The 257,572-nt window shown below is 47.9% G+C and overlaps 1 protein-coding gene and 2 long non-coding RNA genes across 3 annotated transcripts; 2 read left to right on the top strand and 1 right to left on the bottom strand.

The window, feature by feature from the left end:
- The first annotated feature begins 2,698 nt into the window (after positions 1-2,698).
- LOC146783029 (uncharacterized) lies at positions 2,699-200,290 on the top strand. The gene is made up of 5 exons (XM_085639492.1): positions 2,699-2,778; positions 84,797-86,186; positions 137,817-137,953; positions 145,672-145,819; positions 194,747-200,290. Exons 2-4 carry the CDS (start codon positions 84,818-84,820, stop codon positions 145,789-145,791), a joined length of 1,626 nt encoding a protein of 541 aa, XP_085495618.1. The 5' UTR covers positions 2,699-2,778; positions 84,797-84,817; the 3' UTR covers positions 145,792-145,819; positions 194,747-200,290.
- A 25,421-nt stretch (positions 200,291-225,711) lies between these two features.
- Positions 225,712-226,926, bottom strand: LOC146783030 (uncharacterized). The gene is made up of 3 exons (XR_014972292.1): positions 226,822-226,926; positions 226,629-226,714; positions 225,712-226,162 (listed from the first exon to the last, which is right to left on the bottom strand). It is a non-coding gene; the product is annotated as an uncharacterized LOC146783030 (long non-coding RNA).
- A 712-nt stretch (positions 226,927-227,638) lies between these two features.
- LOC146783031 (uncharacterized) lies at positions 227,639-229,702 on the top strand. The gene is made up of 6 exons (XR_014972149.1): positions 227,639-227,729; positions 227,900-228,035; positions 228,185-228,309; positions 228,485-228,589; positions 228,697-228,782; positions 229,249-229,702. It is a non-coding gene; the product is annotated as an uncharacterized LOC146783031 (long non-coding RNA).
- The last annotated feature ends 27,870 nt before the right edge of the window (positions 229,703-257,572 follow it).

Raw genomic sequence — 257,572 nt, forward strand, 5'->3', positions numbered from 1 at the left:
GACTTCTCGCAAAAAACACGCCCCCGATCCGAAAAGGACGGGGCCTAATCTGAATGACTGACCTCTTCTCCAATGGCTGGCCAGCATTCAAGAGGCCAGCCAATGGAGAACAGGGGAGAAGAGGGGCGGGTTCAAGCCCCTCTTCTCCAAGTCATTAAATCTCGGAGCGAGACTGCGCAAGCGCAGCCTTCGCAGCCGAGACCTAAAAACCAAGAAGCAGGGTAACATAAGTCATAGAGGCGCCATACAAAGGCAATGAAGGCGCACTGAGGAGAGGAATGGAAGAATAAAATCCAAACTGCTCACACCGCAGGCAGCAATGTAAATGAGGAAAAAAAAAAAGAAATCCAAAATACACTTTATAAATCAAGAAATAGTCACCAGCGCCTGTTAATCCTCATTCCTGGCCAGGATATATGAAGAAAACGCCGTCGTGTTGTGGAGAACAGCCAGCTCCTTCAGTGAGGAAAAGAAAGAAAAACAAAATGGCGGCCGCTCGTGAAAACACCGAGCGCTATCATAAAATGACAGAAAGATAGTCACCGTTAGTGACAAGGAGCAGAAAAGACCCTTCAAACGCATGAGGCCAGCTTTCAGCAGGTACGGGGCACTTCGAAGCAGCATAAAAGCCTCCAACGGCCCTCGCTCGTCCCGGAGCTCAAGCGCAAACCGCCATCTCGTAGCGGCGCGCAAGCCACGCCCCGTGAAGAGGGAGGGTTGAGGTGAGCCTAGAAGAGGGAGTGTTTGGTGATTCTAGAAGAGGGAGTGTTCAGGTGAGTCCAGAATAGTGAGAGTTGAGGTGAGTTGTGAAGGGGAGTGTTGAAGTGGGTTGTAAAGAGGGAGTGTTGACGGTCGATGTAAAGAGGGAGTGTTGAAGTGATTCTAGAAGAGGGAGTGTTGAGGTGAGCCTAGAAGAGGGAGTGTTGAACTGATTCTAGAATAGTGAGACTTGAGGTGAGTTGTGAAGGGGAGTGTTGAAGTGGGTTGTAAAGAGGGAGTGTTGAGGTGATTCTAGAAGAGGGAGTGTTCAGGTGAGTCCAGATTAGTGAGAGTTGAGGTGAGTTGTGAAGGCGAGTGTTTAAGTGGAATGTAAAGAGGGAGTGTTGATGGTCGATGTAAAGAGGGAGTTTTGAGGTGAGTTGTGATGGGGAGTGTTGAAGTGGAATGTAAAGAGGGAGTGTTGATGTGAGTTGAAAAGAGGGAGTGTTGAGGTGAGCCTAGAAGAGGGAGTGTTGAGGTGAGCCTAGAAGAGGGAGTGTTGAGGTGAGCCTAGAAGAGGGAGTGTTGAACTGATTCTAGAATAGTGAGAGTTGAGGTGAGTTGTGAAGGGGAGTGTTGAAGTGGGTTGTAAAGAGGGAGTGTTGACGGTCGATGTAAAGAGGGAGTGTTGAAGTGATTCTAGAAGAGGGAGTGTTGAGGTGAGCCTAGAAGAAGGAGTGTTGAACTGATTCTAGAATAGTGAGAGTTGAGGTGAGTTGTGAAGGGGAGTGTTGAAGTGGGTTGTAAAGAGGGAGTGTTGAGGTGATTCTAGAAGAGGGAGTGTTCAGGTGAGTCCAGATTAGTGAGAGTTGAGGTGAGTTGTGATGGGGAGTGTTGAAGTGGAATGTAAAGAGGGAGTGTTGATGTGAGTTGTAAAGAGGGAGTGTTGAGGTGAGCCTAGAAGAGGGAGTGTTGAGGTGAGTTGTAAAGAGGGAGTGTTGAGGTGAACCTAGAAGGGGGAGTGTTGAAGTGGAATGTAAAGAGGGAGTGTTGAGGTGAGTTGTAAAGAGGGAGTGTTGAGGTGAGCCTAGAAGAGGGAGTGTTGAGGTGAGTTGTAAAGAGGGAGTGTTGAGGTGAGCCTAGAAGAGGGAGTGTTGAGGTGAGTTGTAAAGAGGGAGTGTTGAGGTGAGCCTAGAAGAGGGAGTGTTGAGGTGAGTTGTAAAGAGGGAGTGTTGAGGTGAGCCTAGAAGAGGGAGTGTTGAGGTGATTCTTGAAGAGGGAGTGTGATGAGGGAGTGCTGAATTATGTTCCGAAGAGAGAATGCCGAGGTATGACTGAGTGCTGAAGAGGGAATGAATGTAGACGTGAGTCCTTAACAGTCATTTTAAAGTCAGTCAGGCTTCCCAAATCGGTCAGTCCCGCGACGGCCTCGGAGTGGGCACTGAGGTCCTGGGTTTGGGGAGGGTGGGTGCCGGGCTTATGGGGGGGGCTGCAGTGCGAGTAGGGGGGGGGGGTTGATGAGGCACTTTGGCTCCGGCTGTCAGCATTAATAAGGAGCCTTCGAGGGTGAGTTTTACCCCAGAGTCCAGGCCCCCTCTACAGCGCCTGAGGGGGTGGGGGGGGGGGTGAAGAGGCGCTTTGGCTGCTGCTAACAGCAGTGATAGGGAGCCTTCCAGGGATACATTTTGCTCCAGAGTCCAGGCCCCCTCTACAGCGCCTGGGGGGGGGGGGGGGGTGAAGAGGCGCTTTGGCTGCTGCTAACAGCAGTGACCGGGAGCCGTCAAGAGAGACATTTTGCTCCAGAGTGCAGGCCCCCTCCATACCGCCAGGAGGAGGGAGCTCGTCGGAAGAGCTCCAGCTCAGGAGGTCCTGCCCCCGCTCCGGAGAGGAGCAGCAGCCAGCAGAGCGGCCCTGGACACCGCCAGGAGCTGTGGGTGGGGAGAGGAGGGACTGTGTGGGGTGTGGGAGGGTCAGACCTCAGAGAAGGTGTCTGTGACAGCAGCACTCTGGCGCCTTTGGACTCTGGAGACACCCAGGCACACGCAGCAGAGCTCAGCCTGCAGGGATCTCCATCTGCAGGTGGGACCAGAGTGGGGGCATCGGGCGGGGGGGAGGGGGGGTGTATGCTGGGGGCAGGAGACGCACGGTGCGAGGAGTGGGAGGGTGTCACCTGAAGAAAGCATCTCTTACTATAAACTGCGGAGAGAGCTCCCTTTCACCTCTGCCCGTGTGCAATCTGTTAGTGTGAGCTCCGCACGGATTTCCCTCTCACCCTCGAATGAATGACTTGTGTAAGTGCATTCTCTGCAGGGAGCTCCCTCTCACCCCTGTGTGTATGACTTGTGTTACTGTAATCCCCGCAGGGAGCCCCCTCTCACCCCTGGGTGTATGACTTGTGTTACTGTAATCTCTGCAGGGAGCTCCCTCTCACCCCTGTCTGTTTGACTTGTGTTACTGTAATCTCCGCAGGGAGCTCCCTCTCATCCCTGTGTCTATGACATGTGTTACCGTAATCTCTTCAGGGAGCTCCCTCTCACACCGGAGTGTATGTCTTGTGTTACTGTAATCTCCGCAGGGAGCTCCCTCTCACCCCTGTGTGTATGACTTGTGTTACTGTAATCTCCGCAGGGAGCTCCCTCTCACCCCTGAGTGTATGACTTGTGTTACTGTAATCTCTGCAGGGAGCTCCCTCTCACCCCTGAGTGTATGACTTGTGTTACTGTAATCTCCGCAGGGAGCTCCCTCTCACCCCTGTGTGTATGACTTGTGTTACTGTAATCTCTGCAGGGAGCTCCCTCTCACCCCTGTCTGTTTGACTTGTGTTACTGTAATCTCCGCAGGGAGCTCCCTCTCACCCCTGAGTGTATGACTTGTGTTACTGTAATCTCTTCAGGGAGCTCCCTCTCACCCCTGTGTGTATGACTTGTGTTACTGTAATCCCCGCAGGGAGCTCCCTCTCACCCCTGTGTGTATGACTCGTGTTACTGTAATCTCCGCAGGGAGCTCCCTCTCACCCCTGAGTGTATGACTTGTGTTACTGTAATCTCCGCAGGGAGCTCCCTCTCACCCCTGAGTGTATGACTTGTGTTACTGTAATCTCCGCAGGGAGCTCCCTCTCACCCCTGTGTGTATGACTTGTGTTACTGTAATCCCCGCAGGGAGCTCCCTCTCACCCCTGTGTGTATGACTTGTGTTACTGTAATCTCCGCAGGGAGCTCCCTCTCACCCCTGAGTGTATGACTTGTGTTACTGTAATCTCCGCAGGGAGCTCCCTCTCACCCCTGAGTGTATGACTTGTGTTACTGTAATCTCCGCAGGGAGCTCCCTCTCACCCCTGTGTGTATGACTTGTGTTACTGTAATCTCCGCAGGGAGCTCCCTCTCACCCCTGAGTGTATGACTTGTGTTACTGTAATCTCCGCAGGGAGCTCCCTCTCACCCCTGAGTGTATGACTTGTGTTACTGTAATCTCCGCAGGGAGCTCCCTCTCACCCCTGAGTGTATGACTTGTGTTACTGTAATCTCCGCAGGGAGCTCCCTCTCACCCCTGAGTGTATGACTTGTGTTACTGTAATCTCCGCAGGGAGCTCCCTCTCACCCCTGTGTGTATGACTTGTGTTACTGTAATCCCCGCAGGGAGCTCCCTCTCACCCCTGTGTGTATGACTTATGTTACTGTAATCTCCGCAGGGAGCTCCCTCTCACCCCTGTGTGTATGACATGTGTTACTGTAATCTCCGCAGGGAGCTCCCTCTCACCCCTGAGTGTATGACTTGTGTTACTGTAATCTCCGCAGGGAGCTCCCTCTCACGGAGCTCCCTCTCACCCCTGAGTGTATGACTTGTGTTACTGTCATCTCCGCAGGGAGCTCCCTCTCACCCCTGTGTGTATGACTTGTGTTACTGTAATCTCCGCAGGGAGCTCCCTCTCACCCCTGAGTGTATGACTTGTGTTACCGTTATCTCTGCAGGGAGCTCCCTCTCACCCCTGAGTGTATGACTTGTGTTACTGTAATCTCCGCAGGGAGCTCCCTCTCATCCCTGTGTGTATGACTTGTGTTAATGTAATCTCTCCAGGGAGCTCCCTCTCACCCCTGTGTGTATGACTTGTGTAAGTGTATTCTCCGCAGGTAGCTCCCTCTCACCCCTGAGTGTATGACTTGTGTAAGTGTATTCTCCGTAGGGAGCTCCCTCTCACCCCTGTGTGTATGACTTGTGTTACTGTCATCTCTGCAGGGAGCTCCCTCTCACCTCTGTGTGCATGACTTGTGTCACTGTACTCCCCGCAGGGAGCTCACTCTCATCCCTGTGTGTATGACTTGTATAAATGTAATCTCCGCAGGGAGCTCCCTCTCACCCCTGTGTGTATGACTTGTGTTACTGTCATCTCTGCAGGGAGCTCCCTCTCACCCCTGTGTGTATGACTTGTGTTACTGTAATCACCGAATGGATATCCTTCTCACCCCTCTCTGTATGCCTTGTGTTACTTCCATCTCTTCAGGGAGCTCCCTCTCACCCCTGTCTGTATGCCATGTGTTATTGTCATCTCTGCAGGGAGCTCCCTCTCACCCCTGTGTGTATGACTTGTGTTACTGTAATCACCGAATGGATATCCCTCTCACCCCTGTCTGTATGCCTTGTGTTACTGTCATCTCTGCAGGGAGCTCCCTCTCACCTCTGTGTGCATGACTTGTGTTACTGTAATCCCCGCAGGGAGCTCACTCTCATCCCTGTGTGTATGACTTGTGTAAGTGTAATCTCCGCAGGGAGCTCCCTCTCACCCCTGTGTGTATGATTTTTGTTACTGTAATCTCTGCAGGTAGCCCCCTCTCACCCCTGTGTGTATGACTTGTGTTACAGTAAACACCGCACGGATATCCCTCTCACCCCTGTGTGTATGACTTCTGTTACTGGAATCTCTGTAGGGAGATCCCTCTCACCCCTGTGTGTATGACTTGTGTAAGGGTAATCTCTGCAATGAGCTCCCTCTCACCCTTGTGTGTATGACTTGTGTAAGGGTAATCTCTGCAGCGAGCTCCCTCTCACCCCTGTGTGTATGACTTGTGTAAGGGTAATCTCTGCAGCGAGCTCCCTCTCACCCCTGTGTGTATGACTTGTGTAAGGGTAATCTCTGCGGCGAGCTCTCTCTCACCCCTGTGTCTATGACTTGTGTTACTGTAATCTCCGCAGGGAGCTCCCTCTCACCACTGAGTGTTTGACTTGTGTTACTGTAATCTCCGCACGGATATCCCTCTCACCCCTGTCAGTATGACTTGTGTTACTGTAATCTCAAGAGGGAGCTCCCTCTCACCCCTGTGTGTATGACTTGTGTTACTGTAATCTCTGCAGGGAGCTCCCTCTCATCCCTGTGTCTATGACAAGTGTAACTGTAATCTCTGCAGGGAGCTCCCTCTCACCCCTGTGTGTATGACTTGTGTAAGTGTATTCTCCGCAGGTAGCTCCCTCTCACAACTGTGTGTATGACTTGTGTTACTGAAATCTCCACAGGGAGCTCCCTCTCACCTCTAGGTGCATGATTTGTGTTACTGTAATCTCTGCAGCGGGCTCCCTCTGACCCCTGTGTGTATGACTTGTGTTACTGTAATCACCACACGGATATCCCTCTCATCCCCGTCTGTATGACTTGTGCTACTGTAATCTCAGCAGGGAGCTCCCTCTCACCCCTGTGTGTATGACTTGTGTACGTGTATTCTCCGCAGGTAGCTCCCTCTCACCCCTGAGTGTATGACTTGTGTTACTGTAATCCCCGCAGGGAGCTCCCTCTCATCCCTGTGTGTATGACTTGTGTTACTGTAATCTCTCCAGGGAGCTCCCTCTCACCCCTGTGTGTATGACTTGTGTAAGTGTATTCTCCGCAGGTAGCTCTCTCTCACACCTGAGTGTATGACTTGTGTTACTGTCATCTCTGCAGGGAGCTCCCTCTCACCCCTGAGTGTATGACTTGTGTTACTGTAATCTCCGCAGGGAGCTCCCTCTCATCCCTGTGTGTATGACTTGTGTTACTGTAATCTCTCCAGGGAGCTCCCTCTCACCCCTGTGTGTATGACTTGTGTAAGTGTATTCTCCGTAGGGAGCTCCCTCTCACCCCTGTGTGTATGACTTGTGTTACTGTCATCTCTGCAGGGAGCTCCCTCTCACCCCTGAGTGTATGACTTGTGTTACTGTAATCTCCGCAGGGAGCTCCCTCTCATCCCTGTGTGTATGACTTCTGTTAATGTAATCTCTCCAGGGAGCTCCCTCTCACCCCTGTGTGTATGACTTGTGTAAGTGTATTCTCCGCAGGTAGCTCCCTCTCACCCCTGAGTGTATGACTTGTGTAAGTGTATTCTCCGTAGGGAGCTCCCTCTCACCCCTGTGTGTATGACTTGTGTTACTGTCATCTCTGCAGGGAGCTCCCTCTCACCCCTGGGTGTATGACTTGTGTTACTGTAGTCTCTTCAGGGAGCTCCCTCTCACCCCTGAGTGTATGACTTGTGTTACTGTAGTCTCTTCAGGGAGCTCCCTCGCACCCTTGAGTGTATGACTTGTGTTACTGTATTCTCTTCAGGGAGCTCCCTGTCACCCCTGTGTGTATGACCTGTGTTACTGTCATCTCTACAGGGAGCTCACTCTCACCCCTGAGGGTATGACTTGTGTTACTGTCATCTCTGCAGGGAGCTCCCTCTCACCCCTGTGTGTATGACTTGTGTTACTGTAATCTCCGCAGGGAGCTCCCTCTCACCCCTGTGTGTATGACTTGTGTTACTGTAATCTCTTCAGGGAGCTCCCTCTCACCCCTGAGGGTATGACTTGTGTTACTGTAATCTCTTCAGGGAGCTCCCTCTCACCCCTGAGGGTATGACTTGTGTTACTGTAATCTCTTCAGGGAGCTCCCTCACCCCTGAGTGTATGACTTGTGTTACTGTAATCTCTTCAGGGAGCTCCCTCTCACCCCTGAGTGTATGACTTGTGTTACCGTATCTCTCCAGGGAGCTCCCTCTCACCCCTGAGTGTATGACTTGTGTTACCGTATCTCTCCAGGGAGCTCCCTCTCACCCCTGAGTGTATGACTTGTGTCACTGTAATCTCTTCAGGGAGCTCCCTCTCACCCCTGAGTGTATGACTTGTGTTACTGTAATCTCTTCAGGGAGCTCCCTCTCACCCCTGAGTGTATGACTTGTGTTACTGTAATCTCTGCAGGGAGCTCCCTCTCACCCCTGAGTGTATGACTTATGTTACCGTATCTCTCCAGGGAGCTCCCTCTCGCCATTGTTTGCATGACAGGGGTTGACCCCTGTGCCTGTAGAATGTGTCACAGGAAGGTGCACAGCGATTCCTTCTCGCCTATTGGCATGTGTTACCGTGCTCTCTCCAGAGAGCTCCCTCTTGCCTTTGCACCTGTACATTTTGTGTCACTGTAATCTCTGAAGGAAGCCCCCCTCACCCCTGTGTGAGTATAACTTGTCTACTAGTCAATGAACCCTGCAGGGAGCTTCTGGTAACCCCTGTGCCTTTATATGATGAGTCACTCTGAGCTCTCTGGGGAGTTCCCTCTTATCCCGGTGTGTACGATTTGAGTTTCTGTAAACTCTGTGGGGAGACCCCTCATCCCAGTGTCTATATGAGTTCTACTGCTATAGGCTGTTCAGGGAGCTCTCTTTCACCGTTACTCCGAGCTCTAAACAGAGCTCCTTGTCAACCCTGTGTCAGTGTGATTTGTCGTGCTATAAACTGCGCAGTGAGCTCCGTTTCACCCTTGTGCGTGACTTGTCTTAATCTAAACTCTGAAGTGAGCTCCGCTTCACCCTTGTATCAGAGACTTGTTTTACTATAAACTGTGCAGTTAGCTCCCTATTACTGCCTTTGCCTGTGCATGTTGTATTGCCATTAGCCCTGCAGGAGCCTCCCTTTTAACTCCTCTGCCCATATGGCTTGTCTTACTGTAAGCTGTGCGGTGAGCTTCCTTTCACTCCTGTGCGCATGACTTTTACACAGGGGTGAAATGGAGCTCACTTTGGTAAGCTCCAATGTGAGCTCCATTTCACCCCTGTGTATGAGACTTGTCTTACTGTAAGCTGTGCGGTGAGCTCCATTTCACCTGTATGTGTGACTTGTCTTATGCTCTGAAGAGAGCTTTCTTTCATCCTTCTGTGAGGCTAGTCTTACTGAAAGCTGTGCTGTGAGTTCCTTTTCACCCCGTGTGTGACTTTTCTTACTCTAAGCTCCAAAAGGAGCTCCGTTTGACCCCTGTGCACGAGATTTATGTTACTCTAAGCTGTGCAATGAGCTCTGTTTCACCTGTGTGAGTGACTTGTCATACTATAAGCTCCGATGTGAGCTCCGTTTCACCCCTGTGGACGAGACTTGTGTTACTGTAAGCTGTGCAATGAGTTCCTTTTCACCCTGTGTGTAATATGTCTTACTGTAAGGTCCGAAGTGAGCTCAGTTTCACCCCTCTGTATAAGAGTTGTGTTATTATAAGCTGTGCAGTGAGCTCCATTTCACCCGTGTGTTTGGCTTCTCCTTCTATAAGCTCTGAAGGGAACTCCCTCTCACCACTGTGTACAAGGCTTGTGTTACTGTAAACTGTGCAGTGAGCTTCACTCCTGTGTGCATGACTCCTACTGTAAACTGTACCGTGAGTTTCACTCCTGTGTGCATGACTCCTACTGTAAGCTGTGCCGTGAGTTTCACTCCTGTGTGCATGACTCTTACTGTAAGCTGTGCAGTGAGTGTCACTCCTGTGCGCATGACTCTTACTGTAAGCTGCACAGTGAGTATCACTCCTGTGCGCCTGACTCTTACTGTAAGCTGCGCATTGAGTGTCACTCCTGCGTGACTGACTCTTACTGTAAGCTGCGCAGTGAGTTTCACTCCTGTGCGCATGACTCTTACTGTAAGCTGCACAGTGAGTGTCACTCCTGTGTGCATGACTCTTACTGTAAGCTGCGCATTGAGTGTCACTCCTGTGCGCCTGACTCTTACTGTAAGCTGCGCATTGAGTTTCACTCCTGTGCGCATTACTCTTACTGTAAGCTATGCAGTGAGTGTCACTCCTGTGCGCATGACTCTTACTGTAAGCTGCGCATCGCATCGAGTGTCACTCCTGTGTGCCTGACTCTTACTGTAAGCTGCGCATCGAGTGTCACTCCTGGGTGCCTGACTCTTACTGTAAGCTGCGCATCGAGTGTCGCTCCTGTGTTCATGATTCTTACTGTAAGCTGTGCAGTGAGTTTCACTCCTGTGTGCCTGACTCTTACTGTAAGCTGCGCATCGAGTGTCACTCCTGTGTGCCGAACTCTTACTGTAAGCTGCGCATCGAGTGTCGCTCCTGTGTTCATGACTCTTACTGTAAGCTGTGCAGTGAGTTTCACTCCTGTGTGCATGACTCTTACTGTAAGCTGTGCATGACTCTTAATGTAAGCTGCGCATCGAGTTTCGCTCCTGTGTGCCTTACTCTTACTGTAAGCTGCGCATCAAGTGTCATTCCTGTGTGCCTGACTCTTACTGTAAGCTGCGCATCGAGTGCCGCTCCTGTGTGCCTGACTCTTACTGTAAGCTGCGCATCGAGTGTCGCTCCTGTGTGCCTGACTCTTACTGTAAGCTGCGCATCGAGTTTTGCTCCTGTGTGCCTGACTCTTATTGTAAACTGCGCATCGAGTGTCGCTCCTGTGTGCCTGACTCTTACTGTAAGCTGCGCATCGAGTGTCGCTCCTGTGTGCATGACTCTAACTGTAAGCTGCGCATCGAGTGTCACTCCTCTGTGCCTGACTCTTTCTGTAAGCTGCGCATCTAGTGTCACTCCTGTGTGCCTGACTCTTACTGTAAGCTGCGCATTGAGTGTCAGTCCTGTGTGCAAGACTCTAACTGTAAGCTCTGAAGTGAGCTCTGTTTCACCCTTGTGTGTGACTTGTCTTACTGTAAGCTGTGCATTGAGTGTCACTCCTGTGTGCATGACTCTTACTGTAAACTGTGCATCGAGTGTCACTCCTGTGTGCCTGACTCTTTCTGTAAGCTGCGCATCTAGTGTCACTCCTGTGTGCCTGACTCTTACTGTAAGCTGCGCATTGAGTGTCACTCCTGTGTGCATGACTCTAAGCTCTGAAGAGAGCTCCGTTTCACCCTTGTGTGTGACTCGTCTTGCTGTAAGCTCTGAAGTGAGCTCTCTTTCACCCTTGTGTGTGACTTGTCTTACTGTAAGCTGTGCATTGAGTGTCACTCCTGTGTGCATGACTCTTACTGTAAACTAAGCATCGAGTGTCACTCCTGTGTGCCTGGCTCTTACTGTAAGCTGCGCATTGAGTGTCACTCCGGTGTGCATGACTCTTACTGTAAGCTGTGCAGTGACTTTCGCTCCTGTGTGCATGACTCTTACTGTAAGCTGCGCATCGAGTGTCACTCCTGTGTGCATGACTCTTACTGTAAGCTGCGCATTGAGTGTCACTCCTGTGTGCATGACTCTTACTGTAAGCTGTGCATTGAATGTCACTCCTGCGTGCCTGACTCTTACTGTAAGCTGTGCAGTGAGATTCGCTCCTGTGTGCATGACTCTTACTGTAAGCTGCGCATCGAGTGTCACTCCTGTGTGCATGACTCTTACTGTAAGCAGCACATTGAGTTTCGCTCCTGTGTGCATGACTCTTACTGTAAGCTGTGCATTGAGTGTCACTCCTGTGTGCATGACTCTTACTGTAAGCTCTGAAGAGAGCTCTGTTTCACCCTTGTGTGTGACTCGTCTTGCTGTAAGCTCTGAAGTGAGCTCTGTTTCACCCTTGTGTGTGACTTGTCTTGCTGTAAGCTCTGAAGTGAGCTCTGTTTCACCCTTGTGTGTGACTTGTCTTGCTGTAAGCTCTGAAGTGAGCTCTGTTTCACCCTTGTGTATGACTTGTCTTACTGTAAGCTGCGCATCGAGTGTCACTCCTGTGTGCATGACTCTTACTGTAAGCTGTGCATTGAGTGTCACTACTGTGTGCATGACTCTTACTGTAAGCTCTGAAGAGAGCTCTGTTTCACCCTTGTGTGTGACTCGTCTTGCTGTAAGCTCTGAAGTGAGCTCTGTTTCACCCTTGTGTGTGACTTGTCTTGCTGTAAGCTCTGAAGTGAGCTCTGTTTCACCCTTGTGTATGACTTGTCTTACTGTAAGCTGCGCATCGAGTGTCACTCCTGTGTGCATGACTCTTACTGTAAGCTGCGAATCGAGTGTCACTCCTGTGTGCATGACTCTTACTGTAAGCTGCGCATTGAGTGTCACTCCTGTGTGCATGACTCTTACTGTAAGCTGTGCATTGAATGTCACTCCTGCGTGCCTGACTCTTACTGTAAGCTGTGCAGTGAGATTCGCTCCTGTGTGCATGACTCTTACTGTAAGCTGCGCATCGAGTGTCACTCCTGTGTGCATGACTCTTACTGTAAGCAGCGCATTGAGTTTCGCTCCTGTGTGCATGACTCTTACTGTAAACTGTGCATTGAGTGTCACTCCTGTGTGCATGACTCTTACTGTAAGCTCTGAAGAGAGCTCTGTTTCACCCTTGTGTGTGACTCGTCTTGCTGTAAGCTCTGAAGTGAGCTCTGTTTCACCCTTGTGTGTGACTTGTCTTGCTGTAAGCTCTGAAGTGAGCTCTGTTTCACCCTTGTGTGTGACTTGTCTTGCTGTAAGCTCTGAAGTGAGCTCTGTTTCACCCTTGTGTATGACTTGTCTTACTGTAAGCTGCGCATCGAGTGTCACTCCTGTGTGCATGACTCTTACTGTAAGCTGTGCATTGAGTGTCACTCCTGTGTGCATGACTCTTACTGTAAGCTCTGAAGAGAGCTCTGTTTCACCCTTGTGTGTGACTTGTCTTGCTGTAAGCTCTGAAGTGAGCTCTGTTTCACCCTTGTGTATGACTTGTCTTACTGTAAGCAGCGCATCGAGTGTCACTCCTGTGTGCATGACTCTTACTGTAAGCTGTGCATTGAGTGTCACTCCAGTGTGCATGACTCTTACTGTCAGCTCTGAAGAGAGCTCTGTTTCACCCTTGTGTGTGACTCGTCTTGCTGTAAGCTCTGAAGTGAGCTCTGTTTCACCCTTGTGTGTGACTTGTCTTACTGTAAGCTCTGAATTGAGCTGTTTCACCATTGTGCATGAGACTTGTAGTAGTGAGAGCTATGCAGTAAGCTCCGTTCCACCCCTGCGTGTGTGACTTGTCTCACTGTAAGCTCTGAAGTGAGTTCAATTTAATCCCCGTCTATAAGACTTGTCTTTCTGTAAACTGCACAATGAGTTTCACTCCTGTGTGGATGACTTTTACTGTAGGCCACATGGTGAGCTTAGTTTCACCCCTGTGTATGAAACATGTCTTACTGTAAGCTGTGCAGTGAGCCCTGTTTGACACATGCGTGTGACTTGATTGACCGTAAATTCTGAAGTGAGCTCCATTTCACCCTTGTGTTATTGTAAACTGTGCAGTGAGCTCTGCTTCACCCTTGCATGTGACTTGTCTTACTGTAAGCCCTGAAGTGAGCTCCGCCTTACTCCTGTGCCCGAGACCTGTCTTACTGTAAGCTGTGCATTGAGTTACTGTAAGCTACATGGGGAACTCAGTTTCACCCCTGTGTATGAGATGTGTCTTACTGTAAGCTGTGCAGTGAGCTCCCTCTCAGGGCCGGCTTTAGGGCAGTGCAACTGGTGCGGCTGCACTGGGCCCTGACCTGTGGAGGGGGCGCTGACCTCAAGGGGGGGTGCTGCGTTTAGCAATAACTTATGATTGGATATATACGTGGCACTATTGCCCAGTGATAGTGAGAGCATCAGAGAAGGTGGTCATGGGATGTGGGGGCGCCAAAAATGATTGTCGCACCGGGCGCCATCAGCGCTAAAGCCGGCCCTGTTCCCTCCTACTAACTTTGCCGGTACGTCTTGTGTTGCCTTAGCCCTGCAGGAAGCTCACTCGTATGACTTGTGCTGCTGTAAGCTCTGTGCAACGCTCCCTCTTACCCCTTCTACCTGTATGATTTATTTTGCTGTTAGCTCCACAGAGGTATCTGCCTAGTCATCTATTTATCTTACCACTCACCACCCCAAAACTCCACCCATCCCAGAACCCTAAAAAGACTCTCCACTCCTAAACTCAACCAATTCCTAAACTCTAAAAAACACCTCACCAGCTCTAAACTCCACCCATCCTTGAACCTTGAAAAAGTCCACCCCTAAACTCCATCCATCCCTAAACTCTAGAAACTCTTCCCCACCCCAAAGCTATGTCCATCCAATATATATGCATATATATGTATGTTCCCTGAACCAAAAAAAACGTTACAGAGACATTAGATTTAGGCTCAGATTTCACTCATACAAAACCAGTGAAATTCAGCAGTTATAGTTACCTGAGCTAACTATAACTTATGCCTCCACAATGCCCTGCCCATGACCTCACATATTACATTACTCATGACATGGTCAGTGACATCACTGATGACATCTCAGATGACATCACTGATGAGTGAGTGGGTGTGTCAGTCTCTGAGTGGGTGTGTGAGTGGGTGCATGAGTGTCTGAGTGGGTCTGTGAGTGGGTGTGTGAATGTGTGAGTGGGTGTGTGAGTCTCTAAGTAGGTCTGTGAGTGGGTGCATGAATATCTGACTAGGTCTGTGAGTGGGTGTGTGAGAGTCTAAGTGGGTGTGTAAGCGGGGTTCTTGAGTCTTTAAGTGGGTCTGTGAGTGGGTGCATAAGACTGAATGGGTCTGTGAATGCATGCATCAGTGTCTGAGTGGGTCTGTGAGTGGGTGCATGAGTGCCTGTGTGGGTCTGTGAGTGTGTGTATGACACTCTGAGTGGGTCTGTGAGTGTGTGCATCAGTGTCTGAGTGAGTCTGTGAGTAGGTGCATGAGTGTCTGAATGGGTCTGCAAGTGGGTGCATGAATGAGTGGGGGTGTGAGTGTCTGAGTAGGCCAGTGAGTGGGTGTGTAAGTCTCTGAGTGGGTGCGTGAGTGTGTGAGAAGGTCTGAGTGAGAATGTAAGTGTCTGAGTAAATCTCTGATTGGGTGAATGATTGTCTGAGTGGGTCTGTGAGTGGGTGCATCAGTGTCTGAGTGAGTCTTTGATTGAGTGCATGAGTGCCTGAGTGGGTCTATGAGTTGGTGGTGACATCCCGCTCATTCAGGTGCCGATCCCTCCACAAAGCCTCCAACATCAGGGTCCAGAATGAGGGGGCTCAATAGGGCAAGTAATGTGCTCTGAGCCCCCACTTCAAAGGGACCCAGGCACCAACCCCCTCCTCTATGCCCGACAATGGATGACAAGGCTCATGTTTAGGCCTCTTAAGTCCTAAGCAGGTGCCATTAGCATTTTTTCAGCTAGTGCCCCATCGAAGAGTCAATGTGTCTGATATTTGCAGTGTGTGGAAGATGTGAGGGAAGGCCTGGCCCCTGGTCCCTTCGGGGGTGTGAGGGTATACACACGGAGGGCTGCTGCTGGGGTGTGTCCCATTGCACCAGGGCAGGTAGTGAACAGGAGCACATATGGAAGACGTGGAGACAAGGCATGAAATAATAATTTATTAAAAAATAAAAATAGATGTTTACCACTCAACATGGCACGAGGGCTGTCAATAAAGTTTAAGAGAACATACAGTGAAACAGGCCTGAGTAGGTTCCTTGCAATAGTCTCTTGCAGCCATTCTTAATTTTGCCGCTATTAATTTGAATTGTGTGATTTTAATTAATTGAATTTGTACTCAACCTGTTTTTAGAAATTAATTGTTGTTTCAACTTGTATTTTTTTTTTAAACTGACTGATTTGTTTGCACTTTACGGGGTCTGTTAGCCCAGGGTGGCCATTTTCCTAGCGCCACGTGCTCCTCCTGGTCAGCGGTCTAGTCGCTGCACGCCGTCCTGTTTCCTCTCTACTTAAGGGACAGAGAACGGACATGCAGCGCCTTAGTAGGTTCCTCGCAATAGTCTCTTGCAGCCATTCTTAATTTTGACGCTATTAATTTTAATTTTGTGGTTTTAATGAATTGAATTTGTACTCAACCTGTTTTTAGAAATTAATTGTTGCCTCAACTAGTATTTTTCTTAAAAACTGATTGACTTGTTTGCACTTTACGGGGTCTGTTAGCCCCTGGTGGCCATTTTCCTAGTGCCACGCGCTCCTCCTGGTCAGCGGTCTAGTCGCTGCATGCCATCCTGTTTTCTCTTTACTTAAATGGTCCCGCCGAAGGCGTGCCAAAGGCAAGCCCGTCTGCACCCGTCCGCGCCTATCTGGGACCAGGGGCCACGACCCCTGGCTCAATTAGTAGAGTACGCATATGTTATTCTGCAAAAACTCTTTTTGAGCTCCGCAAACAGCTATGTAAGGACGATAGCTCTTCTAATATGTGCATTGGCACAGATCGGCTCGGGGATTCTCAGTTTAAAGGCTATCCCACAACTACTAGTGTTTTTAATTTTTATAGTATCAATTGCCGGTCTCTTCCAAAACATAAGGCCGACATTTTTGACTTCCTGATTAGTGAGCAGCCTAATGCCCTATTTCGGATGGAAACTTGGCTACAGGCTAGCTCGGGACCGGAAGTAGCTGCAGATTTGCCTTTCAACGAAGTCATAGTACGGAGAGATAGAGACTTTAAAAAAGGAGGTGGTATCGCCACCATTTTTAAACAGTGCCACACATGCACATTTGAAGGTTTATCTTCTTTGGGTTGTGACGCTGCCCTATTTAAGCTCTCTTTAACCCCCAATTTCACCCTTTCAGGGATATTGGCTTATCGGCCCCCTGGGCCATTTGGTCCATGGGTCTCATCCCTCCCAGAGTTAATTGCCCGTTTTCTCCTCACCACCGCTAATTTTTCTATATTTGGTGACCGCAACTTACATCTGGAGGATTCTGAGTGTGCGACCAGCACTACTCTGATCTCGGAGTTAGCAGCAATGAATATTGCTTTGTGCCACTCTGGTCCGACCTATGTAGCTGGTCACCTACTGGACCCCATTTTTTCTAATTTAGCAAATATTGTCCACCCCGCAGCTGTGCCACTTGAGTGGTCTGACCATTTTGCGGTAGGCTTTCGGCTCGGGCCACTGAAGAGCTCGCGCTCAAAGGCACCTGACAATAGAAAGCCAAATAGAAACTGGGGTAAATTGAATATGGAGGCTTTTAATAAACTTCTGTCCTCCAATGCCCCTATCTTTAGACAAATGTGGGTCTCAGCTCTTGGTGCCATTCAGAACTGGATTCAAAAAGCGATTGAGGATTGCCTCCCACCCTCAAGCAAGAGATTAAATAACCATCGCCCTCCGGCCCCCTGGTATACGGAGAGACTTAAAACTGAGAAAACTAAATGCAAGGTTTTGGAGAGACGTTGGAGGAGGGATTATGAGTCTAATGCCAAACTTGCTTATAAAAAAGCTAAAAGTGACTATAATTTGCTTTGTCGGTCGACCCGGTCGGAATATGTCTCTTCTATGATCACTGGAGCACAGAATTGCTCCAAGACCCTGTTTAATATGGTTAAGGAATTATCCGGCTCAAAAACTGCCCACTCCTCCTAGCCTCAATGAGTCACAATGCGATGACTTGGCTAAATTTTTTCTCAATAAAGTAGAAAACATTTACTCTGAGCTGAATAAGGACAAGCCGGCAAATACCTTTTACCGACCACCCATATTGCCACAAGTAGCCGAAATTACTTATGCCGGCAAGGATAGGGTTCCGGCACCCATGAAAACACTGGATTCTTGGTTGCTCGACATGAACTCATTCAGGCAGCAACTTGGAAGTGTCAAATCTGGCTCCCCGTGCGATCCTCTCCCTACCCAAGTGCCGCAGCAGCTTGAGAAGCCCCCTCTCACAATGATCATGGAGCTTTTGAACGCCTCCCTGCAGGAGGCATTCGTTCCCCCACAATGGAAACATGCCATGGTCCTTCCTCTGTTGAAAAAGGCCAACGCGGACCCAGCCCAGCCTGTTAATTACAGACCAATCTCTCTACTTCCGGTGTTTTCAAAAATTCTAGAGAGACACATTAAGAAGCTGCTATCCAATTTTGTAGAAACTCAAAACTTTCTACACTTTTCTCAATCCGGTTTTTCCACAGAAACCACACTTCTGGGAGTCACAGAAGCGCTTCGACACCGCTTGGATGGAGGAGGCACCGCTGCTCTTATACTATTAGATCTGAGTGCGGCTTTTGAAACGGTGTCTCACACCGTATTATTATAAGCTCTACACTCTCTGGGCATTACAGGCTCAGCATTGAATTGGCTCACCTCTTTCCTTTCAGATCGATCATTCCACGGCTTACTCCAAAACCTATTCCTCTCCCTACGGAGTACCCCAGGGCTCTATTCTTAGTCCGCTGTTATTTAATATTTATGTCAGACCCTTGGCGGATATTGTGGCAGAGGCTGGGTTTTCTTATGCTGATGACACACAGATCACCTTCTCTCTCTCCGCGGAAAATGAGGCTGAGCCTTCAGCTCTTCACATAAGACTGCGCAAAATTGCAACTTGGATGCAAACAAACTTTCTTAAATTGAACGGGGAAAAAGCAGAGGTCCTGATTCTGGGGAAAAATAAAGACCTCTGGGGCAGCCAACATTGGCCCACGGAAATGGGTTACCTGCCCCAGCCTGTCCATCATGTCCACAACCTTGGCTTTATTCTTGACGACCAACTCACTATGCGTCAAGAAGCCGTAAAGGTTGCTGCAACCTGTTTCACCATCTTGAAATGGCTTAGGAAAATTGTGTGGATGCTACCGTGTTCCACCCAAAAAAACGTAGTCCAGGCCATGGTTACCTCTAGATTAGACTTCGGCAACGTTCTCTTTCTTAGATCCAATAAGGACGTGATCCGTAAGCTACAGATGGTGCAGAACACCGCCGCCAGATTGCTGTCAGCTTCCTAAAGCGGCCTCTGTTTCTGGAGCACTAAGAGATCTCCACTGGCTTAGGGTGGAGAACCGGGTTAAGTTTAAGGCCCTCACTTTTATGTTCAAAATCAAATCTGGTACAGCCCCTCGGTATCTGCAAGCCTTAGATCCCCAACTCAGGCAAAATTTTCAGTGCCAAAGATCAAACTTTCTCGTATGGGGGCCGCTCTTTTTCTGATGTGGGCCCTTCATTATGGAATTCTCTTCCCCTGTTTATTCGCACTGAAACCGCCTATGTGAAATTTTGCAAGTTGGTTAAGACGTGTCTATTTAATTAATACTGGTTCTGCTTTCTGATTTCTGATGGGGAGAGAATGTGGTCCGTCGGCTAGACTGCCGACTTTGGTGCTGGAAACCAGGGTTCAAGCCTCGGGGTTGCGTCCACATCCTGTGATTCTGGGCAAATCACTTAATCTCCCCGTGCCTGAATGTGTAACATAACCGGTGCGACTGTAAAGCGCTCCAATGCCTTCGGGTCGAGTTTGCGGTATATAAATCTGCAAAGAAAAAAAACAATTAAAAATCTTTTTTCTACATTTGCTTGCTCTCCTCTTCTCAGGCTGGCGCTGGGAAACCTCTGGGTAGCTGTTGCGCCTTACAAATTCAAGCATAATAATAATTAAAATACCAACATTCCACGTGGTGACAGCAGAGGATGAACAAGACAGGATGAGTAGCAATCACTACATGTGGTTACACAGTTTATAAAAATGTCAGGGCCTCATATACAAGGGTTTGCCGTACGGCGGCGCTGCAAGCCTTCTTTCTGGGCTTCCCTTTGGCTAAAGAGAAGGGCAGAAATGTGCCATATATATCAGATACGGCCTTTCAAGCCCTTTTCCCCTGCGATGGTGCTCAATCGGCTGCCGTGCACCTACGCAGGTACCCTTGCACCGTGGTGCCGTGGTGCAAGGGTGTCTGCGCTGTGGTAAAGATTGTTTTTGTGCAGGAAGCGAAACCTTCCTGCACAAAACAGTCAATGGAGATGATTTCTTCCTTGTATGTGTGAAGAGGAAAAAACGAGGAGAAATACAAGTATTTCCACTTGTTGCACCACTCAATGCCAGCCTTTCGATGGCATTCGTTGTTGGCGCTGCCTCAGATTTAACATTTCGTTTTAAATCTGGGGCAGTGTCAAAAATCAACTGTGTTGTGTTGAAACAGCCGCAGCCACACCCATTGCAGAAAACTGCATCAGAGGGGGCGGGATTTACAAAGCTGTGTTAAGCCACGCAAAGTGGCGTAGTGTCGCCTTGTACGTATGGAGAAGGGCACCGCACCCCTGGAGCATCGTAAAAAGTGACGCTCCGGCGGCGCAATGCCCTTGTAAATATGCCCCTAAGTGTGTAGCCCTGAACCCCAATTAACTGGATGCACCATCGAGTCATCATAGAGTTTAGATGAACACAAATTATAAAGTGCATCATTTTTTACACAAAAGCATTTAGGGAACACCAATGAACATAAATGTCGCCCGAAAAACCGTTTCTATCGAGCACGTGTGCGCATGGGTTTATATTCACGTGTACTGCTTCAGTGCAAATCGCGAAACTCGTGTTATCACAAGAATTCAGCTTCACCTCGGGAATCGCTCTTCAGTGGCTCACAGATCCCGTGTTGGGATCAGGTTTCGGTGGAAAAGCAGCGGCCCGACCTTTAACCCATGGCGCGTGGGTTGCTTATCACCACTATTCACGAAAACTCACCAAGACATGACATCAGATGTGCGGAGACTAATGCCCTTGTCTGCACTGAAGACCTTTCAGCAGGGGCACCCCAAGGTTCCTTCGGACACTTGCATGTCAAGTCGGGGGCTTTAAGAGAGAAATTCCAGCCTTAAAGAATTCTCAATTTCTAAATAGCGCTCGCGTGGAGTACTGTTTTAATTTCTGAATGGGGGGCATTGAATCTAGTACAGGAATGTGAAGTGTGCCCGCTCACCTGAGCTGGAACTGAAAATATCTGGTGGGTGGGCTTCGCGGGCCCGGCTCGGTGGGTCCCGTGGGCCCTGGTTCAACGGGTGGTTGGGCCCCATGGGCCCTGGTGCTATGGGTTGGTGGGCCCGTGGGCCCTGGTTCTACGGGTGGTTCGACCCCATGGGCCCTGGTGCTCCGGGTGGTTGGGCTCCATGGGCCCTGGTGCTATGGGTTGGTGGGCCCCGTGGGCCCGGGTCGGTGGATCCCGTGGGCCCTGGTTCTATGGGTGGTTGGGCCCCTTGGGCCCTGGTGCTACGGGTGGGTGGGCCCTGGTGCTACAGGTGGGTGGGCCCCATGGACCCAGGTCGGTGGGTCCTGTGGGCCCTGGTTCAATGGGTAGTTGGGCCCCATGGGCCCTGGTGCTACGGGTGGGTAAGCCCGGGTGGGCCCCGTGGGCCCTGGTGCTATGGTGGGTGGACCCTGTGGGCCTGAGTGGGTGGGCCTTGTGGGCCCGGGTCGGTGGGTCCCGTGGGCACTGGTTCAACGGGTGGTTGGGCCCCATGGGCCCTGGTGCTCCGGGTGGGTGGGCCTTGGTGCTACGGGTGGGTGAGCCCAGGTGGGCCCTATGGGTCCTGGTGCTACGGGTGGGTGGGCCTCGTGGGCCGGGGTCGGTGGGTCCCGTGGGTCCCCGAACTGCTGTACCTAATGCATAGCTGGTTACAGGGTGCTGTGATCCACTGTTCAGTGGAATGCGTCCTTCCCATTGGTGCTCATCGCTGTTCTCTTTCCTGCTGTTCAGTCGGTGTTTGAGGTCCTTGGAATGTTGAGAGTGTTTGGAGTTTGTTTGGAGTGAATGAATATATTTATTTGCATATTTCCTTTAAACCATTGCAAAATTACAACACGATATCAAAATGACTTTATAAAAACGTGTCTCGCACCGTTATAACACCGGCATCAAAGTGGATATCAAATAAAAATAGCATTTGAACACCGGCCTTGGACCATTTGTGAAATATGGTTTTTACCCTAAAATACGTGGGTTAAAATGACGTTTAAAAAAAACATCTGAGTCTCTTATATGTTCTTGAGAAAGAAAGTGGCTCAGTGCATTGTGGGTCTTGTGGGGACCACGTGGTCCTTTTTCAGGGGGGGGACCCTCGCCGTTCGTCCCCTTCGGTAACAACAGGGTATCCACAGTTGCGACCGCACCATTCCCCTCTGTGCTGGTTTCAGTTGGGGCCCTTCGTGTCATGCTCATGAATTTGCCAGATTTGTCCGGGTCCGAGGGCTCTGTGCGGGTCTGGCGGGGGCCACTGCGTCAACGCATTTTCTGACCCATGCCTTAAAAACAACAGTTTGCGTCTGTGTGGCAGTAAGGCAGGGCAGCACCATATTAGGCGTACCAGCGATTCTGCACTGTAGTTGCACGGCGGCATCTGGTGATATTGCTCAACGATTTCCAGCCCGGGGTCAGTTCCTTTGGTGGCAGAGGCACTAGGCCGCCCATTGGATTTCTTTCAAGCACTTCCTTTCTAGGGGTTGTTCATGTATGGCTGGATTTTGTGCGACTCATGTGGTTTAGTTAGGCCGACCAACCTTCTGATGTCCTTGAGCCTGGCTATGTCTTCGTTCCTTGATATCTGGGTGATTTGGTTGTTTAGCGCCCACTTTACTGCGGGATAATTTAGTTCCTCTTGGGACCAGGACGCTGTGGTTGAGCCCATCTCAGCCGCTGTCTGCCGTGGGTTCGTTGCCCCTTCAAACATGGTTCTCAATACCTCCTTCAGGGATCTTTTCTGGGCTTTTACAGTCTTAAGCCAGGATTTTATCAATGTGGTCCCGCATTCGTATTTTTGTTGTACCAGGCCAAACACAAGCCGGATCAAGGTGTTGGTGTGTCTTTGGGGAGCCCGAGAAGCCTTTGATAACACCGGCACTGGGCTTTTGCCATCATCGGTTCCATCTTACCTGGGAATGCGTGTGCTGCGTACCCCGCAACAGCGAGCAGTGTAGATTTTGTCACTCTCATTATCGGTTCTGTGGTAGGGCTGTGTGATTTACCGAGTAGCTTGCACAGTGCGTAGATGGTGGCTTCTAGTTTGGCTTGCGCCTTAACCTGGTGCATGGTTGCCTTTCCTTTATCATTCAGCCACGCTCCGAGTAGTATGTTCTTGCTGTTGCTATGTTGTTACTGCCCAGTCGCCACTTTGAGCGCGCTTTCTTCACATATTTAACAAACACCACAACGTTCGTTTTGCCGGGATCAGCCGTGAGCTCATTTTCCTGGTTACTGCGTTCAAACCTCTTTGCAAACCTGCTCTAGCGTGGTTCAGAATCACCAGATCGCCAGCATACTGGGGCACGTGTAGTCGTTGCTGTCGGAGTTTTGGGGTTGCCAAGCTGGCTCCTTGGACGGCTTTCCTCAGGTTTGCCGTGTGAAGCTTTAAGAGTGTTGGTGTTAGAACGCAGCCCTGCTTGGGGCCTCGGTCAGTTGTGACCGTGTCCCCCGCCAGTGTGATTCCCCCCCAAGTGGTGGTGTACAGTGACATCATTGCCTTCTGTAGTTTACCGGGGGTCTTCCGGCTGGACAGTTTATGCCGTAGCTTGCTTCGGTTTACCCCGTCGAAGGCTGCAGAATAGTCTACAAAACATGCAAATGCCGGCAGATTGTTACTGGAATTTGCCTGTAGTGCCAGGAACGAGAGAGCCATCTATAGTAGAAGAGCCTTTTGGGAATCCAGTTTGATAAAAATGTAGGGCCTCATTTATGAAAAGTGACGCATCACTGCGTGAAAACAGTGATGCGCCACTTTTCACTGCGCCCTCCCTGCGACTCCAGTGATGCGTCATATTTACAGTATGACGCATCATGTCGCAAGGAGTCACAGATACATCAGTATTTCTGACGTATCTGTAGGCGCAAAAGTGACGCATCGCTGGAGTGTGTCACAAAAGTGACGCAACTCCAGCAATGTGTCCTTTCACATGGGGCGAGCCCCATGTGAAAGGGCCTGCGTCAGTCTTACGCCTGCCTTGAGGCAGGCGCAAGAAATTGACGCATTTGCACCCTAGAAGTGGCGCAGTGAAATCTCGTAGATTTCACTGCGTCACTTCTACGACCCTTTGTTGCGTCAAAACGCCCCCCTTGCATACATTATACCTGGCGCAGGTATAATGTGGCGCAGGGGTTTACAAAGTGACGCATCTACCTAGATGCGTCACTTTGTAAATATGGCGCAACATGGCACATGTTTTACGCCACTGGTGCGTCACAAAAAGTGACGCACCGGCGGCGCAAAAATGACGCAGGGGCTCATAAATGAGCCCCGTAGTATTTCATTATCCCCAATTCAGGCTGTTGGTTCCTGTAGCCGGGTACTGGCGTACGCTTCGCCTTCGATGTCTAACAAGGCAATAAGTCTACGGTGTTTTGGGTCTGTTTTTGCTCCCTTCTCATATATTGGCTGCAGTAACGAGCCGCGCCAGACATCCGGTAGATCCCCTAAGCGCTGCATTCCCTGTACAGAGGTCGTGGTCCCTTCACAGGTGGGTCTCTGGATCACAAACACTGTAGGGTCTGATACCTTGAATTGGACAGGTTGAATGTACTCCACGGTTAGTCTGCCGTGCTGCAGCGGGCAGTCAGAGGTGCTTGCCCGGACGGCAATGGGGGTGGTAAACTAGATGCCAGGATCTAGGAAACAGGCCTGTGACTGGCATATTAAAGTATTCTTTTTGCGGGCTGTTGTGTGGCACGTGCCACCGTCAGAGTGGCTTCTAGGTGCTGCAGGACGGAGGCAGCAAGGGGTGAAGCTCGGGACCACACAGGGCCTATTTGTGAAGCACAAGTATTGCATTGTGCACTCTGGATGTGTCTGGCAGTGCCAGTGTACTACCACAGGTACTGGGAGCAAGAACAGGACGCGTGCTCAGAGGACCAGTTACGTCACCGCTCACTTCCTAGCGCCATACCTCAAACCCAGGGCTGGGACCCCATGCATGGATACGTGAATCTGTCTGTCTTTAATGCAAGACCCCGCTCCCCTCTAAGCCTCGGGTTAGGCCTGCTGAGAGGGGCTCCCCAGCCGGGCTGTGCTCTGTGTCTTCTGCAGTGCAGGAGTCAGGTTGACCCCTGGCTGCAGGCCAGTGCATGAGACTGTCTTAAAGGCTATGGAATGGCAGGGGCCAGTAGGTGTTCCCCTGTCCCATTCATTTCTGAGGGAGCTTCCTTCACAGGGCCTCACTGTGAGTCAGCCCTGGTGCCAGGGAGCTTGCCCTGGCCTCTGGTGGCCTTTGTGATGCCAAGTGGAAGGTAAGGGACTTTCTGTAGCCCAGTTGTAGCCTGATAGTTATGGCCATTGCCTGCACCCCAAAGGAGCAGCGAGACAGCTGCATGAATTCCCAGAGTTATTCACTTTCAGGGACCGAAAGCTTGAGGAGTGGGGCTGAATGAGCCCCCCTGATTATTTATATTTAAATTTGCCCCCAGGACCAGCTCCCCCCTGGGGCTGAGGTTTTAATGAAGCACAGGAGATCAAGCTTTTTTTCTTTGCAGCAAAATGGCAAATTGTAGTGGTTTCGAGGCAAAAATTTAAAAAAATGTTTTTGGCCCTGGTGGTGTCCCTAGGGGGACACCAGCACCAGGGCTAGGGGGTCAGGGTATTCCTACCCTGTCCTCTGTTCTTTATTTTTACGTTTTTATTTGAGGACTCAGCTGAGACCGAGTCCCAAGATGGCTACCAACACTTCCTGCTTGAAGTGTTGGCAGCCAATCAGATTTCTGCATGTCCCTGCACGAGATCAGGAGTATTCACAAATGCTTTGTGACCCTAGATATACAAATTTTAATTTCCTTTAATTGCTCAAAAACTACTGAACAATTTACACCAAATAACAAAAAGCTTGCTTTCTGGACCAAGAGCTACCTTTCTGCCAAACTTTGTGTAATTCTGTTCGGGTTGTGGTTATGTTCAAAAGCCCTACGGGAATGAACATGAAAAAGGAACTTTTTTGCCCCCCCCCCCCCCCCTTTTTATGAATCACCCCAAACTTTTCCATGCACAACTAGAATGACCGGAACACTTCTTTTTGGAAAATGTTGTGAAGATTCGTCAAACGGCGCCAAAGTTATAGGCAAGTCAAAAAACGCTTTTTATATGGAAACATGGTCCTAACTATAACTACCTACTGCCAGTAGGTAATATATGTATATGAATATATATATATGGCAGGCAGAAGGGAGTAAATAAAAAAGCTCTATTCACCGACGAAGAGGAGTTTGTGCATTCATTCGCGCTGCGTGCTGGCAGTTTGTGAATGCTTTGAAGTTGATATATATATATATATATATATATATATATATATATATATAGAGAGAGAGAGAGAGAGAGAGAGAGAGAGAAATAGAGGCCATATGGTCATCAAGGGGTTCTGCTGAACTTTGTAAACCATGAGGCCGGTGTAATCTGTCTCTTCCCACACCGTGCCAGTCTTCTTTCAAAGCGCCTTTCTGTCATAGCGCTTCAACTAGTGCAATGGAAGCTGCATTTGGCTTCCCTCAAAGCACACGTTGGGCTGAGTACTTCCACTGTAGCATTGGAATCTGGCTTCTTTCAAAGCGCCCGTCTAGCTCTACACTTCAACTAGTGCCAAGAAATCTGCCCTCCCCAGAGGGCAATGTTGGGCCATATTACACTTGTTAAGTTATGTTAGAAAAACTTATATAGCGCACAGCTACCCGAAGGTGTCCCGGCGCTTGCTGCGTCCTCCTAAGGTTTGGCCAAAGAGAATGAAAGCAACCATGTTTTAGGCGCCTTCCTGAAAGCAAATCAATCATTGCAGTTTCTGAAGCCAACAGGAAGTTTATTCTTGTTACGTATTAAGGATGTTTTATGTGACATGATTTACAATTTTATTTTATATTCTAAAACATTTATCTGGGCTGCAAAGATTAAGGAGGAGACAGATAGTCCTGCGGGCTGTGTTTTGCTGGGATGTGTTTTCCATGGACTGGCCCTGACCCAGCCCTACCCTGTTCTTTGAGCCATGGTTTTTGGTTGGTTAAACAGCCGAAGCCCTCATCCAGTGGTTAGTCTGGCCTCAGTGCTTGGTGACGCCTCCTTGGTCTCTGAAGCATCCGCCAGTGGGATGTAAAGGTGGCTGCTGTGGGCACCTGCTTGGAGGGTACCAGACTGTGCTGAGGCATGTGAGTCAGTGAGTGTCTCCACATACTGAAGATGAGGAGTCCAGGGCGGGGACCTCTGTGGCGCCCCTGTGCGGGTTGGTGAATGTTCACCTACAAATCATTATTTTCAGGTGTATTGGCTTAGTTTGTTCAATGGAGGCCAAACAAGACTACAACACCCAGAATGCTCCAGGTTATCACAGACTGAAACAGAGTCTGTAACGACCCAGAGGAAAGTGGTTACCTGAGCCCTGGCTGCAACCTTAAAAAATGGGTAGCAGGGTTTTTCGAGCCCTTTTTGATAAACGTGCGTTCATTCATGTTTTGTAATTGCAGCTCTTGCTAGCTGCTTTTAGCTGGAAATAAGTACACGAGCAAAAAGGGGAAAATGTGGGATGAGCACGCCCCACGGGGCACAGACATCATTGGCATTATTGCCTACTTTCTTCTGCCTTTGAGTAAATCTGTGGTAAAGTTCGACAGGCGCACTGCACAACTGGATATTTGTGGCTGTTTTTTACACCTGGGGACAGATTTATCAAGCTTTCACGCAACACAATGCTACGCAACGCAGCAAGACAACTTGCTGCGTTGCGTGAAAAGGCAGGAATGTGCCATATTCACCAAAAGATGGCCTCATTCCTCGCTCTGCATGCGCTGGTGTACAATCGGCTGCCTACCGCCAACACAGGCACGCTTGTGCCATGGGGCAAGCGTGCTTGCGCTGCAGGCAGGATGGTTTTTGTGCAGGAAGAGATACCTTAGAAAAAATGTTCTCTTGCTATGTGTGCTGCACAATGCAGGAGGAAACAACAAGGAGAAATAAAGATATTTCTCCTCTTTATGTCTCCCCTGGGGAGGCATAGCTTTTTGACACAACACCCACGCTGCACCCATGGCACTCCTTCCTCATGCAGAGTAGCGCAACGCAGCGAATGGCGCTGCCATGCGCTACTCCAGATTTACCAAGCAAAACTGGGCCACGCAAGGTGGTCTTGTGTAGCTCTGTAAATCGGACTTTAATGTTGTGTTGTCCTTTCGACACCATGCGAGACGCAAGGGCAACACAGTGCATTGATAAATCCGGCCCCTCGTTCTTGAGCCAAGGTTGAAATAGCCCCGTTAGTGAGGATAGTTCAAGGGCCCGAGACATACTTGAGGGCTTGTGTTTAGTAGGAAAGACAGCATCGGTCTTAAGGCACTTGCAGGCACACTGCCCACTCTTAACGTCCATCCAACCCATTGAAGTTGATAACAGCCAGTGCTTAATTTGTAAAAGAATAAGTGCCAGGGCTCGTGTCAGGAGGCCACTACAGATTGCAGCACACATTACCCCTGACATTGCTGCCAATGATAGTAACAACACAACTACCTACCATCCCACTCCTACAAGTGTGACAATTCAGACTATTTCAGGCGCTCAAAGCTATAAGAATGGCTTGGGGGGCACGTAACGGTAATTTGTAATCTATAATGAATTAATAATTAACAGTTGTTGTGGTCATCTCTAAATTAGCCATACAGTGCCTCCTTGTGGCAGACTGTCCCAAGCGCTGGTGTTGACAATTAAGTGTTGGTGGTGAGCAACAGAAACCACAGAGTCAAATTAAGCACTGATAATAGTTAGGCTATCCTGTTTTAGCTTTAACCTATAATAACTGATAAAACCCCACCGAAAGGGAAATAGCTCTCACCAGTGTAAAGATATATACACTGATAAAACACCTGCAGAACCACAAACTGAGTGCCATTCAAAGAAAGGAAACAAGAGTGAAAGAGTAATTTTTATTCTTCCTGAAGGGCAAATACAATGTAACTTTTTTTAAGCAAGGTAGCAGCAAGAAAGACTGGGCTAACATTATTCTGCTTGAGTTTTGTTGTTTAGGGATGTCACTAAAATATTGTTTCCTCTTCCTTTTGTTTTCTTCAGTTTTGTGGTCTTTGGTCTACAGATGCAGGGTTTAGAAGCATGTTTTTGATCTCATTTAATTAATTTATAAACTTTAGAGAATCAGAAAATATCAAAATCGTATTTGACATTTTGGCTACATCTGATTATTTCACTGATAGGTAAAATGGCTGGCTTCAAAAGAATCTCTCCCAATATGTACCATCACATTTACTCACAGACAGAGGTTCAGTATTGATAGTAGGTGAATTGCTAAACACCCCAGGCTGTAAACATTCAATGCCAGGTGTAGTGACAGGTACATGTGTAAAGAGCGCTGTCACCAAGCATCTGGGATACTGGTGAAAACACGACACCAGACTTTTGGAAAACATGGAAACCAGTGTCACTTGGAATGCTGCTGCAAAACGTTCTTACCAAGTTCAACAAAGATTGGAGTGATATTCTTTGTATTTGCAGTGATTCAGTTACATAGATGAAAAAGTTGTGTGATGACCTGTCAACATCAATACCGGAGCTGAAGTGCTTCCCTGTAAGAGATCTCTGCCACTTACTAGATGGTACTCCGAAAGCATATTTACAATTTTCAGAGTTAATGAAGAATGATATTGACTTTGTAGTCTTTTCCAGTGCACTGTTTCATTATGCGCGGGAACTAAAACTCAAATATTTCAAATATTGTGCTTTGAGAGGCATCAAAGAAAGAGTCATCCCAGCGGTGTCACTTAGCTGGTGGTTCTCAGTCCTAGAGGCAGTGAATGCTACATTATCCACGTGGCGACCGTTTACAGAACGTTTCGCTTGGTGATGATGCCAAAGGCAAGAAATGTGAGGATCGTCAGACGCAAATTGATAGTGATGTGTAAAAAGTACCCTCTACTGCATTCTTAGATTTTTACAGGAAAACATGACTGCTATAGTGGACATAATAAAAAACTAGAGTCTGAAAACACCCTTGTCTACCAAGAGTTCAGAGTATTTGGTGTAGATGTGGGACATCTCCTGGAGAGTAGGCTGGGCGACACTTCTAGTGACGTTGGCACCGCAGCACGCTCCTTGGTAGAGTGCTTACCACTTGGTAAGCAAAGAAATGTTTTTGTTTTTTTGGATATGTCTTTATGAGTTTTACATCCACCACAAATACATTTTCGTAGTGTATAGTAACAAGGCATAGTGTTTCCACTTGACATTACACATGTACCCCTATAGAAGCGTTTAGTACCAGGATAATATGTTGTATAATTACATTTACATCGTAGGGCGTGGGCTGCGCAAGTTTTACAATTTTGCAAGATATATCCAACATAACATCACCAACAATACGATATGTTTGAACAAAGGTAAATGTCGAGAGAAGCGCGATATATGCAAACTCTCCGTATTATAACCCACGTTTCACCCCTGTCCTTACATGTTCCCCTCTTTCCGTTGGACCGGTACCGGGTGCCATGGAATGTCGTGTGATCACTACCACGTAGCGTGTATATCTTAGGTGCGACATAGGTGTCATTAGTGTATTCAGATAGTCTGGGGGTTGGGTACATTGGGTGGGGGGGAGTACAGCCTCCCATCCTACTTGTGTGATGCTGGAAGCGTTACCCGGTCATGTCTTTGTTGGGTCTAGTCGGGGTTCAATTTGGTCTCTATGGCAGTAAGATATGTCCTCCAGTCGGGACTTTATGTTCTGCTTGATTGGCTCGGGCACCTATAATGGGAAATAATGTATTTCTGCCGTGAGGGCTCTGCGCAGGTCTTGCAGCCAGTCTGGGATGGGGGCAAGCAAAGAAATGTTGAGGAGCAATTTAGGATTTTTTGTTTTTTACAATGCATGAGAAATGGCTTGCAATGCTGCACAGAAATATCCCTTCACCAACCATGGCAGTTGTAGTCAATGAAGCCTTACTGTGGTACTCTGCACAAGTTCTAGATCCCTTATGTAAAGGGAAATTTTCTCCAGACTTTATAAAGTACTTCATCATTACTGACGGCTTCAATAACTCTAAGGGCATATACTTCCAGTTAAACGCATATGTTGCAGAACCTGTCTCAGAGAATCGTAATCTTCAGGGGCACCAGTATTGGCATGGAAAGCTATGTCAGGGGCCAGAGTTAGCTAATTGTGTACTGGCTGTTTTGGCGTTGTCCGTCTCAAGTGCCAATGTTGCGAGGGCATTTTCACAGATAAAAGTTTACATGGGATGAAAAGAGCGAACAACCCTGACCAAAGACTCACTGAAGAAGTATTGTGTGGTGTAATACAAAAAGTTTGATTTGTAAAAATGTATAAGGACCTCATATATACTTTACATACACTGTCTATTTACCATGCACTATCAGGGCAGAAAGCAAGCAATATTAAAAGCAAAACGTTCCATAAACACCGGAAAAACACTTTTTCTGTTGTTTTTAATGGCGCAAATATGTGTAACCACTGATAACCACTGTTTAGGTTTCGCGTGCGTTGCAGGGCAGAGCCCTGCTCCGCCTCTGCGAGAGATTTTGTAAGAGAGGACTTTGAGAAGAGGGCTTTAAGCCCCGCCCCTCATTTCCATTGGCCGACATCACCGTTTATGCTAAACGGTGGCCTGCCATTGGAAATGAGGGTTTTCTTGTCACGCCCTTTGTCTCCGAGCCGGACTGGCTCGTCTGATTCACGGCTTACGTGAAGCACTTTCTTATCTTTATGGGGCCATGTGTTTGGAACACATGGCCCCATAAAGACAAGAAATCCCCATGCTCGGGACCGCGCTTGTTCTGCATGTCCCCAGTCTATAAAGATGCGTGCGCTGTTTTTATGAAGTCTCTCTCGTGCAGATTTTCTCTATTTTAGTCACCATGTTGGTGAAATGCAGGCTACGTTTATAGTCTACAACATAAAACTATTGTACATTTTGACTTCTCTCATGGTAACTCAATGGTAGCCAGCTTAGAATTTCATCAGTTGTTCGCATTTTGACTTTTTCTGATGTTTTATTTGGCAGAGACAAGACTTTCCACTTGCTCGATCCATGTTCTCTCCTGGAACGTCAATGGTCTGCGCACTAACCCCAGAAGACAAAGGATTTTTCAATATTTACGTGATAGTAGTGCGATAGTAGTGCGCAGATCATTGTCTTACAGGAGACACATTTGATCGAACAGGAGTTACTAGCTTTAGCTAAGAAGTCAAGGTGGATCGACTTTGTAATTAGCACTACACAATCAGTTAACACAAGAGGGGTGGCAATCCTGGTTAAAAGAGCTGCGCGGGCAACTCTCAGATCATCAACGGTGGACCCAAGTGGCAGATGGGCTGTTGCAGAACTTCAGTTGATTGGTCTGAGAGTGACGATCGCCGACTATTATGCTCCGAATCAGGATGACCCTTCTTCACTTAAAAACTTGGTGTCAGCCTTGTTGGATTTTTCAGAACCAGTTATATTAGCAGGCTATTTTAATATAGTTCTAGATCCTTTAGTAGACAAATCTATGAATAGCCGCGCGTTAACCTCTCCTAAAACAAGAGCTTGTCTCATGGGTGTCATGAAACAATTTGGGTACCTTGACATTTGGAGGGCCAGGTCAGGTCTTAGACGTGAGTATTCGTTTTGCAACTATAAGTATAAACATCAATCTAGAATCGACTACATTCTTGTTAGCCACTCTTTGAATAAAATAGTAAAAAATATTTCCTACCTTCCCGCCCATCTTTCGGATCACTCGGCTGTGAGCTTGGTTATAGAGGGAGTTGTGGTTCCTTCACCAAGGACTTGGTCTATGGACCGTTCATTAATGGCATCAGAAGACATCTCACTCACTCTCCAGAGAGAGACCGAAAGTTTCATGGCGAGGAATCAGGACACCGCTTCTGTGGCTAATGTATGGGAGTCATTTAAGGCCTTTTTGAGGGGTAGTATTACTAGCATTACCATTTATAAAACGAGAAAATACAAGGAAGATATCTCTGAGTTAGAGTGCAAAATTAAAACTATTCAAACATCGCTCGATTTACAAAACCCGGGTTCATTAGTGGGAATACAAGCCAAATTGCGTGATCTCAAGGGGCAGCTTGAAATGGTGTTGAGTTCACGATTATTGCAAAGGTGGGAGGCTAGCAAAATAGCCCATTTTGAATATGGCGAGGGTGCAAGGAAATTACTTGCTTGGAAAGTAAAATCTGATCAAGCAAGAAATCATATTAATGCGGTCTTCAAGGATGGTATATCTTATACTTCTGATGATGACATCAAAGGGGTGTTTCACTCCTTCTTTCAGGAAATTTATAAGGAGGATGGCGATCCAGACCGTATGAAGATTCAATCTTGGTTAAGTAAGATAAAGGACCCTGCACTAACCCCGGAACAACAAGTGGCCTTGGACCAACCGATAACTCAAGAGGAGGTTTACAAAGAAATAATGAGATCGAAGAAGGGCAAGGCAGCAGGTCCGGACGGTCTTCCCTCTGAGATATACAGATGTATTATTAAGGAGGTCGTTCCGATCCTGACAACTCTATTCAATCAAATCCTTCAAGATGGTACGGCGCCCCCGCTGTCTTGGAATAATGCATCTATAACCCTAATATTAAAGCCGGGAAAACCACCTACAAGCTGTGAATCATATAGGCCAATTTCTATATTAAATGCGGATTATAAAATCTACGCCTCAATCTTAGCTGCTAGGCTTGGAAGAGTGGCAGGGGATCTTTTACATCAGGACCAGAGGGGCTTTGTTGTGGGGCGTCATCTCTCAGAACTGACCTATGACCTGATTGGTGCCATAGATCTGGCCTCAACGTGGTCTCTACCACTAGCGGTGCTGACCCTTGACGCTGCTAAGGCCTTCGACAGGGTCAACTGGTTGTTCTTGTCGGAGGCCCTGGCAAAGTTTAAGATCGGAAATAAGTTTAGGCGTTCTATTGCACTCTTGTATAGTAAACCATCGGTTAACTTACTTATAAATGGCTCTCTAGCAGAACCTTTTCTGATCTCGAGGGGTACGCGTCAGGGGTGTCCCCTTTCCCCTTTGTTGTTCGATTTATATATTGAGCCTTTTGCCCAACTATTGAGAGATGAGAGCAGAGTACTGTCTTTTGAGCATGGAGAATGGGAAAAAAAGTGGCCTTGTATGCCGATGATGTATTAATATTTACATCAGATCTGAATAGCGCTTACCCCGTAGTTATGGAGTTGGCACAAGAATTTGGTACAGTTTCAGGGTACAAGGTCAACACCTCCAAAACTGAAATAATGGCATGGAACACGCAGACTAAACATCAGCTCCCTTCTCTGAAAACTAACATGAGATATCTGGGAATACACATTCTCCATGATATTGATAAGATACCTACCCACAATTTAATGTTGGTCGCAAGAGAAACCCGTAAGTTAATGAAATCTTGGGCTCTCTTACCGCTTTCAATACTGGGGCGAGTTAATTTAATTAAGATGTCTATTCTGCCCAGATATACTTTTCTCTTTGATGCCATTCCTTTATTTTTTGACACGGGCGTTTTGGTTAAACTCCAAAGTGAACTTAATACTTTTGTCTGGGCTTCTCCACACTCCAGGATAGCCTGGAAGAAAATTAGAAGGCGGAGAGAGAAGGGAGGCCTAGCAGCCCCTGATTTACAGCTCTATGCTTGGGCGTTTCAACTCTCCCACTCGCGTATGTTATTAAAGACTCCTGCTAGTGGGGGAGCTGGCACTATGTTCCTGGCCATGTTGAGAGGGTCCGGTATCCCGGAGGAAGGCTTTTTATACAAGTATGGTAACCCAAAATTCTTCAAAAAAGTTAGGCTGAAGGTACTACAGGGGTTGGCAAGAACATGGGTTAAGCTGAGGGTTTTGTTGAAGCTGGGTTATTTTTCAAGATATGCTCCGATTTGGAATTCTCCAGGGACTCCAGAATGTTTGTTAGATAGTCTATCAATCCCCCTTAGGATGGCTGGAATTGAGAGGTGGGGAGATCTTTTTGTGGAAAACACATTAGTTCCCTGGGAGGCTCTCAGAGATAAAGTGGGTCCATCTCTTTCTAGATTCAAATACCTCCAACTAACTAGCTGGGCCACTGCTGTTGAAGCCTCCCGAAATAAACATCTAATGGGCGGTACCAACCAATTCGAGCATCTGATCCTGCATAAACCTCCAGCAAAGAAAGAAGTTGTGTTTTGGTATCGATGCATTATGGAAGAGGAGGATGGCGAATTTCAACTGCCTATCTCACTCTGGGAGAGCTGTATCCCACAAGACCTTCAGTCACTATGGTTAAACTCATGTAAAATGCTATGGGACACTGTAAAACCAGCCTGGCTCCGTAGGAATCACCTTTTTACAATCCACAGGGCCTATTATTCACCCCAGAGGATAACAAAATTCTCAAATAGTCCACCAATATGCTGTGTGAAATGTGGGGAAATTGCAGCCTCAGATAGCCACATGTTTTTGAACTGCCCTGCCCTTCTTGATTTTTGGGAAGGGGTGAGTAACACACTAGGTCATTGGGGATACATATTACTATCAATTTACCTATGCTTATCTTCGGTCTTGCAAATAATTTGGAAGGCCCATCAAAGAAACTTCTATTTTATGCCATCTTACTTGCCAGAAGAGAGATCTGCATTAAATGGAAAGACTCACTACCACCTACGCATCAAGACTGGCAGACGTCTTTGTTGAGGACATCCAGATTAGATCTCTCAAGGGCATGAAATAAGAAGAAACGAGACTTTTGGAACTTGTTGAAATGGAGCTAGGGTGTTTTTTCTTTTCCCCTAGTCCAAGGATTACACAGCCCGCCTTCTCTGGTATATCCTGTAGCCCTCTCCCGGGGATGATTGAGACACTCCAGCAGTTTAAGCTGAGTAATGGGCCTCCCAAGTGAGCACTGTCCTTGCACTGTTGACTGAGATAACACCGGCAGGCTTTGCCCTCATGGGGTATAAGCCAGCAGATCCAGTGTACTGAGACGGTTGTATTTCTCTCTAATCATCAGCGTGGACAAGCCCGAGTGGGTTGAAAATGAGGACAAGAAAAAATGTAAAAAAAATTTAAAAAAGACTTTCCACTTGCAATTCAGTATGAAGAGTCCGAGTGGCGCAACCGCATTGCACAGCTCATGTTTTTATCAATCTTGTTGTTTAAGGCACGGAGATATTACCTGATATGCCCCGAGGTATGTTGATCCGACGCCGAGAATCGAGCTTGGTTTCCCATGTCGAAAGTTGGCAGCTCTGACCAAAACCACACCCTCTCTCGTTGTTTCAACCCTTCCTTTTCCAATTTAGTTTTTTTTTAAATATATTTTTTAAGTAATTTTTTTTGCTTTGTAAACATTTATTTTGATTTTTGGAAATCGTTCACTTTAGTCCAGTTATTCACGTAAATGCTAAACAGTGACCACAGCAGATACGGGTTGTATATTCTGGGTGAGTGGCAGGATTTACAACTGCTCATTTAACACTTAATTTACCAATGTATTTAATCCAGGCGCTAGCAGCCGTGTCCCTCTCGTAAATGATACTAGTTACCAGTAAAGTGCCTATATAGTTTGCTGTCCGCATTTCTATAGCGCTTTTACCATTCATACGGCACTGTACCGCTTTCTTAATCCGGGCAACCATCTGTCGTTTCCATCGATCAGCTGTGTGCTATTTGGGTGTATAAAGTTATTAGGCGTTTCTTACTTCATTTGAGTTATTTCTATAGTGTCAACACGTTGGTTTATGGTAGTGGCACTTTAACCCCTTCGCCGCGGCGCAAATTCCGCCGCGGCCCTGGGGGGGTGTGTGGTGAGCGCGGCGCCACCATGCTCGTGACGGAACCATGCCGTCATGAGTCACGGGCGAGCTGTGCTCATGACGGCGTGGTTCCGTCACGACTCCGCCCACTCTTCATTTCGCCCGCACAGGCGGGGAATCAGTGACGCGTGGGCGGAGCGGCCGCAGCATGACGGAACCACTCCGTCATGAGCACACGCCGCCCGTGGCTCATGACGGCGTGGTTCCGTCATGCACACGCAAGGGGTTAAAGCCTGTAAAAAAAGAAAATATCACACTAAGAGAATTCATTAAACAGAAACATTTGCAGCAAGTAGAGCTTGAGTGAAGCTGCCAGCCACAAGAATAAAGCAGTGCTTGCTGTGGAAGTTGTCAGCAGGAGGAATAGTTAATTTCTTGACACATTTTGTTTCCTTCTTTTGCCGCACTCGGGGCCAGTGTTGTATTGAAGACACAGCAGGCAGCTTCTAGTTCAGCAGCGCCTCCAATGACCGGAAGACCCTGTCAAATAGGACAAAAAGACACCCTTCTTCTAGGTTAACAGGCGCGCCCTAGCGGCAGAATGTCACTTTGTCTGCAGCCTCAACATCCTTGACCAGGAGCTGGGTGTATCCACTTACATTCCACATTTTTGGGGATCTACCATCAAGGTTTGCCCTTGTATGGTTAGGGAGAGGCGAGGGGACTGTAATGTCCTAGCCAAAGGCTTCCCTAAGGATGCAGGTTGGGGTCCGACCACCACTTCAAGCCTCGTCCTTACATGTGAATTGTACCAGCCCAGCTCTGAGATTGTTTGATTGCTTCCACGTGCATTGTACCAGCCCAGCTCTGAGATTCTTTGATTGCTTCCACGTGCACTGTACCAGCCCAGCTCTGGGACTGTTTGATTGCTTCCATGTGCATTGTATCAGCCCAGCTCTGAGATTCTTTGATTGCTTCCATGTGCCTGGTACCAGCCCAGCTCTGATATTGTTTGATTGCTTCCATGTGCGTTGTACCAGCCCAGCTCTGAGAATGTTTGATTGCTTACACGTGCATTGTACCAGCCCAGCTCTGAGATTCCTTGATTGCTTCCACGTGCACTGTACCAGCCCAGCTCTGGGACTGTTTGATTGCTTCCATGTGCATTGTATCAGCCCAGCTCTGAGATTCCTTGATTGCTTCCATGTGCCTGGTACCAGCCCAGCTCTGAGATTCTTTGATTGCTTCCATGTGCATTGTACGAGCCCAGCTCTGGGACTGTTTGATTACTTCCATGTGCCTGGTACCAGCCCAGCTCTGAGATTGTTTGATTGCTTCCACGTGCATTGTACCAGCCCAGCTCTGAGATTGTTTGATTGCTTCCATGTGCCTGGTACCAGCCCAGCTCTGAGATTGTTTAATTGCTTCCATGTGCATTATACCAGCCCAGCTCTGAGATTGTTTGATTGCTTCCATGTGCGTTGTACCAGCCCAGCTCTGAGATTGTTTGATTGCTTCCATGTGCGTTGTACCAGCCCAGCTCTGAGATTGTTTGATTGCTTCCATGTGCACTGTACCCGCCCAGCTCAGAGATTGTTTGATTGCTTCCATGTGCATTGTATCAGCCCAGCTCTGAGATTCCTTGATTGCTTCCATGTGCCTGGTACCAGCCCAGCTCTGAGATTGTTTGATTGCTTCCATGTGCCTGGTACCAGCCCAGCTCTGAGATTCTTTGATTGCTTCCATGTGCCCGGTACCAGCCCAGCTCTGAGATTGTTTGATTGCTTCCATGTGCCCGGTACCAGCCCAGCTCTGAGATTCTTTGATTGCTTCCATGTGCCCGGTACCAGCCCAGCTCTGAGATTCTTTGATTGCTTCCATGTGCGTTGTACCAGCCCAGCTCTGAGATTGTTTGATTGCTTCCATGTGCCTGGTACCAGCCCAGCTCTGAGATTGTTTGATTGCTTCCATGTGCCTGGTACCAGCCCAGCTCTGGGATTGTTTGATTGCTTCCATGTGCATTGTACCAGCCCAGCTCTGAGATTCTTTGATTGCTTCCATGTGCCCGGTACCAGCCCAGCTCTGAGATTCTTTGATTGCTTCCATGTGCCCGGTACCAGCCCAGCTCTGAGATTCTTTGATTGCTTCCATGTGCGTTGTACCAGCCCAGCTCTGAGATTGTTTGATTGCTTCCATGTGCATTGTACCAGCCCAGCTCTGAGATTGTTTGATTGCTTCCATGTGCATTGTACCAGCCCAGCTCTGAGATTGTTTGATTGCTTCCATGTGCCTGGTACCAGCCCAGCTCTGAGATTCTTTGATTGCTTCCATGTGCCCGGTACCAGCCCAGCTCTGAGATTGTTTGATTGCTTCCATGTGCATTGTACGAGCCCAGCTCTGGGACTGTTTGATTACTTCCATGTGCCTGGTACCAGCCCAGCTCTGAGATTGTTTGATTGCTTCCATGTGCATTGTACCAGCCCAGCTCTGAGATTGTTTGATTGCTTCCATGTGCATTGTACCAGCCCAGCTCTGAGATTGTTTGATTGCTTCCATGTGCATTGTACCAGCCCAGCTCTGAGATTGTTTGATTGCTTCCATGTGCATTGTACCAGCCCAGCTCTGAGATTGTTTGATTGCTTCCATGTGCATTGTACCAGCCCAGCTCTGAGATTGTTTGATTGCTTCCATGTGCCTGGTACCAGCCCAGCTCTGAGATTGTTTGATTGCTTCCATGTGCCTGGTACCAGCCCAGCTCTGAGATTGTTTGATTGCTTCCATGTGCGTTGTACCAGCCCAGCTCTGAGATTGTTTGATTGCTTCCATGTGCCTGGTACCAGCCCAGCTCCGAGATTCTTTGATTGCTTCCATGTGCATTGTACCAGCCCAGCTCTGAGATTCTTTGATTGCTTCCATGTGCCTGGTACCAGCCCAGCTCTGAGATTGTTTGATTGCTTCCATGTGCATTGTACCAGCCCAGCTCTGAGATTCTTTGATTGCTTCCATGTGCCTGGTACCAGCCCAGCTCTGAGATTGTTTGATTGCTTCCATGTGCATTGTACCAGCCCAGCTCTGAGATTCTTTGATTGCTTCCACGTGCATTGTACCAGCCCAGTTCTGAGATTGTTTGATTGCTTACATGTGCATTGTACCAGCCCAGCTCTGAGATTCTTTGATTGCTTCCATGTGCATTGTACCAGCCCAGCTCTGAGATTGTTTGATTGCTTCCATGTGCATTGTACCAGCCCAGCTCTGAGATTCCTTGATTGCTTCCACGTGCACTGTACCAGCCCAGCTCTGGGACTGTTTGATTGCTTCCATGTGCATTGTACGAGCCCAGCTCTGGGACTGTTTGATTGCTTCCATGTGCCTGGTACCAGCCCAGCTCTGAGATTCTTTGATTGCTTCCATGTGCATTGTACCAGCCCAGCTCTGAGATTGTTTGATTGCTTCCATGTGCATTGTACCAGCCCAGCTCTGAGATTCCTTGATTGCTTCCACGTGCACTGTACCAGCCCAGCTCTGGGACTGTTTGATTGCTTCCATGTGCATTGTACGAGCCCAGCTCTGGGACTGTTTGATTGCTTCCATGTGCCTGGTACCAGCCCAGCTCTGAGATTGTTTGATTGCTTCCATGTGCCTGGTACCAGCCCAGCTCTGAGATTGTTTGATTGCTTCCATGTGCCTGGTACCAGCCCAGCTCTGAGATTGTTTGATTGCTTCCATGTGCATTGTACGAGCCCAGCTCTGGGATTGTTTGATTGCTTCCATGTGCCTGGTACCAGCCCAGCTCTGAGATTGTTTGATTGCTTCCATGTGCCTGGTACCAGCCCAGCTCTGAGATTCCTTGATTGCTTCCATGTGCATTGTACCAGCCCAGCTCTGAGATTGTTTGATTGCTTCCATGTGCATTGTACCAGCCCAGCTCTGAGATTGTTTGATTGCTTCCATGTGCATTGTACCAGCCCAGCTCTGAGATTGTTTGATTGCTTCCATGTGCATTGTACCAGCCCAGCTCTGAGATTGTTTGATTGCTTCCATGTGCATTGTACCAGCCCAGCTCTGAGATTGTTTGATTGCTTCCATGTGCCTGGTACCAGCCCAGCTCTGAGATTGTTTGATTGCTTCCATGTGCCTGGTACCAGCCCAGCTCTGAGATTGTTTGATTGCTTCCATGTGCATTGTACGAGCCCAGCTCTGGGATTGTTTGATTGCTTCCATGTGCCTGGTACCAGCCCAGCTCTGAGATTGTTTGATTGCTTCCATGTGCCTGGTACCAGCCCAGCTCTGAGATTCCTTGATTGCTTCCATGTGCATTGTACCAGCCCAGCTCTGAGATTGTTTGATTGCTTCCATGTGCATTGTACCAGCCCAGCTCTGAGATTGTTTGATTGCTTCCATGTGCATTGTACCAGCCCAGCTCTGAGATTGTTTGATTGCTTCCATGTGCATTGTACCAGCCCAGCTCTGAGATTGTTTGATTGCTTCCATGTGCATTGTACCAGCCCAGCTCTGAGATTGTTTGATTGCTTCCATGTGCCTGGTACCAGCCCAGCTCTGAGATTGTTTGATTGCTTCCATGTGCCTGGTACCAGCCCAGCTCTGAGATTGTTTGATTGCTTCCATGTGCCCGGTACCAGCCCAGCTCTGAGATTCTTTGATTGCTTCCATGTGCATTGTACCAGCCCAGCTCTGAGATTGTTTGATTGCTTCCATGTGCATTGTACCAGCCCAGCTCTGAGATTGTTTGATTGCTTCCATGTGCCTGGTACCAGCCCAGCTCTGAGATTGTTTGATTGCTTCCATGTGCCTGGTACCAGCCCAGCTCTGAGATTGTTTGATTGCTTCCATGTGCATTGTACCAGCCCAGCTCTGAGATTGTTTGATTGCTTCCATGTGCATTGTACCAGCCCAGCTCTGAGATTGTTTGATTGCTTCCATGTGCCTGGTACCAGCCCAGCTCTGAGATTGTTTGATTGCTTCCATGTGCCTGGTACCAGCCCAGCTCTGAGATTGTTTGATTGCTTCCATGTGCCTGGTACCAGCCCAGCTCTGAGATTGTTTGATTGCTTCCATGTGCCTGGTACCAGCCCAGCTCTGAGATTGTTTGATTGCTTCCATGTGCCCGGTACCAGCCCAGCTCTGAGATTGTTTGATTGCTTCCATGTGCCTGGTACCAGCCCAGCTCTGAGATTGTTTGATTGCTTCCATGTGCCTGGTACCAGCCCAGCTCTGAGATTGTTTGATTGCTTCCATGTGCCTGGTACCAGCCCAGCTCTGAGATTGTTTGATTGCTTCCATGTGCATTGTACCAGCCCAGCTCTGAGATTGTTTGATTGCTTCCATGTGCATTGTACCAGCTCTCTCTTTCACTGATGAACCGGTGTGCACAATGGCTCTTGGCCTGTCCTGTGAGAGGGGCTACAACAAGGATAGGCTAATGAATGCCACAGGCTGTTGGGCAAATTAATGTGGTTGTGGCTGGGTATGGAACACAATGCATGGCTTCCTTCAGTGCTTAATTTGAGCCGGTGATTACCGGTGCTTGGCATCTGCAATTTTTTGTCAACACTGAGGATTGTAACAGTCTGCCACATGGTGGCGCTGTCTGACTAATTTAAAGATGAGCACAAATACAGTTGCGTATTAATTCAATATGCATTAAAAAAGACTTTTGAGTGACACCCAAGCCATTCTTATAGCACTGGGGCCTGCAATAGGCTGAATTGTCACCCCTGTAGAAGTGTGATGATTAGTAATTGTGTTGGTACTGCCATCGGCAGCGCTGGCAGGGGCAGTTTGTGGTGCAAGCTGCAGTGGCCTCCCGACGAGGGACAGGGCAAATATGTTTTTTACAGTGGTCGAAGTGGGTAAAAAAAATCTAGGGGAACTGTGGGCGGAGACTCCGAGGGTGGGGATAACCCAAGGATTGGGTCAGTGGGCGGAGTCAGAGGTGTGGCCAGAATGTGCACAAATCCCAATCTTTAGGATTTGTTTGGCATTTCACTGACCAGTTACAGCTTATTGTATTATTTAATTCAACCAATGGATACATTTGATTATTTAACGTTTAGTATAAGTTATTGGCATTTAAGTACATTCACAAAGTGGGATATATTTCCAATCACGAAATGTCTGAAAAACGCTTAAAAGTGGAATTACACGCCATTTGTCTCCGAGCCACACAGTTTCTGTCATCAGCACTTCTCCTCCCTTCTTCCACAAGAGCAGTTCAAACATGAATGGCAAATGTTTTCTATATAATTATGGCTCTGACATATTTGCCACATAATACATCATCCACTGCATAATCTTACAGTTTTAACTAATCATTTTTGTGGCTCCAACGGATAAAAAGTTACTAAAAAACGTGACTTGTGTTGCTGCAAAGTGGACGGCCCTTTGCAAAGGTTAACTGATCACCTTTCTCACCGCGGTATTTGTATGTTACACTGGTATGAATGAGGCAGAATCTTTGCAGAGACTTAACATGTGTAAAAATGTCAAAATAATAAAGTATAAGAAAATATATTGCATTTTACTGCAGCCTTTTTTGCTGCATAATTTAGTCAACACTGCTGCATAATTCCAGTGGCCCAAGTGCAGGTAGCACATGTTAAAAGTGCTTGTGCATGAAGCAGAGAGACTGAGAAGTTTGTAAACTTAGTTTGGGGTGCGTGCAAATCCTGCATTGCCGATCCATGGTGAGTTGCAGCTACTACTGCTGAAACAAGGTAAATGGAGGTACCAATGGGTGAGACGGATTGGCCTCAAGGGCAGAGCCGGCTTTAGTGATAGTGGCGCCCTGTGCTACAACGTTTGTTGGTACCCCCAATGTCTCCAAAGTCTCCATAACCACACTCTTTCTCAGATGCACTTAATTTGATTTACAGCACCACTCATACCAGTGTACAGTGTCAGAGCACTTTACATCACACACACACTACACAGAGACAATCATTTATACGTGTGTAAATCTCTGTATAGGAAATGTTACATAAGACAAAGGACTACAAGGTGTAGAAGTCACATGACACCATACTAGTAGGCAGTATAGTTTAATAGCTCACTGTTCTATGTTAGGATTTTAACTTATAAACTGCAAGCAACAAAAGGATCTCGCTGACAAAAGCAGTAACCCGCTCACCTAGTTAACTTTATGAGCACTTTGTGATCTGCATGGTGCATGTTCTTTGCAGCAGGCACATTAACCCTCTGCGCTACCTTTCCAGGAGAAAACCCTTCCACTAGACAAAACTCCAATCTCTTTCTTAGAAGAACATTAATCACTGGAGTTATCATGAAATGTTTATTGTTGCTGAAAATTGCTGGAGGCCAGGAAGGAGGCAGCAAGTTTTTTTAAAACCATAATATACTTGCAAACACTACGCTCCCACCCGAGATAGGTGCCCGGTGCGGTCACACCGTTTGCACCATCCTACCCAGCTCAAGGTTCCTGTGACCACATTGACAGAGTCACAGTGACTGGATCACTGTTGCTCTAGGGTGTGCTGCTTCGTAGGCCTGCCCGCAAGACAGGAAATGAACTTCAGTATTGATTGTGGTGGACAGGCCTTCAAGGTTAACCCACACTTGCCACCACGAGGGTCCACTTGCTGGTGCTAAGACACCAGGGCTTCGAAGGTCTAGCGGGGTATTCTAAGGTCTAGACTGGGAACATGCTCCTTCAGGAAAGTGGTCTGGTGGACTGGTCAGGAAGGCTGAACCTGGTTCCCCAGTTCCAAATTCAGCAGCTCTGGCCAAAGTGCCACATCCACTCCCCCACTGAACACCATACTGCCCCACTGAGAGAAACTCGCACTGCCTTCAGCTACAACCTAATTGTGCCCGCTATAAACACCTGGATGTGACTCAATTCAAATTACGCACTTGACAAGAGTAATATGCTGCCGAAAAAAGGAAAAAGAACACCCTGGGAAAAGCAAACACTCATAGGGAATGCAAGATTAAGTAAAGCATGTGAAATGTAAGCAGAAACAACATAGTTACCTTAATGATTTCTCACTCACTATTTAGAAATCAGTGAGTGCTTTTACCTGAAAAGAGAAGGACATGACTACAGGGCCCAGGAAGGACCTGTTTCAATGTTTATTGCTTATATCCTACAAAACATAAGCAGTATGGTTTTAACCCCTTCCCCGCTCATGACGGAACCATTCCGTCATGAGCCACGGTTGCCGTGTGCTCATGACGGAACGGTTCCGTCATGCCACGACCGTTGGCGGCCGCTCCGCACACGCAGCGCTGTTTCCCCGCCTGTGCGGGGGGACAATGCAACTGGGCGGAGTCATGACGGAACCGTTCCGTCATGAGCACAGCTCAACCGTGGCTCATGACGGAGCGGCTCCGTCATGAGCACAGCGCCACCGCGCTGCCCCCCCGCACCCCCCAGCGCCGCGGCGGAATTCCCGCCGCGGCGAAGGGGTTAAAAGGCCACTTCTATAAACACAAAGCCACCGTACACATTTTGTTTTCCAATCCACCCATCAACCAGGTATTGCAGTACCTCCAGGAATGGTGCACTTCCCCACCCGGATAAAACAATGTTTTCAAAGAAAGACGAGAAAACAAAAGTAGCGCTTCACTGGCAAACTCTTAAAAGTGAGGCTGATGTGTTTGGATGTAAATAAATCAATCTGGACACCTTGCAACCACTCTGTCTTGCTTTATTTAGTTATGTATTTATTTTTCATATTTTAAACCTTTTATTTCTCTCTGTCCCAAGGCTGCACTTTGGAAGAGAAAAATGCGAGAAAAAGAGGGCATTTCCATCAAAAGTATTTTTTTCTTTTTGGGATCCATTTCACAGGGAGGCAAATAAATGAAAGAAGGAAAGAGAGGGTGTGAACCGTTCCTTTAAGTCACGGTTTTCAGTGAGTGAGGAAGGTCTGCTGGACAGAAAGGGGATAAGAGGAAGCGAGAGGGGGAAGGAGGGCCTCTGCCAGCGGCCGAGCAGAAGTGGACACTGTCCTTGTCTTCTCTGGGCAGGAAGGAGGCAGAGTCCTTTTCCTTCTCTGACAGTCACGCCCGTCCCCGAATGTCCACCAAAGCAGAGCCTTATCGGAAGGCCTTGTCTATTTCTGCCGTCCTGGGGCACAGTTTTGAAAAGAAAAAGTAGGAGAACGGAAATTTTTCAATAAAAGAAGTAGGGGCATGTCGTGCCCTGCCGATCCCGCCCACTTCGACCACTGTTTTTTTACAAATTAAGCACTGGCTTCTTTCCTGCTGCGTGTGCGGCCCTGTGTGGGCGTCACTTGTTTGCTGTCATAAATTATTTTAAGTAATTAGGGATGTAGGTGCTGATGTCAGAATGCATTTGTAATAAGAAAGTAACACCTGCATTGTTAGGGTGACGAGCATCTCCCACTTAGAACATACAATACATACCAGTGGTAGGAGCAGTTTTTTGGAAACAACCAATCAGGATGTCATGGCTTGTAAGGGGGGGAAGTTTGAGAAGAAGTTTTAGAAATGGAGATTAGGGCCGAAAAAAATGTTTGAAAGCTTTTATAGAATTGGAGAACGGCTTTCACAGAGTCTGTGTTCGTAGGTATGTTACAGGTTTTTAAAGTGCAAACCCACTGAGTGCTTTTTGTCACTGAAGCCAATCACATGTTGGAAAGTGCTGCATGTAAGTTAGCCAAAGAGATCTCAAACTGCCCTTAAAATGAATGTGGGAGAGGTAACTCGAAGGTGCGGTGGAATACCAATGGCATAACTTTGTAGCCATGACAGAGAAAGCGTGGCCACTCGTACAGCATCTTTTAAATCTGGGAACGATTAACAAGTTATGGGTGGCTAAAAGGAGAGATCTATAAGGCATGTAAGTTTTTTTTTTTGGTATATGTTTATTGAGAAGTATATGTTAGTTTATAAACAATACATTAAAAAAAAGGATTATAAATAAATCAAATTATGGCCACACAATAAATTACTATGAAATGTTACCTTCTCAGATTTTTAAATATAAAAAAGATCATGCAGATATCAAAAGATACAATAGTTGAGGTACTCATAAAACCTGGAAAGGAAGAAATAGGAAAGGTGGACTAGGGAGGAGATGATACAGATAGTATGCGATATGTAGTAAACCATGTATTATAGATAGTTGGAAGATAGTAGCGATAATAGCATACACATATAATATTTCAAGAGAAGATATTCCCACTAACTCAACAATTTCAAATAGGTGAACAGTTAGTCCAAATTCAAATGACAGTGTTACTGGCTAAAGCATCAACAGTCCTAATGATAACAGCAACAGCATGAATATAAATAATGATGGTAATGAATTAATAAGGAAATGAAAACAGAAGTAATTCCCTTATTGTAGTTCTAATTAGAAGAAAAATCTGAAATATTACCAGAAATAGAATATTTATTAGCTAGAAAGGGGTTTCAAATTCGGATGAAAGTTCCAACATTGTCCTGAAATCTATAAATGAGTTTTTCATATGATGTCATTTTATACATTTCTTTTTTTTTTTGGTATATGTTTATTGAGAAGTACATGTCAGTTTATAAACAATACATAAAAAAGGGAGTATAAACAAATCAAATTATGGCCACACAATAAATTACTATGAAATGTTACCTTCTCAGATTTTTAAATATAAAAAGGATAATACAGATATCAAAAGATACAATAGTTGAGGTACTCATAAAACCTGGAAAGGAAGAAATAGGAAAGGTGGACTAGGGAGAGGATGATAAAGATAGTATACAGTATGTAGTAAACCATGTATTATAGATAGTTGGAAGATAGTAGCGATAAGATCATACAAATATATTATTTCAAGTCAAGATATTCCCACTAACTCAACAATTTCAAATAGGTGAACAGTAAGTCCTAATTCAAATAACAGTGTTCGTGGCTACAGCATCAACAGGCCTAATGATAACATCAACAGCATGAATATAAATAATGATGGTAATGAATTAATAAGGAAATGAAAACAGAAGTAATTCACTTATTGTAGTTCTTAACTAGAAGAAAAATCTGAAATATTACCAGAAATAGAACATTTATTAGCTAGAAAGGGGTTCCAAATTTGGATGAAAGTTGCAACATTGTCCTGCAATCTATAAATGAGTTTTTCATATGATGCTATTTTATACATTTCAATAAGCCATTCGTCATATGTAGGGCATTGTGGTGTTCTCCAATGTCTTAATATACAAATTTTTCCTACAGTGAGTGCAATAGCTATCAATCGTCTTGTATGGTTTGTGAGATTTGGGAGATCAGTAACATCATGTAATAGAACTAATTTTTCCGTTAAAGGAATGGACACTTGTATAGCTCTGTGTAGAGAGGCAGTTATGGATGACCAATATTCCTTCAAAATTGGGCATCGGAATAAAATGTGTAGTATATCGCAGTCCTCCTGTGGGCACCTCCAACAGGTAGATCGGTGTAGTAAACCTGAGTTTTTGTGGTGACCAGTACCAGTTATGAAGAATTTAGAAAAGAGTACATTTCATTCTGTCCTCTCTGATTCCCTAATCCATGTTCATAATAACATCCTCCCATTCCTCATCGGAATAAGCTACAGTAATTAACCCTTGCCATCTGACATGAAGCTGTGCAAGTAATGGGTATGAGTGTAATTTATGCACTATGAGATTATAAAATCCAGAGACTGCGCCTTTGAATTTCCCCCAAATTTTTAAGTATTGTAACACTGGGGAATCCTCAACTATCCAAGGAAGTGGTTCTAGTCTACGAAATAGGGCTTGTTTTAGTTGTAAGTATTTCCCCTCTTGGGAGGCAGGGAGTTGAAATTCTATCTTAAGCATTTAAAAAGGTTTTAAGCTCACCTTCTAAAGTGAGTAAGTGATCCAATGTTAGAATACCTGCTCTCTCCCATATATCCCAGGATATAGTCTGTTTACCTATTCTAATATCAGTTTTATGCCATATGAGGGCCTTTCCATGCAGTCTTGGGTCCCTCTTAAGGAGTTTGTGGGCATGTATCCACATCTTAAGCATAGATTGAATAATAGGGTTTATGAGTGTAAGACATGTGCGAACCTGAAGTTGCCTGTACAGTTTGTCTTTCAATGAGAACCCATAGTGGGGCATTGCATGTAAGTTGATTTACACTGTATTAGCTCCAGTACCATGACCTACAGGGCGCTGTGAAGAAGACGAAGCACTCAAAAGAAAATACCAGCGTGAATGTCAAATTTACTCGCCATTGTGAGGGAAAGTGTGAATTCTGTTAAGTACATGGGGGCGAGGATTATATGTCAAATTCCTTTTAATCCAACTCCAGCAGCATACATAAGCTTTCATAGAAAAAAAACAATGTTCACTAATGACTTCCTGGAACAAATAGAAGACAATTACAACTCCCAGCATAACCAGTATATGTTTTAGCCAATCAGGATGCAGCACTCTCGATAAAACCTCAGTTACCCTCGAGAGGTCCTCTCTGTTTTTAGATCGAGCCTGGGCAGCGCATGTTGAAGCTCCACCCACTCTCCGCCCATATTTTTCATTGGCTTGTGTCATTGTTCTTTGTAAATGCTGGCTTCTGATTCGTTAGTAGGCTTGTTAGTCCCTCCTTAGTACCGCCTTGTCTTCATTTGTATCCTCCCATGAGGACTGGCCCTTTTACTTCGGTTGTTACACGGTACGTCTTATTTAGTCTGTAAGCACTATTTTCTTTAATGTGTTTCTCCTACTGCGGGCACCACATGCGTTCCTGCAGCGTTCAGTCCCGTCTTGCTATTGAGATGCCTCCTTCTGTCTCTTTGGCCATTGGGGGGCATCTGCTATCTTCTGGGTCATCGGGTTTATTGGAGTCCTAGCCGTTTCAATGATTGCTCCAGGACATCTAATTGAAGTGACCCAGGGCTGGACGCTTTATTATAAGGCTCTGATTTAAAATACACGGGCAATTGGTTAGTAACAGATAAGGAAACTGCCATGGTACCCTCCCTCTGACCTCAAACCAGTCTAGTGGCTCAAAAATACTGGACAGCGCAGAGAGGTTTCTTGTCACACACTGGACCTAGAAGCAGCGCACTGGTCTTGACCTCACCGTGCACTAATTAGGATTTTCCTTACAAATATGGCCCAGCATCCCTAACGAGATCTGTTCTGTCCTTTGAAAAGAGATTGAAGAACCACCGGCCTCACAAGCACCCTGACAGACCAGTCTTTCTCTTAGCCATAGGTGTCTCTAGGAATGAACACGCTGTCTTGTCACATATGCAGGATTCTTCTGTCTGCTTCCACCCTGCCTCATGGAACAACGATTGCTCCTTCATTCAGCTGGCCTCGCACTGTCCAGCTCCTCAGCTCTACCTCCTCTCTCCCTCCGTTCTTCTTTCCCAGACTGTTAACTTGTCCAGTCTTCTCTAGACACTTGCTAGTTATTTTCGTACTGCATATGCAGTCGTGGCCTGCATATTGCGGGTGGAGGGCATGCGCGGGCGAGGAGGAGGTTAATTTAAAAAAATACACTTACCTTCCTGGGTCCCGTGCCGTTTCAGCTCCTGGCCGGGTCCAGCGGAAACAGGAAGCAGGCAGCATGCCTACCCTAAGCCAATCACAACGCTGCAATGGCAGCATTGTAATTGGTAACGCCAACCAGCCAGGCATTTATGGGGAGGCCATTTTCTCCACGTAGGCCGTATGCAGCCTACATGGAGAAAAGGGAGAGTGTGCACGGCTGGTTTGATCGGCCTCAGAGGGCCGACCAAACAGTCAGGGCCCACAACATTAGGCAAGTCACTCCTCCCCTGCCCTCGAGCAGACCCGCCCACCAGCCCACCCCCAACCAAACCCTTCTGCTTTCTCACAGTGGGAGAAGGAAAAACATAAAATGGCAGTTTTACCATTTTATGTTTCTGCTTCTCGCACTGCGAGAAAGCAGTGGGGCAACGCTCCACCGCCCTAATGAAGGAGCCACCCCTGTGCATATGGCATTATAGGATAGGATAGGATACAGGTTTTTAAAGCACTCGAATGCCGTAGCGTCTTGGCGCTGGTAAGTGTGGAGATAAGTCAGTCGTAAGCGAAAACTCCCTTAGAACAACCAAGTCTTCAGGCCCTTCCTGAAGCATTGATGGTTTGGTACAGATTTTAGGGAAAGAGGGAGCTTGTTCCAGAGTCCTGCGGCGCAGTTTGAGAAGGCCCTACCTCCCCCCCTTACTTGAACTCTGAAGCCTGGAATCTCTAGGACTGTGTGATATCTCTTTAATATTTACTCCTTTGCAGTTTCTATAGGCAAACCAATTATTCTGTTTAGATGAGCAACTATCCTTTTTAGGTCGAGCCTGGGCAGCGCATGCGCTGCTCTGCGAGGCATGCTGCACTCAGGTAGGGACTTGAAGCTCTGCCCACTCTCCGACCATGTTTCTCATCGGCTTGTGTGATTGTCCACTGTAAACTGTGGCTGTTCATTGGTCAATAGGCTTAGTAGTCCCTTCTTAGTTCCGCCTTGTCACATTTTGTAACCTCCCATAGCGACAACCCATGTTACGTGTCTTGTTACTTGGTAGGCTTTAATTACAGCCTCGGAACACTATTTTCCCAAACAGCTTTGCTGTGCCTTGCAGGCAGGACACGCTCTCTCCAAACGCTTTAAAAAATTATTTATAGCACGGGCGCCCAACGCATTTGCAAAGCAATAGGTCTTGCATTTGCGAGAGTTTAAGCTATTGGCATTGTAAATGACAATGCCTTTTATTTATCTGTTTTAAAAACAACACATAAATAAAAGGCATTGTCATTTACAATGCCAATAGCTCAAACTTTCGTGAATGCAAGACCTATTGCATTGCAAATGCTTGTTTTTTAAAGGTATTGAATTCACTAGAAAACACTGAAAAACCCCCACCAGAATTTACCCAAAATAGAAACTGAAAACAGGAAAGCCTAATAATAGTGTAATCAAAGTGCCTAGAGGCAGCTAATTTTCTGGCATGTGCTATCTTTAAAGTCGTGCACAGATTGAGTGCCAGTAAGAGAGCCTGCCTTGGTACATGCATCTCTGACCCTCGTACATGGCCCTCCCTGCCCCTGGTTCATCCTTCTCCTGCCCCTCCTTGCCCCTGGCTCACCCTGCCTCTGGCCCTCCCTGCCCCTGGTTCACCCTGGCCCTCCCTACCCCTGGCTCACCCTGCTCCTGACCCTCCCTGCCCCTGGCTCACCCTGCCCCAGGCTCACCCTCCCCCTGGCCCTCCCTGCCCCTGGCTCGTGTCATATGGATCACCAGTTCCGATGCCTATTACTGAATGAGTCAGAAACAAATAAACCCATACTTGAGCTATCAGTGATTGAGGGCTGTGAGCTCTGGACTTTGCAGTGGACTCTGAAGCTAGGCTGCCTCCACTCCAGCCCAGTGGATGCTAGAGGCGAGGCCCCCGGGCACTGGACTTCCCCTATAGCAGCAGGGCCAGGCACCGCTGGACTCTGTGCCTGCATTACTAGCCCTGTGACAGCCTGTTTCTGCATTCACCCTGGTGTATTTAAAGCCCAGATAAGGTACTTCCTCAAAAAGCTGGCTTCAAATGCCTTATATTTTTCCCTTGTGAGTGAGAGTTTTTATTCACCTTTAGTTAAATTTTGCTTTTTAAAAACACATATAAACATAAGTAACAAACAATCATAAAGAAAACTAAGCTGGACCAGTCGCTTTCACTTCTCTCTCTCCTATTATCTCCGCATTATCATTTTATCACCATTTTTTGAGATATACCCTAACCTAAAGCCTTATCACTTGGACAGTTTTTGCCCCATCTTCTAACTCCCCTAGTTGTCTAGACCGCTGCATAGATATGTTTCCTTCAGTGACGAGATCACGTGGACGCCCCCAGCTCTAGCGCCTCCTGCAAGTGGGGTTCAGCCCTGGCTGTGGCGGCTGCCCAGGACCAGTGGTGCAGAAGTGCTGCTAGTAACATCCCACTGCCCTGGTGCTGCTGGATCTGTCTGCTGCATTTGATACCATGAACCATGACACTCGGCTGCCAGACTCTCAACCTGGAGTCTTGAAGACAGAGCGTTGTCTTCCAGCAGTCAGGACCCAACAAGAAGCCCTCTCCGCTCTTGCTTCTTCGGTCAAAAGGGGTTACTCGCGCAGTTCCACACAGCTCTCTAGTATCTCCCCTTCTTTCCAATCTGTACACGATCCCTTTTGCTCATTTAATCCGGTCCTTCAGCTTCAGACTTTTCACATATGCAAATCAAATCATCTTAAACATCTCCTGAGATGTTGCTACCGTCACTTCCTGCTCATGTGACTGGTTGTCCAGTGTCCACATCTGGATGTCCTCGAACCACTGGAAGTTGAATGGCATAATTCAGAGATTTTTTGCTCGCTGCGACCTTCCCCGTTTTCGGAACTAACTTTCTAGCCGTATTCCTTGGATTTGGAACCAAGGGCCCGATTTAGAGTTTGGTAGACAGGATACTCCATCGACAACGGGATGGACAGTTGAGTAACGAAACTTGAGAGGTCCTCCCTGCAAAATACATGGAGGTGGCCCACCTCCCCTGGACCGAGTCAGAAGCTCTAAGGCCAGGGGCCCGTACACAGTGCTGGAGGCGGCCCCTGGAGCTCAGTGGCCTCCCTGCACCGAAGGAGCTGCGGGGGCTAATGTTATGCCACTGGGGATACTAATTGCCCAGGTCACCCGAAGTTATACAGACGAACCCCGATTTGCAGCACAGACCTTTTCACCATGTCAATGTTCATTAAATCAAGGCAGTCATTTGAAGATTTCCAAGGAACAAATCAACTTTCCACAACGAAAATGATGTTCAACAAATACCGAATTGTTTTATAACAAGTTCATGCGATTACCACTTTAAATAGATTTGACATTAAGTCTTGGCGGTGAACTCTGCTCCGCTCGTGAAGTTTGTGGAGTTTCCCGCACTCCGCTTTACGCGGAGTTCGCGGAGTTCCGAAAAACGAAACTCCGTGAAGCAGAGCAGAGTTTTTTCCCTCTCTCACATCCATCAACATCACGTTAGTGAGCGCGAGCGAGGAAAATCCACCTCCGGGTAATATTTTTCCTCGTTCAAGATCGTCAACATCAAGTTGGCGAGCACGAGCGTGGAAAATAAACCTCCCGGTGAGATTTCTCAATGCGGGCAGTCAGATTTCTCATTGCGAGTGGTCGCGTATGCTTGCGACCGCTCGCGTTGAGAAACCGTCCGTTCGCGCTGAGAAAGCTGCCGCTCAAGTAAAAATCTACTTCAGCGACAGAAAGGAAGCAGTGCCCGCTTGCACTATGCATGGTGGCATTCACGATGATTGCACAGTGCGGACAAGCACCTGCCACTGAAAATCACCACGAACGGCATTTATCTAAAGAAGCTCTGCCGCTTGCGGAGCTCCGCGAGCGCAGCAGATTTTTTTTGCCCAGGCTCATTTGACATTCAACAGAATCACACAAAAACAAAAACATTATTGTGTGCATGCAAAGAAGACAATCTTATCACATTTAGATAGCATTTTTTTAAATGTTTAACTCGTTTCGTATGTGAACACTCCCCGACCCATCCCCAATGGCGATAAAATGGCGTCCTTGTGTGGTGTAAACGTTCTTGAAGAGCGTCCCCTGCCCTGGTATCGTATGGTGCCCTCAAGAATATAATGGTTCCATCTCTTATAATAAGGCAACTTAGCACCCTAGAAAAACATCACTTTGGAGTCCCCGTTTATGCAAAAACGTGCACCTACCAGATTACCTCAGTGTGGGTCTTTGTATACTGTAGACAAAAAAAAAACATAAACGGGCCTTGAGCCACTAAATAATATGTTAAAAATACTTTTTAATAGCTTCACCAAACACCCAATGGTGATATCTCAATAGGACTCTCACCCAGTCGATAAGCCAATTTTCACTGTGGGAGGAGAAGGTACAGAGAAAGGCCCCGGTTACTCATCGGCAATCTTCATTACTCCGAGTCCAGTCCACAGGATGGCTTCCCATCCCTCCCTGCCCTGGTGTGAATGGCTTCATTATTTGGTTGGAGGCTTTGAAAACAGGATGTGATTATGGTGGACTTTATTTTTCTGTCCTACAGTGAGATGTGGAAGCCCGCCATATTGGAGGGATGGAAGACTAGTACGCTAACGTTTTAACTTGGGAGTTTCTGTAGGGAGGCTAACGCTCATTGTGTAAATACTGTGGCGTGGAAGACACACGAGGAGGTAATGATGTTTTTGAGTTGCAACAGGTTCGATCCCTTTTCAATAAACTCTGGCGCTTATTATTGTTCTCGTAAATGTCCACACCTTCTTCTCTCATCTTGAATCCCACATAGATGTCGTGGAGCGTTTTGAGCGGCTCCACTTTCGTCCAGTCGCTCATCTGTCTGTTGCGCTTTCGAAACCTCTGTTACTTTGCCATAAATTTGTTATTCCCACCAGATATCCAATGTAGCTAGTTTCCAACAGATCACATAGATACAGGTATTCATGGGAAGTGTAGGTTCAGCGCTCTGTGTGTACAGGGGATCTCTAAAAAATAGGATGTGTCGTTTCAGCGGACAGTTTTGTTACGTACAGTTATCAAAAATTGTTGTGGTGATTCCTCAGCCATTGTCATCTCCATTAATGACATACTTTCCATCAATTTATTACCACGTCTGATGTTCCTAAGCAGCTAACGTCCAGCGGGTCACATGAATACCTTTTCCAGCAGTATGTGTACACAGCAACATTGAAGACCCTGGCATGAGTAGTTTCAATGTGCGGTCATTCAATTTGTTCACAAACTTCACATGTATACATATGCTCATGGGAAATGTAGTTTCAGCATTCTGTGTACACGAGGCATTTTGGACCCTGGAATGTGTAGGTCCAACAAACATTTTATCTCATAAAATGATATCCCTTGAAAGTGTCAGGTGGGGATGCTGGGATAATCTGCATTAAATAGGGTGTATAATTCCCAATAAATTTGCAGTATATTCTCAAGTGATACAAAATAAAGATAATTCATCAATAAGCGATTCACTGAATAACCTTAGTTTTATTTTTCTTTATCGGTCTTACAAAGATGTTCAGTAATACTTCATATAAGTATTGATTATATAATTTTCTTCTCCGATATGTATAGAACAGTTCCAAATACCTCCTTTAATATATATCTTTGTTGTATCACTTTATGGTCAAATTCAGTTTGGTCGCTGAAGATTAATGGATACAATGAATCCCGATGGGGGCGAATCCCTTCCGTCCGCTCCGCTCCACAAGCGAGCGGTTCTACGCACTGGTCCAGAGGCCGGCTATCTCAGGCCAGCCAAGACCCCACGGCACTGCTGGAATAATAATCCACATTTGTAAAGCGCGATCCCCGGAGCCGGCGGCAGATTAGCCCAGCAGCTTGTGACTCTGGGCAATAGCTTGCTTAATCTTACCGACGGCCCCCAGCGCCTTGAGACCCTAACGGGTGATTGTTCGCGCTTTACAAATGTGGATTATTATAATGATCTGTGTAGGAGTTTCTTTGAGTACCTTCTAGCCCCAAAATTCTCAAGGAGTTTATTTGCATGCTTAAAATAGTCATCTTTTCTATTAAAGTATCTGCGAATTCTAAGAAACTGACTATATGGAATAATGTCTTTGAGATTTCACTGATGAAAGCTTGAGTAATGGAGACATGAATTCCTGTCAGGAGCCTTTCTATAAGCAGTGGTAAAGATCCTTCCATTCCAGTGTTTTGAGGACAGGTCCAAGAAGCTTATTTCATGTTTACTGAGGTTAATCGAGAATGTAATAACACACGCATGTGAGTTGATCCATTCATGGAAGTTTATTAATTCCTCTGCTGTTCCTCCAGATCAACAGAACATCATCCATGTATCTTTTCCACAGGGGAATCTTCTCCCGCTGTGGGTTGTTGCTATGCACCCATTTTTCTTCCTACTGGGCCATAGAGAGCACCCCCAGCTCTGGTGCGAAGGGACATCCCTTCGCCGTCCCCTTGATGTGACTGTAGTACTCTTGATTAAATATGACGTATTTTGGCCGAGTGTAATTTGAATTCAGTAGGGACCGGGTGGGGCCATAGCCTCTCATCCAGGAGCCACTCCACAGTTTCCAGAGCCGTATCTTGTGGGGTGTTAGTGTATAAACTTTCTACGTCCATGGTTACGAAAGTGTCCCGCTCCTCATCATATTCCATGTTGTCAATTTTACGGATGCTCCCTGTTGTGTCGTTGATTCATGTTTTTACTTCTTTTATGAAAAAAAGCGTCCGTATACTTGGCAAGGGGCTGCGGGATCGAATTTACTCCTGATATGATTGGTTCCCCAGGAGGTTTATTGGGGTTCTTATGAATGTTCTGGCAGTGCATATTGCGGGGGTCCGTGGATTGCTGGTAGTCAAGTATTGGGCTTCAGTTTGTGAAATCCATCCTTCTTGAAGAGTATTGTCAATGATAGTTTTAATCTCCGCCTGCATGGCTTATGTGGGGTTGTGATCACATTGTTTAGTTGATCAATTTGTTTTTTTTTGCAGAGTTTTATATAGCACAAACTTGACCCGAATCGGGTATCAGAGCGTTTTACATAGCACCAGTTACGTTACATGAGGACACACATTCATTTTTTTGTTGGGCACGGGGACATTAAGTGATTTGCCCAGAATCACAGGATGTTTAGCATCGTTACCGAGACTCGAACCCAGTTCCCCCAGGTCCGAGGTCGAGCGCCCTAGCCGTTAGGCCAACTCCTCTCCCCCAATTATCTCTGCTTCATAATCCTGTCGATCCTGAACCACAATAGCACCCCCTTATCTGCCGGTGTTATCATAATATCATCCAGTCGCCTTAAGTTACGCAAGGCGTCCAATTCAGAGTTAGTTAGATTACATTTAATGTACGTCTTTGTGGTTCCAATGTGTCTACTTCCTTCATGAAGGTATAGTCCCAACTGAAACTTTATTGGTTGGTGGGCAGAATCTCGACGGCTTCCTCAGGCTCCTATAGCTTGTGACTTGAAATAGATCTGTGTTACCAAAGAATTCACAAAGTCTTATTTCAGGGAAAAACTGAATTGATTCCTTTCTGACCTGTGTGAAATCCAAATATTGGACTGGAACAAATGAGTGACCTTTCTCCAGAACCTTCCTTGCTTGAGCATCCAAGGTTCTGATTAGATATTGATTTCGCCCATTCCTTGAGTCTAACATCTTTTCCCACCTCCTCTCTTTATTCTTCCTTCTAAAAAACTCTTCCTGAGGGTTTAAATGCGCTTTGATGTTTATCCGATAGTGCTCGGATATGTTCCTTCTTTAACAAACACAAGGAGATGATGGACGGAGTGCTGAAACTTTTCAGACACTCACCCCATCCACAGATTTGGGTTGAATCCATCGTTCTTTAGCTCACCTCGCCACCCCAGTTCAGACACAGCTATATGCAAATCAGTCTTGACCCTGGGCCTCATGGGAACAGTCCAGCCCGAACTGCCAAGCCATGTCTTCCCTGGACTGGATACAAGCATCCTGGGACCGTTTTCGGGCTAACAGCCCTCATCAGCCAGGCTAGCTTGAATCCAGTGGCAAAGTGAGCAAGGGACCCACGTCTGGGCATACCCTACCAACGTAGGGCAAACAAAGCAAACACAAGGAGATGATGGACAGGGCACTGAAGCTTTTCAGACACTCGCCCCCGGCACAGATCTGTGTTAAATCCATCATCATTCTTTAGGTCACTTCGCCACCTCAGTTCAGACCCAGCTATATGCAAATCAGTCTTGACCCTGTGCCTTGTGGGAACAGTCCAGCGCGAACGGCCAGGTCCTCCCTGGACGGGTTTTGGGGTATTACAATTTGCTGTTGTACGTTAGTACTTGCTGTGATCACTTTTAATGCTGAAGGACGTCGAAAGAGTTCTTCTATATCCTCCAACTGATGTATATTGTGCACTAGCGCACGAGGGAAAGATTATTCAGTAGCGATTAGGTATAGCTACCTAAGCACTATAAAAAAACTTCATGGAACTCGTCCCTTTGTCAAGGACCAGAGAAGTGAGGAAATGACGGAGTTTAAGATTATAAGTTACTCGGAGGAGGATACAGAGGAGACACATCGTTCTGAACCTTACCCCGCAAAAGGTCTCTGGCACCCAGCCCCCGGTGCCCACAGCCACGTCTCTATGAACCTTACCCTGTGAAAGGTCCCTGGCACTGAGCCCCCGGTGCCCACAGACACATCTCTATGAACCTTACTCACTACAGACACATCTTTCTGAACCTTACCCTGTGAAAGGTCCCTGGCACCGAGCCCCCTGTGCACTTCAGACCCATCTCTCTGAAGGGCCCTGGCACCGAGCCCCCGGTGCCCACAGATACATCTCTCTGAAGGGCCCTGGCACCGAGCCCCCGGTGCACTACAGACCCATCTCTCTGAAGGGCCCTGGCACCGAGCCCCCGGTGCCCACAGATACATCTCTCTGGAGGGCCCTGGCACTGAGTCCCCTGTGCACTACAGACCCATCTCTCTGAAGGGCCCTGGCACCAAGCCCCCGGTGCCCACAGATACATCTCTCTGAAGGACCCTGGCACCGAGCTCCTGGTTCACTACAGACCCATCTTTGTGTCGGGCCCTGTCACGCCCCCAGTGCCCACAGACACATCTCTCTGAAGGGCCCTGGCACTGAGCCCCCGGTGCCCACAGATACTTCTCTCTGAAGGGCCCTGGCACCGAGCCCCCTGTGCACTACTGACCCATTTTTTGTGAACAGTCCTGGCACCGAGCCCCCAGTGCCCACAGACACATCTCTCTGAAGGGCCCTGGCACCGAGCCCCCGGTGCCCACAGATACATCTCTCTGAAGGGCCCTGGCACCGAGCCCCCTGTGCACTATGGACTCATCTTTGTGAAGGGCCCTGGCACTGAGCTCCTGGTGCTCACAGATACATTTATCTGGAGGGCCCTGGCACCGAGCCCCCTGTGCACTACAGACCTATCTCTCTGAAGGGTCCTGGCACTGAGCCCTGTGTGCACTACAGATCCATCTCTCTGAAGGGCCCTGGCACCGAGCCCCCGGTGCCCACAGATACATCTATCTGAAGGGCCCTGGCACCGAGCCCCCTGTGCACTATGGACTCATCTTTGTGAAGGGCCCTGGCACTGAGCTCCTGGTGCTCACAGATACATTTATCTGGAGGGCCCTGGCACCGAGCCCCCTGTGCACTACAGACCTATCTCTCTGAAGGGCCCTGGCACTGAGCCCTGTGTGCACTACAGACCCATCTTTGTGAAGGGCCCTGGCACCGAGCCCCCTGTGCACTACAGATCCATCTCTCTGAAGGGCCCTGGCACCGAGCCCAGTGCCCACAGACACCTCTCTCTGAAGGGGTCTGGCACTGAGCCCCCGGTGCCCACAAATACATCTCTATGAAGGGCCCTGGCACCGAGCCCCTGTGCACTACAGACCCATCTTTGTGAAGGGCCCTGGCACCGAGCCCCTGTGCACTACAGACTCATCTTTGTGAAGGGCCCTGGCACCGAGCCCCTGTGCACTACAGACCCATCTTTGTGAAGGGCACTGGCACCGAGTCCCTGTGCACTACAGACTCATCTTTGTGAAGGGCCCTGGCACCGAGCCCCCGTGCACTACAGACCCATCTTTGTGAAGGGCCCTGGCACCGAGCCCCCTGTGCACTACAGATCCATCTCTCTGAAGGGCCCTGGCACCGAGCCCAGTGCCCACAGACACCTCTCTCTGAAGGGGTCTGGCACTGAGCCCCCGGTGCCCACAAATACATCTCTATGAAGGGCCCTGGCACCAAGCCCCTGTGCACTACAGACCCATCTTTGTGAAGGGCCCTGGCACCGAGCCCCTGTGCACTACAGACTCATCTTTGTGAAGGGCCCTGGCATCGAGCCCCTGTGCACTACAGACCCATCTTTGTGAAGGGCCCTGGCACCGAGCCCCTGTGCACTACAGACTCATCTTTGTGAAGGGCCCTAGCACTGAGCCGCTGGTGCCACAGACACATCTCTCTGAAGGGCCCTGGCACCGAGCCCCCGTGTACTACAGACTCATCTTTGTGAAGGGCCCTAGCACTGAGCCCCTGATGCCGACAGATACATCTCTCTGGAGGACCCGGGCACCGAGCCCCCTGTGCGGTGAGGCTATGATTATATCCTATGCCGACGACACTCAGCTACTGTTCACTTGCAAGAAGGGTGAAGAGTTTAACGGGGAGAAGATTACCAAATGCTTGAGAGAAATCTTTGCCTGGTTCAGACATAACCATCTTAAATGTGACCGGGAAAAGTCTGACATTCTCTTTTTTCGTACCCCCCATCTGGACGCCTGGAAACAATGGTGGCCCACGGACAGGTCTCCCCCCCCCAGTCAGCAGTTAAGATTGTAAAAAACCTGGGAGTGAAAATTGATGATGCCTTATCTATGACGCCCCAAGTACAGTCAGTAGTGGGCACGTGCTTCGGCCTCTTGAAAATGCTCCGTAGGTTTCTCTTCCTACTACCGACCTCGCACAGACATATGGTCGTTCAGGCCCTTATCACCTCCAGATTGGACTATGCTAACGTCCTCTATCTGGGCCTTCCAGAGTTTATGCTCAATAGACTGCACGTCGTGCAGAACGCTGCAGCCAGGGCAGTCCTGAGACTTGGACCTAGAGACCGGATCTCCCCCCACATGAAGAAGCTGCATTGTCTGCCTTTAAAGCTCTACATGGCATAGGGGCACTTTACATGCGTAGAAGAGTTTCACATTACGTACCTGGCAGATCCCTTAGGTCAGCACACCAACACTTCATCGGTATCCCTAAGTGTCTCGGAGCCCGCCGTGGCGGACGCTCGTTCCAAGTGCTAGTGGCTAGATTCTGGAACAAGCTGCCTCTTTCGCCGAGGCAGGCCACGAGCATAAGGGCTTTCAGGAAACAACTGAAAACCCGGCTGTTCCAACAAGCAGCATAATGGCCGACCGCCCCGGGACCGATGATCATCTCGCGCCTCTGTATCTTTCTGTCTCAGCGCCGGGATACTCTTCTGAGTAGCTGTGTGCTCTACAAATCCAGTTTTAACATAACATAACAAAACACTACAGACCTATCTCTCTGAAGGGCCCGGGCACCGAGCCCCCTGTGCACTACAGACCCATCTCTCTGAAGATCCCTGGCACTGAACCACCAGTGCCCACAGACACATCTCTCTGAACCTTACCCTGTTAAGGAGCCCCTGGCACGGAGACCCGGCCTGGTGCCCACAGACACATCTGTCTGAAGGGCCCTGGCACCGAGCCCCCTGTGCACTACAGACCCATCTCTCTGAAGATCCCTGGCACCGAACCACCAGTGCCCACAGACACATCTCTCTGAACCTTACCCTTTTAAGGAGCCCCTGGCACGGAGACCCGGCCTAGTGCCCACAGACACATCTGTCTGAAGGGCCCTGGCACCGAGCCCCCTGTGCACTACAGACCCATCTCTCTGAAGATCCCTGGCACCGAGCCAACAGTGCCCACAGACACATCTGTCTGAACCTTACCCTGTTAAGGGGTCTGGCACAGAGCCCCGGCCCGGTGCCCAGACACACGTCTGTCTGAAGGGCCCTGGCACCGAGCCCCCGGTGCCCACAGATGCATCTGTCTGAAGGTTCCCTGGCACCGAGCACCCTGTGCACTACAGACCCATCTTTGTGAAGGGCCCTGGCACCGAGCTCCCTGTGCACTACAGACCCATCTCTCTGAAGATCCCTGGCACCGAGCCAATAGTGCCCACAGACACATCTGTCTGAACCTTACCCTGTTAAGGGGTCTGGCACAGAGCCCCGGCCCGGTGCCCAGACACACGTCTGTCTGAAGGGCCCTGGCACCGAGCCCCCGGTGCCCACAGATGCAGCTGTCTGAAGGGCCCAGGCACCGAGCCCTGGTGCCCACAGACACATCTCTCTGAACCTTACCCTGTGAAGGGCCCTGGCATGGAACCCGGCCCCGGTGCCCACAGACACATCTGTCTGAAGGGCCCTGGCACAGAGCCCCCAGTGCCCACAGACACATCTCTCTGAAAGGCCCTGGCACCGAGCCCCCGGTGCCCACAAACACCTCTCTCTGAACCTCACCCTGTGAAGGGGCCTGGCACGGAGCCCCGGGCCGGTGACCACAGACACATCTGTCTGAAGGGCCCTGGCACCGAGCCCCCGGTGTCCACAGACACATCTCTCTTGAAGGATCCTGTCACCGACCCCCGGTGACCTACCGAGGGAGCCCATCTGAGGCCCTTACACCAGGGTTTCGAGGTGTTCCCACACTGACACATCTCTCTGTGCTGGGAAGGAACCTTGGCACGTGCAGGTCCCGGGAGACCCTGCGTCCCAAGGCGGATACTGTTACTGTAACTTTTGTACAAAACATGACTTACTAGTCACGTCCCTGCGAGGTGTCAAGTGTACCCCCCCCCTCTCCCCCCCCCCTGCCCCCGCTCAGCCCTCTCCTGCACAAACAAGACTTTCTGCAACTATATTTGTCTCTCACAGCTCTTTCCATACCACTAAATAACATCAGAATTTAGAGGTGGGTGGGTGGACGGAAAGGACGGAAGGACAGACGGAGAAGCGATGGCTAGGGGGAGGGATGGAAGGGCGGGTGTGGGCAGATGGATAAGCGGGTGGCTAGGAAATGGATTGATGGGTAGATGGATGGGTGGGTGGATGGATGGGTGGGTTGGGTGGGTGGGTGGGTGGATTGGGTGGGTTGTGTGGGTGGGTGGGGTCAATGGATAAGTGGATTGCTAGGAGGATGATGGATTTTCTATCATTAAAGCCAGTCCTATTGGTTTTACCAATGCTTGTTGAATAAGTTAATCTTGCTGGTGACGCGAGGGTCCTTCCTATCCCTTCCTCCTGGACTTCTAACGTGCACCTTGCTGGGGCTGGGCCCCGCGAGCTCATATAGCTTGTCCCCTATAGATCTATACAGAAACAGACATAGACGGATAAAGTGAATACGTGTCAGGAGATTTACCGACAGGACACGTCAAAAGGAAACGCAAACAATGCAACAGAGTCCACGGAGTGTGCACAGCAAGGGACTCACGCCTGACAGGGAGGGCTAGGTGGACAGAGAGGTGGCAGACGGACAGAAGGATGAAGTGAAGGATGGAGAGACAGACAGACATGGCAAGACACACGGATATGTAAGACATACATTCTTACAGCAGGAACCTTCCTGTAGACATGTCAAAATAGACCCTCGCCACACTGCTTCTTAATGGGAACTTTTTACACAGCGCTTTATACCACACTTCTGCTCATTCTAAGCACTCTGAATAACGGGTGGTACCGTAATCCAGTTTAACAGGAGTCAAGTCACCGACCTTGGAATGATGGAAGGCTGAGATGACTTTTCTCTTGATCCAAGTTCATGGCCTGCAGCTCACTGCAGACATCAGGGGCGAGTGGTAAACTCAGGTAGCCATCCTGTGGGCATGGATGTAGGAGGGCAGTGTCCAGGCAGCTGGCCATCCCCATCCAACCCACGCGGTCCTAAGGTCTGAACCTTCCGCTGAGCCAGGGCCGGACTGTGAACCCAGAGCAGCCCTATAAATGTCAGACCAGCCCTTGTATGGTACATAGTGAGCGCAGCGAGCGAGCCTGACCACTACAAGGAGGGGGGGGGGGTCCCCCCAAGATACTTTCAGTAACAATGATGCATTCCACAACCCATTTGCCATTATATATTCAATTGTATTCGTTTTTAAACCACAGTAAATGATTCCCTCACTATCACCCTCCAACAGCGCCCCTCATCTCTCCAAAGCCCCTCTCTCACAGGTATTTATTTTGTTATATAGTGCCTCTCATACCAGTGTAGGGTGTTGGAGCGCTTTACATCATACGTGCACTATGCAGAGACAATTAATCATACGTGTGTAAATCAGTGTATAGAAAATACTACATAAGACAAGAGGAAATACAAGGTGTAGGATTCACGTCATCCACACTGGAAGGCATTTTTTTTTCAACTAATTTTATTAACGTTTGAGTAAAACAAAAAAAATTCACGGTGCAATTCCTGTAAATCTGACAATACGATCATAGAATGAAAGGAGGCGTAACAAACATAAAAGATAATGCTCATATGTAAATCCATAGCATATCATCTGAAAGAGTGAATACAGTCATACGAGGAGTCATGAAAACAATCTAGAGAGGGGCGTGAAATGGAGGCTCCTGAGAGGCAGACAAGCTCATCTTAGTAACAGGTCAATCAATCGATCAATCGATCAGGGGCTTGTAAAGCACACTACACACCGTGAGCGTCTCACGGCGCCCTTTGTAACAACTAAAAAAAGAGAAAGAAAGAAAGAAAAAAGAAAGAAAGAAAGAAAGAAAGAAAGAAAGAAAGAAAGAAAGAAAGAAGGAATGAAAGAAAGAAAGAAAGAAGGAAAGAAAGAAAGAAAGAAAGAAAGAAGGAAAGAAAGAAAGAAGGAAAGAAAGAAAGAAAGAAAGAAAGAAAGAAAGAAAGAAAGAAAGAAAGAAAGAAAGAAAGAAAGAAGGAATGAAAGAAAGAAAGAAGGAAAGAAAGAAAGAAAAGAAAAGACAAGGGGGGACAATAGTCCGGTGCAGCTGGGGCGGCACCATCGGCAAATGTACAATGAAGATGGGTTTTCCGACCGGCATGTATCCTGAAGGCGCTGCGTAGACTCTGTGCCCCGTACCACGGGGCCTATATTTCCAAAACATGATGCCGTGTACCGTATCAGGGTTCAAAATGCCACCACACCGTCACTGACACCACTGTATGTCGGGGGGGGGGGGGTTCTCCTGTTCCACGGTACGGCTCATCTGTTCTTGCCTAATACTTTGTGGTATGGTCGATGTTAATTGATGACTGATGCCCGTCTGTAAGCTGTAAACTCTGCAAAACAATAAACACTCAAGGGTGTGAGTGGGCCGTTGAGGAAATCAATCATAAACGGGGATCATGAAACGGTGACATCATGTATGTTGTAGCCCGATCCAGAAAGGGTAAGCTAGTTTACAAGCAAAGAAACATGTGTTCCAGGGACCCCGCCTCCTCCCCACAGCGCCAGCACGTGCTAGAGGCAATGAGGGCCAATTTGAGGAATCCTGGGGGTGTCCAGTATGACGTATGTATAGACCGGACTCTGGACTGAGCCGCTGCCAGAGTAATGTTTGCCCTGAAGGTAGATTGGCAAATTCTACTCCAAATCTCGTCCGTGGAGTAAGACGAATGAGAAGGCGGGAGGAGAGGCTGCCATTTCTTTATTCGACTTTTAGAACGGGAGGTCTGAGGTAAATCTAAGAATGAGTGTGAACGTGAGGCAGAGTGTCCAGGTCTCTTAAGGGGACCCATAAGGAGGGAGATCAGGAGAGTGAGGGCGAGGAACTTTCTGTGGGTCTCCTTCAACTCTTAAAAAGTTATAAAATTCCAAGTCAGGGAGGTTTTAAGGGGCACGCAACGTAGAAAACGGAATAGGATTGGAAGTGGAGCCCAGGTCACCAGTTGTATTGATACCTTTGAGGGCCCATAAATCCCAAAATAGTGTTTCCCATCTAACTTAATTTTGTTATTGTACCACGAGGATGTTAGGAGTGAACGTGACATATGATCACAGAGACGCTTATCTACTTGTAGCAAAGACGTGATTGTGTCAAGAAAATAGATGTAGAGTGGACTATATACAACTTGTTGACACGCTTGATGGTTAGCAACGACGAGAGGTAGGCATTTTTAGGTCTCGTCTGAGACAGCGCTTTAGCGCTGCTCTCGCGAGAGCTTTTGTTAAAGGGGGATCTGGAAGTGCAAACGAGTGCTTTTCAGGCCTCCAAATACAGTGCATGTGCACCGGGCACGCGCACCATTTGGCAGCCTGAAAAGCACTGCGTGATCACTTTCACTCACGGCCGCTTTGATGTCCTCAGTGAGCCGCGCGGCCACTGAGGACATCAAAGTGGCCGTGAAAGTGCACACCATTTGCCACCCTCTTCCTGCTTGTTGAAAAGCTTTAAAGTGTGCGTGTCTTTTTCTTCAATAAATAAAACTATTTGTGCTCACTGTACTTCTAGCCTTTTCACTCTCAGCCATAAAAACAGTGGACGGGGACTTGCAGTTTGTGCATTTACTGGCACCAGCGCCGAAAGGGTGCAGGACATTCTCTTGCAAGGAAATGGGGGCAGATCCTTCATATCCGTGCTTCTCTCTTTGTCAGCCTCCATGCGCTGGTGATAACGCCTTGCAAGTTACAAAATGTCTTCTCTGTGACTCAAGCACTTTTGTTACAATCGCGGCACCATCGTAAGCTAAAGCGAGGGTGCCGTGATTGCTAAAAAAGTAAAAGAATAGAAACACATTTTTTTCCTACTTCTTTACATTTTAAGCATTTGCGGCACCTGTGATTTAGCTTACGATGTTTACAGCTAAAGCAGGAGTGCCACAAAAGAACAAAGCTGTTAGCTGCCGGCATGAGCCCAGAGTCACCAGGTTGAGTTAACAAATGAGGGCCGAGAGAGCAGTGAAGGAGGGCAAAAGCCTGCGCCATTCAGCAAATTAGCATTACCCGCTGGCAACAGACCCCGGCTTCTCACCTCCTATGCTGCGCTTCTAAACATACTCAAAAGTCACTTCCTCGTCTTTGTAACCCATTTAGAAATTACGGCTCTTCAACGTACACGGGTTGCGTAAATAATAACATGTACAGAACTCAATTCCGTCACTAACACGCCTACCCTTGTTCCCTTGAAGTTTACGCATTCATGCATTCCTACTAGGGGTGGGCGGAATTTGCGGAATTAACCTTCGCAAATTATCGCGAGAATGTTTAAAATTATCGCAAACAAGCAGAAATATCGCAAAGATGCGGAAGTTTTTTTCCGGCATGTTCGCGAGATTTTCTGCATGGTTGCGGGTCGCCAACTTACCCATGTGGTTGCTTGCGGGCGCGGCCATCTTGTTTTGAGTTGTTCTCGCGGTGCATGATCGCGAGAAGAAAGACGTGATCGCGCGACGCATGACGTCACTGCGGGCGCGAACTGTCGCGAGACAGCGCAAATGGCTAAAAACAATACAACATCTCATGGAGAACGCGACCGGATCAAGAAAACTTGTCGGCGAACGCAGGGATTCAGGTAAGGCGATCGCGCGCGCGCGAGAATGTATCATTTTACAGCGCGAGCAAGAAACAAATTATCGCCAAGCTGCGGAAACCGGAATTTTTGACATTTTCGCGCTCTCCGCGGAACGCAAAAATGTCAAATTATCGCAATTTCCGCGAACGGAACGAAATTTTTGCCCAGGCCTAATTCCTACATTAAGATTTTACCAAACTACAGTCTGTAGTGAGCCTGCAAAGTGTTCTTTGATTCGGCCCCTTGGCAGACTGCATTGGCCAGCGTAACTTGTTCTGGGAGTTTTATTAATCGCCGTTTGACGAGGCTGCAGAGTGTCAGTCCCGCAAGCCCAGCAGGCAGGTTAAACAGCCTGACAAAAGCAAAGGGGGATGGGCGGTCACCTAACGCTTGACAGCGGCAATAGGAATCTTCAACCCATCACACTGCGCACCAGGCGCACAACACCCAGGCTTCAGCCCCCCACCCCCATCGTGCATGTCCGCCTGGGCTGAGACAGCTCCACGGGCTGGCGACCGTCTAATTGCAGCCGCATCCGAGTACTTCACAGATCTTTAAAAGACCACTACGTGTTAATGAGGCTTTTTTGTGTTTTCACCTCTTCTTAGAGCCACTCTGCCTCTGGAAGAATTAGCCCCCCCACCCGAAATCTTTTTCAGCCTCCCCCCCCCCCCCCTCCGAAATTTGGCCCTAGTTGCCCGCCTGCTGCGCACCAAATAGCAGAGAAAGAAGAAAGTAAAACAATTATACGGAAAAAAAAACTGACGCGGACATATTCCCAAAACTGCAGACAAAAATTTTGATTTTAGCTCGGCATCTTTGGTTTCCTGGAAGTGGAAACGTTTCCAAGGCAATAACAAGCATTGGCATAGCCAATAGGTCTCGCCTTTGGGACCTTATAAGTGTTTGGCCATGCAACAGTTATAGGATATTGTGCTGCATAACTAAATACTTATAAGGTCCCAAAAGCGAGACCTATTGGCTTTGCTAATGCTTGTTTAAGAGTGCTTGGTGTGCTGAAGCTCAAACTCAAGATTCAGAACGTAACACAGAGATTAGGGTTGGCTTTACTAATAAGACTTTATTTTTACCCAAACAAACCCTTTTGAGCAACATTAGGATAATGAAAGCTTCGAAAAAAACATAACTTTCTAGCCTGTACCATGCAGTTGGCATGCAGCTCTTTGATGACACTTCATGGCTCACTGTGCTAGATTAGGATTGTAGTTTATGAACTGCACAGCGGCAAAAGGGTCTCTGCGACAACATCAGCAACCCACTGAGCTATGCACATTGTTGCCTAATGAAAGAAAAACACGACACAGCTTCTGTTGGCAATATAGCATAGAGATGATAAAAGGCGCGCAGAAGGTCCGTCAGCTCCAGGGAACTGGAGTCTGAGCTTCAACTTACAATGTGGCGGAAAGTTTCTTTTATACCTTTGTAACTCCAAATACATCATACATTTGCATATTATAGCAACATTTGCTCAATCACAAAATTATATCAAAAGGTAATACTTTCTGCAAAAAACAGCTAATCACACGTTTATTGAATTTGATTCACGTTCACGTTAATTTCCAAACCACCTCTGTCCTATCAGTGTCCTTGGCTTGTCTCGTGCTTTGAATCCTAGCAATACGCTACTCCCTACATATCTACGGCTCTGCAAGGCTGAACCTCACAACTATTCTGTGCCTCTGTGCTACTGTATTTGCATATTTTCTCAGAGACGTATTCTTGTATGCGGTCCTGTAACCTTCTATTTCTGCTGTGTCTAATTATATTTCTCTATTCTACTAAAGCTCGTGTCTACTTCCCTCCCCAGGCCCTGACTCCATGTGTGCAGCTTTTTAGGTCAAGCCTGAGCAGCACGCATGGGCTGTCTGGGAGACTGCTGTACTCGATAAAGGACTTACCCCCCCCCCCCTGCGTTTACCAAAGCGGTCAACGCTAGTTCTGTAATCGAAAGTAACACCATGACATGCACACTCGTCGCAATCTATGCCAACTTTTTAGAAATATTCTATGTGAGTAGATAAGAACAATAATTACAGCTCTGTTTACGCAGGAAACCTGGAGTGACTGCTGTGGGTACAAGAACATGCGGTAGAGGATGGATGTCTTTAACCTGCCACCACAAAGACGAGCAGGAAAGGAATATAGAAAAAGTCCCAGACAAGATAACCACTAAAGTGGAACGTTACCAGTAGTTGAGCAATGCTTTGTGGGAGTAAACAAAACACAAAAAGGAGGGACAAAGAGGAAGGATTAACCAATAGCAAGCTAATATTTTTGAAGGACAATCAAAGAGACGAAGAAAAAGGGAATTAGCGGGCTGTAAGCCCACAGATGGGATACACCATGTCTTGAGGAGACAGTTCATGCGCTGCCTAGACTTGCCCTAAAAATATTCACATGCAAGGAATGACCTGAGGAGAGCATATAGTGGTCATCCGCTCCCCTCGAGGCCACCCACTCGTATTCTCTGATTGGAAGCCGCCTGGTCATCCACTACCCTCGAGGCCACCCACTCGTATTCTCTGATTGGAAGCAGCCTGGTCATCCGCTCCCCTCGAGGCCACCCACTCGTATTCCCTGATTGGAAGCGGCCTGGTTATCCGCTCCCCTCGAGGCCATCCTCTCGTATTCTCTGATTGGAAGCTGGCTGGTCATCCTCTGTCCTCGAGGCCATCCTCTCATATTCTCTGATTGGAAGCGGTCTGGCCATCCTCTGTCCTCGAGGCCACCCACTCGTATTCTCTGATTGGAAGCACTCTAGCCATCCTCTGTCCTCGAGGCCACCCACTCGTATTCTCTGATTGGAAGCGGTCTGGCCATCCTCTGTCCTCGAGGCCACCCACTTGTATTCCCTGATTGGAAGTGGTCTGGCCATCCTCTGTCCTCGAGGCCACCTACTCGTCTTCCCTGATTGGAAGCGGTCTGGCCATCCTCTGTCCTCGAGGACACCCACTCGTATTCTCTGATTGGAAGCGGCCTGGTTATCCGCTCCCCTCGAGACCACCCACTTGTATTCTCTGATTGGAAGCGGCCTGGTTATTCGCTCCCCTCGAGGCCACCCACTCGTATTCTCTGATTGGAAGCTGCCTGGTCATCCGCTCTCCTCAAGGCCACCCACTCGTATTCTCTGATTGGAAGCGGTCTGGTCATCTGCTCCCCTCGAGGCCACCCACTCGTATTCTCTGATTGGAAGCGGTCTGGTCATCCGCTCCCCTCGCGGCCACCCACTCGTATTCTCTGATTGGAAGCGGTCTGGTCATACGCTCCCCTCGAGGCCACCCACTCGTATTCTCTGATTGGAAGCAGCCTGGTCATCTGCTCCCCTCGAGGCCACCTACTCGTATTCCCTGATTGGAAGCGGCCTGGTCATCCGCTCCCCTCGAGGCCATCCTCTCGTATTCTCTGATTGGAAGCTGGCTGGTCATCCTCTGTCCTCGAGGCCATCCACTTATATTCTCTGATTGGAAGCGGTCTGGCCATCCTCTGTCCTCAAGGCCACCCACTCGTATTCTCTGATTGGAAGCGGTCTGGCCATCCTCTGTCCTCGAGGCCACCCACTCGTATTCTCTGATTGGAAGCGGTCTGGCCATCCTCTGTCCTCGAGACCACCCACTTGTATTCCCTGATTGGAAGTGGTCTGGCCATCCTCTGTCCTCGAGGCCACCCACTCGTCTTCCCTGATTGGAAGCGGTCTGGCCATCCTCTGTCCTCGAGGACACCCACTCGTATTCTCTGATTGGAAGCGGCCTGGTTATCCGCTCCCCTCGAGGCCACCCACTCGTATTCTCTGATTGGAAGCGGCCTGGTCCTCTGCTCTCCTCAAGGCCACCCACTCGTATTCTCTGATTGGAAGCGGTCTGGTCATCTGCTCCCCTCGAGGCCACCCACTCGTATTCTCTGATTGGAAGCGGTCTGGTCATCCGCTCCCCTCGCGGCCACCCACTCGTATTCTCTGATTGGAAGCGGTCTAGCCATCCTCTGTCCTCGAGGCCACCCACTCGTATTCTCTGATTGGAAGCGGTCTGGCCATCCTCTGTCCTCGAGGCCACCTACTCGTCTTCCCTGATTGGAAGCAGTCTGGCCATCCTCGGTCCTCGAGGACACCCACTCGTATTCTCTGATTGGAAGCGGCCTGGTTATCCGCTCCCCTCGAGGCCACCCACTCGTATTATCTGATTGGAAGCGGCCTGGTTATTCTCTCCCCTCGAGGCCACCCACTCGTATTCTCTGATTGGAAGCTGCCTGGTCATCTGCTCTCCTCAAGGCCACCCACTCGTATTCTCTGATTGGAAGCGGTCTGGTCATCTGCTCCTCTCGAGGCCACCCACTCGTATTCTCTGATTGGAAGCGATCTGGTCATCCGCTCCCCTCGCGGCCACCCACTCGTATTCTCTGATTGAAAGCGGTCTGGTCATACGCTCCCCTCGAGACCCCCCACTCGTATTCTCTGATTGGAAGCAGCCTGGTCATCCGCTCCCCTCGAGGCCACCCACTCGTATTCCCTGATTGGAAGCGGCCTCGTCATCCGCTCCCCTCGAGGCCATCCTCTCGTATTCTCTGATTGGAAGCTGGCTGGTCATCCTCTGTCCTCGAGGCCATCCACTCATATTCTCTGATTGGAAGCGGTCTGGCCATCCTCTGTCCTCGAGGCCACCCACTCGTATTCTCTGATTGGAAGCGGTCTAGCCATCCTCTGTCCTCGAGGCCACCCACTCGTATTCTCTGATTGGAAGCGGTCTGACCATCCTCTGTCCTCGAAGCCACCCACTTGTATTCCCTGATTGGAAGTGGTCTGGCCATCCTCTGTCCTCGAGGCCACCCACTCGTCTTCCCTGATTGGAAGCGGTCTGGCCATCCTCTGTCCTCGAGGACACCCACTCGTATTCTCTGATTGGAAGCGGCCTGGTTATCCGCTCCCCTCGAGGCCACCCACTCGTATTCTCTGATTGGAAGCGGCCTGGTCCTCTGCTCTCCTCAAGGCCACCCACTCGTATTCTCTGATTGGAAGCGGTCTGGTCATCCGCTCCCCTCGCGGCCACCCACTCGTATTCTCTGATTGGAAGCGGCCTGGTCATACGCTCCCCTCGAGGCCACCCACTTGTATTCTCTGATTGCAAGCGGTCTGGTCATCTGCACCCCTTGAGGTCCCTCACCACTGCCACCAGTATTTCCTGAGTGGAAGCTCCCCACTGGAATTGCAGCCACAAATCCTTTATAGATGCACTGCACTCAGAAATAGCAGGTGGACACCTCTTTTGCTGCCCTCCTGTTTTCAATACAGAATGTGTCGCAAAAGGCATTTTGCGAGTTGGAACGACATTCCTGACATGCACAATGGTTTTAGTACCTTGTAAGCAGTGACTCTGCGGTCACAAAGTCTGTGATTCTGGTAATCTCCAGCATTTGAAGCTGGAAAACCACATATTCCTGTTGCTTCAATGGAAGTACATCAAGACTACAGCTCCCAGAATGCATCTTTCTGCACAATGGTAGACCAGGATTGGAAACCTCATGCCCGGGTGTCACTATAATAAGGCTGATGAAGGCATGTGGTTTGGTGACTTGAAGAGGACGTCCTGCTGGGCCAGCCCCTAGGCAGACTCTGACCTCGGGGTGGTGTTGGCGCGTTGAATTTAAGAGTAGGCCTAAGTGTGGTCAGGTCGGACAGGCCTTTTATTCAACCTTCAATGATGTACATATGCAAACCAAATGTATAACGTTTTCTTCCCATCGGTTGCATAATCTACGGGGGTGGCTTAGTTGGTCTCAACCAAGGCTTAGCGTGCATGAGACCCGGTAGGTTGTCAAATCTTATGGTCATAAATAAGTTCTTTGTTTGCCTTGTCCATGGAATTTCTAGATATGGTTGCAGTTTGAGGGTAGTGTATTCATTCACTGTCATCCAGGCATGTGATCTTTTGATGAATAACTCGTTATCCTTTAGAAGTGATAGATGTTTTGTTAATCTATTAATTCGTATTTTTAAAAGATAATGGTGGTATTGACATCTCCCAAATCTCGTTTGCAGACAGTTCTTCTAGTGCTGTTTGAAGGTATGTAAAAGGGGAGAGGTGGGTAGAGAGCCATCAGAGAGAGAGAAGAGACAGGAGAGAAGAAGAGAGACAGGGGGCGAGGAAGGGGAGAGGTAGAGAGACAGCCATCAGAGATGGAGAAGAAATAGGAGAGATGAAGAAAGAAAGAGGAGAAGGAAGAGGAGAGGTGGGGGGACAGACATCAGAGAGAGAGAAGAGACAGGAGAGAAGAAGAGAGACTGGGTGAAAAGAGAGAAATTGTGTGAGGAGACGAAGGGAGGAGGCTGGTTTGACCATTCTTCTACAGGTTTGCTTTTGGGCCCCCAGTCCATCCCTGAGTGCAGGCCGGACCTGGTTTCCTCCCCTCACCTGAGAGGACGACAAGGTCGTGGCTGTGCACTCTCCTGGTGAACAGCTGCACTGACCACACGAGCGGCTGGGGGGCACGACTGACACGTTTTCTGAAAATAACTAGCCCAAATCTTCCAACGAATCTTGAAGAGGCCACGGCGGCTTACTCGAGACGGATCGAGGCCACATGTGGCAAATTTGCACTGGCTAAATTTAACACCTCTAAGCGAGCCCAGCCCTCTGCACCTTGCTTCTCTGCGAACCTGCAAAAGCACAAAACAGACTGCAAGAGGCTGGAGAGGGCGTGGAGGAAAGAGTACAATATTAGAAATAAAGAAGCGTATAAAGAAAGCCTCTCTATCAATAAAAAGTTACTCCTAGAATCAAAAAATATATATTTCGCGGAGCAGATAAAAGAGGCCAAATCCTTTTCTAAAGAATTGTTCAGAACTGTTACCAATCTTACGAACCCCGCAAAATCGCATATTCACAGAAGCCCAGCTTTGTGTGGATCGTTAGCCTCCTTCTTTCTCAACAAGGTGGAAGTTATCTTCTCCGCTTTCATCAACCCTCAAGGAGAGTTGGGTGGTGTGGCAGCCAACCCTATGCCGGCAACCACTACCTCTCCACATATGTTAGAGGGTTTTAGACCACTTGAGACTCTGGAGGTAATTAAACTTCTGTTGGCGTCTCGGTCCGGGTATCCCCTGGACCCTTGTCCAGTGTCCGTGATCAAAAGCATCCCAGAGGTCATCGCTTCTACCCTTACGCCATTGCTCAACACCATCACTGAGTCAGGTCAATACCCTAAAACCTGGAAATCAGCCTCAATACTTCCGCTGATAAAAAAAAACGAATTTGGACAAAAATGATCCTAACAACTACAGACCTATTTCACGACTTCTGCTGCCGGCCAAAATGATAGAGAAGGCCATCAATGGACAAGTTAGCACGTTTTTTTCAGAACACCAACGCGCTAGACCCCACACAGTTTGGCTTTCGTACAGGACACAGCACGGAGCAAGCTCTTATTAAAGCCACTGAGGAGGTGAGAGAAGCGGTGGACCAGGGAGGCTTGGCGATTCTGATCATGCTGGACTTGTCAGCAGCCTTCGATAAGGTCCATCATGATGTTTTGATGGGCCGTTTATCAAAGGCAGGGGTTCCGGGTAGGGCCTGGAGCCTCCTGAAATCATTTCTGGCCAATAGAACACAAACCGTGTATCTGGGGAGGGATAGATCTAAGCCCTTCTCCCTCCCATGCGGGGTGCCTTAGGGGTCTTCCCTTAGCCCCACGCTCTTTAATATATATGTCAGTCTGCTGGCAGCTTTGATAAGATCCTTCGGGCTTCAACTTACATCTTATGCGGACAACACACAAATTGTGTTTTCCGTATAACGAGGTAAAGAAGCGTAAATGGCTTTGAGATGCCATGACTGTCTGAAAGACATGTCTGGCTGGATGGCCTGCAATTGCCTAAAACTTAATGCAGGCAAAACCAAGGGCATTATATTTGGAAATAACCCCAACCTCTGGACACCGGACCTGTGGCCTGAAGAAAATGGGCAAGCCTCCAGCTCCCACGGCCAAAGCCAAGAACCTGGGAGTTATTATGGACAATAAACTTGACTGTGGAGATCAGGTCAGCGGAGTTGTTTCGTCGAGCTTTTTCCTTCTTAGAATCTTGAGGAAAATAAAAATGTTCCTACCAGAGAACTGCTGTAGGACTGCTGTCTCAGCCCTCATTTTGTCACGGCTGAATTATTGTCACAGTCTGTACCTGAGCATTAAAAAAAAAACATCTCTCCAGACTCCGGCTAGTGCAAAATGCGGCGGCTAGGCTGCTAACGGGCACACCAAGGTTTGCCGCAGTCAGACATGGAGTTCGTCAACTGCACACAAGCGACTGTTCTCCGAGTAAAACAAGCCACCTGGGGCGGCAGCAGCTTTTCCTTTTGGGCCGCGAAAGCCTGGAACAACTTGCCCGGGCATCTTAGGAATGCCACCGAGCTCCTCTCCTTCAGGAAGGGGCTGAAGACATGGCTATTCTCTCAATAAGCCAGTATACCTATGGAACCAGTGAGACGGTACTCAGCGCCAGGCCACCCTTGGGTATAAGCGCGCTTTAAAAGCTCCAATAACCTAACATAAGGTTGCACCAGTGACACGGGGCCCTCCGAGTGATGCAGGGGTAACGGGGCCCTTATTGAGCCAGAGGCCAGCCAGTATCTCTGGGATATGGGAGACTCAGCCCCCCTCATCCCATTGTGAGGGGGTGGGGGGGTCCATCATTGTGCGTCGCGCCCCTGCGGTTATGGGGACATCGACGACACCGATTCAAGCAGGAAGATGCACACTTTATTTTACGAAACTCCAAAATAAATAAGGAAATATACACCTTTGCAGAACACAGCTGTATTCCAGCCTTTGCAGCCAAGCCATGCTATGCCCGCCGGCGCGAGAGGCCCCTCGGGAGCGGAAGCTTTATTTGTACAAGAGATGTCGGGTTTCACTTCTTCATTGTGTCCGGACAAAGGCCCTGCACGGTGCCGTCAGCTGCCCCACCTGCCCCACCCTACATCCTGCCATTTCTACCCTGTGACCTGGCATCCAGAGGCCTCCCCGGAGGCTCCGCCCACCCCCGTGTGACCTGAGGCCTCCTCAGCCATGGTATGATGGGCACAGGCAGCAGCCGGGTGTGAATGCCCCCTGTCCCGATCTGAGGGACCCCTCTCTGGCCCCCACTATACTCATAGAGGAGCCAAGGACCTCTGTCCTTACACTCCACCCGCACACCTGTTGTAAGTACCAAGGCTTGTGCGGCTATCCAGCAGGGGCCACACCAGAGTCCACGCCACTGTTGTGCTTCCCTTTTTGGCCTGATGTCTCCCAGAGCGCCTGGAGAGATAAAAGTAATAGCCCGTTGGGTTTGGAGTCTGCTGCTGAGTTAGACTGAACTCCCAACTCCGACGGAGCCCGGAGTGGTCTGGAGCTGGTCATCCGGGCTCCTCTTCTCGGGGCAGTGCCCGCGGGTCCAGAGGTCCCTCGGCCTCTCCCAGGCTCCGCTCGTCTCTCACGGTGTCTGTGAGCTCCCCGGGTCCGGCAGCACAAGCATTGGTACAACCCTGCACGGCGCTAGGCTGCTCCCGGCCCCTCCGCGAGCCTTGACTGCCGAAGGAGGCTGTCACTGGATGGAGCACCGGTGCCCGGGGCCCCGAGGGCCTACTGATGAACAACACCCCCTGAGGGGCCCGGTCAGTACCCAGCACCTGCCTCAGGACAGGGAGGGACGACCTGTCATTGTATAAGGGGAGGGGGGCTTAGGAAGCGCACAACATTCCAGCAGAATCCCCCGCACAGGTAGTGAAATGTACTGACCCCAACGCCTCCCACAGGTGGCAAGCATTACAGTGCACTGGTGCTGGTGTAGCGCTTTCAACCCCCTGCGACGCCTAAAGCGCCTTCCGACCTGCTGAGTGCGCAGCTATTCGTGTGCGTCATTTACACAGGCACTGACTGTGGGAACCCCTACGCGGGCAGAGGCACGGCTCTTGCTTTTTGTCTGAGGTAGGCACCCTTAACTTTGAGGCTGTGTCCGCACAGATGCATCCTTTACTCTTCGAATAGAGCGGTGTGTTGTGCTCCACAGCCTCAGCTGCTGATGAGAGGCTGCGTAGCAGGCGAGTGGCGTTGGAGGCGTCTCTGTTCCTAAAGTCACCACCGATGGTGATTAGTGCTGACCCGTGCCTCCTGCAGGCTGAAAACGTGCCTGTTTGTCAAAACAAAGGATGTTTTCCTGAAAGAAATCTGAGATCTCAGCCAACACTGCTTTTTCATATAGTTTACCCAGAAATAGGTCACTCGGTATTAATCTGCAAGGTAGAGTCCTCTGTTTCTCAGGGTTGGCCTCACTGAGGCCTTTGTTTCTCAGGGTTGACCTCATGAAGTCCTTAGTTTCTCAGGGTTGGCCTCACAGAGTCCTTTGTTTCTCATGGTTGACCTCACGGAGTCCTTTGTTTCTCAGGGGTGGCCTCACGGAGTCCTTTGTTTCTGAGGGTTGACCTCACTGAGGCCTTTATTTCTCACGATTGGCCTCATGGAGGCCTTTGTTTCTGAGTGTTGACCTCACAGAGTCCTTTGTGTCTGAGGGTTGGCCTCACAGAGTCCTTTGTTTCTGAAGGTTGACCTCACTGAGGTCTTTGTTTCTCAGGGTTGAGCTCACGGAGGCCTTTGTTTCTCAGGGTTGAGCTCACGGAGGCTTTTGTTTCTCAGGGTCGGCCTCACGGAGGGCCTTGTTTCTCAGAGTTGGCCTCATGGAGTCCTTTGTTTCTCAGAGTTGGTCTCACTGAGGTTGTTATTAATTCACTGGGAGTACTCCGGTCTGGTGGAGAGTGATTCACTGGTGACCACCCTGACCGGTGAAGGTCGGAGGACGCTCTTGAATATATTTGGGGGATGGAGGAGGAGGTGGACCTGCAATGCTGGTAGTTCACATTAGGTTGTATCTTCTACGGATTGTCGGTTGAACAAACAATCAATCAATCAAATTATATTTACATAGCGCTGCGTGTCACCCGTGAGGGTCTCCAGGCACTTGCTGCAGGTCTCAGTCGAAGAGCCAGATATTGAGTCCCTTCATGAAGTCAGTCAGCGAGGGTGAGGTGCGGAGGTGGAGGGTGTTCCAGGCTTTGGGGGCGAGGTGGGAGACTCCCGTGCGGCAGCGGCGGATGCGAGGGATCTCTGCCAGGTGTGCGGAGCGGAGGTTCCTGGGGGGTTGGTGGAAGTGAAGGCAGTGGTTCATGTAGGAGGGTCCTTGGTCATGGAGGGCTTTCGAGGCATGGGTCAGGAGCTTGAAGTGGCATCTCTTGTGAACCGGGAGCCAGTGGAGGTCTTTCAGGTGCTGGGTGATGTGGGTTCTCTTGGGCACGTTGAGGATCAGTCTGGCCGCTGCGTTCTGGATCGACTGGAGTCTTTGCATCCGTTCTGTGGTGGTGCCTGCATAGAGTGCGCTGCTGTAGTCCAGTCGGCTGGTGATGAGGGTCTGCGTTGTCGTCTTCCTGGTGCGGGTGGGAAGCCACGCAGAGGTTTGATTGCTTATTGTCGTGGACAGGTTTTGGCCCTGTTGGCAGTGAGATGTGATTACCCACAGCCTTTGGTAGAATGTGGCTCTGAAGTGCCCTTGTTCTTCTAGTCAAATGACCCTCGAAGGTTTGGTGGAATTCTTAAGAATGGGGGGTGCTGTCTCAGATGCAGTCTGGGGGCTTACATTCTTAGATCATTTCGAAAAGTTCTTGGTCCTGTTAACTGACACCCAGGCGTGTTAGGAGCGGGGAGTTTCTCGGTTCTTTGATGGTTGGCTGGTTCATTCTTGGTCTTGCTGTACCTGTTTTTCGTTTTTCTGGTCATGTGTTTCCTTCACTATCTATCAAGGCTTCTGGTTTGACTGTTTATTAATTTTAGGTCCAGATTGAGGAAGTTGACACTGGGCTGGTTGCTGTGGAAGGGAGGCCTCAAAGGGACCCACTTTGTCAAACGTCTTCACGAGCCAGAGATGGAATCCGATGGTTGGTCCCCCCAGGGATGAGCTGGTGGTAACTGAGCACTTCAGCCATGAGGAGGAGGCCTGATGGAGATAAGGGCTGTCCAAATAGGTGTTTAGAGCTCTTTAGAAATAGCAAGAAAGTGCCACTCTGTACACATGTATAAAGTGCGACTGATTCGCACAATGAAGTCAAACTGATTTCATGGTGCACAATACGCATGATGCTTGTGATGCGCCCAGATGTATTCCAAATGGTTGTTAACAAGTGCGCGTGCCCAAGTGAGTGGCCATGGAGGGACCAGGGACATGCAGTCGGGATCTAGCGTTACCCATAAAATGAATAACTTTTGGGGGTTTCAAGAAGGTTTAGGAATCCACTTTCGACTCCCACCAAAGCACTTCACCACTTACTCATAGAGGAGCGGGCTGTGACCTGGCCCACCAGCCGACATGCAGAATTCCAGACCCAGTTTATCTAATAAAAGTTCCATCAATCGTCAGGTAGTATAATGCCGGGTTACTTACTGGTAATTTCCATTACTCCAAGGTCGACTCCTCCCCCTCACAGTCCTTACCCAATGAGTGTTGGCTCATCCCACCACAAGGAGGAGTATTTGTTGGGGAAGGACTGTGAAGGGGAAGATGGAGGAGGCGGTCATGAGCGTGACTGCTGCAGACGTTCTTTCGAAGGTCACCCCTACATTGAGATGGCATCTTCCAGACAGCTATACGCATGCACTGACACCACAGTGCCTAAGAACTGCCACTCACGTATGAAGCACTTTTCCAGAAACCCAATCTAATCTCAAGAACACAGTTCACTTGTGGAAAATGATGTTCACGAATCCTAATCTAATCAGAAGAGCTTGATTGATTAATGTATGTGCTGAATACAGTTATACCAGCATCGACAAAGATAAAATGTACCAGCTGACCTTGCGCGACTCGTGCGACACCAGGTGCCGCGTCCTCAAACCTCAGCGAGTTCAGACACCAGAGGTGCCACTGATGCCACAAAGTGCGCTTAAAAGTTACACCATTGCATGTGTAACTGGTTGTAGATGGTGTCTTAGGTCTCATGGGAAGGCATTTTACCCTTTACACCGTAAGAGAAGTAGCACTCACGCAGCGCCTTGTTAGCAGCCATCGCGCGGAACCTCCCTCATGCTAGAAGCAAGGATTGGTACACGTAAACAGCCCTGAATGCTGATGCTAGGTAGATGTTGGTATCAGAACCACCTGCGTCCACTCACGCCCATGGTTCCACCCAAGGATTACTTGGCAGCCATTTCAACCACCAGTTCCCTGAACCCTTCCACACAAAGATTACTTGAAACCGCAGTAGTTTTAGGTCATGGTGGTATCTTTCTAGAACTGGCTCCGGCCACTTCTTCTCACCGCTGGTGAAAGGAAGCAAGGTCCTGTGGACATCTCGCTTCCATCCTTTCAGTGAAGGCCCATCTGTAACTTGGTCGCACGTGCCGTGTGAGTTAAAGCTCTCACCACCTCGGCTACGTCGACCATAACACTGCTTCATGACTTGCGTATGAGGCCGGATCATATAGCCTGCTGGAGAAGAGCCACCGGCCATGCAGGGATCCTCCGGAAACATTTGAGCATGTGCGTCTCTTGCTCATACATTGTCCATGTCGATAATGCACAGTCATTTCTCCATTGTTACTGGTCACCTGTATGTGGGAAGACCGAGGGACGAAATGGTGTTAGCATAGAATAACGCCTAGAGGCTGATAGAGAGACATCTAAAGCTGATGCCTCAGAAAACATTCATAATAATAAATTGGCAAATTCTGCCCTTAATGACATTAAAAGAAGAATAATGAGTCAAAGTGTGAAATATAAGTTGAATCTCTCAAAAACATAGAACATGTCTTGCAAGACTTATGTGGCCATTTTGATGGTGTTTGAAAAACGTATTGGAAATTGAAACAACTAAATCTTGGGAAATGCTAGAGGAGACAGAACAACAATCCACCCAGTCTGTATAATGCGGAAGTAGATGAGATATTGTGCATGAGGAACGCACAAGGGCTTTTAATTGATGAAGAATGCTAATATCTAGGCACTGGACCTTCCATAACATGTAGTATTTCTCCCAAAAAATTACCAAATCACCAGTTGATCTCCTTGGAAATCTCACACATATCAGCATAAGCAGTACATATATGTGAATTGTTTCCTGTTTCCATGTGCTTGTATTAATGTTTAATACAGTACTGTTTACAGTATTGTTGTGTTAACAATATTGAATAGATTATAATTAGACCCACACTACCTCCCAGGTTCATTAGCACGTGTTCCCCATACGCATTCACTCAGCGTGAAGTTTGCCCTGCGGCAGTGAAAGCATAACTGATGAATTGCATAGCAAGTCTCTTTAGTGTATAAGGGTATGTTCCTACAATATTTTCACATTTGACAATGAACACTATCTCCAGTGGCAGGGGATGGTAATGGGGAGTTGTTTTGCCCCATAGTATGCTAAACTGTTCACAGGGTGATAAGAGGATCGAACCGCCTGGGCACCAAACATGGAAACATTAAAAACATATGTGCCTTTAGTCATCGCTTTAAGACAGTGCCGCTCTTTAGTCATTTCTTTACAACAATGTCGCTCTTTAGTCATCTCTTTACGACAGTGCCACTCTTTGGTCATCGCTTTTCGGCAGTGCCGCTCTTTAGTCATCTCTTTACGACAACATCGCTCTTTAGTCATCGCTTTAAGACAGTGTCGCTCTTTAGTCATCGCTTTAAGACAGTGTCACTCTTTAGTCATCTCTTTACAACAATGTCGCTGTTTAGTCATCTCTTTACGACAGTGCCGCTCTTTAGACATCTCTTTACGACAGTGTCGCTCTTTAGTCATCACTTTATGATACTGTCACTCTGAAGTCATCGCTTTAAGACAATGACGCTCTTTAGTCAACACTTTACGACAATGTCGCTCTTTAGTCGTCTCTTTGCGATAGTGTCGCTCTTTAGTCATCGCTTTATGACAGTGTTGGTCTTTCGCTTTACAACAGTGTCGCTCTTTAGTCATCGCTTTATGACAATTTCGCTCTTTAGTCATCACTTTAAGATAGTGTCGCTCTCCAGTCATCGCTTTACGATAGTGTCGCTCTTCAGTCATCGCTTTATGACAGTGTCGCTCTTTAGTCATCGATTTACAACAGTGCCGCTCTTCAGTCATCGTTTTACGACAGTGTCGCTCTTCAGTCATCGCTTTACGACAATGTCATTCTTCAGTCATCGCTTTACGGCAGTGTCGCTCTATAGTCATCTCTTTACGACAATGTCGCTCTTTAGTCATCTCTTTACGACAATGTCGCTCTTTAGTCATCTCTTTACGGCAGTGTCGCTCTTTAGTCATCGCTTTACAACAGTGTCGCACTTTGGTCATCGCTTTAAGACAATGTCGCTCATTAGTCATCGCTTTACGACAGTGTCGCTGACGTCTTGAATCACACCATAGGGTAGGTCATCCTTATCATCGTGGTATTGATTATTAGTTGCAGAGATCCATCTCCAAAGAGGTGTTTCCATTGCTATGTGGGAGGTGCATTGTTTTAGGATCAGCAGCGGCTGCCACTATGTGGTGAATGCAAATGCCTTCTTGAAAATTAGGCGGTACAAAAGGGGGTGGTGATGGACGGAGCATCAGAACCAACCAAACACTCACACCCAGTCAACATATCTGGGTTTGATCCATCACCGTTCTTTAGCCCACTCTGCCACCCAAGTTCAGACATGGCCATATGCAAATCAGTCTGACCCTGTGCCTCATGGGAACAGTCCAGCCCGAACTGCCAAGCCATGCCTTCCCTGGACCGTAAACAAGCTTCCTAGGACCGGTTTCTGGCATTTCAGCCGTCTTCAGCCAGGCTTGCTTGAATCCAGTAGCAAAGTGAGCAAGGGACTCACGTCTGAGCATTCCCTGCCAACTTATGGCGAACAAAGCGGTACAAAAGGGGGTGGTGATGGACGGAGCATCAGAACCAATCAAACACTCACACCCAGTCAACAGATCTGGGTTTGATCCATCACCGTTCTTTAGCCCACTCTGCCACCCCAGTTCAGACATGGCCATATGCAAATCAGTCTGACCATGTGCCTCATGGGAACAGTCCAGCCCGAACTGCCAAGCCATGCCTTCCCTGGACCGGAAACAAGCTTCCTAGGACCGGTTTCTGGCATTTCAGCCGTCTTCAGCCAGGCTTGCTTGAATCCAGTGGCAAAGTGAGCAAGGGACTCACGTCTGAGCATACCCTGCCAACTTATGGCGAACAAAGCGGTACAAAAGGGGGTGGTGATGGACGGAGCATCGGAACCAATCAAACACTCACACCCAGTCAACAGATCTGGGTTTGATCCATCACCGTTCTTTAGCCCACTCTGCCACCCCAGTTCAGACATGGCCATATGCAAATCAGTCTGACCCTGTGCCTCATGGGAACAGTCCAGCCCGAACTGCCAAGCCATGCCTGCTTGGACTTCTGAGAGCCAACGTAGCTTTTGTATCAATGCTTGATATGGCAGAGTCTGGGTGTCGACAGACCAGCCAAGCTGCCTGCCTTTGTGCTATTTGTGACCTGTTGTTGAGGCCTATTGGAATTCTAAAATAGGGAGTATATGCGTAATCTATCTGGGAGATAACTGAGGCAATGATGATTCGGATGACGGCTTCAAAGAGGTAAAGTATTTCCTGATTTTGCGGATTCTCTGAAGTTGGCGAAAGCATGAGGGAATCACTGCTCCTACCTGTGGTTTGTATCACTCCATTTAATGATAACAGACATGAGAACACAGTTTCCCTATGAAATCAGATCTTTTTTATTTAAAATATAAGATATCATTTGGAATTCTTTAGTATGTAAATATTTGAATGTTTTGTTGAAAATAACATTACTCATAGGAATAGAAAAGCGTGTCACAGTGCATTATTGTCTTTCCATTAATGTGTTGTATACTTGGTTTTTGATATATGGAAAGCATTGATTGATTGGGTTTCTTAGTTCTTCATATCTCACTGAAGGTGCATGTCTGATCACCAGCTTCCTGCTGGGAATCATTTTGTGTGTTGAGTTACGACACTAATCCATTAATGGTGGAGTACTTGTCTCTAAGGTTCTGAATGGCTATGTGGACAATTTAACTTTGTTACCTTTCTTATTAGGTTTTCTCTGCTGATGTTTTCTTGTAAAATAACTTGTCTTCCCACCGGCCTTGAAGAGGTCCTGGCGTGTCAGGCTGTACTCATGAAGTCACATGATGCGCGTGCCCTTCTCTGTCAGTGACCAGTGACCTTTAACATGTATTAACAAATTTTACTATTATATTAAGTTGTGCACATCATTTAATGGACGATTTTTTGTCCTTCAGATTTCCTCCCCACCTTTGACCATGGATGAGAAGGGCAACCAATGGGAGCCAGAGATACTGATCATCCCCCTCCACTCAGCTAGCGAGACCCCAGAATCACCGGCATCTAGGGAAGCCGAGAGTCCTCAGATGCAGTCACTGGAAGAGATTGAGCTTGTCCCAGAGCCCTCGAGTGCGAAGACGAGAACATCACTGACCAACGGAGAACCTGTTAGCTCAATAAAGCAACTCCAGTCGCTGTTCGAGAGGGAGAAAGCTCCTCAGCCCAAACCAGTCTCACCACATAAAAGGACCCCAACATCACCTCCCACTGGGGAGCACACCTCCTCACTGAAGCAGCTGCAGTCACTGTTCGAGAAGGAGCAAGGACCGCAGCCGGTGCCACTCACCTCAGGTAACAAGACGTCTGCATCATCTCTCAAGGTGACACATTCCATCATTCTGAAGAACAAAGGGACGCCCGTCCATCCGCCAACACCAGTCACATCAGGTACCAAGACCTCCACATCCCCTCAAAAAGTGGAGCCCTCAATCATTCTGATTGAAAACAAAGAGCCAGTGACATCAAGTAGTAAGACCCCTACAACACTAACACAAGTGGAACATGCCACCACTCTCATGGAAGAAGGAGAGACCATCCTTCTACCAACACCAGTCACATCAGCTACCAAGACCTCCACACCCCCTCAAAAAGTGGAGCCCTCCATCATTCTGATTGAAAACAAAGAGCCAGTGACATCAAGTAGTAAGACCCCTACAACACTAACACAAGTGGAACATGCCACCACTCTCATGGAAGAAGGAGAGACCATCCTTCTACCAACACCAGTCACATCAGCTACCAAGACCTCCACATACCCTCAAAAGGTGGAGCCCTCCATCATTCTGATTGAAAATAAAGAGCCAGTGACATCAAGTAGTAAGACCCCTACAACACTAACACAAGTGGAACATGCCACCACTCTCATGGAAGAAGGAGAGGCCATCCTTCTACCAACACCAGTCACATCAGCTACCAAGACCTCCACATCCCCTCAAAAAGTGGAGCCCTCCATCATTCTAATTGAAAACAAAGAGCCAGTCCTCCCGCCAACACCAGTCCCATCTGGTAACAAGACCACTACACCCCCTCTACAAGTGGACCATACCAACACTATCAAGCAGCTCCAGTCACTGTTTGAAAGAGACGGCAGAGCCCCACCACAGCACTTCACATCAAACAGCACGTCCCCAGCATCGCCTATGCATGAGGAGGGCGCTGCATCTGCAAAGGACGAAGGGGGGCGTATCCATCAGCCTCTGTCCGCCATGTCGAATGACAAGACCTCGACACCGCTGGTCAACGGGGAGTCTGCTGGATCCCTGAAGGAGCCCAACTCTCCACCTGAAAGTAAGTGCTGCAACAGGCCTGGTTTATGTCCAGGGTACAATTTGTCTATTCACTTATTTATTCAATTTCTTTGCACCCAGATGATGTCACCTCGTGGCCACTAAGTATCTAAGATAGAGAGCAATCATTGAATGAAAGTAAAACTGATGACTGGGAATGAGGGGTAAAGCAGCAACGTTAATGATTGGGTGCCAGGTTGATTCTGAGGAACTTCCAGTTGTGGATTCTCTATCAGGGAGTTGGTGATGATTTTTTGCTAAACAGCAAAGGTGCGTCAAACGGCGCGGCCAGTCGTATACTCGGCAGGAGGTCCCTGTATGAGTGATGCTGGTAGAAAGCTTCCCTTCAGGGGCATAGCTTCAGGGGGGATGTTTGGCGTGTTACACCCCCTAATAAATGTATTCTGTAGTAAATAGTTGGGTACAGGGGCTTTAAGTCGGGTATGGTGAGGCGTTTGCTGGATTTCACTTGGGATTGTTGCCCACACATGCAGATAAAAGACAGAGACACACATACACACACACGCATACACACACACTCTTGTCTGTTTTAAAGGTCTTAAAACTGGTTATTTTACAAAATATTGAGTTTAAGTATCTGACAATCCGCCCTCCTCTCTCTTCCAGCTGCTCCTCAAGGCCTCCATCCTGCTTTGCTTCTCATATAATGTATTTTAACCTGCGTGATTGTTGGATGACATAAAGTTCACACACCCCAGTCTTACTGACCTAGCTACGCCCAGGCTTCTCTGCCTTTGAGGGTTTTCAGTTCTTTACCAAACCGAAGTTATTATGTTCTGTGTATTTGTAAAGAGCACCATCACCGGCGAGGGTGTCCTGGTGCAAAGCAGCTGTGCGTGCCTAGCCCTGCCTAGTGCACCACGGATATTTTATGTTATGTGTATTTGTGAAGCACAGTATCAGCCACGAGGGCGTTCTGGTGCTGAGGAGGTGCGTGTCTAGCCCTGCCTAGGGTAGGGTGGATATTTTATGTGTATTTGTAAAGTGCAATATCACCCGCGAGGGTACCCTGCAGTTGAGCAGGTGTGTGTGCCAAGCCCTGCCTAGGGTAGGTTGGTTAATCACCCACGAGGGTATCCTGCAGTTGAGCAGGTGTGTGTGCCAAGCCCTGTCTAGGGAAGGTTGGTTAATCACCCTCAAGGGTATCCTGCAGTTGAGCAGGTGTGTGTGCCAAGCCCTGTCTAGGGAAGGTTGGTTAATCACCCGTGATGGTATCCTGGGGCTGGGCAGGTGTGTGTGCCAAGCCCTGTCTAGAGTGGGTTGGGTAATCACCCGCAAGGGTATCCTGCAGTTGAGCAGGTGTGTGTGCCAAGCCCTGCCTAGGGTAGGTTGGTTAATGACCCTTGATGGTATCCTTGTGCCGAGCAGGAGCGAGTGCCTAGCCCGGCCTAGAGTGGGTTGGTTCATCACCCATGAGGGTATCTTGGCGCAGAGAGTGTGTGTGCCAAGCCCGGCCTAGAGTAGGTTGGTTAATCACCTCGAGGGTATCCTGGTGCTGATGGTGTGTGTGTACCAAGCCCCACCGAGAGTGGGTTGGTTAATCACCCGTGAGGGAATTCTGGTGCTGAGAGTGTGTGTGCCAAGCCCTGCCTAGAGTGGGTTGGTTAATCACCCATGAGGGTATCCTGGCGCTGAGGGTATGTGTGTGCCAAGCCCTGCCTAGAGTGGGTTGGGTAATCACCCGTGTGGGTATCCTGGCGCTGAGAGTGTGAGTGTACCAAGCCCGGCCTAGGGTAGGTTGGTTAATCACCCGTGAGGGTATCCTGGCGCTGAGAGTGTGAGTGTGCCAAGCCCGGCCTAGGGTAGGTTGGTTAATCACCCGTGAGGGTATCCTGGCGCTGAGAGTGCGAGTGTGCCAAGCCCGGCCTAGGGTAGGTTGGTTAATCACCCGTGAGGGTATCCTGGCGCTGAGAGTGTGAGTGTGCCAAGCCCGGCCTAGGGTAGGTTGGTTAATCACCCGTGAGGGCATCCTGGTTAATTGAAAAGCCGGGTCTTCAGCTTCTTGCAGATTTCAAGAAGGGAGCGTCAACAGTCATTTGTTGATCTCACTTCCAGGCCAAGCACATTTCAAAGCCAAGGTGCTTTGTCCTGATGATTCTCCTGCCACGCCTGCTCTGTCACGCCTGGTGCATGAAGTTCTGAAGAAGGTCCCATAGCCCAATAAGATTCAGGAAGTGATGTCAGCATGGGAGCCATGTGGTGCTTCCTTTCCAGATTGAAGCATGTTCTGGCGGCTTCAGTGTGAATTCTTGGTTTCTCTGCCGTTTACTGGATAAGGTAGTGTGAATGTCCCCGTGCCAAGAAGCGCCAGCCATCTCGTCAGTCTCAGGTGGTGCTTGGATTGTGAGGAGGGAAGCTGCTTTTAGAGCGGGTAACGTTGTAGATTCATTCCCTTCCCAGACTTGTATTTGGGGTAGACAGCTGGTAGGGAGAGATGAGATTGGTGGATCACAGTGAGAGTGGATCCTGAGGCTTTTGCTTTGTTTCTTGGATGTGGAATCCTCTAATAAATGATTGAATGAATGAAAAGCATTTGTATAGCGCGTGAATACTCCAAGGAGTGTCTCTGATCCATGAACACCAACAGAAAGACATTACTTCAGCTCCTGGTGAGGATGCTGCTGGCCGGAGACACACAGAGCGATCCTTCGTCTACGCGTATGCGGTCCAGGCATCTCAAGAAGCTGGTGGGCTCTCTGGGTCCTCCCCATCCAGAGGTGAATCTGGATCTCTGCCACATATTTCTGACCTTAAAGGGCGTGTTCCATCGCCTGGGTCAGAGGTCACATGCAAATGCTAGACCTTAGGAGGTAGAGTCACTGCTCCCACGTGTTTCCCCACAAATTTCCCGCCTCATGGATGGGTGGAACGAGTCCAGGTGGATTTGTCAGCTGTAGAAAGGTGGGTGGACTTCTCTCTATTCAAGCACTATGCCAGACTCCTCTGTCTGGTCACACCTTGGTCACCCAGGACGCAGGGTCCTGCTGTATCACAAGCTGCTGACCACAGTAGGAAGATAGGGGTTCTTCGTTGGATGCCATCTATGCAGGGGATGACCCCCTCTTACGCCTCCCCCAGATGGTCTGAAGACCCCCTAGGGATGTGGGGCAGCCTGTTTGGTTCCATGGGATCCTGAGTCTGTTGCGTGGTCTCTTTGACCTGTACATTGGAAATGTAACATTTCTCGTGCATGTGGAATGGCACGTGGGGGGCTCCGTTTTTTAATATTTGGTTTTATGGTTTTATGTAGCACAAACTCAACCGGAAGGTATCAGAGCGCTTTACATGAGCATCAGTTGCATTACAAATCATATTCATTTTTTCGCGGATGGGAAGATTAAGTGATTTGCCCAGAATCACAGGATGTTTGAGCCTCCTGCCAGACTCGAACCTGGTTCCCTAGCTTCGAGGTCAGCCGCGCTAGACATTGAGCCACACCCTCTCCTTGAAGACTGCTGATAGTTTCTTCACAAAGGGTATCTCGTTTCTTGTTTTAGTTGGTGGGACCGGGGACATTGTAAGGCATGGTCCAAGTGGACTCTGGCCCAGGACCTAAGGAAGCCACCGTCACAACCTGGTTCAGCTTCAGAGGTGGGAGTGGAGGGGGCTGAAGGTGGGGCGCAGAGGGGATGGACGGGACGTGTCCATGTATACCACCGCCTCAGGACATAGAAGGTTGGAGTCAAGGGGGCTGTTGGACAGGCCACACGAAGGGCTTGCTCCCTCCCCGCACGACAGGGCCCGAGCTCCGGCCCACCAGGCATAACCCACGAAAAGCACCCGTACCCCGTCTCCCGACGGACCTTTTGCCCTCGGACCTCTACTCATCACGGGGCCCAGCCCTACCGGCCCCCCCGGCCGGTTCAAGCCGCCATCTTGGGCCCTGCACCACGAGGCCGCGTGGCCTCGGGCCGACCCTAACCCCGGGCCTGACCGGCCCCGACATCCCGGCACCACCATCCACCCAGGAGGTGAGCGGACCACTTGGCAGGTCAATGGGAGGACGAAGTGTCAAGAGCTCTTCCCCCGCCAGGTGCCGATCGCCCCCAGCTCCCCCAGGCGCTGGCTCCACCCCCTGCTGGGTGTCTGGACACCTTCATCCCGGGCCCTCCGACCTCCAAGTGCGAGGGTCCGGACATCAAAGAGCGCCTGCCCTATAACTGGGGCAACTCCGGAGCAGGGAGGCAGTTGTATCCTGGAGTCGAGAGACACCGAGAGAACTCAGCCTTGACGGACTACTGGCGCTGCCGTAGCCCGCTCTTGTGAACCATCGCCCTGCCTGCTGGCGCTGCCGCGGCCTTCTACAACATCCATCCTCGTCGGGACCTGCTGGCGCTGCCGCGGCCCGTTGTAACGACCATCCTCACCGGGACCTGCTGGCGCTGCCGCGGACCGTACATCGACCATCTTTCCGGGACCTGCTGGCGCTGCCGCGGCCCGTTGTAACGACCATCCTCACCGGGACCTGCTGGCGCTGCCGCGGACCGTGCATCGACCATCTTTCCGGGACCTGCTGGCGCTGCCGCGGCCCGCACCAACTAAGCTCGAGGATTGTGAGCTAATCATCATCTCATCCAAACTACCTGACTGGTAGACAGACTGTCCCGCTACCCCTTACCCTGCTTTGAGAGACTTGAATCGAGGGGACCCCTGAGTCCAGACCTCCTTGTACCATTCAACCGTACCTTAAGAAGTGCTTATAAAGAACACTGAACCTTATCCGTGTGTGGTATCTGTCTGTGGGGGGGGAAGTTACTTATCTGTACGATCGCTGGAGACGGCTCTCCCCGGAGACCTCTCCTCCTGACCCCGGCCGACCCTCCCGGTCCGTCTATCCTTTCTAACATTGGTGGCCAGCGGCGCGATCCGAATCAACGCGTAATCGTACAGAGAGTAGCTCACCCCACGACAACAACACGATGTCAGCCAAAGATAGCAACTCCACCGAGAAATTCCAAATGGATAAATTAGAAGAATACAACCACCGCGAACTGAGACAATTCTGCATAGAACTTGGCATTGCTACCACCGGCCTGAGTACCAAAGAGGATCTAAAGCACGCCCTAGAGTCGTGGGCAGAAACTGGGGTCGCCGGACCCTCCGACCAAAGCAGCATCACACCAGAGGGGAACGCCACGGCTCCCGAGGAGCGGGGAACGGGCCTCTCGCAGGAGGAGATCCGAGAAAGAGAAAGAACCAGACTGCACGAGTTGGAAATGGCACGACTCAAGATGGATGGGGAGCTCAAGTTAGCTGAACAGAAACTCAACCTCGAGCACATGCGGCTCCGAGATGAACGAGAAGAGAAGCAGAGACAGAGAGAGCTGGAGGATAAAAAAATAACGCTCGAGCACGAGCGCAAACTGGCGGAAATAGAACTTCGGAAACAGAATAAAGAACTGGGGGTGCCTGAGCGACCACACACCCCGGGGCCAATAGAAAAAAAAGTCCACATCCCCAAGGATGTTGTCCGCGAGTATGTCCGAGAAGACGACATACAACAATGGTTTAAAGCCTACGAGATCACCATGACCTCCCACCGGATCGACCGGAGTGATTGGGGAGCCGGACTCTGGGGGAGGTTTATCAACGAGGGGCGCGATGCCCTACTGCAGCTCCCAGATCACCAAATGTCGTCCTACGACCACATGAAGGCTGCCCTCCTCACCCGCTACGGCCTCACACCCGAGATGTACCGCCAGAGGTTCAGAGATTGCACCCGGATCCCAGGTACAACTTGGGTAGAATACGTGAACTATTTCAGCCGTGCCTTCGAGGGTTGGATAAAGGGGAGCCAGGTCACCACCTACGAACAACTCTTTAACCTGATGGTATGGGAGCACCTGTCGAACAACTGCTTCGTCGAGCTCAGGCAGCACCTCCTCGACAGTAAGCTGACTGACCCCCGGCAGCTCGCCGCCGAAGCTGACCGATGGGAAAGCACCCGAGTGGGCCGGAGGGGGCCACACGAACAGAACAGAAACAACCAAGGCCAGCACCGTCCTCGGGGAGGAGGAGGGGGCCAGGGGCGAGGGAGAGACGCCTTGCCCGCAACACCCGTGGCCAGCACCCCGGCTCCGGCCGGTCGGGGCAACCCCCCGTGGCGTCCTGGGGTCCGAGCCAACGTCACGTGCCACCGATGCCAGCGAGTCGGCCACTACGCCAATGACCCGAGCTGCCCGCAGAACCAAACACCCAAGCCCCGCCAGGTAGCTGCCGCCGCCCTGGGGGAAGAGCGATCATTGGAGGAACCAGAGGAGTATGAGCCGGCCCAGCAAGAGTGGGAACCGGCCGCCATGGTCCTGGCGTGCTTAGGGGGAAGAGACATGGTCCCGCGGGCTCCCCTACCCGCTAACACCAGGAAATACGGCCAGTGGGTGACCATTAATGGACAGCGAGCCGAGGCCTTGCGTGACACAGGCGCCAGTGTGACGGCCGTCCGCTGTCACCTGGTGAAGCCCGAGCAGATCCTGCCGAACATTCTCTGTCCCGTCCGCTCGGCAGACAACTCTGAAAGTATGTGTCAAATGGCCTGCGTTCCATTCGAATGGGAAGGGGTCTCCGGCCTGTTGAAGGTGACGGTCCGGGACGATGCCCCCGTGGACTGCCTCCTGGGGAATGACCTCGAGAGTTCCCCGTGGGCCACCGTTGAGAGAAGAGAGCACCTGGGGATGCTGGGCCTCCCGGACTGGGCCTGCATAACCACCCGGTCCATGGCCGCCCGTGCCGTCCCTCGATCGGAAGAACCCGAATGGCCAGCACCTCCGCCCCCAGTCGCCCCAGTAGAAGACAACGACGAGGCCAGCCTCCCGGACCCGACGGCCGAAGGGGACGCGCAACCCCAGGACCTTCCTGACCTGGCTCAGTGGCGTCAAGAGGGGGGGCCCACCCAAGCACAGTTCCGCCAGGAACAAAAGACCTGTCCCTCCCTCGAGGGACTCCGCCAACAAGCCAGCGCCCAGAACGCAGGGGACTCCACCGGAACTCACTGGGTCTACTGGGATAACGACCTGCTATACAGCGAGCAAAGAATCGCCGAGCTGGGGGCTGGTCGAGTGCTGGTGGTACCTCTCCGCTTCAGAGACTTTCTGCTCAAACTGGCCCACGATGTCCCCCTGGCTGGACACCTGGGCCAAGATAAAACGTACAGCCGCCTAGTGACCCACTTTTTCTGGCCAAAGATGAGGAATGACGTCCTGAACCACTGCCGATCTTGCCCCACATGCCAAGCCAGCGGGAAGAGTGGGCGGAAGCTGAAAGCCCCTCTGCAGCCCTTCCCTGTGGTCACCACCCCGTTCGAGAGGGTGGGGATAGACATCGTGGGGCCTCTGGACCCCCGCACGGCACAAGGACACCGGTTCATCTTAGTACTGGTGGACCATGCCACCCGCTACCCCGAGGCGGTGCCCCTACGGACCGTGACCGCTCCGGTGGTTGGCCGGGCCCTAATGGGGATCTTCTCCCGGGTAGGCTTCCCCCGAGAAGTCGTCAGCGACCGAGGCACGAACTTTATATCCAAATACATGAAGTCCCTCTGGCAACAATGCGGGGTCACCTACAGATTCACGACCCCCTATCACCCCCAAGGGAACGGACTAGTGGAGCGTTTTAACCGCACCCTCAAGGGGATGATTGGGGGATTGGAAGAGCCCCTCCGTCGCCAGTGGGATGTACTACTCCCGTGCCTCCTCTTCGCCTACCGCGAAGTTCCCCAGAAGTCCCTCGGTTTTAGCCCTTTCGAACTCCTGTACGGGCACCCGGTGCGAGGGCCCCTCAGCCTAGTAAAAGAAGGTTGGGAGATGGCCCCCCTAAAGACCCCTCCAGACGTCTTCAAATACCTCCTGGCCCTACGCAATCACACCCGGCGCTTCAGAGAGATGGCCAAGGCGAACCTCGAGGCCAGCCAGGAGGACATGAAGAGGTGGTATGATCACAATGCCTCCTCCGTTGAGTTCGAGCCTGGACAACAAGTATGGGTGATGTCCCCCACCGAACCATGTGCCTTGCAGGATAAGTGGACGGGGCCCTTCAAAGTGGTCGAGCGCAAAAGCCCCGTCACTTACCTCATCGACCTGGGGACCTCCCGGAACCCCCTTCGGGTCCTCCACACCAACCGACTCAAACCACACTTTGTGCGCTCAGAACTCAGCCTCCTGATGGCTACGGACAGCGGGGCAGAGGAAGACTCCGAACCCCTCCCGGATCTTCTGAAGACTCAGGAGAATGACGGCTCCATGGACGGGGTCCGGCTCTCTGACACCCTCACTTCGGAGCAACGCCAGGGCTGCCGGAACCTCCTGCTGCAGTTCGCTACCCTGTTCTCCCTCACCCCCGGGGTCACCCCTTGGTGTTTGCACGACGTGGACACCGGGGACAGTCCCCCTGTCCGACACCGGGCCTACCGCGTACCAGATCGGGTACGGGCCTGCATACAGGAGGAGGTGGCCAAGATGCTCACAATCGGGGTCATCGAGCCCTCGGACAGTCCCTGGGCCAGTCCGGTGGTATTGGTCCCCAAAGCCGCTGCCCCCGGCACCGCACCTGAACTTAGATTCTGCGTCGACTACCGGGGCTTGAACGCTGTCACCCGGACCGACGCTCATCCGATCCCCCGAGCAGACGAGCTGATCGACCGGCTGGGGGCTGCCCGCTACCTCAGTATCTTCGACCTAACAGCGGGCTACTGGCAGATCGGCCTCACACCCAGGGCTCAGGAACGGTCAGCCTTCTCTACCCCCGATGGCCACTACCAATTCAAGGTCATGCCCTTCGGCATGAAGAATGCCCCCGCCACGTTTCAACGCCTCGTGAACCAGGTCTTGGCGGGGCTCGAAGAGTTCAGCGCTGCCTACCTGGACGATATCGCTGTATACAGCCACCACTGGCCCGACCACCTCCGTCACCTCCAAGAGGTCCTACAGGCCCTCCAGCGGGCCGGCCTCACAATTAAGGCCGGCAAGTGCCAAATTGGCCAAGGGTCTGTGACCTACCTGGGGCACCAAGTGGGAAGCGGGCTGGTGGCCCCGCTACAACTTAAGATTGCTGCCATCCAGTCCTGGCAGCCCCCCGTCACCCAGACCGAGGTCCGAGCCTTCTTGGGGCTCACCGGCTACTACCGGCGGTTCGTGAAGGACTACGGCAGCATCGTGGGGCCCCTCACGGGTCTCACGTCCAAGAACCAGCCGAAGCGGATTAACTGGACACCCGATTGTCAAGCGGCCTTCGAGAAGCTGAAGGCCGCTCTATGCACCGCCCCTGTGCTCCAGGCCCCCGATTACAGTCGGGAATTCATGGTACAGACCGACGCCTCCGACCACGGCATCGGGGCCGTCCTTTCTCAGTTAAACCCCGAAGGTCATGACCAGCCGGTGGCCTTCATCAGTCGACGTCTCCTGGCCCGAGAGCAGCGCTGGAGCACCATCGAGAGGGAGGCCTTCGCAGTGGTGTGGGCCCTCAAAAAGCTCCGGCCCTATCTCTTCGGTACCCACTTCCGGGTACAAACCGACCATCGACCCCTGCAATGGCTGATGCAGATGCGGGGGGAGAACCCAAAACTCTTGCGCTGGTCCATTTCCCTGCAGGGAATGGACTTCACTGTGGAGCACCGACCAGGCCAAGACCACGCCAACGCGGATGGCCTGTCCCGCTTTTTCCGCCTCGACGAAGAGAGTCCCCAAGGAGATGGGTGACTCTCCCCGCCTTCAGCTGGGGGGGACGCATGTTGGACAGGCCACACGAAGGGCTTGCTCCCTCCCCGCACGACAGGGCCCGAGCTCCGGCCCACCAGGCATAACCCACGAAAAGCACCCGTACCCCGTCTCCCGACGGACCTTTTGCCCTCGGACCTCTACTCATCACGGGGCCCAGCCCTACCGGCCCCCCCGGCCGGTTCAAGCCGCCATCTTGGGCCCTGCACCACGAGGCCGCGTGGCCTCGGGCCGACCCTAACCCCGGGCCTGACCGGCCCCGACATCCCGGCACCACCATCCACCCAGGAGGTGAGCGGACCACTTGGCAGGTCAATGGGAGGACGAAGTGTCAAGAGCTCTTCCCCCGCCAGGTGCCGATCGCCCCCAGCTCCCCCAGGCGCTGGCTCCACCCCCTGCTGGGTGTCTGGACACCTTCATCCCGGGCCCTCCGACCTCCAAGTGCGAGGGTCCGGACATCAAAGAGCGCCTGCCCTATAACTGGGGCAACTCCGGAGCAGGAAGGCAGTTGTATCCTGGAGTCGAGAGACACCGAGAGAACTCAGCCTTGACGGACTACTGGCGCTGCCGTAGCCCGCTCTTGTGAACCATCGCCCTGCCTGCTGGCGCTGCCGCGGCCTTCTACAACATCCATCCTCGTCGGGACCTGCTGGCGCTGCCGCGGCCCGTTGTAACGACCATCCTCACCGGGACCTGCTGGCGCTGCCGCGGACCGTACATCGACCATCTTTCCGGGACCTGCTGGCGCTGCCGTGGCCCGTTGTAACGACCATCCTCACCGGGACCTGCTGGCGCTGCCGCGGACCGTGCATCGACCATCTTTCCAGGACCTGCTGGCGCTGCCGCGGCCCGCACCAACTAAGCTCGAGGATTGTGAGCTAATCATCATCTCATCCAAACTACCTGACTGGTAGACAGACTGTCCCGCTACCCCTTACCCTGCTTTGAGAGACTTGAATCGAGGGGACCCCTGAGTCCAGACCTCCTTGTACCATTCAACCGTACCTTAAGAAGTGCTTATAAAGAACACTGAACCTTATCCGTGTGTGGTATCTGTCTGTGGGGGGGTAAGTTACTTATCTGTACGATCGCTGGAGACGGCTCTCCCCGGAGACCTCTCCTCCTGACCCCGGCCGACCCTCCCAGTCCGTCTATCCTTTCTAACAGGGGCTGAAGGTGGGGCGCAGAGGTGATGGACGGGACGTGTCCATGTGTACCACCGCCTTAGGACAGAGAAGGTTGGACTGGAGGGGGCTGAAGGTGGGGCGCAGAGGGGATGGACGGGACGTGTCCATGTGTACCACCGCCTCAGGACAGAGAAGGTTGGAGTGGAGGGGGCTGAAGGTGCGGCGCAGAGGGGATGGACGGGACGTGTCCATGTGTACCACCGCCTCAGGACAGAGAAGGATGGAGTGGAGAGGGCTGAAGGTGGGGCGCAGAGGGGATGGACGGGACGTGTCCATGTGTACCACTGCCGCAGGACAGAGAAGGTTGGAGTGGAGGGGGCTGAAGGTGGGGTGTAGAGGAGATGGACGGGATATGTCCATGTTTACCACCGCCTCAGGACAGAGAAGGTTGGAGTGGAGGGGGGCTGAAGGTGGGGTTCAGAGGGGATGGACGGGACGTGTCCATGTGTACCACCGCCTCAGGACAGAGAAGGTTGGAGTGGAGGGGGGCTGAAGGTGGGGCGCAGAGGGGATGGACGGGACGTGTCCATGTGTACCACCGCCTCAGGGCAGAGAAGGTTGGAGTGGAGGGGGCTGAAGGTAGGGCGCAGGGGGGATGGACGGGACGTGTCCATGTGTACCACCGCCTCAGGACAGACAAGGTTGGAGTGGAGGGGGGCTGAAGGTGGGGTTCAGAGGGGATGGACGGGACGTGTCCATGTGTACCACCGCCTCAGGACAGAGAAGGTTGGAGTGGAGGGGGGCTGAAGGTGGGGCGCAGAGGGGATGGACGGGACGTGTCCATGTGTACCACCGCCTCAGGGCAGAGAAGGTTGGAGTGGAGGGGGCTGAAGGTAGGGCGCAGGGGGGATGGACGGGACGTGTCCATGTGTACCACCGCCTCAGGACAGACAAGGTTGGAGTGGAGGGGGCTGAAGGTGGGGTGTAGAGGGGATGGACGGGACATGTCCATGTATACCACCGCCTCAGGACAGAGAAGGTTGGAGTGGAGGGGGCTGAAGGTGGTGTGTAGAGGGGATGGACGGGACGTGTCGATGTGTACCACCGCCTCAGGACAGAGAAGGTTGGAGTGGAGGGGGCTGAAGGTGGGGCGCAGGGGCGATGGACGGGACGTGTCTATGTGTACCACCGCCTCAGGACAGAGAAGGTTGTAGTGGAGGGGGCTGAAGGTGAGGCGCAGAAGGGATGTACGGGACGTGTCCATGTGTACCACCCCCTCAGGACATAGAAGGTTGGAGTGGAGGGTGCTGAAGGTGGGGTGCAGAGGGGATGGACGTGACGTGCCAATATACACCACCGCCTCAGGACAGAGAAGGTTGGAGTGGAGGGGGCTGGAGGTGGGGTGCAGAGGGGATGGACCGGGACGTTTCCATGTGTACCACCGCCTCAGGACAGAGAAGGTTGGAGTGGAGGGGGCTGAAGGTGGGGCGCAGAAGGGATGGACAGGACGTGTCCATGTGTACCACCGCCTCAGGACAGAGAAGGTTGGAGTGGAGGGGGCTGAAAGTGGGGCGCAGAGGGTATGGGCTGGACGTGTCCATGTGTACCACCGCCTCAGGACAGAGAAGGTTGGAGTGGAGGGGGCTGAAGGTGGGGCGCAGAGGGATGGACGGGACGTGTCCATGTGTACCACCGCCTCAGGACAGAGAAGGTTGGAGTGGAGGGGGCTGAAGGTGGGGCGCAGAGGGGATGGACGGGACCTGTCCATGTGTACCACCGCCTCAGGACAGAGAAGGTTGGAGTGGAGAGGGCTGAAGGTGGGGTGCAGAGGGATGGATGAGATGTGCCCATGTGTACCACCGCCTCAGGACAGAGAAGGTTGGAGTGGAGAGGGCTAAAGGTGGGGTGCAGAGGGGATGGACGGGATGTGCCAATATACACCACCGCCTCAGGAAAGAGAAGGTTGGAGTGGAGGGGGCTGAAGGTGGGGCGCAGAGGGGATGGACGGGACGTGTCCATGTGTACCGCCGCCTTAGGACAGAGAAGGTTGGAGTGGAGGGGGCTGAAGGTGGGATGCGCAGGGAGGATGGACGGGACGTGTCCATGTGTACCACCGCCTCAGGACAGAGAACGTTGGAGTGGAGGGGGCTGAAGATGGGGTGTAGAGGGGATGGACGTGATGTGTCCATGTGTACCACCGCCTCAGGACAGAGAAGGTTGGAGTGGAGAGGGCTGAAGGTGGGGTGTAGAGGGAATGGACGGGACGTGTCCATGTGTACCACCGCCTCAGGACAGAGAAGGTTGGAGTGGAGGGGGCTGAAGGTGGGGCGCTGAGGGGACGGATGGGACGTGTCCATGTGTACCAACGCCTCAGGACAGAGAAGGTTGGAGTGGAGGGGGCTGAAGGTGGGGTGTAGAGGGGATGGACGAGACGTGTCCATGTATACCACCGCCTCAGGACAGAGAAGGTTGGAGTGGAGGGGGCTGAAGGTGGGGTGTAGAGGGGATGGACGGGACGTGTCCATGTGTACCACCGCCTCAGGACAGAGAAGGTTGGAGTGGAGGGGGCTGAAGGTGGGGTGTAGAGGGGATGGACGGGACGTGTCCATGTGTACCACCGCCTCAGGACAGAGAAGGTTGGAGTGGAGGGGGGCTGAAGGTGGAGTGCAGAGGGGATGGACGGGATGTGTCATGTGTACCACCGCCTCAGGACAGAGAAGGTTGGAGTTGAGGGGGCTGTAGGTGGGCCACAGAGGGGATGGACGGGACGTGTCCATGTGTACCACCGCCTCAGGACAGAGAAGGTTGGAGTGGAGGGGGTTGAAGGTGGGGCGCAGGGGGGATGGACGGGATGTGTCCATGTGTACCACCGCCTTAGGACAGAGAAGGTTGGAGTGGTGGGGGCTGAAGGTGGGGTGCAGAGGGGATGGACGGGACGTGTCTATGTGTACCACCGCCTCAGGACAGAGAAGGTTGGAGTGGAGGGGGCTGAAGGTGGGGCGCAGAGGGGATGGACGAGACGTGTCCATGTGTACCACCCCCTCAGGACAGAGAAGGTTGGAGTGGAGGGGGCTGAAGGTGGGATGCAGAGGGGATGGACGGGACCTGTCCATGTGTACCACCGCCTCAGGACAGAGAAGGTTGGAGTGGAGGGGGCTGAAGGTGGGGCGCAGAGGGGATGGACAGGACGTGTCTATGTGTACCACCGCCTCAGGACAGAGAAGGTTGGAGTGGAGGGGGCTGAAGGTGGGATGCAGAGGGGATGGACGGGACCTGTCCATGTGTACCACCGCCTCAGGACAGAGAAGGTTGGAGTGAAGGGGGCTGAAGGTGGGGCGCAGAGGGATGGACGGGACGTGTCCATGTGTACCACCGCCTCAGGACAGAGAAGGTTGGAGTGAAGGGGGCTGAAGGTGGGGCGCAGAGGGGATGGACGGGACCTGTCCATGTGTACCACCGCCTCAGGACAGAGAAGGTTGGAGTGGAGAGGGCTGAAGGTGGGGTGCAGAGGGATGGATGAGATGTGCCCATGTGTACCACCGCCTCAGGACAGAGAAGGTTGGAGTGGAGAGGGCTAAAGGTGGGGTGCAGAGGGGATGGACGGGATGTGCCAATATACACCACTGCCTCAGGACAGAGAAGGTTGGAGTGGAGGGGGCTGAAGGTGGGGCGCAGAACAGATCCACAAACAAAGAAATAAAGCAAGAATAATCACTGTGGTGCAGCTGTGTGTGTGGGGGGTGGAGGGTGGTGTAGAGGGCCAGAGGGTGCCGAAGTAGCCAGAAGCGGTGACAGAAAGAGAAATTATGATAATGGTAAATCAAAAAGAAACACAGGGCAAATGGAGAGAGAAAGCGAAGAAAGAATAGAATGCAAATAATGAAAGAAAGCTGGAAAGATAGAGAAAGATTAATTTGTATAATAATTGTAAAGACAACCCCAACCACTATGTTAGGGAAGAGGTGTGGTGCAGCGGCCAGGGCAGCTTACTCCGGAACACGGGGGCTCATGGTTCGATCCCTGGTGCCGGCGGCAGGTTAGCCCAACACCTTGTGACTCTGGGCAATAGCTTGCTTAATCGTCCCGATGGGCCCCAGCGCTGGGACACCTCTCCGGAGGTAGCTGTGTGCGCTTTACAAAGCTGGTATTTCATTTTTATTTCATATGTTATGTGTTATATCCTCAGTTTGTATTTCGGGGTCACTGGAATTATGCAATTGTGCGGCTTCAACAGTTTTTGCATGATTATGGATTTGCCGCATGTGCCACATTAACCATCATTAGCTGAATATATCTGAAGATTCTAATTTAAAAACAGTGTCTACCTCAAATGGTTAAAAAATAACTATAAAGGCAGTGACGTGTTGCAAAGGCCCTTTGTAAAGGTTGCCTGGTCACCTTCCTTTGCATATTACTAGATTTGGGTGTTATACGGGTACTAATGAGGTGCAACCTATAACCAGAAAGTGTTAAAATGTACATAAATTCCCTTTTCTTGCCAAATAATTTAGTCAACCCTGCAGCATAATTTGGCTCTCCCTGCTGCATAATTCCAGTGTCCCTGCATATAGTACCTACCAAGTATGTAAGCCATGTGACTCCTACACCTTGTAGCCCTCCTTGTCTTAAGTAACATATCCTATATATTGATTTACATACTTATGAGTCATTGTCTCTGAACAATAAGCGTGTGAGATAAAGCGCTCAACACCCTACATTGGGCTGAGCAGCACTGTAAACTAAATGACATACACACGAGCGAGGGTCTATATAGAGATGAGGGGCACCGCGGGAGGTTGATAGTGAGGGAATCTGTGCAGAGGGAGGTCTTTGGTGGAGGGGTGTAAAGAAGGCTGAAGGCCTCTGCATCCCCTGCAGTGTGGGTGGGACAACACTTCAAAGGAACCCCAAACTGTAAACAAAATATCATATGAAATACCACAAAAAGACCTGCGCAGTTGCTCAAAGCTGTGCACATACCAAAACGGTGGGGTGCTCGATTCTCTCAACTTAATATAAACTTATTTTGACGTGTACTTATTGTGGTTGTTGGAAAACGAGGCAGCATCTGAGAGGCCTGCACAAATAACATGACTACATTTGTCCTTCACTGGGAACCAAACACACAATTGTAGCGCCTGACTCTCAGAGGGTAGCGTTGCAGAGCAGTCTGAGGCTTACTCAAGGGAGGTGGTGTGGGCTCGTAATCGCCATTTGCAGGTGCTCAAAAATAACACTCAATAATTGATTGTCCAGTCTGTACTTTGCTTTATAAAAGTAAGAGTACATTTATTAAACACACACACACCACTCAATACTATGCACCAATTTACAAATATACATAAGCTGTTGTAATTACTTTGTGACATTGCATAACATCTCCACCCCTCCCGCAGGGGGGGGTGGGGTCTAGTACCACCACACCCATGTATGCACATCAACTTGCCCCCAATGCAGGTAGTTGAACATAACCTGGAGCGAGGGCCCTGCGCACTGGCACCATCCCAATGGTGACCCACCCCATTAACTCAACAAGCATTAAAAAGGGGTAAACCTGCCTTGGTGACACATGACCCTGACTGAGCATCTCCTACTGAACATAAAGTATGCACCTCTATATCTTAAGGGCTAGCAGTCTGGGGACTTCACCTAAGCGCAGCAGCAAGAATCCATGTTTATGCACACTTTAGAATGACAGTACTCATCACCTTGGTTGATCATTTGAATGCATTGCAATTACAGCCCCTAAAGGCATCACAGATGAACTCACAGGATTGTGCATATACAGCCAGACACCCTAGCAGGACTGTCTGGCAACATAACCCCACTTGGCTTATGACATCTCCTTACACATGTCAATCAATTGAGACAAGGTGACCCCCTAATGAATTGATTTGAGGTCAGGGAACAGGGGGAACAAAAAAACAACAAGCTATAATGTACAGTATCCCTCTAGACCTAAATTGCTTTTACTTTTGTGGGTTCACATGGAGAAAATACAACAACTATATACGTATATTTTATCTGTTTTATTCATTTTTTGATTCCTTTTTTCATTATTTTTACATTTGAATAGAATTCATCACTTATTTTGGAAAAGCAAACTATACAAAATTAATTATTTCTCCTTGATGTGTGTACAGAACTATTTCCACTGTGCACAAATGTATAGCAAGTTTTTACATATGCTTTGGCCTAAGAAAACCAAGATTAGTACAAAGTGAGAAGAGAAAACAATTTTTTTATCAAAAACATACAAATCTGGGGCGTGGCTAGCAGCCAAGCAAGATGGCCGCAGCCTAACGGAGCTCCGAGGGTGAGGCCGACTCCCCTGCCATCCGTACACTGATCCGCCTCTTCAACTATCCCCAACGGCGCTGGGCTGGTAGCCTGCAAGAAGCGGCGCCGACTGAGCCACCTCCGGGGCTCCTAAGTGCTTGTGAGCCTGATCGGCGTCGACCCGCTAGTGGCGGCCTGCGCCGCTGGCCGCGACCGGGGCCTGGATTATACTGAGGGCTGACCGCGGTGTGAGGGAGCCTGGGCAGTGGCTGTACCCAGAAACGACCGGAACGACTGACGACGGCGGCGCTGGGGCGGACCGGGATCGCCCGCGCCCTGCGGCCAAGTGGGAGCGCCCCAGACTGTGCGGGGGGGAATATTGTCCCCGTGCTCCAGCGCGGGGGGGCTCGCCCTGAAGAACTGTGTCCAGCGCCGTCACCAGCGCAGCCCCGTGGAAGGCGTAAGTGGGGGCCTGCAGAGGAACGCTGTGGAGTGGCCCCCGGGCTGCTGCAGTGAGCCGGGGCCGGGGACTGTGGCCGCTCCTGAAGACGACCGAGGTGTGTCGCCGGACTGAGGGAGGCAGCGCTGGGGCAGACCGCGATTGTCCGCGCCCTGTGGCCTGGTGGGAGCGCCCCGCATTGGGTGCAGTCTGCGGCGGTCCCTGCGGTGGGAGTCTCGCTGCCGTGATCCGCAAGAGGGAGGCTCACCTTGCGAGGCTGGGGCCGACGCTGTGATCCCCGGGGGGGCTGCCCCGTCATCTGCTGTGCGGCTGCCCCGGCGCGGCCCCGTGGAAAAGGTGCGTGAGGGCCTGAAGAGGAGGGCTGCGGCGTGGCCTCCGGATTGCTGTGGTGGGCCGGTGGCCGTCCGGTTGTTTGGAGGCTTGATTGCCGCTCCCGAGCTGTGTGGTGACCTTGCCCCCCCCCGGCCGGCTGGGTGACGAGAAGAAACGTCCCGGGACAGCTCCCGCCGGCCCCAAGATGTCCGGGAAGGGGAATCGCACGCACCAGCAGAGCAAGCTGGACAAATTTGCCTACAATAAAGACGCGGTACAAAAGGGGGTGGTGATGGACGGAGCATCAGAACCAATCAAACACTCACACCCAGTCAACAGATCTGGGTTTGATCCATCACCGTTCTTTAGCCCACTCTGCCACCCCAGTTCAGACATGGCCATATGCAAATCAGTCTGACCCTGTGCCTCATGGGAACAGTCCAGCCCGAACTGCCAAGCCATGTCTTCCCTGGACCGGAAACAAGCTTCCTAGGACCGGTTTCTGGCATTTCAGCCGTCTTCAGCCAGGCTTGCTTGAATCCAGTGGCAAAGTGAGCAAGGGACTCAACGTCTGAGCATACCCTGCCAACTTATGGCGAACAAAGCGGTACAAAAGGGGGTGGTGATGGACGGAGCATCAGAACCAATCAAACACTCACACCCAGTCAACAGATCTGGGTTTGATCCATCACCGTTCTTTAGCCCACTCTGCCACCCCAGTTCAGACATGGCCATATGCAAATCAGTCTGACCTTGTGCCTCATGGGAACAGTCCAGCCCGAACTGCCAAGCCATGTCTTCCCTGGACCGGAAACAAGCTTCCTAGGACCGGTTTCTGGCATTTCAGCCGTCTTCAGCCAGGCTTGCTTGAATCCAGTGGCAAAGTGAGCAAGGGACTCAACGTCTGAGCATACCCTGCCAACTTATGGCGAACAAAGCGGTACAAAAGGGGGTGGTGATGGACGGAGCATCAGAACCAATCAAACACTCACACCCAGTCAACAGATCTGGGTTTGATCCATCACCGTTCTTTAGCCCACTCTGCCACCCCAGTTCAGACATGGCCATATGCAAATCAGTCTGACCCTGTGCCTCATGGGAACAGTCCAGCCCGAACTGCCGAGCCATGTCTTCCCTGGACCGGAAACAAGCTTCCTAGGACCGGTTTCTGGCATTTCAGCCGTCTTCAGCCAGGCTTGCTTGAATCCAGTGGCAAAGTGAGCAAGGGACTCAACGTCTGAGCATACCCTGCCAACTTATGGCGAACAAAGCGGTACAAAAGGGGGTGGTGATGGACGGAGCATCAGAACCAATCAAACACTCACACCCAGTCAACAGATCTGGGTTTGATCCATCACCGTTCTTTAGCCCACTCTGCCACCCCAGTTCAGACATGGCCATATGCAAATCAGTCTGACCCTGTGCCTCATGGGAACAGTCCAGCCCGAACTGCCAAGCCATGTCTTCCCTGGACCGGAAACAAGCTTCCTAGGACCGGTTTCTGGCATTTCAGCCGTCTTCAGCCAGGCTTGCTTGAATCCAGTGGCAAAGTGAGCAAGGGACTCAACGTCTGAGCATACCCTGCCAACTTATAGCGAACAAAGCGGTACAAAAGGGGGTGGTGATGGACGGAGCATCAGAACCAATCAAACACTCACACCCAGTCACCAGATCTGGGTTTGATCCATCACCGTTCTTTAGCCCACTCTGCCACCCCAGTTCAGACATGGCCATATGCAAATCAGTCTGACCCTGTGCCTCATGGGAACAGTCCAGCCCGAACTGCCAAGCCATGTCTTCCCTGGACAGGAAACAAGCTTCCTAGGACCGGTTTCTGGCATTTCAGCCGTCTTCAGCCAGGCTTGCTTGAATCCAGTGGCAAAGTGAGCAAGGGACTCAACGTCTGAGCATACCCTGCCAACTTATGGCGAACAAAGCGGTACAAAAGGGGGTGGTGATGGACGGAGCATCAGAACCAATCAAACACTCACACCCAGTCAACAGATCTGGGTTTGATCCATCACCGTTCTTTAGCCCACTTTGCCACCCCAGTTCAGACATGGCCATATGCAAATCAGTCTGACCCTGTGCCTCATGGGAACAGTCCAGCCCGAACTGCCAAGTCATGTCTTCCCTGGACTGGAAACAAGCTTCCTAGGACCGGTTTCTGGCATTTCAGCCGTCTTCAGCCAGGTTTGCTTGAATCCAGTGGCAAAGTGAGCAAGGGACTCAACGTCTGAGCATACCCTGCCAACTTATGGCGAACAAAGCGGTACAAAAGGGGGTGGTGATGGACGGAGCATCAGAACCAATCAAACACTCACACCCAGTCAACAGATCTGGGTTTGATCCATCACCGTTCTTTAGCCCACTCTGCCACCCCAGTTCAGACATGGCCATATGCAAATCAGTCTGAAATGCCAGAAACCGGTCCTAGGAAGCTTGTTTCCGGTCCAGGGAAGGCATGGCTTGGCAGTTCGGGCTGGACTGTTCCCATGAGGCACAGGGTCAGACTGATTTGCATATGGCCATGTCTGAACTGGGGTGGCAGAGTGGGCTCAAAAACGGTGATGGATCAAACCCAGATCTGTTGACTGGGTGTGAGTGTTTGATTGGTTCTGATGCTCTGTCCATCACCACCCCCTTTTGTACCGCTTTGTTCGCCAATAGTTGGCAGGGTATGCTCAGACGTGAGTCCCTTGCTCACTTTGCCACTGGATTCAAGCAAGCCTGGCTGAAGACGGCTGAAATGCCAGAAACCGGTCCTAGGAAGCTTGTTTCCGGTCCAGGGAAGGCATGGCTTGGCAGTTCGGGCTGGACTGTTCCCATGTAGCACAGGGTCAGACTGATTTGCATATGGCCATGTCTGAACTGGGGTGGCAGAGTGGGCTCAAAAACGGTGATGGATCAAACCCAGATCTGTTGACTGGGTGTGAGTGTTTGATTGGTTCTGATGCTCTGTCCATCACCACCCCCTTTTGTACCGCTTTGTTCGCCAATAGTTGGCAGGGTATGCTCAGACGTGAGTCCCTTGCTCACTTTGCCACTGGATTCAAGCAAGCCTGGCTGAAGACGGCTGAAATGCCAGAAACCGGTCCTAGGAAGCTTGTTTCCGGTCCAGGGAAGGCATTGCTTGGCAGTTCGGGCTGGACTGTTCCCATGAGGCACAGGGTCAGACTGATTTGCATATGGCCATGTCTGAACTGGGGTGGCAGAGTGGGCTCAAAAACGGTGATGGATCAAACCCAGATCTGTTGACTGGGTGTGAGTGTTTGATTGGTTCTGATGCTCTGTCCATCACCCCCCCCCTTTTGTACCGCTTTGTTCGCCAATAGTTGGCAGGGTATGCTCAGACGTGAGTCCCTTGCTCACTTTGCCACTGGATTCAAGCAAGCCTGGCTGAAGACGGCTGAAATGCCAGAAACCGGTCCTAGGAAGCTTGTTTCCGGTCCAGGGAAGGCATGGCTTGGCAGTTCGGGCTGGACTGTTCCCATAAGGCACAGGGTCAGACTGATTTGCATATGGCCATGTCTGAACTGGGGTGGCAGAGTGGGCTCAAAAACGGTGATGGATCAAACCCAGATCTGTTGACTGGGTGTGAGTGTTTGATTGGTTCTGATGCTCTGTCCATCACCACCCCCTTTTGTACCGCTTTGTTCGCCAATAGTTGGCAGGGTATGCTCAGACGTGAGTCCCTTGCTCACTTTGCCACTGGATTCAAGCAAGCCTGGCTGAAGACGGCTGAAATGCCAGAAACCGGTCCTAGGAAGCTTGTTTCCGGTCCAGGGAAGGCATGGCTTGGCAGTTCGGGCTGGACTGTTACCATGAGGCACAGGGTCAGACTGATTTGCATATGGCCATGTCTGAACTGGGGTGGCAGAGTGGGCTCAAAAACGGTGATGGATCAAACCCAGATCTGTTGACTGGGTGTGAGTGTTTGATTGGTTCTGATGCTCTGTCCATCACCACCCCCTTTTGTACCGCTTTGTTTGCCAATAGTTGGCAGGGTATGCTCAGACGTGAGTCCCTTGCTCACTTTGCCACTGGATTCAAGCAAGCCTGGCTGAAGACGGCTGAAATGCCAGAAACCGGTCCTAGGAAGCTTGTTTCCGGTCCAGGGAAGGCATGGCTTGGCAGTTCGGGCTGGACTGTTCCCATGAGGCACAGGGTCAGACTGATTTGCATATGGCCATGTCTGAACTGGGGTGGCAGAGTGGGCTCAAAAACGGTGATGGATCAAACCCAGATCTGTTGACTGGGTGTGAGTGTTTGATTGGTTCTGATGCTCTGTCCATCACCACCCCCTTTTGTACCGCTTTGTTCGCCAATAGTTGGCAGGGTATGCTCAGACGTGAGTCCCTTGCTCACTTTGCCACTGGATTCAAGCAAGCCTGGCTGAAGACGGCTGAAATGCCAGAAACCGGTCCTAGGAAGCTTGTTTCCGGTCCAGGGAAGGCATGGCTTGGCAGTTCGGGCTGGACTGTTCCCATGAGGCACAGGGTCAGACTGATTTGCATATGGCCATGTCTGAACTGGGGTGGCAGAGTGGGCTCAAAAACGGTGATGGATCAAACCCAGATCTGTTGACTGGGTGTGAGTGTTTGATTGGTTCTGATGCTCTGTCCATCACCACCCCCTTTTGTACCGCTTTGTTCGCCAATAGTTGGCAGGGTATGCTCAGACGTGAGTCTCTTGCTCACTTTGCCACTGTATTCAAGCAAGCCTGGCTGAAGACGGCTGAAATGCCAGAAACCGGTCCTAGGAAGCTTGTTTCCGGTCCAGGGAAGGCATGGCTTGGCAGTTCGGGCTGGACTGTTCCCATGAGGCACAGGGTCAAACTGATTTGCATATGGTCATGTCTGAACTGGGGTGGCAGAGTGGGCTCAAAAACGGTGATGGATCAAACCCAGATCTGTTGACTGGGTGTGAGTGTTTGATTGGTTCTGATGCTCTGTCCATCACCACCCCCTTTTGTACCGCTTTGTTCGCCAATAGTTGGCAGGATATGCTCAGACGTGAGTCCCTTGCTCACTTTGCCACTGGATTCAAGCAAGCCTGGCTGAAGACGGCTGAAATGCCAGAAACCGGTCCTAGGAAGCTTGTTTCCGGTCCAGGGAAGGCATGGCTTGACAGTTCGGGCTGGACTGTTCCCATGAGGCACAGGGTCAGACTGATTTGCATATGGCCATGTCTGAACTGGGGTGGCAGAGTGGGCTCAAAAACGGTGATGGATCAAACCCAGATCTGTTGACTGGGTGTGAGTGTTTGATTGGTTCTGATGCTCTGTCCATCACCACCCCCTTTTGTACCGCTTTGTTCGCCAATAGTTGGCAGGGTATGCTCAGACGTGAGTCCCTTGCTCACTTTGCCACTGGATTCAAGCAAGCCTGGCTGAAGACGGCTGAAATGCCAGAAACCGGTCCTAGGAAGCTTGTTTCCGGTCCAGGGAAGGCATGGCTTGGCAGTTCGGGCTGGACTGTTCCCATGAGGCACAGGGTCAGACTGATTTGCATATGGCCATGTCTGAACTGGGGTGGCAGAGTGGGCTCAAAAACGGTGATGGATCAAACCCAGATCTGTTGACTGGGTGTGAGTGTTTGATTGGTTCTGATGCTCTGTCCATCACCCCCCCCTTTTGTACCGCTTTGTTCGCCAATAGTTGGCAGGGTATGCTCAGACGTGAGTCCCTTGCTCACTTTGCCACTGGATTCAAGCAAGCCTGGCTGAAGACGGCTGAAATGCCAGAAACCGGTCCTAGGAAGCTTGTTTCCGGTCCAGGGAAGGCATGGCTTGGCAGTTCGGGCTGGACTGTTCCCATGAGGCACAGGGTCAGACTGATTTGCATATGGCCATGTCTGAACTGGGGTGGCAGAGTGGGCTCAAAAACGGTGATGGATCAAACCCAGATCTGTTGACTGGGTGTGAGTGTTTGATTGGTTCTGATGCTCTGTCCATCACCACCCCCTTTTGTACCGCTTTGTTCGCCAATAGTTGGCAGGGTATGCTCAGACGTGAGTCCCTTGCTCACTTTGCCACTGGATTCAAGCAAGCCTGGCTGAAGACGGCTGAAATGCCAGAAACCGGTCCTAGGAAGCTTGTTTCCGGTCCAGGGAAGGCATGGCTTGGCAGTTCGGGCTGGACTGTTCCCATGAGGCACAGGGTCAGACTGATTTGCATATGGCCATGTCTGAACTGGGGTGGCAGAGTGGGCTCAAAAACGGTGATGGATCAAACCCAGATCTGTTGACTGGGTGTGAGTGTTTGATTGGTTCTGATGCTCTGTCCATCACCACCCCCTTTTGTACAGCTTTGTTCGCCAATAGTTGGCAGGGTATGCTCAGACGTGAGTCCCTTGCTCACTTTGCCACTGGATTCAAGCAAGCCTGGCTGAAGACGGCTGAAATGCCAGAAACCGGTCCTAGGAAGCTTGTTTCTGGTCCAGGGAAGGCATGGCTTGGCAGTTCGGGCTGGACTGTTCCCATGAGGCACAGGGTCAGACTGATTTGCATATGGCCATGTCTGAACTGGGGTGGCAGAGTGGGCTCAAAAACGGTGATGGATCAAACCCAGATCTGTTGACTGGGTGTGAGTGTTTGATTGGTTCTCATGCTCTGTCCATCACCACCCCCTTTTGTACCGCTTTGTTCGCCAATAGTTGGCAGGGTATGCTCAGACGTGAGTCCCTTGCTCACTTTGCCACTGGATTCAAGCAAGCCTGGCTGAAGACGGCTGAAATGCCAAAAACCGGTCCTAGGAAGCTTGTTTCTGGTCCAGGGAAGGCATGGCTTGGCAGTTCGGGCTGGACTGTTCCCATGAGGCACAGGGTCAGACTGATTTGCATATGGCCATGTCTGAACTGGGGTGGCAGAGTGGGCTCAAAAACGGTGATGGATCAAACCCAGATCTGTTGACTGGGTGTGAGTGTTTGATTGGTTCTGATGCTCTGTCCATCACCACCCCCTTTTGTACCGCTTTGTTCGCCAATAGTTGGCAGGGTATGCTCAGACGTGAGTCCCTTGCTCACTTTGCCACTGGATTCAAGCAAGCCTGGCTGAAGACGGCTGAAATGCCAGAAACCGGTCCTAGGAAGCTTGTTTCCGGTCCAGGGAAGGCATGGCTTGGCAGTTCGGGCTGGACTGTTCCCATGAGGCACAGGGTCAGACTGATTTGCATATGGCCATGTCTGAACTGGGGTGGCAGAGTGGGCTCAAAAACGGTGATGGATCAAACCCAGATCTGTTGACTGGGTGTGAGTGTTTGATTGGTTCTGATGCTCTGTCCATCACCACCCCCTTTTGTACCGCTACAATAAAGACGCGGCCGCGGGGGCCGGGAGGACGGACGGGGCTGCTGCAGAGGCAGAAGCGCCTAAGGTAACACTGGAGGACATAATGCTTGCCCTTAACAAAGTGCAGACCACGGTGGGATCCATCTCCACGGATGTGTCCTTGCTCAGGGCGGACTTCCAAAAAATGTCGTCCAGGGTCACGGACGTGGAACGCACCACGGCGGCTTTGACGAGCGACACTACCCTCCTGCTCCAAAGGGTGTCCCAGTTGGAGGCTGAAACGAAACAAATGGCGGCGAAGATGGACGATCAGGAAGGGCGCTCCCGGCGTAATAACGTCCAAATAACGGGAATTCCCGAGAGTGAAGGGAAATCCGCCATGGACTTGTACATAGAGGACTTAATAAAAACCAGACTGCAGCCTCGGGGTCTCTCGTCGTTCTTCTCAGTGGAGCGCGCCCACAGAGTGCCTGGGGGTAAGCCCAAGGTTGGGGCGCCCCCTCGACCGGTGCTGGCCCGCATCTTCAACTACCGCGACAGGGATGTCATCCTCCAGACGGCCCGGGTGGCGCCACCGTTACGGATTCAGAACTCGATGGTGTCGTTCTTCCCGGACTTCACAGCGGTTGTGGCGGCGCGGCGGAGAAGCTTCCTGGAGGTCAAGAAGACGCTGAGGGCCCGCGAACTGCCTTACTCCATGGTCTTTCCGGCACGCCTCCGGGTGGTGGCGGAGGGCAAGACCCTGTTCTTCGAGATGCCGGAGGAGGCGCACGACTGGCTCGAGGGCTGGAGGCCGGCGGGCGGCCCTGGGAGATCGGACAGGCGGAGGCGGCGAACAGAGGGGACGGCGGACGCCGGCGACCTGGATCCGGGAGGGGAGACTTCGGACCGACCCTAGTAGGCAGTGAGACTCCGTGCTGAATGCTCGTTACTGCCTTCGGGGGTGCCTCGAATTGGAGGCCTTGTGGGACTAGACGGCGCCGGCTCAACGATATTTCAAGGGGTGATCAGTTGAACTTTGTCCAAAGGGGAGTATTTGGTCTTCCTCGGACCGCCCGCTCCACTACACGCAAGTACTGTTTTGGGACTTGGGATCTGAGCACTCTGCTGAGTTGGGGTGGCGGGCAGTTTGGAGTCCGTATGGCAGGGAGGCAGGGAGGGGGTGGGGGGGTAAGGGAATGTTCGCAAGTTTTGTTTTACAGTTTTTGTTTATAATGTCACATATGTTTCAACACACAGTACACGCACCATGTAATGCAGGCACGGCCTGTGCCGCTCCGTTCATAGCATCAGCTCGGCGCTGCTCCTGCCGCGGCCTCTCTCCCTCCTTACGTGGAACGTGCGCGGCTTAGGCGATAAGATTAAGAGGGGTTTGGTCCTCCAGAGTCTCAAGAGATGCTCCCCTGCGGTGGTCCTGTTGCAGGAGACCCACCTAATGGGCACTGCTAGTAAAGCGATGGATAGATGGGGGTACAAGATGGTGATACACTCTGACTTCTCCTCTGGTTCCCGCGGGGTGGGTATAATGGTAAAGAAACAGTCCCCATTAATCATACAAGGCACTCGGGCCGACGGATCGGGGAGGTTTGCGGCGCTGCATGCCCAATGGGAGGGACGCCCCCTGAATATTGTTTCGGTTTACATTCCTCCTGCCCTGCATGCTGCGACTCTTCCCGCGCTGAGCAGCTTCTTGCTTGATCTACCGGAGGGAGAGCTCATAGTGGGCGGCGACTTTAACGCGGTGGTGGACGGCCTGCTTGACCGCCACCCGGAGCGGGCTGATGGAGGGGGAGCGTCTCGCCTCGGGAGTTTCTTCGAGGCACTCGGACTGACAGATATATGGAGGCTTCACCACCCAACACAACGCCACTACACATACTACTCGGGGGTGCATAAAAGTTTGACCAGAATAGACTACTTCCTGGGTTCGCAGGGCAGTCTCCAGTATGTAGACAGCGTGGAAATCAGGCCCAGGGGCATATCGGATCACTCACCGATACTTCTACAATACACGCGCTACCACCTGACTAGGCGCCGTGTCCCCCCCTTGCACCCGTGTTATCTCCAGGTTCCCGACATCTGCAAAACACTCGGGAAGGCAACTAGTCTCTATTTCCAAGAAAACACCTCGTCGGTAGACTCTCCGGCTACCCTCTGGGAGGCGTACAAGGCGGTCCTGAGAGGACACGCGGTCGCCTCCATTGCGGCGCACCGGCGCGCGCGGCATCTTGAGCTACAGTCGCTAGAGGCGGATCTTGCCGCGGCAGAGGCACGCCAGGCCACACATCCATCGCCTGCGACCTCCCGGGGATTACAGGTGGCGCAGGTGAAATATAAGGAGCACCTGGCGGACTGTACCAGGCGACGGTTAGAGACCACACGACACAGAATCTACGATGTCGGGGACAAGACAGGGAAACTGTTGGCATGGTTAGATAGAAGGGAGGGTGGCTCCAGGTGGATTGCGCAGCTCATTTCGGGGGAGGGTCAGACGGAAACTGACCCGCGTGATATAGTGAACACCCTGGCGGGCCACTTTGCTGCGGTCTACTCCTCCGCTTCTTCCATGTCAGAGGAGGAGGCGATGTCGTATGTTCGAGATCTGGATATGCCCAGGTTAGCCCCTGCCGAGATGACGGCCCTGGAGGCCGATCTGACGGTGGACGAAATACAAGCTGCGGTGGGAGCGCTTCAGTCGGGTAAGGCGTTGGGTCCCAACGGCATCCCGGTTGAGCTATACAAGAGGTTGATAGGGACGCTAGCTCCTCACCTACTCACTATGTTTACCGATAGTCTGCGACGTGGCGAACTCCCGCCGGATCAGCGCACGGCAACCATTGTGGTCATCCCAAAGCCTGGCAAGCCGGCGGAGGAGTGCACCTCCTACCGCCCCATCTCGCTCCTTAACGCAGAGGCCAAGATTCTGGCCAAGCTGCTGGCGGCTAGGCTGACGCCGCACCTCGCCGACATTATACATCCGGACCAGTCTGGCTTTATGCCCGGCAGAAGTACGTCCCATAACCTGCGGCGTCTGCATGGTGTGTTGGCCCGGACGGGTCGGCTGGGTGAGCCGGCGGTGCTTCTGTCGTTGGACGCGCAAATGGCGTTCGACATGGTCGAATGGCCCTTCCTGTTCGCGGTCCTTCGCCATCTGGGATTCGGGCCCAAATTCTGCGCCTGGATTCGTCTCCTGTACACTAAGCCGTTGGCTCATGTTGCTGCCAACGGGCATATGTCCGGCGACTTCCCCCTGTCGCGGGGCACGCGCCAAGGTTGCCCCCTGTCGCCCCTATTGTTTGCCCTTGTGTTGGAGCCGCTGGCGGCGTGGATACGCTGGGAACCCTCGATAAGGGGACTCCGATGGTCAGATGGCTGGGAGGACAGGGTTTCTCTCTACGCGGATGACGTCCTATTGTACTTGGCCTCCCCGCGGCGCTCCATCCTCACGCTGCTCAATATATGCAGGGTCTTTGGCAAGGCGTCGGGGTACACGATAAATTGGTCCAAATCCGTCATGTACGTGCTGTGTGGCCCTCCACCGCAATTACCAGCGGATTGCCCCCTCAGGGTGGCGGAAGGGTCGTTCAAGTATTTGGGTATCCACATCACTGCGGACCCGGTAGTATTCTATCAGAAGAATCTTCAGCCCCCGTTGGACCGTCTTCGTCGGGACGTCCGTCACTGGGGGGCGCTGCTGCTGACCCTACTGGGGAGGGCAGCGCTCTTTAAGATGATGTCCCTGCCTCGCTTCATATACGTGCTCGAAAACACGCCATATCCAGTGCCCCCGGCGTACTTCCGCTCATTTGCGGCGCAGGTGTCTAGTCTTCTGTGGCACAACCGACCGGCGCGTATTGCACAGTCCAAGCTTACCCGCGGCTGGTACGACGGGGGGATAGCGCTGCCCGACATCCAACTTTACTACTGGGCGACGCAACTCAAGGTCATCAATTATTGGCTCCATGCCCCGCACTCGGACCCGGCGTTTAAAGCGGATAGAGCCATATTGGGCACGAGAGGTATGTTGTCGCCCCTGTACGATGGGAGGCTCGGTCCAGAACTCATTGGCCCCCTGCGACAAACAGTGGCCGTGTGGCATGCGGCCCAGGCCCGGCTGGGATGGAGAGGAGTTTTGACCCAGCTCACCCCCCTGTGGGATGCGAAACGGCTCGGGAGACTTAGGCATAGCAGGGGCTTCGATAAATGGGATGACATTGGGATCTCCACAGTGGGCGACATGTGGCACAAGGGTGCAGTGATCACCTTCACGCGCCTACAGCAACAGTACGAGCTGGCACCTACGGAATGGTTCCGATACACACAAATTAAACACGCGCTGCTCGCCGCTTTGGGGCCTGGAGCCTCAGTTCCGGAGGCGTCGCCACTGGAGGATAGGCTGCTCACAGATTATATGCCCCAGCGGGCAACATCATTCACGTACCGGAAGCTGATAAATAATCTCCCGGACCCTATGGGCACCCTGCGGGAGAGGTGGTCCAGTGATGTCGGGGACTTTGATGACCCAGACTGGAGGGAGGCGTTGGCGTCCCCCCGGGAGGCAGGGATACCTTCCAGGCTTTGGTTGGTACAGCTCCGGATTCTGCATAGGTCCTACTACACCAGGTACACACTCCACAAAATAGGGAGAGCACCCCACCCATTCTGCCTGCGCGGCTGCGGGGAGGAGGGCACCTTCTACCACACCATCTGGGAGTGTCCTAAAATCCAAGAATACTGGAGGCGAGTGATGCGTACGCTGTCCCAGGCGGGGGGTGTGTCGCTTGCACCGGAACCCAGGCGCTGCCTGCTAAATGTATGGGAGCCTAACGACCTGGGCAGGCAGGCTCAGTGTTGGGCCACAGTGGGAATCGTGCTAGCTAAACGGAACATAGCGCAGAAGTGGGGGGTGGGAGAGGTGCCGCTGCTGTCTGTATGGGGGCATGACATGGATAGGGCTATGATAGCCGAGCGCTCAGTGTACATAGGGAGGGGGTGTCCCCAAAAATGGTCTAAAATATGGGGGGCATGGAACACATATCGGGGAGATATATGCGAGCCACCACCAACGCTTAATGATGAAACCCTTGATGCGGACTGAGGTGCTGACATCTATGGTACACATTTGGGGTGTGACTGTTGGGGATGGGCGCCTGTGTGGGGGGATTGCTGGGAGGTGGGGGGCTGCACCGTTTCAGACTTTGTTATATGCTGGACAACGACTAAATGATCGACAATTGCTGTACTGTACTGTGTTAAAAGAAAATAATAAAAATTGTTTAAAAAAAAAAAAAAAAAACATACAAATCTTGACGTTAATTCAAGAGATACCCCCACACCATATACACCTCTAAACATACTACATACATATCACTTTCATACTCAACATTCATACTCCTACCCCAGAAACAACCAACATGCACAGAATTAGCCAAACAGGGGTGAGCCGCTCAACCCTCTGATGCTATGCTGAATGCTGGGGTGTGTCACACAAACTGGTCGACGCACGTTTCGGTGGCTTAGTCTTCTTTAAATGCCACCTTCCTCAGGACCTGTTGCTACGTGTTTTTACCACAGGCAAAGATGGGGGACCTGGTTTTCTGTTCTGTGTCGATATTCTGGTAGCAGTACTTGCTTCCTATAGTTGTTTGTCGTATAGTCACTTTCTATGATCCTGATCTGGCTGGTGCTTGGTGGAACTGAATCTGAGTCCTCAAATCGGGACAAGACCCAGAACCTCTATTACGTGATGATCCAACGTTTCTGAATTTGAGGACTCAGATTCAGTTCCACCAAACACCAGCCAGATCAGGATCATAGAAAGTGACTCCTTACATATGCCCCGTGAAACTTATGGGTGGACTGTTCTTCTTTATGCTGGGGGAGGCTGCGGTGCTCCTGCAGCCCCCCTGCACCCCTTTTCACACATGAGGGTGACTCCCTCCTCTGGGGCCACCAGGCGCCAAAACAGCAGATTTCTTCGTGCTGGAGTGGGAGGGGGGGGGGGAAGACTGCTCTTCTCCAGCAGCTCCCCCAGCACCTTTTCACAAGTGAGGGTGACCCCCCTCCTCTGGGGGCCACAAACCACCAAAACGGCAGATTTCCAAATGCCTGGCGAGGCATTATAGGGCGCTTCATGCTCCTCTTTACCAGCCACAGCCACTGGGAACACTCTCCTCTGTCCTCTGGGTCTCTGAGAGGGTAGATTCAGCAGTGTGCCGTCTTCACTGGCTCCCTGCGCCAGCCTTTCGCCAGGCTCTCCTTCTGGGCCTCTCTTCTCCCTGCGCAGAGGCCCCTGCTTCTGTGCACCAGTCCTGGGCTCTTCTTCTGGTGCTGATAGGGTCCTGGGGGCAGTCAGGGGGTCTCTCCTTCCAACTGCCCATTGCGCCAGGCTCCAGCACCTTCAGCCTCAGCCGACCACACCCCAGAGAGCTTCTCTTCCTGTGCAAGCACTTTTTAAAAGTTGAGTAGGGGGCTGGCAGTAAGTCTCTGTTGGTCCTATCAAACAGCGACACATCACGTCTCTGCCCCTGCTCCCTCCTTCTTGTCCAGCCTCTGGGTTTGTTCAAACATGGCGTCGTCCAGTGTCTCTGGCCACATGCTCCCCTTCCCCCAGTGCTGCCTTCACCTGGGTTCAGCTTGGTGCCTGGCACCCACCGACAGCGGTTGATGGATTGGCTTGTAGCTCCACCTATCTACCTTCCTTGGAGGGAAGATCTTCGCTCCGGGAAGAAAGGGCATTAATCTAACCTGCCAGGGCCAGACCCCAGCCAGAGACTCAGAGAAATATGACATTTATGGACAACCCAAAAGCAGTACAAATATGACTTCGGACTCTGCAGAATACTTCTTTTCACCTCCATTATAATGGACTTTAGTGCGTGTCTGGAAACTGTAGGCCTTGTGGAAGTTAATCTAGCCATGGGTCCCACATTCCCTTAGGGGAGTAATGAAGTGAAAACACAGTAAAACACACTGACTTTCCCTGGCATGTTTCTTTCCAGCGTATAAAGCCTATTCCATGTCACCTCACCACCCAATACTGCATAAGTCCTGCCACACCATTCACTTTGTAGCTGCTCCTGGACTGCGCACGCTAGGAATCTCCTCTGCGCAGCCCGTACACGTGTGCACCCGCATGTACACATGTGTCTGCATGTAACCAGCCCTGTGTCCCTTACTCCAGCTGCTGCGCAGTGGCCTGGTCAAGCCAGGGGAACACCAGTAAAATCCCCATGCAGTCTCTTACATCCTGAGCTCACTGTGGGTGAGTCCCAACTTATGAGGCTCCCCTACAGTAAAAGCTCAACAATTAGGTGCTCAAAAAGCGAAAAATCCGGGCGGCCCATAGTGTCAGAACCACCTTCTAACAGTTGTCTATTTACTTACTGATACACTATTGTACGACCTCCTCTGATGTGTCTGGAAACGTACCTTTTGTCCCAAATTTCTGTCCTGAATTTTGACCTTCTGTCCTGAATTTTTGTCCTGAATTTTGACTCTTTGTCCTGAATTTTTACACTCACTGTCCTGAATTTGCACCTATGCCAGTTGGTCACCCTAGGCTGAAGGTGGGGTGTAAAGGGGATGGACGGTACGTGCCAATATACACCACCGCCTCAGGACAGAGAGGGTTGGAGTGGAGGGGGCTGATGGTGGGGTGTAGAGGGGGATGGACAGGATGTGTCCGTGTATACCACCGCCTCAGTACAGAGAAGGTTAGAGTGGAGGGGGCTGAAGGTGGGGTGCAGAGGGGATGGACACGGTGTGTCAATGTATACCACCGACTCAGGACAGAGAGGGTTGGAGTGGAGGGGGCTGATGGTGGGGTGTAGAGGGGATGGACGGGATGTGTCAGTGTATACCACCGCCTCAGTACAGAGAAGGTTGGACATGTGTTTTACAGTGAAACGAGGTCCAGGCAGATCCCAAGCGGTGCCATCTCTACAAGCTTCAATGTCATTGGACACCAAGCCATTGTGTTGTACGATTGGTCGACCAGGACTTCACCAAAAGGCACCAGTCTACAAAGGCCCTGTGACGTCTGCATTGTACCCACTCCTGAAGACCAATTTGATGCCCATGCAGAGCAAGGTGCGAGCGATCACTGCAATAATTCGACCAACTATGACGTACGCTTCACCAGTTTGGAGTGGCTGCCGCCCGCAGCATCGGAAAGACCTACAGAGACTACAGAGCAGGGCCTTGCGGATTGCAGCAGGTGCTCCAATCTTCACAAGAACAGCAGACCTCCACAGAGACCTACGCGTTGAGATGTTGGACGACCATCCCCGCAAACTCAACAGGACATTCGACAAAGGATTGGATCAAAAAGAAAACCCACTGATCAGGAAACTTGCCGACATTTCTACAAACCCATTTGACCTCTACCCGCGGCCCATCGAAGCGCCAACCATGTGAAACTGAAACAGCAACACAGCATCCAAAAACCCATCACTACCTGAGGGCAAACCGCCTCGGCAGGTACCCAAAACTCATCACTGTCAGAAGGCAACCGCCGCGGCAGCCATCTAAAGCTCATCACCGCCAGAAGGCATTCGGCAGACGAATGCAAGACTCTGCGATAAAACTTGCTGACACTTCTGGAAACCAAATTGACCGCAACGCACGGTCTATCACAGCACTGACCTTGTGATCCAACCTCAACTGTGACAAAGCGTCACACATCAATAAGACAACCTAAACAGCGACTAAAAAACTCAAAATGAATGTGGAGTAATGAGGCTAGCGCCTCGGTATCCAAAAACTCACCACTGTCAGAAGGCATCTGACAGACGAAAACAAAACACAGACCATTCCAAGTACATTTTGAATCCTTTTGTAAGGTTGGTCTCACAAGAGCATTCGCTCTCTGCCAGAATAATCAATGGGCTCTATGCAAACAAGATGCAAATGGCTGCAAGAGAAAGCGTTTGCACTTCTCGCCCAGAGCATGCACGACAAATGATGGTCTATGCAAAAAATATGCAAAAGTGGCCAACCAGACTGCACTGTATCCCAGGACATTAACTCTTTACACTGTCCTGCGGCCTAAGATCTTTTTGTTAACCCACTGCACAGCATCCGAGGGGCCCTCACCCACCACACTGTAGTGCCTCTATCGGGCATCAAGGAACTATCCATACTGCACCCTAAGGACGCTGACCCACCACACTGCAGCGCCTCTATGGGACATCAAGGCACTGTCTATACTGCACCCTAAAGACGCTGACCCACCACACTGCAGCGCCTCTATGGGTCATCAAGGCACTGTCTATACTGCACCCTAAAGACGCTGACCCACCACACTGCAGCGCCTCTATGGGTCATCAAGGCACTGTCTATACTGCACCCTAAAGACGCTGACCCACCACACTGCAGCACCTCTACGGGGCATCAAGGCGCTATCCATACCGCAGCCTAAAGACCCTGAACCACTGCACTGCAGCGCCTCTATCAGACATCAAGGCGCTAACTATACCGCAGCCTTAAGACGCTGACCCACCACACTGCAGCGCCTCTATGGGACATCAAGGCACTGTCTATACTGCACCCTAAAGACGCTGACCCACCACACTGCAACGCCTCTATGGGACTTCAAGGCACTGTCTATACTGCACCCTAAAGATGCTGACCCACCACACTGCAGCGCCTCTATGGGACTTCAAGGCACTGTCTATACTGCACCCTAAAGACGCTGGCCCACCATATTGCAGCGCCTCTATGGGGCATCAAGGCACTGTCTATACTGCACCCTAAAGACGCTGACCCACCACACTGCAGCACCTCTACGGGGCATCAAGGCGCTATCCATACCGCAGCCTAAAGACCCTGAACCACTGCACTGCAGCGCCTCTATCAGACATCAAGGCGCTAACTATACCGCAGCCTTAAGACGCTGACCCACCACACTGCAGCGCCTCTATGGGACATCAAGGCACTGTCTATACTGCACCCTAAAGACGCTGACCCACCACACTGCAACGCCTCTATGGGACTTCAAGGCACTGTCTATACTGCACCCTAAAGACGCTGACCCACCACACTGCAGCGCCTCTATGGGACTTCAAGGCACTGTCTATACTGCACCCTAAAGACGCTGGCCCACCATATTGCAGCGCCTCTATGGGGCATCAAGGCGCTATCCATACCGCAGCCTAAAGACCCTGAACCACTGCAATGCAGCGCCTCTATCAGACATCAAGGCGCTATCCATACCGCAGCCTTAAGACGCTGACCCACCACACTGCAGAGCCTCTATGGGACATCAAGGCACTGTCTATACTGCACCCTAAAGACGCTGACCCACCACACTGCAGCGTCTCTATGGGGCATCAAGGCACTGTCTATACTGCACCCTAAAGACACTGACAGACTACACTGCAGCACCTCTACGGTGCAGCAAGGCGCTATCAATAATGCAGCCTAAAGGCATTGACCCACCACACTGCAGCGCCTCTATGGGACTTCAAGGCACTGTCTATACTGCACTCTAAAGATGCTGACCCACCATATTGCAGTGCCTCTATGGGGCATCAAGGCACTGTCTATACTGCACCCTAAAGACGCTGAACCACTGCACTGCAGCGCCTCTACCAGACATCAAGGCGCTATCCATACCGCAGCCTTAAGACGCTGACCCACCACACTGCAGCGCCTCTATGGGGCATCAAGGCACTGTCTATACTGCACCCTAAAGACACTGACAGACTACACTGCAGCACCTCTACGGTGCAGCAAGGCGCTATCAATAATGCAGCCTAAAGGCATTGACCCACCACATTGCAGCGCCTCTATGGGACTTCAAGGCACTGTCTATACTGCACTCTAAAGATGCTGACCCACCATATTGCAGTGCCTCTATGGGGCATCAAGGCACTGTCTATACTGCACCCTAAAGACGCTGAACCACTGCACTGCAGCGCCTCTACCAGACATCAAGGCGCTATCCATACCGCAGCCTTAAGACGCTGACCCACCACACTGCAGCGCCTCTATGGGGCATCAAGGCGCAATCCATACTGAAGCCTAAAGACGCTGACCCACCACACTGCAGCTCCTCTACCAGACATCAAGGCGCTATCCATACCACAGCCTAAAGACGCTGACCCATCACACTGCAGCGCCTCTATGGGATATCAAAGTGCTATACATACTGCAGCCTAAAGACGCTGACCCACCACGCTGCAGCGCCTCTATGGGACATCAAGGCACTGTCCATACTGCAACCTAAGGATGCTGACCCACCACACTGCAGCGCCTCTATGGGACATCAAGGCGCTTTCCATACCGCAGCCTAAAGACGTTGACCCACCGCAGCGCCTCTATGGGGCATCAAGGCGCTATCCATACTGCACCCTAAAGACGCAGACCCACCACACTGCAGCACCTCAATGGGGCATCAAGGCACTATCTGTACTGCACCCTAAAGACGCTGAGCCTCCACACTGCAGCGCCTCTATGGGACATCAAGGCACTATCGATGATGCAGCTTTTAGACGCGGACCAACTACACAGCAGCGCCTCGATGGGACATCAAGGCGCTATCCATACTGCCCCCTAAAGACGCTGAATCACCACATCGCATTATTGGGAAATGTCAAGACTGCTGGTATTTGCAAAGCACTGGCATGCAAGGTGGGGTGCACCAGCCAGTATTGCTTCAGGCTCAAGGGCAGATGCCCGTGTGTGTCAGGGCGCTCGGAGGCGCCTCTGTGGCCGACATGGTCAGATTACTGACACCTTCCACTCTCCACTAGAAACGACCTTCACACTCCAGTGAAATCTTTGACCTTCAGCGAACAGATCACAACAGTGGTGGGGAAGTGACTTGTAACGCTAGGCCTCCATGGTGGGGCTCTGCATTGACGTCATAAACACCCCTCCCCCAGCCTCCGCCCCAGGATGGTACCCTAGGAGTAGGACCCTGCACGGGTCAAACACCTCCTTGACTCAGAGACAGTCCTGAGCCAGGCTTGGTACCACTGGCTCGTGAGGAGGCTTTTGTCAACATACATACATTTGTAACCATTTGTTTTACATTTCTCTTTCTTACAGGTTTTTTCTATTTTTCCTTCTTCTTCACTTACAAATGATTGCTTAAACTATTTGTTTTCATTGTTCCTCCTTTCTCAATTTTCCATGGTTCATTCTTTTTTGTTTCACTATTTCTCCATTCTTTACTTGCCATTAGAATTCTTGTGTCACTTCCTTTGTGTCTCATCACGGCGCCTTGCATTTCATGGTGGCCCCCTCAATTCTACAAAAAGCACTTACAAGAAACTCATCACGCCCCCTTGTCTAATGGCTTCAAACATGAACCTATGTACCTTACTCTATGGCTGATGTAAAGAAGGGAACTCACAGATCCAGTGTCGTTCTGATCCTTTGTGCTCTCGGTGATGAAGTTGCAGGCGTCAACACACTCTTTGATGTCTGGGGCACACCTGGCCAGGTTCTTGTACAGGGTGGACGTGATGCCGATGTCAATGCCATCTGCAGGGGAGAGCGACAATCAGAGGGCGAAGAGAACTTCTCACATCATATTTGAACATGTAATAAAGTCATATCACCAGGAGACATTCAACTCTTATTCTGGAGTGTTTATATGCCCCTACACAAGGCTGTATCGTAGCCTCACTTCTAGAAAGGTGATCACTGAACCAAGTTCAATTATCTCTTCATTCTTTTAATAATAATTGTTTTATCTGGTTAAAAAGTCCTTCTTACAACAGGAAGACCGTCTTGATAATATAGATTCACATATGAAAACTCTTAAATATGTCTCTGCACATCCAAATAAGATATGCATCTCAATTTTAGTTACAGGTAGTTTAAATTAAGGATAGTCACGTCAAAAATGTTAATACTTCTCAACTTCTGTTTACTAAATTGGTATTAGATTAAGGGGCCTATTACGATGTCAGTCGTAAAACCTCAGACCTTAGGTCTGAGACTTTACAACCGACATCATCGGTTTCAATTCCGACCGGCTGATTACAATACAGGCAGTTGGAATTCAAACGGGCCGGTCATTTCGGCTGGCTTCCGATGGGCTCAAGAAGCCTGTCGGCCAGTCGGAACCGGCCCGTAATCCATATGGATGGCGCATTACGCCGTCCGGACTACGATGCACGGTTTCCAGCAGGCTTCCCATGCCTGGCGTTACGACATGGAAAGCCTGTCGGAAAGTGTGTGTGGGGGGCCCGAGGAGGGCCCCCTTTCCCTTGCGGCCTGCGGTTTGGGGTCGAGGGGGCTCCTATGGTGTCCCCTGTTAATCCCTACACCTTGTGGCAGGAGGTACCTGCCACGGGTGCAGGGAGTTAACACAATACTCCATTTCTGTATGGCAGCTTGTGTCACAGCCGCATTGCGGCCGTAACACAAGCTCCCATAGAGAAACGGAAGAATGCGTCTGCATCACGTGCGCGCTCGCAACGTAATTAGGCGGCCGGGACCGCCGACCGGAGGTCGGTCAGTTCCGCTTCAGCCATGGTGCCGACCGACATCGTAATAGGCCCCTAAATGTCATTTCATTGGTTAGTTGTAATGCGCCGCTCTCCTCACTCTGAACACTACACAAATATCTGACCGAAGGTCTACTGTGTCTTTCACACTGTAAATTATATTTTAAAAATATTGTCTGTAGCCGCCTTTTCGTATAGTAACTTTGGACACATAACCCTTTTATGATCGAGGGTATATAAACAGATCATAAAGACATTTCCTCTTTTAGGGCCTTATGTAGGTGGGCTGGCATTTACCACTTCATAAATACCGAATCATACCGATTCAGTATTTATGAAGTGGTAAATGCTATATAGGTAATTGGTCGGTAAATATTACCGATTCGGAAAATTTCGGTAATTACCGAATCGGTATTTACCGATTCGGTAATGGGGCATACCTTCCCATTGATGGGAAGGTATGCCTCATTACCGATTCGGTAATGGGGGAGCACATGCAAGGGTGGCAGGGTGTCACATTGACACCCTGTTGCACCCCTGATTCGGCCATGTGTGCACATGTGGCACACATACATGCCCTGAGGGCATGTGTGTCTGCCACATTGCACACATCTACGGGCAAAATATTGCATTTACACACATATTCGTCATTTACCACCAACTATTAGTTGGTGGTAAATAACGAATCCCCACACACACCACACAGTCCCCCTACATCTCATTTCTGTATTCGGAATTTACCGAATCGGTAATTTTACCGATTCGGTAAATTCCGAATACAGAAATTCTCCCCCTACATCTCAAAAGCCAAAATACCGGTCGGTAACGGTATAATTAATTACCGAAAATCGGCCGTTACCGACCGGTATTTGGCTACCTACATGAGGCCCTTAATAAGGTATGTTTCCTATACTGTGGTTACTCCCCAGTAGAGGGAATCCTCTGATCTTTCCTATGTAAATCTGTGCCTGGCGCATTCCATTTTTTCTTGTGCTAACCATGGTTCTCCAATTTCTGTGATTTAAAAAAGGCACAATTACTTGCAAAAGATAGTTATTTCATGTTCTGCTTGATATGTGGCATTAAAGCATTTTAAAAAACATTTTCAGACCGTCGTTGAGTGCAACAATTACTATTTAATTATTCCACATGCCACAAAATGAATTGAATATATTTTCACAACTTTAAAAAATCATTAATGTGCCTTCATGAATGGAGATGGAAGCAGCAGTTTTCCATTGTTCCATCATTGTTGACATGGGCTTCTGGGAAAGGAGACGGTAACTTCCTGCCTTGCAGACTCTATTTCTAAATGCTTTGCATATCATACACAAGTGAGGATTATGATTTATGAATGATCTCTTTAAGAGGGTTTACCACTGATTATTGTCACCTCTAGTTTACACGTTCTCATGTTGTGTACACCTGTGGTAGAAGCCTTCATAGCTATTGTTTTTTCATAATAATAGAGGCTATCCTGTGGGGCAGCAGCAGGGGTCGGGGGTCACCCGTAGGAGCAGTGCGTGGGTGCCCCCTGCTGTTTGAAGCCTAGCGGTGCATCCTCCCTGTGCATGTGGCATCCAGATGATAGGGGCGTCTGCTTTCCGGGGACCAGAGGTTTTCTTTTTTTCATCTTTTATTGGAGTTTGTGCAAACCTGGGATGTCTCAGGCCACGAGAAACACCATTTATTGCTCTGTATGAGATTATCATTTGCAGTCAAATCCAATCAAATTAGTTCATAATTCTTCTTCTAAATTATCACAATCGGTCATTCAGTTTTATTACAGCTGTTTATTTCCCTTTATTTGCTTGTGTCTGAGGTTGTTTTGCATTTGTGTTTAAAGGTCAGGTTACACATTAGCCAGAGTGCTTTGTGGTGTTTACTGTTAGATATTTTTCCTCTTCATTGAATGTTTCTCTTTTGAGGTCTGGCCTGCAGATAGCTTTAACTCTCTGTTATCAAAGACCTATTGGCTTCAATACGATACACAGAGTGGGCTTGCTCTTGATTCAATGCCTTTCTTGTCTTAGTTCCATGGTCCTTATCTCATAGCCCTCCTCCCTATTCTTGTGTTTGCCCACTACTGGATCAAGGTCTCATTACATCAGAACACTTGTATCCTTCCACTGCACAGGGGGGATTACTTTTTTAGGTCTGCTTCACCACTCCATGGGAGTACATCGCTTTCCTATTTCTCCCCCTGCCCTCATGCAACTGCCACCCACACCAACCCCCTGCTTTTGCAGTGCCCCCCTGCTCTTCCCCACCCCTGCTATCTACCTACCTACCTATCTACCTACCTACCTACCTATCTATCTATCTATCTATCTATCTATCTATCTATCTATCTATCTATCTATCTATCTATCTATCTATCTATCTATCTATCTATCTATCTATCTATCTATCTATCTATCTATCTATCTATCTATCTATCTATCTATCTATCTATCTATCTGTCTGTCTGTCTGTCTGTCTGTCTGTCTGTCTGTCTGTCTGTCTGTCTGTCTGTCTGTCTGTCTGTCTGTCTGTCAATATATATTTATTAACGACGCCCCCTGGGTGTTGCTTGTTTGAGTGCTCAGTAGCTGCGAATAGCGGTCATGCCTCTGCTGTCATACCTCCCACTTGCCCCTACCTTGGTCCAAACTCCTTCCTGCATTTTTTTCCTTTTTCTGTGGGGGCCCAGTAGGTACCACTGCTTCATTTGTGTTTTTGTTTCGGCACTCATGTAGGCCATACGCTCTCCTCCCCTTCATAAAAGAGGCCCTTGGGGATGGGGTCCCTGTGGCCCTGAGGCCTTGGGGAGAGGGGCAGCGCAACCCCCTCCACTTAATAACTGAATACGGCCCTGGGGATGTGGGACCGCATGCCCCTCCCCAACAATTATTTAAAAAACAGAAATGCCGGCTCCTAGCGGCACTTGTGATGGGTGCTGGCGGGAGGCCTGGGACACCCTTGTACCCACCGAAATAAAGAAGAATCTGGCTGTGGCGGGTGGGCACCAGGACACCCATAATTAAAATAAAGAAGAATGAATGAGCGACAGGAACCGCTCATTTACTAGTCACTGCTCCTAGCAAAGAGGGCCCAATAATGCCCAGGGGCAGCGCTTCCCAAACTGTGGCTCGCAGTCCACTGGTGGGTTGTGAGTAAATTGTTGCTGCCTTTAAATATAGGGGCAGATTTATGAGCCCCTTGCGCCTCATTTACGCCGCCGTTGCATCACTTTTGTGACGCAGCGGCGGCGCAAATCCTGTGTCATGCTGCGGGGTATTTACAACGTGACGCATCTGGGAGATTTTTGTGCTATTTGAAAAGTGCCATGTGGCAGACATACATGCCCTTAGGGCATGTATGTGTGCCACGTGTGCACACATGCACGAATCAGGGGTGCAACAGGGTGTCAATGTGACACCCTGCCACCCATGATAATGCCTCCCCTATTACCGATTCGGTATTTACCGAATCGGTAATGGTAACTGGCTTCCCATTCATTCCTATGGGCCTCCAGGCCCATAGGAATGAATGGGAAGGGATGCATTATTACCGATTCGGTAAATACCGATTCATAAATACCATATTTACCGAATCGGTAATAATTACCGATTAATTACCTACATACTATTTACCGATTCATAAATACCGAATCGGTAAAATTCGGTATTTGTGAATCGGTAAATAGTATGTTACCTACATATGGCCCTAGGTGACTTGCCTTTGAGGGGTTGGAGGCAAGGTTTGGCCACAGGAAAGGCCCTGTAGTCATCCCCAGGCCACACATGGCCAAAGGTCGTGCGTGGCGCGAGGTTGGCTTTATGTATGATAATAAAATATTACTTTACGTTAAAAAAAAGTAGAGGAAATGCAGTAAAAAACAAAAGTTAATTATATTTTACTTTACATTAAAAAACGTAGAAATTCACTGAAAAAAATAAAGGTTTAAGTAATGTTATGGCTAGGTGAAGATTTCAGCGGCAATGTCATGTTTTAAACTTTCTTTAAAAGCTGAATCTCTCTAGTAACTATAACTCATGCCCTGAAATGACTATAACTAGCGTCCTCGCCGTGCACTGCTGATTACCCCACATATGACTTTACTCCTGGCAAAAGTATGACATCATTGATAACATGACCGCAACATCAGAAACATACTGTGCATAGCAAAATGGCTGCTATTGCGTATGCATACACGTGCATGCACGCGGTGGCTGTCAGGAAATGAATACAAATTATTTTTTACCACATGAAATTTAATTGCGGTAAATGGGTTTTGTTCCTTTACCTCCCCTGCTAGCTTGATATTATATGTACCTCAGGTACCTTTAGTGGCTTTCAGTTGATCAATTCAATTGAGATTATCTGGTAAAACAATAGCAAGCTGGAATCCCACACGCTGCACAGCAATGCGAGAAGGTGGCCTGATTTATGATGTCCACTAGCTCTAGTGGGCACCTTGTATCAGTCCAAACAACCCCTTATTGTGATAGGTTAAAGACAACCTTTACTGAAAGCTATCCTAGTGGTAGCTATGGAGAGCAGCCTTCAGGCTATGTCTTGAAGGAATGTAAAGCAGCTTGTTTTACCAGTCTATAATCTCTTGAATGGTCAAATGAAAGGACAACCACACCAGGTATATATTTAAAATATATGTATTTAGGATAAAACACTCCCCTCTAGGCTCTTTATGAGACTGGAGTTCGAAGTACTTAATTTACAAGTTAGCAATCAACAGTAATAGCACAAATACACGTTTGGGCCCTAGGGGCGTACCAAACCACATACCAATAAAGTGGTATAAGAACCACGACTGAACTAGACACAAAGCCTAGAGCCTGTAGAATCGCTGGGACCCCAAGGAACCACCCAAGGTAGTGACACAGGGGACCCACGGGGGCCGTGTGCAGTGTGTAAACACAACCGCGGGTTCCCGTTAGCTTCTATGGGCAATGTCGCGGTTGGAAATTTAAAGATTAGGGATATTTAGAATCGAGTTAGGACCAAACCCTTTTGGACTTAAGAAGTTCTAGGGCTAGCACCCACGGGAGCACCGGAGTACTTGTGTTACCTTACCCAGGGAAGCCGGGTGCATAGGTGTCTTGTGGTGTCGGGTCACGTCGTCGATTTCAAAGGAAGCTGGCGAAGAACTGCTGCTGCGGTGAAGAGGAGAAGTGTCCGAAGGGATCCAAGCCTGGATCTAGGAAGGAAGGAACCTGAAAGCAGAGGGGACAGAGTCTGGGTCACTTGCCAGTGACCGAGGACAGGATGGACAATGCCCACAGATGTTGGGTGCTTCAGGTGAGTTGATGGGTGTCTTGACTCTTCAGCCACGAGGTCCAGGAGGCACCGGTGATGACCAGGAGCTGGATTCGAGCTGTCCCACAAAGTCTATAGAGTGCTGCGGTGTCGCCGTCCGGATTGGACCCAACAAGCCTTGGCAACGGCAAGTCTCGTGGAAAGAGAAGAAGGACGTCGGTGCAGACCAGCAAGGTCTGAGGAACTCACCCAGCAAGGGTAAGTCGGGGCACATCTGGAGCAACCAGGAAAGCTCAAGCAGAAGAGGAGTTGCCTTCGTGGGGACCCACTAGCCAACGGGCCAGTGATCGCAAAGGAGCCTCGAGCGGTCGCACTGGAACCCAGCCCACAGGTCACTCGTGGAGTGGAGGCTGGAGATCTTCGGTGCAGTCAGTGGTCAAGGCTGGAGCTACTCAGAACCCAAAGCAGAACTTCAAGGATAAACAGGCTGTTGATGTTCCAGCAATAGTATGTATGCGGTGCCCAGGGGTCACAGTTCCTCGTCACCCACGATAGCCACGGGCCTCAGCTTTGCTGTGAACTCAGGGTAGCCTCGAGGAAGTCAGAAATTCTACCTCTGGTGATGCAGAGACTTCGGCATCCAACAGGAGCTTCGGAATTGCAGACCGGAGAGTTGCTTCTTTGGTGCCTGCCAAGCAGGGGAGTCACTCCTTGACCCAAGGGAGATTTCTGCATTCTTCTAGTCAGGATAGAACGTCGAAGCTCCAGGATATATGTTGCAGAGTTTTGTCCAGGGTAATCTAAAGTCGCAAGGACTGGGTTCCCATACTTATACTAAGTTTGGGGGTTGGACATACTCTAGGGACCCACCTATGGGAGGGTTTGGAAAGAGGGGTGGTTACACCCATTTCCTTTGTCCAGTTTCACGCCAGAGCAGTGGCAGGTAGCCCCTGCAACCGGTTTGAACTGGACTATGCACAGGGACACCAAGTGTGCCCCCAGTGCAGGACTTCAAAGCACCAGAGAGTGCTCCCGCCCAGCCCCAATGCACATCTGCCTGTCTGGGGAGGACAGACCCGTGTCTGTGGCAGAGGCATCCATTTTCTGATGCCAGGGTTCTAGAAAGTCCTACCGGGTTAGACCAGTGTGAACATGTCTCTCCCTCTAAAAGGGTGGAATGCTACCCCTGCTGCCAGAACCGGCGTTTGACACCAAACACGACATGTTTCCTTGCAGCCATCCCAAAGTTAGCATTTACCGCGCAAGGTTATAATTCACTTAAGAGTATATGGTCAGGCTGCACCGCAAACAGCATCAGAGGAGGTACTCCGATCGCTGCAGAGGGGCTCTGTTCATGCAGGGGCACCCTCTCACATAAAAACCAAGCACTGTGCCTTCAGGATTGTTAAGGCCTGCCATAGGAGTGACTTATAGGTTTTATATGTGTGTGCAATGGTAGTGATATAGGTAGCCTATACCACAGTAAGGGGTGCAAGCACACCCTTACCCAGGCTGCAGTAGCAGACCTGTGGTGCCATTTTGGAGTGCTTCCCAGGAGTGGCATAATACATGCTTCAGCCCCTGGTAGGCCTCTGAGGTACCTATGCCCTAGGTACATAGTATACCATATACTAGGGGCTTATAAGGCACCCCAGAATCCAATTAGATATGTACCTAATGTACATGGAAACCATTTCAGAGAGGAAGCAGCTAGGCTGGGGTCCTGATTAGCAGGGCCACAGCCAGACTAAGTTCGAAAAACAGTGAAACACCAGCAAAAAGTGGGGGTACACATGTGAAGCAGATCCTACTCTCCTACAGGGGGAATCTAAATTTTAAAGACAAAAGATTTTAACTACTTAGGCCTCATGTTTAAGGAGAACATGCACTGGGAAAGATTAATCGTCCAGAGAAGACTGAGATATGGAGGCTTCCTTCAAATCAATTTTCAGATTCGCCAGGAAGTTAGGACATAAGCCAAAAGCGGAAATGATTGCTCTGTATAAAAGTAAGGCTCTTAGGGCCTTAATGTATCAATATTGGATTTTGCCCATCCATAATAGCGAATTTTACCGATTCGCTATTATGGAATCGCAAAATGCAATGTATATAGGTTTTGCAATAATAATTGCGATTCCTACATATTCCTTATTTGCGACTCGCAAATTGCAATTCGCAAATAAGGAATGGCTTCCCATTCATTCCGATGGGCCTAGAGGCCCATAGGAATGATTTGGATTGCATGCGCAATTTGCGAGTACCCAATAGGTACTTGCAAATTGCGCATGCAATTTCAAGGGTGCCAAATGGACACCCTGTTGCAGCCCTTGAATATGCATGTGTGCACATGTGGCGCACATACATGCCCTAAGGGCATGTATGTATGCCACATGGCACCTTGAAAAATGCATAAAAGCGCATTTTTCATGGACTTCGCACATTACGATTCCTTAAAGGCACGTCGCAATTTGTTTTTGCTTCATGCATTTCACTTCAGGAATCGTAAATTGCGATTCCTCAAAAGCATTCGCAAAATAGGGAATCGCAATTTTTGCAATTTCCTATTTTGCGAATGCCTTTTGGGATTATACATCCCAAAAGGCTTTTTCCCGTTTGCAAACGGGCTGATTCTGCGAATCGGCACATTTGTGAACGGGAAAAATCCTTGCTCCATCTGGCCCTTAGTGCGGGCATATACAGAGCAGGAATTTGGGGGCACATAACAGCCACGACCCTACAGGGGGGCAGAAAAGACATTCATAAATAGGTTACTAGGGACTCCCAAAGCCACCCCAAGTTTTATTACTCATAATGAACTCGAGGTAGGTTTTTGGAAGACAAGGTAGGGCTGGCCCCCATCCAACTGTGGATCAAAATTTGGACGACCGAAGAAGTGGGCCTTACCCAAAGTATAGTTAAAGGTTGTCTCGCACAGAGCAATATGTTAGCCATTCCCTGTCTGAAGTGCATTAAAACCCCCTTGTGCAACTTGGGACTGACTGACTATTTTGATGACCCGCCCAAGACCCCCTCCCTTTCCAGGAACCTGGTAAAGGAAACATTTAGTGTATACAAGGAGGAAGCCAGGCTTGGGCAAGGATTGGGTTCAGCAACAGTCCAATGATACTTTCCATGTTCCACCACTCAAAGCATGGAGCCTTGTCTGACATGGGTGAAGGACCTGGAGCTTAGATTTGATCCCACACGGCTGAGAGGGAATAAGATAAAAATATTTTATGGCTTTTCTTTTTTCAGGTACTTGGTTCCCAAATTTACCGTGTAGCCCGTGTGCAAAAAAGCATAAAGTGCTTGGTTGACTAACCAAGTACTTTATGCTTTTTTGCACTTTATATGCTTCTTTTAGGTCACAGTTTCTTCCTCCCATCCTCAGTGGAAAACCCTTTTATAATCACCAGGAGTGCTTGATTTTTATCTCGCGACCTCATTCTCCGCTGATTTGTTGCTGCGCTTTGAGTTTGGCCACACAAGCACTGATACTGAGAAGGAACTATGCTGCCTACCCTGAGAAATGTTAGAGTTTTAAAACTCAATTTTAAAATGGATTTTATGATAGACTGGGTGCTTTATTTGTGTATCTTTTTTAAACAGGGGGTATAGTTGTTCACGGTATCTATTGCGAGACTGCGCTATGGATGTACTGTGATAAGATGTTTGGAATCTCTTTTGCTGTGATTTTATTGTGCATTTTCGATTGACCAAATAAAGTTGTTGGACTTGAACGACTCAAAGTGCAGGAGGGGGCGCTATATGCCTGCAGCTCACAGGTGACTCAGTGGTAGAGGGTCTTTGGAGGTCCCATCATGGACCTCTGCCTACGCCCTTCCATTTTAGAGGGTACAGTTAACTCTTGCACGGTGCCATACTTGAGGAAGCCCTATATGTGTTGTGTCTGTCTATCCATCTGTCCATCCGTCGGTCCATCCGTATGTCTGAGACTGGAGTCGCTGAAGCTGGTATTACCTTCTGAAGGTTTGCTTCTAGAATTGTAGAGAGGGGACTGCTTAAGCAAGAGTCCTGTCACTGTTCTGCCTCAGCTCCACAAACAGGCTTGAAGACCCCATTGAGGTTGTAAATTCATACCTCCTGATCACAGTTCAAGGTACACCTGAGGGCCTCAATCTTATCTTCCGCACCCTCTCCTGTACCTCGCACATCTACAACACTCCAAGAATATGTGGTGGGAGGACAAAGTCTGAGAGCCGTAAACCGACCTGCTTGCCAGGTAAGGCCAAGGCAGGAGTTGATAACACGATGAGGCTGAAGACTTAATAACACAGATATCGCCGGACCGTATCTGCCAGCACTAAAGCTATCTGCGCTGAGTTAGCATCAGTCTGTGGAAAAAACAATAATCAGGTGTTTCATGATAGTGAGTCATGGAATGCCCGGCATGCATTTTCCGAAAGATTACAAATCACAATGTAAGAATGTTTTCTGAGGCGCTTGAAGGTGCACCACCGTCTGCCAGTCAAGCTTCAATGGCTGAAGACCTCCTATTCACTGAGGGTACCGTAAGGACTGGAGTTGGACAGCTTCACATGGTACAATTAGTGGTACCTTCCAGATGGATCCAGACTCTACACTAGACTCTTTATCGTACTCAACCACCATTCACACCAAAGACCAAGAAATTGATATGCAGAGTCCCACAGGGATTGCCCCTCAGTCACACCTTTTCAACATATACATAACCCCTCTCGTCAACCCCATCCGATCACAAGACATCACCGTCATCTCCTGCGTCGATGACGGCCAACTCATCCTCTCCCTGACGAACAAGACAACCACCACCAGAACCAACTTCACCAACTGCACGACCATGGTAGCAGGCTGCATGCGAACCAGCTTCCTGCAGCTCAACTCCAACAAGACAGAAGCACTGGTCTTCGGCAACAAGACCCCCACATGGGACTCCAGCTGGTGGCCGTCAGAGTTAGGATTCTAGAGGACAAACTCAACATGACAGCACAACTCAATGCAGTATGTGCCTCGTGCTTCCACATCCTACGCATGCTGTGAAAAATCTTCAAATGGTTGCCTCAGAACACCAGACAGTTACGCAAGCACTCATCATCAGCAGGCTGGGCTACGGCAACACTCCTTACGCCGGAATCTGCAAACAACTCCTCCAGAACATCCAGAACGCAGGGGCAAGACTCATACTCGACTTCCCATGCCACACCCACATCACACAGCACCTCAAGAAGCTTCACTGGCTCCCGATTCCCAAGCGCAGCCAATTCAAACTTCTCTTGGACTCACACAAAGCCCTACACAACACAGGACCAGAATACCTAAACAGCGACATACACTTTCACCCACTAACCAGACATCTACACTATGCCTCACTCTCACTTGCACACATTCCCTGCATCCATAAAAGCAGAACTGGAGACGTCTCTTTCTCTTACATCTGCACCCAAGACATAGAATGACCTCCCTCAACACATCAGAGCCTCCTCCTCACTTCTTGAGACCTCCCTCAACACATCAGAGCCTCCTCCTCACTTCTTGAGACCTCCCTCAACACATCAGAGCCGCCTCCTCACTTCTTGAGACCTCCCTCCACACATCAGAGCCTCCTCCTCACTTCTTGAGACCTCCCTCCACACATCAGAGCCTCCTCCTCACTTTTTGATTTCCGCAAGAAGTTGAGGACCTGGCTCTTCGTATAAGCACCTTAGGGACCACAAACCTACAGTTCAGCCCAAGCACCGGGATACCCTCTGGGGTGATTAATACGCTATATATATATAAATCAATATAGCATATTTAAACATAACATAACATCCCTGCATGGCCATGAAGCACCTCACAGTGGCCCTTTACTGAGGTATCATGGGACATGCATGCTGACGGTGCACCTCCTGCTATGTCATCATAGCAATAATTGTGGCATAAAGCAGTATACGGTTTTTGTACACCACACCTAGTGCACTAACACAGAATCATACGGAATATTGGAAAGGCACAGGGGACAGGTCTACCATGAGAGATTGATCAATGGATGTCGCACAACCGAAAAGCTGGAGCCTCTGAGACTCAGAGTCTGGCCTCAAGACAACTCGGAGGTTCCCGACTAACACATAGGCAAAGCAGCATGGGATCAGGTATTGGGCACATGCTGCTAACTGGATCACTGGGTACACACTGCTAACTGGATCACTTCTTGATACCAAAAAGATTGGGGCAGTTGCTAGCTACCATAAAAAGAGCGTTTTTTGGTTTGCTAATTGCTTTGGCGCCGTTTGACGAACTTTCACAAAACCTTCCAGAAAGAAAAGTTCATCCACCTCTGCTCCTTCCTTGAAAGTTTCGGGGCGATCTATCAAGCTGGGGTCCAGTAAAAAGGGTTCCAAAAATACATTTTACCCATGCAATTTCCCACTTGCAAAATGAGCAGAGCTACAGCCAAAAGTGCTGAACGGAATTGCCCCAAAATTGGCAGAAAGTAGGATCTTTACCCAGAAAGTGTGCTTTTCAAGATTTGTTGAAAATCTGGTCAGCCCATTTGAGAGAAACTAAGCTTCAAAATGTATAGCTATCAACCAATGCAGTACTATCGAAGGAGTACTAAGGGAGGACCGAAGGAGTACCGAGGGAGGACCAAGGGAGGACCAAGAGAGTACTGAGGTACTACTGAGGGAAAAATGACAAATTGAGCATTTTTGGATTGGCTGGCCACATCATAAAGAGAAATGTTGCAGCATCCATTTTAGGACTTTGGACTTGGTCCGGTGTCATAAATATTAAAATAAGACAATATTTAGGGGGTTGGGGTATCCTGACTAAGCCCGGGTGGCGAACTCCGCTCCGCCAGAGGATTTCCAACGCCGCGCTCCATGGGGAGCACGGAGTTCAGGCAAAACTCCGACTCTGTGGCAGAGAAGAGTTAGCCCCTGCCGTGCCCACGTCCCTGCCCCTGCCCACACCCAAAACAGAAAATAAAAACACTCACCTGCTCTAGCGTCTCCGGGCTGCCCTCCTCCTCACCTTGGTCTCTCCTCGTCCTCGCTGTCCTCGTCCTCGCCGGTTGCAGCGTACCCCTACATTGTACGTATTGCGAGGAGATTTTCTCTTCACACTTCAGGTTTAGGTAGATCAATATGTGGTTCGCTCGTCCAACTTTTTTGTCTTGATTCTACAAGTCTCAGTAGATTAATATATGGTAGGTTTATTCTATTGTTTACTCTTCATACTCCAAGTTTCAGTAGACCTGTATTTGATAGATTTAGTACATCTTCTTTTCTTCATACTTCAGGTTTCGTAGACTAATATGTGGTTTGCTTATCAAACGTCTTTCTCTTAAAATTACACGCATCAGTAGTTAATATGTGGTAGGTTTATTCTGTGCCTTTCTTTCGAAAGTTCAACTTTTGGTAAACTTAAGAGTGGTAATTTTATCGCGCTTCTCCCTCTTGATACTCCAAGTGCTATCTCGGCAGGTTCATCACATCCATTTCTTGTGATGACCTCATTTGGGTAGCATGTGGCACATCTAACGCACTGCTTTCATTTAACACTACACGTGTCATGGAATCAATATGCACTCTTCACGTGGACTCGACACGTGACTTTCTGACAACGCAACACCTATTAAATATCTCTTTTTTGATGCAGCCCCTTCTAAGACCTTTTTCATAGATCCAGTCTTTTCTCAACATTGCTCAGCATATTACCCTCTGTCTTTGCAGGTCCTTTGTTCATGGATTGCCCACTGTCTCCATTGGCCAACCAGGAGCTGATCCAGGAGTTGAAGAAAGGGAAGTCCCTTCGACCCACCCACCAGACCAGGGGCCTCACCACCGTCTTCACAGGCAACAGCAAATTTGTAAGTCCATTGTCAAGTGAGAGATCTTAAGAGCTGCTTCTAATGGGAGGATGACTCCACAGTGAGTGACGATAAGTAGGGATTATTAAGGATTTTGGCACTGGAAGGCCAAGTTTGCAGAAGAAAATGAGCCACTTCGTCGCTGGAGGAGTCAACAATTAGATAACGGAGAGTTCTGCATTACTGCCTGATCATTTCCCATTTCTAACTAAACACTATGGGCCTCATTTATGAGAAGTGACGTATCGCTGCGTGAAAGCAGCGATGCGTCACTTCTCTGTGCGCCCACCTTGCGACACCAATGATGCGTCATATTTATAATATGACGCATCATGGCGCAAGGAAGGACAGATACGTCAGTATAACTGACGTATCTGTCGGCGCAAAAAGTGGCACATTGCTGGAGTTGTGTTGGAAGCCTGACACAACTCCAGCAATGTTCCTTTCACATGGGGCAAGCCCCATGTGAAAGGGCCTGCGTCACCCTTACGCCTGCCATGAGGCAGGCGTAATGTTTTGACGCATTGGCGTCCTAGAAGTGACGCAGCGAAATCTCATAGATTTCGCTGCGCCACTCCTACGACCCTTTCTTGCAGGGGTACGCCCACCCTGCATACATTATACCTGGCGCAGGTATAATGTAGCGCAGGGGTTTACGAAGTGACGCATCTACCTAGATGCGTCACTTCATAAATATGGCGCAACATGGCGCATGTTTTACGCCAGTGGTGCGTCACAAAAAGTGACGCATCAGTGGCGCAAAAGTGACGCAGGGGCTCATAAATGAGCCCCTATGTATTTTTGACTATATTTTGCATCCCTACCTTCATATACGTCTTAACTATTATCTTGAAATAGTAGAAATGTAATAAGTGTGCAGTATGTTTGGTGTGCTCTACCACTTTCTGTAGGAAGCACCTGGCTGGGGTTGTGGGGCTACACTGAGGACCAAAGGTGCTTTTGCTTTTAGATTGTACCTGAGAATGGATGGACAGTGTTCGGGTGAATGCGGCATAAACTGTGTCCAGAGGAAGGTACTGGGGGTTAGGACTTGCTTGGAGCATTGGGAAAAGTGAGGTATTCTGGCTTAGTCCCCATTTATAAAATGGCACAACCACTGAGACGAAGGATATCTTTGGCTATTAAATGGTTTTGGTGGATGTAAAGCTAGCATCATGAGCAGCCGTTGAATACAAATGTCCCATGAGGTCGTCATAAATGTCCTTGGGATACAGGGTGGTTAGAGTCATCAATATATGCTAACTCCTGCCTAGTTATTGTTAAAGGTGTCTATTGGTAACTATCGTCATTGGTACACTGCAGGTGTTGACTAGGTATTCTCCTTGACAAAGAGTCTAGTTTCTGTAGTTATTATTTTTGGTTGTCGTTGGGTATAATGTGAACATTGTGCGTTTTGTCCAGATACCATCACTCACAGACTTTGGGGATTTTCCACCCAGTATCATTAATCGTCTTGGATTATTGTAAAATTATTGGTGTTAGTGTGTTTTGTTGGTATTGTTATTTTTTTAGTGGTAGAGGGTAAGAAGCACCTCGGTATTGATACCTGGAGGCTTGGGGGTATTGACTGGCTGTAGTCATTGGACGTTCTCTTACCGTTATCGATGGTAGAGAGTAAGAAGCGCCTAGGTATGGATACCTGTAGATTTGAGGGCTTTGACTGGCTGTAGACATTGGACGTTCTCTGACTGGTATCGATGGTAGAGGGTACGAAGCGCCTAGGTATTGATACCTGTAGATTTGAGGGCTTTGACTGGCTGTAGACATTGGGCATTCTCTGATTGTTATAGATGGCAGAGGGTAAGAAGCGCCTAGGTATTGATACCTGTAGATTTGAGGGCTTTGACTGGCTGTAGACATTGGGCATTCTCTGATTGTTATAGATGGCAAAGGGTAAGAAGCGCCTAGGTATTGATACCTGTAGATTTGGGCTTTGACTGGCTGTAGACATTGGACGTTCTCTGACTGGTATCGATGGTAGAGAGTAAGAAGCGCCTCGGTATTGATACCTGTAGATTTGGGCTTTGACTGGCTGTAGACATTGGGTGTTCTCTGACTGTTATCGAAGGTAGAAGGTAAGAAGCGCCTCGGTATTGATACCTGTAGATTTGGGCTTTGACTGGCTGTAGACATTGGACGTTCTCTGACTGGTATCGATGGTAGAGAGTAAGAAGCGCCTCGGTATTGATACCTGTAGATTTTAGGGCTTTGACTGGCTGTAGACATTGGGTGTTCTCTGACTGTTATCGAAGGTAGAAGGTAAGAAGCGCCTAGGTATTGAAACATGTGGACTTTGGGGTTTATTGACTGGCTGTAGACATGGGGTGTCCTCTTACTCATATTGATGGTAGATATTGGGGGTACTCTGACTGTTACCTGTGGCAGAGTGTTAGAATTGCTTAAGGATTGATATATGTAGACTTTGGGTGTTGACTAGTTATAGATGTTGAGTGGGTATTGTTTAGTTATTTCACAGATCAATGCTAGGTATTTGTAAATATGGACTGTGGCCATTTGCTTTGCTGGTGTCATCAGCAGACTTTGGGTGTTACCTAGTGTTTTGTTGGCGTTGGGTGTTGTGTAGATCTTGTCACCATTGGTTTGCTAGTAATTGTCCTATTACAGACATTTCTTTACATGGGTACGCCTTGATTTTGTGCAGGGGACACCTGGCTTTAGAAAGTCTCTTTTTATTATCAAAGGTGCTCATTTTCTTCTTTATTTCTCTATTTATTCTCACAGGTAGACCCTGGGTGGGGTTCTGCTGATGTAGGTCCATTGTAGGCATTTTATTGGTTTCTGCTCAGTTTGACCTCAAGAGCTCATTCCTCGTAGGTGCTCGTTTGAAGGATATCCGTGGAACCGGTGCCAAGTCCTGCTGCCAGAGCTGGCATTGGGCCAGAAGAGCCTGAAGCTTGGCATTTGAGACCAGTGCTGGTGCTGCAAATTACATATATATCATACCCGCTTGGAAGTCCAGGGACCCTCAAAATTGAAGAGGAATTAATTCACCAACTTAAAACGCGCCACAGGGTGTGTTTGCACACATGTCACCTCAGGCCCCGCCCCCTTCCTTCACCACTGTGCAAACGCGCGCCCTGTCGAGTTGTAAGTTGAGGAATTAATTCCCCTTCAATACTGAGGGTCCCTGAGGGCCAACTAGCCCACCAGGTACCTCCAGTATGCGCCAGGGAGCTGCGTTGCAGAGAGGTGTTCAGAAGCCATTCCCCTTTTTACACCTCTCTGCAACACAGCACTGTGGCGCTTATTGGAGGAACGTAGTGGGGTAGTTGGACCCTAGAGACCCTCCGGATTCAAGGGGACTTAATCTCCCAACTTAAAACGGCCACAGGGCGCGTTTACACAGTGGGGAAGGGAGGGGAGGGGGCCTGAGGTGAAGTGTGGAAACACGCTCTGTGGAGCGTTTTAAGTTGGGGAAATAATTCCCCTTCAATCCTGAGGGCCTCTGGGGGCCAACTAGCCCACAAGGTGCTTCCAGTAAGCGCCACTGCGCTGCGTTGCAGAGAGGTGGTTCAGGCCGTGCCCCTTTTTACACCTCTCTGCAACGCAGCTCTGTGGTGCTTACTGGAGATACCTGGTGGGCTAGTTGGACCCAAGGGACACTCAGGATTCAAGGGGACTTTATCCCCCAAATTAAAACGGCCACATGGCGTGTTTGCACACATGTCACCTCAGGCACCCCCTCCCTTCACCAGTGTGCAAATGCGCCCTGTGGTGCGTTTTGAGAGGTAGTTTTAATCCCCCTGCCCTATTATGTACTAGGGTCTTACAGAGGAGGTCATGGTAATCACAGGGGTACCCCAATGCATAGTATTCCCTAGTGTATGTAGGTGTTTTCACTGTATTCTAAGTGTCTTTTAGCATAGCACTGGCTCAAGGCCTGGTTAGTCAGATTCAGTTACAACCAGTACCCGTCAGAAAAAGTTGTGGGCACAGGAGGACTTTCTGCTCCTCTGTTGGTTCTTTCTGTATATCTCTTCTTCTTCCTGCACTTTTCTTCGTCTTTGAGTACTTCTGTTGCTTCTTTCTGCATTTCTTTTTCTTCTTTCTGTGTGCTTATTCTTCACATGTCCTACCTCTGTAGGCATAGTTAGAAACTAGCATTTAAAAAACCTTTGAAATTCACTGAAAAAACCATAGGTTTCAGTCACGTTAAAGTTAGAAATTAGCATTTAAAAAACCATAGAAATTCACTGAAAAAACCCATAGGTTTCAGGCACATTAAAGTTAGGAATTAGCATTTAAAAAACCTTAGAAATTCACTGAAAAAACCATAGGTTTCAGGGGCGTTATAGTTAGCTGGACATTTCACTCGTACAAAACCATTGAAATTCCCCTGTTATAGTTAGTTCAGCTAACTATAACTCGCGCGCCCACAATGCACTGCTGATGACGTCACATATTACATCACTCATGACATGGTCAGTGACATCACTCATGACATCACTGATGACATCATGGATGACTTCATCCTTGTGATAGAGTGGCAGACCTCCTCTCAGCCTAATATAACCTTTGATACACACACTCAAAAATACAAACTAACATTTTCAAAACAATGCACATACATACCAATACCACTTACAACACACCTATTCAGTAATTCAAGATCTAGAGACACATCCACTCATTCACCAACAGTCCTATACAGTCACTCATACATGTATTCACTCATCATATGTACTCATACACCTATACATCCTGTTACACACCACCACTCATCTATAGAGTTACTCACACACATTCTCACACATGCAAACAAAGTATCAAACATCCATTTACTTGGATATACAGTTATACACACACTACCACACTTACTTCTACAGAAACGTACACATACTTTCTCTCTTAAACAATCGCTTATAGAAATACCTACTTATTTCTACAGGAACTCTTCCAATCTCTCCCTCTCACATATACTCACTTATATACACCAATGCTCACATATACTAGTTTAAAACATATGTAGTTACTCAAAAAAACACTATTGAGACAGTCATTCACTCACTAACACACCCATACACACACTCATCCACCCATACAGTCCTGCACACATACTGTTTTCAACACATACAAACAGTGACTCACTCATTTATGCATCTATGCACTACGTAATACCCCCCACTGAACCATACAGACACTCAGACACTCATACTGATATTTGAAAAACCAAGTAATAACCCATATAGACACTCTTGTAGCTACTCACCAACCCATGCAGTCACTTATACACAAAGTGAGAGACTGATACAGATATTTACATATTTAAACCTTACTCACTAAGCCATGTATTCACTATGATACACTTAATCAGTCAGTTATACAATCAATTTTACCAACAAAAAATCATCCATTTAGACACTTATATACCCATTTATTCTTCCATCGACCTTGAGATATACACTTCTAAAACATATTTAATTTTCAGAAAAACACACATTCACTGGATGATGTCATCAGTGATGTCATCAGTGATGTCATGAGTGATGTCACTGACCATGTCATGAGTGATGTAATATGTGACGTCATCAGCAGTGCATTGCGGGAGCGCGAGTTATAGTTAGCTGAACTAACTATAACGGGGGAATTTCAATGGTTTTGTACGAGTGAAATGTCCAACTAACTATAACGTTCCTGAAACCCATGGTTTTTTCAGTAAATTTCTAAGGTTTTTTAAATGCTAATTCCTAACTATAACATGTCCGAAACCTATGTTTATGTCAGTGAAAATATATATATATCTATATTTATTTATATTTATATATATATATATATATATGTGATGTGCATCATCAGCACTTCTTAACATGAATGATATTTATGTAATGTGCATCACCAGCACCTTCCAGAAGATATGATATATATGTATATATAAATCATATTTGCAAGGAAATGCTGGTACTGCATATTACATATATCATATCTGCTGGGAAGGAATGGTACTGCATATTACATATATCATATCTGCTGGGAAGGAATGGTACTGCATATTACATATATCATATCTGCTGGGAAGGAATGGTACTGCATATTACATATATCATATCTGCTGGGAAGGAATGGTACTGCATATTACATATATCATATCTGCTGGGAAGGAATGGTACTGCATATTACATATATCATATCTGCTGGGAAGGAATGGTACTGCATATTACATATATCATATCTGCTGGGAAGGAATGGTACTTCATATTACATATATCATATCTGCTGGGAAGGAATGGTACTGCATGTTACATATATCATATCTGCTGGGAAGGAATGGTACTGCATGTTACATATATCATATCTGCTGGGAAGGAATTGTACTGCATGTTACATATATCATATCTGCTGGGAAGGAATGGTACTGCATATTACATATATCATATCTGCTGGGAAGGAATGGTACTGCATGTTACATATATCATATCTGCTGGGAAGGAATGGTACTGCATGTTACATACATATCATATCTGCTGGGAAGGAATGGTACTTCATATTACATATATCATATCTGCTGGGAAGGAATGGTACTGCATGTTACATACATATATATCATATCTGCTGGGAAGGGCTGGTACTGCATGTTACATATATCATATCTGCTGGGAAGGAATGGTACTGCATATTACATATATCATATCTGCTGGGAAGGAATGGTACTGCATGTTACATATATCATATCTGCTGGGAAGGAATGGTACTGCATGTTACATACATACATATCATATCAGCCGGGAAGGAATGGTACTGCATGTTACATATATCATATCAGCCGGGAAGGAATGGTACTGCATGTTACATATATCATATCAGCCGGGAAGGAATGGTACTGCATGTTACATATATCATATCAGCCGGGAAGTGCTGGTACTGCACGTTACATATACAGCCTTTGCTGAGAAGCACTAACACTAATCATCACAATTTTATGAGCCGAGAGGTGTTTCTAAAACTAATTACTAGCAGGACAGTGCATTTGAGATAAAACTCACCCAAGGTATAGCGCTTTGCCGTAAAATGGGGATACTATCCCATTAAAGGTGCAGCACCTCTGCTGTGAAGTGGGGGTGCTATCTCTTTAAAAATACAGCAGCCATACTGTGGGGTGCAGGTACCACCCCATTAATAATACAGCAACCCTGCTGTGAGGTGTTGGTACTACCCCATTAGAAAGATAACAGCTGCTATGAGAAGTGCTGCTCTTACCCCATTAAATGGCTAATAGCTCTGATGAGAAGTGCTAGTAATAGGTAGGCCTGGGCGGTAAATTCCGTTCCGCTTGCGGAATTTGCAGAATTTGGGTAATTTTGCATTCCGCGGAGAACGCGGAATTGCCCAAAATTCTGCTTTCCGCTGAATTTTTTACTTGTTTGCGTTCTCAAAATGCGTGTTTGCGAGATATTTCCCCCCGAGCACGCAAACAGCGTTCGTGAACAAGAAAAAAGCAACGCGAACAAGCAATTCCACTTGTTCGCGGAATTTCTGCGTGCTTGCGGAGATTTTTTACCGTTTCGCGAATCTTTGCGTACCACTAGTAATAGGTGGCGGATCACTTGAGCCCCATAGCTGTGTGAGTTGTAGAAAGTGTTCCCAACCACTAGATGGCGTGCATGCATTACTTGGAGTTTTCAAGACCTGACGCCCATTCTGCCCCATTAGATTAATTATTTTCCTTCCTTCTTTCATAGAACCGCAGAATCAGCTTGGACAGGGCGGAATTCACCGGGGGCAGTCCAGAGAGGGTTGGACCCCTGGCCCTCAGTCCATCAAGCAGCGACACCAGCGAGCAAAGTCACCCCCCCCTTTAACCGGCAATAGTCGACATGAGACTGGCAGGTAAGCAGTGAGTGTGCCAGACAATAACAACTTCATTGGAACGTGCATCACCTCACCTGTAAGCAGTGTCTGCACACAGATACCCCTCCTCCACTCATCTGACCCCCAGGCCCCCCACCTGCCTGCATGGGAAGGTGCATCACCACACAGGTAAGGAGTGCCTGCACACAGCGACACCCTCCCCCACTCACCTCACCCCCAGGCCCACCACCTGCCTGCACTGGAAGGTGCATCACCGCAAAGGTAAGGAGTGTCTGCATACAGCAACCCCCTGCCACACTCACCTGACACTCAGGCCCTTCACCTGACTGCACTGGAAGGTGCATCACCTCACAGGTAAGGAGTGTCTGCACACAGCAACCCCCTGCCACACTCACCTGACCCTCCGGCCCTTCACCTGACTGCACTGGAAGGTGCATCACCTCACAGGTAAGGAGTGTCTGCACACAGCAACCCCCTGCCACACTCACCTGACCCTCCGGCCCTTCACCTGACTGCACTGGAAGGTGCATCACCTCACAGGTAAGGAGTGTCTGCACACAGATACCCCTCCTACACTCACCTCACCCCCAGGCCCCCCACCTGCCTGCACTGGAAGGTGCATCACCTCACAGGTAAGGAGTGTCTGCACACAGCAACCCCCTTCCACACTCACCTGACCCTCCGGCCCTTCACCTGACTGCACTGGAGGGTGCATCACCTCACATGTAAGCAGTGTCTGCACACAGATACCCCTCCTCCACTCACCTCACCCCCAGGCCCACCACCTGACTGCACTGGAAGGTTCATCACCTCACATGTAAGCAGTGTCTGCACACAGATACCCCTCTTCCACTCACCTCACCCCCAGGCCCACCACCTGACTGCACTGGAAGGTTCATCACCTCACATGTTGTTGCAGGGATTCTGCTTATACACAGAACTATGCGTAGAAACCCAGGACCTCAGTGAATTGTGGTGTACCAGAAACTCACCTCAGAACCCAGAACCCAGTATCCGGCTAGCATAAGTGTCCCATTCGTTATCCGAGATTTAGCTTGGCGATCCCAATGAAAAGACAACCCAGAACAAGCTACTCAGTGTACTCTCAGGAATGGTGGGAATCGGAAATACCTGTTCGTATATTATTCTCACATCAGTCCACAACAAGAATCAACAGAGACACGGTGAAAATAAAAAGAGTTTATTTTTATAGACCACGTGTCCTAAGATGCAGTACTTTGGCTAATACAAGCAGACAAATGATTAATATCAAAACCAGCAACATAGTTACAATACCATAGAATATAAAGGGAGTGATCATGTTATAAATGACAGTGGATACTACCACCTTCCCTTAACTAAGAAGCTAATATTATTATTAGGCAAATAAAAGGTCTCTTAGGCTTGAACAGGGGACCCCATACCTCACAGATCAGCTTAGTGAAATCACATCACAGGAGCATCAGGAGTCTTCTCGCAGGAAGGCTCGTCTTCGGTCTGAATATTAAACATGATGTCTGCAATATTAAAAGCACCAACTTTCAGGTATTCGCAGCTGCCTGTGTATTATGGCTAAATAGTGGGTCGATCAACCTGGAGTGGAAAACATGCATTGTCTAACGACCCAGACTGTTTGTTACACTATGTACAGACCAAGGTCACTGCGCAGAGCTCGGGATGGTAACAACAGATTGCTCTCATGTGAGGCAAAGCGCGAGTCAGCAGTTCGTTTAAACAATAACACGTAGACGCAGTGTCGTGCGCAAAAGCAGCAAGATGGCTTTCTAACATCTAACGTGGTTATGCTAACTTTACAATGTATGTACGTATTAAGGGATTCCTTACTACATGCCCCCTTGATCGAAGCACTAACCAGTAGGGAAGAAATGAGAGAACGCAGAGTTCAAATTCGACAGAGCAGAACAAGGCGTATTCAATTTCGAAACCAAGTATCGGTTCAGAGCAAGTTCGAAAAGGAAAAAGAAAACGGGAGAAAAAGAAAAAAATAAAACCTCAAAAAGGGAAAGGAAAAAATAAAAACCGCTGTCTTGGCCAGCAATCCAAAGTCACCGGTAATGTTCAGTACATGGTAGAAAAAATATAGTGGATGACAGTCCACTCAATCCATAAACGTGTATGCAGCATACGTAGCAACAGCTTCCAACAGAAAATCGTTGGCACGGCCACTAAAAGTTTCAGCCATCCAGTTAATCAAAGAAAAGGAACATACATGTTCTTCAATGAGCGGAGCCTCTAGCACCATCAGAGGGCAACCGACGTGTTCTTCCAGATAACTCATATCCAAGAAGTCATAGGCAGCCCTTGCGATGTCCTAATTACCCAGGACACCATGCGCCGCACCACAGGCCATAATCCGAACACCAGAACAGGCAAACTCGTGAGACACTAAGGGCCTCATCAGTCGATCATAATCCGGCACCGGAGACACCGTGTTGGTTAAGCACAAATCCAGAGGCCATTCAAAGGGACAATCTAGGCAGTGAAAGACAGGTTGCACGCAGGTAAAGTAGGAATACCGGAAGGATAATCCATATGCCACGCTCAAAGTCGCCAATGGCAGGGTACCATAATATTCAAGCATCCTGTCACGAAGAAGATGCAGACGGAACAGGTTGTCGTGAGGCACAGAAAGTGCAGCCATTTCGTAGTATGAAAAGTAAAAGTAGCACACCTGCCACCAGCGCCAGAATCAGCGGGACACCGCCAAAGACGCTCGAGAAAATAGAATGAAAAAATGCCGGAATCACACCAAAAATAGTTTGGAAGGAGGTCACAAGGCCTGAGCCTACAAGTTTAAAAAAATGAGCCAGGCCAGTTGTGGACGAGGCATTGAAGATTGTTTGGATCAAAGCTCCAAAATGCAGGGGGAGGTCAGTATTCAAAAGCGCCTGTACCTCAGTGCGCGTATTTGCCACGTGAAGGACAAATGTTTCTCGGGAGGAAGTCAATGGCACCTCCTTTTGGGACAATAGAGCTCTTATTCTGCTCATCTTGTTGAACTCTGCTTTCAAGGTCGGAATCGAAGGCCAGATGGAAACATCCAGCCGCCCATGCGGGGGAGGAAATAGAACATTATTGCAGCAGACTACTCTCTGCGATACAGTTACTATATATGGGATTCCCACTAACATCCCGCAGCAAGCTTCATTATTCAAAATTAAATAACTACCGTTTGCAAGCAGCGTGAAAGATGGTGTAATCACTGGCACAGGGATACTTTTGAGGACGCAGGCCAAATTCGGGGCGTGTACATTGCATGCACCGTGTAACTGAATGTGCCTACATACTACAGAATGATCAGGTGTCGAGGTACACTCCTCACCTTTCAGGTAAACCTCTGTACCGTCTCTTGTACATCTATACGTAAAAGGGAGTGACCAAACCTCATGTAGGAACGCGGTACCCAGCTGTTCATATCTACCCAGAGCATAGTGTTTCATGCATGACGTAAACTTAAAAAGTGCGAAAGGGAGCGTGATCAACCCATGTACTAACCACACGGCTGAATTCAATTCCGCCACAGAGAAAGGTAACGGCTCCAATTTTTCAATGTGTAACAATGAATATGTAGCATCTTTCATGGACATGAACTGCTGTTTCACAGTAAGGTTAAAGGGAAGGAATAATGATGTCGTATTCAGATAGACCCAGGGGACCTTTCCTGCCTTTAACGTTTGTAATGTCCATGCAAACTGCATAACAGAACGCAACTGGTTTTGACCATGATACAATACAGACACATCATCATGTACAATATCAACAATTGAAGAAACAATATTGTCTAATGTATAAATTCTGGAAGAAAGTGTGTTAATGCTGTTATCTATGACGGCCAAGACCTTTTCCATATTTGCTTGATCAATGGCCCTCAATCTTGAAGCTGCCTCAATTTGCGACAATTTCCATACCTCATTGTAAATAGCATACGCCCACTTCTTGGATCTGCCACCCACAGGACCTTTAACAAAATCATTCAAATCTATTTTGTCATGTAATTTTGATAAATGAACTTTGACAGACGCCAAGGTGGAATGTCGCAGCCATGATTGACATAATTTCCCTACAGAGTAGGTAGTTACTGTGTGAGAGGACTCAAACCGAGGGTACACACGCTGCCGCGTATACCCCGGTTCCAGACCTAGAAAACGACGTTGACAGGCATCTGAACTGCTTTGCCAAATTAACCATCCTTCACTACTAAATTTCGAAATATTGAAAGATGCATTAGAGACCAACGACTGCAAAGCAGGAAGGGACAGATCTGTGTGGTTATCCCAATTAGGGTAAGCGCCCAGATCCGGAACAGAAGGGAAATTTAGTTTTTTAGAAGTGGCCAATCCGAAACAGGTGGTCTGGAAGATGGTTGAATTTAAAAACAACATATGATTCGGTACAAGACAGACACAATGTAAAGCTTCAGTTCCCTGAACCTGCCACGGTTTGGAACCCCAAACCGATTTAAGATCAATAGTAGCCTTCCACAGATCATAACCTTTGATTGACAACTCATCCATAAAGGACTTAGAATAGAGTAAATTGGTGTGTGTCAGTCTAACCTTCGAGGCAGACTCAGACATCACTTTAAAATAAAAAGATGCCGGGTCGGAAACACTGAAATCAGTAAAATAAGTATACTTATCAACCAATGTAGGTGAACTGCCGAAAGATGGTATGGGACAGTGTTCCCATTGGGTAAAATTTACAAAATTACGAAATGTATTCGCTTTATGCAGGAAGTGATTGCCATAATGCTGAAAACAATACTGTTCTGCATAGTTAGCCGCATTTTCATATAAATCTTCTGCATCAAAAGCGGCATAATATTTCAAATCAGAAAACAGTGCTTCAATGGCATGAACATCCCAATCATCAGAACGAATGTTCTGCTTAACCACATCACCCATAGAAATACGAAATACATTAGGTACATTGATGACCTCTGTAGGACCATGAATTTGGAATTTAACAGCATCCCACGCAATTCCATCCAAAACGGGCCAGGCAGTAATATTCACAAAAGTCTGGTCCCTTTTCATGATGTGGGACGAGGAGTGGGGGGCCAAAGTTCCATTGATAAGTCTAATTGTAGATCTTTCATTAAGATAGTGGCCATTCACCAGACGGAAAAATACTATTACAAATCCAATGGACATAAACAAAAAAATACTTATAAGCACCAGCCAGATGTATGTCCAAGGGGGAATCAAAAAATGTCTTTTGAACCAACTAGCAAAAATAGCAATGTTCGAAGGGGAAGTATAAGGCAATGAGTTAGTGTCAAAGGAGAAACGTGACTGGTTAACCGCCGTAGATTGTAAAACAGGCGAGTGACCATTTGTAGGATAAGCATACTCAGTCTCTTCGGGCAGACCACCATCCGGCGGTATTAACAAGGGATCAGTAACTGACTGCATCTCGATGGCAACATCAGACAAGGTGGTAGAAGCAGGAAGCAACACTAAATTTCTTTGCATCGTCTGGCATGAAACTGCTGGAGTCAGACTAAGAAGTATCGGCCACTCGCTGAAGTTTGACATTGTCAATAGAGATGTACCTGTTTTCTTTGCGACCAGGACGTGGAGGTAAAATGACTGTTCTTGTACCCTGCACTCCAAGCACTGGAACCGGTGCACGATAAGAGAGGCCGAACTCCTTCTTGTTCTCCACCTTCTCACGGACCAGGTCTCCAACTCGGGGTAGCCAGCCGACTACCGGAATCTGAAGCTCAGCATCAGACGTGGAGGGCAAGTGTTCCTTCGATAGAGTGTCTCTGGCTTCTTGTAGGGTCTGCAAAACAGCACAGTGATCAACTACGTCAAAGGGTGCGGTCGACACCGCCATGTCTAGACCATCAAGGTCTGGGACAAACATTCTGATTCCGAAGAGCATCATGTACGGGGTCCGCCCACCCAGAGACCTTCTAGGGAGATTATTAAGTGCACGTTGGACGTTATACAAGTGGGCTAGCCAATTCCGGCCTGTGCCTAAAACACGTGCTGTCAAAGATTGCTTTAATTCACGGTTCATTCGCTCCACCACACTATTACCCTCAGGTCGGTAGGGGGATGAAAATTTGACTTGGACCCCCAAATTTCTCATAGCCTCCTTGTAAGCCTTGGAGGCGAACGCGGGGCCCTGATCAGAATGGAAGGTACCACACGCAAAAGTTCACACAAAGACACGCAAATCCCTGATGACAGTCCGCGAATCAGCACTCCTTTGTGGCCATACCCAAAGAAAACGTGTGCACGAATCCACTGCAACCAAGATATACTTGTACGCAGTATCAGAAGAAAAAGGACCGCAGTGATCTAGATAAACACAACCAAATGGTTTATTAGATATGTACAACTGTGTTTGTGGTGGGCGCGCAACAGTGGAAGGTTTAATCTGTTGGCAAATGTCACAATCAAGAACATAAGCGCGCGCCTGTTTGTATAAACGGAACCACCAATAACGTTGTTGTAACAGAGATATAGTAGCGGACACGCCGGCGTGGGCTGATGCCAACCCCTCGTGCGCTGCTAGTATCAGAGATGGTCTGCAGTCCGCGTTGGGAATAATTCTGTCACCAACGTCGTTAATCCTCACTAACGGGACGTTATCAGGACTTAAGTGATAAAAATAACGAGAAGGAAAACCCTTTGGGTAATCACTTCCCTTCTCTGTAGCAGCAATAGCTGCCAAGATGTCATCATCAATCTTACTTTTAGATCTTGTAACTGCTGCCACTAAGTATGTAGCCACTGCGGTTTTTGCTGCCTCATCAGCCAAGCTGTTACCGACAGCATGGACACCAAGTCGTTGGTGACCAAGAGTGTGAATAACATTCACAAGAGGGAGACGTTCTTTAAAGTCTGCCACTCGAACCCAAAGCATTTTATGCTTAATTGTGCTACCTTTGGTATCTCGATAATCATTTTGAGACCAGAAGTGTAAATTGTCATTGTAGGACTGGACACAATAAAAGGAGTCACTTACTATAAGAGTAGTGACTCGGGGATCAGTAAACTCCAGTGCGAGCACCAGAGCTCGGAGCTCCGCCAATTGCGCGGTAAAATCACCCAATGACTGCGTATGCACGGCATCAGATTGGATTTCACCATTTACGAATGTACCCACGACAATTGCGCAAGCCGCAGAATAGGCATGCTTTGATCCAATCGCCGGCTGCGCCGAGCCGTCAGTGTATATGACACAATGGTATTCTTCGAGCGGGCGCAAAGACAGAGGAGCCGGATGAACGAATTCATACTGTAAGTACTCCTGAGTCTGTAAAGAGGCGTCAAAGACATAAGTGACATCTGGTGATGTCAGAGTTGTGGCCCATTGTATCCACCGTGGATGCAAAGCTTTAGAATTTGGTTCACTTGCTTTTGTCACTGCCTCTAGGGCAGGATACGGTTTTACAACCAGTATCTGTTTTTCATGCGACAGTGCGCGTTCTTTAAGGATCTTATGTGGATAACAGGGACCCCCTGAACATGAGGAAATGGAATGTAATTCCTAGGACAGGGTATAACACAGTGCAAAAATAACTTCCTAGGCAATTAACATTTTTTGTATATTGCTATGTAAAGCGTGTCCAAGTAGTATAGCCAAAAACAGTATTTAAAAATATCACATAAATGTTTATTGTTAATATGATTCTCACAGAATCACGGACAAAATCAATAAAAAAACAATTCAACAATGCATTTATACATAGTATAGACATTCAATGTGTTCAACAACAATTAAAAGTAGAAACAAATCTGTGGCCATATGATCATCTTCTACGCGCGTTTCGGCGAAAAGTACGCCTTCGTCAGGAAATGCCACAATTCCTGTTGGTTGGAGAAAATGTATTTAAAAAAATGATATTACATGAATAGTTTTTTGTTTTTATATCTTTTACATAAAATTGGCTATAAACTATACACGGACACTTCACATACATCGAGAATCTGTTATTCTCACCCAAGGATAGAAAGAAGAATGATATTAACATTTAAGATGATTGTACGTGAAAATAATAATAAATGTCTTTCTAAGGAGTAGATAATGGAACGTCTAGCGATGGATGAAAAAAGGAAAGGGGGGAGGAGAGAAGAAAAAAGGAGGTTGGGGAAAGGTTATGTATTAGAGAAACAGAAGAAAGGAGAGAGGAGGGCGAAATGAAAAAAAGAGAAAAAGAAGAAAGAAAGAGTTAGAACAGAAGAAGAGACAAGCAGAAAGAAAGAAAGCTGGGAGAAGAGAAGAAAAGAAAGAAAGTAAAAGAACAAAAGGAAGAAAAAAAGAAAATAGGAAAAGAAGGGAAGAAGGAAGAGAAAGGAAAGACAAGAAATGAGGAAAAGTCCAGTAGATAAAGGAGGAAGACAAACGAAAGAAGAAAAAGGGGAAAGACAGAAAAAGAGGATGTGAAAATGGTTAATAAAGTAGGAGTATGATGACAGATGCCGAACTAGTTAGTTATTAGTGAACATCATTTAACACAAAAGGTAGCTCTACTGATAGACCCTGGAAGGATAAAGGGCAATGCTTACTTCAAGGTGTAGTCTAGCGAGTGGATAGCAGGTGAAGGATTTATCTGGAGGTAGTGTTTGACGGTCTGAAATGACCAAGAGACAAGATATAAGGAACTCAGTAATGATGTCCGCTAAAAGCTGTATCACTAGGAGGAGTCTTCCAGTACCTGATAATTGATGTAATGCCTTTAACCATAGGGTTTCACAGTAAATAAAAAGAGCGTTGCCGGGTATTGCAGGTGGTGGTCATAAAGCCTGTAAAGATAATAGCATGCTGTTGTAGCGGTGTAGATGGAACTGTGTTGGCAACATCTTAAGGAGGGTTTTCTTGTTAAAGATATATGGATGTACTTTGTATTGAATATAGTAGAAGTACCTGTTCTATCTGCTAGAATGAATTTTCACATATGTCGATCAAATAACTTGAATGAACGGAGTGTTCATTCATGGGTTCAAGATAAATTCTTTGTGCAGCAAAACTCTGGAGCGGAAAATCCAAAATATATAATTAGGATCAATGCGTGCTTATAATGATCGGGCATTATGTAAGTTATAACTATTTCATTATTTACCTTTTGTTCTGTGAACCTGGTGAAGGATTGCCACAGATGATAATTAAAGTGGTGCCGTATGGATGACGGGCGTCTGGTTTTAGGGACAGATGTCCTAAAACAAAAGAAACAGGGGGGGGAAAAGGAAGGAGGGGGAAAGGGGTTTAATGTGAAATGAATATATACACAGGGATGTATGTATAACGATGGTTAAGCCAAGCTAGTGTTATTTATTGCGGTTTAACAATAACCACGTTGAAGCAAGGAATGATTACATGCCAGCTGCAAATGGGGAAGGTAGGGTGAAAAATCAAGGCTGGGGGATGGATGTGAGGAGCGAATATATCGTATCAGCGAGTGCACGTTGCATATAAATAGTTCAACAGTTTTTAAGAAATAAAGGGTTTGCCGGTTTAACTATGAAGCGCTGAAGATAGTCTTTACCTGATCTGCGGCGTGATGGAGTGCCGATTCCTTCTTCGTGAACGTTTACTCAGCTGGGGATAATGCCGATAAGCGAAGATGGCGGGATTCGCGTTCGTTTAAATAATTAGGTTAGGTCAATATGATTGGGTGTTGCTAACTGTGAGTGCTACGTGGGTCGTGAGTGGGTGGAGAAATGACTTTTTTCGTGGTGGATAGTAACGTTAAAACTAAACTGTGGTTTAGTTAAAGGTACATGTGCGAGAAAATAACAAGGCCACCGTAGCAAACCGGACCCGATGTGTGAACAGCGGCCCTGTATGCATCCATGCGTGCAGATGGATAGATGTCATTTATTGGAATCTTTTTACTGTGGATCTGTACATAGGTGCAGTCTCATTTGTAATGTGCAGGATGATTATATAGATTGAGATAAAAAGTTACATGAAGGTTATCTAATGTAATGTATATGGTGAGTGATGTCTGCAGACTGTAAATATATTAATTAGAGGCAGGATAGGAAAATATTGTTTTTGAACAATTATGTATTTAATCGTACTGTTGGGGAATGGGAGCATGTGTGGGGTTGGTAACAGGGAGGGGGGGGGGGTTTGTGTGTGTTGAGAAGTCGGTGAGAGGAAACTCATACGAATGTGGGAATAGGAGAATGAGTATCAATAGGAGGTATTGTATCTTGATGGCTTATGTATCTGATTAGATAATTGCATTTTCCCACGGCAAGTCGCTATTCAGACCACTGCGAAAAGTGTCTAAGGAAAAGATCCAAAACACTTCGCGTTTTTTGCGGACTGCAGTTCCACCTTGAGTGTCAGGTGTTTTGATCTTTTCCAGGATACACCAACGTAAATCATCTGGGTGGTGTCCTGCTTGAAGGAAATGTTTCACTAAGGGGGCTTGAAGTTTCTTAGTTTTAATGGCAGAACGATGTTCTGATATTCTGATGTGTATAGCTCTCCCAGTTTCGCCTACATATCCTAGTTGGCAGGGGCAGAGGATCAAGTAGATGACGTTGGAGGTTTTGCAGTTCCATAAGTCGGTTGCTTGGATTTTAAATCCATTGTGGGTTAAAGTGTCTCCAAGAATGATGGAGTCGCAGGATTTGCAGTTTGAACATCTTATCGTTCCTTTGATGGGGGCTTTGCTGTTAATAGTTTTTTGGATGAATGGTGGTTGGGAGTTAAGGCTAGTAAATTTAGAGTGGACCAGGATATCTTTAAGGTTTTTGTTTTTGCGATAGGCATAAATAGGTTTTTCTAATTTATTCTGATTGTCCATGGTACAGTTAAGGATGTGCCTGTTGGTGTTAATGATGTGTTTAATTTTGGTGTTCAAGGTGGAGTGTTTGGTGACACATACAAGTTGGTGATTTTCGTCTTGTTTATTGGGTCTTAATAGGTGATCCCTATCGTAATATCTGGCCCGTTTATATGATTCTCGAATGAGTCTGTGGGGGTATCCTCTCTCTAGGAATTTCTTTTTCATTTCCACTGCTTGTCTGTCAAAGTCAGTGAGGTTAGTGCAGTTGCGGCGGACTCTTAGGAATTGGGAGAAGGGGATGCTGTCTTTTTGACTTCTAGGGTGAAAGCTTTTAAAATGCAGAAGTGTGTTTCTCGCTGTCGGCTTAACATGTAAGTCTACTTCCAGGTGGCCGCAGTTGGTTTTAATGAGAATGTCAAGAAATTCTACCATGGTGGTGTGGCTATGTGCAGTGAATCGTAAGTTGGGATCTGTGAGGTTGAGCCATTGCAGGTAATCAGATAGTGTATCTTCTCCCCCAGTCCAGATAAAGAAGATGTCATCAATGTATCTGGACCAGTGGGAGACAGACTCAAAAAACGGGGCAATTTCATTGTGTATAAATTTGTCCTCCCAATGTGCCATGTAGATGTTCGCTATAGAGGGCGCCACCGAAGCGCCCATACTGACACCTTTGGTTTGGTGAAAGATATGTTCCCCAAAACTAAAATAATTTTCGGTTAAGATAATATGCAGATATTCTAAAATGAATGGTTTTGAGAATGGAATTTCAAATTTGTCGATAAACCACGACGTTGCTTCAATGGCTTCATGTTGGGGAATGTTACTGTATAAAGATTCAATGTCCAAGGTTACAAGAACATCATGAATGGGATTGAATGGTATGTTTTCTATTTTATTAATCATGTCTCTAGTGTCTTGTATGTATGACATGATTTTTGAGATGTGGGGTCTTATGATATTATCTATGAATTTGGATAATGGTTCCGTGATGGTTCCAATGGTGGAAACTATGGGTCTATATGGTGGCTTGTCTATACTTTTGTGAATTTTTGGGACACCGTAGATGCATGCTGTTTTCTTTGGAGAATAATTAAGGTAATCATATTCCTTGTTGGTAATAAGACCTTCATTGAGAGCAAATTTAGTAAGGCCGAGAATCCTTTTTTCTATTCTAGTAATTGGGTTGTTTCTGGTGCTACGATAGAAATCTTGGTTTTCTAGCATTGTCAACATGTTCTGTTCGTAGTCATCAGTGTTTAAGACTACAATGCCGCCCCCTTTATCACAGCATTTAATTGTGAGGGTTTTGTCGTTGGTGATATTTTTCATGGCAAGAAATTCTTCTCTGGTTAAGTTGTAGATGGGTTTAGGTATAAACTTGAGGGTTTGTTCTAGTTGTTTCAGAACTATGTTTTCGAATGTGGATACTTCAGATCCTACTTGGTCTAGTGTTGGGGTAAAGGTGGAGGGTAAAGAGAGTGTATTATTTGTGGAGGTTTCATGGTCTGAATCTTTATGGTTTTGGAAGAATTTCTTGAGTCTAATTTTGCGGAAAAAAGCATGTATGTCTTGGTATAGTTCAAATTTGTTTACAAAGGAGTGAGGAACATAAGATAGACCTTTTGCTAGAAGGTTGGTGCTGGGGGTGTCGAGTGGGTGTGATGATAGATTAAAGATGGGTATTATGTTCCCTGTTTCCAGTATTGTCGGTTCCTTGTCTCTAGTAGATATTGGGGATCCGGTTGGTAGTGGGGTCCCTGATAGTTTCCCCTGAATTGAGGTTGTGGTTGAAACCTGACTCTTTGTCTGCCTCTGCGAGCTCCTCGGTGACCTAAAAAAGGCTGGTGTGAGTTTTTAGTGGAATTAGAGGGATTATATATATCGCTTGGTTCCTGTGGGTGTATACCATTTTCACTGTCTGTGTCAGACGTATCTGAAAAAGTCCTAACTTTTTGGTATCTAGCTGTATGGTCATTGATATATTGGTTGTGTTTATAGAAATCTTCATGAAGATATGGATACGTTCTTTCTGGTGTACAATATCTTTTATCTTTAAGTAGTTTGTCAGATTTTCTCTTATTTAAATATTCTGCAAAGGAAGCTAGTTCTTTGTTTGATTCTTCCAATTTTTTTATGGCGTCTTCTACACTATTATTTTTCTTAATTTGGTCTTCTAGTTCAGTTAATTCTATTTTGAGTACTGCTGCTAGTTCTTTGGCAGTTTCAATGATTAATATCATTAAATCCCTGGAGCATCTGTTGGCAATCATGCTCCATTTATGTAAAAATTCTTTGTATTGGACAAAGAGTCCTGGGATATTACGTACTCTTAGGCCTTGCGGTATTATGCCGGCTTTTAGGTATTCTAACATGAATTCGCCGTGCGCTTCCATCCTTTTTAGTTTCTTCTTAAGGTCTATTAGTTTGTTGATATCATCATTGGTATGGATGCTGGTTTTAGAACTGTTACTGAACGAATTACTGGTCCCTATGAGGGTAGCAAACTCCTCATCCGAAAACCCAAAGCATTTAAGTTGGGCCATGATGTGGGGGAATAAAGGAAAATAGGGATGGAGGGGAGAATGTGATGGAGTAATAGGTATTTAGCAGAGGAAAAAAGAACAAGGGGAATAAGAGAGAAAGAAAAGTGGGGAGAAAGAGCAAGTGAAGAGGGGGTGGGATTTTGCAGGTCCAGGGAGGGTATGAGTGAAGAGGGAATCAATCAAGGTGTAAAAAATGTAGAGGTGATTCAATAAGATAAACTACGAACAGTCCCGCACAGACAGGCTGTGGGTAATCTTATGTGGATAACAGGGACCCCCTGAACATGAGGAAATGGAATGTAATTCCTAGGACAGGGTATAACACAGTGCAAAAATAACTTCCTAGGCAATTAACATTTTTTGTATATTGCTATGTAAAGCGTGTCCAAGTAGTATAGCCAAAAACAGTATTTAAAAATATCACATAAATGTTTATTGTTAATATGATTCTCACAGAATCACGGACAAAATCAATAAAAAAACAGTTCAACAATGCATTTATACATAGTATAGACATTCAATGTGTTCAACAACAATTAAAAGTAGAAACAAATCTGTGGCCATATGATCATCTTCTACGCGCGTTTCGGCGAAAAGTACGCCTTCGTCAGGAAATGCCACAATTCCTGTTGGTTGGAGAAAATGTATTTAAAAAAATGATATTACATGAATAGTTTTTTGTTTTTATATCTTTTACATAAAATTGGCTATAAACTATACACGGACACTTCACATACATCGAGAATCTGTTATTCTCACCCAAGGATAGAAAGAAGAATGATATTAACATTTAAGATGATTGTACGTGAAAATAATAATAAATGTCTTTCTAAGGAGTAGATAATGGAACGTCTAGCGATGGATGAAAAAAGGAAAGGGGGGAGGAGAGAAGAAAAAAGGAGGTTGGGGAAAGGTTATGTATTAGAGAAACAGAAGAAAGGAGAGAGGAGGGCGAAATGAAAAAAAGAGAAAAAGAAGAAAGAAAGAGTTAGAACAGAAGAAGAGACAAGCAGAAAGAAAGAAAGCTGGGAGAAGAGAAGAAAAGAAAGAAAGTAAAAGAACAAAAGGAAGAAAAAAAGAAAATAGGAAAAGAAGGGAAGAAGGAAGAGAAAGGAAAGACAAGAAATGAGGAAAAGTCCAGTAGATAAAGGAGGAAGACAAACGAAAGAAGAAAAAGGGGAAAGACAGAAAAAGAGGATGTGAAAATGGTTAATAAAGTAGGAGTATGATGACAGATGCCGAACTAGTTAGTTATTAGTGAACATCATTTCACACAAAAGGTAGCTCTACTGATAGACCCTGGAAGGATAAAGGGCAATGCTTACTTCAAGGTGTAGTCTAGCGAGTGGATAGCAGGTGAAGGATTTATCTGGAGGTAGTGTTTGACGGTCTGAAATGACCAAGAGACAAGATATAAGGAACTCAGTAATGATGTCCGCTAAAAGCTGTATCACTAGGAGGAGTCTTCCAGTACCTGATAATTGATGTAATGCCTTTAACCATAGGGTTTCACAGTAAATAAAAAGAGCGTTGCCGGGTATTGCAGGTGGTGGTCATAAAGCCTGTAAAGATAATAGCATGCTGTTGTAGCGGTGTAGATGGAACTGTGTTGGCAACATCTTAAGGAGGGTTTTCTTGTTAAAGATATATGGATGTACTTTGTATTGAATATAGTAGAAGTACCTGTTCTATCTGCTAGAATGAATTTTCACATATGTCGATCAAATAACTTGAATGAACGGAGTGTTCATTCATGGGTTCAAGATAAATTCTTTGTGCAGCAAAACTCTGGAGCGGAAAATCCAAAATATATAATTAGGATCAATGCGTGCTTATAATGATCGGGCATTATGTAAGTTATAACTATTTCATTATTTACCTTTTGTTCTGTGAACCTGGTGAAGGATTGCCACAGATGATAATTAAAGTGGTGCCGCAACTGCACTAACCTCACTGACTTTGACAGACAAGCAGTGGAAATGAAAAAGAAATTCCTAGAGAGAGGATACCCCCACAGACTCATTCGAGAATCATATAAACGGGCCAGATATTACGATAGGGATCACCTATTAAGACCCAATAAACAAGACGAAAATCACCAACTTGTATGTGTCACCAAACACTCCACCTTGAACACCAAAATTAAACACATCATTAACACCAACTGGCACATCCTTAACTGTACCATGGACAATCAGAATAAATTAGAAAAACCTATTTATGCCTATCGCAAAAACAAAAACCTTAAAGATATCCTGGTCCACTCTAAATTTACTAGCCTTAACTCCCAACCACCATTCATCCAAAAAACTATTAACAGCAAAGCCCCCATCAAAGGAACGATAAGATGTTCAAACTGCAAATCCTGCGACTCCATCATTCTTGGAGACACTTTAACCCACAATGGATTTAAAATCCAAGCAACCGACTTATGGAACTGCAAAACCTCCAACGTCATCTACTTGATCCTCTGCCCCTGCCAACTAGGATATGTAGGCGAAACTGGGAGAGCTATACACATCAGAATATCAGAACATCGTTCTGCCATTAAAACTAAGAAACTTCAAGCCCCCTTAGTGAAACATTTCCTTCAAGCAGGACACCACCCAGATGATTTACGTTGGTGTATCCTGGAAAAGATCAAAACACCTGACACTCAAGGTGGAACTGCAGTCCGCAAAAAACGCGAAGTGTTTTGGATCTTTTCCTTAGACACTTTTCGCAGTGGTCTGAATAGCGACTTGCCGTGGGAAAATGCAATTATCTAATCAGATACATAAGCCATCAAGATACAATACCTCCTATTGATACTCATTCTCCTATTCCCACATTCGTATGAGTTTCCTCTCACCGACTTCTCAACACACACAAACCCCCCCCCCCCTCCCTGTTACCAACCCCACACATGCTCCCATTCCCCAACAGTACGATTAAATACATAATTGTTCAAAAACAATATTTTCCTATCCTGCCTCTAATTAATATATTTACAGTCTGCAGACATCACTCACCATATACATTACATTAGATAACCTTCATGTAACTTTTTATCTCAATCTATATAATCATCCTGCACATTACAAATGAGACTGCACCTATGTACAGATCCACAGTAAAAAGATTCCAATAAATGACATCTATCCATCTGCACGCATGGATGCATACAGGGCCGCTGTTCACACATCGGGTCCGGTTTGCTACGGTGGCCTTGTTATTTTCTCGCACATGTACCTTTAACTAAACCACAGTTTAGTTTTAACGTTACTATCCACCACGAAAAAAGTCATTTCTCCACCCACTCACGACCCACGTAGCACTCACAGTTAGCAACACCCAATCATATTGACCTAACCTAATTATTTAAACGAACGCGAATCCCGCCATCTTCGCTTATCGGCATTATCCCCAGCTGAGTAAACGTTCACGAAGAAGGAATCGGCACTCCATCACGCCGCAGATCAGGTAAAGACTATCTTCAGCGCTTCATAGTTAAACCGGCAAACCCTTTATTTCTTAAAAACTGTTGAACTATTTATATGCAACGTGCACTCGCTGATACGATACATTCGCTCCTCACATCCATCCCCCAGCCTTGATTTTTCACCCGATTTCCCCATTTGCAGCTGGCATGTAATCATTCCTTGCACTCGCTGATACGATATATTCGCTCCTCACATCCATCCCCCAGCCTTGATTTTTCACCCTACCTTCCCCATTTGCAGCTGGCATGTAATCATTCCTTGCTTCAACGTGGTTATTGTTAAACCGCAATAAATAACACTAGCTTGGCTTAACCATCGTTATACATACATCCCTGTGTATATATTCATTTCACATTAAACCCCTTTCCCCCTCCTTCCTTTTCCCCCCCCTGTTTCTTTTGTTTTAGGACATCTGTCCCTAAAACCAGACGCCCGTCATCCATACGGCACCACTTTAATTATCATCTGTGGCAATCCTTCACCAGGTTCACAGAACAAAAGGTAAATAATGAAATAGTTATAACTTACATAATGCCCGATCATTATAAGCACGCATTGATCCTAATTATATATTTTGGATTTTCTGCTCCAGAGTTTTGCTGCACAAAGAATTTATCTTGAACCCATGAATGAACACTCCGTTCATTCAAGTTATTTGATCGACATATGTGAAAATTCATTCTAGCAGATAGAACAGGTACTTCTACTATATTCAATACAAAGTACATCCATATATCTTTAACAAGAAAACCCTCCTTAAGATGTTGCCAACACAGTTCCATCTACACCGCTACAACAGCATGCTATTATCTTTACAGGCTTTATGACCACCACCTGCAATACCCGGCAACGCTCTTTTTATTTACTGTGAAACCCTATGGTTAAAGGCATTACATCAATTATCAGGTACTGGAAGACTCCTCCTAGTGCTACAGCTTTTAGCGGACATCATTACTGAGTTCCTTATATCTTGTCTCTTGGTCATTTCAGACCGTCAAACACTACCTCCAGATAAATCCTTCACCTGCTATCCACTCGCTAGACTACACCTTGAAGTAAGCATTGCCCTTTATCCTTCCAGGGTCTATCAGTAGAGCTACCTTTTGTGTTAAATGATGTTCACTAATAACTAACTAGTTCGGCATCTGTCATCATACTCCTACTTTATTAACCATTTTCACATCCTCTTTTTCTGTCTTTCCCCTTTTTCTTCTTTCGTTTGTCTTCCTCCTTTATCTACTGGACTTTTCCTCATTTCTTGTCTTTCCTTTCTCTTCCTTCTTCCCTTCTTTTCCTATTTTCTTTTTTTCTTCCTTTTGTTCTTTTACTTTCTTTCTTTTCTTCTCTTCTCCCAGCTTTCTTTCTTTCTGCTTGTCTCTTCTTCTGTTCTAACTCTTTCTTTCTTCTTTTTCTCTTTTTTTCATTTCGCCCTCCTCTCTCCTTTCTTCTGTTTCTCTAATACATAACCTTTCCCCAACCTCCTTTTTTCTTCTCTCCTCCCCCCTTTCCTTTTTTCATCCATCGCTAGACGTTCCATTATCTACTCCTTAGAAAGACATTTATTATTATTTTCACGTACAATCATCTTAAATGTTAATATCATTCTTCTTTCTATCCTTGGGTGAGAATAACAGATTCTCGATGTATGTGAAGTGTCCGTGTATAGTTTATAGCCAATTTTATGTAAAAGATATAAAAACAAAAAACTATTCATGTAATATCATTTTTTTAAATACATTTTCTCCAACCAACAGGAATTGTGGCATTTCCTGACGAAGGCGTACTTTTCGCCGAAACGCACGTAGAAGATGATCATATGGCCACAGATTTGTTTCTACTTTTAATTGTTGTTGAACACATTGAATGTCTATACTATGTATAAATGCATTGTTGAATTGTTTTTTTATTGATTTTGTCCGTGATTCTGTGAGAATCATATTAACAATAAACATTTATGTGATATTTTTAAATACTGTTTTTGGCTATACTACTTGGACACGCTTTACATAGCAATATACAAAAAATGTTAATTGCCTAGGAAGTTATTTTTGCACTGCGTTCTTTAAGGATCGCCATCTGTACTGCCGTCAGAACTTTCTCGACAGTGGAAAAACGCAACTCCGCAGAGGTGTACAAGTGTGATTTATACGCAATGGGGACTGTATCGCCCTCATTGAACGTCAAGTACGTGAAACCCACTGCGCCTGGTACTATTCTTATTACCAGGTTAGTGCGGTTATCACGTGTCAATAAGTATTGTGAAGCAAGAAGATCAGCCTGTAAAGACTGTAGTATAGCAGAGTGTTCTAGCTGCCAGCTAGACTTAGAAAAAGAAGGTTGTACCAAGGCGTAAAGCGGTTTGATACGCTGGCCATAATCAGGAATATACGTACGTCCGAAATTCAGAAAGCCCAGCAAAGATTGCAATTTTTTCAGTGTTGTAGGAGCACGCAAGCATGCGCACTTCTCCAGAAAGTGAGGAGCCAATCCCTTACCCTCATTGTTGAGCTCGTAGCCCAAAAACAACACTGTATATTCCGCGATGTGAGACTTCGCAAAATTGAATTTGTAGCCATAGTCTGCAAAACTCACAATAATATTGTCGACTCGAGACAGATGTGGCATCAGCTCATCATCTCTGAGGTAGATATCATCAACATAGGAGTATGCGTCGGGGTCAATTCTTTCTAAGAGAGAGACCACGCGAGCGGCAAAGACGCCAGGGCTGTTTTTATAGCCCATGGCTAATCTCGTGAACTGTTTTTGTTTGCCGCCCGAAGTAAACGCCGTCCACTGGCTACTCTGTGGACAGGTTATGGCTAAAAAAGCCATTGGAGATGTCAAGTGTCGTTTTAAATCTCTTACGCACGAGACTGTCGACAAGAGCCGAGCTGTGAGTATTTTGTACCGCGCAGGTCCGGCAATGCGAGTTTAAGTGCCGGTAATCCAAAACTAAACGGTACGACCCGTCAGGCTTCGTCACAGTGAATAAAGGGTTATTCATAGGGGACACACAAGTTTCAATAACACCCTGATATTCCAATTGTTCAAGGATTGCAGCAACGTGCGGTCTAGCCTCACGACGCATAGGATATTGGGGCTGTGGCTGGGGCATAGACCGCAATGGAATCTCATGGCAGGGGGACAGCCGGTCCCATCCAACCTGAGTGCGATACACTGCTGGCGCTAGCGCCAGTGCCCACTCCTCAGCGTACACTTCAGCCTGGTCCTTAGGCACTGTGTGCGCAAAGGACGAGAGGATTACCTCCTCCCCTCTAGGAGCTTCTAAAATGAAAGCTGGGGGCCAATCTGCCTCCGCTAGGAGGATATCATAGGTGGTAGTCAGATTATCCCAAAAAATCCCCTTTATTGTACGTTGTATGTCACCCTCAATTAGTAAGACTATTTCATAGAGTCTGTCAGGGGGAGCCACTCTGGTGTCAGCTGTTTCAACAGTAACCAATATATCAGTTGCTGTCGCCGCCAGAAATGGACGCAGAGCTTGACGGACTATGGTAATTTCCGCTGCGCTGTCCAGTAGCGTCAGCGCCCATGTCCGGTTCCGAAGCTGTGTCCGCACTATCTGAGGCATACCTTGCCGTCAGAGCAGCCACTTTCTTCTTCTGAAACGGGGGTCTTTGTCGTGCGAATTCGTCCTGCTTGCCTTTACCCTCAGTCTGCCGGGGCTGGTCACGTGTTTGTGGAGCACCCCGACCTTTGCCACCGCCTCCGCCACCGGACTGTGAAGCCGATGTTTCCTGTGAAGAACGAGGAGAACGTTGTTCAGAAACCTGAAATCTATCAGGAGACTTAATAGTAGCACGATCACGCAGATCATAAGTGCGCTCACTACTTGACTGAACGGGAGAGGCAGGCCGAGACCCCTGTTTCTGCTGCTGCTTCCCCTGTTGTTTTGACCGCCAACTCTGTTTCGGAAAGTTTGGCCGGTCATCCTTACCAGAGGCGTCTGTGTTAGACGGACCGGGAGGGTCGGCCGAGGACAAGGGGAGAGGTCTCCGGGGAGAGCCGTCTCCAGCGATCGTACAGACGAGTAACTTCCCCCCCACAGATGTACACCACACAAAGATAGGTTTTAGCGTTATTTATAAGCAATCTTTAGGTACAATAGAATGGTACAAGGAGGTCAGGACTCAGGGGTCCCCTCGATTCTAGTCTCTTGGTTGGAAAAGGGGGTAGCGGGACAGTCTTGTTACCAATCTGGTAGATGCGATGAAATGATGGATAGCTCACAATCCTCGAGCTCGGTGTTCTAGTTGGACGGGCCGCGGCAGCGCCAGCAGGTCCCGGTGAAGGTGGTCGTTACACGGTCCGCGGCAGCGCCAGCAGGTCCCGATGAAGGTGGTGGTTACAACGGTCCGCGGCAGCGCCAGCAGGTCCCAACGAAGGTGGTAGTTACAACGGTCCGCGGCAGCGCCAGCAGGTCCCGACGAGGATGGAGGATGCAGAAGGCCGCGGCAGCGCCAGCAGGCAGAGTGATAGTTCACAAGGCAGGGCTACGGCAGCGCCGGTAGTCCGTCAAGGATGAGTTCTTCTCGGTGTCTCTCGACTCCAGGATACAACTGCCTTCCTGCTCTGGAGCTGCCCCAGTTATAGGTCTGGCGCCCTTTGATGTCCGGACCCTCGCACTTGGAGGTCGGGAGGTCTGGGGTGAGGGAGTCCAGACACCCAGCAGGGGGGTGGAGCCAGCGCCCGGTGGTAAATAGTCTTTTTACCTTGACTGAATTTCATACAGAATCTAAAATAAAGTAAAATAGCTCAGAATAACAAGAGGCAGAATCCGTGGTATAAGAGATTTTCTGAATGGGCTTTATTCCAAAATGGCCGACTCGAGTGGCGGCCTTCAGGTTCCGTCACCACGAGGGTTCAGGAAGTGAAGTACAATACTTTATTGACAAGAAGTAACTTTTATAGGTCATACATTACAATGAAACGAATGCAAAAGGCGTAACAATTGATAAGAGAAATGACATAGTGTTACGTAATCGAAACTAGGCGTAATAAGGAGCAGAAAGAAACATGATTGGCTCTGATTATCATGCATAGGTGGATCTATAAGATAATACTTAACATAGATGCGCGCGCAGCAGCATGACGTGTGATTGACGTGCAACTAGGGGGTGAAGGGGACTTGACATTTAGCTCTACATGTGGAGACGAGAAGTCTGGGGGGTCAAGTCAACCTAATCCCAAATCATATCTAACATCCTATGTTTAGAGGACTATGTTATCCACAAGAAAAGACTCTCGGACAGAATCTATTCTATACTGACTGTGTGCGTGTACAAGCGTCTAAGTGTCTATGTGAGATGCGAGGGGCAGAAAACTTTCCATGGCAACAGGGCTATGAATTACTTGCAGGAGGACGGAAAGGCCGAGTCCTTTGCTTATGAGCTAAAGGAAATGTTTACCTAAATCACTAGACAGGAATGTATCGGCTGAAGAGCAAAGTAGATAATTCGAAGGTGAAATACAGCTTCTTGGCAGGCAGGCAAAACTGGCCGAGGCAGGCACCGTTGGCTGCACAGGGAGTAGGACAAAGTTCATGGATACAGATACGAGCTCAAGCTGAAGCTGTCAGAGACAGAGAGCAGGGAAGGCTTTGAGGACAGAATCGGGCCTACTTGCCTGAACTGTAAAAATGGAGTAACTTAGCCATATAAAGTCGGTGGCCTTTCATACTTAGGAATCGAATATCCAGCCCATTGATGGCGGATCTGACAGAGAACATGTTGACGGTGGACGCACATATGTTTGCGTTTTGGAAACTGGAACTGGAGGGAACATACATGTACTTGTGACATGCACATAGAACCGTTGGGGTCCAAGATAGGGGACATAACTGACCAGAAAAATCCATATTTCCACATTCCCTCCTTGTCCCCTTCTTGCCCTTCACGAGATATCAATCTTCATCATTCCATCGATTTGCTCATATAGCATCATTTGTTCTTCTTTCTTCTTCCGGGATCTTGAATGAAAACCTTGATATGGAATGCATGATGTGGCACACAGACCACAAATCGCTGGTCCACATTGCAGGCATAAACAACAACTGAAGAGCATAAGAAGGCCAATACCTAGGAAGGATAGAACTCTCCATCCCCAGGCTGATATCACACTCCAAAACCACCCGGACCACGTCCAAGTGCCTGGATTTTCGTGTATCTGGCTCACAATCTTATGAAGGCGTGTTATAGCTTTATATACAGATGGCGAATTTTCTGGTATGAATATGCAGCAGCTGGATCCGATGACCTTGCAAGCTCCGCCCCTATCGGCCAGGATGACGTCAAGGACAAGACGATTCTGGAGAACAACAATTCTCATCACTGATTGTTCCTCTGTCAGATTGCCTAGGGCGGCTATAGTCTCGTTTACTACAGCTTCAAGAGTCTTGGTTAGTCTACGTATCAGCTTACTATTTGATATTGTACCTATATAGGGAAAGATACCTTTATTGAAATCTACATACTTGTCCCATGCCGTCTCAGTATAATCGACAACTGGGAGATCTCTTCGCTCTCTATTGTGTACTAAATGAACATTCCGATAATAATCAGGGGGAGCTAGGAAAACAGGTGGTAAAAGGAATGCTATGTAACAGGTACCATCCCAATCTAGAGGCAGACGCATATATGCCGTCTGACCACATATAAAGTAAGAATGGCGAGAAGCTCTAAATGAGGATTTACCTTGATCACTATATTCTATTGTAGTAACGCATTGGCTATGGCCCATATGTATGGAACCAACTTTTCTTACACATAATTCACCCTTAACTGGAAATACTGACATAGTGGGCAGAATTAGTTCAACTTCGGATTTGACATTCAGAATCATAAGATTAGGTGTAAAATTACCTAATTTATACACTTCATTTTCTAGATCAGTTCCTGTTCTACTGGGGCGACCCTCCTTATTAGGATGACAGACTTTGAATAAAACTAGATTCAGATTTCCCCATATCCAATGTTGTTGATAAACTGCTGTGTCTGGGTCTATGGAATTTAGTAAATTAAACCATGCTCCACAGGAGCCATTGTGTGTGAATGGATGTGGAAAGAAAGGCAGAACTCCTTTGTTATTCTGATAGGGAGGGAGTCGGCCACACACCCAACAATTGGTGGCATTACTAGTCTGATGGGAATGATGTAACATACTAATGAAGGTGTTATTGCGCAGCGCAAGTCTATAAGATAATTCATGTGGCGGTAGGTCACTAAAAGAATGTTCTGCAGCAACATTATAAACATGTCTAGAGATAGGATGATATATGTGCAAAATCACACTCGTAATAATTATTAAAACACTCAATAAAAACAAAATTAATAATGTCCTCATACAGTAGCTACGCAGTGATTTACAATACGCCTGTCGTTTCAACATTTCTCGGGTATTTTCTCTACTCAGGTCCAAGGGATACATGTCGGAGACAATTCAACCGCTTCACCTTGGAGAGGACTTAAACAATCAAATTGCTCGACTGTTTGGGCCTAAGCTTTAATTTATAGCACTGAGAGTCATTCTGTTCAACAAAAGGAAGTTTTGAATCAGTCTGTGAGGGAGTGCAGGGCACAGTGTCTATATCCGAGGATAGTCCATGAAATTTCTTAATATGGCTGGAATGTATCCAGCCCTTGCGGCCCTCAACTTTCACGGCTGTTCTTGTGGTCAGCAGGACTAGCTTCGGTGCTTTCCACCTGGGCTCCAACTGGGTCTTCCGATCAAAATTTCTCACAAACACCAGATCCCCCGGAGCAACGTCATGGGGTTTCACCTCAGTGTTGTCAGGAAAAGCTGCAGCTACCTGTGAACAACAAGATTGTAGTGCAGACATCAAGGAAGCCAGGTAATCTGTCAGCATATTACAATTAACATCAGTTATTTTACGTGGTATAGGCGTCCCCCACATATTTGGTGGTCTACCGAAGATCACCTCATACGGGGATAGCCCTGTTCTAGAGTGTGCTACCATTCTTATGTAAAATAGTGCAACTGGTAATGCTACTATCCAGTCAACACCTTTCTCCTTACATATTTTGGACAGTCTGATTTTCAGTATCTGGTTATGTCTTTCTACAAGACCTGCTGCCTCGGGGTGTCGGACACAGTGGAATTTCCACTGATATCCCAACAAAAGTGAGACATGTTTCATTAATTCGGATGAGAAAGGCTGGCCGTTATCTGAATATACAACACGTGGTAAACCGTACCGCGGGAAGAATTCTCGAACTAACTGTTTGGCAGTAGTCGGGGCCGTGTAATCTGATACTGGGTACGCCTCAGTCCATCGGGAGAGAGCGCAGACAACTACGAGAACATATTTGAATCCTCGACATCGTTCCATCTGGATATAATCCATTTGGAGCACTTCAAAAGGATGATCAGGAGTCTGGAATCCACCCTGTTCTACGGGAACACTTTTTCCTGGGTTGAACTGACAACATATCATACAGGTACGGACTTTTTGTTTAGCTGCTGCTCGTAAATGTTTGTTGAACCAAATGTGTTGAATGCTATCTAGCATAGCTTTCTCTCCTAAATGCGCTGGGCTGTGAATTGTAGCTATGATGGCTTGGACCATAGAGTCAGGAAGAAACCATACAGATTTCTCCTTCGTCATCCATCCCTGATCTGTCTGGATCCCTCCTAGTTCAGTCCATTTCTTTAATTCTTCTGCAGTAGCATGTGTCTGTATGTCAATTACGTCAAGTGCGGGATCCTTAATTGTCATACACTGTGTTGGTGTCTGAACTATTGGCTTTGTCATGTCTAATGTGCGATTCTGAGCAGTCTGTTTAGCTGTTCTGTCAGCTAAATCATTGCCTTGAGAAATGATATCAGTAACCTTCGTGTGTGCTTTACATTTCATAATCGATATGGCAGTTGGTAGATGTATTGCGTCTAACAAGGCATGAATGAGGGTTCCGTGCTGAATGTGGGCACCATGGGAAGTTAAATAACCTCTCTCTCGCCACAGCACGCCGAAGTCATGTACAACTCCGAATGCATAACGTGAATCAGTGTATATGTTGACTTTTTTATTCGTGGCTTGAATACAGGCTTGTGTTAGAGCAATAAGTTCTGCTGCTTGGGCTGACAAAGTATCTATACAATTTGTCTCAATAACTTCAGTGTCTGTTGTGACTGCATACGCGGCCACTAGGTCTCCTGTACTTGCTCTCATGCACGATCCGTCTACATACAACGTCAGGTCTGGATCTAACAATGGAACGTCTGTCAAGTCTTGTCTAGGTTTCGTCTTTATTTCAATAATTTCAACACAATCATGAGCTAGTGGGTCTGTTCCAATTACAGGTAATAGTGTAGCAGGATTCAATGTATTACACCGTCGGATCTCTATGTGTGGCTGAAACAATGTCAGTTCATAACCGGTAAGTCTTGCTATGGTCAAGTGTTGTGTTTGTGTTCGGTTCACAAGAACTTCTACTGCATGTGGTACTTGTACTGTCAATGGATGTCCTAACACTATGGCATCGCTTTGTCTGATTGCTAAAGCTGTTGCTGCCACTGATTTCAGGCACGCGGGCAAAGCCTGAGCTACGGGATCTAATGTACTGGAAAAATAGGCACATGGTTTGTGTGATCCTGCTTGATCCTGAGTGAGTACTGACAAAGCAGTACCTTCGCGTTCTGTAACGAAGAGTGTGAAATGTTTGCTATAACATGGTGTTGCTAAAACAGGTGCTTGGCATAAAGCTTCCTTTAGGCTTTCAAAAGCTTGTGTATGTTCCTGAGTCCAAGGGAGAACAGTCGATGTGGCTGCCTCCTGTGTGGTTAACTGAATGAGTGGTTTTGCTAGAAATGCGTACTGAGGGATCCATTGCCTACAATATGAAGTGAGGCCTATGAAAGCCCGCACCTCCTTTTGTGTCTGGGGTATTGACATGTTAGCAATTAACTGGATGCGATCTGGTGTAAGCTGCCTTCCCTCCTTGGACAGCGAGTGACCAAGATAAATAACTCGCTGGACACAGAATTGCAGCTTAGAAGGAGACACCTTGTGCCCCTTGTCGGCTAGAAAATGTAAGACTGTCAGAGAAGCCTTTTCACATTCAGGTTCGCTTCGGGCGGTGATCAGCAGATCATCGACATATTGAAGCAGTGCAGTGTTGACTGGCATATGGATACTGTCAAGTTCTCGTTTCAGTGCTTGGCTGTAGATGCTGGGGCTTTCTGTAAATCCTTGAGGTGCGCGTGAGAATTTAAAGCTGCGCCCATTTAAACTGAATCCGAACAAATATTGGCTTTCCGGATCTATTGGGACGCTGAAGAAGGCATTCTTGAGATCAATTACAGTAAAGAATGTTGCTTCGGAATCAATTGCTGTCAATAATGATGATATATCGGGGACCACAGGAAATTGTGGCACAATGCATTTGTTTAGTTCACGCAAATCAATAACCAATCGATATACTGGCGGAGCAGTAGGGTCAGTTCGTTTAAGAATCGGAATTATCGGCGAATTACATACATTGGAGTCTGTTTCTACAACTACTCCTTGGGCAATTAGCTCATCAATGATTTTCGACAAAGCCACTACAGCATCTTGCGGTAACTTGTATTGTCGCATTCGTGGTAATACCACTCCTGTCTTTAGTGTGACTCGATATGGTGTAATGTTCATGCAACCAACATCAGTAGGGCCTTGTGCCCATAGATGTGCTGGTAAAGTCTGTAGTCGGGGATCCATGTCTCTAGATACATAGTGACCTTTAAAATCACGTAAAAACAATCTTACTCCTTCCGGAGAACAACATATTATGGCTCCTAGGGCTTTTAACGTTTTTATTCCTAATAAATTTTCTGGACATGATTTAGTAAGCAGTAAATCTGTAGTTCGTGTCAGAGGTCCTATCGTAAGTGGAAGAGGCTGCGATACTTCATTAACAATGGGCTTTCCTGAAAAGCCAAGGGAAACATTTTGAGAGCCTGAGAGGGGTGCCCCTGGAACTTCACTACGTTTTATAGTTGTTCGACTTGCCCCTGTATCGAGTAAGAATTTTCTATCTTGACCTAATAATTCACTATGTACATAAGGTCCTTCTTGATCTACAGGAATCTCGATAAGGGGTAAGTCAACTTCCCTCTCTAGGCTGGTTCATGCGTAACGCTGATACTCAGGATATTCATACTGTGCAGTCTGATACATTTGTCGTGTTGTGGTTTGTGTGGCAGTAACAGGCAACGGTGGTGCAGCTGGCACAAACTGTATTGGCTGTTGTGCGGCTGGCATGGCCTGGGAATGCGGCATAGCTCCTTGTTCATTCTGATCTTGTCTGTGTGGCCGTGATCTTTCTTGTGTTTTACCTATGGCGATATTATGCTTTAAAACTGGACAATCGTGTACGTAATGACCTGGCTTTTTGCAATAATTGCATGTCCCTTTTACCGGTCCTGCTGAATCGGACTGTGTCATACCCTTTTTATGTCCTTCAGCCGGTACTGTCTGAGACACTAGCATTTTCATTTTTGTATCTTTCATACGTCTTTGTTCGTGTTCTTGTTCATCTCGAATTCTATTGTGATGATACTGTAACATTTGTAGCATTTGTGACGGAGTGTTACTTTGCCAGGTACTCTCGAATTTCAATATTCTATTCTTTACTGGAGGTAAAGCATTTTCTACTAATTTTGTCACAAATAAATGTGGATACGACTCACTACTTGTTTTTATACCACTATTTATTCCAAAACATTTTTCAAATCGGGCATAATAGTCACTTGTGTCTTCATCATGTTTTTGTTTACAGGCCGTGATTGCACCCCAATCTTCCTTTTTCGTAGTTAATAAACGTGGCAGTACTTGTACTAGTAAACCTGGTAATGCTTTGACTTTATCCCCGAGCCCTGAACCTGCAGCTCGGGCCTTTTCTTCCGTTTCTAATGCTGTCCAATCTATCTTTTGGTCTCCCACTTCCCACTCTTTTTCTTTCAGTTTTTCATAAATGCCAGCAGGTAAGAGCACCTTTAATATCGTCATAATATCGGGATAGGTATACTCTCCCATCAGCAACATGTCCTTAATTTCTCGGTGGAAACCCGCTGGGTCTTTGTCATGACTTGGTACTACTTTCTTCATTTCTAACAATTCAATTTTTGATATGGGTGTGTATACAAATACACGGTGAAACTCATTGTCTTCGCCTTTTATTGGGTGCACTTCTCGTAAGGGATTTTGTCTATCCATATAATACGGCGTTCTTTCTCTGCGGGGCAGCGAGAAAGAATCCGGACTTACAAAAAGGACATACTGTTTACGTGACACCAATATTTCCTTAATTAACTTGTTACTAGAACCTCTCCATCTGTTCGTGAGTAGTTCCGTTAATATATCAGGTAAAGGACCAGGGTCAGCATGTTGGCTCTTATATAGTATAAGGAGTTGCTGAATCATATAGATTCCAGCTAAACGTTGTTCATCTGTACTAAGGTTAAAAAACGTGTGTGCTACGGTCTCATCACCGTATTTTTCAGGACTGTCAATCCAGTGAACGGCTGATCTGGCTAATTCTTGTTCATCCATGGAATCGAGGAGATGGTAACCCCTTCGTTCTCGTAGTATTTTATCTGCGGCTTGGAACAAATGTTCAGGAGACTTTAAATTTATTACAGGCGTCGGATACGTTCTGCTATTATTTGGACATTCTGAGTGTATGGGATCAGAAAAGCATCTAGTATTATCACAGGATCTTCCTCTGCCTACGTATGCTATGGTTTCTGACTGTCTTGCGGAATTCCCTGATTCGGATACTTCATCTTGCTCGAACTCGTCTGTTTCCAATCTTTCTTCGTGAATACGTTCTATTTCTCTACGGATTTTTCGGCACATGGCTATTATACAGTTTTTCTTATCGTGTCTCCCTTCTGATATATTCTGGCTCCATCTTGTAAGAGTAAGCATTGTATTCGGGTCTACCCCCGGTCGGTCTTGATTTCTGATCACACAGTTTATGAGGAAACGTAACAGTTCCCCCTGTATCTCTACTTTCTGGAATTCCATAGCTCTGTTAATACATTCTGGGTCTCGCCCTGTTTGGACAAAATGATATATTTTATCTAGATGCGTAATCATTCCTGGTAACCTTGCTAAATACTCTGCGGCTCGTCTGATACGTAAGGATGCCAGGACCATTTCGTCCTCTTTACCGACCACCGGGTCATATCTACAATCTATAAGGAGTTCCTTAAGCGTACGTTCACTTACGAACTTGGGTGTACGTGAATGCGCTGATTCTTGAAAAACAAGTTTATTTATTCTAGGTGGCGTAAAAGTATTGCTTGCACCTCCCGTGGCCCCTTCAGGGGCGTCGGGTGTGAATGGATTCGTTGAACGTGATACAGCAACTATAGGTGTCGATACCACTGTAGAATCGATTGCGGGGACAGATGCGGAAACAGATGTGCTTGCCGGAGCTCGTGTCGGGACTTGCTGTTGCACGGGGACAGATACCTGATCCTGACGTTGAACCCCTCCGCCAGACGGTCTATGTGGTGTGGGGTTAGCATACTCGGGAGCTGCGTCATCTAGATATGAGGAAAGAAAAACATCTTCTGCGGTTCTGGGATGCCCTTTTGGATGTACCTTAATTGGAAATAATGGGGGTGGCAAGTCTTTTGGCATCTCTGGAACAGCCTTAGGTAGTCCTTCGGCTAGGAGGGGGTACATACCACTCATAAGAGCGTTTCTTTGTCTATCTACTTGTTCTGATTTCACTCGGATACCTTCCTCAATTAATATATTTTCTTGAACTTCCTTTGAACTCTCTTTACTCCTCTCCTTTTGTCTACGTGCTTTTTCTGTACGTCTATGAGATTCTTTACGCCATAATTCAACGGCGTCTTTCTGTGACTGTCTGACTTTCCTTTTCCATAACTCTTCCTCGACTTTCATGATGCACTCTGCATCCCAGGTCCCTGCTGTAGGCCATCTCTGACTTTCTGGTAATCCCTTGGTATAGTCTACCCATAAATCAAGAAATAATATGGCATCTAAGCCATGCTTGTGATACATAAAATGCCCTGGAGTGTCCCTAGGAGGAATAGGGACGGCTTCTTCAAGCACCCCTTTTCTGGTAGTAATCTGTCTTAACTTCGAGAAGAGCGGCATCTTGACAACTGATTTGATACTTACTCTTGAATTTACTTAATACGAAAAACACAATAATGAACGGTGAACAATGAACAATCATTCATACCACAATATGCAAGACATTTGAACACTTTAAACATTAAACATTAAACATTTTAAAAATGACCGACGATGATGACAGTCTGCATAACTAATCACCAAGCTGAATTCTTGACAATAACTGAATACTTCGGAATACTTGATATACTGCTAAACAGTACATATACACTGCTAAACAGTGCAGACCGGATTTGTGTACCCAAATCCGTCTTGACCGGCACAACCTATGTGCTGTCAACACGCCTCCCCGGCGATGGTACTCACCGAGTAGCTCCTTGAAACGGAAGGCCTCAGAGAATGAACGGGACTCGATGACTGCGGACAGCGGACCCTCTGGACATCGGGATTTCGAAAACCTGGTGGGCCTCTGTATACCTCGGATCTTGCTCTCTCAGCTAGGCTCTGGTCGGGATACTTCGCACTTCTCACCGCCTCGTCTGGGTTGATCGCAGCCTCAGTCGCCCCCGCTTGACCGGAGGGAGCTTACAGGAAATCCTGCTGGTACGCGTTTATGGTCCGTCCAGCTGTGGCAGGAGACCGGGCCTGCAACGCACCGCCGGCGCGTGAGATGAGAAAGTGTCCCTATTCGGGCGCCATTATGTGGTAAATAGTCTTTTTACCTTGACTGAATTTCATACAGAATCTAAAATAAAGTAAAATAGCTCAGAATAACAAGAGGCAGAATCCGTGGTATAAGAGATTTTCTGAATGGGCTTTATTCCAAAATGGCCGACTCGAGTGGCGGCCTTCAGGTTCCGTCACCACGAGGGTTCAGGAAGTGAAGTACAATACTTTATTGACAAGAAGTAACTTTTATAGGTCATACATTACAATGAAACGAATGCAAAAGGCGTAACAATTGATAAGAGAAATGACATAGTGTTACGTAATCGAAACTAGGCGTAATAAGGAGCAGAAAGAAACATGATTGGCTCTGATTATCATGCATAGGTGGATCTATAAGATAATACTTAACATAGATGCGCGCGCAGCAGCATGACGTGTGATTGACGTGCAACTAGGGGGTGAAGGGGACTTGACATTTAGCTCTACATGTGGAGACGAGAAGTCTGGGGGGTCAAGTCAACCTAATCCCAAATCATATCTAACATCCTATGTTTAGAGGACTATGTTATCCACAAGAAAAGACTCTCGGACAGAATCTATTCTATACTGACTGTGTGCGTGTACAAGCGTCTAAGTGTCTATGTGAGATGCGAGGGGCAGAAAACTTTCCATGGCAACAGGGCTATGAATTACTTGCAGGAGGACGGAAAGGCCGAGTCCTTTGCTTATGAGCTAAAGGAAATGTTTACCTAAATCACTAGACAGGAATGTATCGGCTGAAGAGCAAAGTAGATAATTCGAAGGTGAAATACAGCTTCTTGGCAGGCAGGCAAAACTGGCCGAGGCAGGCACCGTTGGCTGCACAGGGAGTAGGACAAAGTTCATGGATACAGATACGAGCTCAAGCTGAAGCTGTCAGAGACAGAGAGCAGGGAAGGCTTTGAGGACAGAATCGGGCCTACTTGCCTGAACTGTAAAAATGGAGTAACTTAGCCATATAAAGTCGGTGGCCTTTCATACTTAGGAATCGAATATCCAGCCCATTGATGGCGGATCTGACAGAGAACATGTTGACGGTGGACGCACATATGTTTGCGTTTTGGAAACTGGAACTGGAGGGAACATACATGTACTTGTGACATGCACATAGAACCGTTGGGGTCCAAGATAGGGGACATAACTGACCAGAAAAATCCATATTTCCACATTCCCTCCTTGTCCCCTTCTTGCCCTTCACGAGATATCAATCTTCATCATTCCATCGATTTGCTCATATAGCATCATTTGTTCTTCTTTCTTCTTCCGGGATCTTGAATGAAAACCTTGATATGGAATGCATGATGTGGCACACAGACCACAAATCGCTGGTCCACATTGCAGGCATAAACAACAACTGAAGAGCATAAGAAGGCCAATACCTAGGAAGGATAGAACTCTCCATCCCCAGGCTGATATCACACTCCAAAACCACCCGGACCACGTCCAAGTGCCTGGATTTTCGTGTATCTGGCTCACAATCTTATGAAGGCGTGTTATAGCTTTATATACAGATGGCGAATTTTCTGGTATGAATATGCAGCAGCTGGATCCGATGACCTTGCAAGCTCCGCCCCTATCGGCCAGGATGACGTCAAGGACAAGACGATTCTGGAGAACAACAATTCTCATCACTGATTGTTCCTCTGTCAGATTGCCTAGGGCGGCTATAGTCTCGTTTACTACAGCTTCAAGAGTCTTGGTTAGTCTACGTATCAGCTTACTATTTGATATTGTACCTATATAGGGAAAGATACCTTTATTGAAATCTACATACTTGTCCCATGCCGTCTCAGTATAATCGACAACTGGGAGATCTCTTCGCTCTCTATTGTGTACTAAATGAACATTCCGATAATAATCAGGGGGAGCTAGGAAAACAGGTGGTAAAAGGAATGCTATGTAACAGGTACCATCCCAATCTAGAGGCAGACGCATATATGCCGTCTGACCACATATAAAGTAAGAATGGCGAGAAGCTCTAAATGAGGATTTACCTTGATCACTATATTCTATTGTAGTAACGCATTGGCTATGGCCCATATGTATGGAACCAACTTTTCTTACACATAATTCACCCTTAACTGGAAATACTGACATAGTGGGCAGAATTAGTTCAACTTCGGATTTGACATTCAGAATCATAAGATTAGGTGTAAAATTACCTAATTTATACACTTCATTTTCTAGATCAGTTCCTGTTCTACTGGGGCGACCCTCCTTATTAGGATGACAGACTTTGAATAAAACTAGATTCAGATTTCCCCATATCCAATGTTGTTGATAAACTGCTGTGTCTGGGTCTATGGAATTTAGTAAATTAAACCATGCTCCACAGGAGCCATTGTGTGTGAATGGATGTGGAAAGAAAGGCAGAACTCCTTTGTTATTCTGATAGGGAGGGAGTCGGCCACACACCCAACAATTGGTGGCATTACTAGTCTGATGGGAATGATGTAACATACTAATGAAGGTGTTATTGCGCAGCGCAAGTCTATAAGATAATTCATGTGGCGGTAGGTCACTAAAAGAATGTTCTGCAGCAACATTATAAACATGTCTAGAGATAGGATGATATATGTGCAAAATCACACTCGTAATAATTATTAAAACACTCAATAAAAACAAAATTAATAATGTCCTCATACAGTAGCTACGCAGTGATTTACAATACGCCTGTCGTTTCAACATTTCTCGGGTATTTTCTCTACTCAGGTCCAAGGGATACATGTCGGAGACAATTCAACCGCTTCACCTTGGAGAGGACTTAAACAATCAAATTGCTCGACTGTTTGGGCCTAAGCTTTAATTTATAGCACTGAGAGTCATTCTGTTCAACAAAAGGAAGTTTTGAATCAGTCTGTGAGGGAGTGCAGGGCACAGTGTCTATATCCGAGGATAGTCCATGAAATTTCTTAATATGGCTGGAATGTATCCAGCCCTTGCGGCCCTCAACTTTCACGGCTGTTCTTGTGGTCAGCAGGACTAGCTTCGGTGCTTTCCACCTGGGCTCCAACTGGGTCTTCCGATCAAAATTTCTCACAAACACCAGATCCCCCGGAGCAACGTCATGGGGTTTCACCTCAGTGTTGTCAGGAAAAGCTGCAGCTACCTGTGAACAACAAGATTGTAGTGCAGACATCAAGGAAGCCAGGTAATCTGTCAGCATATTACAATTAACATCAGTTATTTTACGTGGTATAGGCGTCCCCCACATATTTGGTGGTCTACCGAAGATCACCTCATACGGGGATAGCCCTGTTCTAGAGTGTGCTACCATTCTTATGTAAAATAGTGCAACTGGTAATGCTACTATCCAGTCAACACCTTTCTCCTTACATATTTTGGACAGTCTGATTTTCAGTATCTGGTTATGTCTTTCTACAAGACCTGCTGCCTCGGGGTGTCGGACACAGTGGAATTTCCACTGATATCCCAACAAAAGTGAGACATGTTTCATTAATTCGGATGAGAAAGGCTGGCCGTTATCTGAATATACAACACGTGGTAAACCGTACCGCGGGAAGAATTCTCGAACTAACTGTTTGGCAGTAGTCGGGGCCGTGTAATCTGATACTGGGTACGCCTCAGTCCATCGGGAGAGAGCGCAGACAACTACGAGAACATATTTGAATCCTCGACATCGTTCCATCTGGATATAATCCATTTGGAGCACTTCAAAAGGATGATCAGGAGTCTGGAATCCACCCTGTTCTACGGGAACACTTTTTCCTGGGTTGAACTGACAACATATCATACAGGTACGGACTTTTTGTTTAGCTGCTGCTCGTAAATGTTTGTTGAACCAAATGTGTTGAATGCTATCTAGCATAGCTTTCTCTCCTAAATGCGCTGGGCTGTGAATTGTAGCTATGATGGCTTGGACCATAGAGTCAGGAAGAAACCATACAGATTTCTCCTTCGTCATCCATCCCTGATCTGTCTGGATCCCTCCTAGTTCAGTCCATTTCTTTAATTCTTCTGCAGTAGCATGTGTCTGTATGTCAATTACGTCAAGTGCGGGATCCTTAATTGTCATACACTGTGTTGGTGTCTGAACTATTGGCTTTGTCATGTCTAATGTGCGATTCTGAGCAGTCTGTTTAGCTGTTCTGTCAGCTAAATCATTGCCTTGAGAAATGATATCAGTAACCTTCGTGTGTGCTTTACATTTCATAATCGATATGGCAGTTGGTAGATGTATTGCGTCTAACAAGGCATGAATGAGGGTTCCGTGCTGAATGTGGGCACCATGGGAAGTTAAATAACCTCTCTCTCGCCACAGCACGCCGAAGTCATGTACAACTCCGAATGCATAACGTGAATCAGTGTATATGTTGACTTTTTTATTCGTGGCTTGAATACAGGCTTGTGTTAGAGCAATAAGTTCTGCTGCTTGGGCTGACAAAGTATCTATACAATTTGTCTCAATAACTTCAGTGTCTGTTGTGACTGCATACGCGGCCACTAGGTCTCCTGTACTTGCTCTCATGCACGATCCGTCTACATACAACGTCAGGTCTGGATCTAACAATGGAACGTCTGTCAAGTCTTGTCTAGGTTTCGTCTTTATTTCAATAATTTCAACACAATCATGAGCTAGTGGGTCTGTTCCAATTACAGGTAATAGTGTAGCAGGATTCAATGTATTACACCGTCGGATCTCTATGTGTGGCTGAAACAATGTCAGTTCATAACCGGTAAGTCTTGCTATGGTCAAGTGTTGTGTTTGTGTTCGGTTCACAAGAACTTCTACTGCATGTGGTACTTGTACTGTCAATGGATGTCCTAACACTATGGCATCGCTTTGTCTGATTGCTAAAGCTGTTGCTGCCACTGATTTCAGGCACGCGGGCAAAGCCTGAGCTACGGGATCTAATGTACTGGAAAAATAGGCACATGGTTTGTGTGATCCTGCTTGATCCTGAGTGAGTACTGACAAAGCAGTACCTTCGCGTTCTGTAACGAAGAGTGTGAAATGTTTGCTATAACATGGTGTTGCTAAAACAGGTGCTTGGCATAAAGCTTCCTTTAGGCTTTCAAAAGCTTGTGTATGTTCCTGAGTCCAAGGGAGAACAGTCGATGTGGCTGCCTCCTGTGTGGTTAACTGAATGAGTGGTTTTGCTAGAAATGCGTACTGAGGGATCCATTGCCTACAATATGAAGTGAGGCCTATGAAAGCCCGCACCTCCTTTTGTGTCTGGGGTATTGACATGTTAGCAATTAACTGGATGCGATCTGGTGTAAGCTGCCTTCCCTCCTTGGACAGCGAGTGACCAAGATAAATAACTCGCTGGACACAGAATTGCAGCTTAGAAGGAGACACCTTGTGCCCCTTGTCGGCTAGAAAATGTAAGACTGTCAGAGAAGCCTTTTCACATTCAGGTTCGCTTCGGGCGGTGATCAGCAGATCATCGACATATTGAAGCAGTGCAGTGTTGACTGGCATATGGATACTGTCAAGTTCTCGTTTCAGTGCTTGGCTGTAGATGCTGGGGCTTTCTGTAAATCCTTGAGGTGCGCGTGAGAATTTAAAGCTGCGCCCATTTAAACTGAATCCGAACAAATATTGGCTTTCCGGATCTATTGGGACGCTGAAGAAGGCATTCTTGAGATCAATTACAGTAAAGAATGTTGCTTCGGAATCAATTGCTGTCAATAATGATGATATATCGGGGACCACAGGAAATTGTGGCACAATGCATTTGTTTAGTTCACGCAAATCAATAACCAATCGATATACTGGCGGAGCAGTAGGGTCAGTTCGTTTAAGAATCGGAATTATCGGCGAATTACATACATTGGAGTCTGTTTCTACAACTACTCCTTGGGCAATTAGCTCATCAATGATTTTCGACAAAGCCACTACAGCATCTTGCGGTAACTTGTATTGTCGCATTCGTGGTAATACCACTCCTGTCTTTAGTGTGACTCGATATGGTGTAATGTTCATGCAACCAACATCAGTAGGGCCTTGTGCCCATAGATGTGCTGGTAAAGTCTGTAGTCGGGGATCCATGTCTCTAGATACATAGTGACCTTTAAAATCACGTAAAAACAATCTTACTCCTTCCGGAGAACAACATATTATGGCTCCTAGGGCTTTTAACGTTTTTATTCCTAATAAATTTTCTGGACATGATTTAGTAAGCAGTAAATCTGTAGTTCGTGTCAGAGGTCCTATCGTAAGTGGAAGAGGCTGCGATACTTCATTAACAATGGGCTTTCCTGAAAAGCCAAGGGAAACATTTTGAGAGCCTGAGAGGGGTGCCCCTGGAACTTCACTACGTTTTATAGTTGTTCGACTTGCCCCTGTATCGAGTAAGAATTTTCTATCTTGACCTAATAATTCACTATGTACATAAGGTCCTTCTTGATCTACAGGAATCTCGATAAGGGGTAAGTCAACTTCCCTCTCTAGGCTGGTTCATGCGTAACGCTGATACTCAGGATATTCATACTGTGCAGTCTGATACATTTGTCGTGTTGTGGTTTGTGTGGCAGTAACAGGCAACGGTGGTGCAGCTGGCACAAACTGTATTGGCTGTTGTGCGGCTGGCATGGCCTGGGAATGCGGCATAGCTCCTTGTTCATTCTGATCTTGTCTGTGTGGCCGTGATCTTTCTTGTGTTTTACCTATGGCGATATTATGCTTTAAAACTGGACAATCGTGTACGTAATGACCTGGCTTTTTGCAATAATTGCATGTCCCTTTTACCGGTCCTGCTGAATCGGACTGTGTCATACCCTTTTTATGTCCTTCAGCCGGTACTGTCTGAGACACTAGCATTTTCATTTTTGTATCTTTCATACGTCTTTGTTCGTGTTCTTGTTCATCTCGAATTCTATTGTGATGATACTGTAACATTTGTAGCATTTGTGACGGAGTGTTACTTTGCCAGGTACTCTCGAATTTCAATATTCTATTCTTTACTGGAGGTAAAGCATTTTCTACTAATTTTGTCACAAATAAATGTGGATACGACTCACTACTTGTTTTTATACCACTATTTATTCCAAAACATTTTTCAAATCGGGCATAATAGTCACTTGTGTCTTCATCATGTTTTTGTTTACAGGCCGTGATTGCACCCCAATCTTCCTTTTTCGTAGTTAATAAACGTGGCAGTACTTGTACTAGTAAACCTGGTAATGCTTTGACTTTATCCCCGAGCCCTGAACCTGCAGCTCGGGCCTTTTCTTCCGTTTCTAATGCTGTCCAATCTATCTTTTGGTCTCCCACTTCCCACTCTTTTTCTTTCAGTTTTTCATAAATGCCAGCAGGTAAGAGCACCTTTAATATCGTCATAATATCGGGATAGGTATACTCTCCCATCAGCAACATGTCCTTAATTTCTCGGTGGAAACCCGCTGGGTCTTTGTCATGACTTGGTACTACTTTCTTCATTTCTAACAATTCAATTTTTGATATGGGTGTGTATACAAATACACGGTGAAACTCACTGTCTTCGCCTTTTATTGGGTGCACTTCTCGTAAGGGATTTTGTCTATCCATATAATACGGCGTTCTTTCTCTGCGGGGCAGCGAGAAAGAATCCGGACTTACAAAAAGGACATACTGTTTACGTGACACCAATATTTCCTTAATTAACTTGTTACTAGAACCTCTCCATCTGTTCGTGAGTAGTTCCGTTAATATATCAGGTAAAGGACCAGGGTCAGCATGTTGGCTCTTATATAGTATAAGGAGTTGCTGAATCATATAGATTCCAGCTAAACGTTGTTCATCTGTACTAAGGTTAAAAAACGTGTGTGCTACGGTCTCATCACCGTATTTTTCAGGACTGTCAATCCAGTGAACGGCTGATCTGGCTAATTCTTGTTCATCCATGGAATCGAGGAGATGGTAACCCCTTCGTTCTCGTAGTATTTTATCTGCGGCTTGGAACAAATGTTCAGGAGACTTTAAATTTATTACAGGCGTCGGATACGTTCTGCTATTATTTGGACATTCTGAGTGTATGGGATCAGAAAAGCATCTAGTATTATCACAGGATCTTCCTCTGCCTACGTATGCTATGGTTTCTGACTGTCTTGCGGAATTCCCTGATTCGGATACTTCATCTTGCTCGAACTCGTCTGTTTCCAATCTTTCTTCGTGAATACGTTCTATTTCTCTACGGATTTTTCGGCACATGGCTATTATACAGTTTTTCTTATCGTGTCTCCCTTCTGATATATTCTGGCTCCATCTTGTAAGAGTAAGCATTGTATTCGGGTCTACCCCCGGTCGGTCTTGATTTCTGATCACACAGTTTATGAGGAAACGTAACAGTTCCCCCTGTATCTCTACTTTCTGGAATTCCATAGCTCTGTTAATACATTCTGGGTCTCGCCCTGTTTGGACAAAATGATATATTTTATCTAGATGCGTAATCATTCCTGGTAACCTTGCTAAATACTCTGCGGCTCGTCTGATACGTAAGGATGCCAGGACCATTTCGTCCTCTTTACCGACCACCGGGTCATATCTACAATCTATAAGGAGTTCCTTAAGCGTACGTTCACTTACGAACTTGGGTGTACGTGAATGCGCTGATTCTTGAAAAACAAGTTTATTTATTCTAGGTGGCGTAAAAGTATTGCTTGCACCTCCCGTGGCCCCTTCAGGGGCGTCGGGTGTGAATGGATTCGTTGAACGTGATACAGCAACTATAGGTGTCGATACCACTGTAGAATCGATTGCGGGGACAGATGCGGAAACAGATGTGCTTGCCGGAGCTCGTGTCGGGACTTGCTGTTGCACGGGGACAGATACCTGATCCTGACGTTGAACCCCTCCGCCAGACGGTCTATGTGGTGTGGGGTTAGCATACTCGGGAGCTGCGTCATCTAGATATGAGGAAAGAAAAACATCTTCTGCGGTTCTGGGATGCCCTTTTGGATGTACCTTAATTGGAAATAATGGGGGTGGCAAGTCTTTTGGCATCTCTGGAACAGCCTTAGGTAGTCCTTCGGCTAGGAGGGGGTACATACCACTCATAAGAGCGTTTCTTTGTCTATCTACTTGTTCTGATTTCACTCGGATACCTTCCTCAATTAATATATTTTCTTGAACTTCCTTTGAACTCTCTTTACTCCTCTCCTTTTGTCTACGTGCTTTTTCTGTACGTCTATGAGATTCTTTACGCCATAATTCAACGGCGTCTTTCTGTGACTGTCTGACTTTCCTTTTCCATAACTCTTCCTCGACTTTCATGATGCACTCTGCATCCCAGGTCCCTGCTGTAGGCCATCTCTGACTTTCTGGTAATCCCTTGGTATAGTCTACCCATAAATCAAGAAATAATATGGCATCTAAGCCATGCTTGTGATACATAAAATGCCCTGGAGTGTCCCTAGGAGGAATAGGGACGGCTTCTTCAAGCACCCCTTTTCTGGTAGTAATCTGTCTTAACTTCGAGAAGAGCGGCATCTTGACAACTGATTTGATACTTACTCTTGAATTTACTTAATACGAAAAACACAATAATGAACGGTGAACAATGAACAATCATTCATACCACAATATGCAAGACATTTGAACACTTTAAACATTAAACATTAAACATTTTAAAAATGACCGACGATGATGACAGTCTGCATAACTAATCACCAAGCTGAATTCTTGACAATAACTGAATACTTCGGAATACTTGATATACTGCTAAACAGTACATATACACTGCTAAACAGTGCAGACCGGATTTGTGTACCCAAATCCGTCTTGACCGGCACAACCTATGTGCTGTCAACACGCCTCCCCGGCGATGGTACTCACCGAGTAGCTCCTTGAAACGGAAGGCCTCAGAGAATGAACGGGACTCGATGACTGCGGACAGCGGACCCTCTGGACATCGGGATTTCGAAAACCTGGTGGGCCTCTGTATACCTCGGATCTTGCTCTCTCAGCTAGGCTCTGGTCGGGATACTTCGCACTTCTCACCGCCTCGTCTGGGTTGATCGCAGCCTCAGTCGCCCCCGCTTGACCGGAGGGAGCTTACAGGAAATCCTGCTGGTACGCGTTTATGGTCCGTCCAGCTGTGGCAGGAGACCGGGCCTGCAACGCACCGCCGGCGCGTGAGATGAGAAAGTGTCCCTATTCGGGCGCCATTATGTGGTAAATAGTCTTTTTACCTTGACTGAATTTCATACAGAATCTAAAATAAAGTAAAATAGCTCAGAATAACAAGAGGCAGAATCCGTGGTATAAGAGATTTTCTGAATGGGCTTTATTCCAAAATGGCCGACTCGAGTGGCGGCCTTCAGGTTCCGTCACCACGAGGGTTCAGGAAGTGAAGTACAATACTTTATTGACAAGAAGTAACTTTTATAGGTCATACATTACAATGAAACGAATGCAAAAGGCGTAACAATTGATAAGAGAAATGACATAGTGTTACGTAATCGAAACTAGGCGTAATAAGGAGCAGAAAGAAACATGATTGGCTCTGATTATCATGCATAGGTGGATCTATAAGATAATACTTAACATAGATGCGCGCGCAGCAGCATGACGTGTGATTGACGTGCAACTAGGGGGTGAAGGGGACTTGACATTTAGCTCTACATGTGGAGACGAGAAGTCTGGGGGGTCAAGTCAACCTAATCCCAAATCATATCTAACATCCTATGTTTAGAGGACTATGTTATCCACAAGAAAAGACTCTCGGACAGAATCTATTCTATACTGACTGTGTGCGTGTACAAGCGTCTAAGTGTCTATGTGAGATGCGAGGGGCAGAAAACTTTCCATGGCAACAGGGCTATGAATTACTTGCAGGAGGACGGAAAGGCCGAGTCCTTTGCTTATGAGCTAAAGGAAATGTTTACCTAAATCACTAGACAGGAATGTATCGGCTGAAGAGCAAAGTAGATAATTCGAAGGTGAAATACAGCTTCTTGGCAGGCAGGCAAAACTGGCCGAGGCAGGCACCGTTGGCTGCACAGGGAGTAGGACAAAGTTCATGGATACAGATACGAGCTCAAGCTGAAGCTGTCAGAGACAGAGAGCAGGGAAGGCTTTGAGGACAGAATCGGGCCTACTTGCCTGAACTGTAAAAATGGAGTAACTTAGCCATATAAAGTCGGTGGCCTTTCATACTTAGGAATCGAATATCCAGCCCATTGATGGCGGATCTGACAGAGAACATGTTGACGGTGGACGCACATATGTTTGCGTTTTGGAAACTGGAACTGGAGGGAACATACATGTACTTGTGACATGCACATAGAACCGTTGGGGTCCAAGATAGGGGACATAACTGACCAGAAAAATCCATATTTCCACAGGCGATCGGCACCTGGCGGGGGAGAGCCATCGACACTTGTTTCTCCCATCGACCTGCCAAGTGGTCCGTTCACCTCCTGGGTGGATGGTGGTGCCGGGATGTCGGGGCCTGGCCAGGCCCAGGGTTAGGGTCGAGCTGAGGCCACGCGGCCTCGTGGTGCAGTGTCCAAGATGGCGGCCGGGCCGGGCGAGGGAGCCGGTAGTGGTTCGGCCCCATGATACAGAGATGTCCGGGGGCAGGAGTCCCGTCTGGAGACGGGGTGCGGGTTGTTTCGGTGGGTAATGTTAAATGGTAGCGGCAGTTTCAGTCGATAACCTTTCAAGTATTTGCCCGGCGGTAATCGCCTCTTATACCACTCGATAATTTACCAATGAAAGAGGCAGGCGCCGGAGACTGGAAGGCAGGAAACAAAGTTTTATTCCGTCGGAGCAGAACACATCAGATCAGACAGCGAGGTATCGTCACGAGGTGCTCTAACTGCATCTCTGAGACCTGGTCTCTTATACACTGGTTTATTGCTTTATTACACATAGTACATTCTTGAGATTCCCTTGATGCCTGAAAGAACATCCCCTTGAAGCCCCGGCTCAGATCCGATCCCACACATAGATACAGTAGAAGTTCCCACCCTACCCGCAGTGGGAGATGGCTATCGCGCAGCAGGGAATTCCGCTAATTCCCGGGGGTGTGTGCAACTGGCCGGGTCTCAGGGGGTAGGGGCTTTGATCTACTGTAATCCCTTTGATGTGGGGTGTTTCCCTTACAGTAGGGACAGTAAACTGCATCCGCAGGGCTAGGTGATGGCCTGGGACCGGTTCAGACAATGGGGCGCAGAGGAAGGGGGTTTATCAAAGGAGAGGCATGACCATGTATGGGTTGTCGGTTGGAAGTGGTTCCGTAGCAGGGTCGCGCAGGAGGAGAGGGTTTATGGCCTGTATGAGAGAGCGGGGGTGGCCGGCGCGCGGGGGATGCTTGCAGCGCCAGGGGAAAGCGCTGGTGGTCGAGGGTGAGCGGGGAGAGAATGGGGTGCCTAAAATGGCGGCCGTGCATTCGCTGTGCGTGGCGCTGGGGAGAGGCAAGATGGCGCAGATAATGTTCAGTTTGCACGCTAAATTTCCACAGGTAACACCTGGCGGGCCGGGGCTCGGGCCCTGTCATGCGGGGAGGGAGCAAGCCCTTCATGTGGCCTGTCCAACAGTCTGCCTTACCCTGCTGCTTAATTTCGGGAGTTTTAACAACAGGTTTAACTCTTAAAGAGCTACGACCCAAATCTCTGTATGCTGTTGAGATTATTTTCGCGAACTCTCGCGGCTTATCCTCATCAGCAACTTTCTTCAGTTCATTACGAACTTGGAATTGCATAGCATCACCCTTAAGGTTACACATTATCATGGTAGCCACCAGGTCAAACTGTCCGAGGAGCCGCATGCCTAATTCTATCGCAGACTCCGCACCGTGGTTATCTTGAACACGTTTAATAACGGAGGGCAGTACCGACATAGACGGAGTGCCAAAGCACTGCGAGTACGTCGCTGCAAAGACCTTGCCCCAGTTGACACAATCATCAATGTCGGGGACCAAGTCTTTAAGGAAACTAATGGTAAGGATCCTGTGTTTCTCCACAGGAGATGTATTCGGGTAAACCGCTTCTATTTGGTCAAATTTTTCAGCAAGCCAAAAAGGGAAATCATCCCTAGTTTGGGGGCGCTTGCCCATAACAGAATTAACCATAACAGGACTAATGACCACCGCGTAGTGGTCAGTAGGCTGCCCCGCAACAGCAGGTGCCCCCACCTGCACATTGCGTGACACGTACTGTACCAAAGCCCTATGTACTGTAATAAGGGCAGTGTGCAGTACACGCAATTCAGCCACCGGCACCGTTAGGTAACGGGGATGAGGCGTATATCCGGCTAGTACCGGCCAAGTGGCCCCTGCAATTGATAAAGGGCCCATTCTCGGCGGTATAACCGCATGGGGAAGGGCGCCATTAAACCAAATAAGATGCTGCCAAGCAGATATTGGTATTTCTTGTGTCCTATACGGCGTATAGTTCGCTGGCACGGCTGTGGCAGTGTAAGAATGAAAAGAATCATCGTCCTCACTCACTGCCGGAAGCGTCACCCAAGAGTAGAACAACTCATAAGGATGAGCCGCATCGGCTCCTACCACAAAGATTACGTTCATACCAGTGTCCGGCACGCCATACTGCGTCAAATGACGTTTCAGAGGTGCCCGACTGTGCGCCGCTATATCAACCGCCATAAGGACAAGCTACACTCGAAGTAATCAGTAGCACAAGGGTTCAATAACCTTTTTAATGATCAAGCTTGAAGAAACCTATATCAACAGAAATAGGTAGGTTTAAATCCGTCAGACTTGTTATCCGGAAACAAGAATGAGGGTGTTGTGGACTAATATAAGCACTACTAAGGCGTTTCAACTCATAGACCAAACGTTAGGTGCGCCATGTTGCAGGGATTCTGCTTATACACAGAACTATGCGTAGAACCCCAGGACCTCAGTGAATTGTGGTGTACCAGAAACTCACCTCAGAACCCAGAACCCAGTATCCGGCTAGCATAAGTGTCCCATTCGTTATCCGAGGTTTAGCTCGGCGGTCCCAATGAAAAGACAACCCAGAACAAGCTACTTAGTGTACTCTCAGGAATGGTGGGAATCGGAAATACCTGTTCGTATATTATTCTCACATCAGTCCACAACAAGAATCAACAGAGACACAGTGAAAATAAAAAGAGTTTATTTTTATAGACCACGTGTCCTAAGATGCAGTACTTTGGCTAATACAAGCAGACAAATGATTATAATTAAAACCATCAGCATCGTTACAATACCATAGAATATAAAGGGAGTGATCATGTTATAAATGACAGTGGATACTACCACCTTCCCTTAACTAAGAAGCTAATATTATTATTAGGCAAATAAAAGGTCTCTTAGTGAAATCACATCACAGGAGCATCAGGAGTCTTCTCGCAGGAAGGCTCGTCTTCGGTCTGAATATTAAACATGATGTCTTCAATATTAAAAGCACCAGCTTTCAGGTATTTGCAGCTGCCTGTGTGTTATGTCTAAATAGTGGGTCGATCAACCTGGAGTGGAAAACATGCATTGTCTAACGACCCAGACTGTTTGTTACACTATGTACAGACCAAGGTCACTGCGCAGAGCTCGGGATGGTAACAACAGATTGCTCTCATGTGAGGCAAAGCGCGAGTCAGCAGTTCGTTTAAACAATAACATGTAGACGCAGTGTCGTGCGCAAAAGCAGCAAGATGGCTTTCTAACATCTAACGTGGTTATGCTAACTTAACAATGTATGTACGTATTAAGGGATTCCTTACTACAATGTAAGCAGTGTCTGCACACAGATACCCCTCCTCCACTCACCTCACCCCCAGGCCCACCACGTGCCTGCACGGGAAGGTGCATCACCTCACAGGTAAGGAGTGTCTGCACACAGCAACCCCCTGCCACACTCACCTGACCCTCAGGCCCTTCACCTGACTGCACTGGAAGGTGCATCACCGCACAGGTAAGCAGTGTCTGCACACAGATACCCCTCCTCCACTCACCTCACCCCCCGGCCCACGACCTGGCTGCACTGGAAGGTGCATCACCTCACAGGTAAGGAGTGTCTGCACACAGATACTCCTCCTCCACTCACCTCACCCCCCGGCCCACCACCTTCCTGCACTGGAAGGTGCATCACCGCACAGGTAAGCAGTGTCTGCACACAGATACCCCTCCTGCACTCACCTCACCCCCAGGCCCACCACCTGCCTGCACGGGAAGGTTCATCACCTCACATGTAAGCAGTGCCTGCACACAGCGACACCCTCCCCCACTCACCTGACCCTCCGGCCCACCACCTGCCTGCACGGGAAGGTTCATCACCTCACATGTAAGCAGTGCCTGCACACAGCGACACCCTCCCCCACTCACCTGACCCTCCGGCCCACCACCTGACTGCACTGGAAGGTGCATCACCTCACATGTAAGCAGTGTCTGCACACAGATACCCCTCCTCCACTCACCTCACCCCCAGGCCCACCACCTGACTGCACTGGAAGGTTCATCACCTCACATGTAAGCAGTGTCTGCACACAGATACCCCTCTTCCACTCACCTCACCCCCAGGCCCACCACGTGCCTGCACGGGAAGGTGCATCACCTCACAGGTAAGGAGTGTCTGCACACAGATACCCCTCTTCCACTCACCTCACCCCCAGGCCCACCACGTGCCTGCACGGGAAGGTGCATCACCTCACAGGTAAGGAGTGTCTGCACACAGCAACCCCCTGCCACACTCACCTGACCCTCAGGCCCTTCACCTGACTGCACTGGAAGGTGCATCACCTCACAGGTAAGGAGTGTCTGCACACAGCAACCCCCTGCCACACTCACCTGACCCTCAGGCCCTTCACCTGACTGCACTGGAAGGTGCATCACCTCACAGGTAAGGAGTGTCTGCATACAGCAACCCCCTGCCACACTCACCTGACACTCAGGCCCTTCACCTGACTGCACTGGAAGGTGCATCACCTCACAGGTAAGGAGTGTCTGCACACAGCAACCCCCTGCCACACTCACCTGACCCTCCGGCCCTTCACCTGACTGCACTGGAAGGTGCATCACCTCACAGGTAAGGAGTGTCTGCACACAGCAACCCCCTGCCACACTCACCTGACCCTCCGGCCCTTCACCTGACTGCACTGGAAGGTGCATCACCTCACAGGTAAGGAGTGTCTGCACACAGATACCCCTCCTACACTCACCTCACCCCCAGGCCCCCCACCTGCCTGCACTGGAAGGTGCATCACCTCACAGGTAAGGAGTGTCTGCACACAGCAACCCCCTGCCACACTCACCTGACCCTCCGGCCCTTCACCTGACTGCACTGGAAGGTGCATCACCCCACTGGTAAGGAGTGTCTTCACACAGCAACCCCCTCCCCGACTAATTGCGTTTCTTACTGAATAGCAATTAGGAAATCGCAATTCCTGATGTATGAAAATGTACATCTTTTAAATAGCAAACCGTAGTGAATTGCAAATCGACCTACCTCATGAACATTAACAAGGTAGGCCGCAGTTTGCGACACATTAGGAATCGCAGCCATCACAGGGATGGTGGCCTGGTGAGGTGAGAAGACCACCATGTATGTGATTGCTTTTTAATAAAGCAATCTTCTTTATTTATTTTTTTTAATGCAGAAAATTGGAGGCATTTAAAAAAGAAAATTTATTTTTGAAGTTTGACCACGGCCTGCTCTTAAAAATATATTTTCCAGTCTGAAAGGCCGAGGAGTCCCGTTGATGTGTTAGTGTGGACCAGCTCACTTATGCGTTTGACGCAAGACAGAGCACCTTGAGCCTGCGCATCCTCTTGCACCGAAGGGTCGCAGGGCCCCTCTTGTCCTTTCTGAATATGAGACTAGCAGCTGCATGTTGGACTCCACCCATGACCGCGCCTGTTAGCCGGCTGAGTCTCAGTTGCTTAGCATGCATGAGTGGCATCACCACAACCATATGACCCTCTTCAGATGAACATGGGGCATGTCACTACCTGCTTTCATTTCAAGAAGGAACCCTTACCCACTGTCCTTATCTCAGGCTGCACCCCTAGACCGCCCTTGAAGATATCACCCAGCGATTAGGTGTTTCGGTGCAGTCCTGCCTATGGTCAAAGCATGGTGGACGGCGGGGGGGGCGGTGATTCATGTTGTGGTAAATTCATCACGTATCATGTGAGGTCAGGCAAGACCACTTGGATCTAAATCTGTGTGTCATCCACATAGGGCTGCAAGAGGTGGAACAATGGCCAGTGGTAGACAGATGTTGTAAATGGGAGGGGAGAGCTGGTACCACAAGGGGACCGCACAGTCTGGTTGTAGCCACATGCATGTACTCAGTGTGTTACTCTAATGACCCATGTGTACAATTTCTGCAGCTCTCACCTCATCTCTCCTGCTCTGCTTCTCTTTCAGACTCAACTCCAGAGGCAATGCCCTCCTGCAAGTCTAGAGCCGCAGAATCAATGAAATGGGGTCTTTCTGATGTGGTGGCGCGAGTCCACAGGCCGCGTAGCCTGAAACCCTAGCGCTTCTGATGCACTACCACTCACAACCAGGGAGTGTGAGGACTACCCCAGAGCATCCATCTTCCAGCCCATCTGTGAGGAGTGCAGGACCACCCAGACAGAACCCACCTCACTGCTAAAGTCATGCAACCACAACTCCACCAATGGCCAAGCTACTACAAGGTGAGAAGCATCAGGACCACCTTGCAGACCGCACACTACCACCCGCCAAAAACACTAGATCCTCATGCTGGACCCAACACTGATGGCTGCAAGAAACAAGTGCATGAAGGAGTACTGTGCCTACTCACAGACCAATGACTCCAGGGTGAAGGACCATCTGCTAGCATACACACCCCAATGACCAAAACAAACAAGGATGTAAGTGCCAACACCCCTAAAAACCACTCCAAGAATGAAGGGTTCACCTCCCAAAACACACACCTGTATGACTCCAACATAGAAGGATTCAGCTGCTAACACACATCTCACTTCAAAAATGAAGGGTTCATCTGCCAACACTCACATCAATCTCTCCAAGATGAAGGGTTCACCTGCCAAGACACAGATCCATGCCTTCAAGATGAAGGGTTCACCTGCCAAGACACAGATCCATGCCTTCAAGAGGAAGGGTTCACCTGCCAAGACACAGATCCATGGCTTCAAGATGAAGGGTTCACCTGCCAAGACACAGATCCATGGCTTCAAGATGAAGGGTTCACCTGCCAAGACACACACACCTGTATGACTCCAACATAGAAGGATTCAGCCGCAAACACACATCTCACTTCAAGAATGAAGGGTTCACCTACCAACACTCACATAAGACCATCCAAGATGAAGAGTTCACCTGCCAAGACAGAAACACCTGTATGACTCCAACACAGAAGGAGTCAGCTGCTAACACACATCTCACTTCAAGAATTAAAGGTTCACCTACCAACACTTACATCAATCCTTCCAAGATGAAGAGTTCACCTGCCAAGACACAGATCCTTGCCTCCAATAGGACGAATTCACCCGCCAGCACACACACCAGTATCACTCCAAGGAGGAAGGATTCACCTGCCAACCCACACGCCACATGCTCCAGTAAAGAAGGATTCAGCTGCTAACACACAGACATATCACACCAACACAGAAGGATTTTAGCTGCTAATACACGTCACACTCCAAGGACGAAGGGCTCATGTGACAATTCATAGGTGTAGGAATCCACAAAAGGCTCCAAGAAAGGAAAGCTCATCACCAGCCACATTATGGTAAATATGACCTGGATTGCTTAACCAAAAACAAAACAAATAGTTCTCTAAACTGAGCAGCGGAAGGATACATGTAAACCAATCAAAAGCATGGCAAAGAAGCTATTCTTAAGGGAAGGGACACACAAAAAGAGGAAGGCAAGTTATAAAATAAGGGCAAGCACGTGAGAGAGACACTATTGCCAATGAATGGTAACCGGTGAGCAGGCTCTAAGCCCCCTGTAGGTTGTTTATGAGCCCACAAAAGGTCTTTCACCAGCAGGCAGCTTGCCTTAGCTGGTAGCAAGACCTAAAAAGGGCTCATCGTTCCACACATAGCCCAGGGCCTCCATTATGGAAGGATTGCATGTTTATGTGTAGTTTGTTGTGGACTCATATGCCAGCAGGCTTCTGAGCAAGAATACATGAAAAGTAGAATGTGTACACTCTGAGAATAAGGAGAGATTCTAGAGGCAGGTGAGATACCCAATGAAACACCAGTACAAAGAAACAGAGTCTGTATTAAGTTTTCAGGCGAGTGAAAGTCAGTGAAGGAGGAGGGAAGGGTTCACACGTCAGAGCCGACAGAGCGCCTAGTTTAAGAGTAACATCTCACTTCATACTGATATCTCACGCTCCCGCTGAATGGTCAAACAGTAAAACGCGAGCACCAGGAGTTCAATCTGTGTCCTGAAATAAAATACACATCCAGAACGCTGCCCTGCAACAACTGTACAATTGTCCCAGTTACACTGTGTTACTCTGGGGGGGGTGGTAGGGAGGGACAGAGGAAAACACACACAGTGGTCCAGTTGAGCAACGCTGGTGGAAACACCAGTTAACCAGTGACAGGTGGATTCTACTCGATGCATTTATTGTCATTTGCATGTTTGGACACCTGACAAACTGCTGTGTCCTACAGTGTTCTTGGGTGTGGGTTTGTATGTGTCTGTACATGTGTGTTGGTCCTAGTTAGACATCAACAGAGGGCAAGGCGATGATACGAGGGCGACAACCCATATACAAGGATGCAGGGCACTGTGGAAGAAGCTGGTCATCAGAGAGAGGCTGGTGGTCATCTGGGGGTCCAGGCCTAAGGATCCGTGAAGCCCTACTGATGATGCCTGACATGTACCCTCACAGGATGAGTTTTTAACTCTTTCCTGAAGTGTAGAAGTGATGGAGCGAGCCTGGTGTGGGGGTGTTTGCTCCCCTGGTGCAGGCATGCCTCTACCTTTGTTTTATTTCTTACATAACTTATCTTCCGGGCTAGTAGGGCTCTCCCTCTGTACAAGTGAGAGGGGACCAGTGTTTGATGATGTTTTGTGGACTGTGGTTTGATTTTCCTTGGAGACGGCAGCTGATACCATGCCACGCTCTCTACAGCTTGGGAACTGACACAAGAGCACGTGACCGGATGCGTGAGGTACACTGTGGTGTGTCTGTCCATGTTTGTTGGAGAGCCAGTCCTGACTTTGAGAATGTTTGTTGTCAATAAGTAAGATTGCACCTTGTTGTTGTGTTATGCACATTTGTAGAGCACACGATCACCGGGGAGGGCATCCTGTCGCTGTGCGGGTGTGAGTCTAGCTCGAAAAGCCACGTCTTCCGCTTCTTGCTGAATTCTAGACGTGAAAATGAGGCTCTTGTGTGCAGTGTCGTCGTTCCACACCTTTGGAGTGATGCAAGAGAAGGTTTGACCACCAGATCTGCTTTTCCATATGTGTGGGATTTGTGCAAGGAGGAGTCCGGAAGAGGGGTCGTGTCTGGAAGGTTTGTGAAAGCAGATGCGATTGTCGAGGTGCTCAGACAGTGTTACGTAGTTTCTTGAAAGTGTCGGCGAGGAGTTTGAATTGTGCTTGTTTGTGAATGGGGGGCCAGGGGAGCTCCGTCAGGTGTGCTGTAATGTGAGCGTGGCGTGGGAGTGGTTCTGGCCATTGAGTTCTGAATGGTCTGCAGCCTTCTGGTGACGTTTTTGTTGATCCCGTCATAGAGGGTGTTCCATAGCCCAGCTTGCTTGTGACCAGGGCATGCTTGGCAGATTTCTGGGTGATGATGTGGAACCCTTTGAAAGTCTTCCCCAGCTTCTTCAGAATGGAAGGGTTCTCGGATGGATTTGTTTGCGGTAGACACGTGACGTTCCAGGCTCAGAATGAGGAGAGGCGTTCTTTGACCGCCCGATGCCTGTGAAGTCTTTGCCGTCCACTTTGGTACTCTGGGGATGTTGGTGAATCCCAATTCTATGGTTGGAAAGAAAGATTCTGGGCGGTTCCTTGGCAGGTTGAAGATCATAGTGAAGAGGATGCCTGGAGTACCAAAGGCCATTGATGATACTGTGATCCTGGAGTTGCCCATCAGGATGATTTAGGATCTACCTTGGGGCAGGGCAAGAAATTCTCTTTGCTTTTCAGCTACACATATATAGTTCAAGCTGCAACTAGATTCAGTAGAATCCACATGTAAGTGCTCGCCTGGAGTTTCCATAAATACATAACATTCGCTTGTCTTTCACACAACTTGTGTATTTGTGAAGCACATGTTCACCCTTCGGCCTGTTGACTCTGAAGAATAACAGATGTTTATTATGACCCAACTCAAATGGTGCTCATTTTATCATCCTCAGAAGGATAAAAAGCTGAGTGGGCCCCCCTAGGATTCAAACCTGTGTCTACGAGGTCTTACACAGATTCCTGGAGTGGATGCATTATTCCAATGAGCCACTACCCAGAACTTTGCTTCTTATGTTTTATTTCAGATGCCCCAGTGACATAGAGGTTGGAAACCCTCTGAATCAGCTCTGGTCCTGCGGCAATGGGCTCAACATTGCATCTCAGGAAAGGAGTGCTGGGCTTTTTCAAAGGTGCTTCGGACATTGAGACGTCGTTGGTGACACGCTGCTCCATGGCTTCACGGACTCCACACTGACCCTTCTTAAAGGCATTCTACCACTCACCGCAGCACGTCTCAGCCAAGGCCCAATGAAATATGATCACATCACCCCCATCCTGATGGAAGTCCCTTGGATCCCCTTGTTAGCCCGCACCATCTTTAAAACTAGCTGCATCGTTTACAAACCCATCATGGCCAGCACCCCTGCTTATGTTGCGGACGAGCTCGCCATCACCAGTGGATCTCGGCACACCCGCAGCCAGGTCACCATCAGACGGCAGACTGAGCAGTGTAAAAAAGAAAAAAACAAGACAACATGCCTTTTCCATCTATTCACCCAGGACGTGGACCAGCATCCCTGTACCCACCAGGACCTCCCCAACGCTACCACAATTGAGGAAAACGTTGAAAATTCACCCCTTTAAAGAACACTACATCGCAAGGCATTACCAGTCCACAAACCAGCTTCCTCTCCAATCACTCATTGACTTTACGCTTGTCTTTGATCCTGTACAGCTCTTCGAAGCTTTTTCCACTAGGTTTGTGCTATACAAATACCACATCCGTCCATAAGCGTGAGGGTGCTCAGTGCCTCCGCGGCAAGTGTCAGACTCCCCATTTCTCTCTGTCTTCACTTACCCCTGGCCTCTTTTAATAAAGTGCATTTTAATGGGAGCATTCTTGAGACTTGCAGTAGCCCTAACACCCCTTTAATGATGATAATTGAGGGGGGCACAAAATTGCAATTCTGCAGGCGGAATTGGGCAAAATTCATAATTATGCACTTCATGAAACTGCAACAAGTCCTAGGGATGTTTCACAACTGAAAAATTAACAAATAGTCAACTTGCAAATTATTTCTCCTAGAAAGTTATTCTTGCAATTGTATTCCTTCTGCATTTATTTATATATTACTGTCACAAATCTAGTTTCATTTGCAGAGCTTTCCATAGAGTTGTATAAAGTGCGCAGATGGAAAATGACGGAATTGTTCAGAGCCCTTGTGTCTCAGACAGAGGAGGGCTGCAAGAAGGAATGTTTGGGGGCCTGTGTGTGAGTACTCTGCCTCCAAAGGACAAGATTTCAAATACTGAATAATGAAGTGATGCAGAAGGACCACAGAGCCTGGTTTTGACGTCATAGGGTGACATCGTGGTACCGAACAGGCACAACCGCGCACACCCAGCAGAGCCCACGGCAGGACCACCGCAGAGGCTCCGGTTAGGGCAGCCCGATGCCATTGTGTACACAGAAGCCAGGCTCTGCTTCTACTGTTTGGGTTTAAAGTATAATAATTAAAGAGTGGAAGCCTTTGAAGCAAATAACGAGTATGGGTCTTTTTCTGCACTTTGGGAGGTTGGGACAAGAGGCTGGTACGCGCACCGGGGGAGGGCGTCAGCGTGCGGCTTGTCTGCTGCGGTGCTACATTGGCCAGTCATGCAATGGAGTTCCTGCCTCCCTTGCTCGGTTATTGGCATGTGCATGGTTACTTCATGTACATTATTATTTTTATTTTCACCCATGATTAATCTTACATTGCACTCGGCTGCCATTTCACCACCGGTTTGACCCTGGATCACATTATCTCCATCCAAGGTGGTCCCAACTCAGTTCTCTGAATCCTCTCCTATCCACTTTCATAGACAGAGAAAGAGGGCTGTGGCTTCTGCTTGCATAAAGGGCAGCCATCTTGACAAGGCGCTTCCTCCACTAACAGCACTCAACTTCCTTTATTTTCCCTCACCTGCTCCTCCCTCCTTAGTGTTCTCAACATGGAATCATTCCATATCAATAAGCTGACCCACCTAGTGTCCGTGTAGGACATAACTCGTTTAAAATCAATTATCCTCTACATTTAACCAAAAATGCCACAAAAACTCCCACACATAAAATTCTCAAATTAAATAAAGAAACCCTTTTAATAGAACCCAACTTTTGCCTCAACAAGGGATCGATACTTAATGACCTTATCTTCTACACCGGCCGTCGTGCTATTCTCCTTACTGATGACCACCTCCATCAAGAAAATACCTCACAGACATAAGCTTTCTATCGCCCCCTCCTCTTTGTACAATGCTGAAGCCGCTATCTCCATCTATAACAATGGCGCTGCCCTCACTCAGTCGTCCAATCGCAATTTGGAACCCTTTGACAATCTCATCCCCCACATCAAGGATAATATAGACATTAATGCTACCCATGCCCCTCATCCTAAATCCTCACTGAATCCCTTCCTAATGTTAACCACTTCCCATCCACTCCCTCCTTCACCACATCCCACTTCTCTCCCATGGCAGACCCCCACTCGCCCACCTATGGTACCACTATAGATCAGAAGAACTCTCATCGTCCAGTGCAACACAACATTCATCCACACTCCCCCCAATACTGGTGAGACAGCATCTTACTGCCCCTGAAACACAACCTGCACCTCAACCTGGCAACCAGGTACCATACTCTGGGAACTGGAAATGGGACTTCTTGTACTGGACTACAAATCGCTGCCACCACTGGAGCCCACCCTCCTGGGGATACCAGAAAACTGAAACAAAAAACTGCACTTAGGGGATAATCTACCCTCCCGAGCTAGTTACTCCATGCCAATTAAGTTACCACTGTAGGCCAACCCTAGAAATAGCAGACAGTACAGGGGCAGTAACAACTCCTTTAGCTTGCACTGCAGGCCAACCCCCTAAATACCAATCTGCACAAGGGCAGTACAATACTGCTTCAGCTTCACGCCAACCCAAGAAATAGCAGTCTGCACAAGGGCAGTCACTCCTTCAGATTCTCTGGTTTCCGTCCTTGGCAGGACACCCAACTTATAGTGCAACAAAAAAAAACATTTCTAAAGAAATGACATTTAAAACAAACTTAGACACAATAATCCCTTTCCATGTGACTATCTAAATGCAGAGTTTTGTAGTGCAGCCAGCTGTCGCTGTGGTACTGCGCAAACGCAAGTCCTAATCCCACCGCTGATCACCAATGTTAGAAATGGGATTTCTGGCTGGCTAAGGCGTGCGCCAAAGCCAGGCAGAAACCACCACTCTAGTCAGGGCAAGGAAGTTACACGCCAAAGATAACCCCTGCTCACCCCCTTGGTAGCTTGGCACGAGCAGGTAGGCTTATCCCGGAGGCCATGTGTAAAGCATTTGCGCACGCACCCAGCAACAACATCCCAGGCTCACCACAAAAGAAACTCTACACAAGGTTATATATAAAAATAGCCTTTGTATTATCATAACACATTAGAATAGTAAGCACATATTATACACTGTGCCAACTGGCATGGGGCAATATTTACAAGGGATTATTTACACATGACAGGGCCACGTGGACCACTGTCAGAACCATCGCAAAGTGAACTTAGTAAAGGCAGAACTTATCATAAATATAGAACACAACCAGTAACTACTGGTAACCACTGTACTTAGCATCAGCCTGTAACATAAACCCCATTATGCACAGTGTCACATTAGGCGCCAAACGCATTGCACGCCAACCTCGTCAGCATACACACATTATGCACTTCTCTCACAAGTCTAAACACATTAGACCCTGACCTCCTAAGCATAACTACATTAGGGAATAACTCTCACTAGCATAAACCATCATATGCGAACCAACCTCATAATCATCAAACACGTTTAGAGGTATCAACCCAGGTGCGTAAATCATTCTACAGAGATCACATTTCCTAGCACCCAAAATCACAGTAGGGTCTGGCGCACTATAAATCTAGCAATCCAACCTGGCCAACTGGCCATCTCAAACCGGGGCTCAAAGGCCCTTTGTCCCAAGAGTCAGGGTTGCCGCCTAGGCAGCGAAGGTCAAGGGTGCGTCACTGCGCAAAACCTAAACGTTGCAGCTGCCGACAACTTGCTGGACATCTGTGAGCAATAGTCTGGGGGCCTAAACGGTGCAGCTGTCCACTACTTGATGGGCAGCTGTGAGAGTTAATAATGAGGCATGGGCTTTCAGTAGCCCTTAAAACAATTGTGCCAAACGTTGGAGCCCCCTAAGCTCTAAAAATGATGGGGGCAAACGTAGGAAAGAACACGGGCTCCTCTGGCCGTTTTTACCATCGTGGCCCTTTAAGTAAATATGCCCCCAGGGTTGGAGCGTACTGGCGCTCAAAAAACATATCTACCCCCAAGTTGGAGCGTACTGGCGCTCAAAAACATATCTGCCCCCAAGTTGGAGCTGAAATAACAAGTTGAAGCGGGGGCCTGGCACATCTGTGCCCTTGACGTTAGAGCCACACACAGGCTCTAAAAACAAAACATGCCCGCCTTGTTAGAGCGGCCCCCCTATCAGGCGGGGGCCGCTCAGGAAATCGGCCTGGGCCCTGTGCCTTGAACCGGCACCAACACCCAGGAAAAGGAGGACGGCCTTGGCCCCACTCACCGGACTCCTCATGTGGGCTTCTCTTGGCTTGCTGGCGCCTGCGGGGCTCTCCCTCACTCTCGGGAGCCCCGCACAGGCAGGCGCCGTCCTCAGGGAACGCCGCTCCTCTTCACCCGGGCCCCTTCCTGGGACCCGGGACTGCCGCATGGAGACCGCGAGGTTCCAGACTTCTTCGGCGCTTCCCTCAGGAAAGCCGGAAGTCCTGTCTCGCATCAGACATCACGCCGCCTGACTTCCCCTCCGGCAGCTCTGTGATTGGCAGCCTCCGGCCGGTGCACTTTTCACTCGGATCGGGCTGCGGCAGTGAAACGCAGGGTGGGCTCCCGCATTAATTTAATTAAAATGAAACAGGCAACATGCGGGGTGGGCACCCGCCATTAAAGACCAAATAAGCGGGGTGGGCACCCGCTAGGGCGAAAAATGCGGGGTGGGCACCCGCGATAGAATCAGTGACAGTGGGGGAATCCCTACGTCGGGATTCCCTCGAGGACGATCGCAGCCTAGCGCTGCAGGGGGAGAACGGAAGCGCTCTTCCTTCAGGGAGAATACAGCGCTCTGGAGAACAGGAAATAAAGCGCTCTGGAGAACAAAAAGAGTTCTGGAGAACAAGAAATAAAGCGCTCACCAGGCGCTAGGATTAAAGTCCTTAGGGATCAAGACATGAAGACAAGCAAAAAAAAAAAAGGTCCCCAAAAAGAAGTCCTCCAGGCATCCAGGGGCAGGGCAGGGCCCAGGGAGGCAAGCCTTCCCCTGAGCCCCAGCAGCAGCACACCCCTGGCAGATTCGAGTCCAAGAACAAGAACATTTTCATGGGGTCACAGCCCCTTCTTTTATACTACATTTTCCTTTGTCTCAAAGTGTAGGCAATGGGAGAACCAGATACAACTGGTTCAGGAGCACTTTGTTTTGCTCCGCTCCCCTCTCTATTCACAGGACAGGCCAGAGACATCAGACGCACCACAGGAGGTGGAGCCAGCATTGTGAAGGGAAGGCCCAGCCCTATTCAGGTCCCAGGTGCAACTCCTCCCTCCCATCTACATGCAGATCTCTCTATTCACCACCGGGCAGACTCACCCTGGCTCCTGGATTTCCCCAGCCCTCTCCGCTCCTGTCAATCACAAGCCAGACAGGCAATTCACATCATACAGCACACAGACCTGCCAACTTCTAGAAGTGGCACTTCTCCACCAGTCACACTAAATCTGCGCACACCATTGCGCAGCATTTATTCTCACGAGTTCGCACATACCAAACTCGCCCCTGCACTCCTCTCACATCAGGAACTACCATGGACACACATATCCCCCATGCATTCCTATGGGAGGGCAGGCCACTCTCACTAAATGTAACACAGAGCGCACGCACTTTACACTGGGACACAGTGCTAAAGTGCCTATCGGCCTAAAACCACTAACACTACATAGGGAAAAAGGGCAAGATAAATGCAAAAAGTTTAGGGGTGAACCTGCCAAAAGGGCCAGGTCCAACATCACTTCACAGAAGAACTAGTCACCCTCGCTGGTCACTATCCAGACAATTCCCACCAACCCGCTCAGACAACCCAGTATCAATTATAGAATCATGAACAAGCACAATCTACTACATGTCACCACTACATGCCAAGAGGCATTAGTAACCAAACCTCATATCATGTCTATGCTTCTTAACTGCAGGTCCGTGGCATGCAGCTGACATCGCCGAGCTCATCCTAGGTCATGACCTTTTAATCTTAACTGAAACGTGGCTCAATGACACCTCCTCACCCATTCCAGACACCCGAGTTCCACCCAACTATGACATCATCAGACTGGATTGATCGGGAAGATTTGGGGGCCGCATAGCATTCATGTGCTGCTCGTTGTTTACCTTAAAACAAGCACAAGCTGCTCCAGTACCCTCTTGTGAATACCTAGGTATCGAAATATGGAACAGTGACAGGATTGTTTGCAAACGCTACACAATTTACCACCCCTGAGAAATAGCCTACTGTTCATTTAAGAAATAATGGAGACCGTCTCCTTCAACTCAGACCAACACACCAACCAGATCTTCCTCGGAGATTTCAATATTCACGGGAAGGACTCATATGACCCCCATACTGAACTTCCTCAAGTCCGTTCTCTCGGACCTCAACCCTACACAGACATGTAACGGCCCGACTCACAATAGAGGCTCCCCCCTCGATCTATCCATCACTAAGGATGATGTAATTCAACTTGAATCCATATCCCCCTGTGATAGGTCAGATCACCACCTGATCTCCTTCCTCATCTTGGAAAAGGTGCTGATTAGACAAGGGCAACTCCTTAAACCCAGACAATGTTCTAGAGACTTGAAAAATATGAATCTAGCCAATCTAACTTCCATTAGCAACAACCTCCTATGTACTCCCAAAAACATGACAAATGTGAATGATCATACCGAACATTACATCCAATCCACGTCAGTCATTCTTGATAAAATTGCACCAAAGCAGCTAAAAAGAATTCCCAGTCGACACTCCAAACCCTGGTTCCACCGTAACCTTAATGAGGAAATGCACAACCTGAGGCTCGCCGAGAGATCATGGAGACGTCTCGCTCCATATCACACCTCAAGCACTCGAGGTCGACAGGAAGCTCATACAACAAGCACATTCGCTGACAATGCCGAAAACAGACCCAAAAACTATTTGAAATCATCAAGCAGTTTGCAAATCTAGTCACCATTCGGTAGATAATGGGTCATTGCCTAGCGGAGATGAATTCTCTGCCTATTGATTGGAAAGACCAGAAAGATTGAATCAGAACTGCACCGTGCCTCCCAGCATCTGCCAAGCCAGGTTCAGTCCAGTCTCCTCCCAGTGCGGCATCTGCTGAGATCCCCTCATACTGATTATATCACAGAAAACAATGCTACCTGGCATGCCTTCAAACGTCCAGATGAAGTCGATCTACTCAAAATAATCATATCAAAACCCTCTAACCACTTAAATGACCCCCTGCCTGCCAAGCTCAACAAAGCGCTTCTTCCTTCGATACACCTGCTTTGGACGAAGCTTGTCAATGCTTCTCTCCCTCAGGGCTTGATTCCTGATTGCTTAAAGACACAACCGGTTACCCCAATCCAAAAAAAAAAAATGCGGACCTGCCTAACCTCAACAATTTCTGTCCAATTACCAGCATCCCGACACTCGCAAAGGTATTAGAGAAATGTGGGCACCGGCAACTCTGCAAACACATTGAGGATTTTCATCTCCTTGCCCATTGCCAATCAGGCTTCAGATCGGGTCACAGCACTGAAACACACATTGTTGAAGATGCCCTGAGATAGTTTCATCCGAACGATCCTTGCTCTCTCATCTGCGTTTTATACGTTGAAATAAGACAACATGATTAACTTTCTGGATAGAACAGAGGTCTTGTGGGGCGCGACCCCCAGGGGGGCCGTGGAGTCTTGGGAAGGGGGTCGCCCTCTTCATTTGCAAAAAGAAACCGTCCCAGACAGAGGTGAAATGCTTTCCCTGGAGAGTTATTCAGGGACTCTCCGGTGCTGAAGCCAGGCAGACAGCTAAACACGCCTCTCTGCTAGTGTGCTGCTGGCCTGAAAGAAATGCAAATGTGCACAACGAGTTAATCAGCAAATGTAAAGGATTCGCAGATTAACTCGTTGTATACATTTGCATTTCTTTCAGGCCAGCAGCACACTGACAGAAAGGTGTGCTTAGCTGTCTGTCTGCCTGGCTTCGATTTCTCAGGACAGGAGAGTGAATCACTCGAAGCTTTTTGCGTGGTAGTGCACAGAGTTAACTGAGCTGTGAAGCGCGTGCTTTTAATTGTCATTGTATTTACATAGCGCTTACTATCCCTGGGAAGGTGTTGAAGGGACAGTTATGTAAAAAAATGCATTACATCGGGTTCGGGAATAACCAAAATCTATGTGCCTCGTTTCCAATGAAATGGTGTAGGGCAGCTCCGCAAGTATTTATGCTGCGCTGCCCTACACCAATTCAAAAGGGAAGAATGGACCGTATTTATAAGATACGGTGCATTCCTGTCGTTTCTGCCGGCGCACAATGTGGTGCCGAGCACCAAGGCAGGCACCCTCAGAGCACGGTGCCTGCATTGTTGGCAGGATTGTTTTTGTGCAGGAAGGCACACCTCCCTGCACCTAAACAATCCATGGAGGCTTTTTCCTCGCTCTGTGTGTGCTACACATAGAAACTGGAAACAACTGAGGAGAAATAAAGATATTTCTCCTCGTTACCCTTCCCCGGGGGCAGCGTACAGTTTTGACGCATACTCAGGTTTACAGATCCTTGTAAATCTGGGAATGTGTCAAAGCCCGTGGGAAAACCCACCGCAACGCCCATGGCACACCCTCCTGACGCAGTGTAAGGCAACGCATCGACTTGCACTGCGTTGCCTTACACCATATCTAGGAGGCCATGAAAAGCTACGCAAAGTGAATTTGCTTGGCCTCGTAGATATAGGTAAGGACTCTGCGCAACCACAGCGTCATAAAAAGTGATGCAACGGCAGTGCAAGGGCCTTGTAAATAGGCTCCTATATTTTGGAACCACCATTTTATCGTTAAACATTTTGTAGTGGTCTATGTTATCCTGTGTGTAATGCAAGTATAAAATAAATACTTACATATTCACAGGGCTTTCTGTCACAGGCTATGACCTCGTAGCACTAAAAATACGCAAGTAACTTTTCTCCACCGCACCAACCACGATTTAATTCTGTGGCTCTCTGGTTTCACAAAGACCTCTGCAGTGCATTAACTAATAAAGGTTTCATAATGTACTACAGTGCATTTCCCACTGAGTAACAACTTTTAAAAATGTATTTATAATTCATTGAAGCTGCCTAAAAACGTATGTATGTTTTAATTATGATAAATGATGTTCAGCTGCCTCCAGTTCCATGCAGCTGTAAATGCCAAGCCATCAGCATCCCATGAAATATAGCATGGTGTTCCTCTAATGCCGTGCAATAAAGTTGAGGCCTATACATTACAGCTATTGTACCAAGGGCCACTGGAATTATGTGAGGGGGTTATTTAGAGTAGAGTTGTAGGGATTCTGCACATACACAGAACTATACGCAGGATTATGGGACCTCGGTGCATAGGGACTGTGCCTTCCTACCACCTTAGTGCCCACGAGCCCAGGACCGACTAGCTATAGTGTCTCACTCGCTCTCCTACACACTCACGAAGAAGTAAATGTTTAGACACCCCAGAACACAACACTCCTGATCTCTCAGGAATCGCGGTAACAAGACACACCTTTTCGCTCACTCTCTCATACTTGTCCACAATAAGAACTGACCGAGACACAAATGTAGTTTAAAATGTTTATTTTATCTATTGTGCTCTAACATGCTGTGTACGGGCCACAACAAGCAGAAAAATGCATAACACTAATATCGTTAGCATTGCAGCCAGGCCGTATATCATAAAGGGAGACGTCATCTTATAAAGACAATGGAAATCGGACTATGGTGCCGAACCTCCCTCTGCTTGGCTGGAAGAACTATTATTATATAACAGAAGATCTCTGGGCTTTGTCGGCAGACCCCATACCTTAGACTACAGATGGTATTTCTACATTGTAGGTGCGTATCGCTCTTTTCCCTGGAAAAGTCCCTCTCCACATGTCTCATCATGGTATCAAAGTACGAGTCTCCAGCCGCAGCCGCATTGGTATGTTGTGTCTAGCTGCTAGGGACCGACCAGAACAGAATAACAAGGGGCCTTGTTTATCGACCTTGCACATCGTGTTCAGACTAAACTCCAGGAACAGGCAGAGAACGAACATAGCAGACAGTTCTCATGTGAAAGGCACTGACAGAGGGTTGCACAAATAAAGCTATGTAGTAACGTGCGCAAAAGCTGCATCATGGCTGCTGGGCTTATGCTAACTTAGTGATGTCGACAATGTCCCTATCGGCCACGTGACAGTAGAGTTTGGTGGATACAGAACATCTTCCATATATACATGTGTGTCCCGTCTGTCCTATTGATAATGTGTCCATGATATACAGCACTCGGGGTTATTGTGGCCCATTGTACCCTCACCGCCCCATCAGCCTCTGTAGCGACCGCCCTTGTGTGATCAGGTTCATAGAGGCAACAAACTGCCAATGTTTATTAATCCCCACACAAGTTCAATATTTGCACTGGGTGCACCCCGTGCTGCATTACTTCAAGGTGTTCCCAAACTTAAAGCCTGAAATAAAGAGACTTGCCCAGGATCACATGATCTGTTCAAGTGGGCAGCAGCGATTCGAACCAGATTTGCAGTTCGGTCTCTCGATGGATATCTCATGCTCTTGTGTTTGACTCCAAGGACCGAACTTAGTGTTTAATTCTTTCAGGAGATAAATTAGCACAAGTGTGCATCAGCTGCGCACACTCAAGTAGTCTTTCTGCAAAAATATCCATCCATTCTTCGATCCATGCCCTTACTCACCAATGTATGTCTTTGACTCGTCTTGGTGGAAGACTTACTTTAAAAACACGCCAGACCTCTTGGCTTTGCTAATGCTCGTCCTGTCACCTTCACTGTCCTCCCCTGACAAAGAGACCGATGAAGGCAATGAAGCGCATCTCCCAAACAGAGAGCTCTCGGAGACCCCTCTGGGCTTGCCCTGTGCTCACTGCCCTCCAGAGGGGCACAGCGCAATCACGGCTTTTCATGCACCTTGAGGGTGTGCCTCCCTCGAGGACTCTTTTCTGGACATACCTGCTGCCAACGTGTACATTTAATAGCAGCCGTGGGCAGGATACTCGCTCCCTCAAGGAGGCCCCCCCCCCCCCGCCCCTACTGCTGGCAAACCAGACATGAGAAGAACAGAGCTCTGACAGTGATAGGAGCAGGAAGAGCTCTGACAGTGATAGGAGCAGAGCTCTGATAGTGCCAGGAGCAGAGCTCTGATAGTGTCAGACAGAGCTCTGACAGTGCCAGACGCAAAGCTCTTACAGTGCCAGGTGCAGCGCTCTAATAGTGTCAGAACAGAGCTCTGCCAGTGCCAGGAGCAGGCAGAGCTCTGACAGTGCCAGAAGCAAAGCTCTGACAGTGTCAGGAGCAAAGCTCTGACAGTGCCAGAAGCAAAGCTCTGACAGTGCCCGGGGCAGAGCTCTGATAGTGTCAGAACAGAGCTCTGACAGTGCCAGAAGCAAAGCTCTGACAGTGCCAGGAGCAGAGCTCTGACAGTGTCAGAAGCAAAGCTCTGACAGTGCAAGGAGCAGAAATCTGATAGTGTCAGAACAGAGCTCTGACAGTGCCAGAAGCAAAGCTCTGATAGTGTCAGAACAGAGCTCTGACACTGCTAGGAGCAGAGCTCTGACAGTGCCAGGAGCAGAGCTCTGACAGTGTCAGACCAGAGCTCTGACAGTGCCAGGAGCAGAGCTCTGATGGTGCCAGAAGAGAGCTCTGACAATGCCAAGAGCAGAGCTCTGACAGTGCCAGAAGCAAAGCTCTGACAGTGCCCGGGGCAGAGCTCTGATAGTGTCAGAACAGAGCTCTGACAGTGTCAGAAGCAAAGCTCTGACAGTGCCAGGAGCAGAGCTCTGATAGTGTCAGAACAGAGCTTTGACAGTGCTGAAGAACCAGGCTTCTTAAGCCTGGCGGCGCAGGGTACGCCTGAAATCTTCTGAGTTCGCCTTCCAAATTACAGAGACACGGAACACTCTGTCTGGCATAGGAACTTCAATGTATTAGCTGCAGCTAGGTACAGTTGTCCTAGAAGTACATCCGTGGTAGGTTCTCAGGAGACTGCCACTTCAATCTGTGACTCACAGTCTTTTGTAGCGCTTGAATCCCCTAAAGCAACAACCCCCACAAGGTGCAATAAAAATACAAATCATCCACAAGAAAACATTCTTTGTAAAAGATACAGGATAATGGGTAATAGAAATTCCGTCCCTAAGGTCGTGCTCTCTCCCCGACCCTATAGGTCAGGTGGCATAGCCATTCCTAGGTTGGATTAATTTACGACAGGACGTGTTTGCGTGTTGAAGATGGTGATTCGTAAAACAACTGCAGAGGCCAACAACGGTCACCAAGGGTCAATAGATGGTTATCTGGGGAATTAGTTGCTTCGAGCCGGGTCTCAGAATGGACTTAGCTCGGGGAAAAGGAAAGGTCGCTTAATATGTGCAACAGTATAGAACGTGAAAGAAACGCTATGAATGTTGAAGGGGCCTGAGTGAGGGCAACAACGTAGTGGTGTTTATAAGCAAAGATGGGGCCGTATTTTGAATTTCCTCAGACCCTCCTTTTGCCATTACTCAGGCAAAGAAACCAGAGGCTGGTGTTAATCTGAATCGACTTCAATAGCCATGAAATCTACAAGCTGTTGTTGCAGCATTATCTTTGTGTTTGCTGCTTTCTGTGATACCGGATTTGGAACACACGGGGTGGCGCAGAGTCCGCATATAGCTGGACCACATTGTAGGCAAAGGCAACATGAGAAGAGAATAGCCAAAGTCGCTCCGACAAAGGTAAGAATCTTCCATCCCCATGTAAACAGTAGTCCCCCAAACCATCCCATCAGAGACCAATTCCCTTCATCCTGGTGAACGGACTCAGCGATCTTATGTAGCTTAGAGATGGCTTGGTATACTGTAGGGGCGTTGTCTGGAATAATAATGCAGCAGCTAGATCTGATCAATCTGCATACGCCCCCACGGTCAGCAAGGATGATATCTAATACCATCCTGTTCTGAAGCGTGACAAGGCGGTCAGCAGCGGGTTCTGCAGCGATGTTACTCAAAGCTCCAGCTGTTTCATTGACAGTGGCTTCTACAACTCAAATTAGTTGTCTTATGTCTCTACTGTTGGCTATTGAGCCCCAGAATGGAAGGAGTCCTTTCAGGACATCCCTGACTTCTTGTCCTGACGTATCCTGGCCAGACGCCACACCTCTTTTCTGTAAATGGTGTTTGGCATCTGCTATATATGTAGGGGGCAACAACCAAGCGATGTAACAAGTGCCTCTCCAATTACCTGGTAGAGAAGTGTAAGCCTTATTTCCACACACGAAGTATGTATAACGTGAGGGAACCATGCGAGGCCAATATGTCCCATTCAATGTCACAATATGTTGGCAATTGCTTGTACCTTTATATTCTAACCCTCCTTTCCTAATACAGAATGGTGCTTGTCCAGGTACCACTAGAAAAGTTTGTCCTTTTCGAGAGGTTCTATTAGAGGGCAGAAAATACAAATCCGTAGATTTAGTTTGGCGATCAGCATATTCTGACTTCTCACTATCCGTCCCATATATCCTTTTTCTGTCTCGCCAACATAAATGGTATAGATGTACTCCCAAGCTCCTTACTTCTCGTGTATCCCCGTCTCCAGAAAAGACCCAACTGGCGCTCAATTCCCACCATGCACTACAAGAGCCATTAAATGAAAAAGGAAGGGTAATGTATGGCATTCCAGTATTCACCGAACTTGGCAGGAGACCACAAACCCAACAGTTTGTCGCATTAGTGGCCAATTGATGTTGGTGTAGCATGGAAACAAATGTGTTGTTGCGGAATTCACTCCTTCTTGACTCAACATGAGGTGGTAGAGTATCATGTGTATGCATTTCAACCGTAACTTTGGGGGTAGGCTGTGTAAAAATTACATGTAGTCCCCATCCTATACAAGACATTATAATACATATCAAAATCAATATTATTAAAACCATTATAAAACGATTATGCAATAATTCACAATGCTTTGTGCCTCTTGTTCGTATTTTGTCCATTCCCTCGTTAACAGTCATTTCCAGCTCTAAATATTGCCCATGACGGGAGGTTGCTTCACTCAGCTGTGATTGTCTGCAGTTCTTTATACTTTCCTACAAGTCCCACAGGCCTAGAGCCACATCTTGGGTCACAATTCTGAGACTTAAGATCACGGCCCTGCAATCATGTGGAAATCGGGATAAAGACAAAGTCAATGAAGCACTATTGAGGTATTTTGTTCAGTCTGGGCCTCAATTCGTACCTCTGGGAACCAGGCACAGTTTGTTCTTGAAAAAGGAGATGTGGTTTAGTAGTGTCCAATTTCACTGCCGGTGGTATAGCTGTTTGGAGGACCTCGTCGTCGTCTTGTCCTGCTCCGGCAATGTCTAGGCGTGCATCGCTGAATAGTCCAAATCTTGGTGTTCTTCCGGTTTCAGAGTCACTAATTCGTTTATGAACCCATTGATCATAAGGCAATGGTAGGGGCACTTTCTTGCAATGTACCCCATGTACCCAGTTCTTTTTGCCGACCACCTTTACTGCAGTACGCATCGTCAGTAGCACCTGACGAAGTTCCCTCCAGCGAGGTTCCAAGTTCTTTGACCTCTGGAAGTTTTTGACACAGACCCAGTCTCCCGGCCGTATGGTGTGACCAGGATCCGTTGAAGCCTGGGGCAAAGTATCTTGTACCTGTTGGTGAAGGACACGTAACTTAGTGGTTAGATCATGTAAATAGTCAATCAACAATGGATGCTCTATCTCGGAGTATTTCTTTGGCCTTGGGACTCCCCAAACATTTGCCGGGCGTCCAAAGACAACCTCATAAGGACTAAGCCCCATACGGGAATGGGTGGTTGTTGTGGTGGATAAGAGAGCCAAGGGCAAGGCATCAGGCCAGGCAAGACCCGTGCTGGCTTGTATTTTTGCCAGTTTAAGCTTAAGGGTGCCATTATAGCATTCCACCAAACCTGCTGACTGAGGATGGTTTGCTGCGTGGAACTTTTGCTTGATGCCAAGGCCTGTACATACTTTCTGCATGATCTGACCCACAAACTCACTTCCGTTGTCACTCCAAATAATTTTTGGTAACCCAAATCTTGGCAGAAACTCCTTCAAAAGGACTTTTGTCGTGGATAGAGCAGTATTATCTTTCAGGAGATAGGCCTCTACCCATCGGGAGAAGGCACATACCACAACAAGAACGTACTTCAGATTGTTACATCATTCCATGTGGATGTAATCTATTTGTAAAACCTCAAAAGGGTAAGTTGGGGGAGCAAAGTGTCCTGCTGGTGTTGGTGTTCCCTTCCCCGGGTTATGCATTAAGCATACAATACAATGCTTAACCAGATTGTCTGCACATTTAGGGATCCCCACATTCTTCCATACCGGAGCCCGAAGATTGCATATACCTTTAGCGCTAATATGGGCTGGACCATGTGCCATGGTAACTACTGGGAGTACATAACCATCTGGTAACAACCAGCGTTGATGTTCTGACAAGTCTGTCCAGCACCCTGTCACATCCAATCTTCCTATACTTTGTTTCCACGTACTCAATTCCTTCTCTGTGGCCTCTGCCTGGATCGTTTTCACACTGTCCACAGTATTCTCACACATCCCTCCTTGTGCAACCCATCTAGCAGAGCCCACAACATACATGCGGCTTGTAGTGTCTCTAGCTGTCTCTTTCGCTATCTGGTCTGCGAAAGCATTTCCTTGACCTACATCATCAGTGATCTTCTTATGTGCACTACACTTCACAATCGCTATCTGAGTGGGCAAGGTGAGTGATTCAAGGAGGTCATTTACCAATTGGCCATGCTGTATCTTAGTGCCATGGGATGTGAGAAACCCTCTTTCCTTCCACAGGCGGCCAAAACTATGGGCCACTCCAAACGCATACTGACTATCAGTGTACACATTCACCCCTTTTCCCTTCAGCCAACACACAAGCTCTAGTCAGTGCTATCAATTCAGCTGCCTGGGCTGAGTTATGTATAATACGGGCTGTTTCTACGATAGTGTATAAGGTAGTGACTGCATAGGCTGAGGTCGTTTCACCATTGGAAAGCTTAAAACAAGAACCGTCCACCCATAAGGTCCCATCCGGGTCCGGGAGTGGAGTATCCTTTGAATCAACTCTGCCTTTCGTCTCTTCCTCCGTGCGGAGGAAGCAGTCGTGTTGCTCCTTAGTGTCATTTTCTACTGGAATTGGCAGCAATGTTGCCGGGTTCAAGGTATTACATCGCTTAATGTGTATGTGGCTAGCCAAGAGCGTCAATTCGTACCCCGAAAGGCGGGCACTCATGAGGTGTTGAGTCTTTATTCATTTTAGGAGGGTGTCTACAGCATGCGGTACCATGACCATAAGGGTATTGTCTAATACCAATCCAGCAGACTGGCGAATGGAAACTGCCGCTGCTGCTGTAGCCCTCAAACAGCTAGGTAATGCCTTGGCCACTGGATCTAACGTGGCCGAAAAATAGGCACAGTGGCGTTGCTTGTCCCCAAATCGTTGGGTTAAAACTGATGACGCTCAACCTTCATTCTCATGAACATAGAGTGTGAAAGGCTTACTGTAATCAGGAGTACCTAACACAGGGGCAGAGCACAAGGCAGTGCGCAAATCAGTGAAACTTTTCTGACATTCCGCAGTCCATGGAAGCGGGTGTGGTGTATCTTTAAGAGTTAGTGCCAACAAGGGTTTTGCCAGGAGGGAAAAATTGGGGATCCATTGTCTACAATAAGAGGTAATACCTAAAAAGGCACGCACCTCTTTTTGCGTACATGGAATAGGCATTTGGGCAATTGCTTGGATACGTTCTGGGGTCAATCGCCGTCCCTCCTTTGACAAGAGATGACCTAGGTAGGTAACCTCTTGGCAGCAATATTGCAATTTTGATGGTGAAACCTTGTGGTTGTGGTCAGATAAGTGGCGTAGCAGGGAAATGGTAGCCTTTTTACAAGTGTCTTCAGAATCTGCTGCCACCAACAGGTCATCCACATATTGAATGAGAGTGGCCCCTTGTGGTAAACACAAAGTATCGAGCTGTGATTTCAATGCTTGACTATAAATGGAGGGGCTCTCGCAATAGCCTTGAGGAGCTCGCTTGAACCGGAAGCTTCGGCCTGCTAAGGAGAAGCCAAAAATATCCCTACTTTCCTCAGCAATGGGAATGCTGAAGAAAGCATTTTTGAGGTCAATGACGGAAAACCAGGAAGCTGAGGCGGGTATCATTGTCAGCAGGGCATTAATATCCGGGACAACAGGGAATTGAGGTATCACAATCTTGTTGACCTCTCTGAGATCAATCACAAAACGGTAGACAGGTGGCTGAGAAGCGTTTGTTCGTTTAAAAACAGGCAGAACAGGGCTATTACATACATTTCCCCAAGTCTCTTCAACCACATCGTTTTGTACCAAATCATGAACTATAGTCAAGAGAGCTTTCTCGCCGTCACTGGAAATTTTATACTGTGGAATGCGAGGAAATTTAGTATTAGGCTTGAGTGTTACACTGTAGGGAGGAATCCGCAGGAGGCCCACATCATTGGGGCAGGTGGCCCAGAGGGTGGCTGGAAGAGATTGTAATTCAGGGGGAAGCTGATCTTTAGACAAGTATATTGGTGAGGCCAATTTCTTACCTAAGGTAAGACGTACACCAGAAGGGGAACAGTGTAATGTCGCATACAATCTTTTCAATAAATCTAAGCCCAACAAATTTTTACCATAACCAGTTTTTAAAAGGAGCGGGGCCTCCAATTTATAAGGACCTATTGAAATGGGCAAAGGGCATGAAACTGGGTTTGGATCTGGGGCGCCAGAAAAACCTACAGAAACATTTGTACAGCCAGACAAAGGTGCCCCAGGGAGTTTAGAGTGAATCATAGAGCTCTTTGTTGCACCAGTGTCTAATAGGAATGGCTCTGTAACGCCTAGTGCTTCCACATCAACATAAGGCCCACTTTGGTCCACTGGAACTGATACTACTCCCTCACTTCGTCCATGGCTGTCCTAGCTATGTTGGGAATTCTGACTCTCATCCTCAGTATAGTAATCACTGTTGTAATAGTTGGTAGACTGAACATTTTGCTGATCAAAATAATTCGTGGAGTTTCCAGGGGGCATGGAACGTTGGTTATTAGGTGGCGTACCTCGTCCTCTACCTCTTGGTGCTGACTGATAACCACTCTGGCCTCGTGACGCGGGAATACCGCTCGTGCGTTGTAACAAAACCGGGCAATTATACTTTAAATGGCCTTCTTCTTTACAATAAGCGCATCGATTTTGGCCCAGTGGTGGTCGGGGAACGAAAGGCCCAGACCTCTGCAACTGTCTCTGGAATTGTGGAGACGGCTGATATTCACGTTGGGCGGGGCGAGGAGGATAAGCTTGCTGCAAAAGAACTTTTGTTTTCAACTCTTTGGTCTTTTTATCAAGTTTCTCTCTTTCCTCTTTATCCCTATTTTCATAATACTGGGCAGTAGCCAATATCTGGGCCGAAGAGGAGACCGCCCACGCGCTTTCGGAATTCTTCAACTTATTAGATATTTCCGGAACCAAATTAGACACAAATTTGTCTACAAACAATCGTTGGCCACCTTCCGTGCTCATATCCTGACCACTATGATCGATGAACGTCTCCTCGAAACGAGTGAAGAAATCAGAGACGTTTTCATCCGCTTTCTGCTTACAAGCTGCTAACTTATCCCAATTAACTCGCAGAGGGGGCATCATAGTCTTTAGTAAGGTAAGGATCCTAGCTGGGAGTTCTGTAATTAGAGGCTCAGGTTTGGCACCACCCCCTTGGAGTCTGTCCGCGGCGAGTATGGCAGCCCAATCACCCCCCAGTTCCCCGGGATGGTCCTCCTTTCGAATCCTAGCCCATAACGGTTGTGGGACCACATTACCCATTAGCATGTCTATATCGGCCAAATTCATGATACATGCATCGACAGTTTGAGACAACTCTTTGTAGTACCCTGCAGGATTTTTACGGGGGTCCGGTAACGACTGTTTAAGGGCCAATACCTCAGATCGCTTCCACGGAACGTGTACCCACACACGTTGAAAGTGAGCAGGTATAAGAGGATTAGCACCCTGGGCTGCAACCTCCTCTCTCCACACTGGGGGAACCTCTCTCATGGGATAGTGCTTTAACTTTCGTCTGACAGAGGAATCGCGTTTTGGCAAGGACCGGCAGGCAAGCATCGTTCTAAAAGTGACAAGCGTTCCTACCGCGTCCTCGACCTCTGCGCCCACAATCTGCCCTCTATCAAACTCGGCCTGTACATCGAGCAGACCCTGGGGGGCTCGTCCCAAACCCATATCCTCCCACTCTTGACTTAAAATGTTACACATGGTATCAAAAACATATCTCTGCGTTGGCGCCTCCCACTGCTGAAAGGTGACCATAATATCTTGCACACCATACTGGGGGCCATGCGTGATCCACCTTCGGGCTTGAAGGTCTAGCACTTCCCGTTCCTCCGGACCTGGTAGCTGACTACGAGTTTGTCTACGAGGAGGAACAGGGGTCATTTGAAATGTCCCAAAGAGAGGGGACAAAAGGCCAGAAACGGTATCGATCATTCGCCTCCGAGCGGAGGGAGAATTCGTCATTAGAACAGGGGACAGAATATTAGGCGGGGCAGAAGAGGAAGTTACATTTACGGAGGGAGCCGAAAGTAAGGGAGAGCTCGGCAAGGCCTGAGAAAACTGTCTTTGCGGTTCAGGAACCGGTTGAGGAGCGACAGGTGGGACAACAGACGGAACAGGCGGGGCAGGTGCTAATAATAAAGGTGCATTCGCTCCGGGGGCAGGCGGTAATCCAAAAGGTACATTAGCTCCCTGCGCATAGGGCAGGGGTAATCTCAACAGATGGGACATTAAAGGATCCTTCCCAGGGTCCACATTTTTCTCCGTAGGGGAAGTTGGCAACACTGGATAACATTTATCTACCGCCATACGATGTTGCCTATCTGAGACCTCAATCGCATGATTGGTTCATTATTTTTAAACTGTTGCGCAGCTTGCAAAATAGACATATCCCTCATATCCCTTTTAGCTTGTTTTATTTCTTTCTGTTTGGCCTCCTTACGCCATAGGCGAAAAGAGTCAAACATAGCCGGCCGGGCTTTTCGTTTAAACAAAGTGTTCTCCAAATTATCTAAAATATTGAGCTCATAACTGCCGTTCTGCGGCCATCTTAAAACACCATCTTTTCTAGTATAGCGAACCCACGCCTCATTAAAAGCTATGGGGCCAATACCATGTTTAGAATATACTTCATAAGTGGGAGTTCCGGCCGGAGGAATTGGACAAGAATCCTCCAGTCGGGAAGCCCTATCGCGATTACAACCAAACCAATTTCCAAATTTACTGAAACCAGGCATCGCTGCAACACTAGTTTCTGTACAAACGTCAAGGGGTTTAAATAGTCACTTTATCGTACACAAACTGCACTCACCCCTCGGTTTCGGCTTTTGCAAAAGTCGAACAAAGACAAAGGAGTGGCCACTATACTTAACTTATCCAGATGTGTCCGTACCCCAACAGAGGTCCGTCTGATGTCTCGCGATAAAAATTACCAAAGGGAGCCAAAGCGTGGCCGCAGTCAGGGCAGCAGGTCTTTGCAGCCGTTGGAAGGGAGAAGCCACACGGTAAAAAACCTTCGGTCCACTTACGACATGCAGGGGTCGATCACGTGGTGCGCGTCCTCCGGAATTTCCTTGCGGGGCTCCTCACGATCCTCGGGCTGGACCCACGACCTCTGAAGCGGCCTCACAGAGGGCACCAAATTGAAGAACCAGGCTTCTTAAGCCTGGCGGCGCAGGGTACGCCTGAAATCTTCTGAGTTCGCCTTCCAAATTACAGAGACACGGAACACTTGGCTGGCATAGGAACTTCAATTTATTAGCTGCAGCTAGGTACAGTTGTCCTAGAAGTACATCCGTGGTAGGTTCTCAGAAGACTGCCACTTCAATCTGTGGCTCACAGTCTTTTGTAGCGCTTGAATCCCCTAAAGCAACAACCCCCACAAGGTGCAATAAAAATACAAATCATCCACAAGAAAACCTTCTTTGTACAAGATACTGGATAATGGGTAATAGAAATTCCGTCCCTAAGGTCGTGCTCTCTCCCCGACCCTATAGGTCAGGTGGCATAGCCATTCCTAGGTTGGATTAATTTACGACAGGATGTGTTTGCAGGTTGAAGATGGTGATTCGTAAAACAACTGCAGAGGCCAAGAACGGTCACCAAGGGTCAATAGATGGTTATCTGGGGAATTAGTTGCTTCGAGCCGGGTCTCAGAATGGACTTAGCTCGGGGAAAAGGAAAGGTCGCTTAATATGTGCAACAGTATAGAACGTGAAAGAAACGCTATGAATGTTGAAGGGGCCTGAGTGAGGGCAACAACGTAGTGGTGTTTATAAGCAAAGATGGGGCCGTATTTTGAATGTCCTCAGAGCCACGAGCAGAGCTCTGATGGTGTCATTAAAGAGCTCTGACAGTTCCAGGAGCAGAGCTCTAATAGTGCCAGAAAAGAGTTCTGACAGTGCCAGGAGCAGAGCTCTGATGTTGTCAGAAAAGAGCTCTGATGGTGCCAGAATAGAGCTCTGACAGTGCCAGAAGCAAAGCTCTGACAGCGCCAGGAGCAGAGCTCTGATAGTGTCAGAAGAGACCTCTGACTGTGCCAGAAGCAAAGTTCTGACAGTGGCAGGACCAGAGCTCTGACAGTGCCAGGAGCAGAGATCTGATAGTGTCAGAACAGAGCTCTGACAGTGCCAGAAGCAAAGCTCTGACAGTGGCAGGAGCAGAGCTCTGGCAGTGCCAGGAGCAGAGCTTTGATAGTGTCAGAACAGAGCTCTGACAGTGCTAGGAGCAGAGCTCTGATAGTGCCAGGAGCAGAGCTCTGATAGTGCCAGAAGAGAGCTCTGACAATGCCAGGAGCAGAGCTCTAATAGTGCCAGAAGCAAAGCTCTGACAGTGCTAGAAGCAGAGCTCTGACAGTGCCAGGAGCAGATCTCTGACAGTGCCAGGAGCAGAGCTCTGATGGTGCCAGAACAGAGCTCTGACAGTGCCAGAAGCCAAGCTCTGACAGTGCCAGGAGCAGAGCTCTGATAGTGTCAGGACAGAGCTCTGGCAATGCTAGGAGCAGAGCTCTGACAGTGCCAGGAGCAGAGCTCTGATAGAGTCAGAACAGAGCTCTGGCAATGCTAGGAGCAGAGCTCTGACAGTGCCAGAAGCAAAGCCCTGACAGTCCTAGGAGCAGAGCTCTGATGGTGTCAGAAAAGAGCTCTGACAGTGCCAGGTGTGAAGCTGTGACAGTACCAGGTGCAAAGCTCTCACAGTGCCAGGTGCAGAGCTGTGACAGTGCCAGGTGCAAAGCTCTTACAGTGCCAGGAGCAGAGATCTGATAGTGCCAGGAGCAGAACTCTGACGGTGCCAGGAGCAGAGATCTGATGGTGCCAGAATAGAGCTCTGACAGTGCCTCTGGTGGTGCCAGGAGAGGTCTGTGCTGGTGCTATAAAGGCAGCTCTGATGGTGCCAGGGAGGCAGCTCTGATGGTGCCAGGGAGGCAGCTCTGATGGTGCCAGGAGAGGCCTCTGATAGTGCCAGGGAGGCAGTTCTGATGGTGCCAGGGAAGCAGCTCTGAAGGTGCCAGGAAGGCAGCTCTGATGGTGCCAGGGAGGTAGCTCTGATGGTGCCAGGAGAGGCCTCTGATAGTGCCAGGAGAGGCCTCTGATGGTGCCAGGGAGGCAGCTCTGATGGTGCCAGGGAGGCAGCTCTGATAGTGCCAGGAAGGCAGCTCTGATGGTGCCAGGGAGGCAGCTCTGATGGTGCCATGAGAGGCTTCTGATAGTGCCAGGGAGGCAGTTCTGATGGTGCCAGGGAGGCAGCTCTGATAGTGCTAGGAGAGGCCTCTGATAGTGCCAGGGAGGCAGTTCTGATGGTGCCAGGGAGGCAGTTCTGGTGGTGCCAGGGAGGCAGCTCTGATTGTGCCAGGGAGGCAGCTCTGATAGTGCCAGGTGAGGTGTCTGATGGTGCCAGGGAGGCAGTTCTATTGGTGAAAGGGAGGCAGCTCTGATGGTGCCAGGGAGGCAGCTCTGATAGTGCCAGGGAGGCAGCTCTGATGGTACCAGGAGAGGTCTCTGATGGTGCCAGGGAGGCAGTTCTGATGGTACCAGGAAGGCAGCTCTGATAGTGCCGGGAGAGGCCTCTGCTGGTGCCAGGAGAGGCCTCTGATGGTGCCAGGAATGCAGCTCTGATAGTGCCAGGGAGGCAGTTCTGATGGTGCCAGGGAGGCAGCTCTGATGGTGCCAGGGAGGCAGCTCTGTTAGTGCCAGGGAGGCAGCTCTGATAGTGCCAGGGAGGCAGCTGTGATAGTGCCAGGGAGGCAGCTCTGACGGTGCCAGGAGAAGCTTCTGATAGTGCCAGGAGATGCCTTTGATGGTGCCAGGGAGGCAGCTCTGATAGTGCCAGGAGAGGCCTCTGATAGTGCCAGGAGAGGCCTCTGATAGTGCCAGGAGAGGCCTCTGATAGTGCCAGGAGAAGCCTCTGATGGTGCCAGGGAGGCATCTCTCATAGTGCCAGGAGAGGCCTCTGATAGTGCCCGGGAGGCAGCTCTGATGGTGCCAGGGAGGCAGCTCTGACGGTGCCAGGGAGGCAGCTCTGATGGTGCCAGGAGAGGCCTCTGGTGGTGCCAGGAGAGATCTGTGATAGTGCCAGGAAGGCAGATCTGATAGTGCTAGGGAGGCAGCTCTTATCATGCCAGGAGAGGCCTCTGATAGTGCCAGGAGAGGCCTCTGATGGTGCCAGAGTGGCCCCTCTGATAGTGCCAGGAGAGGCCTCTATTAGTGCCAGGAGAGGCCTCTGATTGTGCCAGGAAGGCAGCTCTGATGGTGCCAGGAGAGGCCTCTGATAGTGCCAGGAGAGGCCTCTGATGGTGCCAGAGTGGCCCCTCTGATGGTGCCAGGAGAGCCTCGGATAGTGCCAGGAGAGGCCTCTGATGGTGCCAGAGTGGCCCCTCTGATAGTGCCAGGAGAGGCCTCTATTAGTGCCAGGAGAGGCCTCTGATTGTGCCAGGAAGGCAGCTCTGATGGTGCCAGGGAGGCAGCTCTGATAGTGGCAGGAGAGGCCTCTGATAGTGCCAGGGAGGCAGCTCTGATGGTGCCAGGAGAGGTCTGTGATAGTGCCAGGAAGGCAGCTCTGATGGTGCCAGGAGAGGCCTCTGATGGTGCCAGGAGAGCCTCGGATAGTGCCAGGAGAGAGTTCCAATTGTATTGGGTCGGAGGTCAGAAGGTCAGACGGCATCTATAAGAGTACTCAGATAGTGCGAAGAGGAATCCCTTCCCCCCTCCCCCCAGGTTCATCAACTCTTATTTTATCGGGAGGGGGGGGGGGTCATGGTTCCGTGTGACACCCAACATTACACCCCTGGGGATTTGGAGACCTCAATTTTTCCCTTAGGTTGCAGCTAACCAATCACAATCAGCCTTAATTTCTCAAAAACTTCTGAAGGGATTTCTAGCAAATCATAAAAAGCGCCTTTTCTGGACCAAGATCTCGCTTTCTGACAAATTTGGTTTAAATCCATTCGGTCATTTGGGCTGCAACTGTGTCTACAGTTCTTATGAAAAAATGAATGGCGAAAGCGTGTCTGTTTGGGACTCCGGCGTTTTCTCTGGCCCGGCTAAATGGATGACCCCGAAGATTTCCAAGTGCAAACTAGGTGAAAAGTAGCAATTTTGGGGGAAAGTTTCATGGTGATTTGTCAAACCACACCAAATTTATAAACAACACAAAAGGCATGTCCTATGGAAACACGATCCTAACTGTAACTACCCGGTGACAACCTCCCTGAGTAATGATTTGCACGAATAATACTGTGCGGAAATCGGGTTTGAGTGAATGTTTATCATTTGGGCTTCATAAAGTGTAGTATCTTGATATGTTAAAATCTTTGTTTCCATCACACTCCAGAATCGTGAAAACATGTGCTTCATTTTTGTTTTCCTAACTGCTGGATGGAATGTGCACAGTTCATTTCCAGCTGTTAATATTTTTTGTGTGTAACAAAAATTGACATCATACAGCCTTTCCTTTCAACTCCCTGTACCCCACCAATATGGTCACATAATTCACTTTATTCTTCTTTCTCTGACTGCAAAGTGAAAGGAGTTGTAAACGCCAGTCCCCATGCTAAATAATATAAGCAGCAGAAGACATTAACTGACATTTGACCTCTGTGTTTGCTGGGCAGCAAATGTGTCAAGATGAATACAGAATTAAAAAGAATATTTATTTATTGTGATTAGTGACTCATCAGAGTCCAGTCAGAGTCCCCGCAGAGACCCATCAGTGATCAACCAGAGTCCCACCAGAGTCCCATTAGAGAGCCGCCAGTGACCAACCAGAGTCCCACTACAGTCCCATCAGTGGCACATCACTGACCCATCAGGGTCCCCCCAGAGACCCATCAGTGATCAACCAGACTCCCACCAGAGTCCCATTAGAGAGCCGCCAGTGACCAACCAGAGTCCCACTACAGTCCCATCAGTAAAACATCAGTGACCCATCAGTCCCAACAGTGACCCATCAGAGCCCCATCATTGACCCATCAGAGTCCCATCAGTGACCCATCAAAGAACCCCCACAGTCCCATCAGTGACTCATTAGAGTCCTATCAGTAACTCGTCAGAGTCCCATCAGAGCCCCATCAGAGCCTCATCAGTGACCCATCAGAGCCTTCATCAGTGATCCATCAGAGTTCCATCAGAGTTCCATCAGAGAACCCTCACAGTCCCATCAATAACTCGTCAAGAGTCCCATCAGTGACCCATCAATGACTCATCAGAGTCCCACAGTGTCCCATCAGAGAACCCCCCCAGGCCCATCAGATACCCCCCCCCCCACCCAGTGACCCATTAGAGAGCCACCAGTGACCAACCAGTGCCCCATCAAATTCCCATCAGAGTCCTATCAGAGTCCCATCAGTGACCCATCAGAGCCTCATCAGTGATCCATCAGAGTTCCATCAGAGTTCCATCAGAGAACCCTCACAGACCCATCAATGACTTGTCAAGAGTCCCATCAGTGACCCATCAATGACTCATCAGAGTCCCACAGTGTCCCATCAGAGAAACCCCCCAGGCCCATCAGATACCCCCCCCCACCCAGTGGCCCATTAGAGAGCCACCAGTGACCAACCAGTGCCCCATCAAATTCCCATCAGAGTCCTATCAGAGTCCCATCAGTGACCCATCAGAGTCCCATCAGTGACCCATCAGTGACCCATCAGAGTCCCATCAGTGACCCATCAGAGCCCCATCGGTGACCCATTAGAGTCCCATCAGAGTCCCATCAGTGACCCATCAGTGACCCATCAGAGTCCCATCAGTGACCCATCAGAGTCCCATCAGTGACCCGCCAGTGACCCACCAGAGTCCTATCAGTGACCCAGTAACTAAGAAAATGTAGCTCTACCTTTTCATATATAGGCGGATCAAATAGATCTCACTGGTGTATCACCCATGTTTGGTTGTCAGCAGCCACATCATTAGGAAAAAAAGCATAAACAAATAAGAATTTGAGGTTGAAGATAATATTTTTTATCTTTATTATTTTGATATAATAGTTCAATTAATGAATCTACAAATAACTCATAAATTAGTAATGGACAACACAGCAAAAAAATTGTTTTTTCGGGGTGATATATACAAAAAATCAAAGTGGGCCCCCATAGGGGAATAGAAAGAGTATATATACAATTAAATAGCAATCATATTGTCAGACACACCATACATTCATACACAGTCAGTCAGAAACATAAAGCATACATAAACTCTGCATTAAAATATTAGTAGATATGTGGAGGGGCAACCTCCTCACGATGTAAGGGTGTCTAAAGTGTTAGACACCACTAGATCAATTAGGGGGATACGCCAGATCAAACAACGGGACACGCCGACGCGCGTTTCGGTGCAATCACCCACTATAACAGAGTGCCACCTTCTTCAGGGCGTTTTCTCTAATTACAGGGGGCCTGCAAATAAGTGAGAATAGAGACAAATGAAAGATAGCAAAGGAAAAGAAAATACATAACAATGACAGATCATGTTGAGAACTAACACAATTAATAATCAAAAAAATATACATTACATATAGAAATGCTAAGGTGAATCACATCACATAATGATAAAGATTAGTTCACAGGTCATCAATAAACCGCAGTGGTGTGGCATGCAGACGCTCAAATTGGGTTTAAAACAGAATAATCGAATGCTGAACAACTAAATCAAAAATTGGTAAACATCTTGATGTGTGAACCCAAAAATACAACTGCACAAAGTGGGTTATCTCTCATGGGATGGGTAGCCCATGAAGGAACCAAAGACAAAAATCTAAGAAACTGAACGCAAGTCGTGCGAAAATGCATAAAGAAAGAAACAGTCCGTATAAGAAGAAGACATAATGTTATAATTAAAGAGAATGTGAGTTTAAAGTCTCACCCAGCTTGGAATTCAGCAGAACCTCGTAAAGAGTGGAGCATCTATAGCGGGGAAAGTGGTGGGTAAATCCACTTGGAATAAGTGTCCTGAATAATAAAAAACAATTTGACATGAAAACGAATTAGTAGTTGTTAAACCTGCGTGGTGCTGAATCAAAGAACAGAATGGCCGGATCAATAGGAGTCCCGCTTGCCTTTCACATAGTGCGGCGGAGTCTCTAGTTAGTGAGTCTTCAGGACTGATGCGAATGCCCCAATGTCTGTGGGTGGAGACGGTTAACTCCGTTGATAGCTTGAAGCTGGGAACAAAGACAGGATGATATAGATGAAAATGAGGGCTAGGGATGAGTAACTGAAAAACTACCAATAAAAGCCTATCGAAAACGCCATCCTATAACCCCATCTTTCTTTTCTTTTGACGACGTCTCATTTTGCTGACCTGGTATTTCCCACCTCGATCGACAATTACCATGATGATTCGTCTGGGAACTTTGATTTGGGACTCATTCCCTTCACAACCCCAATCAAAGGACTTTTGATTGGATGTATTTCAATTATGTCTTTCACTCCATTGAGTGTTAACTTCTGTGACCGATTATCTCCCCCTGGCCAGTTTTTACCAGCTCTCTTTTTGATCCATGATTCTGAATTACGTTTTTATATTTGTACACACAGAGCCAGATTCTCTGTTTAAGCTATTTTGCACGCTATTCTAGTCCGTATTCAATTTCATTTTCTAAACTTTACCTTATGTCTGCATAGAAACAGATCTATCGGCGAGTTTTCCCGGGACCTCACTTCTCTCTTTCTCCCCCCGTGACTGATAGTGACACCTAGTTTTTTTAGATATCGCTCAAGTCCCTTTCTTTCATCCACTTGGCCCAGTTTAAGTTCCTATCTACATCGTTATCTTTTTTTCCCTCTTCATTACACGCCCATTCACGTCACAGCCCTGTTGCCGTTTCATTGGTCTACGGGCGTATTTAAAGATTTGGCGCTTGACCCGCTGTTGACGCGGCTACCTTTCACGGTAACCTCTTATCCGGAACCTCGTTTCTTTTTGCCCCACGTCGGCTTTAGACATCAGGAATCCAACCTTCAGGTAAATTAACAGACGTGTATACTTGTTCCTTGTCCCCCTTTGTCCCTCACAATGCGTACTCTAGTTTAGTCTATCTCCTGACTTTCTCGTAAATTACTCAGTACGCCCCCGCAGCTGATCTGTTCATTTATAAGATCTTTTGATTATGTTCCTTTTCTCCCTCTTTTTAGTTTCTACCTCACCGCTCCGACAATTATCCTTCATCGTGAGCTGAGCGGCTGCTCCCGGGCTTTATTGTCCACTCAACCCGTAGCGATACGATCATGTATTCAGTTGCTTTTTGAATACCGTACCCCAAATTACAAGGTACGACTGAATTGTTTCACTATTCATCCCAAATCATTGGCAACAAGCCAGTATCTTTAGTACCGTGATCGGCTATGATATGGATGTTCGTAGTTACTTATTTTCAACTCGTAATTTCATTTTCATCACTTCATTATTTTTGCACACAGCTTTTCAAGTGATTACCGGAGTTAACTGTGCCCACTCACAGTCATTGGGGCACTTTCATCAGCCTTGAAGATTCTTTACACCGAGCATTCAGTTGCCTCTCAAACACCGTAGCACTCACCTCTAGGTAAGACTGAATCGTCCGACATTTCATTTTAAATTATCAGTATCTAGCGAGCCCTCCCAGTTTCTAACACCAACATTCTACTCCACCTACATCACGATAGGCTTTTATTGGTAGTTTTTCAGTTACTCATCCCTAGCCCTCATTTTCATCTATATCATCCTGTCTTTGTTCCCAGCTTCAAGCTATCAACGGAGTTAACCGTCCCCACCCACAGACATTGGGGCATTCGCATCAGTCCTGAAGACTCACTAACTAGAGACTCCGCCGCACTATGTGAAAGGCAAGCGGGACTCCTATTGATCCGGCCATTCTGTTCTTTGATTCAGCACCACGCAGGTTTAACAACTACTAATTCGTTTTCATGTCAAATTGTTTTTTATTATTCAGGACACTTATTCCAAGTGGATTTACCCACCACTTTCCCCGCTATAGATGCTCCACTCTTTACGAGGTTCTGCTGAATTCCAAGCTGGGTGAGACTTTAAACTCACATTCTCTTTAATTATAACATTATGTCTTCTTCTTATACGGACTGTTTCTTTCTTTATGCATTTTCGCACGACTTGCGTTCAGTTTCTTAGATTTTTGTCTTTGGTTCCTTCATGGGCTACCCATCCCATGAGAGATAACCCACTTTGTGCAGTTGTATTTTTGGGTTCACACATCAAGATGTTTACCAATTTTTGATTTAGTTGTTCAGCATTCGATTATTCTGTTTTAAACCCAATTTGAGCGTCTGCATGCCACACCACTGCGGTTTATTGATGACCTGTGAACTAATCTTTATCATTATGAGATGTGATTCACCTTAGCATTTCTATATGTAATGTATATTTTTTTGATTATTAATTGTGTTAGTTCTCAACATGATCTGTCATTGTTATGTATTTTCTTTTCCTTTGCTATCTTTCATTTGTCTCTATTCTCACTTATTTGCAGGCCCCCTGTAATTAGAGAAAACGCCCTGAAGAAGGTGGCACTCTGTTATAGTGGGTGATTGCACCGAAACGCGCGTCGGCGTGTCCCGTTGTTTGATCTGGCGTATCCCCCTAATTGATCTAGTGGTGTCTAACACTTTAGACACCCTTACATCGTGAGGAGGTTGCCCCTCCACATATCTACTAATATTTTAATGCAGAGTTTATGTATGCTTTATGTTTCTGACTGACTGTGTATGAATGTATGGTGTGTCTGACAATATGATTGCTATTTAATTGTATATATACTCTTTCTATTCCCCTATGGGGGCCCACTTTGATTTTTTGTATATATCACCCCGAAAAAACAATTTTTTTGCTGTGTTGTCCATTACTAATTTATGAGTTATTTGTAGATTCATTAATTGAACTATTATATCAAAATAATAAAGATAAAAAATATTATCTTCAACCTCAAATTCTTATTTGTTTATGCTTTTTTTCCTAATGATGTGGCTGCTGACAACCAAACATGGGTGATACACCAGTGAGATCTATTTGATCCGCCTATATATGAAAAGGTAGAGCTACATTTTCTTAGTTACTGACTTTCTTTTCCCCTACTGCTCTCCCTATTATCCAGATTGGGGTACCCCTGTTTTGAGTGGATATCCCATCAGTGACCCATCAGAGCCCCATAAGTTACCCATCGTAGTCCCATCAGAGTCCCATCAGTGACCCATCAGTGACCGATCAGAGTCCCATCAGTGACCGATCAGAGTCCCATCAGTAACTCATCAGAGAACCCCCCCAGTCCCATCAGAGACCCCCCCAGTGACCCATTAGAAAGCCACCAGTGACCAACCAGCGCCCCATAAAAGCCCCATCAGAGTCCCAATTGAGTCCCACCAGAGACCCGCCAATGACCCACCAGAGTCCCATCAGAGACCCACTAGAGTCCCATCAGAGACCCGCCAGTGACCCACCAGAGTCCCATCAGAGTCCCATCACAGTCTCATCACTGACCCATCAGTGACCCATCAGAGTCCCATCAGTGACCCATCAGAGTCCCATCAGTGACCCGCCAGTGACCCACCAGAGTCCCATCAGTGACCCACCAGAGTCCCATCAGTGACTCATCAGAGCCCCATCAGTTACCCATCGGAGTCCCATCAGAGTCCCATTAGTGACCCATCAGTGACCGATCAGAGTCCCATTAGTGACCCATCAGTGACCGATCAGAGTCCCATCAGTGACCCATCAGAGTCCCATCAGTAACTCATCAGAGTCACACCAGTGTCCCATCAGAGAACCCCTCCAGTCCCATCAGAGACCCCCCAGTGACCCATTAGAAAGCTACCAGTGACCAACCAGCGCCCCATAAAAGTCCCATCAGAGTCCCAATTGAGTCCCACCAGAGACCCGCCAATGACCCACCAGAGTCCCATCAGGGACCCCCTAGAGTCCCATCAGAGACCTGCCAGTGACCCACGAGAGTCCCATCAGAGTCCCACTAGAGTCCCATCAGAGACCCGCCAGTGACCCACCAGAGTCCCATCAGAGTCCCACTAGAGTCCCATCAGAGACCCGCCAGTGACCCACCAGAGTCCCATCAGAGTCCCACTAGAGTCCCATCAGAGACCCGCCAGTGACCCACCAGAGTCCCATCAGTGACTCATCAGTGACTCATCAGAGTCCCATCAGAGTCTCACCAGAGTACCACCAAAGTCCAATTAGGGAGTCATCAGTCTCCCACTAGTGACCCATCAGAGATCCCCACAGTCCCATTAGAGACCCCCAGGGACCCATCAGAGAGCCACCGGTGGCCAACCAGCGTCCCACCAAAGTCCCATCAGAGTCCCTCTCCTGTTCCATCAGAGACCCGCCAGGTGCTCACCTGAGTCCCATCAGTGACATATCAGTGACTCATCATAAGAAGCCAAATTCACCTCACTGTAGGAAACTCTTTAGTGGAGATAAACACGTCACACATGAAAGCGGAGGCTCCAGCTGAACACCGCTGCTCGATATCCAAGACTGGGCTAGTTATGCAAATCAGGATGAGGTGAAACGATGCCACAGCAGCACATGTTGGCATGCTGCTCTTAAACCCCGTATCAGCAGGGCCTCATACGTGTATTAAATGCTCACTGCTGATATCTGTGTGTGATGGCATCAGTGCTTTAAATGGGCCGGTACTCACCGGTACTGAGTACCGGCTCTTCCGATTTTTTATGCACTCAGTAGTGTACCGGCACTTCTCTGTAGCCAGGGAGAGTACCGATACCCTGATGCACAGCACGGCAGGCGCAGGTTAGGTTTCTCCTCCAGGGCAGATTCCGCTCTGCTTCGGTGGATCATGTAATTATGTATAATGGGTTAATTTGTTTTAGTGCCATAAACGCATTTCTCGTGTGTTTTGACAATGGCTGCAACTGCTACAGAAGTCATTAGGTACGATCATATATCGCTCTTCGCCCCGCCCACTTGCCACCCTCTATTGTAATGAGTACGTGCACTTATTTTTTCCCATTTAAAGCACCGGTGATGGTCAGATCTTGTATATCACCAGCAGATGTCAGCAGGGAGCGTTAACTTGCAGTGAATGTCGGACAGCATCTGTGCTGTAATTCGACCAGTGCCCACCTAATCTCACCCATCATAACAAACAATGTATTCATTCTGTCTCCCCGCTGCATGAATTTAGAGCAGGGTAGTTCACAGCAGACGCAAAGCATTCAAAGGAGTGCCAGTGTGCAGCCAATCTCTGCATCCCACAAAGGTGTAAACTAAAGGGGTATTTATGAATGAGTTGCATCACCCTTGAGCCACGCAATGTGGCACAAGGGGGTGGCGCAACTGCTAAGTAAGATGTATCAAGCCACGGGAGGCCACCCTGCATGGTCGAGCATGGCTTCATGCTGTGTTGCGTTTCTCTGGGGGGGGGGGGGGGGTTGGCGTTAGGCAGCAGTGTGTGCGCTGCGCTGAGAAAGGATCGGAACGCGCCATATAATGTTAAATACGATGCATCCCTGCCCTTTCACGCAGCGCAGGGCAGCAAGGAAGCTTGTTGCGCTGCGTGAATATCTGATAATTGTGGCTCTAACTCTCGCCCCCCATTGGTACCGGCTGTAAGTGTGGTAAACACCATCCTATTCCTGCTAGAGGACACCCTCGCCTCAGCGGCAATTCAGAGTGTGTCCTGCAGGGGGCAGTGCAGGCGCATGCAACATCTCACTTCCACAGCAGCCAGGACGAGACCTATGCATGGATTATTTCAATGGGAGTTTTGCAAAGCGCTACGCGTCACCTGGGTCTCTTCAGAGCACTCAAAGAACAAGCATTGGCATAGCCAATAGGTCTCGTCTTTGGGACGTTATAAGTATTTAGCCATGCAACAGTTGCATAACTAAATACTTATAAGGTCCCAAAAGCGAGACCTATTGGCTATGCAAAAGTAAAAGTGATCGCGATCACGATCAAACATCAAAGCGGCCGTGCGGCCGCGAAAGTGAAAGTAAATGTGGTAAAGCGCGGCGCGTGCGCGCACATGCACTGTAGCTCTAGGGTGGCCTGGTAGCACTTTTTGGAGCCCTCTCAATAAATCTCGCCAGACCAGCGCATGCGCTGGGTCAGGCGAGACCTAATAAACGATAGGGAGAGAAGCGGTCAGAGTCCAACCAGTTTCGGACACGTGTCCAGAGAGCACACCCCCCACTCTCTTCCTTCGGTGAGGTATATGTTTAGAGGAAAGCTCTGCTGAATCCTTCGTTTTCCAGAGTTTTCTGAATTAGAGGTGATTTGTAGTGGGGGCATGCAGAGTGGGGCTTACATGTATTTCGTATTCCACCGGAAGCCAGTGGTGACCACCTGTGATCGTTTGATATCGTTGGAGCAGGCGATATTGTGGTCCGTCGGCTGCGCTGCCGACTTTGGTGCTGGAAACCAGAGTTCCAGCCTCGAGGTCGCGTCCACATCCTGTGATTCTGAGCAAATCACTTTGGGGCATATTATCAAGAAACGGCTTTAAAATTATCGCCGCTTTAGCGGCAGAAAACTGCTGCTAAAGCGGCGATAATGGGCTTGATAATATGCTCTTTGGAATTCCCAGAGAAGCCCGTGTTCTGGTGTGAACAGGGGCTTCGATTGGAATTCTCCAGGGCATATTATCAAGCTCATTATCGCCGCTTTAGCGGCAGAAAACTGCCGCTAAAGCAGGGATAATTTTAAAGCCGTGCTTGATAATATGCCCCTTAATCTCCCCATGCCTGAATGTGTAATGTAAAAATGGTGCTCGTGTAAAGCGCTCTAATACCTTCGAGTCGAGTTCGCGTTATATAAATATGCATATAAAAAATACATTATGGCGACCAGGTCCTGTAATCTCGGTAGCCCGGTGAGGAGGACTCAGTCAGGTGCCATCACCGGAGCTGGTCTCCTCTCTGGTCCATGATCTGTCTAGAGGAGGGGGTGCCAGGAGAGTCACCCCGTCCCTCGGGAGAGACCACAGCATTGAGCTGAGCCAGAGCCGGCTTTAGCGTTGGTGGCGCCTGTGCGACAATGTTTGTTGGCGGACGCACCCCAATACCCACCTCCGTTTCGGATCCCTCACTACCACCCTTTAACAGTGCCCCTCAAGTCTCCATAACCACTCTCTCTCAGATGCCTTTAATTTGTTTTATAGCGCTGTTGCTACTCATACTAGTGTAGGGTGTCAGGGCACTTTACATCACACACACTCCACAGAGACAATCAATCACAGGTGTGTAGATTAGTGTATATATGAAACAGACGACTAGGAGGTACAGGCTTCACGTCATCCATTCTGGGAGACAGTATCGTTTCATAGTGCTCGGTCTGGAGAAGCACAAACTCTGAATTTAAAACTTAACACCATGGCTGGGGGTTCATTTTAATAATCAGAATTGATTTCTATCCAAATGAACTCGTTTTTCCAACATTAGGATAATTAAAGACGGATAAAATCCTAATGCTCTGATCTATGCCTTACAGTTTTAAGCAGCTCTTTGATGACAGTTAACAGCTCTTGGTTTTATGCTAGGGTTATCATTTATAAATTGTAAGTCACAAAAGGATCTCTCCGGAAAATAACATTGACCCACTGACTGCTTTGAGATCTGAATGGTACAGGTTCTTTGCAGCAGGCACGTTAACCCTCTACGCTACCTTACCACAAGTCAAAACTTCCGAAAGAGAAACCTCGATCTCTCTCCAAGAAGCACATTAATCACCAGAGTTATCTTGACATTTATATTTTTGCCTGTAAATTTCTGGAGGACAGGATGTGGCAGCAGGTGCTTTTACAACCACACTATACTTCCAAATACGATTCCCCACCAGAAGTCAGCGCCCGGTGTGGTCGCACCGGACGCACCGCCCTAGACCCGGCCCTGATCTGAGGGTGACAAGGAGACAAGTTGCAATGAATCCCCGAGTTTCCTCCTTGCTGTGAGGGTGCAGAGGACACAGCTTCGCAGGTCACTGGAGAGAGAGAGATTCAGTGTGCCCACCACCACCTCCAGGACTAAAGCTTCTGTTTTCACTCTTTCATCCAATGGTGAGTGTGACTGAGGGACTCTGTCAGCAGAACCATCTTCGCCAGGCTGTTCTTCAGGAGGAACCGGGGTGCAGCCTGCACCCACTGGAAGCAGCAGGGAGTAACCAACAGCTTGGGCCAGGGGAGGCGGCAGGCACTGAAGAGCAGCGGTGGGAATGAACACCCAACGGACAGGGGCTGGGCTTGGTCAATAATGTCGGGGGTGTGATTCAGAGATTTCCCAACAAGCAACGCAGTGTACCCAACTGGAGATGAATGGGTGGGCCGGGGACACCGGACGCGCTCATGGACCGACTTAGAGGTGCTAGCTTTAAGTTATTTAGAAAAGTAAGGCCAGTCGGAGGAGGGCCTCGGTGACATAATCCGGATGGTGTTCTCCACCCTATCAATCAATCAATCAGGGGTTTTGCAAAGCGCACTAATCACCCATTAGAGTCTCATGGCGCTGGGTAGGGGGGGGGGGGGGTGTGCAGCTCCGTTGGGGTCATTCAAAGAGCCAGGTCTTGAGGTGTTTCCTGAATTGGTGCAGTGTCAGGCTTCGTCGGACGTGAAGGTGGAGCTCATTCCAGGTCTTGGCTGCGAGGTAGGAGAAGGACCTTCCACCCGCGCTGTTCCTGTAGAAACATGGGGCGGTGGCCTGGGAGAGGTCAGCTGAGCTGTGGTTTCTCTTGAGGGCATGGAAGGAGAGGGGGTTGTTGAAGTATTGTGGGGGGGCCTTCTAGCCATGCGTGAGCAGCTTGAAAGTTTCTTTCAACGGGGAGCCTGTGGAGGTTGCATAGGTGTTGGGTGAGGCGGTTGTGCCTTGTGCTATCGAGGATTAGTCTGGTTGCTGCGTTCCGGATGGTCTAGGGTTTGTGGAGGAGTTTGATTCCTGCATAGAGGACATTGCCGTAGTCCAGTCTGCTGGTGATGAGGGCGTGAGTGACCATTTTCCTAAAGTCAGAAGGTATCCCTTTGAATCTTTACGTAGTATACGGGGGTGCTGAAGCACGCAGAAGAGACGGCGTTGATCTGGCGGCTCATAGTGAGCGATGAGTCCAGTGTGATGCTGAGATTACGTGCATGGTCTGTCGGGGTGGGTGGGTTTCCGAGGGCGGGGGCCACCATTTCTTCCTCACAGCCATGTCGGGCAGACAGAAGAAGAAGAGCTGACATATTAGTAGCCGTGACCCACCGACAGACCACGCTTGGAAGAAGAGAGGAATCAGGAAAAGCAGGGAAAGCGGGCGAGGTGAAAGCTGAGAAATAACACAAAAAGCTGCAGAATGCCAAGCAGCGTGCACGGGCACACGGCGCCTACAACTCCAGGAAAGGAAAGTTTGAAACCACCTGAACCAAAACAAATCTTATAGAAAGTGAGAAATTGGGTTGTTGGTTGAAGGGGGTATGAGCCCTTCTCAAGCAACAACCACAATATTTGTCAAGGTGAACTACAAGAGTCACTAAATTAACCTGTGCTTAACCCTCTGATAGCTTGGCACAAAAGCAGTCAGCCTTAACGTATGTGTAAAACATTTATACAGCACACAAACAGTAATAAAGTGAAAACACAACATGAAAAATCCCACACCAATTTACAAACATAGACTACAATTTAATATATTATTTGACACCAAAATCACAAAAATTCGATCAATAGAACCGAGGTATGAATTTTTAAAGTTTAAAGTGAAAAAAAGCTCCTAGAAAATCAAAGCGCCAACCAAGAACATTTAGTAGCGTGAGACTAGGAGAAAATTAAAAGTTCGTATACACAAAGTCGATTGTTCGCTGTCTCTGTTTACCTTCAAACTCAGAAGAAATTTTGAATAAAAATAAATAAAGTTCAGTGGGACAATGCAGTCAGCAGTGTATGAGGAAGAGGTGTCGTTGTCGTGGAGCCACTGGACAAAATTACGGTGAAGGTCTCTACATTCCGAATTAGGACCCGATTCCGATCTCGCTCGGAAAGCCTTACGGCTGACTCGGTCCCATAGAGCTTTCCAAACAACTCGTGCTCCTGGGCTCCGAACGCCCGAGTACGATGCAAGTACGCTCTGACGAACTCGGGACACTCGGAGCCCCACTGAAGACAATGGGAGCCTGTTGTACGTTGCGTACATAGGCTACCCCCTTTTGTGAGGACGTGTCGGTACACCTCCGCACCATGCATGCATGTGTAGGGGGTCCCCCTGTGACCGAGTCGTAGGGCTACAGGTGAAGGCGGGTCTGCTACAGCCCCTGAAGTCCCCTTCCCGAAGCTTTTTTCGAGTCGGAGGCTCCAGGTCGATCCGGCTGCTCGACGTGCGCATCGTACTTGGTCCCTCGGAAATCGGACCCATTGCGCTGCACGAGTCAGCCATGTTGTAGTCGTCTGAAGGGCTTCGCTGACAGGAACGAGTCGCTCGGAGCACGAGGCGATATTCACATCGTTCTCTCTCGCTCGTACGGCAGGGCGAGTCGCTCGACAATCTCACTCGCGACTCAGACTCACTCCTGACGGATGCCGTCAGGAGCCCTTCTGAGAAAGATCGGAATCGGGCCCTTAGTCTCTTTTTTGGAAGTCAAAAAGCTCCAGCAGGGTGAAGTCGCAGCCTATAGCCAATGAAGGCTCCTTGAGGCCAGATCTCCCATTCACAAAAGGGACGCTGAACAGGATTTACTGCTGCGGAGAAGAATATAGCAGGAGCTACCACAAAGTCAGGCCGACCATCACTGCAACTTGGATGGATGACAGGCAGGTAGGTCCAGGTCTCCTCTGAGTTCCCTGAGCACTTTGTGGCTGAATTGTTTTTAAAAGTCTCAAGTTTTGGATTTGTGCTACCTAGACACCTTTACCACCACCTCCAAGAGACCAGGACTGGAGAGGCACCACGTGGAGGGTCAGGACTAACTCAGGCTTGGTCCAAGTGTGGGTTCAAGTTGGTTGGAGCCTTTTCTATCCCTGAGGCTCTGATCAGGAGGCCAGCCATCTTGCCCTTGAGTTACTCTGGAAGTCCTAGATTCACGCAGAAAACCAGGTCTCAAGCAAAAGGGCAGACTTTTGGGGGCACATGGCAGGCTTCAGGCACCAGGGGAGTCCTCTTGGTGCAATAGGCAGTCATGTGAAGCAAACAGAAGGCCACATGAAGCAGGGCAGCCCTCTGAGATTCTCCACAGGTCCAGAAGTGAACTGAAGAGTGGGTCTGTGGGTCCTAATATTATATCTGGTGCCATCTTTGAAGCAGAAGAAACTTCTGAAGTTTTCTCCTTACAGACTGGTTTTGAATTTCCTGCCTCCCTTCCCTGGTCGCAGGATGTCTGGGTGCACAGAAGGCCAGTCTGAAGTTCTTTGTGTGTGTGCTGAGGCAGGGTCTTGGAAGTGGAAGTGGGGCTGTCACCCAGGAAAAAGGCTGCAGGCACCAAAAGGTTAGGACAGAATGCAGAACAATGTCATACTTTTACCCCAGTACAGAGATCTGGGCCTAAATCCATCGGTTTGTTTTGCTCACCATGCCATTCCAGTTTGAACCCAGCCATATGCTAATCAGTCTTGACCCTGTGCCTCATGGGAACAGTCCAGCCCAAACTGCCAAGCCAGGTCCTCCCTGTACTAGAAAAAAGTATCCTAGGACCGGTTTCGGGGTTTCACCCCTCTTCAGCCAGGATAGCTTGATTCCAGTGGCATGGAGAGCACTCCATCCATCATTTCCTTGTGTTAGCTTTCTAAAAGTGGCATTTGCAGAATCGTGACTTGAAATCTGACTTTACCATTACAAATGAGTAAAATTACAATTTCGTAGACACCAAACATGAAATTTCTACCTGCTCCCAATCAAAAGTTTTCACTTATTAACCTCTTCAGTGCCCATGACGAGATAGTCTCGTCATGGAGCACGGTTGCGCTGTGCCCATGACGAGACTATCTCGTCATGAACCCCGCCCGCTAATGTAACGCCCGGCACAGGGCGGGGAAAGGGCGTGGCACTGAAGGGGTTAAATGTAACAAGGTAACCCAATGGTATCCTATGGGAGAGGTAGGTCCACCACAGTGAAAAATACATTTTTGAGTTTTTCACTACTAGGACACGTAAAACTGTAAATTACATGTCCAACTTTTTAAGTAAAAAGCACCCTGCCCTATGATCTCTTTAGGGCCTACCTAAGGGCGACATGTATTAAACAAGCATTTGCAATGTGATAGGTCTCACATTCATGCAAGTTTAAGCTATAGGCATTGTAAGTGACAATGCTGTATATTTATGTTTTGGGTTTTAAAACATAAATAAAAGGCATTGTCATTTACAATACTAATAGCTTAAACGCTCGCAAATGTAAGATTTATTGCATTGCAATAAAGGGCCTTCTCAAGCGCTTGCTGGATTGTAAATATCAGAGGAAGAGACCGGCCTGTGATATCTTCAATGTAGTGATAAATAGTGAAGTGAAGAAGATGTGTAAGAGTTGCAAATTACACAGACACAAAGCGTGAAGTGAGAGTTATATATGATCCAAGCTATAAACACTAACAAAGCACTCCAACACCTTTTGCTCTGTGATTACACTGGCGTGGCTCAGGAGGAAGTGTGGGAAGGGGGGCTATTTCCTGCCCTCTCGATGATTTGAGTGTGCAGTGTGGCATTGCATAATGTCATTGCTATCTTTGGCCTAATAAAAAAACACTCCAGATGTTGACAGCCCTGGCTTCAACTCCTGGTGCAGGGCGGGCTGTGCTTTATGGCAGGAATGGAGAGAGAGAGACAGATGGTCTTTGCTGCAGCTGCAACCTCGTAGAGTGCCCCTGCTATTACTAGTGAGCGAGAGGCGCTGAGGTGGTGGTCTTGTCATTGGTGGTGGTGGTATTGTTGGTGGTAGTATTCGTGGTTTTAGTGGTAGTGAGATGATGGTGGTATTGGTGGTGGTGGTATTGGTATTGGTATTGGTGGTATTGGTGGTGGTGGTATTGGTGGGGGGTGGTGGTATTGGTGGGGGGTGGTGGTATTGGTGGTGGTGGTGGTATTGGTAATATTGGTGGTGGTATTGGTGGGGGTGGTATTGGTATTGATGGTAATATTGGTATTGGTGGTACTGGTGGTGGGATTGGTGAGATTGGTGGTGGTGGGATTGGTGGTAATGGTGGTGGTATTGGTGGTGGTGGTATTGGTGGAGGTGGTATTGGTGATGGTATTGGTGGTATTAATGGTGGTATTAGTAGTATTGGTGGTGGTATTGGTTGTATTGGTGGTGTTGGTATTAGTGGTAGTATTGGTAGTGGTGGTATTGGTGGTGGTGGTGGTATTGATGGTGGTATTGGTGGTGGTATTGGTATTGGTGGTGGTGGTATTGGTTTTGGTGGTGGTGGTATTGGTGGTAGTGGTAGTAGTAGTGGTGGTATTGGTGGTGGTGGTATTGGGGGTATTGGTGGTATTGGTGATGGTGATATTGGTGGTGGTGTTATTTTTGGTGGTATTGGTGGTGGTGGTATTTGTGGTATTGGTGGTGGTATTGGGGGTGGTGGTATTGGTATTGGTGGTGGTGGTGGTATTGGTGGTGGTGCTGGTGATATTGGTGCTGGTGGTGGTATTGCAGGGATTGGTGCTAGTGGTATTGGTGGTGGTGGTGTTATTGGTATTGGTGGTGGTGATATTGGTATTGGTGGTGGTATTGGCAGGTGTATTGGTGGTGGTGGTGGTATTGGTATTGGTGGTGGTATTGGTGGTGGTGGTAGAATTAGTGGTGGTATTGGTGGAGGTGGTATTGGTGGTATTGGGATTGGTGGTGGTGGTATTTGTGGTATTGGTGGTTGTATTGGTGGTGGTTGTATTGGGGTGGTATTGGTGGTGGTGGTATCAGTGGTGGTGGTATTGGTGGTGGTGGTATTGGTGATGGTATTGGTGGTATTGGTGGTGGAGGTGGTGGTATTGGTGGTGGAGTTATTGGTGGTGGTATTGTTATTGGTGGTGATATTGTTATTGGTGGTATTGGTATTGGTGGTGGTGGTATAGGTGGTGGTGGTAGGGGTGGTGGTGGTATTGATGGTGGTGGTGGTATTGACTGTGGTGATATTGTGTAGTGAGGAAATGGGGTTAACTGCAGACATTGCTAAGTTAGCATAAGTAGTATATGCCTAGCTGCCATTATGACGCTTTTTGCACACGACACTACATGGCTCTGTTCTCGTGAAATACTTTGCTGGCGCTGCTTCACCTGAGAACTGTCAACCTTTCACCAGCGGGGCACCGCGCTCTCTGTCTGCACAGCGTGTTCAAGGTCGAATAACAATGTATGCTGTTGATTCACTTTGGTCAGTCCCACGCACATACACATAACATGAAGCACAACTGAAACTCGGGTGCTTTTTAATGTGGCATTGCATGCATGAGAAGGCACTTGGAGAAAACCTTTCCAACATAGAAGAGCTGTGCTGATCCTTGGATGTAATTCACTGCATCTGATCTCGTAGGTATAGGGTCTCGCTGACAAAGCCCAGAGGTCTTCTATCATGATTCTAAACTAGCTCATGAGCACGGGGAGACTGGTAAAAGGAGCAATAGCTCCAATTTCCACTGTCATTATAATATGATTTCCCCTTTTGTGCTTTATGGAATTGCAACAATGCTGATTATATTGCTCTCATGCATTATGCTGCTCGTGTTGGCTAGAGTACTGCACCTTAGAGCACGTTAGTTAAAAATAAACATTTTAAAATATACAGTGGCTCTAGTTACTCACATTGTGGACAAGTATGAGTGTGATCGAAAGAGTGTTCTCGTTTCCCACTATTCCTGAGAGTTTCCTAAGTCGCATGTTCTAGGTTGTCTAATCATTGGCAGCTTCGCTGTAGTACGGAGAATGAATGAGACACTAATGCTAGTCGGATTGGGGTTCTGGGCACTGAGGTGTATTTTTTGGTACACAACAGTACACCAAGGTCCTGGGTTCCTGCGCATAGTTCTATGCATGAGCAGAATCCCTGCAACAATTGGTGGTGGTGGTACTGGTATTAGTGGTGATGCTATTAGTGGTGGTATTGGTGGTGGTGTTGGAGGTGGTATTGGTGGTGGTGATGGTATTGGTGGTGGTCGTATTGGTGGTAATGGTATTGCTGGTGGTGGTATTGCTGGTGGTGGGATTGGTATTGGTGGTGGGATTGGTGGCATTGGCGGTGGTAGTATTGGTATTGGTACAGGTGGTATTGGTGATGGTGGTACTGGTATTGGTGGTGGGGGTGGTATTGGTGGTATTAATGTATTGGGGTGCTGCTGGTGCTGGTGGTGGTGGTATTGGTGGTGGTGATGGTATTGATGGTGTGGTATTGGTGGTGGTGGTGGTATTGTTGGTGGTAGTATTGGCGGTGGTGGTATTAGTGGTATTGGTGGTATTGGTGGTATTAGCGGTGGTGGTGGTATTGGTGGTGGTGGTTTTGGTGATATTGGGGGTGATATTGGTGGTGGTGGTATTGGTGGTGGTATTGGTGGTTTTTGTGTTGGTGGTGGTGGTATTGGTGGTGATATCGGTGGTGGTGGTGATATTGGTGGTGGTATTGGTATTGGTGGTGGTGGTATTGGTGGTTTTATTGGTGGTGGTGGTGATATTGGTGGTGGTATTGGTGGTATTGGTATTGGTGGTGGTGGTATTGATGGTGGTGGTGGTATTTGTATTGGTGGTGGATGGTATTGGTGTTATTGGTGGTAGTGGTATTGGTGGTAGTGGTGGTATTGGTATTGGTGATGGTGGTTTTGTATTGATGGTGGTGGCATTGGTGGTGGTGGTTTTGGTGGTGGTTGTGGTATTGGTGGTGGTGGTGGTATTGGTGGTAGTGGTATTGGTGGTAGTGGTATTGGTGGTGGTGGTATTGGGGGTGCTGGTACTCCTGGTATTGGTGGTGGTATTGGTGGTGGCATTGGTGGTGGTATTGGTGGTATTGGAGGTGGTGGTATTGGTGGTGGTATTGGTAGTCGTGGTAGCGGTGGTGGTATTGTTGGTGGTGGTAGTATTGGTGGTGGTGGTGGTGTTGTTAATAAAACAGGCATTTGAAAACAACCCGTCAGGTGGCTTAGTGCAGATGACATGTAACACAGATGTGCTGTTGTCAGCTTCAGCCCATTAGCACACGATTATCTGCTACCTGGAATTCACATGACTTAATTCGCATATTATTTCTAATTCATTTTATTTGGGGGGGGTTGAAACAGACATAAGATAATGCCAGGTTAAAGTGATTGAAAGCAGGTGCCCGTGATACGAGGGCGGCCGTGCTGCTTAAAAAAACAGAAGGGGTTTCAGCGGAAGCAGCTCATGTCCGGCCTGCAGTAAGAGAAACTCAATAAAGTGAATAGTGCTTCCAGACTAAATAACAGGTCCCGTGTAACAACCGAAGTAAAGGGGCCAGTAACCATGTTAGGTTACATATGAAGACAAGGCGGTACTAAGGAGGTACTAACAAGCCTATTAACGAATCTGAAGGCAGAAATTACAAAAAACAATGACCCAAGACAATGACAAATATGGGCAGAGAGTAGGTGTGGCTTCTCTCCCATACTCTACTATGGCAGTCTCGCAGAGCGAGCAGCGCATGCGCTCTGCCGCTAGGCTCGACCTAAAAAGGGAGTTTTAGGTTTGGCAAAGGATTCATTTTGCCAAGTCTAATTGGCAGTTTAACACTGCACCTAGGCTGCAATGGCAGGCCTAAGACAAGTTTTAAGGAGCTACTTAAGTGGGTGGCACAAGACGTGCTGCGGGCTCACTAGTAGCATTTAATTTACTGTTTCTGGGTATATGTTATGCCACTTTACTAGGGACTTGTAAGCAAATGCCAATCAAGTGTAAGCCAACTTTACCATGTGTGAGCCTTGGTAAAGTGCGCAGAGTCCTAAGGCCAACAAAAACCAATGCAGCAAAACAGGAGGTTTAAAGGCAAAACGGTTTAGGGGAAGACCCCCTAAGGATGACAGGTCTAACATACACTGTGGTGATCTACTCAGCATGGATCCAGTGATCCCTCTTTGTTTCTCCTTTTTAATAGAAAATATAGAAATGGGATCATGGCTGAAGGGCAATGCAATTTGTTTCATTCTACTAGGGCGTACAATTGTCCATTGTTCGGCTTCAAATGGTAATTAAGTTTTGCGCAACCTTCCCTAAGTATGTGGCTTTGATGCCATTCTAAGTGGTTGTGGATGTGGTAGGTTTAATCTAAATGTTCTACGATGTATGTGTGGATTGAGGCTATCATTTGCCAGTGTAACTTGAAAGGGTGGACCACTGAAGGAGTAAACAGACATCTGTGCATATGATGTACTGCGGTTGTAGGGTGTTGTGTGAGTGTCCCTTGACCTGGATGCACTACTGATCTAGCAAGAAGAGGCCCATCGAGATGGCTTGTAGCTGAGTTATTGCCCCAGGAGTTGTCTCCTCACCCACTGGCATGTGACACAACACAACGATGCAATCACCTGAAGGGAGAGACACAACGATGCAATCACCTGAAGGGAGAGACACAACGATGCAATCACCTGAAGGTGGATAACAATTGAAAGCGTAGATGGATCCATACTGAGATAGGAAGAGGATGGGAGACACTAAGTCCAAGCCAACACCTCTACCCCGTGTGTTGCAGATGTTGTAGGGCATTTAGGTAGAAGCAAAAGCAACGGACCAAGGTGGGGCGGTGCAGAGACAGAATATCAAGTACAAAATATCGAGTTGCACAAATATCGAGTCATTAATATCGTGGGTCAGAAATATCGACAGCAAGGGGGCGTGGCTTGGACGGCAGAGCTTATGGCTGCCTGATCCCATCACTCTGCGCTACGAGGGGACAATAGACCTCCGTTATGGAGATTAACGTAAGTGGAGAGTGATCACCTTGTGAGTGGATCACTATGAAGTGAAGCGGCACCAGCGGTTTAGTTAGCCGAAAGTAGAAGCCCTCTGAACACCAGATAACTGATCCTGATTCCGACGTGAATCGGAGAAGATGGCCAAACAAAATGGCGAGGCAGTAACCCTAATCGTGACACTAGTGACGTCTCACCTCTTCAGTTCTCCCACATGTCGGTCTATTAGACTAGCGGCGGATATTATTTCCCATCAAACGGTCAACACACAGTAAGACTCTTTATTGACAATGTTTTGTCTAAAAACGGTTTAATTACCGCAACACTTGCTCAGCCATACGCTGCCTGACCCCAAACTGGCGCTTCTTTCAATCGTTACGGAGCTTCTACCATAATAGCCTTTTTGACCGGCAAGTGTCAAAGTTATTCATCAACACGTATGGTTCAGGTTAATGCTGATTCTAACCTCTGTCAGCCCTTCTTGCTCCTGGAGCGTTTGTGCAGAGTCTTTCACGGTGGAATTAGCCCGACTTTAAAATGGCGGCGTCTTTAATCTACCCTGAAGCTCCGAGCGCACTCGTACATACACGCTGACCAGAAGATTCTTGAACTGTGGTACTTGAGACTGATTGAATTCTTGAATTGTTTTACTTGAGACTGCTTACCAAGTTTAGCTCAGCAATTCTGTACCCAAGGGCTGCCATGCTGTACTATATAATGAATTGTTAGTCCACCTAGTTTCTGCCAGTGCTAATATATTCACACAGCCAGCTAAATCTAACACCTGCCTCGTAATCAATACCACATAGTTGTTATGCCTCAACATCACCTCTGCTGAAGAATTGATACCTTACATAGGGAGATATAGTTGCATAGGTGGTGAATAAAACCTGTTACACTGCTGCCTGAACATTGACATAGCCACTTGAGGTTAACACTGGTCTTTTGCTTAGCTATATACCGTTCTGCTGCCATAAAGTGATAGAAGACACGTGCCCACTTTATCCAACGTCCATTCTAGCTTAAGGTGGGTATTGTCGCAGGGTCTCATCACTATACATCTTAGACGGTGTCCCTGTGTACCTCTTTCTAGTTAATAATATCTAAATAAAGAATCGTACATCCTTCCTGGCTACGCGCGCCGTTTTTGTTGCATGATGGCGGATAAAGAATCTAGAGCGCAATATAAAAAATCTAAGGCTGAACCGGCACTCTCTGACTCACCGATCAAGGCCAAAACGGACATAAATAGCACTATGGACATGATCCTAAAGAAATTAGCCGATGTCCACGACCTGGCGAAGTCAACAAAGCAGAACACTGACTCCATGCAACTAGAACTCACCACCATACGTGCAGACATGAGCACAATTAATTCGAAGACCAATGACGCTGAACAAAGAATAAGCGATATGGAAGACACCGCTTCTCAGGCCAACAAGGAAATAAAGTACCTTTTGGATATTACCAGCAATCTCAAAAGACAAGCTGCTGATTTGGAGCACGGCAATGGGAGAGGCAACATTCGAATTCTGGGGATTCCGGAGGGCTCAGAAGACTCCGTTGGGTCTTGCGTGACATTTCTGGAATCCTGGATACCCATGGTCACAGGAATAAAATTCCATCAAAACTTGGCACTAGACCGAGCACATAGAGTTCCAACGTTTAACTCCTCGACCAGGAAATCGACTCGCCCTATCATCTGCAAACCACTGAGGTACCAGCACACGGAAGCCATCCTTAACTTTGCCCAGAAAAACCGCCAGGTCTCCTGGGAGGGACAAAAACATAACTTTTACGCAGGACTATTCAAAAACCACAGTGGATACAAGGAAGGGATTTCTTTTGCCAAAGGATAAACTGAGAGACAGGAACATCCAATTTTCTTTCGCAGGTCCCGCAAAATTCAGAATCTTTGAAAATGGAACACCGTATTTCTTCACAAACCCAAATGACCTGGCAAAGCACTTGGAAGCTCCACGAACTCAAGACATGGCCCTATCGTCATCAGCCTCAAACAAGAGAAAGCCATGATATCCTTTTGCGTTTAAGTTTCGCAATTGATCCAAGATAGGATTCAGATTTATTAGAATCCATGTGGGTGACTTGACAATAGACTTGGCTGGTATATTTTATTAGTTCACAAATGTCAGCATGATGCCACATATTCTCCTGAGTGGGTTTCTACCCTGAGTTACTGATTTCAGACGTAAATGGATGATTCCGTGAGTCTAGGCGCCATGGAGATTTTGATGCTCTGTTTTATGTTGACCTCTGTAGATTTATTTTATGTTTGGTTACACGATAATATCTCTGGTTATCACAGAGGTGAGTTCAGAATTACTACAGCTTATTAAGTTTTGGATAGCGGAGAGGGAATAATTACTATTCCCACTCCAACGAGTGCAACACTAGGAAAAGTGTTGGCTAGCGGAGGGGAATAATTTACTATTCCCACTCCAGTAAGTGCAACAGTAGTGAAAGTGTTGGATAGCGGAGGGGAATAATTTACTATTCCCACTCCAGAGAGTGCAACAGTAGGGAAAGTGTTGGATAGCGGAGAGGAATAAATTACTATTCCTACTCCAATGAGTGCAACAGTAGTGAAAGTGTTGGGTAGCGGAGGGGATAAAACCAAACATTACAGCTATTGAACCTTAACCCCCAAACAAAATAAAAACAAAACAATTACCAAAAATGTTTATCAATTAATAAATAAATGTTAATGATCAACTAGTGTTAAATTTATTTAAACTAAATTACTTTCCACCCTCTACCCCAATAAACACACTTACATTTTTTACGCAATTTCCATTACTAATTTTACATTAATAAATTAATAACAATTAACATCAAATCATAAATAATTTAAAAAAAATGTCTTCCCAAAATTTGCAACTATAAACCCCACAACTCAGGCATCAAAATTATTCCACAATTAGCATATTTTATTGTAATTAATTATTTGGCATTAATTAACAAAAAATTAATTAATTATAAATAGTTTACCTCCCACCATAATCCCTATAAATGACACCACCAATGTTGAAAAACATGACACAATTAACATAATTAATTAACATTTAATTAATTAATAACAATTAACAAGCAAAAAAAAAAAATATAAAAAAATAATTCACACAATTAACAATATAAAAAAACGTTAACTAAATGTTATAATACAATATTAAAAAATGTATTAAAATAAAATTACTTCCCACCCTACTCCCCTATCAACCCACAACCCCCTCCTAAAGAAATTACACAATTAACTTATTTACCAATTAATAATAATTAACAACCAATTAATAAATAATTGATAATAAATTAATGACCACAATTAACAATAATAAATATTAAATACATAAATATGAATTATTATAAAAATATTAATTAACAAATTATAATAAAATTACTTCCCACCCAACTCCTCTATCAACCCACAACCTGCTCCTAAAAAATTGACACAATTAACATAATTACCAAATTAATTAATAATAATTAACAACCAATTCATACATAATTAATAATAAATTTATTACCACAATAATAGAAAATATTAAATACAAAAATATTAATTAATAAATATTAATTAATTCATTATAATTAAATTACTTCCCACCCTATTCCCCTATAAACCCAAAACCCGCTACGGAACTAAAACGCTAAATTTACTTAAAATAAAATTAATAACTCCTAAAAATGTAATACATATATTCAAAACAAATGCAATACTAAGACAAAACAATAGAAAACATACATTTAAAATACATACTAAAATACTTAACACTAACTAAAAAAACGATGTTTTTAACAACTATATTTTTGCAAATGATATTAATGACTTCGATATTTTTTAAAACGATATTAATAACTTTGATATTTTTTAAAACGATATTACTTATCTTAGATTCAATATTCTTCACAACGATATTCTGACAGTCGATATTTTTTTATCCCGATTTTCTGCACTCTATATTAGTGCAAGTTGAAATAAAGTACTCGATCTCTTGCTCAGGGCAAATGCATTTTCATGGTTTCACCTGTGCCCACTTTAGAAGCTGTCATGAAGGAAAGTGTACCAAATTCTAAAGCTCTTGATCTTCGTTGGATACCATGGGCTAGTTCATTGATGTCGGCTGATGTCAATTTCGTGTTTGATCCTTCTTTGCAGACAGAAGAGTTCTTACAATATGAACATGTTCATCCTCTTTCTTTGTCCCTACTCCCTCTTGATCAGTACAAATGTATCATTTACACTGATGGTTCTGCACAGCCAGCCACTGGTTCTAAACATGCTTATTCTGCAGCCTGCGCTATTGTGGCAGGCACGATAGTGGACAGTGATTTTAAGTCGTCCTTGGTTCACACACAATCCCTTGGGGATTGTACAGCACAATTGGCTGAGTTACATGCTTTACTATTGGCTCTTGAGTTTGCTGATCCTGAGGAGCCTACTTTGGTAGTGTGCAATATCTTCTACTGAGTACGATCCTTTAATGACAACTTATTCTTTTGTAAACAGAATGATTTTCGTGATTCAAAGGGTAGCGCAAGCAAGCATAAAATGCTTTGGGTCCGAGTGGCCGCTCTTAAAAATGTTTGCCACTCACACATGTTATCCATACATTAGCACTAGGCCTGGGCGGCAAATTCCGTTCCGCTCGCGGAATTTGCGGAATTTGGGTAATTTCGCGTTCCGCGGAGAACGCGAAATTGCCCAAAAATCTGCGTTCCGCGACTTCGCGAAATTTTTTGCTTGTTCGCGTTCTCAATATGCGTGTTCGCGAGATATTTCACCCCGAGCACGCAAACAGCGATCGCGAACAGGAAAAAAGTATCGCGAACAAGCAATTCCGCGTGTTCGCGGAATTTCTGCGTGTTCGCGGAGATTTTTTGCCGTTTCGCGGAGATTTGCGTAACGCGATTACGCGAATTCCGCCCACCCCTAATTAGCACATCAGTCTGTGGGAGCACACACAGTTGGTAATTCTATGCCTGATGAGGCAGCCTAATCTGCAGTAGCCACGTGCTCTGTAGCAGCTGTTACGCTGTCCATGACTAAAACTGATGATGATATTTTAGCAGCTGTTGCTGCAACGAGGGAGGGGACAGTGTTTCCCTAGGGTTTCCCTTAGCGTTATTCCTATCACTTAAACACTGATCAGGTTCCGTTTGTGACTATTCCCTCAGTTGGTGATTGCTTGATTCCCAACGAGGACTGCAGACTTTTATTGGTTGTGGCTGCCCATGAAGGTATGGCTTTCGCACATGCGGGAGTGAAGGCCACAATTTCTCTTTTACAGCAACGATATTGGTGGCAAGGTTTATACCAACACATGCACAAATATGTTATTTTCTGTGACATTTGTCATCAGATTAAACCTTCTACTGTTTCAGGTCCACCACATGCTCGACTTTCCATTTCAAATCAACCGTTTGGTTGAATTTATCTTGATCACTGTGGGCCTTTGACATCGGATGATGCTTTCAAAGACATTTTGGTTGCAGTGGATTCATGCGCTAGGTTCCTCTGAGTTTGGCCACAGTGCTATGCTGACACGCGTACTGTTATAAAAGATTTGCATGTCTTTGTAGGGACTTATGCCTGTGGGACCTTCCATTCTGACCAAGGGCCGGCTTTTGCTTCTAAGGCTTACCATGATTCGATGAAGTCGATGGGGGTGCAGGTGCATTTCTCGACTCCATATTGGCCTGAGGGCAACTCTGTTGTGGAGCGTCTAAACCATGACTTCAAGCAAGTGGTCCAAGCGCTTGTTTTGCCGAGGCTAGACTATGGCAGTGCTACACTCTGTGGCCTCCCCAAATATACCTTGGCCCCACTAAGGGCTTCACTTAATGCGGCGGCCAGACTGGTCACGGGGACCAAAAGAAACAAGCACATCTCTTCAGTCTTAAAATCCCTAAATTGGCTGCCCTATGAAGCAAGAATTCAGCTACAGATTGCCTGTCTATCTCACAAAGCCCTCCATTTCAAAACCCCCAGTTATCTAGCGCAAAAGCTAGAATTATCCAGAGGGTGTAGACCTTCTCGGAGTGCTAAATCTCTCCTCCTGAAACCTCAGATCTTTCACAAAAAGAGAACGTGTCACCAAGCTTCCTCCGGCTCTGCACCAAAGATCTGGAACTCTCTCCCACTGGAAATACGCAGAATCTCCTCCAAGGTTGCCTTCAAATTGGAAGTAAAAAGATTCATCATGAACAAGTTCCTAACTTAAAAGGGTCTCGGATCCTCTGCTCTAATGCTTTGGACCTACACCCTAAGTCCTGCGGTTGGTGTTCTTCTGCTTTACTAGTCACTTGCTTCCCCCTCCAGTTCACTATATTCCAGTTTTTATCTTACCCTTCATTGTCCCTTTCGATTGTAACCTTTTGTTTGATATGCATATGTGATTTGTTTAGGTTGGTACCCCTTCTGACAATTGTACTGCTACTATTGCCTTCCTTTCCCTCAAATTGTAAAGCGCTTTGATATCCTTCGGGATCATGTTCGCGCTATATAAAACATTATAAATAAATAAATCTTTAACAGCAAGTGTATTAGGTACAGGCCGGGGCTGGTTGACTAATCTCTATGGGGTTCAACGTACATTTAATAATCTCCCAAGAAGATCTCTGGGTCGGCGGACTCTGTACAAAAAGTTTTTGGGCATTAAAATGTCTGTGCCAGACCTTGATGGTCTAGACGTTGTGGTAGCTGCCCCACATTTGACGCAGATAACCATTGTGCTATGTTACAGGATCTACAAAAGAATTGAGATGCTCTAGCAAAAACCCATTTGCCCTCGTCAACGGATGCAGCAGTACTAGTTTCTGGCTGGCTTCCTAAAGTTGGTGATCTGGTCCGGGAGAAAGTGGCAAACAAGAAAGAATTTGGTCTCACATACCATACTCTGGTCCCGGTCCTTTGTCTAAAGGGCACCTGAATTGTGATCTTAGCTCCGCTACCTGGATGCAAAGACAATCAGTTCATTTTAATTGAACATGTCATGTTACACCATTTGGCCGATACTCAATAGTATGCCTACAAACATCCCGCGTCAGGATGCTTCACTTCAGCAGATGTGTTCTGTTTCTCCTGCTTCTCCCCAGCATCTGGAAGGGGAGACTGAATTGTCAATTGATTTGTCACCTGTTTTGCCTTTAACGTCTACAATTATGGTAAACAAGTACATTTCCCCACCTTTTGAACTTTCAGTTCGTATCCCAGAAACTATAATACATTCTGCTCATATAGAAGACCAACCCCTGTTGTTTCAACTCAGCTCCAACGGTTACTATATTGACCAAGAGAACTTTTCTCCGGATACATCTTCGTTGTCTTCATCTATCACATTGACTCCTACTTGGATTTGTGTTTTCATCTCGTGATTGAAAAGAACTTACCTGGTCCCGCCATGGACTTATATCTGGATCGTGTTGTCAGTGGTTTTCCTCTTCATGTGGGTTGGATTTGTGACTGTCTTCTTTCTTTTGATTAATAGCCATCACTTACATGAACACTCTGCTGTGGAACTGGTTGACGGAGCACTGGCCCTACATACTTCTTCGCATAAAATGAAAAGAGACCAAACATTTGTTAATATCTCTGCAGTCCCGATCGCTGATGACATTGTTTGGGGTAAAGTGCCATTCGATGTATATGGTCCGACGAAGACTCTCCAAATTCTATATGTTGATTCCGTGTTTTCTTGGGAGATGTCATTTTACCAGGAATGTATTCAGATGATTGAAATGTTAGTGCTGTTATTTCTTTGTTTTCTCCTTGCAATATTATACTGTTTTTTTATACGGACGATCTATATTTAAATTCAGCAAATTATGTAGATTTATTTTGTTACCAACATTATGGACATCACTTTCTACACAAAACAAGTACTCAAGTACCCATTTTTAATTATACACAATGGGAACATTGCAATACACCTTCTAAAACAAGGTATATTTCGCAGAATTTTTTTTTAAACATATTTCACTGGTTATAATCTATCTGATCCAGCATCATATTATTTCAAATTGAATATTCTCACAATGAATAAATATATGCTTACACATACTACATTGAATTATTCCGCAACCTTAATAGCAGATCTGTCCCTGAAAGGTTATGTTTTTGGAAGGACACTATTGACTTAAAGTCTATTTGGGGCACTAAAGTTTGGCAAGTGCAAGGGAGTGAGTCCTTGCAACGTGCATGCTTAATACTGTCTCAACTAACATTTTTAAACAAGACAGTTCAGCAAACGACCTGTTTCGGTTTAGCCACTGCTAAAAATTTGAATACTCCTCTATACCATCTTTGGCTCAATATGAGGCGTCGCACACACGTACCAACTACTCTATTGAAGATTTGACTTGTATAATACAAAATGGCACTTTTAATTATTCTATGATAAATCCAGAGGGTTGGGTGTTTTGACCTACACACACCGATGCTTGTTATTTACGTTTTACTAATGCTGCTCATGGGTTTATCCAAAATAGACCTGATCCTCGTTACCCTCACTCACATACCACTTATTTAGTTGGTAAATTATGTCAACAGTGGTTGGAGCATTCCACACTATCGTCTGTGAAGCACCATCTTTCCCTTTTGTCAGGTGACATTGTTCTTTCAGATTTTCTTTTAGGTCCAAAATCCCCCTCACACTAAACATTTTGTTTATGTAGGCTATAATTACAGTTAGAAACTATTGCAATGGAAGCAGTACAACGCTTACGCCATATTGATCAAGAAAATGTAGACAAAGTTCTTGCCATGGTTGATAACAGCATAAACACATTATCTTCTTGTACATATACCTTAGACAATATTGTGTCGTCTGTTATTGATATTGTTCAGAATGAAGTATCTACCTTGTATCATGGTCAAAATCAACTACGTTCAGTTATGCAATTTACTTGGAACTTACAAGTCACTTAAGAATGGGAGAGTACCATGGGATTACCTTAATGCTTCCGCACTGTTTTTACCGTTCAATTTGACAGATAAACAGAAAATGTTGTCTATGAAAGATGCAATGTACACTATGTTACACATTGCAAAACTAGAACAGTTACCGTTTACTGGAGTGGAAAGAGATTCTGCTGTATGGTTAATGCATGGTGTTATTTCATTACCCAGCTCACTTTTTCAGTTTACAGCTTGAATGAAACACTATCCTGTAGGTAGATAGGAACCACTTGGGAGCAGTTTCATACATGAATTATGGTCCTTGCCATTCGCATTCCGTTGTCAACATGCAGAAAAAGAAGCTTTCCTTACAGGGGAGGATTGTGACTCTACGGTCGGTCACTTCCTTGTTTGCAAGCAAGTGAAACTACATGGCGCCTGCAACGTTTTGGCGCCTAATTTGGCTTGTTTTTTAAAAGGAACCCCGGTTCCTGCTATTATTTCAACTCTCACTTTGCTTTCTAATGGGCGTTATCTCATTCTCAACAGAACTGCTGCGGTTTACAGGCAGGCATCCCGTACATAGTAACAGTTTCACAACGAGTTACTTGTTGCAGAAATGTCCCGTTCCCCTCCCACACACGGGAGTGTAGATAGTTTGCTTTGGCCTTCCATTCCGACTTTGAAAACAGATTTCAATAAGCTAAGCAGACTCAAAGCGCTATTGTTTCAACAAGAAGTGGCTCTCAAGTGCGCTCGTGAGACCTTCGAATTGCAGGTAGCAATAACAGCTAGTGAAATTCAGTCTTTGCTAAACACATATCTCCCACTACAATTTGGGAAGTTAATTCACCAAATCTTTAATGCGTCTGATACGGCAGGCCAAGCTCACTTTTTTTTAAAGTTGTGGGATCCAGCCATATCACATTGTTTCACACTATATTTGCAGTAATACCTGCTTTTATTCATTCTATTTTTTCCAGTCTATTCGGAAAATTTCCACTGCTGCGCCACCTGGTTTATGGCGTTCTTGTACTTTGATTGCAGTTCCACAATGGCTGCTCGGTCTGTGGAACAGCACAGCCAGGCACAGTTGCAGATGTACTGTGATCGGATGCGGCAACATTTTGATTTAATGCCATTTGGAGCACTTGACATCGACTATTGGCTGACCTTCTGTTATGCCTACTTCACCTGCGTGCAACCTGTGTTCTATTGCATTCGGTGCCGTTTTCAATGGGTCCTCAATGTCTGCCTGTCCAGTACGTCACCAGTTGCCCTGGATAATGAACTGCTGATGGGTCCATTGTTGTCCCATAGGGAGGTCTGTTCTGTGGGTGTGAGTCATGATCCCTGGAATGATCCTTGCGGCCAATGGGTATGAGGAGCATGTCTGTTCCCTTGAATTGCTTAACTGGATGGCATCACTTTTCATTCTGGAAGGTTCTGACGCCTTATTGGAGCTCATGGCATTCCACTTGTCGTGCAAAGTTTTTGGCCCGGAGAATGCGCCGTAATTGCATATATTTTTGCGTAAAAAACCTTGCTTTTTCTCTTTTCCTTTTTATATAGTCTAGATTTGGCACTTTAAATTCAATTTGTTCTCTGATGGAGACACTTTGGTTCTCCTCATCAGTGACTTCTGTGTTAGTCCAGGGCTAACGTCTTGACCAAGGGGAGGGTGTCACGTGGCACGTGGGGACATTGTCATCTTCCCTAAGTTAGCATGAGCACGCAGTAGACTGCCCGCTGCTTTGCGCACGTTATTACAAGAGTTGATTTTGCAAATGCCTTTTAGATATTTTCACATGAGAACCTACCGCTCTGTTCTCGCTTTGCAGGTTCCTGGGATTTAGTCTGAACATTGTGAGCAGGGTCGATATACAATGCCCCTTGTTGTTCTGTTCTGGTGAGGCCCTAGCACCTTGACAAAACATGCAAATGCAGCTGTTGTTTGGGAATACGTACTTTGGTCTTATTGGAATACACAAATAGGTAGCGCACACTTGGAGAGGGACCTTTCCAGGGAGAAGAGCATGACGGCACCTGTGATGTAGATCTACCGTCTATAGACTGAGGTACGAGGTCTGCTGATAACACCCAGAGATCTTCTAAAATATAATCATCCTGCTTCTATACAAGGGGGGGGAGGTTAGGCTACGCTGTCTTTGACTATGACAGCTCCTTTTATGATTTACAGACTACTCGCTATGCTGACAGTATTTGTGTTATGCATTTTTCTGCTTACTGTGGCAAGTATACTGCATATTAGAGCATGTTAGTTAAAATAAATATTTGAAACTTGTTGGTGTCTCTGTCAGATCTTAATGTGGACGAGTACAAGAGTGCGAGCAAAAGGGTGTGTCTTGCAATGGCGATTCCTGAGAGAATCGGGATTTTGTGTTCTGGGGTGTCTAATCACTTGTTCCTCAGTGAGTGAGTAGGAGGGCAAGTGAGGCACTATAGCTAGTCGGTCCTGGGCTCATGGGTACTAAGGTGATAGGATGACTCAGCCCCTATATACTAAGGTCCCATAATCCTATGCATAGTTCTGTGTTTGCGCAGAATCCCTGCAAAAATTCAGAGTGCTGGCAGCAGAGTGAGTCTTTGTCTGTCTTCTGTGTTCTTGCAGAGCTCTGGGCGCAGAGAGCATATTGGTCTGTCTTCTGTGTTCACGCTGAACGCTGGCAGCAGAGTGAGTCTTTGTCTGTCTTCTATGTTCATGCAGAGCACTGGCAGCAGAGCGAGTCTTGGTCTGTCTTTAGTGTTCACGCAGATCACTGGCAGCAGAGGGTGTCTTTGGTCTGTCTTCTGTGCTCATGCAAAGCACTGGCAGCAGATCAGGCCTTGCTCTGTCTGTGCTCATGCAGAGCTCTGGCAGCAGAGTGAGTCTTGGTCTGTCTTCTGTGTTCACCCAGAGCTCTGGCAGCAGAGCGAGTCTTGGTCTATCTTCTGTGTTCCCCCAGAGCGCTGGCAGCAGAGCGAGTCTTGGTCTGTCTTCTGTGCTCACGCAGAGCGCTGGCAGCAGAGCGAGTCTTGGTCTGTCTTCTGTGCTCACGCAGAGTGCTGGCAGCAGAGCGAGTCTTGGTCTGTCTTCTGTGCTCACGCAGAGCGCTGGCAGCAGAGCGAGTCTTGGTCTGTCTTCTGTGCTCACGCAGATCCCTGGCAGCAGAGCGAGTCTTGGTCTGTCTTCTGTGCTCACGCAGATCCCTGGCAGCAGAGCAAGTCTTGTTCTGTCTTCTGTGCTCACACAGAGCGCTGGCGGCAGAGCGAGTCTTGGTCTGTCTTCTGTGCTCACGCAGATCCCTGGCAGCAGAGCGAGTCTTGGTCTGTCTTCTGTGCTCACGCAGAGCGCTGGCAGCAGAGCAAGTCTTGGTCTGTCTTCTGTGCTCATGCAGAGCGCTGGTTATATATATTTCTTGCTGCCAACATCTATATAGCAGTCTAAGCTGCTTTCCCAGAGACAGGGAAGTCCCCCTGACCTTACCGTGTGCAGGGGAATCATTATTTTTACTCCACCTTCTGGTTTTTATGCACACAATATATGTGCCCAAACACTCAATCAAACATTTTCTATCTTACACATCAAGAATTTTCAATTTTGTTAACGAAATAGAGGCGAGGGTTGTGCTTCTCATTCCTATTCCGCAATGAATAAATAGTAAACATTAAAAAATTACATTTCCCATAACCATGAGAATGACTCATAGCACCATCCACCAATCATCAGGCAGTACAGCTTTGAAATAGGGCCCACCATCTTCCTGTCGCTGTCTTGCAATAATAAAGTCAGATTGGAATAACAATCACATCTCCAAAGTTCATGAACTAAAACTGTTGGGCAAGGACTCAATCTCATCGGGACTGCATGATCCTTCCTCAACCTGGTCCACCCAGCACTCGCCAATGAACTCAGCGGGCTCTTGGGTACAAAGCTCCATCTGACGGCCCGGGAGCTGCCCCGCTCACTCGTTTGTGCTCTGCTCTTTCTCAAGGAGAAAATAAGACGTAACTCTTGCCACTAACTTCCATGTGAAAGACAATCACAACATTAGGG

This window comes from Triturus cristatus, chromosome 12 (assembly GCF_964204655.1).
Source record: "Triturus cristatus chromosome 12, aTriCri1.1, whole genome shotgun sequence".
Lineage (NCBI taxonomy): Eukaryota > Metazoa > Chordata > Amphibia > Caudata > Salamandridae > Triturus > Triturus cristatus.

Bases quoted from the DNA above. Each gene is read 5' to 3' on its own strand.
- LOC146783029 (XM_085639492.1), top strand. From the start codon at position 84,818: ATGGATGAGAAGGGCAACCAATGGGAGCCAGAGATACTGATCATCCCC. The intron at 86,187-137,816 runs GTAAGTGCTGCA...CTGTCTTTGCAG, and splicing joins GCCCAACTCTCCACCTGAAA to GTCCTTTGTTCATGGATTGC. The intron at 137,954-145,671 runs GTAAGTCCATTG...CTTCTTTCATAG, and splicing joins TCACAGGCAACAGCAAATTT to AACCGCAGAATCAGCTTGGA.